The sequence below is a fragment of the Camelus dromedarius genome, chromosome 15 (genome assembly GCF_036321535.1).
Source record: "Camelus dromedarius isolate mCamDro1 chromosome 15, mCamDro1.pat, whole genome shotgun sequence".
Lineage (NCBI taxonomy): Eukaryota > Metazoa > Chordata > Mammalia > Artiodactyla > Camelidae > Camelus > Camelus dromedarius.
Window position 1 is genome coordinate 35,046,796 of NC_087450.1, and position 288,358 is coordinate 35,335,153.

A 288,358-nucleotide genomic window follows, 5' to 3' on the forward strand; every position below is an offset into this window, starting at 1 on the left:
TATTATATAATTTCTCATATATTCTTCTGAAGATAATAAACTTATAAGGGAATAAGAATGACTCAACAAAGTCTGTCAAAATTAGTTGACTCTGACTGACACAAAAGCACCAAAATTGAATGTATATTAAAATACACATATACATATATATGTACATATACACATATATAGACATATATAAGTATATAAATTACATACACGCTAATATTTACTAACACATACTCACATGATTTACTTTCTAAACACATTGTACACACAGTGGATTCCACTGGTTCCCCATAGACTTCAATTATCTGAAGCTCTTGCAATCATTTTGAGAATTCTCCCTGCATGAAACTAACTACAAACCCTTATATCAAAGGTTCATGACTTCTGAAATCACCCAGAGTAAAATCCACAATGTCAGATCTAGAAGAGGTAAATCAACATGTCAAAATTAACTCTTCATGGAAAACATGAGAGGCATCAAGGCTATTGGTTCTCATCATAAGTACTAACTGTAAAGCATACCACAACGAGAGTTTAAAAATTCAAATACAGCTTCCAATTTGGAGCCTCTCCAAACAAGACTTTGACATCACATTTTTGACTGCTGCAAAATAACCAGATAGATGGAGAGAAGAGCCCTGCCTATTATAAAATGGGTACTTTTTAGCATTGGCATTCTTAGATTGAAGTAATTTATGTCCTAACTGCACAGGATTTCAGCAAGTCAAAATATGTGCATCCCTGGAATTCAAGTCAACAGAAACAAAAGTAGCAGACATGGAAGAGGGTACAGAGAAGTAGAGTTAGCAAAGGTCAACATGCAGCCCAAGTAAATGATTGGGAGGGACTGTCGAGTGTTCTGGAGAATGCAAGGTGAAAGATGAGACTGGAAGGGATCTGTGAAAGATAATTGATACTGCCTACCTGTGCTAAGGCACCATGGGATGCACAAACATGTAAGACACAGGTCTACCTCCAATGGAAGCCTAGATCCCAAGAAAATAATAAAGTTTTAGGATAAAAATTAATTCTTACAGTTAAGTTGGAGAATACTTTCATAAATGTTTTATTTAGCTCTTGAGTTAAGTCTTAAAACTCTAAATCTATATTAGAATAGATAGTGGAACAAAGAGGGAGAAGATGGTTTTATGCGTTTGTGATCTGTGATAAGGTCCTAACTGCTATTTTTTTTTAACCCACATTCTATTTCCTGTTTTAACCATCCACTGACTACCTAAGTTGTTACCTACAGAATTCTCCATGCTCCTTTAACCTCAGTATACATCTTCTTATTTTGTCACTGTCTTCAAAATTTAAACTCTTTTTAGGGCAGAGTAACTGTCTTTCTCACAGTTATAGCCCCAGTTTATTATAACCATGATACAATATAAGCAGTCTACAAAACTTGGTTGAAATAGTGAAACCGAAATCCCAGAGCAGCTCTGCCCAAGGCTGAAGACTTCCTTTAACCCTCAGAGGGAGACTGTATGCAGAAACATGCTGAGACCTTATGCAGAAACATCCTGAGACTGGGCACAGACATAGGCACTGAAGCAGTGAGTCACTTTCAGGAAAACACTTCTGTCTTTTTAAGAGCATCTGAACATATCAGCCCCTTTTGCTCACTAAAAATGCCACATATTCTCAGAAATAATGTACATACATTGAGAGACTGGGAAACAGGAGTGATAATGCCTCTATCTTTAGCAAATTTCTCTTTAACAGCACCTTACTTATCACTTGCTCAGAGTAAGTGTACAGATTTGAGAACTATTCATAGGCAAACGTTCAGTAAATGATTTCCTCTTTACGTAGAACCACGCTATGAAAATCCTTTCCCCCCTCATTTTGCCTCTGTGAAACATCACCTAGGCAGGTGGCTTCTGTAACTTTAGGGGTAGAGTCACCTATCCTGGATGAAACTTTATAGGTAATTAGGGAGCTGGGCTTATGGACTTGCCATCTGTCTCACATCGGGTTAGCTAGGGTTTGGGGGCATTTCTCTGTCCTTGAGACACACTTTAGAGCTATGCAATTCAACATGTATTTAAATAACATTACAATGACATACTTAAGACTTGGAGAAATCATCGGCAACTCGAGTTCTAGCGACTCTTCAAGGGCTAGTGGAGTAGAGGCGAAGCAGTTAGGAGAAACCTCGGTTAGGGTTAGGGCTAGGGTTAGGGTTGGGGTTGGGGTTAGGGTTAGGGCTAGGGTTAGGGCTAGGGTTGGGGTTAGGGTTAGGGTTTAGGGTTAGGGTTAAGTCTAGGGTTAGGTTAGGGATGTCTATAATTGTTTTCACATGGCTCTAGGGTCTGTAAGTCCAAACTAATTCACCTTCAAGCTAGTCTTTAACTAATGGTAATGCTACTACAATAATTAAATGTTTAAATCAATTGAATGAACCCGGTGAGATTTCCACGTATAATCTCCCTCTGAGGAGTAAAGGAAGTCTTCAGCCTTGTGCAGATCTGCTCTGGGATTCCGTTTTCACTATTTCAACCAAATTTTGTAGACTGCCTACATTGTATCATGATTCTAATAAACTGGGAATATAAAAACTGAAAATGACAGCTGTTCTGCCCTAAAAAGAGTTTAAGTTTTCAAGACAGTGACAAAATAAGAAGATGTATGTTGAGGGTAAAGGAGTATTGAGAGGTCTGTAGGTGGCAACTAGGTAGTTAGGTCGTCAGTGGATACGGAAAACAGGAAATGGAGTTGGGTTAAAAAAAAAATAACGATTAGGACCTTATCACAGATGGCAAACACATAAAGCCATTTTCTCCCTCTTTATTCAGGCGAGTTGATAAGATGAACAAAAAGTCTGCTTCTATTTAGTATCTATGAACAAAGAAAGCTGCACATGATGAAGCACAGTATCTGGCCCTTCACAGGGTTTCTAACAGACTCTGTTTGTTGCCTCCCAGTATGTGTTCACCCTTTCTTCCTTGTTAACACAACCTTGATTGTATCCAGAGAAGCAATGTTCCTGGATAGGCAGTCACTCTCCCAGCCTCCCTTGCTGGCGGGAGTGGCCATGAAGCACAGTCTGACCAATGAGACGTGTAAGTTTACAGCATTTTATTCCAAATGATTTTGTTTTCTTGAAAAAAGGGGACATCTACAGCTGGTATGTAGCTTTCTATCTCCTGTTTTCAAACAAGCCCTTCTTTTCCCTCCTGATAATACACAATCTATCCAGATCCCTTTCCAGAAAATTTTCTCAAATGGTTAATTTATATTTTCTTTTTTCCAATTTCTCTACTCTCACTCTATTTTAAACACATGCTAATCACATTTTCACCCACCACTTACCGAAACCCTCCCCACAGTCGCTAAAGCCTTCCAGCTGTCAATACAATGGTTATTTCTTAACTTTTCTGTTAGCTCATCTGACAGCAGAATTTGAAACTCTTGATCAGTTCATCCTTTTTAAAAAACACTTTCTTCATTTTCTTCCTTGGGACACCACTCTCTTTGAATAATCCAGCCTCTCATTTTTGTTCTCTGTACTAGACCTTCTCGTATTCCTGAATTCAATGTGTTGGCTGCAAGCTTGACCCTGGGAACGCCTCTCTCTCTCTTCATACAGCTTTTTGAATCATCTCTAATGCCAAGTCTTGAAAACACCATCAATTCAATGCAAACTCCCACAGTTCTATCTCTGGCCCACATTACTTCACTGAGATCCAATCTCAAATTCTCAACTTTGCCATTTGAATCTCAAGCACTCACATAAAATTTAACAAGTTCCAAATTTGCCGAGTTCCCTTAAACCTGCTTTCTCCATCTCAGGCAACTCCCTAGTTTCATTTGCTCATGCCAAAATCTCCATCACGCTTTATAGCTCTCTTTTATTCCTACCCTACAATGCCCAGTCACCAAAGCCTGTCAGGTCTGTAAAGCAGATTATTCACAGAAAGTGACTGTTTCCCATTACCCCATCACACTGGTTCGAGTCACCTTCATTGCTCACCAGATTATTGCATGATCCTTACACATTCTCCTGTTTTCACTTTGCCTCCCTATGGTCTTCCCTTCATGGAAAAGCCACATGGTGATCATTCCACAATGTAAGTCACGTCAAATCATTTCTGTGGTCAAAACCCTCCAAATGACTATCCTTGGAGAAAGAGAAAAGTCAAAATCTTGATGTGGCCTCTGCAGCCCTGCATAACCTGTCACTCTCTCGTTCTGACTTTTTATTCACCATCTACTGGCTCTCCTCATCCCACAAATGCTTCAGGCCTGGTCCTGCCTCTGCATTTGCAATAATTCTATCTACAGGCATTTCCTTCAGATAATGATGAGTGGCTCCTTCACTTATTCAGTTCCCTACTCAAATGTTACCCCATCAGAAAATCCTTCCCTGACCACCCTCTATAAGACAGCCTTCACTCCAGTTACCTCCTCCTCCTTTTGTTCTACATACCCTGCTCCACTGCACTGCCACCTAACGCACAGTTATTTGCATATATGTTTATTTTCTGTGGATTTTCAGTAAAATATAAAACCTAAGAAAGCAGGAGGTTTGTTTTGCTTATCTAAAATTGTGCTTGGGTCTTGATGACCCAAAACCTTGTAGAGTCTCGATGAATATTTGTTTAATGAACAAACAGAGGAATCAATGAATAAATGAGCAGTTATGGTGAGCTTTTTTGCATCATTAAAATTATGTGCACCTCGACATGTGCACCCTGACACTTTAAGTAGTATGAGAAAATACTTCACATACAGTAAGTTGCCAAAGCAAGCAAAACAATGCTTTGGAAAAACAAGCCTAATTCTTTGTATTTTTATTAGAAAGCCTAATTTCTTTAATATTTGACATAGACATATACATATGTCAATTATTAAAAGAACTACATCAAAATATTGACAGTGATTTTAGTTCAGTTTGGGACTGAAATATCTTCTTAATATTTGACTTTTATATTCTCAAGTTTTTATTAATCTGCATGCATTATTTTAGGGGCACAAAAGATTTATTTTTAAAAATAAATAAAATCAATAACGATTACTTACATACTGTCTTATCTTTTCCACTTATATTCTTGACCGTGCCCAACATAACGCCATGCATATAGCAAGTGTGTTATAAATATGTGGAAAATAGATGACTAAAATGCTACTTTAACGTGAAAATTTTCAAAATCAGTTTAACTTTCTGGCAACAGTATTTCATGAACACTTTTATATATTCAGGCAGACAGTCATTCTGCAATTATTTTTTAAGCAGGATTTCTGACAGGCAAGATTCTAAGAACATAAAGGTGATTATGACAGCTAAAGTTTCTACCTTATGGAACTTACTTTCTACTACAATTGGGACGTGGTAAGCTCTATAAATTTGTAAAATGTAAATAATAGTCACCTACAAATAAACTTCTCTCTCTGTATCTTAACAATAAAATGGGTTTTTGTTGGCATCTTATCCTTTCTTTCTGTTTGTTGGGTATTGTAGTTAAATATTAAGACAAATTAAGGATATTTTATTTGATTAGAAACAATATGAAATTCTTTTTGGAGACACGTTTTGAGGGCCTAGTTGAGTTTATTTTATTGACCTTTGATTTCCCCTTATACACAGTGTGATAAACTATAATTATTACTGCTGTTTGTACCTTATTATCATCATCATCAATATGTGCATAACAGCTCAGACATGAATCATACTAAGAATATTAAAGCTATGATGTACATACAATGCACAGTTTGTAGCACAAACAATTTGTATATTTTAGCTCTTAACTATTACAGATACCAAATGTTTATAAGCTTAACTGATTCAGTTTGGGTGATTATAAAGTGAAATCATGTGAATTCATTAGGTTATCAGATTCCAAAGCCATTTGATTATCTGCTTAATTCTTCTTTCTCTAAGTTCATGCTTACCAAGTGTCATTCTGATTATAAGTTGCTTTTTGATGTAACTTTTCATCAGAGATAAAAGATAGGTGTTGGTGAAGTTCCAATGAGGACAGACTTGACAGTAATATTTCTTGACTAATATAATTAAATTGCCATGATGTAACATATGTTTATGTAAAACTAACGTATAAATAAAAGTTTTCCAGATTGGTTACAACTATATCATATCTAATATGAGGAGAAATACCAGTAACACTTTACCAATTACACAAGTAATTAAATATTGATAAGCAATGTCATATTTCCTTAGATTATCAGAATGCCTTTTCCAAAACAAGATTTTACATAAATATGTGCATGACTGAACTAAGCTGAACAGCTCAGTCTAAAGTGTAACACTTGCACTTGCAAAATGATGCAAACACTGTAGTGTATCCTAATTATACCCTCCAAATATTAGTTACCCATTTTCACCTACAACTTACGTATATTTCTACAGAGTAACATCTTGCTATCCAATACCAAAGAATAAATTAAATATAAGATGCTTAAACAACTACTGAGAAAATTACAAAATATTACTTAGAGAAACTGTGAAAGACCTAAGTAACTGAAACATTACATCTCATTAATGAATTGGAAAACTAAATATTGCAAAGATGTCAGGTCTACCCAAATTCTTCTCTAGTTCAGTTTAATCCAATCCCAGTACTATTTTGGTAGAATTGAACTTACATACGAAAACAGGAAGGTTCAAAACTAGTCAACATAATGTTGAAGAATAGTAACAATTTGAAGGAATTTTACTAAAATATATAAAGATATTAGAAACACCACAGTAATTAATAACCACATGCGTCTAGTTTAGCAAAGATGCAAATAAGCCAAAAGAACTGGACAGGAAGCCCAGAAATACGTGATCATTTGATTTATGACAATGACATCACTGTGATGGAGAGGAGAAAGGTTTCTTTTGGTGATTTTTATAATGATGTGGGTCAATTGTATATTCACAGGTAAAAAATAAATAATTTTATTCCTTGCCTCCTATGATAAAAACGTACTACAGGTAGAATGTAGAACTAAATGTAAAAAAAGTAAAATAAAATGTCCAACTAAAACTACGAAGATAATTAAAAGGTGAGCAATACCATATTTGCGATAAATTTGTGATATAGGACATGAAATTAAGAATATTAAAAACTCCTACAAAACAATTTTTATAAAGCCAACCCAACTTAAACAGTGCGTGAACGGTCTGAACAGAAATGTGCCCCTCTGTTTATGCACAAAAACACAGTACAGAATGGAGGAAGCTCAGCTGTTACCTAACTCGGCCCCCTCCCTTGTGTTGGATGGCCTTAGCACTATGTTAATAAGCATAATGGAATGAAGACCAGAAAGACCTGAACTGTCCTAAAGTAAGTCAATAAGAAATAAAATTATGACTTATGTATGCCTATATTCTTACTTGTTACCCAAAATATTTGATTAACCCATATAGCTTCTATTCAGTTATGCCAGAAAGTAGAAAATTTAGTGAATTTGAACTGCTGGAAACCGAAACAGCCTTGTTAGAGAATAAATCATTTACATATATTTGCATATTTTATTTTGATACTTATATAATTTTGTTGCAGAAAAATAGCAGGATATTTAAATTTAAATATAAGAGAAAAGTGAATGATGTAATACACAAACAAAAGATGGAAAGCTGGAAAACAAAACAAAAACAACCTGAGTTTAGGTAAGAGGTATCTCTGACACCACAGGGGCAGTGAGAATTATTCTCATGAAATGGCTAACTAAATGTACAAAAATATCAGTATGCAGATGAAGAAACATAGTTCTGCACCTATTTAGGTTTTCATCTCTGAGCTTGGTTTGCCTGTTATTTGCTTTCAGGACAGGTATTAAAAGGACAGATAAGGGAGTGGAAAAAAAACAATTTTTAGCATAATGAACAAGATAATTTTAAATTTTAAAACTGACCTTGAATATGCTTGAGTCAGCAAAGGTTTGAAAAAATAAGCAATGGGATATACATTGATTTAAAAAATCATGAGAGTACGTTGTATCCTTGACATTTTATTTTATTGAAACTAGCATGTCATAGCACATTTTTGCAAGTAATTTATACATTGTATAGCTCAATAATTCATTATTTTCTGAGAGCTAACTCCTAGTATACTATAGTAACCATCATTTCTGAAGCCTAGAAAAAGAGTAGAGCTGACCATGTTTCGAATGCTTCCCATTTGAGTTTGATATTCCCAAAAGACTAGTCTATGTCATTAATTCTCCCCTACTCAATAATGCATGTTTCTTCATTCCTCTTTACCCCCATCAGCAAGTATTCTGCATTTATGACTCATGTCTTAATAACATAGGATCTTTAAGTGACACAGTTTTCTGCAGTAGACTGAGTCCTTACCAGGAAACAGCTTTAGGAGTGAGGAAAGAAATATCATATTTTGAGGACATTGAAGAAAGATTTCCAGTCTTTGAAATCTTTCTGTTAAAGCTAACACGTTTTAACATACATAAATGTTTGAGCCTCAGGTTTCTTCAGGTCTTACCAAAATTCATCTGAGAGTTTTTTATACTCTCTTAAGATTTACATTAGCATCCTTATGACCACTATTTTATAAAAGGCAATTCTTGGTAAAATAATTTTTATAAATGATTAACTGTGTCATTGGGAAAGTTTTATTTAAAATAAAATAACAGCTTTCCAAACCAACAGATAAAATTTTCTTTATAATCCATAGAGGCCATATATTCCTCTCTTGAGGCAGAGACTTATCATGGAGGTGATATGGAATCTTGAACCAAAAAAAGTGACAAGCAGGAAGGTCCTAGTAACAACTTCTGTTTGATTTAGAGAGCCATTCTTCTTTACATTACTTTATTATTTGAGGTAACTTTCATTTACAGAACATCTGGGCTCACCACATTCATTTAAGTAAACAAAAACCCAATTTTGATTGTTGACCCTAACACCCTTATCTGCAGAATTTCTGCTGTAAAATCCATTTTTGAGTGAGTCAAGTATTAGCTTTTCTAGTCAAAAGGCACTGTGAACAATTTTGTCAGTTTTCAACCAAGGGAGTGAAGAGATAAGCTATGACAAAAGTTATAGACATAATAGCAGAAGTCTTGTGTTCACAATGTCTTTGCTAGTTTCTAGTTGGAAAGTCTAATTTTAAGGTCTTAATCTCAATGTTCTAGTAATTCAGGGCATAGTACTACGATCTCATAAGATTGAGAAAATTAAATAAATTTATATATATAAAGTAGTCAACACAGTGTCTGGAACTTTGTAGATGCTTTATAAATATTATCATTCTTCCTTCCAACAAAGATGAAAGTTATCATGTTTATTCTAATGTTATTGCTTTTTCATGAGCAAATAGGGTACAAATTAATTTGTACCATATATAGGCTGCTTGCAAGACTTATACAAATATTCAGGTCAATTTAATAATTTAAATGAGATTATATATGGATTCATCTTATGTCAGATGTAATTTACATTAACTTTCATACTAAAAACTGGGAATTATATTCATTATCTTGTAGTAACCTATAATGAAAAAGAATATGAAAACGAATATATGTATGTATATGTATGAGTGAAACATGCTGTGCACTAGAAATTGACACATTGTAACTGACTGTACTTCAATAAAAAATAAAATGAAATAAAAACATTCATACTAAAACCCTTCACATTAAGTTTTTCACTTAAAGATTTTCAATTTGTTTGATGTCCTGTATTTATTCTCTTTAAGAGGTTTAGAAACAAAAACAATGTATCTACTTCTCTGAGATTACTTATAATAAGAAATAAATTCAAGTATATAATCCAAGGCTAAAACCTACTTAGATTTATGTAAGGTAAGAAGTAATTTTGGTAAGGTGATGAAGACATGTATTTTCCTCTGAAATATGGCTTTTTAAGAAAGTACCTTTAGTTCTCAACTTCAAATGTACTAGGGCGAATAAAAGGAACTTTAAGAAAGTGTCATTTGCCTTATGGTTGCACATGGCTCTACCTGGAAATAGCGTATTTCAAAGTCTGACTGCATTCTGGGCTTTTTGTTTTTAATATTAGATCATCATCAGAGTTTTATGACATAAAACAAATCTAGATTTATGCAAGGAGACTATTCAAAAAGATTATTGCAAGAGACAGAGAGGGACAACTGTGACAGGGAGAATGTTCTGGCCACAGGAACTGCATGCATCTCAAAGGTCAGGTACATTTCCTTCTGTAGGAAGGAGTAAACAAGGCTAGAAAAAGCAGGAATCAGGAAATTGAGATCAGGGAATGTCTTTCTTTTTGATCAGTGATTTTTTTAGGAAGGGTTGTTGAGGAAGGACTATTTCTCATTCTAATGCTGCCTAAGTTGTGTGGGTCTCCAAGTTCAGGGTCCTGTGTACAGAAGAAAAGCTTAATAGAGTTGGATAAGTCAAGCTCACAACTATTTTGTTCAGATTAATCAGTGAAGACAAGTATTTCAGCTAATCCTTTACAAGGCAAAAAATGAAATTTGGAGGGTTTATACCTGGCCTTATCATTGGTAAATAAAGGGGCATCCTGAGGCTTACACAAGCCTTGTGGAGAAGGTGGTCATCTATAGTAAGCTATTCTATGGAACACAAAGAGTAGGGGGATTTTTTAGAACATCTCAGTTTTTCAGGATCCCAGGTTAAAGTTCATCATTGTCAGACTCCAGCCAAATGTCTGAATTCTAGTTAACTCAACCTTTGGTAGGCAAATAATAATAGGGAGGTATGGTTTTCTGACACATTTTTGTATTGGAATTCAGCCCATCTCATGTGGAAAGCTAATATGCAATATTTAAGGCTGTATCATTGCTTCCAGATTCAAACAATAAGCCCTTAGATAAATTAGTGATAGTGGCCTCCTGCAGTTTCTAAAAGAAGTATCTTAGTCACTCCCTTAATCACAGTGTCCTGTAATTACTGAACCTGTCTGACACAAGCAGGCATTACATTCTGTGGTGACTGAATTGCAATAATTTCCATTTAATTAATACTTATTTAAAAAAATTATACCACTTACCAAATTATTGTGCTTGATAGAACTAATACACTGATATGTTGGAAATATTACCTACAATGTCCTTTTTAAATTTAAGAAAAGGCCTTGATGTCTAAAGAGAATACATCCTCATTCAAAATGGGAGCAGTATGGTGTGATGCAAAGAACAAGACTTTAACTCAAACAGATTTGGGTTCAAATTCTGACTCTTCCAGAGAACATGAGCAGAGGACATAATTTCATTTTGCCTTAATTTTTGTTTTGTTTGTTTTTTTCAGTTCAATGCTACTGAATCAGAGGATTAGAAATAATTTAGACAGTCAATCCTCCTTATACGTAGATTCTCTATTTGTAAATCTGCCTAGTCACTAAAATTTGTTTGTAACCCCCAAATCAATGACTGTGGCTTCTTTGTGGCCATGCATGGGTGGGCACAAAGCAGCAAAAAGTCTGAATCCTCCAATGTGCACCTTCCCAGCTGAGTTCAAGAAGGCTGTGCCCTGCCCTCTTGTCTCAGCTCTCATCATGTGACAACTGTGGTCTGTACAGTTTTATATTTTTGTCATTTTTATGCTTTTTCATGGTGATTTTGCAGTTTAAAATGGCCCTTGAATGATAGGTGTGCTAATATTTCTAAATGCAAGAAGTCTATGATGTGTCTTGTAGGCAAAAAAAAAAAAAAAACAAAAAAAACCACGTTGAGACCAACTGTGTTCAGGCTTGAGTTACAGTGCTGTGAGTTCAATATTAGTGAGTCAACAATATGTATTAAATAAGGTGTCTCTGAACAGAAATACACATGGAACAAAACTATATTATCGATTAGTTGACAAAAATGATATTAGTGGCTCACGGGACCCTCACCCTGTATTTCCCATAGGAGATAAGCTTCAATATGCATTAATTCAGTGTTGCCGGTGACTTTGTGACTATCCACAAACAATGAAAATTGACTGCATTCATACACAAGTTGAGTGCTTGATACATTATAGTGAGAAAAATAAAAGCAACCTTTGACATCTAGGAGCTGGCCTGGCACCCCCAGCTAGGTATTGGTATTGGAGCATAGATGATTTCACAGAATGTCCACATCAGACCAGGGGACTCTGTGACCTTGATGGCTCTCATCCCTCACGATGAATACAAACGATGGCTGCTTCTTTACCTTTTGCCTATTACCCCTCATAGTTGCCCCTCTCTACGGATAAGATCTGTTGAGATAACTATGTTTAGAATTGCCCTCATTCTCAGACAACACCCAATCTGGACCAACTTCCATTGTTTTGGACTCTCCCCAAAATCACCACCAACCCACCTCCAAATCCTTTATGACACCCTCCTGCCCTACAGTTGCCCATGCCGCACATTCTACCTGCAGTGAGAAGCCAGCCCATCCTGATCAACTATGCATGTGTTCCTGATGGTCTTTGGCTGGAGGACTTTGACAATAGACATCCCATAACTAGAAGGTAGAAGTAGTTTGGTTGATTTTATAGATACATTTGTAAGGTTAACCCTTGCTAACTATCCTAGATAGACTATATACATGTATGTATACATATATTTATAGATATATAGATAGACTAAATATATATATATGCAGTGTAATTCCCTCATAGATAGTGAATTTTGCTGTTGCCAGTGTGTTTCAGTTTATTTATTGTTTTGTATAGTCCCATGAACTGTTAAAATGTAGAAACTTTAATGTATTACATATGGCTCGTATTTTCTGATGCTTTGACATCTTAGGGCCTTGCTGACTCTAGAGAGACTGCTTCTTCCAGGGCTAGCTAATTCTAGCAAACTGCTCACCCACACATTTTATACAGAAACCAACCAGACCAAAGTCCATATCTCTAACCACCTCCTTTACACGCTTACACCTGGGTCACTATTGCCCTTCCCTAATCACCTCAGGGCCAAGTACCAGACAGCTAGAGATAGCTGGTATGCCCCTAAATCGGCTGAAACTAGTCAAACTCGTCCATAGTTGCTTACTTACTACTTACAGCCTATTTCCCCTAGCTTGCCCACTCTTTCCCATAGAAACCACAGCAAAGGTTCCTGCTCCCTCTGCCTCCTGACTGATCCCGGTGCTTCCCTGTGTGGCCCTCCATGGTGTGCCATGCCTTCTTCTCCTGGGATCCACGAGTATAAACAAATCTCCTGATCTGTTGGCCTTGCTCTACCTAAACAAAAATAAAAGCTATATTTTAAAGCACTTAGCCTTTGTCATAATGGAATTTAGAGTGTAACACTGGAGACTGGATAACTCACACAAGAAAACAAAAAGAAAACGACCAAATGTAATATGTAACTAAAGCAAATCTATGCAAAGCCGAGTGCTAAGGCATTGTTGGCAGCAACCATGAAAGGGCTCTATGAGAGATTAAGGACAGCAGTGCTTGGAGGAATGCAGTTTATTTGTTGAATGAGGGAAAGTTGAGGGTCTTTGCAGAGAGGGTGATGAATAAAGCAGTGAATTTGGAAGTAGGTGATTCCCCTGCAAAATTACTTGATTGAAGTGTAACATTATAGTTTTCACATTTTAAATTTATTTTTACATGGAGTTGATTGAGAATGGATTAAAATGTCTAAATGATACTAACCCTCAAAAGCAAGTATCTTTCTGACATTTTTTTCAGTGGCAGAATGGAATCCAGCCGTTTGTTTCATTTTTAAAGGGGCTATCCTAAAGCACGTTTGATGTTTATGACATACACTTCTGTATCCAGGCAACATGACTTTGAAGAAGAGGTCTGATTATTGATATTTTATAGCTGGAGTTCCAAGAACACCAAAAGAAATAGCCGTTGTGGAAGCAAAAATAGCCCACAGACCAGGGCTCCTAGAAAATTGGGATAATTACTGAAATCAATTCTGGCTTACAAAGAATATAGAAGCTGAACACATGCTGTTAAATTGCACTTAGCTCACCTGTGGTTTACCGTACTCTTTTTCTTTTTTATAATGCCCAGATTTTGTAAAGGCCACATAGAATTTCTAACAGATCATTAATGAAAACCACTTATGGCAGTGATGGGAACACCAACCTATCACAGCTCTCAAAAATCTACACTTTATGTAACTTGGAAATTCATAGAATGGAATGAAAATTACTAAATCGATTACAACAAATGATATTTATAAATAACATGTCTATGGAAGTACTTTTTAAAGCTTTTAACACTTAAATGATTCAATTTATTTATGGTGTGTTTAATACAACTTGGATTTGAGAAGTCATATGTGTATGAATAATCCCATGAATCTTTGGTAATTATTCACTCATTGCTACACCCCCACTTGATCCATACATGATTCATGAATCCCGTAGCTGACTTTTCAGAATAAAACATAATTGTGGTCATCAGTTCTATAGTGTAAATGATTGCCTTAGATTGGGGAAGGAGTGATCTGGCTTCATGCCCAATGAACAGGAGACCACGTTCATATGACACCACTGCCTGGGAGAGGGAACAAATGCCCAAACCAAAGGAATGGTACTAATATGACTTCAAGTCTGTTTAGACCATAGGAAATCCAGATAGACAAGGTCAACACAACTCTGCTAAAGCCTCATAAATCTATTCCATAGTGTGCTCTTTAAGCTTATTGCCCGAATTTATCAGAAGTGATAGTGAAATTCATCTTTTGTTCCTCAGTTGATATAATTCATATTTATGCCATCTGTTTGAGGAATTACAGGTAGCATCAAAGAGTAAAGTTTTTGGAGAGGTGAACAAATCTTGTTTTGATTCTTATAACTGTCTAAAATAATAACTGAAAATAAATTATTAAACCTTTTGGAGCTTTCATTTTGCTCATTTGTATACCTCCTATATCTTAAAGACTTACAGAAATAAAATCAAAACATATAAAACAACAAGGCCAGCACATAGCAGGTACTCAAAATGTGGATTAGTCTTCAAAAACTAATTCCAAAATAAATAGGGATGTTTAGAAGAAATAGCCTGAAGGCACCCTTGATCTTAATCAAAACTGAGACGTGAGGGTCTTATCTTTGTCACCATTCAATCAATTTCCCTTTCTAACCATTTTATTTTTGTATGGTGGCTTAGTGCTTGTCAGCATTCTTGATCAATGCCTCTTCTCAGGAGAAAAATCTGTAATATATTCACACTGTGCTGTTATTAATGGATTATCTATTCCAAGTATTTACAGACTTTAAAAGACTATAGAATTGGGGATTTCAGTTAGTGGGTTCATATGTTTTATAACCAGTACATACGTGTGGGGATGGGTGGGGCTGGAGGAGAAGGAGGGAGTTCAGAGGTTGAGAGCACCACGAGGGCAGCTAGAATGTTGATTTGCTAAATTTACACATCATGGATTATAATCAGGAAAACTACTTTCTGAAGAAAAGGTTGGTGTTCTCTTTTAAGGTACATCACATGAGTACTTATATTCAGAATATTTTCTAAGGACAGATTTCAATGCAATATGTTTTTAAGTAGGTTCTTCTTTACAGAACTTTTAAATGGTTTTCTGTCTAAAAGTGAACCCACAAACAAAAATTAGTAAGAAGGTCCTATATATTAAACTCTATAAAACTCATGATCTTATAAGACTTTAAGAAAATTTTTCTTCGTAGTGTCCTAGACATTTAATTTTATTCACTTGCTTTTACCATTTCGGGAATAAATGTACTTTCTTGCTTTTCACTCACTGCTGATCATATGTATTAGAAAACACAACTAAAAGTTTGGAGGCTTAGTATTCAAAGTCTAAATTACCAACAATTTGATATTGAAACATGAATACCTTTTTTTCTTAACCTTTTCAGGTTTAAAAATATGTTATCTGTAAAATTAAAGGAGTTTTTTTCCCTCCGCTTGGAACACTTGCATAAGCATACCTGGAGGTCTTCAGGTATCACAAAGTAAAGAGCAGGGATTGGACAATTGATTAGGGGTGATACATGAGTATACTAATGATGTTGAAGAGTAGCAGAATATATCACCTCAAAATACGACCGTAGGAGTTCAGGACATGCTGCCTCCAAGTGCCACTTTGGTATATTTATTGATTTGAGCTGTAGACACTTGAAAACCAGCAGACGCTAGAGAACAGGAATGAGCTTTTCTCTAAACTCCCTTCATCTGCCTGAAGGTAGACCCTCCAATGGAACTCAGCTGTCACACATCTTCTCCGAGAGTTTCATCAACCAGCAAAAGATGGACTCTTTTCACAACGGAGGAGACTAGGCGTTAACGCCACACTCAGACAAACTTATCACAAATTGCTGAAGGGGAGAATTTGTCACTCCTAAACATGCCTCTTTGGCATAAGGAGTATTTTAGGCTATTTGTTGAAACAGCAGATACAGGAGAAGTTCTGAAAACTAGAACTTGGAAGTCAGAAGGAAAATAGAAGTTACTTTTGGAAGAGACATTTATAAAGGAAATCTTCATTCATGAGGGTGTCTCATTCCTTGTAGGAGGAAGAGGAGGACAACCAAACCTCTAGAAGCTATCAGTGGAGAATGAGTGCTGACAAATCTGCATAACAACCATGTCGTTGTTTACTGTGCTTTTCTGGTAACCTCCCAGAACTGGCTCCCCAGCCTCCAATATCTTTATTTTGTATTTGGCTAAAGATGGTATTTAAGGTAATGGCCTGGTCCATTTTGAAGAGTTATTCAGTTTTCCTGGTTATCTCCCATGTACATAGGAGGTATACATGTTATTAGCTTTGGTTTGTTTTTCTCCCGTGTGTGTGTGTGTGTGTGTGTGTGTGTGTGTGTGTGTTTATGTAATTACAAGAGTGTCTCAGCCAAGAACCTAGGAGCATAGAAGGAAAATTATTTTTCCTTTCCCACACTATCATACCTCCCATATATTCTTCTAAGGAGCTGTTCATCTTCCCTAAAAATAAATTATTATCTTCAGAGATCTACATTCTCTCACTCTTTCCCCTATTATCATAGTATTAAAACTTGAATTCCAAGCCATCTCAGGGAGTGACCCATTTTTCCTTGGGTTTCTTCTATGTATACATGAGTTACACATGTTAATAAACTTCAGCTTGTTTTTTTCTTCTTGATGTATCTTTTATTACAGGGGTCTCAGATAAGAACTCAGAAGTTATAATACAGTAATAACTGCATCTATTTTTATACTCGGTGAACTCTCTAGCATCCATAAAAGAGTTTCATATGCTTATGTGATTAGAATATGGCTTATACTCCATGTAGTCTGAAGATTTCTTCCTTAGAAAAAGTCATATGTCATTGATTCAAATAATTTCAGGTGGAAAAAGTTATATTTGCAAGAATGTTAAATTGGGTAGGTGCACCTGGAGGCTTAAAAGAAGCATATTAGAAATTAAAAAAGTAATCTTACTTGAAACTGTAATGTGGGGAATATATACTGCTGATTATTTTATATAATTATTGGTGTTATTCTGAAATGATTACTCTTCAGAGTCTTAATTCCTACCCTTCTCTGATGGCATGCTGGAATTGATTACACAAATATAAAATTTAACCTTCTAACTCATATGTTTTACAAGTGCAGTTTAACTTTGGGCAATTACATTTAAAATTAAAGGATTTCAACTGAAGGGAAATAGATTCAGAGAATGTATGAATTAAAAAAAACTTTCATTTTGTTAAGCAATATTTAATCAAATGGATGTATAAAACCTAAAACTCTGCATTTTTCTACCATTTCTCTTCTCTCTTCCACTTAAACAAGGCCCCTACATAATGATGATCTTTGGAGCTGTTCCCTACGTGCTACTATTAACAATGCCTCCCCTTTCTTTTGCTGAGTTGGTTTGACCTTTAAAATAGATGGTTTGAAATCAGTGCAGATCTTTGGCATACCTTTTCCTTAAGAAGAAAATGTGTATGGGAGAAAATATTTACAAAAGACACCTGTAATAAAGACACCTGTTATCTAAAATACACAAAGAACTCCTAAAACTTACCAATAAGAATACACACAACCTGATTAAAAAAGAGCCAAAAATCTTAGCAAACACCCCACCTAAGAGGATATACAGATGGGAAATAAGTACATGAAAAGATGCTCAACATCATATGTCATCAAGGAAATGGAAATTAAAATAATAATGAGACACCACTATGAACTGATTAGAATGGACAAAATCTAAAACACTGGCAACATCAAATGTGAATGTGGAGCAACAAGAACTCTCATTCATTGCTGGTGGGAATGCAAAATGATACAACCACATTGAAAGACAGTTTGGTGGCTTTTTACAAAACTAAATATACTCTTACTATGCCATCAGAAATGTCAATCCTTGGTATTTACCCAAAGGAGCAAATTAGTTTAAAGCTTATGTCTACACAAACACTTGCACACAGATGTTTATAGCAGCCTTCCTCATGACTGTCAAAACTTGGAAGCAACCAAGATATCCTTCAGTATGTGAATGGATAAACTGTAGTATATCCAGATAAAGGAACAGTAAGCACTAAAAAGAAATAAGCTATCAAGATATGTAAAAACATGGAAGAAACTTAAATGCATATTACTAAGTGAAAAAAGTCAGTTTGAAAGGCTACATACTGTTTAATTCCAATTATATGACATTCTGGAAAAGGCAAATCTATGGACACAGTAAAAAGATAAATGGTTGCCAGGAGTTGAGGAGAAGAGAGAAATGATTAGGTGGAGCACAGAGGATACTTCAGATGGTGAAACTATTCTGTAGGGTACTCTAACAGGGGATATGTGTTTTTATACGACTGTCCACACCCATAGAATGTACTATACCAAGAATGAACCCTAATGTGAAGTACGGATTTTGTGTGATAACGATGTGTTGATTTAGGTTTATGAATTGTAACAAATAAACCACTGTGGTCAGGATGTTGATAATGGAGGAGGCTATGCGTGTGGGATGGGGATACGGAGTGTGTGGAAAAATCTCTGCACTTTCCTCTCAATTTTTCTGTGAATCTAAAACTGCCCTACAAAAAAAGTCTATTTTAAATTATTTATATATATATGTTTATATAGGCATATATATTGGCCTTAAAGACTTCTGGCTGTGATGTGCTGGTCAATGTTTAACAAGCAGAAAACCAAACAAACAGAAAAGGCAGTGATGTATATACCATTTGTTGCTGTGGGAGAGGAAGATATTTTCCTCTACCCTTCTAGTTTCTTCTGGGTAGTCTAAGAATTAAATTGACATAAAACAAATTAACAGGAGAAAAATCACACAAATATTTAATAACATGAGAGAAATCCATACCAGCTAAATAACATGCCAAAATGACCAAACTCTCAACTTAAATAACATTTTCAGCTAAAGACAAAAGAAGGTGTTGAAGTTAGTGGTTTGGGACTTCAAGGGGAGGAAGCAGTTGACACAGAGACGGAAAAGCAAATGTTTGGTAAATGAATGCTTTCTGGGCCATGCAAAGACAGGGGGACACAGTGTGAGCTCTGACTTCTTGGCCCTGCCTAGTTTTCCCCACCAAATATCTCTCATCTTCTTTGCAGATATCTCTGGTGATAGCTCTCTTACAGGCACAGGTCCTCTGTCTAAATTATTTAGGCAATTAAGGGGGAGGTAAAAAGACTTCCTGAGTCTTCTGTTTCTTAAAAATAGTCAGTCTAAATTAATCTTTATGCCAAAAACACACATTTTGGGGTGGCAAATTTTGCTCCCTATGCTGATTTCCATGGTCCAAATACTTTTGGCCAATTTCTAGATATCAATATGACATCATTGAATGGGAAGAGATACACAGTAGCACACAATTTGATGGTACAGTTAACCCTTGAACAGCATGGAGGTTAGGGGTGCCAACCCTCTACATCATACAAAACCTACATAGAACTTTACAGTCAGCCCTTTGTATCCTTGGTTCTACATGCAACAATTCAAGCAACTAGACTGTGTACCACCACAGTATGTATTTATTGAAAAATACCCACATATAAGTGGATCCCCTCAGTTCAAATCCAAGTTGTTCAAGTATCAATTGTATTTTCACCTACCTTTTATATGATACAACAACGCAAATAATTTCGAGAGCATAGAAAATGGTAAAAATGTAGCAAAACAATTAGAAAGTGATATGTTTTGAGTATTTATTATTTCTACTTTTAATATAATTGACTTAATTTTACATTTATATGATTTAATTTTAAATAATGTCTATGTTAAACAATTTGCTCACAAAATTACTGAAAATTCAATGATTCTTCTGGGCCAGTACATCTGGTTCTAGCACACCACTGGAAAAATCTAAATAATAATATTATTGTTAATTAATTTAATTACTAATATTAATTATTAATTAATTTAATAGAGGAAAGTACAAACAACTGCACTGCTGGGTGTAAAAAAAGAATGTTGCCTGTCATTCCAGTTATACAAATTGCAACCCACTGTCATTTCTCACTGACAGTGCATCCTGAGGGGGACTCAGAATATAAAGAAATAGGATGAGGCATTCTGTGCTTTTGAATATATAGGCCCCTAGATAGTTAAGATGCACACCTAGGGGAGAATTTCAATGACCCCACATTCTTGCATCTTCTCATAGATAGAAATGCACTAAAATTATTAATTTGAGATAGCTATTCTTTAAAATTAGCAGTAATCTTTCAATGTTTCACTACATGTATTTCCCAGCCAAAAAATTCATATATATATACATATATACACACACACACACACACACACACACACACACACACACACACACACATACATATATATACACACTGACTCCCCTACTTCTATCTCTTTGGAGTAGTTCCTCAGAACTATATGAGAGACTGTCTTCTGGGATATAGTCTTTAGTAAGGTCTCTGAATAAAACTGAAACTCACTGCTCTTACATTGTGCCTTTTTTTTTCTTTTCTTTCAATCAACAGTTTTGATGACCATGAAGGGACCCAGAGCTGACCTCTCTCTCATCTGAACTCTGTGAGGCTCTGGAGCCTTGGTACCAGCAAGGGCCCCTCGTACATGTCCACCTCCTCAGCAAGTCCAGACAAATTTGGATGAGTCTCTCTTGGTCTCAGATCTCCCGTCTTGGTTAATAATCCTGAGTTTTATTCAGTGGTGGATAAAAAATGTGCCCAACTACTTAGTTGAGAGATACTGAGAAAGTGCCTTGCTGAGAGATGCTTTCAGGGAGTACCTGGTTGAGAGATACTGGGAAGATTTTGCTCAGTTGAAAGATACTGAGGAAGTTTGAACTGGGTGGTTAGGTAAGGGGTACCAGATAACATCTAACTAATACCCCAGAGGGTAGTTTATGTACATACAGAACTTACACTTGCAAGTACTTACTTAATTAGGAACTAAGGAAATCTCACCCTAAAAGTGGCCAAGATGGGCTCTCTTTGATATTCCAAAACTGGTTTTTGCATATACAGTTAGAGGAATCTGGCTTGATAAACAACTCTTCAAAATTCTGACTCTAAGAGAATAAAGTCCTTCTAGGAGGGGCTTGCATTTCTCTGCCTGTGCCTTTGTGATATAAATGTTCTACCAAGGCTCTCAGGAACTCTTTATCTTTCTCTTATATAGACCACCTCCAATTCCTGAGACTAAAAAAAAAAAAAAAAAAAAAAAAAAAAATGGAAAGAAGCCTTTTTTAAACTCAAGAAAGTAAACTTAACTTATTCCAACAGATATTTATAAACTAGTGAGTTTTACATTATAATACTGATTTATGACTAAGTTTTAAAATGAAGCTATGAGATCTCTAGTTGTATCTGTCTATATGTCTGTGTGTACATTATAGATATGGTATGTCTCTACCTCCAGATGGCACTCCAAAAATCAGTTTGTAAATGAGCATTGGATTATACTGAATTCCTAAAAATCTGGTATGTCCTGGTATAGTGTTACCAGCCATAATTATAGTTATTATCTTAAAATATTATATATGTCACAGAAATAACCAAGTATTTTTGACGGTTGTATTGTAATCAGATCATTAATCATGGCATTTTAAGGTTTTTGTCATTTATAGACAGTTATTATTTTATGTGATGCTTTTGCAAAATACTTCATCTTCAAGAAGAGCCATAGAAAAGACTTTTTGACAAACACAGCTTTTTGATAATTTTCATATATTACCACTGAATTGAGTAAGAAATCAAATGGTTCTAGTGGAAAAGCATGGCTTCATAAAACTGTTAACAGAAGATCAAGATCAACAAGAATTAGTTACATAGGGCTGAAAGATAATTTTCATGACTTTTTGTCTAAAATATTACTGGCTTTTCATCTTTGTTTTCCAGATACAAAGAAACTTTCCTTCTTAAGCTATTTATGACATGGCAATTTGGCAAAGTGTTTGGCAAAGTCTTTTTAAACAGAATTGAAACATTTATCTTTTCTCTCTATCTCACCTTAAACCAATGCTCTAACAGAAAAGAAAGAACACTCATGCCAGGAGGAGAAGATTATGTCAGAAGTAGACAGCTATCCCAAGAAGCCAGACCTGACTCATATTATTTATCATGTTTTCTTGATTTCTTGGACTTTTGCAAGTGAATCAAAAATTTTTTTTCTATCACGAACATAATCCTTTGAAAATTTCAGAAATCAACCCAATTGTTGGGTTTGTGGTCAATTACCTACATCCACTACTTCTGGTTTACCTTGGAGAATTTACCTTCTCTGAGAGTCTGATTGGATAGCCCTTAGAAAATTTATTTTAGAAAAAAGAAGTTATAGTTCTGTTTCGGCCACTATTGATATTACTAGATGAAATCCTCTCACTTGGCCAGTCAATCATACTTGCTCTGACCATGGCCATGAATATCAATTTTTTTAAGGTCACTCAAGCTCAATCAAAGCAGTGAGCTAAATTTCAGTTAAAGAATATAACTTCCCAATTATTAGAATGGGCCCTCCCTCAGATATGGGATGGATCTTATGGTTAACACCAGGTCATGGTCATCTAAGTTTAAAGGTCCTTCTGTTGACAACAGTTAAATCATACTAAAGGCAATCAGCTTAATTAACACTAGGAAATTGGGTTCGGTGCCTTATCAACCACGCCACCAAATAATTCTCTTTAAAGATAGTGATTGGTATGAAACAGACTGGGTCAGATCATCGAGGATATGCTGGGCCATACCTAATGGCAGTTCTTAGTTTAAATTATTACATATGACCTTGTTAATGCTACCAGCTGTATTATTTATATTCTGCCAGTTTTATAAGATTTTTGTTTCTTTGTGTGACCTAGCCTCTGATAAAAATGATGACTATGTGACTTGAAGCAATTGACCAAATAAATAGTTCTATACAAGATCAAATGACTACAAAAGTGTAAGTCTAGATATGAGGAGAAGCAGCAGGAGGGAATGATTTCCTGGACCATAACAGACTAGTACCACAGGTGGTCTAGAGGCTTTGATTGCTACCGCTTACAGGGTAACAGCACAGTAATAACACACTGAGCGACCTGTCAAGGAAATCCTCACTTTACCTAGGAATGAGACTCCCAAACGCCCTGGGGTAAACTGGTCATGAAAGGCTTCCCAAACCTCACTCACATTTATGACCAACAAGGAGCACTTTAAACAAAGAACATTATCCACTATTCCAGTTCTACAAGGATTAAGTTGCAGCCCACTACAGCTGGCCACTGACAGTGCACTACGAGGGGAATTCAGGCTAGCAAAAAACAGGATGAAGCATTCTGTGCTCTTGGATATACAGACTCTAGATTGTTAAAATGCTTACCCAGGGACGCATTTCAATGATCCCAGGTTCTTGCATGTCCCCATACAAAGAAAAGCATTAAAATCATTAACTTGAGATGTCTGTTTTGTGATTAGCAATAATCTTTGTATGCTTGACAACATGTATTATTCCAGACAAAATTTCATAGGTATTCTGGCTCCTCCCCTACCTCTTTAGAGGAGGTCCTCAGAGCTATCAGAGAGGCTGTCTCTTGGTCTATAGCCCTCAGTAAGAACCCTGAGTAAAACTGAAATTCACCATTCCTAACATTGTATATTTTTTTTTCAGACAATAGGATTTTAATAAGCAAGACATTGTTAGGATTCTAAACTGTTAATACTTCTTAAATACCAAATGAAATAATTTTCTTTATCCTTAGTATGTTTATACATCACTTTAGCATTAATAAATTCATGTTTTTGCATATGCATGAGGGCCGCTATGAAATTTCTGGACTTTGAGGACCCTGAGACATTCATATTAGAAAGAAGTTCGGTTTTTAACACCTCTCTAGTCTCTGCCAAATCACCTAAGTTATTTTTTAAATATTCATAGCAGCCTTTATTTCAATAACTGAACTTAAACTAACTAAAAGGAAAGAAGTTTATCAATGCAGAATAAATTTTAAATCTTAGGTTCTAGTGTTCATTTCTTGAATGCAATATTTTTATGGTCATTGAGAGGATATTTTCATTAAAATTAAATTTTCAAACATAAATGTCTAGGAAGCTCTCCTTCCCATTTATCAAATATCCACATCCTGCCTTTGCACCTGAACAGAGTCTCCCAGTAATGGTACTGTCAATCCTTTAGCTTTATGATACTAAAAACACATAGCCAGTTCCTTTATTGTTTCCTTTGTTTTTTTTTTTTTTTTTTTTTTTGCTTTTGAATCAGGTTGTGTTGGAGGTCATCTCAGCTATCAATCTCATCTACCCTCAGCATGAGCCTCTGTTTGTGTGTGTGTGTGTAAAAATTAAAGTGCATGTGTCTAATAGTAATTTCAGCTACATTTTTTGGAGCTAGATGAGTTATTAAATCACTGGGCTTGACTAAAAATTATTTTACAAGAAGATGCAGTACACCCAACTGGATTTCAGCTACAAAAAGAAGAAAATGCACAACAGTTTCATTCCCTTCAAGATAACAGGTAAATAATAAAACAAAACAATAGAGGGGATTAAGATAAAAGAAATCAGAAAAATATATTTTCTCTCTAAAAATGCTGGATTGGCACCAGATTTTGAGAAAGTCAATTTAGTAATTTTTTTTAATTCTCAATTTTATTCTAATTGACTCATCTTATCAATCAATAGCTGACAATATTTTTTTTTCTATAATCCATGCATTAGATTTTTCTTTCTTGGATAATGGGAAGGAAATAAAGATACTACTATTGAAGTACTCATATCACCTAATACAATCAAGAATGTTTACAGCAACTTTAAATTTGGGATAATTAAGGCTTTGTAACTTATTTGCTGTTCAACATTCACCTTTGTTTTCATTTAGACAGTGTGGTAGACAGCTCCAAGGTGGTCTCCAGTGATTTCTGCCTCTTGGTATTGATGCTGTCTGTTGAGTGTGCGCTTTACCTAATGACTGGCTTCTAATAAACAATGGACAACAATAATGGGATGTCACTCTTGTAATTAGATTACAAAAATACTGTTGGTTTTTTTTCCCCCTTGGACTTCCATCTCTCACTCTTTGGCTCACTTGCTCTGTGAGAAGCCAGCTGGCATGTTGTGAGCTACCCTATGGAAAGACCTACATGGCAACAAACTATTTGTAGCCAACTGTCAGTGAGGACCTGGGGCCTGCCAACAGACATGTAAGTGAGGTTCAGGGCAGATTTAGTAAGGGCTCACAGCTAAACCTTGGGATGACTGCAGCCCTGGCCAACACCTTGAACACAGCATTATTAAGACTCTCTGAGCCAGAAGCACCCAGATAAATACTTCAATTCATGATCCACAGAGCTGCCAAGTTTACCATATCTGTTATTCAGCAATAGATTATAATACTATCAGATTTCTGCTTTTCTAATAAAAATCCTGTCAATTTGTAATTTTTGTTCAAATTCTATTCTGTTCTGCCAATTAATATATATGTATATATAAACCACAAGTCTAGGGAAAATATCTGCTGTCATACTTTTTTGGTACTCTTTTATCTCCCATTTATGTTATAAACAGTATATTCTTTAAATATAAAGGAGATTGGGGGTTTCAGGCTAGCATTTTTTACTTCACCAAGAAACATCAGGTTCTCTCAAAGAATAACAATCTGGTGACAAAATATATTTCTTTTACATAGACTAGCACAGACATCTGCATAAACCATTGCTTTTATTAGTTACAGAAAAGAATCAGTAATAAAGTCAATTACTTTAAATCATATCGGCATCCCTTTGCCAAAAAAAGATTATTTAATTAAAATTTTCATCCAATAAGAAACAAGACCCTTAATATAGAAAGGAAAATTGAACTATGTTAAAAAGAATACTGGATAAGTTCTGAGTCAAGCTGTGAAATCCTTTCCATAAGACAAAAACTCTTGAGAAGACATGAGTGGATTTTTATTAGGATACACAGTTTCTGGAAGGTTTTAGAAAGTTGAAGACATGCATTTTCATTTTCTTCTCCAATCCTGCCCCAGTAAAGTGCAGTGGAAACTATGCACAGCAGTGGTTTTAAATATCAGTTTGAAGCATGTATGAAATTATCTAGCCACATTTGAATATTTTGTGGGAAAAATGTGAGAAAAAATTTATCTATTTATACACCATTTCTAGAGAATTTGGTTCTAAATTTAAAACTGTAGCATATAGATCTTTTAGCTACTTTGAATTGCTCTTAAAATGAAGCTCCCTGGCAAATGAAAGGTCATATGAAATAGAATTACAGGGTAAAAAGTCCCTTTAAGCACCTTGGGACACAGTCTTAATTTAGAAGTTCTTTCTATAGGTACATTCTTAGATGGAAGTCAGGAAAAGTATTTTGCTAAATGTTTCCTAGTAATAAAGAAATGAGTAGTAGAGAGAAGCCCAGAGGCAGAACCTTTAGAAGGAAATACACTTTCCTTAGTTTTGTCCTCCAAAAGAGACCTTTTCAACATCTTTCAAGAAGGATAACATTATGTTTTTGAATGAGATTTAATGAAAGCTGAATATAATTTTTAAGCATGTTCCTACCACAAAATATTTATTGTTTGAGGGAAGTATTTATATACTTAATATTAACAAGTCTTTTTATGACCAAACTGATTTGGTCAAATCAAACTGATTCACAATTTCCAGTCTTATTAAATTTGATTTTTTAATGCTGCTCTTTAGTGTAAAGATATTTATTATGGGATATCTGGAATCATTACAAAAGATAGATGATAGTATGAAATAAAATTTATATTTTATGGCAAGACAAGAAAAATTTAAACATAAAAAATTATTCCTGTCCTTTGGCTTCCTCTCTCCCCACATTGTTCATTGGGTATCTGCATTATGCACTGACCAAACCTCCCCAACTGGCAAGAATACCTGCTCAACCATCAAGAGCAACATCAACAAGAGAACTTCTTAAAAGATAACATTTGCTTTTGATCTTGTAAGGGGTCACATGACCCACCAAGATAATGCTTAGATCTGGATTATGTAAACTGTCAATAATACATCATTTGATATATAGCCTTCTGTCTCAAAAAACTTATAAACCTATGCATTGATTTCTAACTGGCAAAAACAGTTATCAGGGCTTTCTGAGATCCTCTTCCTGGGTTATAATCTTCAAATTTGGCTCAAACAAAATTTTTCATTTCTTTCTTAGATCAACTGATTAATCTTTCATCAACAATAGTTAAATAAATAAATAACAGACAGATGGGTGACAGATATATCTCTATCTGTATCTTTATCTCTTTCTACCTATCATATAAAAGGTATTTTAACCTTACAAATATACTTATAGACCTAGGACTAATGCTGATGACATAAATTTTATTAAACATTTTAGCATTTTTTCTAAGATTTGTCAAGGGTTTTTTTATTATAAAAATAGATTTGATGATATTTTCAAATATATGTAAAGTTCTCAAGAAAACTTAAATACATGGAAAAGAATTCTGGCAGAACAAGAGTTAAGAAAAATACAATGATTAATAAACTCTTCAGAATATTCAATGTATTCAAAATAATATGTCTTTTAAACTTGAAACACAGGTTTAGTTTGTCTTGAAACATTCAGATAAGTTGCAAGAATATACATTTAAATGTAACATTCAGTTACATTTCAACATAAGTTGCAATAATATATATTTTATATAATGTTGTAGCAAGTAAGGATAAAACGGGAAAAACATAAATTTTATCAGATTTACAATCACTGTCGTCTACCGACATTATTTTTTTTCCAAAAAAATTCTTTCTTATTCAATACTAATGGCAAAACTTATTTTTCACTTGAGGATTAAATGTCAAAATAAACTTTCCTTTAAATTGGTCTGACTTTCTCTGAAGGCTTTTTCACTCCAGAACGAATGGCTGTGACTGCAAATTCAATTGATTTTTTAAAAAATCTAGTACTTAGAAAAAAAGAAATAAGAAAGCACCAGGACATTTGACAACAAATTATTTGCTATATAGTGCTTAAAAGGAATGACTACTCAGTACCTTGAAGGAAAGTACTTAATGGACAAAGTGACCCAACAGGAACTGAAAACACAATCTACAAAGCCAGAAAAAAATCTGCTGTTTTGGATAATGTGACAGAAATAGCATTACTTGGAAGAAATTATTTTTACCTAATCCAAGTTAACCTCTGAATATTTCATTTTTCCTTCTTCAGAGAAAATACTCTAATTTCAACATAGAGCTCTCACTTTATCTTGACTTATAAATTATTTATCTAGTTCAACTAATGAAAATGTTTAAGCATCTTTGATTTAAAGAAAACATACAGTAATTTTGAAGTAAGATTATGTTACTTTAAAACAGACTGTTTAAGAAAATAATCTTTCTGCAAGCTAATGTTTCTGTGCATAAGATCAGAAACTAATTGCTTTAAAGTTATTTTCATTCCATCATGGCACCTCAAATCATTTTTAGTAATGTTAATCAAAAAATTAAATAGTGATTGTTGGGCATATCTGTAAGGGAGCAAAATTTGCCACCCCCAAATGCATCTCTTTGGCATGAGAGTTAATTTAGGCTAATTATTTTTTAGAAACAGAAGATTTAGGAAGACTTTTTACCTCCCCTTTAGCTTCCTAAAAAATTTAGATAAAGGGTCTGTTCCTGTAATAGAGCTACAATCAGAAATATCTACAAAGCAGATGGGCTAGGTGTAGTGGGGGAAATTTGGCAGACCAGAGTCCACTCCATGTCCCATTGTCTCTGTATAGCCCAGCAAACATTTTTTTGTTGTTGTTATTTTTTACTAAATATTTGCTTTTCCATATCCATGTCAATTGCCTTCTTGCCCTTTGAGGTCCCAAACCACTGCCCACAACAATCTCTTATCTTTAGCTGAAGATGGTATTTAAGGTGTGAGCTTTGGCCATTTTGTCAATGTTGGGGCTCAAGGTAAGCCACCCCAAAATATGCCTCAATGGCATATTAAGTATTCTGAATTAAAGTTACTCAAGAAAGGGCCAATACAAGAGGGCTCAGACCCTCCTTTCTGTCTCCCTGAAAGCAGGAAACAGATCTCTCATGTGAAAGGTGTCCTCCATGCATCAGAAGGTGGAGGGACACTCATCAACAGAGATAGGAAATTTAGACCAAGAAGCCTGTATAAACAAAATTGTTACTTCTTCAATTTACTACCTGAGGCCCAAATTCTGTTTATATTTTTCACTAGTTGAGCACCCAAAACCTGCTTCTTTGTCCCATCAACTCCTCACAACTTGATTGTTTGTTTAAAAAGTATACAAACTTACTATTTTGGCCACTTCTTTCGTCCCATTTCTTTGAGACGTTCATGCACATAAATTAAATTCTGTTTCTTTTTCTCTTGTTAATCTGTCTGGTATGACTGTTATTATTAGTGAAGACACAAGTCAAGAGGGATAGGGGTATTTCCTCCTCCCTGAGAGTTATTCAGTTTTCCTAGGTTTATTCCATGTATACATGTCATTAAACTTCTGTTTTGACTTTCTCCTGGTCATCTGTCATGTTAATTTAAATTTTAGACCAGCCATAAGAACTTAGAAGTATAAAGGAAAACTTTTCCTCCCTGACACACAAACTCATATATTTATAAATTTTCATCTAAATGCATCTTTTGATAGACCAGGCTCATAGGGAGCTATCTTACCCTTTAAAATTCCTTTTGCTATAAAATCTTTAAAGCTTTGAATCGCATGTTGAGAACTTAAAAATGGTAGTAGATTGGTGCCCAGGGAGAGTATATATCTTGGTTATAGCTATAATAACATAGTAAATAGTGTATAAGAAAAAAAAAAACACTTCAAGAACAAGAATTAAACTAATCAAGACAAATAACTTAAAAGTTGTATGACAAAGAGAACTCTGTGGCATACACAGGTAATGGGGTTAAGTGATACTGGATAGGAGTAAGAAAAAGAATAAGCATCCATCTCTTCATATCTACTTGTTTTAAGTACTTCATTAGGCACCTTCTTTTTTTTATAGTAATAATAGAGACAGTAGATTATTATATTTATTTTACAGCTGAGCAAACTGGGTAAGTGATATTGCTTAACTATGATCACACAGCTTGTAAGCTTTAGATACAAATACATGCAGTATTTTGGGTAAAATACTCATATGAAGTTTAGTTGGGAAACTCAGAGAAACTTGTCACTATACAAACCCACATGTGTGACTCCAGAACTTGCTATACCTGATAGTATCCTATGAGCATATCAACCATGAGACGTGAAGCAGTATAATGTGTGTGGCTGATGACGGTGTGGTTGGGGGCTTGGGCTATGGAGGTAGTAATAGAGTTGAACTAAAAGTCAGGCTGTAATTTAACTTTCCAGATTAAAGAAAATCTTAAATACCACTGTCAGGGATTCAGACTTTATATTGCACTCAATGGGGAACCAACAAAGTTTTGACTAGATGGTAACTAAATCAAAACTATGGTCTAGATTTGTGTATTTCCTCATCTTGTTCTAGAAACACATTATCTAACATAGCATCCTTTCCAAAAACTGTTCAGCTGAAATGCAATATACTGCAGTTATCTTAATTTAGAAGTAAGTTTAACTTAATTTACAATTAAAATATTATTTAATTTAGAATTGAAGTATAAGATAGCTTCATAGCAATTGTAGTATTTCCATCAAATTTCTGCTCCCTTATTTTCTTTTAAAAATAAGCTCTAAAATCTCTTTTTAATGATAAAATATGAAATAAACAGTTAAAGTATAAAATAAAACAATAAAACAGTTATTAGTCTCAAAGGGAGCTATTAGGAGAATGTAGGTGGACAGTATTTATAGAAACGTCAATGTTTATGGTAAAATGTATTAGGGAACATATCGTGGTATAGCAGGTGAAAAGGAAACATGGAGGTTCTTTTCCCCAGCCTTTCAAAAGATTTATGAAATACCTTCTACAGTCCAGAAACTCTTACTGGTTCTGGGGTTACATACAGCAGTGAAGGAAGTCCTGGTGCTCAGTGACGTTTTATTTCAGGAAGAGGGAGACACTCAATAAGCAAGTAAATAATGGAATAATAAAACTCTGACAAATACAATAAAGTGGGTCAAGGGAATAGGAAGTTCAGGATAGTGGTGGTGGTGGTGGAGTATACTGCAAATAGAACATTTGAGTCTGAGACCTGAAAAGTGTGAGGAAGTGAGCTACAAGCTTATACAAAAGCCAGCGTTTCAGGCCAATGGAAGAGCTAGTGCACCAGATTTAGCAAAAAAAAATGTGCTCAGAGGGTTTTAGGCCTTCAAGTGCACATGGCAGTGATAGCAGATGAGAATCAGGGAGGTAACTTGGGGAGGCCATAACAGGTAGGGCCCTGGAAGATATTATTTGAATTTTCCTATTTACTGTGAAAAAGAAATTCATTAAAGGATTCTTTATATGCATGACATGTTTTTTCTCACATTCTGAAAGGATCATTAAGGGGGCAGAGTAGGAGCAAGGACAAAAAACAGGGATTCCAGTTATAAACTATTGCAATAATCCAGATAAGAGACAATGATGGCTTGGAATTTGATTGCAGCAGTAGAAATTCTGAGAGTGGTAAAATTCCGGTTCTATTTCAAAGCTTAAGCCAAAAGAATTTACTGATAGATTGGGTGTGGTGTATGAAAGAAATAAAGGAAACATAAAACACTCCAAATGAGATAGGGTAGATGTGGAGGAGAGAATTTGGGAGCACAGAGGAATCAGGTTTAAGTTTAAGATGATTATTAGATATACAACTGTAAATGCTGATGAATTAGTTGTATGTGAAAGTCTAGAATTCAGAGGAACAGTCAGATACAGCGATACAAAATGGGGAATCCTAAATAACACTTAATACTGTAAGATTGAATGGAGTCTCCTACAGAGTAAATATAGGTGAAGAAGGGAAGTCTGAGGCTTTAGTCCTGGGGATCTCCAACAGGTTAGTGGAAAAAGAAAAGCCAACAAAAAAGGTAGCAGCAATGGAGGTAGGAGGAGATGGAAGAGAAACCGATGTCTTGACAGCAAAGTGGAAAAAGAGTTTATGGTGGAATAAGTGACCAACTGTCTTGAGAACTAAAACCACTGGATGTAGCAATGTACTGGTTATTGCTGATTTGAACAACAGCTGCTGGAGTGGTACAGAAGAAGGTCTAGTTATACTGGCTTAAAGAGTAAATGAAGGATGATAAGTGGAGGCAATATTTTCAAGAAGTTTTATTGTATAAAGATGCAAAGAAATGGGGCATTAACTGGAGCAGAATGTGTGCACAAATGCATATTTTAATACGGCATATAATATATCAGGTTTTTATCTTAATTGAAATAATCCAGCAAAGATGAAAAATTGATAATATAATGGAGTAAGGAGAAACTGAGTAGACAAGAGAGGACTAAACGTAGTATAGAGAGAGACAAGTATTTCGACCATAATAACAAAGTTATAGGTAGGTTGGTAGATGTGACCTTAAGAGTGTGTGTGGATGTTCTCTTTAAATGCTTCTGTTGGGGTTTATTCTGTATCCTTATTACCCTTAAAAAGATATTGAAATCCATAGATTTAATTTTTATGAAAAGCATTTTGGTTTTTAGAATAATGAAGAACTTTCAGGTCTTGTTATTCTCAAGCCAGTGCTTTTTAAAATAAAAAATAATTTAAATAATTAATATACATAGCTTAATAAAAAGGTTGATAAATAAAAACATTATTTTAATGAGTCCCTCTTTTCTGATTTGTTTTCAATTTTTGTGAATGATATCATTAATTTTCTCATGTTCCTGAAGCATGCTAACTTCTCAATAACTATAGCTATTATTAGGAAAATAAAATGGGAAATGTAATTTCTTGGTTGACATCACTTTATGACACTTGAGGCTTTGGACAGCCTTTGTTTTTATACAAATTAACTCTTCAAAGTTTTGTTCAACTGTGGGAAAAGCATTTATTTTGCTGCACATAAAAAATGAGAAGAGCCACCTTCATTCTTGAATAGTAGTTATCCTAAAAACATGTTCTCAGGAAGACATTCACGGACATATGTCAGTTACTAAAGGGCTCTATTTTAATTTTCAGGTAAGTTCACCTAAATGAACCAGAAGGATCTCCAAAGCCTTGGCTTACTTGTTTGTAAAATTGAGCAATCTCAAATCATGACACAGTTCACTGTTATGGTCATGGTTATTGTCAACTCTAAATCTACAGATCACTGGAGGGAAATAATCAACAAAACAGTTGACATTTGCATTACAGTGGGAAAACTGAGAGCACAAAAGAATATCAACATTTGCTTTATGCTTTCCTGTTTATGTTTCCTATTTATGGAGAATGGGAAATAGAGAGGTTTTCATTTCTCTTCTAATACCCGTGTGAAAAGAGGAAAGTGAATCAAAGTCTAATTTCTTTTTATTAAATAGATAAATTCAAATAAATACAAAGTTTAAGAATGATCTATTTTGTAACTATATGCACTTAAATAGATGAATATTGAAAATTATGAGAAAGAAAAATACAAAAGGCCAGAAACAGTGTATAATTATACAAATTAATTTTCATCATTTTCCACTGAAATAGCACTTAGCTTAAGCTTTTGACCCTATTTACCACAGACTAGTTCCTTAGTAAACTAATAAAGATTTTTAGATGTCAAATTGTCTTTCTGATTCTCCTTCATTTCCATAGAAATGAATTTTTTTATTTAAAAAAATCTGAACAAAATCTGTTGTGACTATGAATTAAGAGATACAAATTTCTAGTTGCAAAATCTATCATAAATATAAATGTATAGTGTGGGGAATATAGTCAATAATTATGCGGTATCTTTGTGTGGTGACAACTGGTAACTAGATGCAGCCTGGTGATCATTTTGAAATGTATAGAAATATCAAAACATGTACACCAGGAACTAACATAGTGTTGTAGGTCAACTAAACTTCAAAAACAAACAAACAAGCAAATCCACAGAAAAAGAGATCAGATTTGTGGTTACCAGAGGAGGAGAGGGTGGGTAAGGGAAACTGAACGAAGGCAGCCAAGAGGTACAAACTTTCAGTAGAAGATAAATAAGTAGTAGGGCTGTAATGTACCACATGACTAATATAGTTAACACTGCTACGTGTTATATACGAAAGCTGTTAAGAGAGTAAATCCTTAGAGTTCTCATCACAAGGAAACAAATGTTTCTATTTCTGTAAATTTGTACCTATAAATAAAATGACAGATATTCACTAAACTTATTGTGGTCATCATTCCATGATGTGTGTAAATCAAAGCATTATGCTGTACACCTTCAACCTAGTGCTGCATGTCAATCATATCTCAACAAACCTGGAAGAGAAATACATCTGAAAAAAGCTGTTGTGAGTTGGAATAACCTATGATTCTACAAAAAAGCAAAAATTGCCCCTGAGAATGTTCAGACTATGTTACTTACAGAACATAAACAGTAATATAAGAATATTCAAATGACAATTCAAAAAACTTCTTGTCTGATCTTTCCACAAGCTCTGTCACTAGTCCAATCATTAGCATTACCTTGGTTGCTGGGTTTATGATTTTATCACAAACCAAGACATTTTTAACATGTCATATTTTTATAATACGCATCTTACTTATTAATTTCTTTATATAAAGGATTGCTGGAAAATAAAGAGACGTAGATGTAAAAATACTGATGTCATCAAGAGGAATATAAAATGCTGCACTGATCAATTTTTGAGTGTGTCCAGACAGACCAAAGAGAAGAATAGTTTACTCCCAAACTGATCACACAATGATGCTTCTGCCAGAAGTCAGAGAGGTGGAACCAATTACAGGAGGTGAGATAATTAGGAAAGATTACAACTTTGAAATTAACCTCAATAGCACAGTTTTAAAAATTCCTTGTTTGTAATAATACCTCACACGCTAAAGACTGAGTTCTCTGAGAGGGAGTCACATATTTCACTCAGTTTTCAAATTTCTTAAAGACTAATAAATTATTTAGCACCTGTCAGAGGCTCACTAAATATTTATAATGTAATAGATTGATATTTTATCAGAGACCACATGACTCCATTATTTTACATACCAACAGGAACACCAACCAAATTGACATTAAATATTCAGCTGAAAGTTACATCTGAAATATTGTTTTGGAAAATGACAAATATATGCACAGTGACTAATTCTCATTATTCTGTACTAACTGCCCTCTCTTTAAATATCAAATCTTGGATGATTTCAATTCTTAATTCGTATGAAAAATAGAAGTCCAGACAAAATAACATTGTCTCTTCCTTTTAAATGCTCTGTTTTAAGATTTTGACATGCATTCTCTTTCTATCAATATGAATTTGAAAAAAAGGCAGTTTTTATATGTTCAACATAATGGAGTGGAAAACTACAATATAGGACTTCATGACCATAGTTTATGGAAAGAAAAGAACAATTGTTACTTGTGTTTGTGTCTTTCTCTTCTGATTTTTTTTAGGGGGGTAAACAATGCAATACATTATCTTCATTATCTTTTAGAGTCCTACTTGAGAGTACCTCTTTCGACATAAGAATCATTGGGTGAAATGGCAAACTTGATTTTTCGATGAAAAAAAATGTTGCAATCAGTGCACAATCCGTTTTTAGAAAAAGTGTTCCTTTTATGCTCTTACAGGGAATTTAGAATGACCAACATGAAGTGATTATTTGAAATGAGAGGGTTCCTTCCTCAGACTTCATTTCACAGAAAATAAGATACTTTTAATGTAACTCCTACTATTTTTAACATAATTAACACATACAAGTCACAAAAACAATTATAGTATATGGTGCCTTATAGAAAGCTAGTCTCTTCTTCAGCTATTGGAGGAGGCTTTCTAACACTTCTTCAATTGTTTCCAACCAGATTCATTTTCATAGAAAAGGTCTAGAACTCTGGGGATAGCCACACATTTGTTATCAAGTGTATGTTTTATAAGTAATCAGTCAAGGATGATGAAACCTAAAATCATGGATTCTCAGAAAAAAGATTTAAAATAAAGCAGAGACGTAGAAATATTTCGCCACTACCACCATCATCATCACCACTAGAATGTACTGAGCATAATATGTGAGGAACAGTTTCACATCACCTCTTTTAAACTCCATGTGCTAGATAATTCTATCCATGTGCTAGATAATTCGATCACCTGCATTTAACAGATTAAAGGATCAAGACATTGAGAAGGTAAATAACTGTCCACGGTTTTACAGATAGTAAACGGTGGAGTTGAAATTTATATCCATGTACTTTAGTTGCAGAGTTCACATGCTTAATGATTACACTCTGTTGCCTCATCCAACTCAATGCTTGAAACACAAAAAGGTTTAGATATTTTAGAATCCCCCTACCCTCACCCAAGAGAGAAAGTTTTATTACTCTGGGAATACAGACAACTCCTTGAGAGCAAGAAAAAGAAACCTGGATTTATAGTGAAGACTTTAAACATTACAAATGCCAGCCTGGAGTCAAGGCACCACTTTAAAGGTTAAAAGTAGCTAAAGGTTAAAAAAATGTCTGCAGCATTGGAAAATAGAACATAAGGCAAAGATGTTTCAAGAACTGAGACTTTGCTAATTAAGGACACATATTTATGTAGCACCTTAAATCAAGAATTGCTATGATTAAAAAAATTAACTGTTCACTTTCTACTGTGATTTCCTGTGAAGCAGAGTGCGTTTATTAAAATTAGAAATGGTTGGAATCTGGTTTTAAATACAGTTAAATGAAAGGATTATATCTCAATAGTACTGACAGTTTGTACCTTCTGTCTTCATTATAGTTTCCATTTTAAGCAGAATTAAGAGGGGAAGGGGCTCTCATAGTTAGAAATTGGCATATACATTCTATTATTTTTAAAAAGAATCCTATATTCTAAAGACGAGGATTTGAATACCAGGAGCTGAACTATGTGTAGAGAATTAAACTCAGCTTCATAAAGAATTTTGCTCCCTAATATGCAGTGAAGTTAGAAGTGATTCTGATTTTAAAAGGTAGAGCTTAACATTTGTTGCCTTTTAATTACAGAAGTAGAAATTTTTATTCAGAACCTTTCATTGTGGATCATTACTGACTCTCAGAGAATCAGAGGCTGAGAGAACACATAACTCCTAAACTTCAGAATGAGAGAACTGACATGGTTTTTGGCAAACTTCTCCATTTCCCTGCTGTTGAGTACCATCAAGTATAAACTCTCATAATAAAATGGTATAAACTTGCCATGAAGACAAGTCTCCCAGACAGACTCAGACATTGAATTAAAAGTACAAAGTTTCATATGAACACTCAGCCAGAAATGTGCTTTCTTGTTTTGCCCTAGGGTTTTCTGCTTTATCCATTCAACACCCTCAAGTTTTGTAGAGTTCTGTGTTACACAAACAAAGAAAAGAAAATCCATGCTACTTTCATACTGTCCACCAAAAAAAAAAAAAAAAAAAAGAAAGAAAGAAAGAAAGAAAGAAAGAAAGAAATCTTTATTTGTGGTGAATTTATAGATTACTGCCACTCAAGATGAAGGTTTTCGGTATTTATTAACTTGTTGGCTATTCTTAACCAAATTAAGAATTTGCCATTTCCCATCTGATATAATAAGAAAGAAAAGGAGGGAATATTTTGGAATGTTATTTTTACCTAGAAAAAGATTTTAAATTCTGAATTAGTAGAAATTGATTTTTAGATTATTTCACTGTATAGTTCCATACCTGATAAATAACATAAAATATATAGTTTATACTTTTTGCAAAACTAAGGAGAGAAAAAAGATTTATGCTGAGTTGAAAATTAGGACTCAACAAGTATTTGTTAAAGCAAATGTAGTCATTTGTTGACCATTCTCTGCATACCAGCACTCACTTATTCACTGACTTCATGAAAACTAGGAATCATGATTTTTCGGTGACTACTTCCAGGTAGAGTAAAACTAAACTGGGCTGCAAAACCACTGCTGTGAGCCTGGCTGTGAACTGAACTAATTGCAAAGTAAGTACTTTGTTCTGTGTTTTAATATCTTGTTTATTTTATTAAACTTGAGTTCAGGAGCTTTTACTTAAATCTATGTAAGTATACCTGTTGTCAAAAGAAATAAAAGCAAAGATAAACAAACAGGACCTAATTAAACCTAAAAGGTTTTTGCACAGTAAAGGAAACCACAGACAAAATAAAAAGACAAACTACATAATGGGAGAAAGTATTTGCAAATGATATGACCTATGACCAACAAAGGGTTAACATCCAAAATACATACATAACTCATATAAACTCAATATTTAAAAAAAAATTAAAAAGGGCAGAAAACCTGAGAAAACATTTTTCAGAAGAGAACATGCAGATGACCAAAAGCTACATGAAATGATGCTTAACATTGTTTATCAGAGAAATGCAAATCAAAACAATGAGATCACCTCACACCCATCAGAATGGCTATCATCAAAACACCTACAAATAACAAAGAATGTGGAGAAAAGGGAATCCTTTTACACTGTTGGTAAGAATGTAAATTGTACAGTCACTATGGAAAACAGTATGGAGGTTTCTCAAAAACCTAAAAATAGAACTACCATATGACCCAGCAATTACATTTTTGGTTACATAGCCAGAAAAAAACAAAAACACTAATTCAAAAAGATACACGCATGTCAATGTTTATAGCATCACTATTTATAATAGTGATACGGAAGCAACCTAAATGTCCACTGACAGATGAATAAAGAACTGCGATACACACACACACACCAAACTATTACTCAGCATTAAAAAGGACAAAATTCTGCTATTTGTATCAATGAATCAACATAGGTGGATCTAGAGAATATCACACTTAATGAAATAAGTCATACAAAGACAAAATTGTATGATATCACTTACATGTGGAAACTAAAGAAATAAAACGAATGTATACAACAAAACAGAAACACATTCACAGATACAGAAAAAAAAAAGAAACTAGTGGTTAGTGGAGAGAGGGAAGCAGCGAAGGGTACAATGGACGTATGGGATTAAGTCCTACAAATGACTATGTATAAAATAGTTTAAGTAACAAGGATATATTGTATAGCACAGGAAATTACAGCCATTATCTTGTAATAACTTTTAATGGAGTATAAACTGTAAAAATATCGAATCGCTATGCTGTACGCCTGGAACTAATATAATACTGTAAATGAACTATCCTTCAATAATAAAAAATAAAAATAAAAAATGGTAAATAGCTCAAAGCATTTTGTCTAGATCAGGAATAGAACAAAAATGTCCACTAGCTCCACTTTTATTCAAGACTGTATTGTAAGTTTGAGTCACAGCAATCACAAGAAAAGGAGATAAAAGGCATTCACAAAAAAGTCCTGAATGGCCAAAATGATCTTTACAAGAAAAAAGAAACAAAGCAGGAGGTATTACATTCTCTGATTTCAAACCACACTACAAAGCCACAGTATAATATGGTACTAGAAAAATAATTGACACATAGATCAGTGAAACAGAATAAAGGATCTGAAATAAACCATTGCTTATTTAGTCAATTTGTGATAAAGTAGTCAAGAAAATACAATTGGAAGAGACAGTCTCTTCCATAGATCATTTTAAAAAACTGTACAGCTACAAGAAAAGGACTGAAATGTAGAAACTCTTCCTTACCATATACAAAAATAAATCAAAATGGATTAAAGATTTAAATGTTAAGACCTAAAACCATAAAATTTCTAATGAAGAATACACAGACATTACAGTCTTTTGACATTTGTCTTAGCAATATATTTTTAGATCTGTCTTCAGCAAGGGAAACAAAGGTAAAAATAAACTAATAGGATGATATCAAACTAAAAGGCTTTGTACAGCTAATAAAACCATCAACAAAGTGAAAAGGCAACTTACTGAGTGGGAGAAGATACTTGTAAATGATATGTCTGATGAGGGGTTAGTATCCAAAATATATAAAGAAATCATACAACTCAATATCAAAAAACAAACAATATGATTAATAAATTAGCAGAGGACCTGAATAGATGTTTTTCCAAAGAAGACGTACCGATGGCTTACAGACACATGAGAAGATGCACAACAATCCTAAACATCAGGAAGACGCAAATCAAAACCACAATGGGATACCATCCCACGCCTGTCAGAAGAGCTGTTGTCAAAATTACAACAAATAACAACTATTGGCAAAGAGGTAAAGAATTGTGCACTGTTGCTGGGATTGTAAACTGGTGCAGTCACTGTGGAAAACAATATGGAGTTTCCTCAAAAAGTTAAACATGGAACTAACATAGGCTCCAGCAATTTCATTTTTGGGCATTTACTTGAAGAAAACAAAAACACTAATTTGAAAAGATGTATGCACCCTATGTTTATTGTAGCATTATTTACAATAGCCCAGATATGGAAATAATCTAAGTATATATCAATAAATGAATGGACAAAGAAAATGTGGTACATATAATCAATGGAATATTACTCAGCTGTAAAAATAATGAAATCTTGCCATTTGTGACAACACAGATGGGTCTCGAGGGGATTATGCTAAGTGAAATAAGTCATACAGAAAAAGAGGAATAACACATAATGTTACTTATATGTGGAATCTGAAAAATAAAACATACATACAAAACAAACATAAAAACCCAGAATCATAGAGAACAGAGGGTGGAGAGGGGAGTAGAGGGAGAAATAAGTGAATGGAATTTAGAGGCACAAACTTCCTGTTATAAAATTAGTAAGTCACAGGGATGTAATAGCATAAGGAGTAGATCAAATAACACTGTAATAACATTATATCGAGACATATGGCTACCAGACTTATCATGGTGAACACTGTATAATGTATGTAAATGTTGAATCATTGTATTATATATCTGAAATCAATGTGATTTTGTCAACTATATTTCAATTAAAAACTTTCTGATGACATAAAATTAAAAACAAGGAACAAGGCAAACACTGTTAAAGCTACCCTTGGTAAGTTTTTTTTAACCCAGAAATAAAATACTGGTATACCTCAGAGATTGCAGGTTTGGTTTCAAACCACTGCAATAAAGGGAGTATCTCAATAACATGAGTCACAGGAATTTTTTTTGGTTTCCCCATGCATACAAAAGTTATGTTTACACGATACAGCTGTCTATTAAGTGTGCAATAGCATTATGTCTAAAAAAAAAACCAATGTTCATGCCTTAAATAAAAAATATTGCTAAAAAACATTAACCTTCATTTGAGCCTTCAGTGAGGTGCAATCCTTTTACTGGGGGAGGGTTTTGCCTCGCTGTTGATGACTGCTGACTGAATAGGGTGGTGGTTGCTGAAGGCTGGGGTGGCTGTGACAATTCCTCAAAATAAGACAAAAAGTTTGCCAAGTGGATTGACTCTTCCTTTTGCAAATGATTTCTTTGAAGCATTTAATGCTGTTTGATAGTTATTTACCCACAGTAAAATTTTTTTCAAAATTGGAGTCAATTTCGTCAAATTCTGCTGCTGCCTGATCAACTAAGTTTTTGTAATATTCTAAATCCTTGCTGTCATTTCAACAGTCTTTATAGCATCGTCACCAGGAGTAGATGCCACCTCAAGAAACCACTGTCTTTACTCATCCATAAAAAGCAACTCCTCATCCCTTACGGTTTTATCATGAGATTGCAGCAATTCAGTGACATCTTCAGACACCACTTATAATTCTGATTCTCTTGCTGTTTCTACCATGTTTGCAGTTAACTTCCTCTACTGGAGTCCTGAATGCCTCAAAGTCACCCATGATGGTTAGAATCCACTTCTTCCAAACTCCTGCTAATGACCTCTTCCCATGAATCACAGGTGTTCTTAATGCCATCTAGAATGGTGAATTCTTTCCAGAAGGTTTTCAATTTACTCTTTCCAGATCCATCAGTGGAATCATTATCTGCAGCAGCTATAACCTTACTCAATGTCTTCTTAAATAATAAAAGACTTGAAAGCTGAAATTACTCCTTGATCCATGGGCTGCAGAAGGGATGTTGTGTTAGCAGGGATGAGGACAACAGAGAACTCATTGTACACAGTCATAAGAGCTTTTTGATAATCAGGTGCATTGCCATTGAGCAAGGATATTTTGAAAGGAATCTATTTTTTTCTGAGTGGTATGTTTCAACAGTGGGCTGTAAGCAGATGTGCTGTCATCCAGGCTTTTTTGGTCCATTGATAGAGCACAGGCAGAGTAAATTTAGCATAGTTCTTAAGGGCCCTAGGGTTTTCAGAAGGGTAAATGAGCATTGGCTCCAACTTAAAGTCACCACTTTAATTAGCCTTTAACAAGAGAGTCAACCTGTCCCTTGAAGCTTTGAAGCCAGGCATTGGCTTCTCTCAAGCTATGAAAGCCCCCAATGGCATCTCCTTCCAGTGTAAGGTTGTTTCATCTGCACTGAAATCTGTAATTTAGAGTAGCCACGTTCATTAATTACGTTAGCTGGATTTTCTGGATAACTTGCTGCAGTCCCTACATCAGCTCTTGCTGCTTCACCTTGCACTTTTATGTTATGGAGACTAATGGAAAAATACCAATTTAAACATTTTTCTCAGATGACAACTTTCTTACTTTGTACTGACAGGTGCTGTTCAAACGTGTTCTTCTGTGTGTATAATCCTCTGTATATAGTATGTAGTATTTTGATCATTGTGCTATGATCAGAAAGGAGCAGTGCAGATTTTGTATATGAATTATGCACTCCCAGTAAGTGAGTATTAATTTATGTCAACTAACCAAAATTTTGCAGAAGCTCAGTACAGGAAGAGTAAATCATTAGATCTCCACAAAACAGTTACGCTGTTAACATTTCCACTAAAAAATGCTTGCTATATTCATTTACTAGGAGACAAAAAAGTAGTGTTAAAACTTTACTTTTTTTTCACTTTGTAGTTTTTCTTATAGATGTATATGAGCTGCAATGTCATAGACACATAGCTTATATGTGTACAGGTTAAATATTATTATAATGAGAATAGCTAAAAGTCATTTTTCCTTAAAAGGCATCTTTTTATTACCCAAGTTTGAGAAATGTCTAACAAGATCTTTGAAAATGCTGTTATAATTGTGTTACAACTCTGTAACTGGTAACGATATTTCTGTCAAAAATAGTATTTCATTTAAATTCAATTTAGAAGTGTTATTTGCTTGAAGTCATAATAGTCCCTCTGGTTGTTTATTATAAATATTCAATATTTTGGTGTTATAAACTAAGCAAGGCTTATTGGATTGGCTTGCCTTGATAAATAACTGTAACTTCAGACACTGAGAAAACTCATTTCTGCTTTATAACTCACAACTTATCAAACGTATTAGAACAAAAGCAATCCACAAATGGGAATTACTGATATGTATGACATGAGTTTTGAAAAGCTGGCAGCAACAGTATGCATTTCTTAAAAAAAACTGGGTATTTAAAATATATTTCTGGTAATTTCCCTGTTGGTTGAGTTCAACACAAGGTTTTGTTAGCAATCGGGGTACTTAATGAGAAAAGTGTGAAGTATGAGAAAATTCCGTTAGTCTATTTGTTATGGCTAATGCTAAACCAGTATAAAGGCATTTCCCGATGATTTCTTTATGCCTCTCCATTTCAATAAACCTGAAAGATATAGCTCATGCCTCCAAGGGAAGACGACAAGCTGTCTGGGAAACTGTTCAACCTTGGAAAACAGGAAAAACAACAAAACAAGAATGTCTATTGAAGAAAGATAATTTTTTTTTAAATTGAAGAATTATTGATGTATAATACTGCATTAATTTCAGGTATATTATGTAATGATTTGATCTTTGTATACATTATGAATGATTACCATGTTAAAACTAGTAACCATCTATTCCCATATAGTTATTACAATATTATTGACCATATTCCTTATGCTGTATATTACATCCCCAAGACTTATTTACTATGTAACTGGAGGTTTGTACTTCTTAATCATTTCATTGATTTTGCCTACAATTTCCTGCTCTGTTCCCCTCTGGTAACCACCTGTTTGGTCTGTTGTCTGTATCTATGAGTGGTGGGAAAGTCAGTGACAATAGCTTTTGTCCACTAGCCCTACCTCTGTTCAAAGATGCTGATGACTCAGAGTTAACTCTGTGAAGACTGGTGGGATCTTACATGTTTAATAAATCTTCCCAGGGTAAAAAGCTTCCTTAAAAGATCAGTAAATGGAGATGTAGAAAAATAAAATTTAAGAGAATCTAAAATATATAATACTTTTTCAGTTTAGATACAAATATCTAGTTATTTTAATGCATATTAATTCTACTTAACTAAAAATATTGTATTTGGAAATGTTTCAAATACTCTGTAGAAAAGTCTATTTCACTTATGCTGTAGTGTTTTCAGACAAAATAGTCTAATGGAAGAAGATGGTCCAGAATCCATGGCTCATTAATACATTGTTCAACATTCTGAATAAATAGGACAAACTTCAAAAGTAAGCATAAATATTTCAACAAAATTCTATGTTTACCAACCTCAGTTCTTGGATGTTTATGTATTTTGGAAGCATCGGTGTCCTTCTTGACCCTCTGACAGTAGAATAATTGTGCATCCCACAAAGATTTTAGTTTCCATAAGCCTGATTGTAGCAAGTGGAAACTGCGTATCATTATATTCTGAGATTATACTTAGCAGGAAGAGAGTTACATGATCATTCTGACCTAAAGGTTAATACACATTGGATCCTTTGCATATATTCTTCAACCTTGCATTATGAAGGAAAATTTTAGTAGTTAATCCTTAATCTGTGCTAAATTTCATTATTAAAATAAGAATTCTTCCATAGTTTCAAATTTTTATCACTAATACAGGACCTGTTTCTTTAATTAATCACAAATACACAAAATTCCTTTCTCCACTTTTATGCTAGAAATGCATTTGTGTGTTCTCACACAAAACAAAACAAAACAAAATCATCTCTCCAATTCTCCAATTCCCCTATGAGAGCATAAATTCAGCTGAACAAGAAACTTGAAGGTTGATAATATTCCCATGAGATCTTTAACATTAGAAGGAATGTGCTTCTTAGGAAATTACTTTTAGGAAGATAGGATGCACTTTTTCAGGCAGAGATTTCCTTTGGATGTGAGCACAATTCATCATCACATATAGTAATTCTACATCATTTGGGGAAGACCGGCATCACCAAACATACATACACATGTGGTCTATGAAAATTATGGCTTGATTAGATTTTTGATTACTTTCAGGAAATTCTATAGCTTCTTGGAATCATAAGTTTCAGAAGAAAAAAGAATGATTCCTATTTTCTGGGAAAGCAAAGCAAAGGGACTTCTCTTTACAAAATGTCGACATGATCTTCCAATAATGTCCATATACTATTGGATGTTGGGTCTTCCTTCTGTATTTTCTTCCTCCCTCTGTGAAGGCTAAAAGTGACAGAATGGGAGAGAGAGAGAGAGGTATACTACAGAGTACAGGATTCTTCATCATCAATTTTAATCTCCTTGCTGTCTTGGCTTATTATCTGATGCATGGCACAGGTATGAGATACCTAACCAAAAGATGTATTTACTAGAAATAAAATTTAAAATATGGTATTCTAAAACCTATATTTATTTAACAAGTATATTTCCATTAATTTCTTGCCAACTGTTATTATAGAAGATATACTATACAATGTTTCTCAATTCTTAGTCATGATTTTCCCAATCCTGAAAAAAGACAATGGTGTCTAGATATTCAAAGGCCAGGTAACAGTCTCATGTAGTCTATCAAGATTGATCAAGTTTGTTAAAAAAGGGCTTATAAGATTCTATTTCTTAACCCTGTTTCTGAAGCCTTAACCCAGAATCTTCACAAAATGTATTATAAATGCACTAATGTAGAATTTTAGTTAAATGCCGATTAAGACATGTCTGTCTAAAAATGTCTGTTTCAGAAAAGACATTTAAAGTGCGTTACAAAATATCGAGGTGGCTTAAGTCAAAAGTAGAAGGATAAATAAGATAACAGAGTTGGACTATAAGAGAAGAACAAGAAATAAGACTTAAAATGTCTTAAGTAGAAGTCTACGTAACTAGAGTAGCTAAAGAACAAAACAAAACAAAACAACTTAACATTGTGTATCAGTGTGCAGTGTATGCAGAAATTATATCTAATTGCCCACATTTAAATATTACTTCTTAAAAGTGTTTTATTAAAGTATAATATAGGAAAGTGCAGCTCGAGGAACTTCTACATGTATATGTGCACTCAGGTAATCAAACAGATTAAGATACAGAACATTTGAAAAAGCTCCCCCATGCCCCATCTCAGTGTATATACTGCACACCCAGTGGTAACCACCATTCTTTCTAATCAACCGCAAGAGGTTAGTTTTTGCTAGCTCTTAGACTTCATATAAAAAAATCATACAGTTTGTATTTTATGAGACCATCTTTTCCTCAATCTTGTATCTGTGATATTTATTTATACTGTTGAGTATAACAATCATTCATTCTTTATTTCTAAGTAGCATGCCACTAACTAGGTATACGACAAATCATTTCTATAAACATGTTACTGGTGGTGGGCAGTCCAAGGCTCCTGTTTCTCACTACCCAGGTTATTCAAGCACGCCCACACAGACTCTATTGATAAGTCTCACTTCTACAGGAGAACAAACAGTGGTGAAACCAAAAGTGGAAGATCCTCATCTTTTATCCATTAGGATGATATGTTATGTTTTTGTTCTCTACACTTCAGTTATCCTAAGGAAGTAAACCACTGAGCTCACAATTCAAAAGCCACAGTGAGCCACTCCCTTAGTAGAATGGCAGGATTCAATAACTGATGAACATGCATCAACTCTGTGGCCCAAAGAGAAAGAACAGGAAGGGGATGCGGTGTTAACAGAGGTATTTCAGCCATTCTTCAGGTGGAAGGACACAAGAAACACGCAAGCAGGGGGGCACATATTGATGGATGTGATTTGAGAAGGATGTTACTAAGAGTGTTACTTCAACTGGTGCATGTTAGAACTCATAACAAATTCAGGTTCAAAAGTTCCTTTGGCTCTATAGGTATTTATACATCATTTGATCTAAGAACATGTTCCTAGCTTTTGCAAAGAGTTCAAGTAATTTTCCAAACTGTATATACGTAAAGCATATTTTATGTAATTAATTTATCATGGTTTATTTCCTGTTATCCTATACCTCCAGATTTTCCCTTGACTAGGCACCTGGATGACAGCCTTTTCACTCTGAGGTATGGTTTGCATTTCAGCAAATAAAATGGTATGTTTTACAAGATCAAGCTCATTCTTGTGATAGTCATATTTTCCTTCCTGTAGCAATTAAGTGTGCTTTGATTATAAAAATGTTTCACAAACCTTAAAAGCCTTGATAGAAAACATATTCAAAAATAACTTTATTGCATTCCCTAAAGTTTTGTTTTTGTGTGCTTTTGTATTCCTAAAATGGTGAGAAATTTTCTCACTGCAAGATACTGACTTTTAAAGAAAGAATAGGCATTTTCCAATTATGTGTTCCATTTTGCTTCCAATTTTCTCTTATTTAGTGAATTATTTATTCACTCTTGTTTCACTCCACCACACTCCAAAAGTAAAACTATACTTTCTTGACTTACTTTTAGTACTAGAAAAGCATTGACATTTATAGATAACTCAGTTGTTCACACAGTAAATCAATACATCATAAATTATATATTAAAACTAATAAGGCATCTATAATTTATAGGTATGATTATTGACGTTTTATAAATATTATTTTTACCATCTGTAATGTTAACATAAATTAACAAATTAAAATATTTGATTTGGTCAATAATCCATTAGTGCTTCTACCCTTTACAACTTTTTTATTTTAGTTGCACACCATTCAAATAAGGAAAAAAATTCACTTTTTGAGAAAATATTATAAAAGCATGATGCTCAATTTTGTATAAATAATTCAATAGCCTTATATTTATATATGGATTATAAGTTGCTGTGGGTTTTTTTAATAAAGAATCTTTACTCTGCCACTGAAAGAATGACAATAAGCTCTTATTGCACTGAAATGGGTCAATTTTTCTCATTCTTTTAAAATGCTTGTTTCTAAAACTTATGATTACCAAAGGGGAAAAGGGGGGAAGGGGTAAGTTAGGAGTTTGGGATTAATATATATATAATAGATAATTAAAAAGGGCCTACCTATAGCACAAGGAACTGTATTCAATATCTTATAATGACCTATAATGGAAAATGCCTGAAAAAGTATATATATATACACTTCGCTGTACACCTAAAACGTAAATCAACTATGCTTCAATTAAAAAATGAAACAAAATGCTTGTTTCTATATCATAGAGCAAATTTGTTGCTTTAAAAACAAATTTTAAAAGACAATCCATTTAAAAAAATAAAAATTCCTAAACTTACATTATTCTAAAATGCTCACTTTTCATCGTGCATTTTTTATGGATTAATATATTGTGATGCATTGATAATCTCCTTTCAATAATTATTTCAAATTCTTGCTGTTTTAGATTTGCCAACTAAAATTTAGAAAAGGACTAGTCGTTAACAGTACCAACTGACTATGCTGTGTTAAGCATAGTTTTGTCCCAACTAACCACATTTTCTTTGGTGACAAGATTAGCAAACTGGACGATGTTGACAGAGTAAATCTTAATTTAATTTAGACATTCTCAAAGTCACGGTATCTTGTCTAAAATACTGGGGAGCTATGTATGTATTGTATGACGAGGCAGTACATCTGAATAGAAAACCTTCGAAGAGCACGGATTAAGGGATTCATAGGCAATGTGTAGGGCGGTCTTTCATGGACTGATACAGAGCTGTCGATGGCTTTATCAACAACGTGGAAGATAACAGAGAAGGCATGGTTACCAAATTTATGAATGACTCCAAACCAGAAAGGTTAATCAATACATGAAATAAGATGCAAGACCATGTCTATGACTATGACGAGGCATGGCAAACTGATAAAGCTTGAAGGTACGAATGTGGAGTATGAATTCTACACTAAAGGATATATAAAAGTAGTAGTGGAAATCAGCTTAATAATGAGTATGTGTGGTTGTTTGTGTGTGTGTGTGTGTATGTTCCCCTGTGCATTATGGTAGTAGACTTAGCAGTTTTACTCACAGACAAATGTAGTGTTAACTAAGAATGTCAGAGGACAGGTAGAGGCACATGGAAGCTTCAGTTGCATTCATTAAAACGTTATGTTTTGAGGAAGAGAAAGACGGACTTCTCTATGCTCTCTCTGGTTGCCCCACAACATTATGTACAAGTTTGGGAACCACATTTTAAGACCAACAACAAAAACCTGGATAACTTTTCCATCAGTGGTGCTTAATCTTGTCATAGATACTCTCTCACTGGGAATCTACAAGGAGCTATATGGATATCTCCCCCAGAAAGGTGTGCTTAATATCTATACACAACATTTTATTTACAGTTTCGGAAGGTTGGCAGCAGAGATTAAAAATCTCTGATCTAAGGCCAAGTGGTGAGGTGGTGAGCGTTGTTTATTTTCTAACACATGAAAACAGTTAAAAGAACTGGAGATGTTTGGTCTACAGTAAAGAACACCAAAAAGGTAAGGATGAAATAGCTGCCATCAAAACATTGAAAGAATTTCATGTTCAGAACTTTTTATATTTATTTTTTGTATCTCCAGTGAGGAGAACAGAAACACTAGAGAGACATATTTTGTGTAAGTAGAAAGAGGATAAGTGATAGGAATTTAATTCAGTTTCACGTTCAATCAGTGCTTTCCACATGGTATGCTAGACTGGGAGGGGAAATGTAAATATCAAATGAATAAAACATAGTCTCTTTCCTTAGTCTGTTCAGAGAAGAAAGTTTCAGCCGAAAAAGCAAATCTCCTTTAAGGAGGAATTGAGAAAAATGTATGTTAGCTCTTTTATGAGTATATGGTATAGATATAAACCTAGAATAGATTTCCATCACAAGGAAAATAATGATTTGAATGGTCTCGATTAGTAACGTAAATAGATAGTATATTAGTAGGATTCACTGTCGTATGAAAAAGATGTGACAGTAACTCTTATTCCAAAATTTTCCATAACTCTTATTCTGAAACTTCCTAGGTCTGCAGAGGTGATAGCTGGAGCATGGAGGAAAAGGTATGCCTACTGGCCAAGAAGCATCTTGATAAAAAGGAATCCAGATTTCTTTCTCTTTGAGAATCCACTTTATTAGAATCTCTGTCATAGATTGAAATGTTCTGGATGGACATTTGTTTGCAGGAAAAGGACCTCCACCTAAATTCATCCTAAAATGTGATAGCAGACCCTGTCCTTAGGTGAGAGCTGCTTCTAGCCGAGCATGCTGGTGAGGCTGAAAACCCCGCCCGACCCAGCCATGTTGACAGAGCAGTTCTATTTTAAGTACAATGTTTGAGCGTGCTGCTATAATCCAGAAGAACTGTGATCTTGGGAGTACAGAGTGCTGGGAGATATTTCTGTAGTCTCTTTAGGTACTTGGGACTGGAAACACTGTCTGTGAGCCACTGAATGCCATCTCCAACAGTGACAGTCTTTGGGTTGCAACAGAAACATTAACATCTGGAAAGCGGTCACGATGGGCTGTGCAGCCCTGCCTCTCCTGGCGAGCACATGAAGGATTACCCTTTGAAGTTAATAAACTCTGAGGAGTTTTGAGAACTTTGGGCTGAGGGGTATAGAAAAGAGGGAGGTGCTGGTCTTCTTGTGTGTTGGAATTAGTTAACAAAAAAAGAAATAAAATTTTCTCAAAATGTCACTGAATCCCAAAGGGAGTATATACCTAAATTTGTAGGTTTGCATTTTTGTCTGGACTTGTCTATTATAAATTAAAGTAGTGGTGGAAACTGAAAAGAAGACAATAATGCTCTGGTTTATTTCTACACATTAAAATCTAAAAACGATGCTAGAAGGAAATGAGATCAATTGAGATAATGTACTGCTCCCTGCAAAGGGCCTGATCATCTTGAATAGTATCTTGAGTCTCTGTTCAGTTGACTTACTATGAAAACTCTAACTCTGAATAATAACAGAACAGTCATTCTTCAGTGGATGGACATGATTATCAAATTGACTATACCCCACCCCACACTAATTAAATATAAATCCATTCATTTGGTGCCTAATCACCAATACACATTTTTTAATTAATACAAATTCAGGTAATTTCAATGTGCAGCCAGGGTTAACAACCATTATTACAGAGCAATGATTCTAAAAGTGTGGTGCAGTAACATCTAGTATCACGTGGGAACTTGCTGGAAATGCAAATTCTCTGGTCTAATCCTGACGCCACTTAATCAGAAGCTCTTCAGGGAGAGGGTGGTTGTAGATCTCACAATCAATATTTTAACATGCCCTCCAGGTGTTTCTAATGCCATAAAGTCATATAAACAGTTGCAATTTTTCTACTAATTAATATGAATAAGATTTGCTCATTAACCAATTAAAACCAAGAGGTGATCTCAGAGTAAAGAAACATACTTTCTTTTGTATCCACCCCAAATTTAGATAAATATGTAGAAACATACTTTGTTTCTTTTGTATCCACCCCAAATTTAGATAAATATGTAAAACATACATCAAGTTCTTAATAAATATGTGCTCATTAACTTGCCCCTGTGCATTTGAAGGTTATATTTATGCCTAAAATGATAAAATACTGATCATCTTCAAAGTCACTTGCTTCTTACATGTTTTTTCTTCTGTAGCAGAGGTGAGTAAGGATAGATAAATTCCTGCCATCCACTTATTCAACATCTATCCACTGACTGTGTACTATGTGCCAAGTACTATTCTAGGTCATGAGGATACCCAATGGGCAAAATAGACAAATATCCCTGCCTTAGAAGAGATAACATTCTGGTGGGGGAATCAGAAAATAAGCCATAAACATAAAATTATGAATTATATAGTTCAGATTGACAAGTACTATAAAAACTAAAGAGCAGATAGGTTAAAGAGAGTCAGAATTGTGAGGATGAGGGAGGTGGGGGAGGCCATGGGCAACGCTAAATAGAGAGGATAGTGTAACCTGTTGAGAGAAAGTGAGATTTGAGCAATGACTGGAAGGAGGTGAAGGAGGTGAAGGAGTGAGCCAAGCAGGTAGCTGTGTGATGAGCTGTCTGGGGAAAGAGAACAAAGAGAATAAAGCCTCTAAAGCAGGAGCACGTCCGGAAGGTCTGAAGACCATCATGGTGGCCAGCATGGCTGGAATCCGTGTGAGCGAAGGCCAGCAGTGTGAGCAGAGAGGAGGTGAGAGAAATAGCAGAGGGCCAGAGCAGGGAGGGCCTTGCAAGCCATGTGGAAGGACTTTGACTTTTACTCCAAGTCATATGGGAAGCCATTGGCGTGGCATGACCTGACTTAATTTTTAAATGAATCACTCTAGCTGCTGAGTGAGAACAGACAAGGGTGTAGCAAGGGGATTAACAGGGGAGTGAGTCAGAAGGCTCTGGCAATCATCTAGGACAGAAGGGATGATTGCTCAGATTAGGGTGCCAGCAGAATATCTGGTGCTAAAGATTCTAGATATCTTTTCAAACTGGAGCCAACAGAATTTGTCTATGAAACAGGTGTAGGTGGGCTGAGAAAGAGGAATCACAGATCATTCTAAGGTTTTTGCCTTGGGCAACTGGAAGGATGTCAGACAGAAACAAACTACTGAAAATACTATATATATATATTAGTATATATATAATAATATATTTTTTATAATACTCAGACTAAACACCATCACATATTCTCTCTCCTTTTAAGCTTAAACGTATCCATTTCTCATGACAAAAGAAGGAACACTAGGATTTTACCCACCTCGTGCTTTCTTAATGCCAAATGATGGATGAGTTTAGGAATCATGGTATCTATGTCCTTTAAACTGCTCACAGTACTTTCTCTGAAGGACACCTAATAAATTTTAATTCAAGTATTTATATATTTAGCCAACATTGATCCAGCCCTAGGCAATGAGAAGTCAATGGTGGTAAATTACCAACAAGACAGATTGGGTGCTGCTAATGTGTACTCACAATAAACAAGATAACCTGATCATACACGATCTTCAACTTTGACTTGACAACTCATTTCATTCCCCTTCCTCTCCTGTACTGCTTGAGTGATACCCTAAAAAAGACAATGTTCCTAATTTGACTGCCAGATTATGATTGATTTGGGAAACGAATACCTATAAAATGAACATAAGTGTTGGTAATGCTGTAATTCTCAACATGAGGCATCAGAGAGATAGGTAATCAACATTCCGTGAAACCATAAGGACAATGGGTAACATCCAGAAACGGCACAGGCAAATTACTTCATTCTCTCTGTGCATGTGAGGAACATGACTATGTCGTACATGGTTTTGGTAATATACAGAGTTTACAAACAGCTTTGACCTACAAAAGCTTAAAAAAACAAACATTTATTAATCCTCAAAAGAAAGAGCAGAGCTAAATTTAGGAAACTAATAATCTTTAGACACTAGTTTATTAAAAAGACCATTTGTGCCTCCAGATCAGTACTTTGTGGGTCTATAGATATTAGTAAAATAACTTCTGTGAAAAGTCAAGGACTTTACTAGCATTTAAATTTCCTAGATAACTTAAACTGTTATATGCTTTAAAAGACAAACACAAAAAAAGCCATTGTTAAGAACTATTATTTTCTACAGCTACAAATCCATTTTTTTCCCAGGACTCAAGCCTTTAATTGTGATTTTCCCACCCTAAAGTGGGTCATGAAATAATTTGATGAATTAGATGCAATTTATGCATCATATGATGAAATTTTTATGTTTGTCAGCTCAGAGGAACTTTCTGATGCAGAAAGATAAAATAAAAATTTTACATTTTGAACTGTCCTTTGGGGAAAAATGATATGCCTAAGGGCTGTACCCACAGAGAAATTATGAATTCCCAGAATATAGTTACAAGACACATGCCTCCATCTTCATTCCTTTTCCACCCCCAGCAATAACAAAAACAAAAGAACAATGAAAATATTGCAGAAAACCACTTTCAGAGGCATGATTTAGCCAGTCCAAGTGCAAGAAGTATCATCCTATGGCACTGTGGTCATCCTTAGAAAAATGATTTTATAATATCAATTTCATAGCCATGCATCCACTCTGTATAGCACTGCCTGGGACACATAGCTAGCTCTCAGTGCCAGCCTGTCAGTTAAAAACCTTGATATTGTGCCAAATATGTGCAGAGCACCATGGTTTTCACAGTGGGAACTCTAGAAAATTTTTGTATTTGTGTGAATGTCTTTCTATAGAATACAGAAATTTCTGGAAATGCTAATGGATAGGACAGAAAAGATATGTGGAAGAAGAGAAAGATTTTCTAGGAGAACATGGGTGATCTAGGATAATTTTTAAAATAGAAGAATACAAAATTGGTCCTAACTATCCTAGGAGATGTCTATTTGATCCATGAGAATAATTTGTACATTATCAGCAATGCATATAGGTTTCAAGTGGTTTTTGGAAAGAATCCAAAATATGTATATGTACATATGTATGCACACAGCCCATACAAATCAGTGCAGAAATGCAGAGGTCAACTGAAATGGCAACCTGGAAGTTTCTCAGATGGACAAATAAAACTGGATCTATTCTGAAAAGGAAAGCACAAGTCTATTTTGCATGGTTTATGTCCTTGTAAAGCTAAAAATCCTCTCTGGTTCCCTAAACTCAATTTCAAAGGACTGTCTCTGCTTTGTTCTGGCACATTACGCTTATCACAGAATTATGTTTTCTTCAAAGTTATTACTTGAGAGAAGAACAGCTGCCAAATATATAAAAAAATTAACTTCCGAATACCTCATTTTTCTTCACAGATCAAGTAAACTTTAAAAAAAAAAAATTTGAATTGAAGTTTTGGACGGCATTCAATGTTCTCTTCAAATTTTAAGAGTCCTGGATATCTTGCCAAGCATACAAATCAACTTGTATTGGAACTGTAACACTTTAATAAGAAATCTCAGAGATCACCTCCCCCATCCCCACGGGGCAGGACTCTCCTTTATTGGAGCCATCTTTTACCAAGCTGCCAACTTCTTCTTTTGCTAAATGCTCATAAAGCTCTGTCTTCTCATTGACTCTCTTCTTGAGACAACTTTTCATTCCTCAAGGGTCAATTCTCTGAATCAGGTAATTTTTTTTTTTCTTTTTGCCACCTATGCATCCTAAACCCTCTACCTAATGTCACTTGAGAATCATCTTTACCTCTTGGTGACATTGCCATTTCCATCACTAGGACAAGGACTCTAGATGTGAAGGTCCTTTCCTTAGTTCAATTAGCAAAGCAATGTTATTAAACTGGAGTTACAGCTAACCACAGAGAACTTCGCTTCAGTTCAAACACCTTTTTTTTTTTTAATTTTGTCTGCCCTTCCTCTCTGAGAAGACTGTTAGTGTCTGTAAGTAGTGATGACAGGTCTGGAGAAGATGAATTTCATAATATTGTGGAAAAGAACAATAATGAAAGGAACATTTCCATCCAAATTTTTACTGACTTCCAGAGAATACATGAAATTAAATGAGTTATTTAAATAAAGCACACTAGGTCTATGGTTCCAGCTCATTAGTTCAAAAAAAAAAAAAAACACCTTTATAAAGTATATAAAGTAATATTTTTCCTATTTAAGACAGGAGTACTGTTTCTTCAAAAGAAATATTAAGTAGAAAATCAATGTAAAGTGTCTTAACATTTCTAGTCAAAAAATACACAGAGGAAAGTGGGGGCCACCCCTTCCACTCAAAAGTCCTTTATTCTTCCTCAAAGGCAGCCATAAAGGAATATATTAAAATCAGTTGGGGACTTTCAGAGCACAACTTAAAAGCAATAGTACCAAGAGATACCCAACTCTGAAAGGCAATGTTTATGATTTGGGAAAATGTCCTCATGGTATATTCTTATCTGGTAATTTATTAAAATTACCAGTTAAATATCTATAGTTCAAAAGAAGAAATACTTGAATGAAAAAAAATGGAAATATATTCAGGTTTGCCTATCAGAATATATGTTAATATTTTAAAGACAGGGTGCAAAACTAAAGTAGCTCATTCCCACAATGAACTATATTTTGTTTACATAGCATGGTAAAATGTACTTAGATTCCAAGAACTATCACTTCAACCATGGTTCTCAAAGGACAAATGTATAAGGACACCAAATACCAAGCAACAGAGTCTCCTTCAGAAAGAAGTTTTGCACCTGGTTTCATTTTGGCACAAACAGCAGTTAAGGTCATCACTCTTACTAATTAATGTCTTCCCTGGAAATCACTGGGGGCATAAAAGATAGTACTATTTCTGTAATTCAAATAGCATTACTTAGTTTTTTTCCCCTTTCTTTAGAAAAGATTTGATTTTAAGTAAAAATTTCATTCATTTAAGGTAGCTTCTTTTTCTCTGATAGGAAAATGTTATATCTTTACTAGGGTTCTTTAGAAAATTAACAGATTTCTTTTCTGCCATTTGCTTTTGTGTGTTTGTTCTTTCCTAAAGATCTATTTTACCGCATGAGACTTTCAATGGATCCATGTTGATTTTTGAATAAAACCAAGAAAGTCCAACTTTATTTCATGCAATTTATAAACAAAAATACCTTTGATATAGTCAGATTCTCCATCATTTTTGTTGTAGGGGATACATCTCCCTCCACAGTTTCATGGGTACACACATGGGCCCACTGTAACATTTTATTTGCAGCTCCTTATGGGGTTACTAACTCAAATGTCTGCCCACATTTTAGAAGCCATTTCAAAATCATGTCCTTATTAAACTTTCTCAGTCCATAGTTACTCACCCTGTTTTGAACCTGTGTAGTATTTATTTGCTAGCTCTCCTATGATGCACGTTATATGGGGAAAGAGATTCATGTCCTTCCTTAAACATGTTAAAAGATGCTGTTGATCAAGAAGATTTAATAAAACAAATTTTCTATTTCTGCAAAATCAATCCAATGTCTGAGCAGTAAATCCTGGCTAAGAGCATCCATGGAAATGATAAAGAAAGATGACTTCATTTTAGTTTTAAGTAAGATTCAATTAACTATCAGTTTATTAATTTTTGGAAAGGGAAGAAGAAATTCCAAAGAATATAGTCCACCCTTTGAGATAACATTAAAATAGCTGTGAAAATGGAGTAACTAGGCAATGCGCATTTCTCATCATTTTAAATGAGAATTTTGTTTACTTAGTGTTAATTTTAATGGTTGGTAGTTACGAATTACAGGCAAAGGTATCTTATATGCTAGAGAGGTTTTGGATTAACCATCACTTGCCTTTCTTTGGTCTCCACGGACAACACATTAAGGAAATGAAAATCAAATGGACAGGAAATTTTAGCACAACTTCAATATAACTTCAATATACAATAAAATGTAAATTCAACAGGGCCTTAAACACAAAACAAGATGATACAATACAATTATAAGGTAAATATTATAAAAATTGAAATAGTTACCTAAATATCATTCAAAGCATATAGCAGGAAAAAATGAAAGAGAATAGAAAAGCAATATAAAAGATCTATGAAGCCAAGAGTTTTTTTTAAATGATACAGAAAATTGACAAGCTAAATTATAAAAAAGAGAGAAAACTCAAATAAAATTAGAAATGAGAGAGAAGATGTTGCAGTTGATACCACAGATATACCAAGGATCATAAAAGACCACCATGAACAATTACAGGCATACCGTGTTTTATCGTGCTTTGCTTTCTTGTACTTCACAGATATTGTGCTTTTTGCAGATTGAAGCTCTGTGGCAACCCCATGGCAAGCAAATCTATCAGCACCATTTTTTCCAACAGCATTTGCTCATTTCATGTCTCTTTGTCACATTTTGGTAATTCTCATAGTATTTTTTTTTATTATTTTTATATTTGCTATGGTGATCTGTGATCAGTAATCTTTGATGTTAACTATTGCAAAGAGATTATAACTCATTGAAGGCTCAGATGATGGTTGGCATTTTTTAGAAGTAAACTATTTTTAATTAAGGTATATACAGTGCTTTTTTTAGAAATGATGCCATTGCTCACAACAGACTACAGAAGAGTGTAAACATAACTTGTAAATGCACTAGGAAACACAAAAATTCATGTGCCTTGCTTTATTGTGATATTTGGTTTACTGCAGAGGTATGGAACTGAACCCATAACACCTCCATTGTATGCCTGTACATGAAAGCAAATTGGATAACCCAGAAAAATAGACAAATTCCTAGAAACATACAATCTGTCAAGACTGAATCATGATGAAATATAAATTCTGAAAAGATCAGTAATGGGTACAGAGACAGAATCAGCAACCCCCTCAAAGGAAAACCTGAAGACCAACCAGATGGTTTCACTGCTAAATTCTTTCTATCAAACATTTAAAGAAGAATTAATACCAATCCTCTCAAGCGCTACCAAAAAACTGAAAACTTCCAAACTCAAGCATTACCCTGATACCGAAACCAGACAAGGACACTGCAAGAAAAGAAAATTACAGGCCAATATACCTAATGAATGTAGATGCAAAAATCCTCAACAAAATACTAGCAAGCAGGATTCAACAGCACATTAGAAGGATCAAACACCAAAAACAAGTGGGATTTACCCCTGATATGAGCACAAATTATCTTAACAGAATGAAGGACAAAAATCATATGACCAACTCAATAGATGACCAAAAAAAAACCCCAACTTTTGACAAAATTCAACACCCTTTCATGATTTAAAAAAAAAACAAAACTGTCAACTTATTAGGCATAAAGGGTAATAAAAGTCCACATATGATAAACCTATTGCTAACATTATGGTCAATGGTGAAAAGCCAAAAAGCTTTTCCTCTAAGATTAGGAAAAAGACAAAGATTCCCACTCCCACTACTTCTGTTCAATATAGTACTGGGTTTTCTAGCCAGAGCAATTAGGCAAGAGAAAGAAATAAAAGGCATCCAAATCAGAGAGGAAGAATTTAAACTGTCTCTGTTTGCAGATGACATGATCTTATATATAGAAACCCTAAGTACACCACAAAAAAAAAAAAAAGAAAGAAAACACCAAAACTGTTAGACCTAATAAACAAATTAGAGTTTCAAGATACATCAGCATACCAAAGAACCATCCAAAAACGAAATTAAGAAAACAATCCCATTTACAGTAGCATCAAAAAGGATAAATTCTTAGGAATAATTTTAGCTAATATTGCTAGTGAAAGATCTGCACACTGAAGACTATAAAATACTGATGAAAGGAAAATGAAGAAAAGACAAATAAATAGAGACCCTGTGTTCAAAGACTGGAAGAATGAATATTGTTCAGATGTCCATACTATCCAAAGAAATCTGCAGATTCAATGTGATCCCTAATAAAATTACAACGGCATTTTCACCGAAATATAAAAAAGAATCCTAAAATTCATGTGGAATCACAAAAGTCTCCAAATTGTTGAAGTAATCTTGGAAAAGAAGAACAAACCTGGAGGCATCACTTTCTGATTTCAAATCATATGACAAAGCAAGAGTACTCAAATGAGTATGGTACTGGCATAAAAATAGACACACAGACCAATGGAGCAGAATAGATAGCCCAGAAATAAACCCACACATGTATGACCAGTAATATTCAGCAAAATTGCCAAGACTGCACAATGGGGAAAGAACAGTCTCTTCAATAAATGATGTTCAGAAAACTGGATACTCACATGCAAAAGAATTGAGATTGGACTTATATCTCATACCATACACAAAAATGGTAATTTATCCAATTACTAAATGAATCTACAGAGCATATGGTTTTTAATATTATAAATACTAACCAGTGGGAAAATAGAATGAATTAATTGCTCTCTCTTACAATTGTAACATAAAAAACAGAAATACCTAGGTCTTCCCAAGAAATGAATAGCACTTATAAAAACTCTATAAAAACTTTACAGGGGGTCATTTAAACTAATTTAAGGAAGGCAACAACTGTAAACATATTATCCATAAGATCTATAAATGTGATGACATCTCAATTAAATATTATTCTGGGAAATGCTATTTATTTATTTTGTCTATTTGCAAAATACTTTTAAAATGTATATGGAAATATGTTACAATAGCCAGGAAATTCTGGAAAGAGGAATAGTGAGGGAGAAACAGCCTTGTCAATTTAAATACAGTATAAATTCCCATAATTAAAACAACAGAGTATTGAAGAAGGAATATACCATATGATAACTGGAAGAATTTAGACCTAAATATAGACAATCATTTAATGCTTAAAAATTGGCTTTTTAACTCACTCGGGAAACTGGTTTATTTTCTAACAGTTAATGAAAAAAAATGGCTTGCTTTTTTGGGAGATGAGAGGAGGAAATAAAGCAGTAGACTCATAATTCACTAACTTTTCTGAAAAATAATCCAGATAGATCAGATATATAAATATAATGGAAGAATGTGTGTTCAGAGTGATTGATTGACTTCTACCTACGTTGTGTAGATTTGCAGGAACTCTGGAAAGGTATCAGTAGCATGAAGACAATGAGATATGGGGCCTGCAAATGCTGCCCATAAACTATCCTGCAAATTAGGAAGTTCCACGAGCATATCTGCACAATTTAAATTGTACTCCAAGAGTTGGGGGAATTTGTTGATCGACACTGGAGGAAGAACCTGGTCAGCTATTGCTGGAAAGGTACCAGCATGAAAAAGTGTTGCTAAAGCCTACAGAAAGTCTCAGATACTGGGGGAAGAGTTGGTAGGAGGAAGTGATAGCAGAAGCATAGGACTTAAGATTCAAACTAAAAACGTCAACTCTCACATGACCTAATTTACACTTTAGGACTATAGGACACAGTTTTCTTTTTTTAATTCATTGAGATTTCCTGGGTCAAATTCAATTTTTTGTCACGGTGTTTTTATATACTTAATTAAGGCAAAAGATTGCATTTCCATTTTGGAAAAAAAAAAACCAACTCATTCTTCTTACTCCCACAATCATTTTTAATTCATCTCTCAGTCTCAAAAGTTGGATTTACCTCCTTCTTTTATGCTATTGCAGTAAAAATATTTCCCATTGTCTCTGTCCCCTACTTGAACACATTTCTCTCTGTTTTTTGCCTTTAATCCTTTCTTTTAGTCCTAGAAGATGGGTTCACCCTTAAGTGACCTCTGTCAGCTGTTGCCGTTATCTCTCCACTGGCTTTGTCCTTAAGTCACTACAATCTGGCTTCCCTCCCCAGCAGTTTTCTATTCAAAAGACCTAATTATTAAAGCCAAAAATATCTTGAAAAACAATGCCTCAACCTTTCTACTATGCCTTATGGTCACATTCTTCACAGCTACTTACAGTACATGAATCATCTGTTTTTACCCAACCTAACTTCCTCTACAACTCCCCCGTCAGTGACAGCAACCCCCAACCAATTTAAACAAGTCTCTAAATTGTCAGTACTCATGTCTAAAATATTCTTCCAAATTTCATATTTAAAAGAGGGAACTAACCTTTTATGAAAAATAGGGCCAAGATAAAACTAAATGTGGGCAGGAAAAAGGCAAATAAGGAAAACTTGCTAGTTGAATTCTGACCCACTGCATAAGCTTCTATTGCCCTGCATGGGCACATTAATTTTGCCAGTGTCTTTAAACCGAGTCTACCAGTCAAGATGATTTTTGTAGAGCTTTGCAGTCTTGTAGCCTGCAATAAGAGAACAATTTTTAAAATTTTCAAAATATCAAAAGTTGTAATAAATATTGACGAAAATTTTCAAAGTGCACATGTCCTGCACCACAAACTTCTGGAGATTTTAGTAATTCCCCATCCTCATGGCAAAGTGAGTATGTCAGTCCCCAAAAAGGGAAAGGCCAATTTACAAGTGACACACCAAAGCTGAAATCTATACATTCTCTACAAATGTGGACTGGGCCAAGGAGGACCTGAGACGCAAAGCTCAACACTGACAGTTTGCAAATCGCATTATTAATGAGCTCTCCCAGTAAATTTCAGAAAACCTACTAAACTCTTATTAATATGTGTACAATTGGGAGAATTATTCTGAAAAATCCAAAGCATATGCTCAGCATATGCATAGACCTCATGGGCGTCCAAAAAGGGTATCACCAACCTATAGGACTTGAATCAATTAGAATCAGCATAGGAATGTAAAAGGTGGTTTAGAGACTACTATAGGAGGCAACATTTGTGAGGTGCTTAGCATAGTGCCTTTATAGAAAATAAAAACAGAGCCACCTCCTTTGATGTGCACAACTCTTATGTCATTTAATTCCCTACATAATTATGTAAGGTTGTCTCTTTTGTCTGCAATGATAAGCAAGTAAGTAGAATGAGAACGATGGAAAGAAAGCAAAAGCTATGCAGCAGTGAGTCATAATTTGGGAGAAAGATGAGATCAAATGGCCCAGAAGGACAGGTAGCTCTAAGGGACAGGCGGGATGTGGGACAGAGCCCTCCTCGGGTTCTTCCCACACGCTATGTTTTGATTCACTTACAAATTCATTGTAAGAGGCAAGTAAGAAAATATTCCCTTGTGGGAAAAAGTTTAAATGGAAACAGTTTGACAGACATGAAATAAAACCCCCGAAGAAAATTATTTGGATAACTGGGGACTAAGATCTTCTAGAACTATGTTCTTATATATTTTCCACCTCCATAATCCCATACTTAAAGAATCCTATTAGTCACTATGCCCATACTTTGAAAAATGTCATACTGTGTGGGAAGTGTTAGTTCCTTCTAATGAAATACTCTCTTTGCTTGAGTGGTCATTAACAGAAAGAGGCACACTACTTACTGATTTTTATTTGCATAGTAATTGAGAAGGAGGAAATTCAACTTTTTCAGTTTTTTTTTAATGAGGAGTGCGCTTCTTAGTAGTTTAACAGTGAAACTGATGGTTATTCTGTAGTAATGAAATAGGATATAGTCTTTTCTTTTTTTCGAGTTATACCTTGATGGCTATTTATTCAGGGAAGCAAGTAACTTCTCACATTTTCATCCCAAAAGCACTTTAAAAACTGAGACATCCTGGGAGTTAACTCAGTCGCCTTGTTCTTTCTATCCTATATTCCTCTATCAAATTGCCCTTGCTTTTATTACTGCAGTAGGGGGAGCATAACAGTGCAAGGTGACATCAGTAATGTCACTGGCTGGTCATCCAGACAATTCTTTGTGGCAACACCTTGGTGATACATCAATGCTGCAGCTAGCCTTCTGTTTCATGGGCTTGAAGCATTTCTCAGTATCCCTAAGATAATTAAAGTCAGGGAGATAGACTTACATTAACCAAAATCTCAAGAGAACAAAATGTACATGTACTGATTTCCATTAAAAAACATAATCATCAAGCAGAATGGAATGTTCAAATTAGCCTTATCTTTTTATTCACTCTCAGATGGCTGCATCTGAAATAACCACAAAATTGTTTTTAATTAAAGTAGGGCGATGGACTGAGATATTTTCAATGGATTTTGACATAAGGCTTTAATAGCATCCATCTGGACAGTGAGTATGAACACTCAGCAGACCATAAGCTGATGACCATTGTCCAGAGGACCCCACTGTTAAACAATAAGGAATAAAGTGTCAGCTTCTCCTTCTGACTCCAACATTTCTATATTTCTAATCAACCATCTACCTTAGGTAAATATCTTTTTCCTTTTAATGCATTAATAACATCATCTTAGTTTACACTTAAACATGCTTAATGCAGTCATTTGGATAGAGACTACACCCTCATCTTTTGATTAGGCCCACCTATTTCCATGAAAAAATAACTCAGGTGGGTGTTTTTCCATATGGCTGATTTCATCCATTTACATATTGATTTTCTTCAATCTGTTCTCAAAAGTTTAACAAACTTCTAAGTTCTGACGAAAATTTCTGCCCTTCTATTACTCTTTAGAATGTGATAGAAAAGTCAGTCCTTTTCTCTATACCTCTCTTGTAGTGCATACTACCTTATAGTAATTTTAAATTAAGTTTATATATTCCATATTTTAAATATATCAGTATATAATCTTTAACATGACTCAAAATATTTAAAAATATGAAAGCAGAAAGAGAAATAGCTCCTGCTTAACTTTGTCCTCTACTTTTCCTTTTTTTCACAACTTCCATTCTACAAACACTAGTTAATCTCTCCTATATCCTTCCATAGCTGATAGACAGAGCTACACAAATGTTAATATATATTTGCTCAGTTTTCCTTATTATACAAATTTTAGATTATTGTATACACTGCTCTGTACATTCTTTAAAATTTGAAAACACAGTTTGGAAAATTTTCCAAATTGGTGCATAGAGAACTAGTCATTATTTTTTTAAGCCTCGTAGTATTCCACTGTAATAATGTAGCATAATTTGTTCAACCAGTTCTCTATTAATATTTTTTCTACTATTTACTTTAACGTGACAATGAATATTCTGAACATGTGTCATTTCATCCTCGTGCAAATACTAATGGACTTGCTACACCAAAGAACATATACAGTGTATTTTAGCAAATATTGCCAAATTCTTTTCATAAGGTTTGTACCATTTTACACTCCCACCAGTGATTTATGAAAGTACTTTATGCTTTGCCAGAGTGTTATCGACTTCTAATTTTTGCCAATTTGTTACATAAAAATGGCATCTCATTGGAACTTTAATTACTCTTCTCTGTAAGATTGAGAATAGAATTAAATTTATTCACTGAATAAATATTTATTGAATCCCTACTATGTGTCAGCCTTATTCTAGGTGATGGGAACATAAAAGTGAACTGAACAGAAAAAAATACATGTACAATAAATTACATAGTATATTACATGTAATATAAATTAAATGTAATTATATAGTATAGCATTAGATGGTGATAATTGTTATGAAGAAATAAAAAAGGAATAAGGTGAAGCAAGAATGAGAGTCAACATAAGCTTTATTGACTGAGTTACATTGGGGCAAAAACTTGATGATGAGGGAGCAGCCAAAGCAGGTATCTGGGGGAAGTGAGTTCCAGGCAGAGGGAACAGCCAGTGCAAAATCTCAAGATGGGAGAATATCTGGCATTATGGGGGAATAACAAGTTCAGTATGACTGAAGAACAGAAGAAGGGAGAGTGTAGAAGTGGTTAGAGAGATAATGAGAAGCCAAAATGAACAGGGCTTTATAGACAATGTGAAAGACTTTAACTTTCATTCTGGATGAAATGAAAAGCCACTGAGGAAGTCGAGTAAAAGAACACAAGGAACATTTTAAACGGATCACTGCAGCTGTTAATAAGATTAAACCACACAGAGCATGGATGGATCCAGGAGGACCAGGTAGAAAGCAAATGCAGCAATCCTATCAAGAGATGATGGCAGCTTGGTCCAGGGTGGTAATGATAGAACCGGGTTGTCAGATCCTGGATATATTTTTGAGATACAGCAAACAAGACTTCCTGAAAAACTGGATACATATTGTAAAGAAAATAAAGAAGGGAATGATTTCTCCAAGTTTTCTGGCTTGAGCAACTGGAAGGATGAAATTGCTTTTACCTGGATTATTTTTAAGATCTAATTGTATTTCTTTTTTTAACTGAACTCTATTCTTTGTTTATTTTTCTATTGTGATTCTGCTCTTAATATTTTTCTAGATCATCTACCAGCCTATCTGTCTGGAAAATTATCCCTCCATAGGTACTGGATTCAAACTGTATTATGCCAATGTATAGTTTTCTTTGATCATGTTATTTTTGAGGTGTTTTGGTTTTCTTCTGTTTGTTCATTTTAAGGCATACAGATTTTTTTAAATTACTTGAATGCATCCATTTTAATGTCTCCTGAATTTTCAGTCAAAATTAAATGTATTATTCTTGCCCCAAGGTTAGGAATATATTATCTTATGGTCTCATTTTATGGTTTTATTTTTTACACTTGCATCTTTAATCCACTGGAAATCCATCTGGTAAAGGATGGAAAGTATAAATCTGACTATGTCTAGATGACCATCCAGTTGTCTACGACCATTTATTAAATTATCTTTTCTTCATTGATTACATACACTGCCTCTCATAACTTAGATTCCTAAACACACTTGAGTCTAATTCTGGCATTTCTACTCTATTCCTTCACTCTTCATGTCTGTTCATGAGACATGACCATATGTTCTTAATTTATCTAGAATTAGTAATTATTTTAATACATAGTAGGACTAAGCTCATTTCTCTGATCCTCACTTTCACAATTTCCTGGCTATATATGTTATCTTCCCATTTGATCTTTAGAAGCACCTTGATTACTTGTTAGAACTCTTAATTAGCTCAGAGAATATTAGCATCTTTATTTTTTAAGACTTCCTATCAGAACATAATTTATATTTGCATTTGTTTCAGCTTCCCTTTTTTGTTTTTGGGGGGTATATTAAAAATTTACCCATATGGGTCTTGTGCTTTTCTTGTTCTGTTGTTACAGTAAATGGGAATTTTGTTCTCTTACCGTACATCATCTGAGTGGTTTTGTTTTATATATACAGATGGGGTTGATGTCTGTATATTGATTTTATACTCTATTACTTACTGAATTTTCACATTGTTTGTATGGTTTTTCAATAGGTTCTATGGTGATTTTCAGTTTTATAATAATTTCAAGTGCCAAGTGATAGTTTCAGCTCCTCCTATCCTAATTTATGTCAATTAATCAGCTAATAAAAAACACAATAGTTATCAGAGTGAGCAGCCCCTGTCGCCTCCTGATTCCATGTTATAGAAAGATGGGGCATTATGCAGCTGTATAGCATTGAGGAATATTCTGTCCAAAAATTCTTCACAATAATTACTCTTTGTTCACTGCTTTCCTTCTAGACTTTAAGTTTCTCAAAAGCTGTATTCTGTTCACATTTTAATATTATATCTCCAGACACACAGGATATGTTGATCAACAATAAATATACATTAAATGAATGATTAGACAAAGATTATACGTCTCTGCTTAAAGAACAGTAACAGGTAAACATCTTTTTGTCTCTACATGTAATTGCTTCTTAGTTTGAGACAGTGCTGTCATAGGCATTGCAAAGGGTTCAGGGTTCAACAAGTCTCTCCCCTTCACCCTCTGGTGATGTGATTTGGGGGATACGTCTTAATCTGTCTAACACTCAATTTGTGAAATGCAAATACTGTATCATCAAGAGATCCTCTGAAGAACAAACAAGATACTGCAAACAGAACGATGATTACCAATCGAGGATTTTTCCCCCTTTCTCTTTAAACACACGCTCTTCAGGGGAATACTGATAGCATGCGATAGCACTCTGTTCCATTTCCCTGCAGGCATTAATTGCTGGACTTTTGTCAGCATTGAAGTAAACTCAACCCCCGTCTCTCATCCTTTCTTGTGGGAATAGATTTTCCGTCCTCCTCTTCTAAGTATGCAGTGGAGAGCTCTCCTCTAATGCATCACTTCGTACACATTGAACTCAAATGTCTATATGCTCTCCACGCTTTTCATTTGAGGACACTATTAATAATAAATCTCGCCTTACAAATAACTATTTCACTGTGATTCATTTAGCCTGAACACTGCCCTTTGGGGTCTAAAGAGGAATCTCATGACAAAGAAGCCCCTTTTGTACTCATTTGTTGAGGAAAAGATGGGTGATTAATATGGAAAAAAAAGAAAGAGTATCTTGACTTGGAGGCAGTGCTGTCAGTGACAGATATTTCAATTTCCTAAGGCATTTCTTTTTCATTTCAATAAAGACTAAAACAGAACTAAGGAAAACCCATGCTCATGAAACCATATTTCAACAGGCTGACCTTGGGGAGATGACATCTCATCCTGCAGGGCCCTTTCTCACCCAGCTTCGCATTCAGTTCTGATTCACAGGTTAACAGACATGATAATTAATTCTTCATAGGAGGCATTCCAACCTATTGCTAACAATTACTCTCTGAGAATTGGAAATAGCAGCCCCACTAACATCTTTCAGAGACTGAACATAAAGCTGAATTGATTTAAAAGAAGCCTGACTACATGAAAGTCTAAGAAATATAACATGGTCATCATTCCTCTCTGCAAATTGCTGATCGTTCAGTGAAACTTGCCGGGGGTGGGAGGTGACGTTTCCAGGCTGCAGTAATTAGCGTAGAATGCTTCGGAGAAACTACTGGAAAGCTATGATGAAAGGCCAGGAGCATTGTGGCTTTATTAGGAAAATGCCAAACAGTGCTAACAGTGTCTGGAAAATAAGATTACAGCTTTTATTCTGGGCTCCAGAGGGAGAAAATGGCCAATTAAAACCGTCAGTACTAGGAGTACCATGCTGGGCATTCAGTTAAAAAATATACCCACAGATTATGTTATCATTCAGCACATGGCCCCTCAACCAGCATGGTGTCCTAATAACCACAGTGGTGCAGGGAGGAGGGGGCACAATTTTTTTCTTTTTGAAAAGTGATCCATCTATAGTGTGAGTCAGAGTCCAGAATTTTTATTTTAATACTTTTATGTTTTTTATATTAAGTATATTTTATATGAAAGCAAAACAGCCAGGAGGAAATTGTGAAAATAAATAAAAGAGGGTGTATAGGATGGCAAACGGGAAAGGAGGCAGCGATGGAGGGAGGGAGGGAAAGAGACAGGAAGGAATATTTCAAGTAGGAAATGCCTGTGCTGATGTTTCATCACCTTTCATTTTAAGCAAGGCTAAGTGGCTTTTTCTTTGAGTGTCTCCCATATAATCATTTGCAAAAATGTCAAAACTCTCCCTACCATTATTTGACCTTTAGGGAAGCTTAATGAAGAACTTAACACAGTTTTCTTTCTGCATATTTCTTTCTGTTTTTCTGTGCCTTACATGAGGAAGGCTGGTTACACGAGAAAAGATAGTAAAGGAGTTTAATGTAAGAGAGTGGTCTCTGTCCCAGGCAAATGAATGAGCTCTCTTTTTTTTCTGTTGCTTCATAAGAAAATTTCATTGTAGGAAGACCCAGAGCTCACCTCCTTTCATGAGCACACCAACATTACAACAACTATTTACAAAGCAACTCTCAGTGAAACAGACTGGAAGCTACCAGAAAAGATCTTCTACAACTAGGGATATAAAAAAGGAACCATAACGAGAGGGGCAGTGGGAACGAAGTTGCAGTATAGCCAAGATCCACTCTCCCAGGTTGGTGACCCATAGACAGGACAATAGTCACAACTGCAGAGCCTCTCCCAGGAGGTGAGCGGTCTGAGCCCCATGTCGAGCTCCCCAGCCCAGGAACCCAGCCCTGGGAAAACAGGCCCCCAGAATATTTGGCTTTGAAGCTCAGTGGGGCTGACCTCAGGGAGACCATGTGGGTCTCCACCATCCGCAGGACAACCACAGCCCCTCAGCCTGCCATGGCAGGACCCGGCCCACCCACCAGCAAGTCAATGCCAACTCTGAGACACCTTGGGCCCCTTAGCCTCCCCAGATCCAGCCCCGTTCACCAGCAGGCTGGCCTAAGCTTCAAGACACCTTGGACCCTGTGGCCAGCTGTGTCAGGAACTAGCCCCATTCATCAGAAATCTAACACCTGCTCAGGGACCTCTGGGCCCTTAAGCCACATCCCAGCAGCCAGTTTCATCTGCCAATGGGCCAGAACCAGCCCCAGGACCTCCTCCACCCACCAGTGGGTGGGTACCAGGTGTGTAAACAGGACAGTTACAGGAAAAAGAATGAAACTAGAACATTTTCTCATAACATATACAAAAATAAATTCAAAATGGATTAAAAACCTAAATGTAAGACTGGGAATCATAAAACACCTAGAAGAATACATAGGCACAACATTCTTTGACATAAAGTTCTAGCAATATTTTTTTTTTAGATCTTTCTCTAAGGCAAAGGAAACAAAAGAAAAAATAAACAAATGGTATCTAAAAAACTTAAGGTTTCCTCTGCATAGCAAAGGAAACCATCAGTGAAAAAAAAAGACAACCTACTGAATGGGAGAAAATATGTGCAAATGATATGAACTATAAAGTAGTAATACCCAAAATTTATAAACAGCTTATTTAATGCAATATCAAAAAAAAACCCAACTAAATTAAAAAAGGACAGAAGATCTGAATAGACATTTTTCCAAGGAAGACATACAGATGGTCAACAGGCACATGAAAAAATGTTCAACACTGCTGATCATCAGGGAAATGCAAATCAAAACCACAATGAGATATCACCTCACAGTTGTCAGAATGGCTATGATCAAAAAGAACACAAATAACAAATGTTGGCAAGGATGTGAAGAAAAGGGAACCTCACACCTTGTTGGTGGTAATGCAAATTGGTGCAGCCACTGTAGAAAACACTATGGTAGTTTCTCAAAAAATTAAAAATAGAACTACCATATGACCCAGCAATTCTACTCTTGGGTATACATCCAAAAGACAAAAACAAAAATACTAACTCAAAAAGATACATGTACCCCAATGTTCACAGGAGCATTTACAATTGCCAAAGTAAGGAAGCATCCTAAGTATCCATCAATAGATAAAGAAGATGTGGTACATACGTACAATGGAATATTACCCAGCCATAAAAAGAATAAAATTTTGCCATTTGTAACAACTTGGATAGATCTGGAGAATATTATGGTAAAAGAAGTCAGGCAGAGATGGACAAATATTGTATCATACCACTTATATGTGGGATCTAAAAATTACAACAAACTAGTGAATATAACAAAAAAAGAAGCAGACTCACAGGTATAGAGTACAAACTAGTGGTTACCAGGGGGAAGAGGAAAAAGGGGAGGGGCAATGAATAGGAAGGGGATAAAGAGGGACAAACTGTTACATATAAAATAAGCTATAAGGATATATTATACAAAACAGGGAATATAGCCATTATTTTATAACTATAAATGGAGTAAAATCTTTCAACATTTTGAACCACCATATTGTGCACTCGTAACATATACAATATTGTACATCAACTGTAACAAAAAAACCAAATAATCCCTCCTGAAGTACATCTGTAAAACACCCATTTTCAAAATATGCATTGGTAATAAATTCTCTTAGATTTTGTGTTTTTGAAAATTTATTTGGTTTGCCTTCAGTCTTAAGTTACTTTCTCTGGGTATTTGATCTTCAGTTAACTGTTGTCTTCTTTCATTACTTTAAAGACATCATGCTAAAGTTTGCTAATTATGGTAATTGTCTTTGAGAATTCACCTGTTAGTTTAATTATCATTTTTAGTTGCTTTTAAATACTTTCTTTTTATCTTTGCCTATCTGCCATTTCAATTTTTTTTGAATATCTTAAAAAAAAAAAAAAGAACCTGTCTTGGGGTTTTAGGGGCTTCCAGAGAGTGAGAGTAAGTTTCTAACAGCTATTCTGGATACTTCTCAATATTGTATTTCTGAGTATTTAAGCTTCATCTTTTCAAATTCTGATTAAGTAGTGTGTAACTTTTATTTTATCTTCATGGTTTTAATCTTTCTTTGATACCTTTCCTCTTTTTTTTTTTATTCTGTGCTGTATTTTGTTAATTTATGTACCTCTACCTTCCAAATCACCAATTCTCTCTTTAGCTTAGTGTATTCTGCCATTTATCTCATCCATTGAGCTTATAATTCACATGATTATGTTTGATTTCCAGGCATTCTGACATTTTCTTTTTTAATTTTCCTTGTTTAAAACTATTTTCTACTTGCTTAATCAAAATTTTAATACATTTCGGATTAAAGCTATTAAGCATGTTATTTTTCTATCAGCATCTGAAAACTCAGTGTCTACAGGCTCTGTCAGTATGACTGGCTGTTTTTCTGCTCAGTGTTACTCAGGATGATTTGTTTGCTCAGAAGTTTTGTGTTTTTCAAATTGAAATCATGTCTTCTGAAACTTTTATCCTGGGAACACTTGAGGTCTGGATTGAAGTCTAGATGTGTTTTTCCAGAGAGCATATGCCTTTTGCTTCTCCCAGGCGTATTCTAGACCATTATAAACTGAAAAGTTTGCTAAAGGTTTAAGGCTAACAAGCTAGTAGAATTCAGGCTTTAACCCTTCATGTGAGTAGGCTACATAGATGCTGGGATATATTCTTTATTTTATTCCTCCCAGATCCAAGGTTGAGAATGAAATATATTCTCAGTGTATCTGAGATCCAGTTCCACTAATTAACTCACTGGAGTTGTTATTTACATGGAAGCTCTTCCTCTTACCCTAGTTTTATATTGGGTTTTCTTATCTAAGCTCCCAACCTTCTCAGGCTGCCTTCATGAGTTTAGAAAGCTGAAACCAGATTAACTTTCCCCTTCATGAGCTTAGAAATTTAAAACAAAATTCAGCGGAGATTGGGAGGTGCCTCCAGGGCACACTTCAAACTAAAATTCTTATTTTCCTGTCCGGATTTGAGTCTTCTTTTTATGTACAGTCTGTGGTGATTCCTTTCTATTTCTTCTGACTCAGCTATAGATTAAAATATAAACACAAATCAGAAATACAGGGAGAATTTTCCAGACACGTAGTCTCCATGTAAATGGAAACATAAGAATACTTGAACTTTATTAAGCAGCTATATTCTGCAATCATCTTTACACCTAGAAATTTAGGAAATGAATCAGAAATCTGCAAGCATTATGATTTTTTTTCACTTCTGACATAAAATTTAATATTATGGTAATAATGATCTTAGTTTGAGCAATGTTTTTTCAGTTACGGTGATTAATTTTATCTATCTTCGTTCATCTAGTAACCTTTGTTAACAATAGCACGGTTTAAAAAAATTGTTGAGTTGTAATTTACAAACAAGCGCATATTCAGATGTATTTAGATAAGCACACACCTATATAAGCATTATCACAACAACAATTAAGAACATTTCCATCATCACAGCAAGATACCAGGATGCTTGTTAAATCTGAATTTCAAAAAATTAGTGTCTCCCATGCAATATTTGAGACAAAGTCAAAAAATCCATTTTTAATCTGAAATTCAGATTTAACTGGGTATCCTGAAGTTTTCTTTTTTTTCTTCCTTCCTTCCTTTCTTTTTTTTTCCCCCTAAATCTTGCAACCCTACTTGTGTCCTTCCTAATCAATCTCTTTCCCCATGTCACAAACCCAGGTTAACTTTAATCTGCTTTCTGTCAATATATATTAGAATTGTCTCTTTTAGAGAGTCATATTCATGGAATCTCATGGCATGTTGTCTTTTGTGTTTGGATTCTTTCACTCAGCACAATGTTTTGGCAATTCATCCATGTTTTGTGTGTATTAGTAGTTTCCATCTATTTATGACTGAATTGTATTTCATTGTATGAATATACCATAATTGAGCTATTCAGCTGTTGATGAATATTTGGATTGTCTCCAGGTTTTAGCTATAATGAATAGAGCTGCAATGAATATTCATGCACCAGTTCATCAAATGGATACATAATTTCATTTTTCTTGGGAGTTTTATGGTAAGGTTATATTTAATTTATTTTAACTTCAAAACTATTTTCCAAAGTGGGTATCTTATTTTACATTACAACCAATAGTGTATGAGAGTCCCAGTTGATCCACGTCACTGACAACAATTGATATTACCTCCAGTAAAATCCTTCTAACCAAGTATGGTGTAGAGAAAGACATACAAAGGAAGATAAAGAAAAGTAAAGAAGGCTAGATGGCTTTTCACAGAAAATAAATGCAGATCCTGGAGCAGATGTATTATCCACTGATACCGAACCCAGTTTTCTTGGTTTATCGGTAAAGATTTCTTAATTCCAAGACTCTTAAGATACAGGATTAACATTTTTTCTCCCTCTTTAGGGCCTGAACTGGTCCACAGAAATATGTCTCCAGTCAATATCTGACTTGTTATGTGGATTACATTTGATTTGGCATCCTGGACATCTCTGTTTTCCCAATTAGATCATCTCTCTTATTTTGGGCTGCTTAAAAGGTTAAAAATCAAATTAAAATTTGTTTAATTAATTTAGGTTAGTTCTAGTAGTCATGTATATATTAAAGTGAGCCAGGGCAATCATATTAGTACTATTTATAATTCCAGGCCATTGCATGACAGAATGAAGACAAGATATAATTTAATCTATCTCAGTTTGAGAAAACCAAGCTCCAGTCTTGGCTTTTGTTCAAATAAAAAATTGAAGCAAAAAATTTGTCATTTAAAAGTGAAGTTCTGTCTGCACAAATATTGAAGATTTTGAATTAACTGTGACGTGTAGCTGGGTGTTTACTTGTATACTTCTAATCCTCAGACTAAAATGACATTCTAGACATAATAACCCAGAACACAATAGGATTAGCAGGTCGTCTCTGATGATAACTGTCACAGATGTTTAAGACTAATGGTTAAGGACATGAATCCTCCTTGCAGAATAATAAGTGAGTCTGGGTGGACGGCGGAGAACACTACACTGAGATTAAAAACCTGAATCTAAATAATCTGTGATGCTTCAAGCAAGTATTTTACCTCTCCACGTTTTAGTTTCCCTTTTGAGTAATAGGACTAAATCGGGACTGTTTGTTCGGACTAAATTAGGTAAACTGTGAAAGTAGCTAGCGCAGCACCTGGTAAATAGTATTAATTCAGCTACTATTAATATCAATTAAATGTGAATCTGAAGCTTCCACTGGCATTATCATGCTGCCTGAAAGACCCCATTATAAGTTTTTAAAGTGTGTCCTTAAGAATGAGTGTAAAGTAAGCAACAAAGCACTGAAGTCTTAAAATAGGGAAAGATAAAAATGCCTTGATCTCCTGTTTTTAATATAATCTTAGGCCTCCATTAAATATGTGTAGGTAGTATCTAGCCGTTCTTCAAGCACATCACAACAGTGCTGGTTTTGTTAAAAGAATAAATATCAAGAATGCTTTGGCCGTTGAAGCAAGATTTATAATGCAGGCACATTTCAAAAGAAGATGATGCCTATCATTGAAAAACGTTTTATGAAGTCCTACACCATTCCAAGAACTGCCTCCAATACCCCTTAGATATTATTTACAAATTCAGGTGAAAACTGTCCCTTGAGACTTAATGATTAACTAATAGGCACTCTAACAAAATTGCTGGTAGTACATCATGGACAATGGAGATAAATCGTAGTACTAGACGTCATAACAGTATCCGAAAGGAGCATATGACAGGATTACTCGTAGGCGAAGGATGACTGGAGATGCTGGGGAACAATCTTCAGTGACTAAATAGAATCTTTTCTTACACAGGGGTTAGGGTAGAAATAGATAAAGAACAGACTCGAGGACAGAGGAGGATCAGTAGTCCTGGCCCATACTTAGAAAAAGTGGGGCTTCTCCATAACTGGGACCCGTCCTATGCCACTTTTACCCTAGGATAAAACTGAAAGCATTTCTTTTGGACATTCTATACAAAAATGATAAAAGACATAGAATCAGTATTACTATCTACTTCAATTTTGTCTTTAAAATACTATTTCCAAACCATCAGCTTTCCTGGCCAGAATACTTCACTTTCCCCAAATTCTTTGCCCTTATACATTTTAAGGTAGCTATTCCTACATAGACTTTTAAGTCATAGTTAATGGTAAATTAATCTGTGCATTAACAACTATTTGAAGGTTGACTACAGATGAACAATTTCAGTTATTAGTTATTCCTTATCTGGTACAGACACCAGGCACTTGTTTTTTACTATTCCATTCATTATGAGGTATCATTTGCCCTCTTAGTCTCTCAGACTTCCCTATATATGACAAATTAGTTATTTTTAATCACTATTTATGATAAATTAGAATTAGTTCATTTGTACAAATTAGAGGGAAGGAAGGTTTAATGGAATTTTCAATTTCCAAAACTGATTTTGAAGCTGAATTATCTTAAAATGCACAGGTAGTTTATATTGACTTATATTTAACTTCAAAGTTCAGATATAAAACAGAATGGCCCAATAACCTATTTAACAGGATTACAATCTGATATTCTACAAATGCAATTTTTGGCTTTACAATCAAATGCTAAAGACCTCAAGTCTTGAGAGTTATAAAATTATGATTTGTCATCAACTCCCCAGGAGTATGTAATACAAGATCTACAAGTAGAGAAGCTTCAAGATATTCTTTTAGAAACATTCTAAATTCAGCAATTTCTCACTAAGTCCCCTGTTATGAGCCATGCTTAGTGCATGATCATCTTGTGCTGGACTACAATGTTTCCTAACTGGCCCACCTTTACACCACCACCAACACACACAGACACACACACACACACTCACCCCGCCCCCCACATAGTTATACTCCATCTAGCAGCCAAGGCGATTCTTTTATAATTGAAGCCAGATTGAATTTCCTCCATTACCTTCCCACCTCAATCAGTAAGAAATCAAAGTCTTTTCAGCAGCCTGTAAGCCTCTAACTGATCTTATTTCTTGCTATAACTCTCTCCTCCTGCTCATACTACTTTCTCCTTCATTCATTTTTCTGCAGCCACGCTGGCCTTTGTGCAGTTTCTTGACCAGGTTGAGCACCTCTACTTCAGTGCGTCTGTGCTTTCTGCTTCCTCTAATTGGAACGTTCCTCCCCCAGATAGCTGCATAGTTCTCTCCCTTACTTCCTTTAGATCACTACTCAAGTGTTACCCTTGAAGAATCTGTTAACTGAAGCCTTAAAGACGTCTGGTCTTTAATAAGGCTCCCAGGAAGGGCTTGTAGAAAAACGTAAGTAAAATGTTACTGGGACTTGAGGAAAGGGGATCCTTGCTCTGTGATGGCAGCCATTTTTATCAGCAGCGTTGCCTACAGTGACTGGGTGATCTAGCTGAGATTTCCAAGCCAAGTGTTGAGCGTGTTGCCTGATTTCTCTTGCTGCTTATAGTAAAATGCAAGAGAGAGAGAAACCGAAGCCTCCTGCCAACAACCACAAGAACGAGTGTCAAAGGGCAATCTCCAAACCCATTCGAGACTTCAGAGGCAGTTTGATGGCAACCTCATGGGAAACCCCGACCTAGACTCACACAACTAAGCCACTCTCAGATTCCTGATCTTCACAGCCTCTGCAAGATAATAAATCTTTGTTGTTTTAAGATGCTAAATTTTGAGTCAATTTACTCATTACAAAGCAATGGATAACTAATACAATTATCTTGTTCCCCAAAATCTTACTTGCTTCCGAATTCTTCAACATTTGACCCGTTTCCCTATAGAGTTAGCTCCTTAAGCAGCTTGATGACAGGCAAGTGAGAGGAGGGACTGTAGAGCGGGATCAGGTACACTTTCGAGGTGTCGGAAAAGAAGTCCCTTCTCTCATTTTCTGAGATTACAGAAACGAGTTATACCCTTCTTGTTTTTTGAGTTATTGAGGATTTTTCTTCTTTTGAATACAACACTGAGGATGCTTATCAGTTTTTTAAATTAGAGAAGCCTGCAATCAGATCCACAGCAACTGAGTTTAAAAGCAGGCAGTATCCTCTATCTTTCTTGCTGAATGTTTTTTGTGTATTTTCCTCATATCCCTTTTGACATTTATTAGCATTTACTTTCAAGCACCATGCAAATAGGGGTTTTGCTGGTCTGGGTAGCATGGACAGAGGGGTTGTTTGACATTTGGGGGATATGATGTGGGAACATCAGGACTAGTTCAAGTGCCAGGGTATTCATATGTCTTTCTCAGCCTCATCAGAAATGCTGACTCCACTGCATTCATCAAAATTTGTTCTCTGCTGATTACTTGTTGATGAATTCAGTGTTATGTTTGACATTCAACAGTGGATTAGATCAATATTGTTAAACATAAGGATGGCACAACAAAATAATGTTCTAATATTGAAAACATTGTGAAGCATTAATTTTTATTCAAAATGTGTCTTAATATTTCCCTTATGTCTTTCTCATTGTTTCTCCATATTTTACTTAATTGTCAACAAAACCTTTATAACCTGCTTCACATTGATTCTTCACTGATACCAGGGCATTTTTATTATAGAAATTAGGTTTCTTTTCAAAGTGTGATTCCTTTCCAGCCCTCTGCCATTTTGTGTAGTTTGTCTCATTTTTATCTCAAGATAGCTGCTTCTAAACTGCTGCAAACACTGAAAATTAGGGCATGTATTTTTTTTCTTTGTAGAAGATATTAAATTAATGTCTTCAGATGTATACTTAATAGAAGATATATTCATATGGCTAAAGGTTTCACTATTTCTTGGGACTATTACTAAGTACTCTCAACTCCTAAAGTTGCCTAATTATGACCACTGTCAAGTTCATTTGCAGAGTTTTTTTTATCTTTATTCTATAATGCAGGAAATACACAGATCTAGTTAAAAGTAGCTTAGTTATATGTTTAGATAAATCTTTGATTGCAGAAAAGATAGATTTTAGAGGAATAAATACGGTGGGAGACCAGTTAAGAGACTATTTAAAGAATCTTGGCAAGAGATGATGAAAGCCTTAAGCAGTATTGTGGGTAACAAAAGAGAGGGACACATTACAGGGAAGTTCACAGGTAAAACTGGCAAGGTTTGTTGCATACTCCATTAATGATGAAAAGAATGAATGGGTACTTGGGCAGGGTTACCCCAGTCACCTCAATATTTTGCATCTGTTAGGTGAGAAAAACATCAGATTGAAGACTGGCACTTTGAAGACAGGTAGCTTGAGAAGCTTTCGTAGATAGGACACTCACAGCAGATGATGTCAAGAGTGGCAGCACTGAGGCCCCTAAAACACACTCTCTGGGAATTAGGGAGACAAGCCTGGGAAGAACAGAACAGAAACTGGACTTGCCTGCACTTGGTGAACTGGCCTGTAAGCTCCGTCCCCTTTTTTGGAGAAATCAGGAGTAACAGGGGCTACTTCCAGGAGTGCTGCCTTTCTGTTTGGATAGATCGTTGAAGCAGGTTCAGAGCCATTGTGATTTGAAATGAAATGAATGAAATGCAGAGCAGCTCCTATCAGGTACATCTGGGTTGCGTGTAGACTGTGATCATTGTCCACAGGCACAAGAAGCACTGAATTGCCCTTTTTGATATCCCATCTCCGAATCAAATGAGGCATCATCGCTAGTTGAACAACACAGCTGCTGTATTGTATGGGAACATGCAAAGAAAGAAGATTATACCTGAAGTGAAAGCTTTCTTTAAAATTTGTCAACAAAATATCCTAAAAAATTGCTAGTGGTGTCATATTTGAGTGATATTCAATATGTAGTTCTAAACCGATAGCAGCGTTCCTGGGACATTGCTAGAAATGAAATTCTCAAACCTCATCCCAGACCTGCAGAATCAGATCATCTGGGGTACAGCCTAGGTGTTGATTTAATCCTGCTCTCCAGACCATGTTTGTGCAGGTTGAAGGCTGAGAATTTCCCTAAAAAATGCATGTGCTCTTTCACACGGTGTGACTTCTTCAGCATCTTCTACAGTTACTGCTCTCTAAGTTCTACCACAGTAGGGAGACAGGGCATGTGTAAGATGAGCGGGTTTATCAGAAAATACTGAGACAAAGAGCTCTGGACAGACAAATTAATGAATATAAAACCAATGGGAAGACATCCGATTTATGCTAAAATTGAAGCTTCTAATAAAGATATCTATGTAATGTTTGCATAAATGTAAAATAATGGGGGGAGTGGCAGCTGAAGGACTGAAATAACAACATGCAGTATGACCTAGGATACACCAAACAGCTGGGTATCCTCAGCACTGGATATATGTATGTATGTATGTATGTATGTATGTATGTATTATGTAGATATACATATATGTGTGTATAGCTAACATCTCAATTTAGAACTTAGTCATTTTACCTGCCGTTATATCCATACCACACCACACTAATTACAACTTTATAGTATATCAGAGTATCAGGTAGAAGAAGCTTACATTTTGCTCATTTTCAAGCATGACCTAATCAGACCTAGTCATCTGATCTTCCTTATAAATTTTGGAATCTTATTACCAAGTTTTAGAAATAATACTATTGGGATTTTGATTGGAAATCATCTAATCTATGGATTATTTGGGAAATAGTCAATAAATATTAGCCAGTAAAATTAGTATCTACTATCAAGAAGAGTGTTACTGATGATTAAGATAACTAAAACTTTTTGAACTCTGACTATATGACTGGTTTCCTCTTTTCTCTCTCTTTATACTTGCAATAATCTTTGAGATGAGTATTTTTCCCTCTTATAAAGATGAGAACATCAATTTACACAAAAATGTTAGCTATGGACTCAAGTTCACACTCCTATTGCAGCGTTGTGCTTTCAAATTCAGAGCTGAGAGACTCCAAACTGCCCTCGTGGAGGAGGCTAATCAGATGACCAGCATATTATTAGAACAAATGAAACATTCCTCCACGTACTGACCACACAGTGTAAGTCGCATTATGACAGTATTACACCACGTGAACTGGAGTATCCGTGAGACTTATTTATGACTATATGGAGATATGCTGATATACACAATAAATTCAGAGAACTAGAGAGAATTTTGATTGCCATTTAAAAAAGAACATTGATTCACCCAGTAGGAGCACTCACTAAGAAGACGGCCAAAGGTGACAGAAATGTCCTGCTGTGATTTTATATAGTGCATTTAGCAATACAAAGCACTAGGAAAAATTAGGGAACAGTATTACATAACCTGTCAAAGGTCAGTCAAGGAGCAATAAACTAATACATATTTCTGATCTGCAGCTGTGTAACATTAACTTGTTTAATTTCTATTTTTATCTGGGTATGATTTTGCAAATAGAAAGGGATGTACAGTCTTGGTGGCATTTGTATCTGATACGCACTTTTGGAGGCTTCCTTCTCCAGCAGTCTCAGAGAGGCCGTGTCCCTTATCACCTACGAAGCCTACAGCACACTCAGTGATGTGCAAAGTAAAGGACCAAAACTCTGAACTATGATGCAGTATTCTAGGCACAGTGAGGGAAAGTGGCAAGAAAGGGTATGTTTTTCCTCAGACCTACTGATAAAATGGAATAAGAATGTAGAACAGAAAGTTTCTTTCCATTCTTTTTTTTTTTAACTGGATTATTTGACTGAAACATGTTCATTTAATGATCATATCTTATTCATTTTAGGGGAGTTGATAGCAATATCAGAATCACAAATTTAGTTCTTGAGGGTGGAAAAATCTAGTAGAATTGGATACTATCTTTAGGGGAAAAGCCATGAGAACAATTCAAGTGTAAAATTTCGATAACATAGATTATTTGCACTTAATAACTTGGATGCAAAGATAAAATTCTCTACTTGCAAGATGAAGAGAGTAGAATGAATAAATCTTGACTTCATCACAAAAGCAAATACTTAAGTGATTCCTGTCTTCCATAGGATTTTCCACATTTGATAACTGGTATCGTTTCTACTCCTCCATTTTAATAATTTTTAAAAAAAATTGGATAAAGGATTTCTATTGCAAATCTTACTACATATCTTCAAATCCCTCTGTCCATCACACAAAACTCATTGCTTTACTGACTTTCTTGCATGAGTTCCATTACCAGTTCATATTCTGACTCTAAAAAAATCCCCCCTCAAGGAATGTCTGCTATAAATTTTAAAATTTCCTGTCAGTGTGCATTTTCCAAAAATGATAATGGCATTTCAGTGTAGCATTTTCCTAATAAAAGCACTTGCTCCATTTTCACTTATCTTCAGATACCATTTAACTTGGTTGAAACTCCTGGGATTTATTTTGCTATACATTGTGTGTTATTTACCTACTAGAGAGTGTTGATTAGGCAATATAGAATGATGACACTAATTCAATTCAGAAAAGAAACAGTAAAGAAGGAAGGCTCTCTGCAGGGGAAAAAATCACCTAAGTTAAAAAGCACATGATTTAAAAAAAAAACACACACAGATATAAATCTTTGCTCCACAACGTATGTGTGACACTGAGTAAAGTGCCAAACCTCCCCAAATCCAAAAGAGCTTATATATTATAGCACATTACTCTGTTGCCCTAGACCTGGTTTGGTATTGTGTTAAGAGATGTATGAAATTTGCAGCATAGTTTCTAGATGAGAGAACACAGACATTATTATCATGAATATTGGTTTCTTCATGCTAGAAACAGTTGGAAATACATATTTAATTGAAAAATATTTGAAATTTTCTTTCCCAGAAAAACTTGCATCCTAAAATTGCTTTCATGTGTTAAAAATTAGCTTCAATATGTTATGAAAATTAAAAATAATACTAGTTTGAAGGCTAGCTTTTGAAGCTAGATGCAGCTCCAGAAAAGGCTAGTTTTTTGCAAGATTTGTAATTTTAGTGAGAACCATTGCCTCTCTTTTCAATTTTATTGAGAAAAAAAATAATTGTAATCTGATTTTTCAATCCACCCAAGGCAATTTGAAGATTTAAACCTCTATGGGCAGCTCTTGTCAAGAGAGCATTAGTCTTTACATTAAAGTGGTATTTATTCTCCTATACCTTTCATCCTTTGCTTTTCCTTCTTTCTGCTGGTTCTCTTAATTCAATCACTCATTCATTCACATAACAATTCATTCCTCTCATATCTATTAGGCATCTAATATGTACTCACCATTAGTTAAGAGCACAATTCCCTCTCTTTTTCTCAGGACAATTCTTCAAATACTTTAAAGAGAGATATGAAATTCTTTATATCCCTCTTAAGCTTCACCATTCCATTAACTGTTTACCATTCCATAAAGATGTCTGTGTCTTCACCATTCCAATCTCTCTCTCTTGAACATTTTTACATTTCTTATAAGGCATGATTACAATTGGGTGAAAATTCTCCCTTTGTGTTATACAGATTCTGTTTTGTTATATACAACATTATCTTAAAACACATTTGATAATTCCACATTTACAAACGTGCTTACTGGGAGGAGAATCAAGATGGCAGAGTAGGAGGACATGGAGCTCATCTCCCCCCAGAAAACATTTCAAAAATACCTCTACATGTGTAACAATTCTCACAGAAAACTGGTAGAAGATCTCTTGTACAACCAAAGCTTCAAGAAAGGTCTCCACAAAACTGGGAAGGACAGGAAAACAAAGGCACCAGCATGGGACCAGCACCCTCGGGAGGGAATCTGTGAAGGAGGCAAGGTCCACAGAAGCAAACTCTCCCCCTGGGGAGCCTCCTTGCCTGTTGTGAGGACCACTGGGACCGACAGAAGGGCTGGAGGAACCTGGACTCTGCTCTGGAGGAGTGCACACGTGCTGGCTCACTAGCAACCTGGGCAGAGACAGGCTGTGCTGATGGCTGCCACCTCCCTGCACCTCCCAGCCGGAATGGTGCACCAGGTGGGGCCACAAGTATGGGCAGCAGCTAGGTGCTGAATCGTGGGCAGGTGGGTCCTGGGAGAGAACTTGATCTAACTGAGTAGAGACAGCCTGGGATGTGGTCCTGGCCAAACCTCGAGACCATATCAGCACACATAGCAGGGGGCAAGTCCAGCTGCGGTGGGCTTTGTGGGCACTCACATGGCAGGGACAAGGCTGGCTTCTGAACTCATCATCAGAGGTACACTACAAGGGCAGGTCCAGAAGTGGAGGACTTTCTTGGTGGGCACACAAGGTGGCAAGAGAAACACATGTTATCTAGTGAATGTTCCCTGGGGAAGAGTCCGCAGAGGTTCCTTTCCAGAGGGGAGGGCACTTGGGTTCCACTCACCCTATACCACAGCTTGCAACCAGACCTGGGGCAGACAAGCCCTGGGAGAGACTTGCCACAGAGGCAGTCCGGGTCCCAGGCAGCTGCACAAACACCTCAATTCCTGCAGCCACAGCACCCTAGCCCCCAGCAGCAGCCAAGCACTAGGTGTGAAAGGAAGACAGTGGAGGAAGGGGTGCTACTTTGGGCTGCTTCTAGGCAGAGCCATGGATGCCTGTATGAGTGGTGGATAGGTTTTCTGTGATCACATGGGCCTCAACTGTTTCAAAACTCAATTCCCTGGGGACAGAGCAGAACTTCAAGGGCAATAGGGCTCTATCAAATCCAACCCTCAGGAATTCTACTCCAGCAACTGGAGAGAAGACCCCGCCCCCAATAGGGCTGTGAAAACCACAGAGCAAAGAGGAGGCCCCTCTCAACATCCAGTGCTGGCTTTGGACACCCTAACACCAATCACACCCTCTTATCAAAGGGTTAACAGCCAGCACAATCTGAGGGAAGATGTGGCTGGCATCCATACCAAAATCAGCCCTCACACCAAAAATACTGGACCAACACAGTCTGCACAGGGATGTTCCCTCATGAAATAACCCCTTCAAGATCATAGTAGATACTTTTTCTCCTAAATTTATAGAGACAGAAAAGTTAATTAAAATGAAAAAGCAAAGGAACTACTCTCAGTTTAAAGAACAGAGAAATCCTCTGAAAGAACAAATAATGAAACAGACCTCACCAGTCTACTAGACCCCAAGTTCAAAAAGGAGGTAATAAAAATGCTAAAGAATTTAGAAAGATTATTGATAGAAATGTAGATAACTGTAACAAGGAACTAGAAACTATAAAAAGGAACCAATCAAAATTAGACAACACAATTACTGAAATAAAAACCAATCTAGAAATAATGAATAACAGCCTAAATAATGCAAAAGGGTAAAGTATATGCAAGATAGACTAATAGAAATCACCCAAACAGAATAGACAGAAAGACAAATTTTTAAAAATGAAAGCAACCTACACAATCTACAGGATATTATAAAGTGTGACAACCTACACATAGTGGGGTTTCCAGCAGAAGAGAGAGAGAAGGGGATCAAAAAGGTACTTGAAGAAATTATGGCTGAAAAATATCCAAACCTAAGGAAGGAAACAGATATCCAGGTATAGGAAGCACAGAAGGTCCCAAACAAGATGAAGCCAGACAGACCCACATCAAGACGTAACATAATTAAAATGGCAAAAGTTAACGATAAGTAGAAGATTCTACAGACAGCAAGAAAAAGAGTCAATTACAATGGAACCCCCAGAAGGCCATCAGCTGATTTCTCTACAGAAAATTTGCACGTTAGAAGGGAGTAACATGATGTATTCAAAGTCCTGAAGGGGAAAACCTGCAACCTAAGATATTCTACCCAGCAAGATTATCATTAAGAATAGAAGGAGAGATAAATAATTTCTCAGACAAGGAAAAGCTGAAAGAATACAGCAATATCAAACCTACCCTAGAAAGAAATACTGAAAGGTCTTCTCTAAATAGAAGAGAAGCAAGAATATATAGGAAATGGAAAAATCACAATAAAAAAGGCAAATACATAAAAGGATTGAAGATCACTTAAATAAACCAGTACATAGATTTAAAAACAAAACAAAAAAAATGTAATTATAACTCAATTAACAGCAAAAGGATAAGCATGAAGACGTAAAATAAGACATCAAAATTACAGAATGTAAAGGAAAGGAGTAAAAAATGCAGATCTTTTAGAATGTATCTGAATATATATGACTATCATTTTAAAGTAAGTAGATATAGTTTATGCGTCAATATACTTGAAAACCAGGGTAACCACAAGTCAGAAACATGCATAAAGAAAGGAACTGAAACATAATACAAAGAAAACCATAAAACCATAAAAGGAAAAAGAAAAAGAAGAAGAAAGAATAAAGAAGAACCACAAAATAAATGTCCTAAATGTCCATCAACAGATGACTAGATAAAGAAGCTGTGGTATATTTATACAATAGAATACAACTCAGCCATAAAAAAGAATAAAGTAATGCCATTTGCAGCAACATGGATGTACCATCATTCTAAGTGAAGTAAGTCAAAAAGACAAAGGAAAATAACATATGATATCACTTATATGTGGAATCTTAAAAAAAGACAAAAACGGACTTAGTCACAAAATACACACTGAAGACAAACTTGTGGTTACCAGTGGGGAATGGGGGTGGAAAGGGATAAATTGGGAGTTTGAGATTTGCAGATACTAACTACTCTATATTAAATAAACAAGTTTGTACTATATAGCACAGGGAACTATAGTCAATTATTTTGTAGTAACCTATAATCAAAAGGAGTATATGTATGTATATATATGTAAATTGGTGCAGCCACTAGGGAAAATAGTATGGAGTTTCCTTAAAAAAACTAAAGATAGAGATAAGATAACATACGATCCAGCAGTCCCACTCTTGGGGAAATATCTGGAAAAGATGAAAACTCTAATTTGAAAAGGTACATGTACCCCAATGTTCATAGCAGCACTATTTACAATAGATGTGGAAACAACCCAAGTGCCCATCAACAGACAATTAGTTTAAGAAGATGTGATATATACAACGAAATATCACTCAGCCATATAAAAGATTAAAATATTGCCATTTGCAGCAACAAGGCTGTACATGGAGAATATCATACCAAGTAAAGTCAGACAGAGAAAAACAAATGATATACCACTTATATGTGGAATCTAAAATAATACTAATGAATCTATATACCAAAAAGAAACAGACTCACAGACATAGAAAACAAAATTATGCTTACCAATGGTAAAAGGAAGCGGAGAGGGATAAATTCGGTTTATGTGATTAACAGGTACAAACTACTATACATAAAATAGATAAGTAACAAGGACTTACTGTATAGCACAGGGAACTATACTCAATATCTTGTAATAACTTATAATGGAAAATAATCTGAAAAAGTATATATGTATTAAAAAAACATAAATACACTTACTGGATCTACTATGTTATTTTGCGATTGATTTCCAGTTTCCCTGGAGCTAAATACCCCTGTGGAAGTTATTCATATATAGATCACTAAACCTCAACATTGGATATTTTCTTTCAGTGAGTCTGAGAATTGCAATTTTTTTGTCATCTTGAAATAAGCACACAGGTGATTCTTGCCTCCAAAAAAGTTTGAAGAACATCGGTATAGTGTACTGTAAATACAATTATATTGATTATAATCAGTAGTGATAAATACAAAAAATTAAAACCATTCACTGGTTGTGTATACAAAAAAATGGAACTAAATTAATGTTGTACTGAATATTTCAGAGTGGTCGCATCTAACTCAGTGGGCTGTAAAGGCAAGGCCTTAGGAGAAACAAAAGCCCTAATCTGACTCTGTCACTGACTGACTGTGTAACCTTTGACGAACCACTGATTTTCTCTTAGACTTATTTCCTCAATCCATTAAAAAAACAGACAGTAATACTGTTATACATATTTTGCTGAATCTTTGGACGATAAAATAAAATAATATGGTTATAAATGTATAACTGGATAGAGCTTTATATAAATTCAAGGTTGTTATTATGTTCTTTCAATAACCTTTCTAGAGATAGATAAAGCATAGTGATTCAACAAAATTAAAGTTTTCTAATTGCTTTTTGGTGAATAATAATATTTGACATTGTAATCTTATACACATCCTTCTCTTAAGAAAGATTACAGACCAACTGGTACCAACAAGGCTGGTTTTATTAAACACATTTCATTTAGCTTTGGAACAGGTTGAAATACATACAACTACTTATTTGTAAAGTATCTGTCAGTCAAATTGAGTCCTCAGGGAGGATGTGAAGTATAACTAAACTTGAGGCTTTTGTGTTGATGAAGCCAGTCTAAGGATTAAGTGCACTTGACATTAATGACCATGCCATGGCTGGTCATTACCTATGCTGAGCAAGTAAACTGGTTAAGGTCTCCTTCGTGCATTAATACATAATCAACTCTGCAATTTTAATTTTATTTTAATTCTTGGTGAGGAAAAACCACCACCACCCCAATTGTTTTCTATGACTTATTTGTTTTACCGTTCGGTGTTTTTCTTTGTGTGTGTCCCCTTTCCTTCTTTAAGTTTTATAGAATAAAATGTACTTTTTAGTTAATCGTTTTTTTCTTTTCTGAAATTTTCAACGAAGAGTAGTCTTTCGTATTTCTACACTATGTCGAGGATGTCTTGCCTCACCCAGGCTTTTAAGTAGTGATTCATGACAATAATCAATGGTATAATATTAATTAGATGTTTCTAATTCATTCTAAAGTAAGAATGAATGGAATATGTATATAGACAATCAGCCTATAACCTCACAATCACTGAAGTCTCTTATGCACTTTAGATACACAGTTTTTGGCAGTTGGTTGCAAATGGTAATACTCCATCTTGATTCCAATTGTATTAAAATGCTAGGGTGGTAATTACATCAGAAAGACAAGGCATGGACTGTGAATTGTTCTACGATCTTATAAAGCAAGAAGATGATTCCTGTGTTTGCTAACTTTTAAATCTGAAAATTAAACAAAACAAAACAAAAACTGTTTCTTTTAGCATCCATTAAGCTATAATGAGCATTTTATTTTGAATCCTCCTTCAAATAGTGGCTACAAAGAAATAAGAGCTACCCATATATGAGAGACAAAAAGGAGTGGTGTGATTGGGAGGAAACCAAATGGTCTGAAACATCAGAGCAAGATGGATTCCCACCATGAATCTGGCACCTACCAGCCCTAGCTTTCGATTGAGTCATTTATTTCCTGAGCCTCAGTTTCTTCATCCATGGCCACATCCTAAAATGTTACATAAGAGAAACAAAAATTCACAAATACTCTTAAATATAAGATGATATAATCCTAGAAGGAAATCTGTGTACACTTTGAATTCTTGGAGCAGCAATAGGAAAAAGAAAAGGAACTGTCTGTCATCCATTTATGGTAGACGGGCAAGAGATGAAGAGTAGCTATTTAGCAGAGAGCTATTTCAGTAAACCAGAGCTTGGGTAGTTGCCAAATACCATCATAAGTTTAAGAGGATTCAAAGGCTTTCTTCCTGTCAGCAAGTCCTGGCAAATTGTCTGTAGAATTTAAAGAGTTGTACCACCATCGATCTCAAGCATCTCTCAAGAATTCAAGCGATTTTTTTCCCATTGTTTGTCTATGTTTGACTCACATTTCAAACAGAAGCAAAACATTCTTTTGTAAGTTATAAATTAGAAGTTTACAATATAAACACTGGTGGAGGTGATTTTGTGCAAACAAATGAAGATCACCTAAATGAGGACAAGCAGAGGCTATTTATTTAGAGCTTGCTACACCAAGAGAGTCAGACATGAGCGCTTGCATTGGGCAGAGAGAGGCTCAAAGGTAGGTACGGTAGTAGGAAAGCTTTATAGTGGAAAAAAGCCTTTTTAAAGTATGGTCTAAGTGCAGGTTGCTGGCAGGAGGAAACTGGAGTCAGGCTAAGAAAAAAGAGCTATCCTCCATGATCAGTCTGGGAAGATACCTGGCTTTCTCTGGTTGACCCTAAGCTGGATGAAGGGGATGAGGGCAAAATTAGGGAAGCTGGGGTCCCGGTCATTCTGGGCTGATTGCTGCAGGGACTGTGGTTTGACTTCCCAGGCTGGTTGCTGCAGAGGTTGTGGGTCAGAGTTCTATTTTCAAGTATAGCCCGGTCATTGTCCATTTGCATATTCAGTCTCTCAGTACAGAGGGACTCACTCATTGCCAAAGTAAAATCTGTCAGTTATTCAGCTAGTATAAATTCCTGATAGCAAATTCTGGGTCAGGTTGATTAACTGAAATATCAAAAGTGAAAAGGAGGAAAGGGAAAACAAGCAATGAAAGGAAGAGGAGATGCCAGCCAAAGCAGTAAAGAAAAATGGTAAACCAATGATAGCAAACACGAATGAACTGTGCATAACTCGAGCCTAGTGATCACAGTTAGCACTAGCACATACATTTCATCAGCACATATTTATTGATTTCTTACAAACAAAATTCTGCTAGATGCAGTGGAGAAATTAAAATAAAATTACATTACCATTGTTCTCAGTTATTTCCAAGATATGGAGTTCCTTCTTCTTTGAATTAGCCAGAATCCACTGCCCTCAGTTTCCTTCAGTGGGACATGCTAAGGATCCCAAGTGTTCTCAGCTCTCAGAACAGACATTTCTCCTCCTAATGTGCCTCTCCTTGCCTAGTGATGAGAAAGCCACACTCAAACCTGCTGTCTACTCTCAAGGGGGCTCTGCACCTGTCCTCTGATGCTTGAAACTGTGTCATTATTTTGTCTTCAATTATTAAGTCATGGGGAGTCAGACCATGGTCCAGGCTTCAGGCTCCATCCATATCTATTTCTTCGAAGCTATATTAATGGCAATATTACTGTTTTAGTTACTTAAACCTTCAAGGGCTATGGCCTTTCTTTTCATAAATACTGACCATTTTAGTTTCGCACTGATTTTAAATCAAGTTAGTACAAAAAACCCAGCTCATCTAGTTTTGAGTTCCATGATGCCTTGTTAATAATTATATTGTGAAGAGGATTTTTAAAAAACTCTGTCCTTGGATGAAAACATGTTTTTATGGGAAGGTTAATTGTATTAGGACAACCATGGGGAGAGAAATGCAAAGTTGGCTTATCCAACTGATCAGATTGAATGGAACATAGGGTGCACAGGAACAATAATCATGAAATGTAGGTTGGGATCAAAATATAAGAGGTTTTGAATGTCAAACTAAGCAGTTTGAATATAATCTAGCAAGTAATTGAGAAATATTAAAGGTTTGCATAAAGATGCATGGCTCTTCTAGTACAAATGTGCTTTGTACATTGGAGGCAATTAAAATGAATGTCTATTTAATATCATCTATAGATATAATCATAGATAGATATCTGAAGGTGAACATGAATACAATTAAATTACTCAAGCTTTTGCAGATTTAGCAATGTTACAATAGCTTCTGACTTTCGTTTCCAGGCCATAAAACCACACTAAACCACTAAGGCAGTTTCGGTTTTCTGTGGAATATGATGGATGTTCCTGGTCTCAGCCATCCTTGAAAGAGACTAAGCCAAAGAAAGACAATGGGAACCCTGGAAACAGAAAAGTACATATATTGCAAAGAAATAGCCTCTCTTTGTGGGCAGGGGCTGTGGAGGGTCACAGTCTGAGTTGTGGACAGGTGGTAAGTGGTTCTCTGCTAGGGGACAGAGGGATCCTAGGAAGGACACAGCTGAGGACCCATGCAAGGAACCAGTTTAGCAGGGGGGAGCAGAATAGCTCTGTTATCACCTGAGTTACATTCCCCTTCCATTATTCCCTCAACTTTAGTGAAGCCCCTTTAAATATACATGGTTTGTTCTCAGTTGTTTCTGTCCACGCTTTGGAAATGGAGAAAGGGGAAAGGGTCGGCAGGAACTTCCCAGGAGAGAACAGTGCTCCCTCACATAGGGCCAAGGTCATGAGTCCCACTGGAAAGGAATGAAAGACTGCCTACAGAGAGGCAGTCTCATGAAGAAACGGTTGGTGACACTAGGATGAAAATTAACACAAAAAGTGGGGCAATGGAGCATGAGCCATCAATCGTCTACTTCAATGACTACTAGAAAATGCGCCCCTGGGCAGAGCCTTTGATGATGGTATGTCGGGTTACAGTGTGGGCAAGTGATTCAATGCTCTTAAATGCAGTCAGGCACTTTAAATTCAGAGAATATTTACAGAAAGACATGAAAAAGTGAGTAGAGAAAAAATAGCAGCTCTGGGCTGCAAAACTGTGTGTAATTAAATAAGACTTATTTTGGTTGTAACGATGTGAAGAGTGAATATATGTTTGGAAATATGATCTAGTTTCCTTGTTTTCTTGTTGAAATCGCCAGAGGACAATGTTGAGCTGCAAAAACATAACGATTTCTAAAATGACTAGTTATCTATTCGTTTAAGTTCCAACATTTAAACCATATTTTATTTATATTTCTATAATAATTATCAATTGTAAATAAGTCGTGCATGTGTTTATGTCTAAGTATTAGGGAATCAATTGAAAAAATGAGATATACCTGTGAATGAAAAATACTGCAAACTATATCAGTAAACAAAGAATGCTGAAACCATCAAGTCATCAGCGGCTGCAGCCACCCTCCAGTGAAGTCAAGCCTGCAGCCCCGCCTCTGCAGCCATTCACAGTGGTACACCCTGAGGGGACTCAGAATAAGAAAGGACAGGATACTGGCCCTAGATAGCTAGGTGCTTGTCAAAGGAATAAATTCAATGAGCCCAAATGTTTGCTTCCTCCCATGCATAGGAAAAGCGCTAAATTCTTTAACTTGAGATGCCTGGTTTTCTTTAAATAACAAGTAATCTTTTATTGTTCCAACTACCTGGTCTTTGTTGTAAAGCTCCTATGTATCCTAGCTCCTCCCCTACCTCTTCGGAGCAGTCCCTCAGAGCCATCTGAGAGGCTGTCATCCCGGCTCCAGTCCTCTTGTCAAATAAAACATAACTCTCAACTTTTAGGCTGTGCATTTGTTTCAGTTGACATATACCAGTACTCCTTTTTTCTTTATTTTACTTCATCCAAAAAAAAAAAGTTTTTTTTTTTAATGGTTGCAAATCCTCCTTTCCCGCAAGTCTTTTAAAATTTTGCAAAAGGACTGGGGAATACTTATTGCATACCATATATCTCAATATCTGAGATATGGTATACTTTTTAAAAAGTAAATGCTTGTGAGATCCCATTCAATTTGAAAAAAATAAATTATGCTATTATTATATTTAAGAAAATAAAATTAATTTTAATCTGAAGACTTCTAAAAAAGGAATAAATGATCCATGTTCCTTTAAGTGGACTCACTAAGCTGTTCATTCATAACTCCCTCTTTACAAATGGAATGAGCATAACACATGAGGTTAAAAACAAACAAACTAGCCATAATGGGTCAACCATTTACAACTGTGGGATCTCCAGGTCCTTCGCTGGAATCAGTAATGAATATCTACCTTGGCAGCATCAAATTTAAGTTCATGTATAAGAAAATTCTTCAGAAACTGTGATGCCCTATGGAAATAATAGTCCTCATTGTAATAAATCAGCATAATCATTAATGCTCAGTCTACTAATCAACATGCTAATTCCCACTAAATGCTGTTTATTTCAGTTAATAGATTACAAAGAAAACTGCATTGGAAAAATATGAGTCTTTAAGAACATAAAGCAAAGGGGAAGATTATTCTCTTCTAGGCATTTGCTCTGTCAGGTATTCTAGATTCTGGAGAAATAAAGGAGAATCAGATGAAGTATCTACCTCAAGCAATTCAGAATAAAGCAAGAAATTATGAAGACAAACAAGCAACCAAAATGTAGAGTGGGCAAATGCAGGGACTGAGAGAGTTAAGTACAAAGTTCAGAGATAAGGCAGAGAAGGAAGTAATTAATCCTGCTTGGAGGTTAAGACTGAGTTAGAATATACTGCAGAAAAGTTAACATGTAAGTTGAATCTTGGAATTCTTCAGGGAGGGAAGTAAACAAGAGTTTTAGGCAGATAAAAAATCTGTACACGTGTATGGGTAAATGAGACTGTGTTACATGCTGCGAACATTTCAAGCATTGTTGCAGTAGAAGTTGAGGAACAGAGAAAGTGGTAAGACATGCAGTTGAAAAAGTAGGCCAGGACCAGAGCATGAAGGTTTAGCCATACTAAAATACTTGGCCTTTTTCATGAAAGGGATGGGAAGCTAAGGCAGAACTACTTACTCCCCCTGTCCAAACACCGTCACAAAACCATATAAAAGAGGATGCAGTTTTTTGATCTTACAAATTTATGGAAACTTTAATAAACGACAAGGCTTGTAGGAAATAGAAACTATAAGGATGCTTGACAAATGACTGGATGAAACATATGCACACAGCCCACATGCAAAACAGATCCCTCAAGATAATGAGCAAGAAAATTGCTGGGTCCAGAATCCTACACAGCACAGAATGTACAATTAAATTACTGCTTAAAGATCACAATGTATAATTCTTCATTACACAATTAAGAATAAATCATTGAGAAGGGAACTAACTCCAGTATTCTGGGCGCTCTTCACGTAAGTCTTTACATTTGGATCTTTTCTTAGTCATCTTATTTTAACACAATATACCTCATGCTTGGACTTTTAATAAGGTCAAAGTGTGACATTTTAGGTAATTCTATTTCTTCCTTAGGGAAAGTGAAAAAGTAAGTAGGTGGCAAACATTTTGTGAAAGTGTGACTTGTGAATATAAGTACCTGAAACTCATTCCAAGGGGCACGTATACTTGGTTGGTACCCACCTTTCTTCCAGGAAGAAGATAAGTAGCTATGAGGTAAAATAAGAATGTGGCTCCGAGTCAAATTTAGAGTATGACCCCATCTTTGCCGATAACATACTTGATAATGTGAAATCTTCTTCAACTCTCCGAGCAGCAAAGATTAAATCAAATATTCCCTGTATGGTGCTTAGCACAATGCCGAGCATACAGTAAGCGCTCACTAGGTAACACCTGCTGCTATCAGTTTCCTCAGTCATATGTTGTGAGGTTTGGACTCCAAGGTCCCCTTTGGTTCTACTGTATGATTTTTAATACTGAAAGTGAAATATTTACTGATTTTAGGTCATTTCTTCCTGTTCAGTCTTTGATGGTTATTCTTATCCTTCAGGTATTAGTTGCAGGACATTGATGATGTTGTGTCATCATTGTTATTGTCCTGAAACACAGTCTTTTTCTTATCCAAGGATAAGGATCATCTAACTAGTAGCGTAAGAGTTACTTTGGGAGGATGTAAAATGTGTAAGCGAAGTCATAAGCCTCACCCACAGAAATTCTGGTTCAGTAGATTTGAGGTTGGGTCCAATGATTCTGACCACCTGTTCTGAAGATCACAGTTGAAGAAACATTCTACTAAGGAACTAAGACTGATAGCATGACACTGTATTCAAGAGTAACAATTTTGAAGCTGTTATAAAGATGAAATGTTGTCATCATTGTTGTTTTTAAGAAATAATCCATATAAATTTTTTTCTAACAGAATAAGCACAAAATCAAAATTCAATCCTAATTCTTACATGAAATAAGATAATGGCCTTGCAAATGCTTGTACTGTTAGTGATCCCAGTATAGCCAGACTTGCTGGAGGCACTACAGAACCTAGTACAAGACTGCAGATACCTGCAATTACAGTGCTTTCCACCAAGCAACTATTGTTATCCTCCGCTGCATTATTTACAGAGGCAGGGAAGTGTAGCCAGAGAAGCACACAGATTGTGTATGTGTTTACAGATGGAAAACTGCTAAAACAAACAAGCAAAAATCCAAAGAAACAAACAAAAACCCTCTTTAAATATCATTTCAGTGCTCTGGTCATGCTAATCCTAATGATGTCCATCAATCTAATTAAGTGGTGGGAATCTGCAGTGAACTGAATTTGTTCCCAATTCTTTATTTCCTCCCTTCATTGTTATGGTTCACTTTGAACAGAGGATATTTTTCTGCCTCTCAGATATTAGGGTTGGCTCTTCGTCTTTTTTGAACAAAAGAATATGGGATGAAGTGACAGTGAGCTACTTCTGAGATAAAACACTGTGTGTTTTCAGTAGGCTCTCTTGCGCTTCTGCCATGTGGAATAGAGAAGCACAGTTTGGGACGCAGAGAAATGTGGAGCCCTGAACCCAAACCTCAGCCTGAGCCAAGCCCGTCAGTCCCAGTCATGCTTACCAGAGTCATAGCCTTTAGCAAACTGGTGACTGAGAAATGACCCTTTGTTGTAAAAATCACTGAATTTTGAGGTGGTTCTATTACACAGCACTATGGTAACATTAGCTGAAGAATGCAGCATCAGGAAGCCCTGGTCAAATGGAATGAATCTGTGGCAGGTTCACTCACTAGAAAGTCACAATAGAACAGGCTATATGTAGCGATCCAGACAGGATGCAGATGGTTGGCATGACAGAATTCTAGTAAGAAGAAGCAGGGTGCCATCTTTGGCACCAGAGCTCAGAATTTAAATCTTTTGGAAATTGAGAATGTTCATGGAAGGGTCTGGATCTTGGAGGAGATAAATAGATTTCCCAGGAACAGACTGAGATACAAGTCATTTAAACGGGTCCCCACTGGTAGAAATGAAACATTATGTTAAGCCTAAATGTCAAAATAAAGCAAAGGCACAACTGACTTAATATAGCTATCCAGGGGAAAAGGACGCTTTAGTGTTAACCTGCTTGCCATTCAGGGAGGGTTCTCAAATTCTCTTCAACAAAAGATAAAGCTGACCCCAGTGTTTGCAGTAAAGATACAGTGAGGATGAGCCTGGAAGTTAGCTCCAGATAAGGGGAAAGAACTAGTATATGCAGGGATCTGGGAAGCAGGAAAGTCAGTACAAAACTGATGAAGAAGAATGCCTTAGAAAACCAGTATCCAAAGAAGAGCTTCTCATGCATCTGAACTCACACAAGTTTATGATGCTACACATTCTCTTTAGTAATGATTCAAATTTTATGTTCAGTTGTATTTTAAAAGAGTACAAGTAAAATCATGATAACAACAAAACAAAACAAAACAAAACCTTCTTGGACAACGAGCCTTGAAAAGGAGCAGGAGGTTTTCCTTGATAATGCTAGAAGTTACCAGGAAATTGAGTAGTTTGCTATTTTACTCGGCATGGAAGCCCTGCCTAGAGTAAACAGAAGAGCAGGAAGAGAGACATGCAATCACTAAGGGGGCAGGCTTTTCCTGAATCATTAACAAATCAAGAGGGAAACAGAAAATTCAGAAGATTGAGCAATGATGGGAGAAGTAAATGCCGGAACTGAACATTGTGCTTGCTCAGCAAAGTAAGGAAAACTCACCAGATGCAGTGCTGTTCTGTCCACCTCACTCTGAAGACCCCTCTTCTAATTGTAGACCCACATTTTACTGATCCTTTACTCCCCACCAGATTACAATGTATTACTGTTACCCATTCCTAACCTCCAGCTGTACAAAACTTCTTGTTTTACCTCTGTCTTCAAACCTACATTGTTTGTTTTCTTTTTTTTTTTTTTTAAATTTAAGCTCTACCTATGGGTCTTTTCTATGTGTTTTCAGCTTATAACACTGTTACTTCTTCTGCTTCCTGATGCATAGTTAACTTAGCTCATATTTAATTCTCACAAATGTTGAAAGCAGTAGCTTTAAGTAGAGGGAAGGGAGAAGGATATACTGGAATATATTAAAAGAATTTTTCAAGATATACCAGCAGGCCTAGGAGTGGACCTCTCCTGACACTGCCATTTAAGAACAAGTCTAGAAGTGGTGCTAATGAAGTAAGATTTATGGAAATCTCAAGGTATTCAGGAATGGAAAGGGAAGAGAATCTAAGTCAATTTCTTTAGTTAAAATATGAGAAAACAAAAGCCCAGACAGGCAATGACTTCCCAAAGTCGTAGCACCTTTTGTTGACTTTTGGTCTCATTCATCTCAATTTGTATGTTTGTATTTTAACAAGGGACTTTGCTCAACTGAAAGAATATGGGATCTTCTAGAACAGTGTCAGAAGAATGAGGACTATAGGTGCTTGGTCGCAATGCTTGTAACATTTGTTGAGATGTTTTACAAGAAACTGTGTCCAGTTCTCCATATAGTCAACAAATTTTACACCCTAGGGATTCCTAAGAATGCCTCCAAAGAACATAAGACAAACATTTAAAGCAATTATAAACAACAGTAACAATAATACACACACACACACACACACACACACACAGCCAGCAGAATGTAGACCAAAAGGGAGGCTTATGGTTCTATTTTGAGCTTGACCACTTACTAGTTGAATATAAATAATTTTGAGTGTTAGTGTCTCATATGTGAAATAGGCATAATAATGTAATCTATGACCATCATTTTGAGACATTTATTCACCCATTCAACCACTATTTACCAAGCACCTATTTGGTTGGAAGGTTTTCTAGGTGCTAGAATTATAGCAGTCAAGAAGAAAGAAATTCTCCCTGCTCTGGCTGAACATATAATCATGTATGCGTGTGTGTGTATGTGTCTGGGTGTGTGTGGGGGGGGTGTGGTTACTAGGGAGAGAGTTACAAAGTAAAAGAAGAAAACGAAGATAAATAAGAAAGATCATTTCAAACAGAGGTAAGTGCCATGAAGAGCATAAAACAGGAGGCTATACAACAGAAAAGGAAGTACAGCAATTTAGATTGAGTAGTCAAGGAGAAGGTCACACTTGAACTGATACCTGAATGACAAGAAGGAGCTAGACAAGCAAAGATACAGGAGAAAATAATCTAGATCCCAAGTTAGACATTAATATGGCAGAAATACGAAATCCAGAATTGCCAGAGCCCATTGAAAAGGCAGGAGATACGTTTGTAAAAGTTGACAGAGCCATTCATTGTCTTTTAGACCAAGGTTAGACGTTGAATTTATATTTTACATGTGATGAAAAGCTATTACAAGGAGTTAGAAGAAAGAAGAAGTCTTCTCTCCATGTTTAAAATACCATTCTGACTGTTACATGTAGAAGAGATTGCAGCAGAATAAGAGTCAAAAGAAGACTTAGTAAGCTACTGCAGCAATCCAGGCAAGAGATTTTGTCAAATGTTGGCAGTGTGATAACTACCTCACAGAAATGGGCTGGTGCACTAAAACAGGCGCATTCAGGATGTATTCTGGACTTAACTGGTGGGTTGAGGACGAGTGAAATTATAAGGGGAATCAAAGATGATTCTTATTTCTGGATAGCATCTGAACAGTGGTACCTTTTACTGAAACTGGAGAGCTTGGTGGAAGAACAGATTCTTATGCACACATAAAGTTTTGCTTTGACTTTCGTTAAGTTTACAATATCCATTAACACTCTAAAAGCACATAGTAAGTAGGTAATTGGGTATAGGAGTCTAGATGTTAGTGGAAGAGTCAGGACTAACAGATATACCGAAGTGAGTCAACATGTGGGTGGCATTAAGACCTGTGAGGCTGAATTAAGTAGCATAGTGAGAGAATGTAGACTCATTAGTAAGACATGGGATTGCATTTGTAAAATACTTATCCCAGTGGCCAGAAATGCATATTTATTTCCCATCTTTCCTTCTCTTCAAATTCTTTCATCTCATGGATATAACAACCAATAGGATTGATCACATCTACCATCTCTTTATAGCTGTTGAAATGGATCACTCTTCTATGATTCCTATCTTATAAAAAAGAAAAAAAAAAGCGCAACCAATGTTAAAGGGATAGGCAAGACAACAGGATTAAAATTTTGGTAAGCATTTAACATATAGACCCACTTAATATTTTTAAAAACTCTATATATGTGATAGTAACTTTCCACATTTTGTATTTCATCTCTTCAAGATAGGAACTGAAAACCTCCTCCTATTTCCAGATTTGCTTCTGCTAAGCTGCTAGCATCCGATGATAACTGGGTTTGCCAATAAGCTGCTAGTCAGATCTGATTTAATAAGATGCACTTTCATGAAACTTGAACTTATAAAGTTAGAAGTTATTTCATTAGCACCCTTTCAAAATGTTTTCTCAGTGAACAGTGTCCAGAATGACTCCCAACCTAGGCCAAGTGGAATATTTTGAAAAATTATTTTGTACACTGTTTCCCTCTTTTTCTTCCTATTTAAAAAAGAAAAAACCTGTTTTTAGCATTAGCAAGAAATTAAATGTCAGCTGAGCTAAACATGTGTCAGGAAGCAGGATGCTAAGGATATGATCCATAGGAGCGGAAACATTTTCAGGTTATATGTGACCTATGTAGGGTGGTGGTCACATTGGGAAATTATCTGGCAAGTACAATCCCAAAGGTATTTGGTAGGGCAAGGAGGCAGAGGTGAAATTCCTGGTATCCAATCCTTCTTGAGTGCCATCAAATCCAAATGGAAGTGGCAGGAGAATTTTCACTAGAGTATTTTACTGTCCCCATGGATGGTTGAGCACTTCTGGCTATGAAATTTTATAGCTTGGTTCTCTGGCCTTCCCAAATGTTAAGTGAGCTAATTATTATTGTTTATTAAATTTATTATCAACTTTAGCTAGGAAAATAGGTTTGGTATTTGCAATTAAGACCAAATCAATGCAGAGAGAAGTCACAAAGTAGTCCAGTGTCTTCTTATAACATTGGTTCTCAAGATCTACATCATTTTTAAGCTTTCACATGGGTTTTGAATACTAGATTAGTTATACATAAATTCATAGCTGAACATGTGCATTTAATACCTGCTTCTATATAACTTTCCATTAAAAGGTAAGCTGATGAACAAAAATGTCATAAAACTGAAAATAAAAAGGAAGGAGGATTGGATGTCAATGAACGGACTGTAAAAGTTTATATGGAGAAGCAAAAGTTCCAGAATAGCCAACACAATATTGAAGGAGAACAAAATTGGAGGATTGATACTACTTGATTTTGAGACAATATACAGCTACAATAATCAAGGCAGTGTGGTATTGGCAAAAGAATTGACAAATAGGTCGATGCAATAAAATACAGAGTTCAGAAATAGACCCATACAAATATAGTTGACTGATCTTTGACAAAGATTCAAAGGCAAAACTACAGAAAAGATAGTTTTTTCAAACATCTTTGTGCAAAAAGTATGTGTAGACCCGGACCTTACATCCTTACAAAAACTAACTCAAAATGAATCATAAGAGCTTAATGTACAATGCAAAACTATAAAACTACTACAAGAAAATTTAAGAGTATCTAGATAACCTTGAATTTGGCAATACTTTTTAGATACAACACCAAAGTCATGATCTATGAAAGAAGTAATTGATAAGTTGGACTTTATTAAAATTTGAAGCTTCTACTCTGCAAAAGACACTATCACAATTATAAGACAAGCCCCAAACTGGAAAAAGATAATTTCAAAAGATGTATCTGGTAAAGGACTGTTATCCAAAATAAACAAACAACACTTAAAATTATACAATAAGAAAACAAACAATTCAATTTTAAAATGGACAAAAGTTCTGAACAGATGCCTCACCAAAGAAGATAAACAGATGACAAATAAGCATGTGAAAAGATGCTCAACGTCGTATGTCAACAGAGAACTGCAAATGAAAACAACGAGGTGCCACCATATGCCTATTGGAATGGCTAAAATCCAAAACACTGACAACACCAAATGCTGGCAAAGTTGTGGAGCAACAGGAACTCGCACTTATTGCTGGTGGGGATGCAAAATGGTGCAGCCACTTTGGAAGACAGTTCAGCAGTTTCTTGAAAAACTAAACATATTCTTACCATACGTTCCAGCAATTGTACTCCGTGGTGTTTACCCAAATGAACTGAAAACTTATATCCTCACAAAAACCTGCACATAGATGTCTATAGCAGGTTTATTCAGAATTGCTAAAATTTGAAAGCAACTAAGAGTTCCTTCTCTACATGAATAGATCAATAAACTGTGGTATAGCCAGATAGTAAAGTTTTATTCAGTGTTAAAAACAAATGAGTTATCAAAACATGAAAAAACATGGAAGAAATTTAAATGCATATTCCTAAGTAAAAGCCAATGTGAAAAGCTACATACTATAAGATCCCAGCTCTATGACATTCTGGAAAAGCAAAACAGTGGAAAGAATAAAAATATCAATTGTTGCCAAGGATTCAGGGGAAAGAGAATAAATAGGCAGAGTACAGAGGATTTTTAGGGCAATAGAAACTTTCTAGGGCATACCATTCTGTATGATACTGTGATGGCAGATATATGTCACTTTATGTTTGTTGAAATCCATAGAATGTACACCATCAAGCCTGACCCCTAATGTAAACTATGAACTATGTGTGACGATGATGTAGCAATATAGGGCATTGATAGTCAAAAAAAATGGAAGATTTGTTGATAATGGGGGAAGTTATGCATGTGTGGAAACTCTATACTTTGTACTCAATTTTGTTGTGAACGTGAAATCTCTCTAAAAATACTAATTTTTTAAAAGGTAGAAAAATACAAGAAAGAGGAAGGGATAGTAGCAGACATACAAGACACTTAGAAGATACTGCAATGTAAATAAAACAAAAGCCTGAGTAATTTAATTGTATTCATGTTCACCGTCTGTTTCCTTTTCCTGCTTTACTACACTTCAAGCAGTATTTGAGTAAGAGTGGCAAGAGTAGGCATAGTTGCTTGTTTCTGATCGTAGGGAAAAAAGCATTCAGTCTTTCATTCTCCCTGTCTAACCGTGAACCCGCGCATAGGCAGCCAATTTGATCACTCTCTTGCCACTGATTTTTACTCGCTTCCCAATTAGTATTTCTCATTGAACTGTCAACCAAAACTCCAACTTTTGGGTTAATTAAATGTTTTGAACTTCTCCACTCCTCCATTCAGACTTCTATACATAACTCTAGAACATTATATAATTGCAAAAACTAGAATTATTCTGAATTTACTGTTTTCAGCAATTATTTCATTTATTAGAAATCTTGTCTCTTCCTCAAGCAAATTCTCTTAGAATTCAGGGGCTAAGACTTCGATGGGAAAATGTTCCATTTTCATTGTCAATAACTTTTAACCAGTATTTAATGTTTCCTTTAATTAAGAACAGAGGCAATATACAAATGGTAGTACTGAGTTCTGTGTGCTGAGTTTCACTATGGCCTTTAGAATAAAAGTCATAGCTGACTGCTCAAGGCTCTCAGTGATAGGGCTACTGCCAACCTATTTAGCTTTATTTTCACCCACTTCCCCACATGAACTCCTTGGTCCCGTCACAGAAAGTACTCTGGACCCATAAACTGATGTTAACAGCACCACGTTTCTCCTTATTCTGCTCTCTTTGGGCCGGCTGTTCCTCACTTTCTTCCATCTAACCATTATTGAACAATTCAGTTCTGCAATAACTACTGTTCACCAGAACCTAAGTTTCATGGAGGCAAAGATCATACATTGTTCAACTCTGTCTCAGCCAGCACCCAGAAGAATGTCTGGTATTAGCAGCTCCACAGAAACGTCTGTAAAATGCCTAAATGAAGGAAATGGCTTGAAGGAACTACTGTTGCTCACTTTCAGCCTGCTTACACTCACCACAATCTCTGATGATAAACTCAGAATTCAGGATGAGACTGGGCAGTAGAAACCCATTACTTCAACTAATACTGATGGGCATCTGAATACAGCACACATCCTGATACTCAGAGCAAACTGTGTGTAGAAAGTAGGTTTGAATCATTTTGTTTATTAGCCACCTAATTTCTGGAATTCAGATGCATTGGGGCATCAGTTATATTTTGAAAATCATAAAAAGGCATTTTTAACTTGTGGTGGTACTTGTCATTGAGACTTAAACACCACAGATGCAGTGAACAGCCTATGGAAAGCATCTCTTCTTACAGTGTACAGATGTGCAACGAGCCTGCTCTTCTGTTCTGGTACCCTTTTCCAAGATGCAATTGACTATGAAGAATTAATAATGAAACAATCCAATAGCACGGATAAAAAGGAATCTTATTTGACATTTATGACATCAAGAAATATATTAACAAGTGAGTCCAGCTTACTACACATTATACAATTGAAAAGAAATGACTTACAATGTAAGTGCTGTTTATAAGCTCTCTCTGACTCCAGAGGCAGTGAGCTCTGGCTAACGAGGTTAAAACCCACAGACAGTGCAAACCACAGAATGTACAGATACTACTCAGGGATACTTGGTAACCAAGCACTATTCTGCTTGATGACTCAAGGATATGAATGTCTGTCCTGGAAAGTTCACATCCAGAGAGAGCTTGTCAGGCTTGGCAGCAGCTGAGGGACTAGGGTCAAGGTGGTTCTTCCTGCAGATGATGCTGACCGTGGATGGGGCGGGAGGTGGTTTTAGCGACCAGACATCATTTCAGTAAGTATAAGCTGCCTTCAAAGACTTGGACAGAATCATGAAGAAAACATCAGTATTCAGCAACACTACAACGAAGGATAATTACAGATGCAGGAAGAGAAGTCTGAGGACAGGATCCACTTTAATAGGAGCTAGAATCTGAGGGCTATAGCAGAATAGCAAGGACAGAGCAAGCTTGGTCACATGACCACACACAATGTCTTTCAAAGGGATGGGGGGATCTCCATTTACCCACACGCATGTACCATTCAGCATACCCCTCCCTAATGTCTCAAGTGGTATGTCTTCTGACTGAAAGGGATTCTTTGGTGAAGGAAGTCTACCACTTATAAAAGGGACGGACAGAGGCTACCATTATTATAGCACTGAGACGACCACTTTAAAAAGAGTTTGCATTGGACAAGGGATTATTCAGTGATGAGAGAATACTGGTTAAGAGCATGATCTTTGGGATTAGCCAAGCTTGGGTTCAAATAATGGGCATGTCAACTGAGCTATGTGACATGAAAAAGTTTATTTAAGTCTCCCACCCGTCAGCTTCCTTTGTTGTGAACCTGCCATAATACCAACCACTTCACAGTATTGTCAAGAAGCTTCTGTGATGTACTATGTATTTAGCACTGAACACAGCACTCCACCTACAGGCCAAACCACCATACTACAAATCATCTCTTGGCAACTCCATTCTGTCAACAGCTGATTTGATTAAACTTGGACCACTGACTTAAGGGAAACCAGTCCATAGGGTAGAATAAAACATTTTTTCTCCTCCAATAACTTGATCAAAGAGACATCAGCATGGTTGTCAGTCTGTGCAGAGGGGTACAATTGAAATCCTGTGAGTGTAATGCAACAGCAAGTGTAATGGAATGGCCATGCCAACCCTGTGAAAGCAGAGAAAAAAGTCTAGAGATGTAAAGTGGGGAGATGAACACAGCAAAAGTATAAAGAGAAGTGGAGGTGAGAGAGACGCTGTAATACCTAAGGTACTGAGAAATTACCCATTTTCTCCCTTTCTAGTTCCAGCCCTGTATAAAAGTTGGCTATATCATAATTCTTGCCCTGGGATGACTGTATTAGTTTCTGTTTGTGAATGTGAGCCATGTGAACTGTAGCCTCTAATGTGAGATCAATTTGATATTGAAATCTTATGTATCACTTTTCAGAGAGGGAAGCAAAATAGTGATCCCTTTTGACTTGAATTAGTTTAGATGGGTCTCTCTTCCTTGCCACCTAAATTCCTTAATTAAAAGAGAAATAAAGACCAGAGATGTAAGGGGACCTTTATGCAGTATCAGAACTGGTCAATGCCAAAGGTGGGCATTCCCTGACTCCTTGTGCAGTGAGTCAGAAACTTCCCTGACTCTTGGTACAGTGTCCTTTGTAACCCATCACCTTGTTTCCTTGCCTTTTAAAGTCCACTATTCACTGAGTACCTTCTAAGTATCTCTTTCCTTACATTATCTCCTGATGCTCCAACAGCAATTTTAGATTAACTGATATCTCAACTTTAGAACTGAGTTAACAGTTTCAGAGAACTTAAGAGGCTCAAGTCACAAAATACGAACCCTGGTCTGTCTGCCTTGAAGGGCTCTTTACCCTCATGCTTCCATTTCTTTTAGCCACCTTGTCAGATGGGATGAAGACAATAGTAAGAGACAGTCCTCCTTCATTGCTGGATCTCTGCTAAAGACTTGGGAGAAAGAAAAGTCTCTGTATATTTTTGTCATTTTTTTGCTTTCTCAGTCCTGACAGCCTGTTGTTACCTGAAACAATGCAACAAAATACCTCTAAAGAGAACATGCATTCACTAGATTGTTAATTATTGATTCCAACATTTAAATAACATGTTGTAACAGTTTGTCATCCAGAAGGAACTCATCTCAGTCCAGTCTGGCAGCAAGACTTGTGTGAAAGTTTCATGTCTCGATCATTTTTGTTGCCAACATTTTCAGGGGCTACACAAATTGGAAAATCCTCATCAGCATATAACAGCAAAAGATACATTACTTCATCATATGCTCAAAGTGCTGCTGCCCTGTGGTTAAACAGAGTCAGAAGTATGAATTCCTTAGACAGTGCCATAAAGCAGCAAGGGTTCCATCAATCTCTAATTGGTTATTAGAGACAGGATTCACTCCAGAAGAGAAAAATGGGGCTAGAAACTCACAGTGTGTGGCTTTCAAGAAAATCAGACCACGAATACCTACTTTTAGGGGAAAACACAATGCCCTGTTATTTTTTCTGATGTTACAATATAATTTGTTAAAGTTTGCACCTGATGCTGCAGCTTGGTCCAGAATGGAGGTTAAATTGTACTCCATTGGAGAGAGATGATCAAAGACATAAACGTCCAGCTATAAGATAAATAATTGCTAGGGATGCAATATACAATATGATGACTGTAGCTAACACTGTTGTATGATATACAGGAAAGCTATAATGAGGGTAAATCCTAAGGGTTCTCATTCATTACAAGGAGAATTTTTTTTTTCCATTTTTTGTTTCTTTTCTTTTTATTGTATCTATATGTGAAGATGGATGTTACCTGAACCTATGGCGATAATCATTTTACAATCAAACCATCATCCTGCATGTCTTAAACGTATACAGCAATGTATGTCAATTATTTCTCAATAAAACTGGAAAAAAATTTCAGGTACTCTACAGTGCTAAAATCTTCCATGTGACTTACTCTTTGTGGGGAGAGTATTGGAATTACACAGTAGCATCCTAATCTCTTCCTGCCCTCCCGTCTTTACTCCATATGCTGGGCTCAAGTAGGAGCAAATCGAATCATTCAGAGGACCTTTGTGTTCTCTGAGAAGCTGTCACAGAAAGAGGCTCACGGAAGGCTAAATCTTGGCCTGAAGGATCTGGTATGTGTGTCAACGATGACAAAATTAACACAATGATTTCTGAATCTCAAATTCTCCTTGGGCTATTTGGAGTTCCTACATTAGTTGAATTTTATTTTTTTCTTAACCATGAGGTGTATAAGATTTGAATCTTTTGCTTCTTTATACAGAACATGAGTGAAATCAGTGAGGAAAGAAGTAAGGGAAGGTTTGTTGGTTTAATAGACTGTCAACCAGGCAGGTGAGCTATTATCAGATGCTAATCACACAGGGAGGGCTTCATCCTCTGTCTAAGCAGCATAAAAGGTAGGGTTCAGCCATGGGCATTTCTAGAATTCTTTGTTGAGATTCAATAACTCTGTGACATGAACTTGCTGGTCACATTAGAAATTATACAGGAACTGAATTTACCTCTGAGGTTAGGTTCATCACATATTTTAATTTTAGCTGCTGAGAATATTCTCAATGAGAAAAAGCCTCTATTAAAATTCAGACTTAATTCTTGCCACAAGTCAGAGGCAAAACAGTACCATGTCTTTCATTTAAAGATCACTGTAATCCCTGGAAAAAGTGAAACATAGGTTACGGCTCGAATTCTCAAATTTACAACATCCACAGACCAGTTAAATTTCTTTCAGAATAGCCACAGACCATTGACTTTAGCTAATATTTTTTAAATTTCTGAAAATAATGTTTTTTCACATTAAATAAAAGGATTAAATTATTATAGTTTCACCAAGGAATCTATACCTCGTTTTTTAATAGATACTTTGAGATATAGTTCAGGTTCCAGTAAATTTTCCTTCTTACAGTTCACTTCCACTAAATTATAATGTCCCAACTAACAATTATGGTCATAATCAAGAAAAAAATCAAAGAAAAATTGTAAGTATATTTCCAAAAATTGAAAGACGTATATCTTTATACAGTAGGGACCAAGTAAAGGCCAGAACAATCAGGATGTTGAATCACAAAACATACACACACAGCAACATCATAATAGTTTTCAATACTAGGAATAAAGAGAAGATTCTTAATGCTTCTAGAGAAGAAGAAAAGTCTCCTACAAAGAATTAACAGCCAGCTGGAATTTTCGGCTGTATCACTGAAAACTGAAATACAGTAAAGCAAAATGTTATTCAAAATTTTGAATAAAAATGGCACCAAACCTAGACTATTGTTCATAGCCCAAATGTCCATTAAGTATCAGGATATAATGAATACTGTAAGAGATATACAAGTTGTTTTTTTTTAATGTGTCTGCCATGAACCCATTCCTAGCCACCTACCAGAGGTTATGCTCCAGCAAAACTATGGAGGAAATGGCAAAAGAGTACCAAGAAATAGGGGATCCTGTAGAAAAGAGAAAAGGGAATTCCCAGAGACATAGTAAAGAGACGTTCCAGAATGACAGCTCAGAGGTGGGGCTAGAGAGCTTCCATGTGACAGGAAAACAGGTCTTCAGAAATTGTGTTTCTGATGTTTTTTTTAATGACTAATTTATTGATATAGAACTTATATACCATAAAATCCACCCATTCACATCATTAAATATTAAATTAACTTTTTAAAATGTATTCATAGATTTGTGCAACCATCACCAGAATCAATTTTAGAACATTTTTGTCTTCCCAAAAAGAAACTCTTAAAGCCATCATCCCTCAACTCCCACACCCGTCCTAACCCCCAGCAGCTAAAATCTATTTACTGTCTCCGTAGATTTGCTTATTCTGAATATTTTAGACAAAGTAAATCATATGACATGTGACCTTTTGTGATTTGCTTCTTTCACTCAGCATATTTTTAAGGTTCATCCATGCTATAGCATGAGTCAGAATTTCACTCCTTTTTATGGCTGAATGAGATCCCAGTGTATGGATATACCACATTTGGTTTATCCATTTATCAGTTAATGGACATTAGGATTGTTGCCACATTTTGGCTATTATTAATGCTGCTACAAATATTTCTATACAAAATTTTCTGTACATATCTTTTCATTTCTGTTGAATATATATATACCTAGGAGTCAAACTACTGGGTCAAATGGTAAATCTATGATTACTTTTTTGGGAACTGTAAGTCTATTCTCCAATATAATTATACTACTTTACATTCCTACTAGTAGTAAATGAGGTTTCCAGTTTTTCCACATCCTCACCAACATTTGTTATCATCTGTCGTTTTATGATAGCCATCTTAGAAGAGTTTAAGGAGTATGTTAGTGTGCTTCAAGTTTGCATTTCTCTGATGGACCTGGAGATCATTATTCCAAGTGAAGTAAGCCAGAAAGAGAAAGAAGAATACTATATGGTATCATTTATATGTGGAATCTTAAAAAAAATAAAATAAAAGACAAAGAAACTATTTACAAAACAGAAACAAACTCACAGACATAGAAAACAAGCTTATGGTTACCAGAGGGCAAGGGGGTGGGAAGGGCTAAGTTGTGAGTTAGTTCTGTATACTAACTACTGTATGTAAAATAGATAAACAACAAGTTCATACTGTATAGCACAGGGAGCTATATTCAATATCATGTAGTAACTTATTGTGAAAAAGAATATGAAAATGAATATATGTATATTCCAATATGACTGACGCATTGTGCTGTACACCAGAAATTGTAACATTGTAAACTGATTATACTTCAATAAAAATATTTTAAAAATTTGCATTTCTCTGAAAACTAATGCTGTTGCACATCTTTTTATGTATTTGTTGCCAATTAATGTATGTACCTCCTCTTGAGAATAGTCTATTCATATCCTTTGCACATTAAAAAATATTATTTGTCTTTTTATTATTGAGTTATAAGATTTCTCTCCAGAAACAAATCTCTTAGTAGATATGTGATTTGCAAATATTTTCTCTCATTTCTTGGGTTGATTTTTCCCTTTCTTGACAGTGCCCTTTGAAGTACAAAACTTTTTAATTTTGAGTTCCAATTTATTTATTTATCTTTTGTCACTTATACTTTTGGTGTCATATCTAAGGAACCATCGACACATTCAAGGTCATGATGTTTTATTGCTCTTTTGTTCTAAAAGCTTTACAGTTTTATCTCTTACATTTAATTTTACATCCAGTTTCAGTCATTTTTGCATATTGTGCTCTTATGCTTTTTAATATATCAAAGCACATTTGGAGCAAAGAATTTGGGGATTAATTATTGATAACTGCATAGGAAAGGAAGATAGACAAAAAGAAGGACGTTATTAACCAGAATAGAAAAATAAATTTTTTAAGAGTTGCACAAAGAGGAGTTTAGTAAATCTTAGTTGTAAAAACTAGTTTTAATAATACAAATACTGAATATTTATTTAAACAAAAAGAGTAAAATAACAACATTAGTGGGTATAGGAAGGGGAAAAGGGCATTTATATGATAGCTAAATTGTCATATTCTGTTTAGGAAGTCAATTAAAAACACCTACAATGGAAAAATCAAGAAAAAGTATTATAAGTATGTTATTTAGAAAATGAAAACTAATTTTGTAAACTTAAAGAGTTAAAAGTTATTGCCTCTTTGGGATATAAATATTGACCATGGAGGGGTAGGGGCAAAAGATTTGCATTTTGCACCATAAATTCTATTGTTTGATTTTTAACGTGTATTGTTGAATTTAACACAATTTTTATTGACTAAAACACGAACTTAATGCAATAGTTTGAGTATTAATCCTAAATATTTCCCATGGGAGAGAAAAACCTCAGTGTCCGTGTAAAGGCTTGCCTGAAAGTATCTCATAACATTCTGACTAAGAGATCTGTATTTGTTTATATGAAACATGCACCCAGATATAATAGAGCTATTATTAAGAGAAGACAGCATTCAGTAATGCATTTCATGTACAATGAAAGTTGGATGTCACAACATTGTAATTTGAGAAGTAATGTCAAATTATTTCCCAGTTCTTCCTTTGTTTGCCATTTGGCTTTACAAACTATTTCCACTCTGTCACTACATTTGGATGTGGGTTTTTTTGTTTGTTTTTAATTTTTAAAAGTACATTTATTGTGCATATTTAGACTTTATATATATTTTTATTGAAGTATAGTCAGTTCACTACACTGTGTCAATTTCTGGTGTACAGCATAACGCTTCAGTCATACATGAAAATATATATATTAACTTCCATATTCTTTTTCACCATAAGTTACTACAAAACATTGAACATAGTTCCCTGTGCTTTATGGTATGAACTTACTGTTTACCTATTTTATATATATTAGTTAGTATCTGCAAATCTCAAGCTCCCAATTTATCCCTTCCCACTCCCTTTCTTCGCTGGTAACCACAGGTTTGTTTTCTATGTCTGTGAGTCTATTTCTGTTTTGTAAATAAGTTCATTTGTCTTTTTTTTTTTTTTTTTTTTTTTGAAGATTCCACATATAAGTGATCTCATACGGTATTTTTCTTTCTCTTTCTGGCTTACTTCACTTAGAAAGACAGTTTTTAAATGTGTCCTGAATATGTTGTTGATTTCTTTCTCTAATGAATGAAGACAAAGACCAAATATTAAAAAGTACTCAAGTTCATTGATTATGCTATTTTTGCCAGTATTTCATCTTAAGAAGTCATAATGTCCTATTCTCAACATTTAAAACCTTGGTATGTCAAACCTGAAGTGATAAGCTTGAGCCTTTCAAAACAGATTGCTAAGATATGTCCTTTGAGCACTTAGAAGTGATTTTTACTGGCAGTGTCAGGGTTACATAGATAGATTTTAGTGCTATCATCATTTCCAAAAGTAAGGTAAATAAGCCTTGTTCCCTTCAGTAGCCAGCACAGAAATGTTCTTATGTTCTATATTAGTATCCTATTGCTCTTGCAACAAATTAGCACAAATTTTGTGACAATGCATATTGATTACCTTACAGTTCTGGAGGTCAGAAGTTTGAAAAGAGTCTTACAGAGTGAATATCAAGGTGTCTTCAGGGACACATTCTTCTTGGAGGCTCTAGAGAAAAATTCATTTCTGGCCTTTTTAAGCTTCAAGAAGCCACCTGCATCCCTTGGTTCATGGCCCCTTCCAGCAATGGGGTCACTCTGACCTATGCTCTCATTACCACTTCTTCTCTGACTTTCACCCCTCCTCCCTCCCTCCTGTGAGAACACTTGTGATTACTTTGGACCCACTGGGGTCCTCTCTCGACCTCAAACTCATTAACTCAATCACCTCTGCAAAATCCCCTTTGCCATGTAAGGAAACATACTCAAAGTTTCAAGGATTAGGATACGGATGTCTTGGGGACCAAACATTCATTCTATATTTCTTTGCCGAGAACATAGAATGTATATTTACACGGTGTCTCAACTTTGATCATGCTTGCTATTTCCACTGTTTCCTTTAATCATTGACAACAAACCATTCTCTTGAATAAAGCAGTGTATAAGTTAGCATAGAAAGTGTCACATCTTTTAATTGTGTATAATCTTCTTTCCTTGCTGTGCATAAGGATAACAATCCACAAGTGAAGCTCCCAACCCAAATTTTCCAGGTTCATTAACGAAGTAATATTCTTAGGTAGAATGAATTTTTCTCTAATAGGAAAAAAAGTGTCATTGAGTGCTTTTATTCATATATGTACCACGCATACATTATGAATTGATACAGAATTTGTGTATCAGTGGTTTTATATAGAAATGAAACAAATTATCTGCTGGTATATAAAACTTGCTCTTTCATACAGCATGCCATTGCCATTGATCAAAAAAAAAAAGTAATCTGATAAAGAAATCATTTGATCCTCCTTTTCCACTAAGCAATTATCTATCACTGTGTGCGTCTAACTCCTAAGCTTCTTAACCGTAGTATAGCTCCTTTCCACCCCTGAGCAAATGCAAATTTGAACTCTCTCTGTGGTTTTAGTCTCCTCTTATCTTTGCCTTGGGTAATTAAAGTTTATCAAGTGTGTGCTGGAAAGCATTATTTTGTGCTTTTAAAATAAAATTTTAATTGATTTGAATGGAGATCACCATGTCTTGTTCAAATATGACATCAACACATCATTAGTTTTATGTCATCTTTGACAATGTTTCATAGGAGCACCTTCATTTGGGACCAAGTCTGAATGTAAAGTCAGTCCAAAACAGCACAGCCTCCACTTTTAATCAGTAACTTCCCATTTACCTTTGTATTTTTCTGCTTTTTATCCCAAATCATCACAGCATCAGATTTGCTTGTTTTCCCAATACAGATATAAATTTTGTATTTGTACTAATGTTTCTGTTTACTCTTTACATATATATATATCATTTCAAGGTGATATTCTAAATCCCAATTATCGTTATTTTTATATATCAAAGAACCACTCTTATTTCTCCAATTTTGTGATTGAGGAATATTACCAAATACAGAAATAACAAGGAAAAAAGTAAACTGAACATATCTATATAAAAACATAGAAATAAAATGAAAATATGTGCAGCAAGATACTGTCCATTCCAAGAATTAAATGTTAACCAGAGGATGAATTAGCCAATGAAGCTCCAGAAATAGATGGACAAGTTTAAGAATGTCAAAAGTAATTAAGACTCTTTAAAAGATACTATGATTTTACATTTCAAATATGAAAAAAATGTACATAAAAATAATTCTGTGAAGCTGCACTTCCCAAACATCATAGTCCAAAATCCCCTTCGAGAATGGCTGGTTGATTATGGAATTCCTCTAACAACATTCTCAATTTAAATTTTTCATAATAAATACAGTGGCCTATGAAATCCTACAAAACTTCAATATCTCCCAGTCTGAACCCCCTCACGCACTCCCCTTGATGATGGCAAGTCTCAGTGGTCAACACTTTAATCCCAAACTTTAAAGATATCTCTGTAGACACTTGCTAAAAATAGATGTGTATCAGTCAAAAATTCTTTATTTGAGGACTATCTTAAAAATTCAGTTGGCTCCCATAAGCTATTTGCTATTGGCTTCCAACTGAGGATTAGAATATATGGCATTCTCCAAAATAGATGCACACTTTATTAAATCAGAACGTAGTCAGAATTATATATGCTTCCATTGGGCTCTGCCACAGAAGAAACCAATGTACTAACATCTGAGTTAGGTAAAATCACATAAACTAAGATGGAGGAGGCAAACACACTTCATTCTTGCCCCTGAGGTTCTTGATTCAGTTACAACTTTATGAGGCAGTTAGCTCTCCATCACAATGACTCATCAAGTACTCCAGCATCTGAGGTTAGAAAGTGCATCCAGTGTCAGAAAAGCATTTCTTTACATTTGCCAGCTTCCCAACTGAGATTTTTAACATTCAAGGAACCCCTTCCCACTAAAAGCTCTTTTGTGATTTCACCTTGCCTCTGGTTTTTTTGTTTGATGCACATTCTCTCCAAGAAATGCTTTAAAAATCTTTTTTTTGGTGTCTTGGGGACCCTCTCTCAACATAAAGTGGTTTTTAGAAGAGCTTTTGTGGCCTGTGGCAAGGTGGCCACAGCTGCACAGCGTTCCAGCCACAAGTTCGCTGCAGACTGGCTGTGATATACCAGCCCTCGCCCATGGGCAGTATTAAGTCATGCATTATTCAAAAGAAATGTACACATTTAGAGTGCTAAACTCATATTAAGTCTCACTATTTTTAGAATTATCAGGTTGGGAATAGCTAGGATATTTCAAAACTAAATGATCTTAAAAATAGAGCTAAAATGGTTATGCAAAGATTAGCACTTGCTTTCCAAATATATATATTTTAAAAAATGAAACTCAGTAGTTTTCAGGAGTGATTTATATAAGTCACTTTATATAGAGAGAGAGAGAAAGAGAGAGAGGGAGGGGGAGAGACAGAGTGAGAGAACTTTAAGACAAAGAGCAAGATAAAGACTATATGATTCTGTGGAGAATTCTGCCTTTGACATGCTAGGTTCTGAGGAATAATGTAAAATTCTTGAAAATGAATGGCTGGGAGTCCAATCACATCTAATGCTTCTAAATGGCAAAATCCAAGACACTTGATTTTTCCTTAGATAGATGACTGAGGAGGTTCAAGAAAGTATGTAAGACTTGTGGGCTTGGAATTGGACTTCTGCCAACCAGTGGTTGATCCCAGATGACACTGTGACAGTACCTCTAAGGCTAAATTTGTGGCTGAATCTTATTTATTAAACTTGAAAAAAACTTTTTATTTTGAAATAGGTATAGATTCACAGGAAGTTACAGAGAGAGTACAGTTAGGTCTCATGCCTCCTCCTCCAATTGTTGTATCTTAGTTTATTATAATACAATAGTAAAATCAGAAATTTGACATTGGGTTGATTTGTGTATTTCCAAATGATACAGAAGTTTCCAAAATTTCTGACTGATCCAGAATTCTGGGTTGGTGGATTTCTTTTCCCCCAGCAGAAAAACACTGCACCACTTTCTTTTGGTCTCTACAGTTCCTTCTTAGAAATTGGCTGTTACTCCAATTGCTTTTCCTCTCCAGGAATGAGTCATTTCTCTCTAGCTTTTTTCAAAATTTTCTTTGCATTTAGTTTTCTGAAGTTTGACTACGATATGTCTTAGTGTGGATATCTTTGAGTTTATGTTGTTTGGAGTTTACTCAGCTTTGTTAATATGTAAGGTTAGGGTTTTTTTTGTTTGTTTGTTTTTTGTTTTTTTTGCCCTAGTTAAGAAATTTTCAGCCATTATTTCTTCCAATGCTTTGTGAGTCCCATCCTTTTATCCTCTTCTAGGATTCTGCTGACTCAAAAGCAGTATTTTTGCTATAGCCCTACATGTTCTTATTTAATTTTTTCAATCTCTATCACTCTGTTGTTCATATCAGGTGATTTCTGTTGTTTTATCTTTAAGTTCATTGACTCTTCTGTGTTTTCCATTCTGCTGTTGAGTGCACCCACTGAATTTTTAATTCTGTTCTTGTATTTTTTTATTGCTAAATTTGCCATTCTTTATAACTTCTCTTTCTTTTCTGAGGCTATTTCTTTGTTGAGGTTAATTTTTTGGACTTCCTAAAGACAATTTTTAGAACAGTTTTAGGCTCACAAAAATTGACAGGAAGGTACAGAGATTTCCCTTATAACCTTTGCCACCCTGTACACATAACCTCCCCAATTATCAACATCACTCATCAGAATGATACATTTCCAAGGACAAACCTACATTGACAAGTCATATTCACCCAGAGTTCACAGTGTACCTTAGGGTTCACTCTTGGTCTTGTACATTCTGTGAGTTTTGACAAAGCTATAATGACATGTATCCATCATTATTGTATCATGAGGACTGTTTTCACTGCTCTAAAAATCCTCTGTGCTCTGCCTATTCATCTCTCCTCCCCTCCCAACCTCTGGCAACCACTGATCTTTTTATTGTCTTCATAGTTTTGCCTTTTCCAAAATGTCATAGAGTTGAAATCATAGATATAGTCCTTTCAGATTGGCTCTTTCACTTAATAATATGCACTTAAGCTTCCACCATGACTATTCGTGGCTTGATAGCTCAATTATTTCTGAATAATATTACACTGTCTGGATGCGCTGCAGTTGATTTCCTCATTCACCTACTGAAGGGTAAATCTTGGTTGCTTCCCAAGTTTTGACAATTATTAACATTTGTGTACAGGTTTTTAGTATGAATATAAATAATTTCTTTGGGAAAATACCAAGAAACACAATTGATAGATTGTACAGTAAGAATATGTTTAGTTTTGTAAGAAACCACTAACAAGTCTTTCAAAGTGACTGAACCACTTTGCATTCCCACCAGCAGTGAATGAGAGTTCCCATGTTCCACTTTCTCACCAGCTTTTGGTGGTGTCAGTGTTCCGGATTTTGCCATTTAGTGTATGTGTAATTGCATATCTTCTTGTTTTAATTTGCATTTCTGTGATGACATACAATGCGAAACATATTTACATAAGCTTATTTGACACTTGTATATCTTCATTCATGAAGTATCTGTTACAGTCTTTGACCCATTTTTTAATTGGGTTGTTTGTTTTCCTATTGTTGAGTTTTAAGAGTTCTTTGTGTATTTTGGATAACAGTTCTTTATTAGGTATGTCTTTTGCAAATATTTTTCTCCCAGTTTGTGGCTTGCCTTGTAATTGTAATGTAATTCTCTTAACATTATCTTTTACAGAGCAGACTTTTAAATTTTAATAAAGTCCAGCTTATTAATTCTTCCTTTCATGGAGTATGTCTTTAGTGTTGCATCCAAGTAATGTAGATTAAGCATTCATGATAAAGACAACCATCACAAATCTGCGTATGTTTAGATATTCAATATATGTCAAAAATGTCCAAACTATGTTTTACAGGTGTTCAGTAAAGAACCAGCCTTTCAGTAGTACTTCAACATCATAGCAACTTAATGATTCCTCAGTCCCCAGTGCAGCATGTGCTAAGGGACAACAAGTAGATAAATGTCAACATCCCTTAAAAGTAGCAATATAAGTTTAAAACAGAGATCAATGGATGGGAGAGGGAGGAAACTAAGACACTGGGGTGGGCGGTAGGGAGGAGTAAAAGAAGCTCAATAGGAAAGTGCCACACAAGTCTGTGAAGAGTTCTTATGAGAAAGAGGGCAGCTTTTCCAGGCAACATTCAATCCAAGGAGACATTCTCTTTCCCCCGGAGCTAGAGCTGGCTATGAAACCTCTCCCACTACAGCAAGGTAGTTATGCAGTGGTGGCATCAGATGTACTTGCGGACTATATTACCAGCATATATTATCACTGGAAAAGTCAGTGTGCCTTGATCCCCATACCAAGTGTCATTTGATAATTCAGTAGAGAAATGGATAAACACCAGAGCAATAGAAACATAGCAGGTGTGTATTTTTTAAGACTATATTTTAAACAACTGAATATTCTCTGTAATTAGTGATCAAAACCCATTCAAGAAAATGCCTAGACAAATGTCAAATAATATAATGGAAACACACACACCAAAAAAAACAAAAACAAAACAAAACAAAACAAAAAACCGAAAACCAGCAACAGAGATGCTAGGCAGGAAGAAAACAGACACCACCCTCTGCCTTCCTAAGTTTTTACAGCTGAGCTTTGGAGACCACACCCCATTTATTCATCCCCTCTCCTGGCTCTTACTGACTGAAAACAGGTCTGTTAAAATTTGAGAGTTCTCCAAAACAGTCAGAGATACACTGACAAGATAGAAAGGTGTATCCAACAATTTGAAATGTGTTTTCATTGCCAGTCTACATAAGTGTTGTGCACCATGAATTAATACCTTTTCATTATTTAACTATTTGTAAAGAGTAAAATTATATTATGTCCATGTGTTCATTAGGAAAATTATTCAATGTAAATGTTTAGAAAGTGGTCTTATTAACCTGCCCAGTGTGCAGAGGTGGAAAGCCCAAATGCTCACTGCCCTTCGTATCTAGTCATGCATCAGGATTCCGAGAGGATTACTGCTCACATTTCAATGCAGAGTCCCTGTCCCCTGTTCCATACAGCCCTATGGATATCAGAACTTCCTATTTTACTAGTAACTTGGAGTAGGGGGTGGCCATGGAAGTGGAGTGAGTTCCTCTATGGGTGAGTGAAATGAAAATCTGTTTTCTTCCATAGCAAAGATAAGGTGGGGGAAATAACTTGACGCCTCTAATATTTACCAAAAACCTTAAGAAAAGTAATTATATATATAATTATATGTGTGTGTGTGTGTGTATATATATATAGTTATGTATGTATACACACACACACACACATATATACACAATTGGTAAATGTGACAACTTTGTGAGGAGAGTGCTTATCTCAGTATTGGACCCATGAAGGTTCTTAATAAAATGTTCTTCCTCCCACATGGGTATTATGGGTTTACAAGTACAGTTTCTTTGTACATTCAGCACATACTCATTACTGTTTTGTTTAATGAACTCTATAAAAGCCAAAATGTGGGGTTTGTTCTTTTCAAATAAAAGCAGTTGTCTCTATGAACTCCCAAGTTGTATTATATTAGTACACTGGGCTCCCTGAATGAGGCAGCCTGACTCAGCAGAGTAAATACTTGTTAACCTACTGGGTTGGAACTAGTAATAATCAACTTTCTAAAAAAGGTGTCCAGGTAGAGTGCATCACTTACCTAGAGTATCCTCAGGGATCATCCTGGCCTCAAGTATCTGTCACTTTCATGGGACTAAAATTAGTAAGTTCTAACAGTGTAACTATACTGGGAATAGGGTAAATTGGTGGCAAACAGCCCTCAATGTTTATTCAGAGGTAGGATAGACAGACAAATGGAAAGTCATCCAGATGTGCAGAGGTAGAAATTGGTATTTTCTCATTTCAAATCAAAGGCAAAATTTAAGTTAAAAGAAGCAACTATATATTCTGGCCTATTCAATTGTCCCTCAAAATGAGATAACCCATGATGATTCTGTGAACTATCTTGTTTGCGTGCCACATGATTTTATGATTCTATCAGCGATAAGACATTTATGGAACAGCCTACCAATGAGCTTCCTAATGACTGAGAATAATAGACACAAAAACTCCTCTCACTGATTCGATTTATGGAGCATGTAAGGAGACAAGAGGCAAGCTCATTTCAACCTAGAAGACATTTTTCTTAGAAATCTCTTAGTTTTTAAATTTTCTTTCTTTCCTTATGTCATTCATAGACTAGAATCCTGATGGTTAGGAAGCACAGGTTTATCTTTTGAATGCCTCTGATTTTTAGGTTATCAGGGAAATGTTGGCAGTTGAATGTTGTATAAATTGTTGGCATCTTTATATAACTTTGTTCCCATGGTCTAAGGGTGTGGATACATTTATAATTTACAACAAGCAGAAATATTAGCCAAACAATCATTTCAAGGAAATATAATGGAGGCCAATTCACCTTCCAAAGACCATTACCAGCCCTAGAGAGTGGGGATGAGGCCCCCCAGATTACTGAAAGAGGCAATGGAGAGTGATATAGAGCCGGGTGTGTAACCACTTCCCAAAAGGCAAAATAGCTGCTGGTGACTGACTAAGAGAAAACCCTGCTGGTTGTAAGTGACTTGTATACGGAAAAAATACAAAATAATGCAGTCGGCACCTTATTGACTCGTAAGCAGGAACCTCTTTTTAAGCCATGTCATAATACAGCTTTTAAAGTTGTGTGCAGTCAATGCTGTAACCACAACAAAGCGAGTCAGTTTTAGTGGATGTAGGCATTACTTAAAAAAGAAAGTGGGTAAACTGGCAACATCAATTCCATATAATCCACTGGCAGAGTGAGTGTAAACTGTAGCGTCTATTTCTGAGAAGGGCTGACATTAAGATAGAGTGACAACACGAACCTGGCTTAGAAGAGATTTTCCAGAACCAAAGTGCAGAAATGCTATGTCATTCTATGAGGTCATAGATGGGAGAAGAAAGCCAAGTAGAATATGTAGTATTGTGTATTTTTTCTACAGATGTTGTTATGTTATTTCTATATCCATTATGCCTTATACTCTTTCCTCCATTCTCCACTCAAAATCGAGCTTAATCTTATGTGTAGTTTGTCATTTACAATGATGCAGTAAGAACACTGGCTGGGGATCTCAGCTCCCAACCTGTCACTGACTTGCTTCTGACCTTGACACGTTTACAGATACCTCAACTTCAATTTCTTTATTTGTGAAAATAAAAAAAAAAAAAACTAGGAGTTAAATAATCAGTTACTCTCAATTTTAATCATTATGAGACTAGAGAAGTTACAGGACCCCATCTGACATCTCTCTTTCTAATCAGAGATGACTTCGAGTTTTATAAAGACAGGAAAGCATTGCCCACTTTTCTAGTTTATCTCCCTTCTTTAATCTAGTTCTGCAATTAGATTCTATAAATCAGCACTCCCGGGGGAGAAAGTGACTACAGCCCACGTCCTTAAATACTTTTCATAGGAGTTACATGCCACATGAATTCAAGGAAAATGCAGGTTTCCTTCCATGCAACTGAGATTGGAATTATAAGTAAAGTGATTTTTTTTAAGTGAAGGGATTTTAAGGCAGTGAGGCTGAGCCACTCACTGGCTTTATATTCTGTTGTTTGGTATAGCTATCCTTACATTGAAGATAAATAATGTTAAACCTTCAATGTCTGTTCTCTCACTTTTTCACGTACATCCCTGTCTACCTGCTTCTACTCCTAAGAGCTCCTTTACCCTTCCTAGTCTTTAGCTTCTTGAATTTTCTTGATCTTTTAGGACTCACATCAAGCACCAAATCATCTTTAAATCTCCCACATGATTTTGGCCGGTACTTGTTCTCCACCTGTCGAACAACTCTGAACCCTTACGTCTGTACCATTCTATTGACTTACATACCCCGGGGTCTCTGACTGTTTACAGCTAGGCAAAATTATCTTCCAAAATATATATGGATTCCTTCACAGCAGAGAATGTATGTTAGCATTTTATTTATCCATTTGTCTATTTTCATAGTACTTAACACAGAAATGGGGATATAGCATTCAAATACGTAGTTATATCTTTAGAACTAGAATTGATGTAATACACTTATATACCCCAATATATGCATGTGTACTTATATATTATAGACCTGTATACCAGACTAATATTTTGCATGCATTATAAAACATGCAAAAATTTGAAATCATATTAATGATGTTCAGTATAAATGGAAATTCTAATATTTTATTTCCAAACACTAATAGATCACCTCTAGCGCTGACTTCAGAGATCACTGATTTACAACAGGTCTTTTCAAAATAGGCTCTTAGGAGCTTAGAGGTTTGTACAGAGATGCCTTAAAGACTGTTTCAGGGGTAAAAATAGGAAACTGCAATGAGAGCTCTGATGTTTTCCACTGGCTTACCCACCCATACTCTTTTGTTTCAAGCAGATAAATTAATTATTTACATTTTTGCATACCAGGGATTTATAAAATATTGTTTTTGAACAAAGAGTTTTACTATAAATCATGTGTTTTAAAAATCATAATATGAGTAAATGAGTAAATTTAATTGTAAAATGTATAAACACAGACAATGAATAATTTATCAAGGCCATGCCAATTAAAGGATAATAACAAATGCTTGGTTGTTTGCAATAAAGCCCATCACATTTCATTTATTTCAGAAATATTTTCTAAGACCTATTATGTATCAGCACAGAGACCCCCCTAATCTGTGGTGGTTTTTGTTTTTTTTTTTTTTACTGTTTCATTCCTTCTCTAGACATAAGGAATATAGTAAAGGCTACGAAATTGTGACTAGGAAATTAAAGTTTCAGAGTGGGTTAGTGTAGGAAAATAACAAAAACAAATCAGTTCAGAAAATGATTTCCTAAACAAAATGTGCAACCTGGAAGTAGAAAAAAATGGACAAATCTGAATGTATAAGAATTTAAAACTTCAGCACCAAAAACACCATAAGCAAAGTCAAAAGACAGGCAACAAGCTGGGAAAATTTTGCAACATAAATAGTGAACAAAGGACTTCATAACATACAAAGATCTCTGATAAATCAGTACAAATATGACAACTGGTCAACAAAGAAATAAAGGTATGAAAATGCATTTCATAGAAAAATAATACAATTAGTCCATGAATATATGGAAATAATAAAATGCAATTTAAAATAGAAAAGATACCATTGTTCATTCAAATACATAGAAACCAAAATGCTGATTATATTTACAAATTCAAAAAACATACGGGAACATTAGCATATTCCTACACTAATGTTAGAAGTATAATTTGATAGAGTTTTAAGGAAACAATTTGGAAGTGTCAATCAGAAATTAAAATATGCATATCCTTTCACCCCAAGAATTCTACTTCGAGCAATGTACACTGCAGAAAACTACACATTTGCACACAGCACTCTTTATCAGTGGAAGAAATGGGGAAATGTGTCTATAGAGAGAAATATGCATTAATTTTATGGATTGATATAACAATAAAAGAATAACATTTCTCTATGTTTCAGGAAATGTAAAAAATAATTAGCCAGTGAGAAAAGGAAAGCACATGATCTATGTGGTAGGATCTCATTTGTGTACTCCTCCACACTGAAACAACAAGAATATAGTGTTTACTTTTGTAAATACGAGTGTGTTTGTGTGTGCACATACACCAAAATTTAACAATAGTGACCAATGGAGATAAAAGGGAAATGATTTATAGCAAAGAGAAACTCTTGCTTTTCACTCCATTTTTTTCTTTATGTTTGAATTGTTACAAAAAGCTGCTTTTTTGTAATTTACACATCTAATACACACAGACTGAAATATACACATACACACTCATACTCTCTTCTCTTTCTGTTGCACACATACACATACACCCATGGACACACAAAAACATAACCTTAGACCCAAAGATTGAGTGTAAGGATGATGACATGACTGGTTTGGAATTAAAAAATCAAGACTTAACTAACAATAGTCATAGTTGCGGTAGTGGAGAAAAAGGTCTTTGAAACTTTCCCTTCCTTGACAAAATCTTCCTTGTCCCACCAATTCTTCACAGCATACCAACCACATAAATGAGTGGGAAAGAGAGGCAAGAAATGAAATGAAATAATAGGTACTTATTAGGCATCAAGCAATATGCCTAACATTTTACCTATATAATCTCATTTAATTCTCATTTCATTATAGTGGGGTAAGTTCTACTATTTTCCTTTAGAGATGAGGTATCTGAGACTCAACGAGACTAAGTAACTTGCTCAATGTTACTAGCCAGAAAATCCCAAAGCTAGAATTTTAAGTGAGTCTTAACCCCAAACTGGCCTTATTAGTCAAGGTCTCAACGGGAATAACACACCTGAGTGGCATACTTTGAAGAAGAGTTTAGTAAAGGGCCTATTTATTAAAACTTGGGCATGATGTAGGGAAGCCACAAATGATAGTGTCTTGTCCAGGACTGGTAACCTCCACAACTGAATGGACTGAGGGTCGGACTGGTTATGGGAATCTGGAAGGCGGTCTTTTTGGAGAAGCCATCTATGGGACCTGTGACCTTCCCTTTAAGATATTGCCTCTCTCAGGGAGTCCTCATCACCGAGAGTAATATAATGTCAATGTGTTAAAGAGATTCTTCTTATAATTAAGCCTGACTTGCCAGGGGCTTATTTTAGCACATCTCAGTGAAGGAGGAATTAAAGGCCTCAAGTCACCGATCCAGGTTCTGTTGCTAATTTAAAGCTATCACTCTGTGAAGATTTCATTCCCTTACACAAGGTACTGCAATCTTCATTTAAAGCCATTCCTTTTATGAATCTCCATAGTGATATCGTGAATGCGTCGGTATGACCTGGTCTCAAGAGCCTCCAGGGACTGGATAAGCCAAGAAATTTGTTCTGCCTCTTTCTTGTTTCTATTTCCTGATTGGGAACAGTTAACTGCTCATTAGGATCTCTTCAGGAGGGGAAGCTCAGAAGAAAGATAATTAGAAGCTCCCCACTGACTTGACCTCTTATGAGCAAATACATAGGAACTTAAGAAAGGGACCTAAAATGGTATAAAAATAAAAGTATTTTAAAATCACAATGACATCACATAAACAAAAGATAAATTGAGTACTGGGATACACAGAGGTGATTTGTGAGGGAAAGAATCCTAGACCAGCAGACAGACTTTATGAGACAAGACAATGCTTTATTTAATGAGAGATTATGTGTTTGAAGTGAGGGTGATTTATACTAAAAACCTGTGTATAACAGGAAAATGAAGTGAATGAATTTGAGTTTCTACTTTATGTAAATAAGAAAAAAGAGAAAAGCACAAAAGGCTAAAGTTTGTGAAAAATATAAGACAAAGAAGACTTTAAAATGGGAAGCATTAAATCACTAGAGATTAGGAAAAGAAATATCTCATTAGTGCCCAATTCAAGGAATTCAAAAAGGGATCATAACAATATATGGAAAAGACAATGACATTTCTAAAGATGAGAGCTATCTAAACACAGGTGAGCTAACAAAAACTGTTAAGAAAATGTTCTCTGCTTTGAATACTAAAACTATATCTGAATCAGTAAAACTTGCAAAATGATTTTCAACCATATATATATAAAAAAGAAGAATATCTGACCACAGTATTGAATACTCCCCACTTTCCATTTTTCACAGTAAATATACTTGCAATCAAGTATGTTATGTATGTGCTGAAAATTGTCCTGCAGACTCGGTACACTCTGCGTGAGTGGCAAAGAAAGCCATCCTACCTTTGTGGAAGGAGTAGGCAGACACTTAACATGAGTCTGGTCATCAGAATTTCTTTTATTGCCAACAGATAAAAGGTAGCAAGTGCAATACCGTGGTGACCATAGTGTCTCCATGGCATCACCATCCACAAAGGCAGATAGTAAAGCATTATGCTTACAAATCAGAACAGACTCTCCCACTTATTGACTATGTGATGCAAGCAAGTTACTTAAATGCTTTCATTCTAGTTTCTGCATGTATAAAAATTGGAATAAGAACACATCCCAGGGCTGTTGAATACGGCTACACAGGCTATGCGTTGCACAAAACCAAAGGATGCCACCACGCAGCCCCGGCACTCATTATGCTAGGCATTGCTCTGGGTATTTTATATATTAACTCACTCACAACCCTCCTAGCAGCCTAGGAAGTAAGGATTAGTATTAACTCCAGTTCACAGATGAGGAAACTGAGGTACAGAGAGATTAATGTTTAATAACTTCTTAGATTTGAAGAATCATCAATCAATAACAGAAGACAGTTTGCCCAATTTATTGTAAATAACCTTCAAAAACAGAAGAAAATGCAAAATAAAATTATCCTAATAGTATAGATGCTACTCAAATCAGAAGTGCTCCATCTGTTGATGTGGCATTATTCTAATTAACTGTTTTCATGCTGGAGAAGCTCTATTAACTAACTTCCATCTTTCTCTTTTAGTGGATAAACTACTTCATCTGTAGTATTCATAATACACCATACCCCTTGTAGCTGGCAAGCTAAGGACACCCTACTCCGCCATTCCCATCAGTTTAGCTGAATGCTAATAGTCAGCTGAATTTATTCTTAAACCTATATATTCCATTTTACTTGGTCCTTTACTTGCATCATTCAATTAAGCATCATACAAACCAATACAAATGTGAGTATGAGAAAAAAAATGGAATTGTCGTCCCCATTTCAACAAGTTATATGCTTTGCTATCACTTGTGTGGTTAATTTTATGTATCAACTTGACCAGGCTAAGGAATGTCTAGGTAGCTGGTAAAACATTATTTCTGGATGCATCTACGAAAGTGTCTCCAGAAAAGTCTAACATTTGAACTGGCAGACTGAATAAAGTAGATGGCCCTCCCCAGTGTGGCTGGTCGTCATCCAATCCCCTGAGGACCTGAACAGAACAAAAAGGCAGAGGCAGGGTGGATCTGCTTTCATTGCTTGAGATGGGATATCCGTCCTCTCCTTCCCTCAGACATCAGTGCTCCTGGTTCTCTGGCCTTTGGACTGAGACTGAATTATAATAACAGTTTTCCTAGCTCTCCAGCTTGCAGACAGCAGATCATGAGACTTCTCAGCTGCCATAATCATGTGATCGGTTTCTGTAAAAATTTATATATATATACACACATATATATATGAATTATGTATATCTATGTCTATATCTCTAGCCTATATATAAGTCTATACCTATATCCTATCCTGGTTCTTTCTCTGGAGAACCCTGACTAATACAACACTTGAAAAATTAAGTTGATTTTTAAAAATGATATTGTTTTTGGTCTGAATGAACCAATATAAAAGTCTGGGGAAGGACTCAATTGGTATATCTATACTCCAAGAAAAAGAAAATTAGTATATATTTAAATGTTCTATGTGTAAGCATAATGTGTAAGTGTTAATCATTTTATAAGTTGTCCCTAATTGACTCGTTTAATTGACAAAAAAAAAAAAACACATCCAAATTTAATAAAAGAATGTAGGATTTTTCTGTATATACTTGATTATCATGACCTGCCAACCTGAAGTTTATCCTAAAGTAGTGACCCTGAGGTTGGTTTTCAAAACTTTCAATGCAGAATTCATGCATCCAATGTCCAAATGATTAGTGCGTTTCAAAGAAGACTTTTATAGAAGCTATAAATCTATCTACCTTTCTATCTTCAGGGATATAGCCATTACTAAGAAAAGTTTTGTGATGAATCTTTGAGATTTACTTTGTGAATCACTTTGAAAGACAGACAAAAATATCTGATTATGTTATGAATATTCTACATTTTGTATCTTAAAGATAGGTACAAGCCTAGAAACTCCTCCTCCCCAGATTTTCCAAATCTGAATACAGGTAATTAGAGCTGTTTACAAAAAACCAGACCACCAAGTCTGCTGGTGTTAAGTGATGTGCTTCCATAGGCTTTGGAGGAAATTCCAGAAGGAATTCATTGATTAAGATCACGTTTGCAAAGGAACTTGTGTTTTCCTTGTGTAAAACCTGTCAAGGTAAATATTTCATAAGGGCAGCATTTACTAGCTGTATTTGCTTAAAATAAAATCATATTCTCTTACATCACTTCTTATTAAGGAATTTTTTTTTATCATTGTTAAATGAACTCAAACTATCTTCTGTTTTCAGACATATACGTATTTCAAACGAATGGTGATCTTTTCCATTAAAGATGGCTTCAGTTTGTGGGGGGAGCACATTAACTCTTAACTATAGCCAGCGTGGTCCTAATCATATTTTGGGCTTCTGCTGATACGTATAGAAAGAATTATTATGTCTCCTCAGCCTAGTTAATTCCACTTACAATTAATATATCAGTTTCAGGTCATAATGCTGTCTCTGACTATTCTGCCACATGGTTTCCATACTGACCACATGGACATCGCGTGTTCTTAACCATCTAGTACTTATTTCACTCTTTCAATAAAATGAGCCAAATATGTTACTAAATATGATGAACATTTTCATCTTTGGAAGTATTGTTATATTAATAAATTAAACAGAAGAACTTTCTTAGACTCCATAGCTTTCTCTTTTTGTTTGTTTCAGGAAAATATTGCCACAAGATCTGTAGTGTGTACCCAAATCTAGCCTATTATGAAAATAACCCGGTGATTAAGGATTGGTCTTGGCTATAAGCAACAAAACCCAATTATGATAAACACAAACATTACGTATTGGAAGACTATCAAGTAGCTCATGAAACTTGCGTGCAGCTTGGAGAATCAGGATGAGGAGTTAAAAGGCAAGCTATGGCATGGGGTACGTGCTTGAGGCCAGCATATCTGGTTACAATTCTACCTCTGACTTTCACTACCACCCCTGAAATTTGAATTCCATTGCTGTCGCTGGACTTGAAATGCCACCAGCAATGCAGTGAGTAACTTTTGCATTCTCCCTGAATGCTTGCATCACTATTCCAGTTTCACTTGCTTCACCCTTCTAGTTCCAGGCAGAGATTTGATTAGCAACACCTAGGTAATTTATCTGTTGTCAGTTATGTGGGAGAGGAATGAACTGGGAATATGCAACTCCCTTGTATCTTGCATCCCACCAGAATTAATCCAATGGGAGATTCCTCCCAAATAAAGAGATTTCTATACTTAAAATAGTGAAAAATATTCACTGCCCAGACCTCATTTCTTGGAGATTTTGGCACAGTAGGTCTAGGATGAAGACTTACCAGCGTACCATAGAAACTATGAAATTAAATAGCCCTGGGTTCAAATCTGTCTTTTACAATTTGTATGCTGTTGAGTAAATAATATAATCTTCTCTGTATCACAATTCTCTGTGGGAATAAGTCTGTTACGAGTCTTGAGCATTCCTACATGTTCTTCTGAATGTGCCAGACTGCAAGAAGTGACCGTTCCTGACACTGAGCAGTTTCTCTAGATGGGAATTAAGCAGCCTCAGGTGACCACAGCGTAACTATGGTGCAAGTGTTTGTTCTCCACAGAAGAGGGACTGCCTTGTGTTCTGGTAGTGAAAGTATAGCCAAGCTCTTCGTCCTGTGCCAGCTTGTTGAAAGGTCTAAGATTTGTTGAGTTAAAAAAAAAAAAAGATGGTTTAAGAGATTATCACCATGGGAATTATGACCTTGCTGCAGGCTCAAGAAGTAATCCAGAAACTAGTTTTGACTCTGAGAATAGAGGAACGATCTGAAAAAACTGAAATTAACAAAATTGTCTGTTTCTCTCATTATTAAGAAATGCCCTTGCATGAAGTTATGCAAGGGGAAAGGAGAGAGTAATGAAAAAAAAAAGGAGGAGTAAGATGAGAAGGCTGTATAAAAAAAGGAAGGAGAAAGAGGGAAAGGAAGAAAAGAGGAGCTTATTTCCATCATATGTAATTTTATTTAAGCTCCTTAAAATAATGATTACACCAGTGTGTAGAGTATGTGAAAGAATTCATGCAGTAATCAATTTATATATTAATTGATGAATCACAGGGTGAGTAAACCTAGAAATAAGATCGTATGTTATTAATAAATAACTATCTTTATTTCAGGAACAGTACCCTGAGGTAGTTATTGAGAGATCGCTACTACTGGGTGATTGTAAGGAATAGGGCTTTCTAAACAGATTGAAGAAGAAGAAAAAAATTAGAAAATCAGTTCAGTGTTAGGGGAAACTTTGACTGAGTTAAAGATAATACCCACACCCCCAGCAAATTTAGATACCAAGGAAAACTTCTGCTTTCTTTGGGAATAAACTCTGGAGATACTCATAAATTCAGAAATTCTAATGAGCCTATGAGTAGGTGAAGATAAATTCTCAATTAAAGGCTATGCCAATTTAACAAGAAGAGATTAGCAAGTATTGTTTGATAAGGTTCTTGATCAAACCCATCAGAGACAAATCTTCAAGGTCTTAACAGAGAAAGATTACAATTATCAGTTTATGCATTGAATATCTGGCAGTAGAATACTGAGGATTTCCCATACAGACCTTTCCTAAAGATCAGCTTCTGAAGGAATAGTTCATTGTACGTTATCTAATTAATCTGCACCATGCCCTGGGAAGTTAAATTTAGGTAAGATTCTCATTCTAGAGTGAGAAATTGAATTACAAAAAGTAATTAATAGCCTTATGTCATGGATTAGAGCTCAAAGTAAACACAAATTTTCCCAGTACCTCCTGTGAGCTGGCCTCAATCAAAGCAAGAGAAGCCATTGCCTATTCCTGAGATCTAAGGGGCACTGGGAAAGCCCTCAAATGTTTCCCTTCAAAAATGTCAAAAATATCTGTAATGCTTTTTTTTGGATTAACAAGATTTCTGATGACTAAATGAACTTAATGTAAATATCCCTGAGAAGATTAATGCAGTACTATATTAAGGTTTATTAGTTACAGCAGATAGATTTCCTTTTAAGTACTTATAAGGTCAAGGCACTGAAGAAACTGGGTTAAGAACTTCTACTTTGACATATTAGGGAGGCAAGTTGTTAGAAGTTGCACAATGAAACATTGGGATGCCATAAGGCCCTTGTCATATTAAGGAATCAGTAAAAAATAAAAAAAAAAGAGGTGGAAATGGCATAGTTAAGTTAAAAAATATAATGGTTGAAAAAGTTGTACCTACTGCTAACATTTTCCAAGACCAATCCCTAATGGATACGTAAGTCTTCAGTGGATAATACAATGTGTGGCTCTTTCTAGACTGTTTGTACCTTCCCCACTGCTCATTATTATGGTTTAAATGTGTCTTCCACACTGGACTGTAACTTCTTTGAAGTAAAAAACTGCTCAACCATTTAACAAATTTATTAAGATCCCACAACTTTTTAGCTATTCTGATAAAATCATGAAAACTTCAAGGCCCTTGTCCTTAAGACTCATAAGGACTAGAGAGGAGTTCTCTGTCATTTATCCTTGTATTTCCTGCACCTAGCAGAGTGATAGAAGCTCTTAAATCTAATTCTTTTGTTAAAAGGTATCACCTGTTTCATTTTCTTCAGAAGAGGATAATACTTGTCCCATTACAGAGTAATACAATTAATTTGAAGAAATGTTCAGAGATTATACCAAGAATTACTTCAGTAAGTATCCAAAAAACTACTGGACAAGACTGAACACATCTAGTTATGTGGAAAGTAAATTTGTCGATGCAGGCTGTATCCACAGAGCCTAGAAAGAATCCATCACACCGTAGTATCAATAAGACTTCGTCACTGAAATATAGAAGATGATGGTAACTTTCAAATTTCACTTCCCTTCTCTATCTTCATATTCCAGTTGATTTGAAGCATTAGGAAGCTCAATTAGAATTACTGAGATTCTGGGTAAGTCTTAGATAAACCCATAAAAGTTGAGCGTTATCTCTGAAAAGTACTATGGTAAAATGTGTTTAGCCTGCACTGCCAATGTGGTAGCCACTAGCCATATGTAGCTATTTATATTTAGATTTAAATTAATACAAATTGAATACTATTTAAAATTTCAGTTCCTCAAAAAAAAAAAAAATCAGTTTCTCAGTAACACTAGCCATGTTTCAAAGGTTTATTAGATAGAGGCCGCCATATTGGATAGCACAGATACAGAACGTTTCCACCACAATAAGAAGTTCAACTACATGGTTGGTCTAGTTGTCATAGGGCTGCACCTTGAGGTGAGAAAACAAATTAGATTCCTGGTTTTGGTGTAAGTTATGCATTTGGGTTATACCTAAATTTGCTTACTACAAAAATGGAATGCAAAAATTTAGTTCTTTGGGAAATAAACAGTATAACTACTCTGAACTGAAATCTTTAATTGGCAGAAAGCATTATGTCAATTTAGCTAGTTTAATCTAACATTACTAAAAATAGTGATGTAAATTTATGGTACTATGAAAAGCTCTGCTGGAGGGAATCTAGAAAAATTCAAGAAGCCAATCCAACCACAGGAAATACCTGTGGCTCACCCCTCTCCTAGTCATTTCTTAAGAATAAAATTGCATTTAATATAACATATAATCTAAGCTCAGCTCACTATAGGCATCATTGTTTTACAGTTGTTTAGAGTAATTTACATGTATTTATCTCTATTTCATGCTATCCATTTCTGAATAATTGTTATCTTTAATGGTTTAACAGGGGTCATATAAGCAAAAATATTCTGCAAGCTAGAGGAACATCCTTTATTGCACCTCTCAATCATTTGTTTTTCTTACTTGAAATATGAAAAGTCCTATACTTCCCTACATAGTCCATTTCATTGTTGAGCATCGTAACTTTTATTTTTCTGTAATCCTAAAGTAAAAAATAATAGCACACCTCTTTATCTAAAATCTATAATCCTCTACAAGAAAAGGTCATCTAGTCTTTAATTCAACGTTTCCAGCAACTTTTTTTAATCGAAGTATAGTCAATTACAATGCTGTGTTAATTTCTGGTATAGAGCAGAGTGATTCACTTATACTTACAGTGATGTTTTTGAAATCACCCATGTTCATTCACAATTTATGCCACTGATGATTTTCTTACACTTTATTGGAACACTAATTCAACCTATTCATTCTTCAAACGTCTATGGATACACAGGGAAAGTCTTAGCCCTCTCCCACGTGACAGCACCTCGATTACTTTAAGATAACTCTCATGCTCCAGTGTCCTCCAAGGTTTCTATCTTCCCAAGCCTAAATATCATCAGTTTCCTCAATCACTCCCTCCTAAGTCTTCCCGCTGTCTGAGAAGTCTTCTGTCAATAGAATTTATGGATCATTTTCTTCACACGTGATGAGTCGCCAAAAGATTAAGTGCCAACCCTGAGTTACTCACTACCCTAGACTTTATGTGGCTGTAGGAAGCAAAATCAACAACTTCAATCTCTTTTCCTGCCAACCAAGAATATATCAGGCAAGCTCTTGGTCAGGTAATTGGGGAGCCTCTATTTCTGTCTATAGACGTTAGGAGTTTTAATATTGCTAAATGTTATAGTTACTTTGAAGAAGTCCACTTATGAATGAGGTACTGAATAAAGTAACAGTAAGATGAAGGAAAAATGCATTTAGATGTACTTATGACCTTGGGTGTTGTCATAAGAAAAGGGAAAAAGGCAAAGGCTTAGAAAGCAGTATGTAAAGAAACGCACACGTGCACACCCTCACAGACGCACACACTCGCACACACTCTGCCAGCTGGAGTATATCACACAGGAGCAAGAGACATAACCATCGAGGGAAAGACTGGTAAATTGAAAGTCGTAAGATAAATAACATCTTCACAAGAAGAGATTTCATAAAGAAATATAAAGGATAGGCTACAATTTTGATAAAATTATTTTTAATACATGCAAACTATGAAAGAATAGCAGACAGCAAACACAAATAACATATAAATCAAGTAAAAATAATTTAAAAGAGCCAGTATGAAAAACAAGCAAAGGTTCTGAATTCATAAGGAAGAAATTCAAATGGCCAAGGACAGATGCTCAATTTCACTAGTAAAAAAGCACCATAAAATGTAATTAATTAAAATTACACCCATAAGTTTTGCAACAAACATGTTAATATATGTGAGTAAACAGTAACTCATTTCTTTCTGGTATGAGTCTAAATTGGTCTACCAACTTTGAGAGCAATTTTACAATAGCACATAAATTGAATTTCTTGACTAAGTGAAATATTATAAATAATCTACACATGCACTGAGAACGAAACAGAATGCATATTGTGGTTGTAATCACACACTTGAGTATACTACATCACTTAAAAATAGATGGACTAAATCTACTTGTGTTAATGTCATGAAATCTCAAAAATAATATGAACCAAAGGTATCTATTTAAATCTTAAAACTTAACGTGCAACTTTTTGGCAAAATTGGTAAATCACTGAAGGAAAGATATATACCAAAATAGGAATGAGGGATTATTTTAGGAAAGAAACAAGTGACTACTGTTAGGAGAGCTATTCAAAGAGTACTTCACGTGTATCTGAAATTTTTTATGTCTTTTAAAATATGTCTACATAAATAACATAATTTAAAATGTTAAAAATTATTTAAGCTGGGTGATGATTTCTGTAAAAGGTTTATTTAAAACTTGTATATGTCATCAATAAATTATTCTCGTATTTTCCATAGTTTTTGATTTTTTATAACATAAAATAAAACAAAATAATAAATAAGTTTATTAATTATACCTCTAAGGTCAGGAATTATATTGTGAAGATAAAGAAGAGCTTTGCTTACTTAATATAGTTTAATATTATTATTAAAATTTCTGCTGTGAGAAAGTTTTCATACATTTACTTTCAAACATATACTTTCATAAGTAAATTAAAATAAATTACATAAATATAAAATAAAATCATACATATGCATATGATATATGTGTATGTCTGAAGCCTACACTCTCTCACAGGACCCGGATGGCCATGAATAAACTTACGCAGAAAATGTTAAGAAATGACTTTCTGATCATCATACTTAGATGGCATTTTTAAAAAATCCACATGCCCTTCTCCACAATTCCTATCATGCCACTTTTAAATTGTGAGTCATACCTAAAAATTGCATTCCAAGTTGAGTCTAGGCAGCCTAAATTAAAACTAAGTCTAGTACTTTTTCTGTGTCTAATGTGTACTTCATGAACATAGCCCTAAGGTTATGTTAACTTTTATTGTAACTTCAGCCTATGGTTGTCCATATTGTGCTTATACTCAATGAAATGACTTGGTCAGTTCTCATACATGATATTTGTAAGCTATGGACAAAGTCTCTGTTCCAGTCTGTAGATTCATCACCACCTTCATATTCACCAAGTCCTCATATCACATGATGTGCAGACCCTTGTCATACACATCACTGTCTCTTGGTCTCCACAAATGAAGCAGATATCTGCTATGTCATTCCACTGATCCATCCCATTCTGGGGAAGATGAAGGGAAGGAGCAATGTGACCTAAGTTAAGGGAGACCAATGTATTCAGAGGGGAGCATAAAACATGAGACATTTCGTTGTTCTTTCCTGGTAATTCTGGGAGACTGGGAAACAGGTTCTCTCCCTCTGTCCCCCTCTCCCTCTCTCCCTCTCTCTCCTCCTACTCTATCTTCCTCCTCTCTCCCTCTCTGTCTCTGTTTCACAATGTGGGGTACACATATGAGTGTTAAGTCTGGACCGGCAGCCATGTTGTTATCATGAGGAAAATGCAGAGAGGAGAGCCTAGAATTAGACTGTCAACCAAAAAGAGAGATCAGAACTATGATCAAATGATTACCTAGAAACTTGAGTTTTTAAAGTAATGAAAAAAACTAATTCCTGTCATTATGTTAAAGAGTGGAGATGAATCTTCTTTTAATTATAAATGAAAATGTCTTAGCTGATAACAGAATTTGATTCAAGAAAGAGGAGTGCTAACATGTAACAGGTCCAAAATGTGAAATGGGTTGCAATTAGGAGGAAACAGTAAAGTGAGCATACTGGGTTAACAAACTGACAAGTTCTACTATTAAGTTAATTCTTTTTTTCTGAAACAGTATGCTATAATTCCTGGATTAGCAGAGCACATGCTACAAGGCTTCAGCATTAAGATATTTGCCAGGAAATTTTCTACATGCTAGATTGTGTTGGCTACTCAGTCTTCCTGAGTGCTGCTGGAATGGAGGCCTGCACTGAAGCTGACCATTCAGAGATCAGAGAGAGAAGAAAAACCTGCTTTTCTGGAAGAAGACTCTTCTGAATATAATCTGTAATCCAAGTAGACTGAGAATGAGAATCTGATCATTTACACATATTCAGGGTTTGAAAAGCCCACTCTCTATCCTAGCAGCCTAGTAGCAGCAGAGACGAGGAAGAAGCAGACATGGCAGAAACATGATTGAGGCCCAGGAATGGCAAGGCCAGTGCCTCAGCACCTTTGTCAAGATTACTCTACATTAAGAAGTGTCATGACCTCTCATTAAGGAGATGTCACTGGGTTCAACCTAGAGCAAAGTGTAGCTTATTCTTACCTCACCACCCACCCTCCATTTTTACATCATCCAACATGGCGGACATCAAAGGGACCCTAGACTAGGCAGTGCAACTACACCAAGACTGACCAGCAGCAAAGAAAAATCCTGAAGCAGTGTCTTAGGCTCAAAGACTGTGATAAGACAATGGCTCTGACTTTTGATGCAATATATGGAAGCAAACAGACCAGAGACCCACATGTTTTTAAAGGAACTGTCTATTCAAAGAGGCCCCAGTTGATTTATCCCCATTGTTACTATTCAAATCAGAGGGTTACCTTGGTGTCTTAATGTACCATAACAGGAAATGTGCTACAAAAACAGCCAACATCCAGGATTTCACCTGAGTTTCTGATTAATCAAGTCCCTCTTCTCCATTTCAGTTAAAAGATACATTTGTCCAAGTCATTCTGAATCTTTATTCTATGACAGATTTTAAACCTTCCCTTCCTGTTACACTTTCCCCATGAATTTGTTTCTGAAAATTCGGTCTATTTCCATTACATGATGACTTTACATGGTAACTGTGAAGTGGCAATGGATCAGCAGCTCACATAACTCAAGCCAGGCTGACCTTTGGTTCAGTGATATGTTTTGGGAAACAGAGTTTGAAGGATAGTGCATATTAAGCTCAAAGCAACAAAAGGGAGGGCAAGTCATTCACAAGATTATTAGATTAAAGATATGGATTATAACATAATAGCATTCATTGTAATGTTTATGGGAGAGAGCTTCACATTTGTTCACAGATGTTTAGGGTGGGCAGTTCTGGGGAGTCCAGGATAAAATTGATATCTATGCTCTGATTCACATGTTTTTGTCTCTATAAATCACATCTTCTGAATCCTTCATCTCTGAGGGCTCATAGTTTGTGAGAATTCATACAGATGAAACATTTTGTAAGTATTAAATACTACATATAAGTCTATAATTTAGCAAGCAAAAAGAGAACTCAAATCCTTTGAAAAAAATTTTAGTGACCTTATAGAGTATAACCACGAATTAAAAAAAAAACAGGCTTCATTAAGGAATTTAGGAATGAAAACTTGGCTCTAGAGAATCCTCCAGTAAGTTTATAACAGTAAAGTGACACTATCCAATTAAAGTCATACATATCCTTTGAATAAAAACTGGCGACTATCAGTGAAAAATAATGTTTTTAATTGTAGCACCTTGCAACAAAGCAGTACCTTGAATAAGTCATTTAGGAGCAACGCAAAATCATAACAGACTCATTAGCTGCAATAAAAGAAATTATTCTGATTTCTCTTTATCCTCAAGTGAAACAATTAAAAAACCCTTATTTCTTCTTATTATTAAAATTTACTTGAGAGATAGAGTGATACAGGAAAACATTTGCTTTTTAAGAGGCGTTGTAGTAATGTCTTTTGCCTAATTTTCTAAGCAGCTCCACTGGAATGAGCCACAATTCAGCCACTGGCCTTCTTACTCCAAGGTGAGCATTCTTTCCTGCAGACTGTGATGATGGATTATAGCACACGACACACACACACACACACACACACACACACACATGCTGACATGAGGGAGACACGTGATGACATGGTAAATGAGAGGAAACAAACATCCGTGTTTGAAGGGCTAGCTTATGGAGAATCTGTGCATGGTCCTCTGTTTCTCTTCTGACCCTGGGTTTTATACTTTTATTACTAAAGAGGAAAGAGACTCTGTTGGATTGTGAGGAACAGAGAGCCCAGCTCTACTGGAGATATCAAACTTCTGACTAGCAAAGGGATCTCAAAGCTGTTGGCTGGTGCAAGTCATGTTTGTACGACTAAGTCTTCTTGTTAAATGACATGAGGTGCCAGGCCAAGGGCAACTACTTGTCATTTAAGTAAATGGAGAATTTACTTAATTTTCTGGGTGAACCTTCCGGGTTTATGAATTCAGGGTATCTGCAACAGATAAGCCTTTGGAATGTACTAGGTTGTTGACTTCTCAGAAAACATTTCATACTTTTTAGCATTATTTTTCCAAATTTTCTGGCAAACTCCACTTAGAAAATTCAGAATGTTGAAAATAAGAAATCATCTGCACTTCATAGAAAGGAAATCAGAGCCCCTGGGCGTGTATATTTTGATGGTTAATTTTATGTGTCAATTTCAATGGGCTGTGAGCTATGCAGATATTTGGTCAAATATTGTCCTGGATGTTCCTGTGGGAGCAATTTTGGATGAGACGAACATTTACATCAATAGACTGAGTAAAGCAGAGTCCCTCCATAATGTGGGTGGGCCTCATCCAATCAACTGAAGACCTGAATAGAACCAAGATGTTAATCCCACCACCCGCAAGTAAGAGAACTCTTTCTGCCTGCCAGCCTTCAAACCGTAACAAAGTTCTTCCTGCCTTCAGGCTCAAGCTGAAATACCAGTTCTTCCTAGGTCTCCAGCCTGCTGGCCTCTGAACTGAAACTATACTATCAGCTCTCCTGGGTCTCCAGATTGCCTGCTCACCCTGTGGGCACTGGGATTTGCCAAACTCCATCAACTGTGTGAGCCAGTTCCTTATACATTCTACTGGTTCTGTTTCCTTAGAAAACTCTGATTACTACATATATTTGTACATGGTGAGAATTGTATACATACTTTTAACTGTAATGTTTATTCACATATATAATATGTGTTTATTAATTAATGATAGGAAAACAGGGGAAATAATTCTGCATATTTATATGTCTGTGCCCGCACTGAACGGCCTCTATTCTGCTAATCTAGAAATAGATACAAAATTATTAAACCCTCCATTATACCAGACTAGTAGCTGACCATCCTTAGAAAGATTTTTACCCAAGTGAGGGTTTGATTTTCAGATTTCTGCCCCAACCTTCACTTATCACTCAGGAAATAGTTTATGGACTCCATCACTTTTAGCTTTTCAAACACTCCTTAGAGTACTCCCTATGGAATCACTGCAAATGACAATCAACTTAGGGGAAAAAAAGTGGATTTTCAATTATTTTCTGTTTATATTTTGCTTTTGTTTTGTTTGTTTCTGTGCATATTTAGAAAATGAAAGTACAGACTGTGAGGAGAACCAGTTTGAAAAGGCTTTTCAGCCTAATACAATTGGCTTTACGTAAATTGAGGGAAAAGAGGGGTTGGGAAAGAATTTATTGCTGATGTCTGAGAAACTACAAGCCTGAACAAGACAGAACTTGCCTATGGGCGAGGCAACATTTCAATACAATTGCTGTAACAGAATCTATTTTGTATGCCACGCCAGCATGACCTCCTACAACCTGTATGGATTTGATGGGCCACCAGCTCTGGTGAGCCAATTTATTCATGGTTCACGAACTGCTGATTCAGACCCTAGGTTTAGAAATGATTTAGTGTCAAATTTCTATTTTAACATTAATTGTAAAATCTAATCACTGCCATCCTTATTTGATAGTTTATGAGTGAATTCAAAAGTCTAAAACAACTTATTCTAAATGACTGAAGAGTTGAATACTAATTTGATCAATTTCCTGGAAAAAAAATGTTTAAAAAATAAGAAATGTAATATTCCCCAAGTCAGTAATCTTGTTGAAAGATAGACACAAATAACTTCTTCGACAATGAATCATAAAAAAGGTATCCATTGGTGTTCTAAGGATTTAAAAACTCTTCCAAAAAATGTAAATAAATAATTGACTCATATTTTTATGTTCTTCAAATATAAAGCTTTTCCACGCATGGTGTAAATGGGGAAAAGTGTTTCCATATTAACAGAAAGAAAAACAACCTATTACAAAATCACCAAGATGGATTGCTTACAGTTTGGAATAGAATCAAGTATTGCACACTTTCCTGCCCTCAAAGAGCTTACATTTGGAAAAATCAAAGACTCACATGTGTGCAGGAACATACAAACACACACACACACACTTTACTGCTCTGTTAACCAATATCCCTCACAGATTTTATAATGATGACAGATAACACATGTGCCAGAGCTCAGAGACATGCTGGAGTAAAATCCTCATTCTACCAGTTGCTAAATGGCAAGGTCCTTATTATTCTTATCTGTTTCCTCACCTGCAGAATGGGTTTCCTCATCTGTAATGAGATTATGTGATTCATAGGGTTTTTGTGACGACTGAACAACATAATAATTTTAAGTGTTTATCCCAATGTCTGGAACATAGTAAACACTCAAAATATTAACTATGAATAATGCTGTAACTATGCTCTGATAGTAGTAAATTCAGTATTTTATGGAATCAAAATTCTTCCAAAACGTTTTCTAAGGAACTAGAGGATAGATAGGTGAATAGATAGATACGGAGATAAACATGCAGACATATACAGCCTACAGTTCTCAATGTATGGTCCAGGGATCCCTAGAGGCCTCCTAGAACCTCCCATGGAGCTCAAGAGGTCAAAACTGTATTTCTATCGGAATATCAAGACATTATTTCCTTCCTTCATTCTCATTCCCTCACATATGCAGAGTAAAGTTTTTGAGACCAGAAGGCAGAGCAGATCTGAGAATCCAGCTGCCTTCCATCAAGCAAGACATTAAAGAGATTTGCAGAGTGCAAAAACAATGCCACTCTTCTCACTAGATCAAATTTTGTGAAAAGTAAATTATTTGTATAAAAGAGGTTATTAATGTAAATATGCAATGGCTCCTCTATTGCTATCTTAAATTATTTAATAAATAAATATATTAAATATGGCTCAATTTTAATCTCTGATAGTTATGAATAGATATAATCCACATAAACAAAATATCTTTGGTATCTTCCACATAAAGGAGTCTTGAAACTAAAAAGATTGGGAGCTGCTGCTTCATAGATTGCTTTATAATCTTAATCATCTATCAAGAATATTTATCCATGTCATGTCACTATATCCACATCTATAATTCCATTTCTTTTCGCCTGGATAATATCCCAAATAATATCCCAAATATCTTTGTTTAAAAGTACAAATTTATTTAATCCAACTGAGAGGGGCTGAGTTTTTAGAGAGAAGATGACCACAGATTAGAGCATGTTTTCTTTGGGAAGAGATGAGAGCTTGTTTAAGCCAGAAGGATAATTTTTTTTCAGTGGAGGCTCTCCACTGTTGAGTGTGTTCAGCTTGTTTTGTTTTGTTTGGGATTTTATCACTATGTCTATTCCCTGAACAAATTTGATAGCCATGAAATCTCACAAGGAAAATGGAAGGTCAGTCATTAATTAGACATTTTCTTATCAGCTCTAACAGAACTCATATAATAATAGCTATGGGGAAAGAAACCAATGGAAAATACCAAACATAGTTACCCCTAAGTCCATGAACAACTAATCACTTAATCAGTAATAAGAACTACCTTGTGTTTCACTAAGCTGATAAGATAAATGTAAACCAAGTGAATCCAAATTACAGTTTCATTACGAGCATTGCTCACTGATGTTGAATTTAACCTTGAAATCTCTAAGTCTTTGCCGTTCCATATGCTTTTGCACTCGAGGGAACAACAGGTAGTAAGTAAGTCTCAGTGTGTTATTCAGGTTTGGCAGAGGTTCACTCATGCTCAGAGCATCAGGGTCTCAATGTCAGTGACCCACACAATACAAACTCAGTACAATGGATAAAAAGCATCTCCATGTAAATAATTTAAGCTTTAACTTGACTTTATTTTAAAGGGAATACCTTCATTTTGTTTGTATTAGTTTGCTATTGCTGGTCTAGCAAATTATCACAAACACAGTGGTTTAAGACAATGCAGTTATTCTCTTAATCTAGAGCTCAGGATTCTAAAATCTAGGAGTTAGAATGGCTGCCTTCCTTCTGGAGGCTTCAAAGGACAATCCTTGGCTTTTTTAGTTTCTGGAGGGCACCAATCTTACTTGGCTAGCGGTCCCCTTCCTTTATCATCAAAGCACAGCACTCCAACCTCTGGTTTCATGGTCATCTCCTTTTTCTAATTTTGACCCTCTTGTCTACCTCTTATAAGATCCGTGGTTTCATTAGGAGCCCTTGAATAATCTAGGATAATTTCCCTATTTGAAGATTCTTAGTGTCCCTTTTACTATGGAAGGTAACGTATTCACTGATGCTGAGGATTAGCATGTGGATATCTTTTCTTGAGAGAAGTGTTATTTTATTTACCATAATGACTATGCTTAACAGGTAATTTTTATGAAAAAAAAATTATTGGTACTGATATTTAGATGTCCTAATGCCTATTAAAAGCATCTACTATGAAATTTATTACATAGATTCCCAAAGTATCTATGAATCAGAAAAATTTAACATATTAACCTCATTACTACAAAATGTGCTAGTAAATCAGGAGTATCAGTTGATTTGCCAGAATAGAATTAAATTATCTATGATAAATCTTGGTTTTGAATTTCATTTGCCTATTTTGTGGACATTTTCATTGATTCTTCAGATATGTATTGAGAATCAGTTACCATCACCATGTTATAAAGAATGGTATCTGCTAATCCCGGTGTCCTAGTTCGTCCCTCCCCCAGCCTTTCTCCTTTGGTAACCGTAAGTTTGTTTTCTGTGAGTCTCTTTCTGTTTTGCAGATAAGTTCATGTGCATCAGTTTTTAGATTCCACATGTAAGTGATATCATATGGTATTTGTCTTTCTCTGTCTGACTTACTTCACTAAGTATGATAATAAACTAACACAATCATAAATCAAGTAAACTTCAGTTTAAAAAGAATGGTACAACACATACTCTTTTCAGCAAAGAAAGGTATCATATCTGGGGTGAGGGAGTTAACTATGTTTGGATACACATAAAGAAATACCATCATAAGTCATAATACAACAAGACAGTAAAAGGAAGTATCTCAGTGAGGACTGAGCAGTACAAATAGTGCAAAAAGGAAGTTCAGAGAAAGAGAAATCTGTGGCTGAGATGTGTTTGTGAAGGCTCTGTGGCAACAGGTAGGGTCCTGGTGATACCTGAGCTTGGAAGGAAAAGGGAGGTCTGTTGGGTCTGGGAGCTGGAGGAAGACATCTCAGGTGCAGATAATCACAGGGAGGGACAGGGGATGTTTGTGGGACAGTAGACCATTTTTGACTGAATTGGATGTTTCAAAAGAATATTGAAAAATAAAGTTAAAGCTACAAATTTTGACTAGACTGGATAATGTTTTGAATGAAAGACAGGTTTTGAATATTAGCTAAAGATCAGCAATAAAGATGAAAAAGACATAAGGCAGTAGAGAGAGTGGTGAACTCGACATTAGACCCTCTGCGTTTCTCTAGCTGGGTGAGTGCCACCCTGACCTCTGTCTTTCAGAGTCTCAGTATTTCGAGTAAAAACATTAAAAAACAACCACCACCAAACAAGACCTGCTAATGCTATTTTCATGTTGCTTTGAGGCTTATCTGAGATCATACAGGCTGAGATGTTCTACACTTGTATAGCAGCAGAAAATGAAAGGTCTTATTAAAGTATCAAGTAGAAGATTGATGCCCGGACATAAGGAAATGCTTCATGTGCTCCCATAACTGTTGAAACAGATGCATATTAAGTTAGAACAATTATCTTCTAGCCCTAAAGATGATGTGAGCCAGGTCATACAAAGAGACAGGAACAGGAAGAGAGAGCGATCATTCATTTCTTTTTCTCCTTATAGTGCTGTGAAGCAGTAAAGAATTTTATCCCAAAGTTTAAGAAAAGAGACAAACCAAAAACTGGATAAAGTTATGTTTTAAAGAACCAGACCTCTACAGTGAGTTCTCACAATTTGATTCAGGACTCCTGAATTTGGTATCCTCGTTCAAATAGTTTTAACATCAAATGTATATGATTTTAATGTCCTCAGTTTTGAATTTTCTATCCTCCATTAGAATGGATAATAAAGAACGGACCCTAAGATACACAGGTATCAACTGATACATTTTACATTCCACCAGCTTCAAGAGGTAACACTTAAAGTTCTTGCCTACCAGAAAAAAAATTTAAATTTATAGCACTGTTCTTGTGGGAACTCTTGAGTGGAAAAGTTCCTTCATTAAGAAAAGGAATGTGATCAGCACATTGGAATGTAAATTTCTTAGGCACAAGGGTTTCCTTACAGTATTTTAATAGACCTTGACTTCATGGTTGCCTTAATTTAAGAATTTATCAGGCATCAACAATAGTTCCAGGCATTTCCAATAAGCCTATAAACAGATAGGAAAATATTAACAAGGTACAAGAGATTGCGTTTAGTTTAGATTTTTGAAACGACCTAAAATGTAACAGTAATAAACTAGGCATGATTTAAATTTCTGGTAGTAAAAAGCACCTTTGAGATTGTTCTGTAGTTTTATTTCTACCCCCATCCCCAGCACACAGTCAATCTTGGCCACCACTGGAACCACACACATACACCATAGCCCACAGTGGGGAGAGAATTATTTCCTCCTGGGACATTGGGAAATATTGTCTGGTCCACAGCATTTCCCACTTTAAGTTATTTATCTGCTTGTTTGTTCTGTGTAATAATGAAGTAAATACTTCCCAAGGTTGCTTCCAAAGGGATCTGTAGTGTAGATCTGTCTCCCAGTCCTTTATCTACTTCTCTTTTGTTGTTGATGGGCCAGGAGACATTGACCATTACTGGATGCATCAGACATTTGAAAGTAATCTGAAAACTACCTAATTACCATTGTATTGTTCCTGTTGGTAATAGCCTAGTCTGGCAATGCTTTTTATCCATTTTCCCCACACACATGTACACAAGAGAAAAAGAGAGGGAGCAAAAGGGGTGGGGGGCGGGGAGAGAATGCAAACAAAGCTCCTCCCCCCTTAGTTACTTTTTTAAAAATTGTGTTGTTTATATTCGATTTGAAAATCCAGGAAGCAGAGGGTTCAAAACCTGTGCCTGTCACTTCATCCAAAAATGAAGGTACAGAAGTTATGAGAAACTGTCAAGATAGTTAAAACAATGAATACAAGATAGCACTTGAAGTAAACAGTGCTATATATTAAATGCATTGTTATGATTAGTTATTACTACTAAAATGTAAAATTGCTTTGCAAATCTTCATTTCAAGCCAACTTGATGTAACAGGTTATCCACTGCACGTTCTATAAAGCGTAATAGCATAAAGAGGTTTACCTAGCAGGATCCATTCACTAACCCTTGAGAGCTCTTCCCCAAAGGGCAGGCAGAACAGGTGGGAACCAGGACAAGAACTTATCTTGAGGAATTCTTACATGTAATTTAGCAAGATAGGAAATCTGTATCCATTCCTCTCCAAGACTCTCTATCCCAGTAAGTGACCCAAAGGGCTGTCCTTATGCCCTACCCTCTATTCCTCACAAATACTAAGACCTCAAGTGGGATTTATATTGTTAAGTTGGACCACACTTTCACTGTGAAATGACTTCTTGGTAATTATGACTACCAGTTATTGAGCATCATATATGTTCCATGCTCATCTATAAATCCTTTTCTTTTATCCTGGGACATCCTCTATTCCTCAGCCCCTCCTTTTTCCAGTTAACATCTACACAGTCATTTGTTAACTTATTTATTCATTCTTTTCCCTTTGACATTCGAAAACTCATTTTTTGAGCATGGAGAGGCAAACTGAAATGCCTGCTGGCTTGGGTCGCAGCCTGAATTCCCCTCGTTCAGGGCAGACTTTTGAACCCTCAGTCTATGCAGGGCCCTGTGATAAAAGATTTCATGGATTCCTGCATCATATCAGGAAACAGAAACAACATTTATAAGCTGTCCAAGGGCTACCAAACTAGTACAATAAAGAGAACCTGATTTCAGTGCAGGCTTGTGTGACTCCAAGCCCTAGGTTTCTTTTTCATGTTTTTGTTTTACCTGGGACCTGGTCATATGGGAATGGATTTTTTGCACCAGAGCTGGTAATTTCAAATAATAATAAAATAAATGACTACTTGCCTTACATACAATTTGTAAAAGTTAGATTCATGCAAGAAGTAGGATTACGTTATTTTAATACATTCAAGGTTTCTCTAACAAGACATGTACAAATTCTATTTAAACCATGGTGTCAGCTATTCTGTTTTTTTTTTTTATTTGCTTGTATCATATTCTCCTGAGCTTTTATATTCAGTACTTAGTGGTAACTTATGATTGGGTTTAATAGATAAGGTTAGCATTCTCATTAGCTTTTTGAACTTTAGACTTAAGTTTTGTATTTTTCAAAAAGTCAATCAATGAAACGTTTTTTTAACTTATCCACCTAAACCAAAGCAATCTAAAGGTCAGAGGACAGTAATCACATGAGGACAGAAGTCTGAAGGAAAGTGATAACACTAATTAAATTTTATCATGTGCTTACTGTAGGCAAGACTGTCTCACTCAACCCTAACAAACCTTTCAGGAAGTCGGTATTGCTTTTTTTTTTTGCATATTACACATAGGGAAAATAAAAAAGAAGCTTGGAGAGACTCAGTGACTTACTCAGGATAAAAAAAAAACTATTAAATAGAAGACTTGTCTGACATCAGAGTCCTAACTTTTAATAATACCTGGTATTGGCTCTTGTCAGATCTCTATCAGCATGAAATGTCAAGTAGATTCATCTTAAAAGTCACCAGAATTTTCGGTTACTTCATTATAGGCTCTATCTTCTTATTAACTAAACGTAGTGGCCTATCTGTCCTCAAATCTTAGAGTAAAATTATTCACTCAAGGAATAATTAGAGGTGAGACATATTAGAATCTCCGCCTTCTCCCTAACACACAAAGCCTGTCCTGTTTGAAATGGACAGGTAGGAAATATCCTTTGTGAGTATCATTTGGTTCAGTAGAGGTTTGGTAACCTCCACATTGATGTCCATCATTCACTGAAAAAGTCCTTCCCTCTCCTCTCTACTTGGTGGAGAAGATGAGGGGAAGAAAAGAAAAGCAGAAAGAGAAGAACAAACAGGCACATTCTGGAGATTGTAGTTATCATATGGTCCCCAGTCAAAAGCTATATGTAAAAGACTGCCTGAGCTCCCCTCCCTGTCATCCATATGACATTATTTTCCAGGTGCTTTGGTTGTAGGATGTATCGGCTCACTGCATACATCTGATTCATGATTCAGAACTAGCTGATGAATCAAGAAAATATTCTTTTGTCTGAAATTTCTGTGGCTGCTCAAAAATTCTCTTGGGAAATGCATGACTTTTGTCCATCTTTCATGGTAATGAATTTAGTGATGTGCCATGTAGTAAAAAGAGGAAGAAAAAAGAGGGGAGAAACGGTTTGGTGTCTGGAGACCAAGCCCATCAGACTCACAGTAAGAGGAAAAAAATCACAGTTAGCTTTGCTTTGTTTGTTTTAAGACTGTGGCTTTGAAAATAGTGGCATTTTGCTGTCACCCTGGGATAATTTCTTTGGGAAAAAAAGTCTCTGCTAGTGAACAGTTCTCAAGGTGACCTGGTAGGTTTAGAATTTAAACAAGAAATGCCAACAGCAGAAATGAGTGCTGAAGAAAACCATGTTAATGCTTTCTGAGAAGGGAGCACAGGGATTTAACAATAAATACAGTTGGAGCTTTTGATGTTTGGCATAATTTCCTCGAAGAAATTATGGTCAATTACAGTTCAGACTCGAGCACTGGTCTATGGTACGTAGGTAGATTTTCAATTCTCAAATCAACCTTAACAGCCAAGTCAAATGGATTCTTCCAATTCTGCGGCTGAGAGGTGTCAGGACTTGTTAAATTTTCTGGAAGAGGTGAGGGGATTTTGCATTTTGGCATGTGTGTTGTGGGAGGGTTAGAAATATTCAAAATAACCTATTGTTGAAACCAAAACAGCAGAAAACCAGTCTGTGAAAATTTTGTGTTAAGCTGCTCATGACACGAGATTCCCAAGTGACCTAGTTGGGTTGTAACCACAGCAACCTTGTAAGTTAGGAGCTGTTTTCATTCCCATTTTACAAATGAGAAAACTGGGGCTGAAAAAGGAGGGTCTTTTTTTTTTTCCCTTAAATGTTCAGGAATTGAATCTACATTGTTTGACCCCAGATCCTGAGTTTTTACCATGATGAGGCATTGCCCAGGCACATCTCTGGGTTCTAAATGTTTTCAATATTTTCATACTCGATTATACTTGGAAAATTCTGGATTAAGCAAAATGAAAAGGGTTTTCTTTATTGCCAGACTTCTGTGTTGTGAATTTCCAAGAGCAGGGTCTATTTTGTAGCATTTCCCGCATTGGTATAAGGAGGAAAATCTTAATTTGTTATACATCTTTAGGGACAAAAGGTCTTCAGAATCAATCTGGAAAATGACTTAAGTGATAGCTAAGAGTTACTATTACTTGCATTGTCTTAAACCAAATGCATGATAAAAGGAAAATTTCAGCTGCCAGAGAAGGCTGGTAAGGAGAATAGATATTTGTTGAGTTCTGAGCCTCACTATTTAAATTTACTGGGTGAATTTATGAAGTGGCTTAGTGAGTGATGAACAGCACTGACTTGCAGCCAGACTGCCCATGTTCAGCACCAGCTCTGCCATTTACCAGCTGTGTGATCTCAGATGAATGACTAAACTTCTCTGGAATCTAGTTCCTCATCTGTCAAATGAAGAAAAATAATAGTTTTTGCCTTCTAGGACTGTTATGAGGATTATATGAGTGAATATTCCTAAAGTATTTAAACACTTTCTGATTCCTAGTAATCTCCATGTAGGAATTTATGATATAAACTCCATAAATGTGGCCTTATTGAACTGTTATGGGTTTAGACCAAGAAAAAAAAAAAGTTAATCCAGAGGGAGCTTTATTTAAATAAACTATAATACTGTGGAAAATACCAATTGGATGTCCAAAGGCTTGATAACTTATAACTTCTCTGAAACTTTTCATAAATCTCTGGATTTACATGATTCCAAAACATAGACTTGAAAGGCAGAAAGGCCTGATCCTGAAAACTGTCTCAAAGCTCGAGAAAAGTTACTTAAATTACCCTGAGTTATGGTTTTTCCTCCTGTTCATTAGAGGAAATTATTCTTACCTGGTATTTAACCATGCTTTTACTGTATTTCATATAATGTATGTAATGCTTGGCCCATAGTAGGCATTTGATAAACTGAAAATACTCTTTTTTATTCCTTTATTATTGCTAACTAGATGATGTTATTGCCTTTTAAGTATTATGGCAATTCACTGGCCTCTTATAATACTGATGACTTAGTAGTACATAATTTTCTCCCCTAAGAAACTATGTGAACAACAATGTAATTGTCAGTAAATTTATACTCTAAAAATTGTCTGAAATGAGATACCAATTCTAGACAAGATTTTTTTTAAGTGTTCATTTTACTGTTTCTATATAACTTGACTTTCTTGCCAGCTGTTATCTAAAGGAAAATAACACTTCCACATCATTTTTGATGTTTATTTTCTCTTTTAGTTAAAGCCTGGGTAGTTTTTATCTGCTAACAACTGGTGAAGCTTTTAGCTGATTTATTGATATTTTAAAATAGCTGAACTTAATCAATTACTTGAACGTTAGAGCTGTTTAAATGAAGAAGATGCTAATTTAGGATGCCTTTGCCCTCTCTCTAGTTCCTTCTTCATTCAAATTAAATTTTTACTCTTTCATAAGAAGATTGCATACTCTTAGCTCAGTTCAAATCCCATTACTGTATTTTGCTCAGTATGGAAAGCTTTGTATGTGATGAAGTCCTTTGCACCCCAATGCTTTCTCCCATATGTGCACTGATCGCTCTCAACACTAGAGTTTGGGGTTCAGAGTAAGTCTGATGTATCCCTGATTGCTAGGTGGCATGGTATATGCAAAAGGAAATTGGTCCACCAGTCAGAAGGAAGACCCAGTTCTGTTTTTGCCTGGTCACTGTTTGTCTCTAGATTGTGTGATTCTTCCTCTGTGAGGGAGGAGGCTGGGCTAAGCCCCTGCAGCATCTCCTGCAGTCTTTGTAACCCTTGCTTTAATTTCACTAACAAAACCCTTCTCTTTCTTTGAAAGCTGTCCCATTTTTAAGCAAATGTTATGAAAATCTTTATTTTATTCATTTGGCTTAAAGACATTGTAATTTACGTAGCTAATCCCAAACACAAAGATGTGGGGAATTCTTTTAGATAGTGACACAACATAAGAATTTACTGGGGACATCAATCAGTTGATCTAATATGCATTCTAAGAGACTCCAAAATAAAAGCAAATATGCAAACTCAGGTGACTTATAAGCAGCCAACATATTAAGCAACAAACCAGTCAGATGACATTTGGAATATATGCCCTGTTTTTAACAACATGTCTTTTCCCTGAAAGTTAATAAAGAGTTAAGTCAATTCCTCCAAAGTAGTTAAATTTGACATAATACCAAAGACACACTACTGCATTCTGGGTAGACTTAAAATTATATCCTAAATTCCTTCACAGTTTATTAAGTTTCTAAAATCAATCTTATAACTACTAATTAATAATTTTGTTTTGACAACTCTATATATCAGCTTCATGGTTTAAAATTCTAAACCAGAGAAGATTTCTTAGGTGACACATACTTTAGTCACTAGTTAATGACTTGAATGATCCCTGATGATGCCAAGACAATGAATTCCATAATATTAATTTCAGTTTCCATCCACTGCCTCGCTCCAACCACTCACTCACAAGAGGCTGAATTTTTAGTTGGTCATGAGAGAAATGGATACAGGAATAAAGACAAATTCAAGCAAACATATTATCTAGGAAAAAAAATCTCCATACACATTAGGCTCCAAGCTCCTGGTATAAAATGACAATTAAAGTTAGAGATGATTTGTTCTAAGTTCTATTATTTAAGTTAATATTTTTTGTTCAATCTAAATACACACATATTTGAATAGTCCATATAGATTGAGTGAAATAGATATCAACATATATAACTTTGATATACATATATATATATAATTATGGACACACTATTTCTTTGTTGCTATCAATATATAATTCATACTGCTGATGCGTATTTATCGGCCAAGTGTATGACGGATAAGTACTCACTGAACAATGATGTTTGTTCCCGACAATAAGTGGGTAACCAGATCTCACACATGGGGCATTAAAGTTCTGTGGTGCCAGCATTTTCGTTATCACATGGCATCCTCCCATGGAAATGCCCAGTTTTCTTTTTTTGTTTGTTTTTGTTTTTGCCCACTAATTTTTTAATTTTAATTGAGTTATAGTCAGTTTACAATGTTGTGTCAATTTCCAGTGTACACAACAGTTTTTGAGTCATACGTGAATATACATATATTCATTTTCGTATTATTTTTCATCATGAGCTACGACAAGATTTTGAATATATTTCCCTGTGCTATACAGTATAAACTCGTTTATCTATTCTATCACTTATTTTTAATTCTAGACATTTACTAAGAAGTTTTCAAACTGCGCACCATGGAAACTTAGTGTCCCAGTAAGGTATTAGTCCTAATTGTTAAACAATAATGCTTACAGCCCACCATCCCCATGGTTTTTTTTTTTTTTAATCTTAATTTTGTTTGCTTCTACCAAGGAGTAAGTTGTATCCTTCTCACTTCCCTGTCTTCTCATTTCCGTGTTCTCAATCACTGGTTAATATCCCCGAGGGAATCCTGATTTTACTGTTGTCCTATATCTGGAACAGTCACAGTCAAACATCTTTAGTGATTCATGTCCTTTCACACACACGTGCGCACACATTTAAGAGTCTTCATTCTCTCCTAGAATGTTGCCAATTAGCATTCTCTCTCTCTTTTTTTTTTCTGGACATTTGCTGTAAGTCACAGGGACCTGCACCACAAGCAGCTAAAGACAGATAATAGTATCAGCAAAACCAATGAAGTGCAATTATTAGTAAGACCAAAAAGATGGGGAAGAAAGAAGTGTTTATGAAAAAAAAAAGCACAATTATAACGTTGGTTGACTAAAGCCTTTCAGCCCCCCAATTGATTCTGAAATGAAAACTGCCTTAATTTTTTTCTCTGCTAGAATCTACTGTACAGCAATGTTTGTGTAGTGCTCTCATTTATGTTAACTCTTAAATATACAGTGAGAGGTTTAAGGATTAAAAGAGAGCTTAGCTGCCTCTCCATTTTTTATTTAATTGCAATATCACTTAATTTTACAGTATCTAAACTGCACTGAATTATGGCAATAACAAGCCTCCAACTTTTCTATTCAGTCTGCTTTAAAGAAAGTTCAGTTCTTACTGGACTCCATCTTTGCCTTATTATACCTACATGTGATGTGTGGGGTTTGTTACAATTAACTCTAGTTTGGAAATGTTAAGCTATGTACTTGAAATAATGGAGAAATAAAATGAAAGGTGTCATATACCCTTGAATGTAGAAATAAGGGCAAATCCTGCACTGACAGATATTCCTAACACTTGGGAACGCATATTGCAAGTTTTTAGAAATATCTCACTGAAACAAAACAAATTGTTTTGTAAACTTATCAGGAGCATTGAAAATTCAAGGGTGACTTTTGCCTTAATAACTTTTATAATTCAAGAACTAGAGGAAGTAGGTATAAATCATGCAAGATGAACAACACATAATCCTGTTCCCGTTTCTTCCACAGGCCAGCAAATCAAAAGAATATCCTGCTACAGAACATTAATTTATATAATTGTATGAGTTAGTATGTGAAATTTACAAGGACATTCATAGCATTTAGTCACAGTTCCTTTGGAAATTCAGCCACAATCTGAGTTTCTTCCATATCCTTCTTGTCTTCCACTGCCAATTTATGTTTTATAAAAGTCTTATTACTTTAAAAGCTGTTTTAGTTTACATTCTAAAATACAATCAAGCATGTGGGTTAGAACAGAGAAACGCCTTAATGGGGAACAGAAGTGAGAAAAACAGAACTGACATTTTGAATCTTATGGTTTGAGCTCAGCCAACTTAGTAACAACAACAACAACAACAAAAATCCTAATCCAAAAATGGGCACAAGACCTAAAAAAGCAACTTTTCAATTAAGACATACAAATGGCCAATAGGCACATGAAAAATGCTTGATACCACTAACTATCAGAGAAATGCAAATCAAAACTACAATGCGGTAATCCCCCTCACACCAGTCAGAATGGCCATCATTAAAAAGTCCACAAACAATAAATGCTGGAAAGGGTGTGGAGAAAAGGGAACCTTCCTACACTGTTGGTGGGACTATAGTTTGGTGCAACCATTATGGAAAACAGTTATGGAGATTCCTCAAAAAACTAAAAATAGACTTACCATATGATCCAGAAATGCTACTCCTGAGCATATATCCAAAGGGAATTCTAATTCCAAAAGATACATGGACCCCAGTGTTCATAGCAGCACTATTTACAGCAGCCAAGACATGGAAGCAACCTAAATGTCCTTTGACAGAGGACTGGATAAAGAAGTTGTGGTATATTTATACAATGGAATACTACTCAGCCATAAAAAATAATAAAATAATGCTATTTGCAGCAACATTGATGGGCCTGGAGATTGTCATTCTAAGTGAAGTAAGCCAGAAAGAGAAAGAAAAATACCATATGATATCACTTATGGGTGGAATCTAAAAAATAAAGATACAGATGAACTTATTTACAGAACAGAAACAGACTCACAGACATAGAAAACAAACTTATGGTTACCAGGGGGGGAAAGGGGTGGGAAGGGATGGATAAATTGGGAGTTTGGGGTTTACAGACACTAACTACTATATATAAAATAGATGAAACTGCAAGATCCTACTGTATAGCACAGGGAACTATATTCAATATATTGTAGTAACCTATAATGAAAAAGAATATATGTTTGCATATGTATGACTAAAATATTATGCTGTACACCAGAAATTGACACAACATTGTAAACTGACTATACGTCAATAAAGAGCAAATAAGTCTTATTGTTGGAAAACTGAATGACAAAGAATATAAAATTTCTCAAGAAAGGTGTAGAATTAAACATGTTTGCTAAATAGGTTTGTACATGTGATGACTAAATGAATAACTGATATTTAAAAAAGTTATTTGGTTGATTCTTTCACATTGTGGAATAAATGGCTTGTTGTTCCTCCCCTCTCCTTTTAAAATAGATGATCCCTTGCTTGATTCCACTAGCTTACAGTAATGTTGAGGTAGAAGCTTACATTTTAATGATGGGATGCACTGGCAAAAGTAATTGACAGTTATTATTTATATATGAAATCTTTGTTCATGAGCATCTGTTTCCTTGACACACTGACTTAAAGAAAAATATTTTGCTCCCCAGATTGTTTTCACAAAGGAACACCTTCCCATCACCTGTGGCTTAAGTTTTTATTTTCCTGCCAACGTTTGCATATTGAGACTCCTCTGATACAATAGCTCACATGTCAGGACTAAGACTGTTTCTGACTTCAGCACCTATTCCCAGTAGCAGGTTTCCCTCACCATTCAACAAACTCAACCACGCAGATCATGCATCTTTTCATCAATCTGAAAAAAAACAACGCCGCCCTGAAGTACAGTTAATAAAGACACCTAAAATTGGTATTTCCTTACAGGGTGCTAAAGGATTTCCTCAGTATCTTTGCCACTTATTCCATGTGACATAGATTTAGAATTTGCTCCCTGTGATGACTGGTTCTTATGTTTCAAAACCAGTTTTCCTCATTGTAGTTTGCTGTTGTCCACACACACAGTTTCTTTACTCACATTTGAAATACTGCTTAAAACTCCTATTGATTTTGCAAATTATTTTTTGAGGTTATTTCTACCAGTATTTCCAACCACTATGTTAAATTTTCACAGAAGGAATTTGCAGCTGTGAGCAGTTAAGTGGTTTCCCAGAACATCTCGGTAAATCAGAAACCTAACACACAACACTACTTCCTAATGTGGCTCCCTGGAGCTATATTTCCCCAGAAAGGAGATCTGTGGGACCATTTGAGGCACACTGAAAGAAAATGGAGATTGAATTTTAGCCAGAAATTAGCTTGTTCCTGGGGACATCAAGTTTTGTATAGTCCTTACTGATAATTTATGACAGTCCCCACACCATGATTTAATTTTCCCACTTCAGGTCACATGGCCTGGATACTGAACAAAAGTGATGTCCTTCAATCCTCAAGCAATGTGTTAAGCCTAGACCTCCATACATATACGTATATACAAATGCATATATATATGCTCACACGCTCACACACGTGTATATATATATACACACACACACATATATGTATATCTCCCATTTTGTAGCAGACTTTTAATGTAGGTAGGTTAATGTATGTTACTGATAAGATTTTATGTGTCATTTATCTGAATTATAATAATGAGTAATATTTTATTGACATTTAATTATACCCCCCTAGAGTCCATCCTATAAATAGTGCATAGTTGATGGAACAGATTGAGTTTGAATTCTCATTCTGACATTTACTAGCTGAATAACAGGGTTAAGAATTTAAATTACTACTTCAACATGGAGAGAGATTATCCCTGCTTCACTTCTAAAACTCACTGGAAATAGGAGTAAATGAAATTTTAGATATTCCAGTAATGGTATTTCACTCTTTCACTTTTAAGTTTCTTTTGGTTCAAACAATTCCTAGTCTGTAAATTGTAGACAGTTTAAAATTCCAAGTTCTTAATAGATGTTAATCACCTCCTTCTTCCTTCTTGAGACAGCATCTTGGAACAGCAGAAGGCTTAGGTCCCCGTGGCATAGGGCTCCCCGTGAGACTGGGGCTGGTGTTTCCTGCTGGTCTTTGGGCTGCTCCGCACTGGCTCTGTGGAGGCTGGTACCCCTGAGATGGGGTCAGTCTGTTCGTATCCATAAGTGTCCTGTCGGCGTACATTAATGAGTTCTGCCCTCCCCTGCTGCTGACTCATTCCCACTGATGCCTGAGGAACTCTGTATCTTCCTGAACCATGACTGCTGACACCCAGTTCAGTCCCCAAAGTAGTTCTGTTCAGTAGCCCTGAATGCCCAAGGTATTTTGCCCCCACTGTAGTAACCAGACATACAGCTCGTTTTTTGCATTCTCTCCTAGAGAATATAGGACTTTCTGGGTCCCTGCATAGACACCTGGCTGCAAAAGTCAGCATAGAGATGCCAGCCCAGGCTCATCTATCTCCTGTAGGCTCCTTCACCACCATTTCCATATTGGCACAGGACATGCGGAAGGATAACCTCTTCCCACGGGGGCAAACAGTGGACAAAGCTAAAATATCTTTACTTCCAGATTTTTTTTCAACCTATTTAGTAAGTTTTTTTACACTACGAATATGTATTCCAGACATAGAGTCTGTCTCTCTGATTCTCTGCATCTTATCATATGCCTTTATGGGTAGAAAGGTCAAGCTTCACATTTCCTATTGCTGTTCAATGTAATATTGACATACAGGTAATATCATACATATCATATGTTATATTATTATTTATTTTATTATACATTATATATACATAAATATATATATGCATATGTATGTGTATATATATATTTGACTCTTGAAGAACACAGGAGTTAGAGGTCCCTGCACAATTTAAAACCTATATATAACTTTACAGTAGATTCTCTGTATCTAAGTTTTCACATCCCTGAATTCAACCAACAGAGGTTTGTATTGTACTGTAGTAATATTTTTGAAAAAAAAAATCCCCATATGAGTGGACCTGCACAGCTCACAAGCTCAACCCCATATTGTTCAAAGATCAACTGTATATAATGTAATATGTTAATATTAATTAATCAATATTATATAAATATAATAGTCTTACGATAACTGAGTGATGGAGGAGTGATACTATTGTCTCCATTTTTTAAATTTAGAAACGAAACTTCAGAATCTAACATACTTCCTTATAAGGCATTTATGTGAGTTGAAATAAAGGGGTTGGGGTTTTAATTTTTTCATGACACATAGCTTAAAATTGTATCACTCTTAATTGAGACCAGATCTTATAACAAGTAAGAGTTTTATAAGTATAGCAGTTCAGAGGATTTTTGAGATGGTTTCGCTCAGTCCCATATACGTAACAGTTCCATGAGCTTTCCTTCCTACCCACACCATCCTGAAACTTCAAGTTTAGTACCCTCTCCTACTTTGAACAAGGACTATAAATGTGCTAAGCCATTGAAAAGAGACTTTGCTCACAGGCATATTTTGGATTAGACTGATTAAAATCTGGAAACACAGAGAGATGCATATCTGTTGAAAGACCAAAGGGGTAATAGATGGCTGTTGCTTGTAGGCAGCTTGCCTTGAATGGCAATGAAAGGAATATTAATGGGGTTCCAAGCTCACAGTGATCTGGATCTGGTCTTCCCATGAAAGGTCACATCAGTTCTTACTACTTACTTCAGCCAACACTAATCCAGTCTGTGGGGACAGAACGTTTTAGATCTTCATCTAGATTACTTTCTTATTTATATCACTCCAGGAAGGGGGGCACAGCATATAGCCACCAGAGGACAGCAGAGAGCCAGGAGCAGTTGCGCAGGTGGCTTCACGCAATGACACATTTGGAGCAGAAACTGATGCAGAAGAATCTGTGGCCAGTTACCTTATCCCAGCCAGGATCCCACTTAATGAGAGAAAAGAAAAATATTTAAGTGCTATCCACAAAAGAGGTTTAGGATGCAGTCCTCAGGTGTATTGTGATACTGGCATAGAGTCTGAGAAACCACACAGGATGAGAAAAATGGAAATGATAATTGCTTGGGAATCAGACAAATGTTGATCTACTTAGCAAGCATTTCTGAACACCTACAATACACCATGTACTCGGCTAGACTTTGTAAATGGAAAGATAAAAGGAAGCCCAAGAAAGGAAACTGGCATAATAAGAACATTCAAGGCAAATCCTTATGAATGTAAAGACATGATCTACATATAATTTTAAACCTAACTTGGAAAGGGTAGAATTTTAGAACTTTTGGAAAAGTATTACTCAAAATGATAACATTTAACAAAAATTAAGAAGGATCATGAGAAATAATGAGAACTAAGTGTAAATGAGTAAAGTATAATGGAACATAAACAAAGGGAAAGTTATTAAGAAGCATACCTGAATTTATATTAGAAAATGCATCGAAAACATAGGAGGAAGAGTAAGGACAGTAAAACAAACACAGAAGAAACTTCTGTGTTTACCTGCAACATTACTGGTAACCTTCCAGAAAAACAAATCAGTAAATTGGAGAGGCAAAACAAGGGTATTTCTCTTTTTAAATTGAAAGTAAAAGGAAAGGAAAGGAAAATGACAGGTGAAGACTGCTCTTTCACAAGTTTGAAAATTAAAAGGAAGGAGAGACATAAGATTGTAGAGGGGGTAACATTTTCAGAAGGGAAAGAGAAAATTTATGAAACTTGGATCCAGTCATTGGTAAGATATGTGTTAAAAGCTTTAAAAAATTCAACTTGAATTTATTTTAGAAAAAAAAATGCCAAAACCAAGCAGAAACACAAACAAAGCTCTTTGTGTTTCAAGTGTGGGGAAGGAAAAATTATTCTCCCTCTTCCCTTCTTGGTTCTTGGCTGAGATCTCCCTGTAATAAAAGACTGATTAACAGGAAAAAAACAGAAGTTTCATAACATGTATATCTCCTATGTATATGAGAGATACTCAAGAAAACTGAGTAATTCCCCAAGATGGTCCAAGTCACCATCTTAAATATCATCTCAAGCTAAAAACAAAAGATGTTGGAGGTTGAAGGAGCCAGTTTGGGAAAGCTACTAGGAAAAGCATAGTTTGTTTGGTAAGATTGTTATGCAGATTTATGTCATTGCCTTCTTCATTGATAAGAGTTTCTAGAGATTTAAGTCATACTTCTTTCCCCTGTATGGAGAGGAAAACACTCTTACAAAAGTAGACTGTCCTTATAAATGTAAATGTCTCTTGCAAAAGGGTAACTTCTATTCAGCTTTCAAAGCTTTTCCCAGGTCTGCTATTTCTTAAAAATAAAAATCAACCTAAATCTTAAAAACTTCAGTCTAAAATAATCTTTATGCCAAAAAAGGTATATTTGGGGGTATCAGATTCTGCTCCCCTTTAGGGAGAAGAATAACATACATAACACATTGTGCTTAAATTATTCTCATAGAATCATATTATAATGAAGACCTCATAGTAGTTTCAATATTTAACTGGACAGAATCCAGAATGGCCTATGTTATACAGAGTTCCAGGTTGTTTTAGTTTATGGTCATGACAAAAGTTTTATATAATAATTATGTTTGGTGAGTTGGATGTAGCCCAAGTAAAAAAATGTGTTCAGAGTGCATTGGGTTCATTTCATTAGGCTGCTAGAAGATCCTATAATGATGATATATTGCATTTATATAAGGTGTTTTTGTCACAGAGTTCTAAGCCCTATATCTTTCTTTGAAAATTTTGCCTACTTATTAACTCCTGCAATACCCTTGAGGAGGGAAGTTGGTAGATATTATTTATTTTCTTTTTTCTGGCAAAGGTACAAAGAGGCGATGTAATGTGTTTATAGAAACACAGCAGGACAGGACCTGATTAGCTTAACCTGTGTTTATGAGATGTAATTCATCAGTGTGCCTAGTGTCTAAAAGAAGCATGGTAACCTCAGCTGGAAGAAACTACCTTCTCTATTGACTGTGTGGCAAGCTATGGAAAAAAAGAGATTACATACTCACAGCATCTAAAGGATAAGTCCACATCATAGGAAACACCTTTATGAGATCAATGCTGACCAAATAAGGAGTGAAAAACTGGAGTGTTTAGGCAAGCACCATCATGCACCAATTTCCATGCATATCTTTGCAAGATGTTGTAAATAGACATAATAAAAGCCTAAGGAAAACTCTGAACAAAGAACTGGCATAAAAAGAAATATTTGAGACAAATTCTCATGGATGTAAAGATATGGCTACAAATAATTTTAGTCCTAATTTGGACTGGGTAGAATGTTGGGCCTCCTAACATTCTAATTGGCGTTATGCCCGCTGATGGATGGGGCTAGGTCCAGGTGTTTCATAAGCTAGAGAGAAAATTCCAAAATGGCACTTGCCAGCACAGTGTCCATGTGGCAGAAGGAGCTCCCCTAAATGGCTGCTGCCAGTGTCTGTGTCTCCAAGGTGAATTCTCATGCTCCTGCCTTTCCTGGAGGCTCTCCAAGTGGGTCTGACCAGGCTCTTTTTTTTTTTTTTTCACTTTATCATTATCATTAATCAATTTTAAAGGTTATTTCCATCTACAGTTACTACAAAATATTGGCTATATTCCCCATGTTGTACAAAACATTCTTGAGCCTGTCTTACACACAAAAGTTAGTACTTCCCCCTCTCCCACCCCTTTATTGCCCCTTCCCTCTCCCCACTGGTAACCTCTAGTTCATTCTCTATATCTGTGAGTCTGCTTCTTTTATATTATATTCTCTAGTTGTATTTTTTCAATTGCACATTTAAGAAATATATAGTACTTGTCTTTCTCTGACTTATTTCACTCAGCATAATGCCCTCCAAGTCCATCCATGTTGCTGCAAATGGAAAAATTTCATTCTTTTTTATGACTGAGTAGAATTCCATTGTATATGTATACCACCTCTTCTTTATCCATTTATCTGTTGGACACAGGTTATTTCCATATCTTGGCAGTTGTAAATAATGCTGTTATGAACATTAGGGTACATGTATCTTTTCAAGTCACTGTTTTTGTTTTTTTCAGATATATACCTAGGAGTAGAATTGCTGGGTCACATGGTGGTTCTATTTTTAGTTTTTTGAGAACCTTCATGTTGTTTTCCACAGTGGGTGCACAAATTACATTCCCACCAATGGTATATGAGGGTTCCCTTTTCTCCACATCCTCACCAGCATTTGTTATTTGTGTTCTTGATGATAGCCATTCTGACAGATGTGAGGTGATATTTCATTGTGGTTTTAATTTGCATTTCCTTGATGATAAGTGATGTTGAGCATCTTTTCATGTGCCTGTTGGCCATCTGCATTATCCTCTTTGGAAAAACATCTGCAGTGGGTCTTGGACTGTGTGAGATTTTTTGTGTGCCCTTTAACAGAGGCATCTCTATTTCTACAGCCTTCTGGATATTCTGAAAGCAAACCCTGTTAGTCTTCAAAGCCAAACAGTCTGAGGTTCTTCCCAGTGCAGGATCCCTGGGCAGAGGAGCCCAGTGTGGGACTTGGATGTTCTTGCTCCTTGAGGAGAACCTGTGCAATTGTGATTACCCTCCTGTTTGTGGGTCCCCCACCTGGGGCATGGGTCTTGATTACAATGCATCTCTGCCCCTCCCATCCAACTTGTTATGGTTCTTTCCCCATATCTTTAGTTATAGAAGCTCTTTTCTAGGAGTCTTCAGTCATTTTTATCTACAGTTGCTCTGTAACTAGGTGTGATTTTGGTGTGCCCATGGGAGGAAGTGCACTCAGGGTCTTCCTACTTCATCATCTTCCCTGTAATAATTCATTAACTTTTCTATTAAAATCAGCTTTCCATATTTTGACCATTTTGTAATTATTATTCTAGATAAATCTACACATGTCTATTATCATAACAGGGGCAATGATTTAAGAATAGTAACCATAATTTAAAACAAAAAAAAGCAAAGTTTGTGAAATAAAAGAGAGTTTAAAAAAATCAAACTGAGATATCCAAAAAAGAAATAAAGCTATTCTATATTAGAGGATTATTTTTTATTACTAACATCCTAGTATTACCCCAAACATGGGATAAAACAAATAATCATCTTTGTGTGTTTCAGTAAATACCTAGCAGTGGAATGCTAGATGATGTAGCAAATTTCATGTTGATGTTTTCATGTTTACAATAAATTGCTAAACTCTTTTCTCAAATAGATCTATAATCTTACATTTCTACCTATTTCTTCTACATTTCTTCTATTCTGGGAAGTATGAGATTTCAAGCCACTCTAATTCTTTACTTGATAATGTCAGATTTATTTTTAATTTTAGACATTTTAATAAGATTATAGTGGTATCTTATTTGGATTTTAATTTGTATTTTCCTAATAACTCATGCTATCGAGCCTCTTTTCATAAGTTGATTTAATATCCATACTTCTTTCTTGGTGAACTAGCTCTTCAAATCTATTCCCCATTTTTTAATCAAGTCATTAATCTCAGTACTGAATGGTGTTTTTTTTCATTAAAAATCTTAATCTGATATGTGGTTTTGTAAACATTTTTTCCTGGTCTTTGGCTTGTCTTTTCATTTTATTAGCAGTATTTTTTATGGAGGAACTTTTTAAAATTCTGAGTAAGTCCGATTTATCAAGAGTTTTGTTGTTTGTCCTTTTTACATCATATCAATTTCCAATTTTTTATTGCTAGCATATAGAAATAAAAGTGATGTTCGTATATTGGTCTTATACCATGTGACATTGCTAAACACGCTTATTACTTCCAACAGCTTTTCTGTAGATTTTGAGTTTGTTTTTTTTTTAATGGTCAGGAATTTTGTGAATAAAGAAAGTTTTGTTTGACCTCTATTTCTTTTCTTGCCATTTTATTCTGTGTAGGACTTCCAGTACATTATGAAATGTAAGTGGTAAGAATGAACGTTCTTGCCCTGCTCACAGGCTTAGGCAGGGAGACTTCAGATGTCAATACTAAATATGAGATCATTTTTGTAGGTGCATTTTATCACTTTGTAGAAGTATCTTTCTATTCCTCAATTGTTGAGAGTTTATATCAGATTTTTGTGTGCCCTTTAACAGAGGCATCTCTATTTCTACAGCCTTCTGGATATTCTGAAAGCAAACCCTGTTAGTCTTCAAAGCCAAACAGTCTGAGGTTCTTCCCAGTGCAGGATCCCTGGGCAGAGGGATTCAAGGCCATTGAATTTTGCTAGATTCTTTCTATGAATGTCTTGAGAAAATCATGTGAGCTTTCTCATCTCTTGACATGATGAATTACACTGATTGATTCTGAATGCCAAACCGTACTTGCTTTCTTGGGATAAAGTCCTCTTGCTCATAATACATTTTACTTTTTATGTATTGCTGAATTCCTTTTGTAAATATTTTGCTAGATACCTGCATCTATACTCATGGGTGATGCTGGTCTGGAATTTTCTTAATGTCTTTTTCTGACTTTGCTATCAGAGTAATGCTAGCCTCCTGAAATGAGTTTGAAAGTATTCCCTACTCTTGTATTTTATGGAAGAGTTTTGATAGAATTTCAATAATTCCTTCCTTAAATGTTTGGGAAAATTCATCTGTTGAGATCATTGGGGCCTAATTTTTTTTTGTGGAGAGGTTTTATCTAGGAATTCAATGTCTTTAGTAAATAGAACTATTCAGGATATGCATGTGTTTATGTAAGTATATATGTATGTTTTTATTGAATGAGTTTTAGTAGTTTGTATCTTGCCTTCAATTTGTCAATTTTCTTCTGACACTGACAATTCCTAATGTAAGTAATTTGTACCTTTTCTGTCTGCATTTTCTTGGTGAATTTAGCAAGGAATTCATTAATTATACAAAAAAAAACCTATTTTATTAACTTTTTTTCCCTTTTCTGTCATTAATTCCTACACTTGACTTATTTCATATTTTCTTTGTCTTTATTTTCTTTTACTTTACTAGTGTTCTAACTTGAATTTTTTGTCATTGATTTAAAACTTTTATTCTTTTATAAGTATTTAATAGTGTTACAGACTGAACTGTGTCCCTTAAAATCTATGTATTGAAGTACTAATCTCAGAATTGACTGTATTTGGAATTAGAGCCCTTCAAGAGTTAATTAAATTAAAATGAATCAATTAAGGTGAGCTCTAACCCAATCTGACTGGGTAGGTCCACCACAATGATACGGAATAAGAGTAGATATCTTTGCTTCCTTTCTTAAAAGGAATGCTTTCAGTCTTTCATCATTAAGTATTTTGTTAGCTGTATGGTTTTTATAGATACCATTTATCAGATTAAGGATGTACCTTTCTACACAACATTGTAAAATGACTATAACTCAATAAAACAATGTTTATTATATATATATATATATAAATTTTTAAAAAATTAAAATTAAAAAAAGTATTTACCTTTCTATTCCTACTTTCCTGAAACACGCTGAATTTTGTCAATTTCTTTTCTTCTTGAATCTGCTGATTATGTTGTTCAATTTGCTGAATCAACTTTACATTCCTGGGATATACCCCATTTGGTGTTGTATATATAACTTGAAGGATTTGGGCATTTATGATTTTGAATATTATTGATCTATAGGGGGTTTTGTAATATTTACTCTGATTTCACTATCTTTACTCCTTAAAATTTGTTGAGATGTGTTACTGCTCTTCTATATTCCAGAAGAGATAGTGAAAAATTGGTATTATTTTTTTCCTTAAATGTTTGGTAGAATTTCCCAGAGAAGCCCCATGGATCTGTAGTTTACCTGTTAAAAAGATTTAAACTATGATAGAAATAAACTATTCATATTGTCTTGTTTCTTCTTGAGTGAGCTTTTGGAAGTTGGTGTCTTTCAAAGAGTGTGATCATTTTACCAAAGTTGTCAAATCTATGGGAAGAGTTATTTGTAGTATTTCCTCATTTTAGTGTAATGTCTCCAAGGCTATAGTTTTGTCACTTCGTTCATTCCTCATGTTTGTAATCCGCATCTTTCCTACTTTTTTTCATATTCAATAGGCTAGAAGTTCATTAATTCTATTATTTTTTTCAAGGAATCAACTTTTAATTTTATTATTTTTGTCTACTTCTTTTCTGTTTTCAACTTTAGTAATTTTGATTTTTAATTTTACTTCTTTTCTTCCACTTGCATTCAGTGTGAACTCCCCTTTTGTCTGCTGTTTCCAAGTATTCCATACTCTGATAATAGTCCACAGTCAACCTTTAAGAATTCGTTTTAAAATCTGTATCTGAGTTTTTCTTACCCATTTATATGGTGCCTAGTGCCTTTCCCTCCTGTGCTCTGTAACATCTGAGTGACTGCCTGTGTCCCATCTCCTCAAAGATGCCTGTCTCCCCTTACACTGTATCCTACTTGGTGGTTTCCATGCAACTTCAGTCATCTGATGGATTCAAGAAAGTTATGATTTGGTAGTTTCTTTTTTTTTTTTAATTGCTATTATGAGAATGATGCTTATTTCAGCTTTCTATGTTAGTCAGAAGCACAATCCCACCTGCCCGCTTATTGTTACAATTTGCCTAATATATTATTATACATTTTTTGTCATATTTCCTTGTTTTCCCTTAAGTGTATCTCTTATAGAGAGTATAAATTAGATTTTGTTTTTTGTTTATTTATAGCCTATACTTTCTAATCATGGAACATAATCACTATGTTTTTCCTGCTTCATTACAATGTTATTGTCCAGAATAATTTATTTCCATTTGAAAAAAAAATATTTCTCCCTTTTTGGATATATTAACAGTTTCAAAATTGCATTTTTAAAATTTTTATAGCAATCAACTTAAAACATTTTAACTACATCATTTAAATCTTATTTTTAATTAAAAGTTTAAGCTAATATAAAAGATGAAGCTTTAGGTCTTTCAGAAATTCCTCAAAAATTTTTGTAACCTGGTGTTTTGTTAATTTATTCAGTTAAATAAATATGCAATTATCATATCTTGTATTTATTGATTTGAGTTTTTGAATTTGACAACAGAATCTACTGTAGCTATTTTAACCACAATGGGATATATTTTAGGTGTTTTAACCAGAACAAAGATTTAGTTAGAGAAAAGCAGAAACTGACTCTGGAACACGCTTCCAGAAATAGTATCACAGAATTGAGCTGCCAGTGAAGCTGCTGCATCTCCATGATCAGATAGCTGTGGAGCCTACTGCTGGGTACAGAATCCTATCACCTCAGGTTAGTTTTAACAGCAAAATTGAAGCCTCATTTCTTGCTCTGTCCCTGTGTAATGCAGTCCTGAACTAGCTAACTTACTAACTTCTTGTGGAAATGAATTGACCGGCAAATCCAAATCATGACCAGAATCCTGGTTTCAAGGAATCTAGGAAATTTAGTTTTTACTTTTATTTTTCTAGCTTTTGCTAACAGTGAAAGTTTGCTAAAAGACAACTGGAAAAAGTAGTGAGCAAACCAGTCTCATGGATCTATATCCAAAAAAAAAAAAAAAAAAAAAAAGATTAAGCAATTTACCTTCTTAGTAACAAAACCAAAATTGTAGCAGAGTAAAACAGCATAAATGACTTAAATGATGTCACTTTCTAGCCTCTCTTGATGGTAGGCATGGCCAGTTGTCTGAGTTCTAGCCAATGGAATGTATGAGAAAATGTTATACATACTTTCAGGATGACTGGTTGAAAGGAATGCACTCTACAGAAGGGCCCCTTCATCTTTGTCTGTGTTTCCTCCCTGCATTGGTCCACAACGCAGATGGACGCCTGAGGCTCCTGTGGCCATGAGGTGGTGTTGCACATACTGTGGCTAACATCAGGAAGAACCGATTGTGATCTTCACTGAAACCATGAAGTCTTCACGCCAGGCCCTTGACTTCTTACTTTTGGACTTCTTTATTTTAAAGAGAAATTGTTTCATCTTGCTTCAGCCACTTTTATTTGGGGACCCTCACTAATATGAGTTCGTATTCTCTCCTTAGTAGTATGGCCCTTTTGATACAATTTTTCAAAACATTTTTGATAAGACAAAAATACGTGTAAATGTTTCGCTGTTTTCACCACTCGTAAGTTAGGGAGCAACAGTGGGACTCAGAGTGAATTGTTTCCACTTCCTGAAAAGTCTATTTTTCATAGGAGGCAGATATCTTCTTTAATTTTTAGAATCTATACTTAGTAGAATCCCTTCTATTTCTGACAAGTTTCCAGTGCTAATGTAAAAATTTCCCTTTAAAAAAAGTTGAGTATTTCGTTGAACTTTTAGTAGATTTGCTACCTTACCCTGAATTCCCCAATGTGTTCACATATATATTCATATGTGAAATACATATACTTATCATATATATACTTATAATGTTTTTAATTTCACATTCATTGAGCATCCATTATATTCTAAGTATAGCAAATTCAAATATAAATGTCTTTAAAGATCAAAAAAGGTTTTATTTGACTCAGCGTGGCTAAAATGCAGGGTGAAGAGAAGAGCTTGAGAATATAATGATGGGGAAACTTAAGCTACAACAAACAAATACAAATTGGACTTACTGGGATTTAATTCTAGAAGGATGACTACACTTTCAACGAGAAATGAAAATAACAGAGATCGTTCTCTTTAAATGCAGAGCAATGAGAAAATCCTGTCCATAAAACCAAGTTTTTGTTCTGATTCTTCTGAGTTTTCCCTCTGAGTCAGATAAGCCAAAACAAATTAAACAGTGGCGTGGAAGCAATTCAAATAAATTAAAACTTATAATTTTCAATTGGTTGGCTTCATTGTAATTGTTGTTACTTTATTTTCAACGTCAATTGGCAGTGAATTTTCATTCATACCATGAACAGTATTAGTTCTTAATATGTGTGGACTATAATACAAAACACAAAAAATGTCTGACTTTAATTCCACTGCTGATTAGCCTCCAGGAATATTATAACACATTGTGTTCTGTTACATCTTTATATATTGATACATTCTGAAGGAAAAAGCATTTCTTTTCTTTAACTGTGTATTTTATTCTGCTTTTAAGCAGAAGCATGTTCTCTTATATACGCCTACATTGATCCATCACATAATGGAAAGATACAAAATTTGGAATCAAAATGCAAGTGAGAATTTCTGCTCTACTACTAATTATGTGACCTAAGAAGATTAATTGAACCCCTCTCTCTTAGCCTATTTTTCCTCTGTAAATGAACTACCTGTAAATGGGAATAACAGAACCTACCCTGCCTTACTCTCCTAGTTATTGTGTGGATAAAGCTTGGAGCTGTACATAAGCTTTTTACAATCAATCAGATGCTTGATTTCTAGCTCTACTGCTAAAGCCCCCTGTGACTTTAATACACCACTTTCCTGACCTCTTCCTCAGTTTGCTCATCTGTAAATGGGGGGGGGGGGGGGGGCTGAACCAGGTATATCTTATCTGCTTCAGTCCTTTTTGTTACTTTGATTTAAAGTCATTCAAACTTACAGAAACGTTGCAAAATAATTTTAAAAACACACAAAACCTCCCATAAACCCTTTACCCAGATTTGTAGCATTTTTTCACAGTTGTTTTATCATTTTCCTTTGCATATGAATATATATATGATTTACATAAACATAATACAGAGATATAATTATTTTATGCACCATTTGAGAAATGTTACATACATGATTTTCATTTACCCATTTCTAATTCACTGTATATTTTCTAAGGCATAAAGTTTATTCTAGTTTCCCTAAAACCCTTGGATTTTTAATATTACTTTAAATGTAGATAATACATATGAACTTGTATTGTGAAATGTAAAGCACTACTATAATTGTAAATTGTTTTTCTTAAGAACCTAGTCCCAAAGTATTTTATTTAAAAAACTGTATTTCAAAGGAAAGCAAGGAACTTTATTTTCATTAATTTGGAAACATCGTACCTAGGAATATTCCTAGATAAAAATCTAATGAGTTCCAATTCTTATTTTTACAAGTGATAGAACTAGATGTACAGTCTTCCAGGGTCTAAAGAGAAAATAATTTAGACCACTGAATAGGGAACATATTTCACGCATCAAATCAAGTCAGTGAGACTTCAGTTGATCAAATAAAATAGCACATTAATCACACTGTATAAATGATCTATTAAAATAAAAGATAATCAGCCCTGAGGATGCATTGCTGATTTTTTTATGTTCTAAAGGCCTCACTTTTTATGCATATTGTTTGTCACCTTAATATATTTAATGTGCAAGATATAGTTAATAAAGCATCCTTTTAAACAGAATATTGCCAATAACAAAGCATAATCATTACTGGATAAGTCTTCAAATAATATAAAGAATTAGCTAATGAAGAGAGAGGTCTGTTCATGCTACTATTTCCCACCCACCAATGAGAAAACAGAGCCTGATTTGGGATAAAGGGATGATGTTTGCTTGACCTGAAGTCAGGTTTAAGGCAGCCAGGGATTAAACAATGGCTCTGGTGAGTAAAGAGTTTCTCTTGAATTTTTAAAGAACAATTTTCAAAGAACAATCTAACAAATTCATTTGAACTGGAACAATAACTGAATTAGCTCTTGGGAGAGAGCTACTCCTACAGAGAAAGAAAATGCTCGCACTACCTCTTCACTGCCCCCAGGATGCCAGATTTCACTGTTGACTATTGTTTCCTTTTCAGTTGCCATAGTGAATGACAGCATGCATTGTTAAGGTTTCATAAAGAAAGGTTCCTTTCTTTTTAAAACCAACCTTGATTTCCAAAGAACAATGCTATCCACACAATTTAGTATTTTGATCGCTTTCAAGTATTTTGATCATTATGATTTCCTGAAGCATGCATGAAAAGTTCTTTTACTAAAGATTTTTTTTAACCTCTCTGGATAATTTAGTATTTTTTTCTTTAAAAATACATTGCAGAAATTTTATTCCAAACTATACAATGACACTAGTGCTTGTCCATTCTCAAGGCCCATCCTAAATATAGTAATAATAATAATGTTGATAATAATAATAATAATAAACTATAAATATGATTAGAAATTCTGCAAATGCTAATGTGAATGAAAAATACTGCCTGCCGTATCAGTTAACACAGGATGCTGTAGTCATCAAGTCATCGGCCGCTACTAACACCCCAAAAGGGAGCAGAGGGAACTCAGGATGCAGACAAGCAGGCAGCCTGCCTCTGCAGACACCCCTAACAGTGCAGAGGGACCTCTGGGTGTGAAGGAACAGGATACCAGCCCTAGGGAGCAGCTAGGTGCATATCAAAGGGATGACTTCAGTGAGCCCAGACCTTCGCACCTTCCCATATAAAGGAAAGTGCTGAATTTCTTAACTTAGTTATCTGGTTTTCCTTAATTAATATTAGTCTTTTGATGTTCTGACAACATGGTCTTTGCTGCAAAAACTCATATATCCTGGCTTCTACCTTGCCACTTTGGAGCAGTCCCTCAGAGTGACCTGAGAGGCTGTCATCCCAGCCTCTGCCAAATAAAATGTCTGCCAAATAAAATGTAACTCTCCACTTTTAAGTTGCATATTTTATTTCAGCTGACACTAGTTTAATGCATCCTAATAACCTGCGGAAGGTATAACTTTGTTTTATAGATATTCTTTAGAATCTTTAATTATGTGATAGAATTCTAGTTTTTCTTTTGATCAGATCCCTTCTCTGTTATCGTCTATAACAAAAAGATACCAACAGAGATTTTTGTATTAGATAATATGTGGACAATGGCACAGACTTCCAGGTTACTCCCTTTTCCCATAGAACTAGAACTCCTGATTCTAATATAGGTAACTGGTCACCCTGAATAAAGGCTAAACTTCTAAGGCCACTGCCAAAGACTGTGGTTGTGTAACAAATCTCTGACATAAAAGGCGAGAGAGAACAATATAAGCAATTCTGAGGGATGCATCCGTGAAAGAAAAGGTGTGTCCTTTCCCCTCTCTATCCCCAGTCTGCTCTGGGGCTCCAATATATTAACTGAAGGACAATTTGGGACTTGAAACCAAGGGCCTTAATGTAAAAAATTATAGAACAGAAAGCTTAAAACAGCCCAAGTCCTAAATAAGTATAAAATCCTAAGCTGTCTCCATCTGGACTTCGCTTATCTCCCAGGTGAAAAAGAAATAAATTTGAGTGTGGCTTAACCAATTTTATTTTTATTTTGAAAATGTTTTGAGATAATTATAGATTTACATGCCTTTGTCTAAGTTAATAAAGAGAAATCTCATAAACCTTTCAGCCATTTTCCTTTCAATGGTGACATAACCATAATCAGGAAATTGCAACTTTATTATGGGCTCTGTTAAAACCTTATTTTATGATTTAATATGTATTTGGAATGTACAATATTTGAGTCTCTGCTACAAATGTAAGCCTATCATACATCCTGTTATACTTCATGCTACAAATTACTTAGAAATAAATACTGAAATAAATAATTTTAAGTCCTTTAAAATCCATAATTGCTCTTGCATAAAATTAAAGAATGATCAGAGATTAAAAACAAAGAGTGATTACAATATGAGAGTATTAAATTCTCAAGAAAGGGTGAGCTAAAACAAAACTAATTAATGCTAGAGGTGAGGGGAGGGTAATAGCTCAGTTGTAGAGCCCATGCTTAGCATGCACAGGGTCCTGGATTCAATCCTCAGTACCTCCATTTTAAATTAATTTATTAATTTAAAGAAAAGACATAATTAATGTTGAAGAGATGGCCAGGACAGGAAGAAATATTCTCAGGGAATTCACTATCAACTGCCCTACCTACCCACAATCTGAGGGTCACATTTTTACCATCTGGATCCATTAGAAGCCTCCAAAGTATAAAAAGTTAACATGAAAAACATATGAAAAAGTGTCCCAGGCTAGTGACACTCCTCAGTCTTCTGGAATCATTTATGTACAGCCTTTTAAAAGGGACATGTCCTATGCCCAGTCTGCATAAAACTCTTATCACACAAGAGTTCCACAGTCTAAATATACTAAGTGCATGAGAAACTCATCAACCCTGAGGGGGAGCAGACAGAGACAAGAAAAGCCAGATTTTGTTCTGTCTCATATAAGAGCTCTTATCACTAGGCTAAGAGACCACTCAGATAATCCAGGATGATCTCAGCTCCATATCCCTAATTTAATTACATCTGTAAAGACCATTTTTCGGAATAAGGTAACATTGGCAGGTTCTAGGGATTAAAATATATATTCTTGAGGGTCCACCATTCAACTACTATACTCTCTAAAGAATTTCAGATAACAGAACGAGCAGAGAGCTATTACACGTTTATTTTAAGTAACTGCATTATTAAAAGAAGCAGTAGCATGATGCTATGGAAGAAATACCTGCCAGCTTCACAAAAGACCAAAACAGAACTCCAAATTGTAAATAATATAGTCATTGAGATAAACCAGTGGGTGAATTACCAGGTTTAATACTGCTGAGATTACTGCTTATCTGGATTACACAGATGAGAAAATGATACCAGATAGTATAGAAGTAAGGTTAAAGGTATATTATAAGGTTTTATATGTGTGTATACATTTGTATGCACATATATATGTAAATATACATCTATAATAGACATCCAGCCAGAGATACCAGAGTGACTAGGCAAGAGAAAATATAACGAGAATTTTTAAGAATTGCTGAAGTACATAAATTCTTATATTCAGAAATCATGAGTCTTAAAAAGAGAAGACAAAAATTAATGCACACCTAGAAATGACACAGAAGAGTTACAGCACGACAAATAAGAGAAGACATTAAATGCAAACTACAGGCCAATTTTTAAAAAATCTATTGAGGAAAACACTAAGTTGAAAATAGACTTCTCAACAGAAACAACAGAAAATAAAATAGAATAACACTATGCATACTGAAGATAGGCTTTAAAAATATTGAATACTTATTTATTTTTATGTATTTTAATTTATTATTTATTATTATTATTAATTATATTAATTATTTTCAACATTTATTCTTAAATTCCTTCCTTTATTAGAACTCAAAGTATAAGATTTCTTAGACTCTCTCGCTGGGTTACGGATGTGTTTTAGTGCTCACACAAGTCAGATGATACACATACGGGTCTCTTATTTCTAACCTCATTAAGTGGAGTCAAAGGTGGTGGAATGAGAGACACTCTTTCCTCGGTCTAGCAGCACAGCTTGAACCAGCAGTTCAAGGAGTGGTTTTCTGATTCTTGCATGAAGTTAAGGTATTATGATCCCAAAACCAAAAGTCAGGATGGCAATTTCAGAATCCAGTAAAGGCAAAATACACACAAACACACACACACACACAATATTTCTCATGTCATATCTCCTTTGTGGGTTGGCCATAGTCTGTTCTATGTTGTCTTCATTCTAGAACCCAAGCTGGAACATGAGGAACTTTCTGGAAATTGTTGCTTTTGTGGCAGGGGAAGACATATGGTAGCAGATCACGTAATGGCTCTGGAAACTTCTCAGAAATTATGAAAACTTCTCGGAAGTTTGCATACACCAATTCTACTCACCTTCCATCTGCCACATTAAGCCTTATGGCCAAGCCTGAAGTCAATCAGACGAGGATGTGCTAATTTGCTAGAGGGGGAGAACACCAGACATATTTTAAACCAAAATACAATCTACTATTATCTTGAACTTATTTTGGCATGTAAATTTTCTTTTCCTTGGTTTGACATTATAATTGGCCTTTGTGGTGTGCAGGGATCTGATACTAAATATAATTCTGAAGGAAATTAAATAGTAGTGGTAGAGTAAGAAGATAATTGCTATTCCCTTCCAAGGTGACTTGTGAGGTCATGTCAGCTCTCCAATAAAGCAAGCTCCCACTCAAGAGATGAGGGAAATGGTTCTGCTTGTCTAGGAGGCTCTTTGGAGTTTGGGCATTTAGAATAACTGCACCTATAAAATCATTCAAACACCAAATTCTATTTTGACGGGGCATCTTTTTTTCACAATCAACTTTCATGTAAGGGATCTAGGGAGTCTGTAGATTTAGTCTATTTTGCAATACAGCTTCTCACAGGATCAGATTTTGTTTGATCATTATCTATTTTAGCCCTTCAGCTAATTCAGGAAAGAAATTAATTTAGAGGGATCAAAGACACTTCCTGTTTCTCTGATTGCAACTTGAGCCTAGAATTTAAAGCCCTGATTCTATTATTTTTATTTTTATGTTATTCAGCAGGGTTAGAAACAGCCTGCCTCACAGTATTCTAATTTGGTGTGGCTGTTACAGTGTACTATGGAGGCTATCACTTAATCTGACATAGCTGTACATTCATAGGTGAAACTTCAGTAATGCTTTCCACACTGGGCACCAACCTATAAATATGGCATTCTGCAGTAGAAAAAGAGATGATTTCTACTTTTAAACCAACCATGTCAGAGAACCAATCAGTTTCCCATCCTTAAGAGTTTATTTCCTGCAACTACTTTTGGTGCCAAATACTTCATTGATAAAGACTTGGTTTCAGATAAGAAACTTTCTAGCAATATTAAGCAAAGAATATTTGCTATAAGGGAATGAGTATTTATAAAATGATTGCAAGGCCTTAGAAGAGCAAGTTCCCAGCTAGGCCTTCAAAATGACTCCTATAATACCAAGCACTTCAGAAACAGATCACCAAGGGAAAATTTGTCTTTGCTGGAATCTGGAAATTGCCATTCCTTCTTTTGATTCCGGCATCACGGTATCTCAGCTGCATTCAAGAACCAGGAAACTACAACTGGAACTGTGGGTCTGAGCCATGATGCACAATAGAGTACAGTAATTTAAACACATTAACCAAAAATAGAGAAGAGCATGCTTCCACTTAAATGGTTTCTCTATGCACAAAGACTCTGAACTTCAGGGTTAAAAACTTCTAAAATACTTATCATTTTAAGTTGTAAGGATTACACTCATTATTTGTTCACTTTTACTATATTTGAAAATCCTAATCAATTCACAGAGGAAGATAATGTCTGTGTATTTCCAGTGATTTCATGTAGTACCTAAAATGTAGAATAACATCTTACAATAAAATTATCTCCTAATAACTTAGATTTTAAAAACTAAATATACACTTTATACAGGAAACAAGTCAAATAGAGGTGGTGATATGGGATTCTTGAAATACACAGAATCAGATTTTAAACTTTTAGAATCATGCTCACCTGTATGCTACTGAACATAAACTCAGAAAACAGATAAGCTTTGTACGTTCTACTTTTGAATGTTTTATTGTGTCCTTCAAGAGTATATACAACTATTTCAGAGAGATGTAGGAATGAATTGCTGGAAAACGTAGACTGAATTATAAGTAGTCCCCTAGAGTTGCCCCTGTTTTGCCCTTTTTTCCTTTTGATCTTTAACAACTCATTTCTTGTTGAAAATAGCTTTTTCTGAATAAGCTTTTCTAAGTATTTCGAAAAATGTATCTCACAACTCTGACTCCCTAATGCCACATCTCTAAGCTTTGGCCTTGACCTGTTCATTTTCCTGGATATAACAACATAATCCTTATGATCAGGACTAGCGCTGTGGAGAATAGCATGACTGAGACACTGGAAGGGCCTCCCATCTCCACATCTATCCCCAAGCTTGAAGTTCAGCATGCAATTTCATTTAGTCATTGCTCTTTCTCTCCAGTTTACCTCTTTAAATGTGAATTGTTTTAGAAAAAGATAATGAGTACCAAACACTCTGGTATAAGTAAGTTTACTGGTCATTTTCTTTAGGTGACAAGAAATAGAAAACTTTTTAGTACCAAAACAAATGTAAAGAGGAGACAAGAATTTCTAAAGTAGATGCCAGGGCATCAAAGAAAATTGCTTTATTGCTTAAAGCCAGATGGTTTGATTACTATTTTTGAGCTGGAATACACTGCTCACAAGTATTTCACTTCTGTTCAAAACTACCCTCTGATGACTCTTAGTGATGAGAGTACATTTTACTGTTTTCTTACCAATGTTCTCTTTCAGTGCAGTATTGCTAATAATATTCAGTGGCCAAACATTAGAAGACACCCTTATAATAAACTGGCATCTGCTCATGGATGACAGAAACAAGCATTCGACACTGCAAAATGTGTAAGCATGAGTATCGACACTGCTGCGGTGTTACAAGAGTATTAATGTTAGGTGCTCTGCGTCTGTGCGAGACAGCCGGGCAGTGAGTGCTACTCAGGGCCAATGCTTCTCTCTTGAAAATCTCCAGATGTAACAGGAGTAGAATTTCCAAAGTAAGATGGTAAAAACAGACATATTACCATACCTTTCTTTTGAAATTTGCTCAAAAGCTCCAAAGTGAACAAAAACCAGAAACACAGTACAAACTCTTCCTAATTTTTTTTAAAATCAGAAACACAATATGACCTCTATCTAAATTGTTTTTTAGAAAGAGAGCTCTATTTATTATAACCAAAATAAATAAAGATAGAATAGGGGTGGGATAAAGGTAGATGATTTATCAGAGAAAAGAGGTTCAAACTTAAGGATAATGAGTAATGGTTAGGGAAAGATATCTTCAAGAAGCAAATGTATTGAGATCAGTTTTATAGACATTCAAAAGACCAAAGAATTCAAGTAACTAGTTAACATAAAAGTGAGAAGTTGGGGGCCTGTAAGTAGGGATTTTTTTCAAGCGAGGTGAGATCGCAAGATCCTAGACTCACCCATCTTTTCTTACTGACTTGAAAAACAGAAGTTTATCCTCTGTAGCTGTGTTCTTAAACAGAATTGCAATTATGTCACCTTCAAGTCAAAACTCTCCAATCATTTCCCTTCATATTTCTTCTGTTCTACCTTTTCATCTGAAAAATATAACCTTATAATGGCGCCCTTTATTTCAGGACTTTGAGATGTTTAATTTTAAGTAGCAGTCATAAAACTTGAAAATTTGAAATAAAAATTTTTTTTGTTCTGAATGGAAGTATAGCAGAATGCTAACAAGCATTTAGAAAAATATCAAATAAAGATTTTTTTTAGATAATTATTACTAAAGCAGTAAACTGATACAAAGGCAGATACTGCTAATTGCTCACCTAATATCAATTCTGTACTTCTCATTACTAATAGAACCTGATTTTATCTAGTGCAACAAAATAACTGAATAAAATATTACACATCTCAGTCTTCTTTGCATCCAGTGAAATATAGCAGAAGTCATCAGACAGGATATACAGGAAATTTTTTAAAGACAGACATTTTCCCCTTTAGTTTTCCTGGCTTCCTCATTCTCCTCCCTGGAATACAGATGTATTGTCTGGAATTACAATAGTCCTCCTGTAGCACAGGGCAACCCCAAAGATGGAAAAGTGCTAGGAACAATGGAAGAGAAAGATAAAAAGACACAGGATTTCCTCATGTCAGTGAAGCAGCCATACCAGCCCTGTGAAGACACATCACTATCTTCACAGCTTCTCTGAGACAAAATGAATCTCCCATTCTTTTAAAGCCTCTTTAATTTGGGTTTTGCATTATATGCTCCTAAAGTCAATCCCAACCACAGAGGCCTACAGTGATTTCATTTGGCCCATAGTGAGACTATTCTTCAAGAGACTGGTCAATTGAATCAAAAACAAAAGTTAAGTCTTTAAAATAATATAAATTCAGAATTTACCATGGAGACTTCAATGAGAAACATTTTTCAGCTAGTTAATTTTTTTTGGATAAGCTTCTTCTCTCTGTTTGTATTACAATTATGTTTCTCCTCTGTATCATCCAACAGAATGCCTTTTGTTTATTTCTTGGGAAGCAGATAGAAAATTTGAGTGCTTGCTTTGACTATTGGATTTTCCAGCATTATGAGCCTTAAGCTTTGATCAAAATTTTTGTTAGCATTGTATGTCTCGGACTGCTATGCAGTGGTGAACAGTGGACCATTATAGTGCTCATTATGTTCACAGTCAATAAAAATACACTTGTGTGTGTGTTGGTTGGCAGTGCCTGCATTTGTGTGTTTAAAGATTAGGGAAGAGGAGAGACTATAGCTTTTCTTATTAGTTAAGGCAGTTTCAAGGTTTTCATTTTCAAGACTTATTGAGGCCTGGGATATGTGAAATATATATATATATACTGCCCTGGCTTCCAGTAACTTCAGAGATTTTATCAATCTTGTACCACGTGGAGATCCACAATATAGTCCCTCAGAAACTTAACAAAGGTATACATTTTTAACATAGATTTACACAGTTCAGAGGAATTTTATTTTCATTCTGTATATAGCCGTATCTAGCCCATTACTGTTCCAGAAACCAACATAGTATGAAATGGAGGAACAGAAGATGAGGTGTGGTCGGAGGAGCCTTACAAAGAGAAGCTATTTGCTACTAGAAATAGACTAGTCATAGGGTATATCTCTGATCATCTCTTTATGATCCTTTGTCAACTTTTATATTTCAAAACCAACCATCAACACCCAGGGATCTGGACTTGACTGAACTTCTTGCTATTTGGGTTCCTTTGCCATGTCTGCAAGAATAACAAGATCATTTACTTCCTACACATCTATCATATTAAAGGAGACAGGGATTGAGCATGATGGTCAGCAGGTACCCATGCTAAAGAAAGAGGGGAATCCAGGATCACTTTCTTCTGGAAAACAGAATATTCTCTCAATGTGGTAGATGCCTGTCTACCATTTTTACTGAAATTCTCTTTTCCCAAGATGAAATAAGAGAGGAAAAGAGAGCAGTCTACTATATCTTTAAATACAAGTTATCTCAAGCCATTTTTATTTCTAGTATGCCTTAGCTCCACTTTGGCAGTGTTATTCCCTGTTGGAGAATGGGAAGGGGGAATCAGCTCATCACTAAGCATCTATTCCCTGGACTTGCAAAGGCAAGGGAGGCTTGTGTGAACAGCAGTACAATAGCACGGTGATTCCCAAGGGTACAGCTGTGCCAGATGTCCCTAGGGAAGAATCACACTTAGAGGATGCTGATGGGGTATTCAGGACAGTGGAGGCTGAGCAGAAGGTAAGACTCCTCAATACATGTTGGGCCAATCTGTCACGTTATAATAGCTTAATTTTGGCTTTATCATATATATATATGATATATATATATATATATATAATCACAGTTAATTATCAAGTAATTTTATGTATTAGTTCAAATATAAACACCCTGCAAAGAATGTCTTGGCTCAGTGGTTCCTTGGCTATCCACAACCAGTAAGCAGCCTACTCTGTCTTTTCCCTACAGGACAATTAAACTGCTCAAAGCACACAGAGTGAGAAAGATGGTTAGTTGGCGAATCATAATTCCTACCTTGGGTTGCCACATTAAGCAAACAAAATGCAGGAATTCAAGTTAAATTTGAATTTTAGATAAACAACAAATAATCGTTTTTAGTGTAAGTATTCCCCATGCAATATTTGAGACATACTAAAAAAGTGTCTGTTGTCTATCTGAAATTCTGACACTGGTAAGCATCCTGTATTTTATCTGACAAGCCTTCCACTATCTCATAGGAGTATGTTTAAAATGTTCTTCTATATGTTGGCCAAGGAGCTTCTCTTAGTCACCTCAGTATGGCCGTATCCCTTGTTTCATCTGACACAGTTGAAATTGTTATGTTTAAACAGCATGATACAAAATAAAATATGAAGTCTAACTGCCACTCCATCTAATTTACATGATTTCTCCTTCTCGCCAGCTATCTGTATTAAGTCCTTAGCACAACAGCTCATGGAATCTGATTCATGCAGGAGTGATTCTTTGCATCTTATCACAGGAAGATACTCCTTTGCTTTGGAGATGGACTTCCAACCCACCAGAGATTATGTGCTAAAACTGTACATACAGTTAGTCCTCTAACTAAAAGCATGCCATGAGGTTATTCCATCATTTCTCCTACACGTGGGACTGGATGAAGACCAAATTCAACAGTCCTAACCTACTAGCACAACAAACACTTTGTGTTATACTGTCAGCTCCCGCATTAGTTAGAAATGAAAATATTAACATTTTTCATTCACTCATAACACAGTGGTTAAGATTATGGACACTATAGTCAGGTAGCCTGTTTTCATTTTTATTTTTTATACCACCTTCCTATGACACAATCTTCATATTCCACTATATCATAAAACTTCAAATCTTAAGTCTTTAAAGAATATAGAAAACAATAAAACAATATTACTTAACATTCCAGTATCCACATCACAAATTACTCAGGTAAATAAATCCTAGCTAACCACTTTAAATTCTTAGACTGTCATATTTAAAATTGGAACAAATGTTTTAAAATGTGTTCTCTGTTTCTTTGACTTCTAAAATGAGACACACAGAATATGTCATTCTTTCTTTGAAAATCTGGAACATTACTGGGATGCCAATTATACTCCTATGAATAAAAGAAGTAAGAATCTAGAGAAACTTTGTCCAATAGAAACATTCTGTATCTGTGCTGTCCAAAACGTTAGACACAAGCCCCACGTGGCTTTTGAGCACTTGAAATGTGACTAGTGCAACTGAAGTACTAAAATTTACATTTAATTTTAATTAATTTAAATTTAAATATGTGCATATTGAGATTTAAATTTAAATATGCTGCACACATCTTTTGTTACACTTGAGCCATCATTTTCTCTCTCTGCCTAGGATGGAGAAGTATGAAACTCAATAAAAATGTACAATAAATCAGCAAGTTCTAACAAAAAACAAGAGAAAATAATACATTAATAGAATTTCTTTTAGACAAACAATTTTTTCAATATAGTATCCCTCAGCCAACGTTTTTACACCTGTTTTAGCTCTGCAGAAAAATGCCATGGACTACCTACCAATGATAGAAACAAAAATCTATTGATTCTCCACAGTTTTGAGAAATCTAAATGGGGTATATCATAGAAAAATGTGAAGGTAAAAAAATGCTTGATTGAGCAATAATCTTATTCAGAATTTGAAAGTAAGTTAGCCACCATGGGCTAGGGGAGCGACCTAAAATTTAAGGAAGACATCAAGTGGTGAGATGGTGTTCAGTGCACTGTCAAGAACTGCTACTCAACACGAAGCTTATAACCTCTGTCTGTTCTGTGTCTCTACTGCTCATGGTACCCTGAAAAGGCAATTTTGTCTGTTCTCTCTAAGGAATTGCTAAGGAAACCCAAAAACCTGTGGCCCTAACAGTATGCTTTCAGCCTTGTTTTAGTAAGAGCTTACACTAAAAATGAATTCATAATAAAAAAGAGATGAGGGGAGAACATTTCCTCTAAAAATTTTATACCCAAATTTGCCTTTACCTGAAGAATTATACAAAATACAGAGGAGTTCCACTGCTGTTGATTTTTGCTCAACAAAATTCTGAAAGTTAATATTTTTCATTTGTTTGGCCTAGAAAGTTATAAAAACAGCAGAGCTTTCTACTAACAAAGTAGTTTTTGACTTGTTTAGTGTGTTATAGCCACCCCCAGGAAAGCTTGACAGACATCCCCAGGCCTACTTACAAGGTATAGGGTGGGAGCTAACATGTCTTTTAACAAATGATGTAGATGGTCTGCAGACCATCCTTTCAAAACATGACCTCCAGTTGGCCATTACTGGTTTCATTCAAAGAGGCAGGCAGTAAATTCTTCTGGAATCATCATGCTAAGAACTCTTTTAGAAAAATGCACAAGATTTTTTTTACAGTAAAACCTCAACCTCCTATGTACAGGTCTTTTTACACCTAGACACTGTGATTAGCCAAAGGGTTCCATTTCCATCAGCAGTACTATGAGATACAAAAATGTGTAAAAGGGAGAAACCTGCAATCTGTTAAGTACCTCTTAGGGCAAAGTATTAAGTGGACCTGAATTCAAGCTAATTTCAAAGGGGAACCTAATTCCATACCTATGTTTGTGTGTGTGCCTGTAACAGTGTGTTGAGAAATCAGTTTCACATGATGCAATCATAAAAACAAATGAATAGTTGTCTCCTACTGTTCCTTTACTTAACATGAGTAACGGGCAAGGAATGGTAAATGCAGGTTATTCTCAGCCCTGGCACTCTCATGATATTTCTTGGCTACTCACAGGTAATAAGAAATTCTATACTCAATTAGAATTACTAAACACAATCTAAATTCAATAAATATAATATCCAGTGCCAGAATACTCAAAAATGTGAATTTATTGAGTTCAATTTTTTTTCCTTTCTGTAGCTGGGGGTCTGCTGTGTGTTGGCTGCTTGCAGTGAAAGAAGGAAATGTGGTACTTTCTCACTCTTCTCCCAAATTCTGCTTCTCCCATCCTCCTGAAGCTAACTAACAAGAAGTTCTATTCAGTTAGAATGGAAGAAAGAGAAAAAGGAGAGGCCAATAATGATAATAATAATATTAAGAAGACCAAGATCATATGTGACTGGTGCAATTATAAGGCGGTCTTAAATGTCCGGGGATGGGCAGATTCTTCAAGCACATGCTTCCTTTCATAGGCACTTTTGTTAGCTCTTTGGAAACTCCCCTGCTGGCTCCTCTAACTGCACCTCCATCGATAGGGTGAGCAACTTCAGGTTTTCCAATGTCCAGACCAAACTCGTTCTCTCTTTGTGTAGCCCTTCATTCTCCTAGATAGTTGCTTGGGCAAGAGTTCAGATGCTACCAGATCCACCTTGTTATCATAAGTCTACCCCTGGATTTCACGCAGGTTTGACCCAGAGGGGCAGAGGGGAGGGAGTAGGTATTTCTAAGACACAAACTCTCTGGGCTACTGACACAAGCTGTTTTAGATAATATTTAACTTAGTATCTGATGGCCTGTGTATCTCTTCATCTTGGTAAAAATTTCAAAATTTATCATTTTGTTTTATAAACACCACATTATTTACAGACAAAAATTGTAAGGAAAAATAAGTACTTTTGTATATGAATCATTTTCTTCCCTAGGCAAGTATTAATTGTACTCAATATGACAATTCTGCAACAAAAAATGGAGCAAAAATAGTCTTTACTAGAAATGGGGCTGGAACAACTGGACAACCACGTGCAAAACAAAAAAAATGAATGTAGCCACTGATCTTACATCCTGAATTCTTTACACTCCAAGATCACTTTGCACTCTGGAAGGTATCAGCCTTCCTCACCTCCTTCAGTACAATTAACCCCAAATGGATAATAGATCTAAATGTAAAATGCAAAATTATAATACTCCTAGAAGATAGCACAGAAACCCTAGATGACTTTGGGTATAGAGATGACTTTTTAGATCCAACACCAAAAGCAAGATCCATAAAAAAAATTAAAAATTATTGATAAGGGAGACTTCCTTAAAATTAAAAACTTCTCTGCAAAAGACAATGTTAAGAGAATGACAGGACAACCCACTGACTTGGATAAAATCTTTGCGAAAAGCACATCTGATAAAGGTATGTTACCCAAAATAGACAAAGAATTCTTAAAAGTCAACCACAAGAAATCAAACACCATTGAATAATGGGCCAAAGACCTTAACAGACATTTCACCAAAGAAGGTATACATATGACAAAAGCAAAAACAAGAAACATATGAAAAGATACTTAATATCATATGTTATAACAGGGAAATGCAAATTAAAAGAACAATGAGATATCACTACATGCCAAATAGAATGACCAAAATCCAGCACATTAACAACAAATGCTGGTGAGGATGTGAAGCAACAAGAAGTCTCATTCATTGCTGGTGGAAATGCAAGATTGTATAGCCACCTTGGAAGACAGTTTGGAAATTTCTTACAAAACTAAGCATACTCTTATCAACTAGCAACCATGCTCCTTGGAGCTAAAGCTTATGTCTACACAAACTACATAGATTTGTAGCAGCCTTATTCATAACTGTCAACACCTAGAAGCAACCAAGATGTTCTTCAGTAGGTGAAAAGACGGATAATCTGTGGTACAACCAGACAGTGAAATATTTAGTGATAAGACAGAAATAAGCCATCAAACCATGAAAAGATATTCAGAAGCCTTAAATGCATATTACTAAGTGAGAAAAGACCATCTGAGAAGGCTACTCACTGTATGAGTCCAACGGTATGACATTCTGGAAAAAGGAAAACTATACCAATAGTAAAAAAAAAAAAAAGTCAATGACTACAAGGGTTTAGAAGTGAGGGGTGAGGGATGGATGAATGGGTGGAGCACAAAGGATTTTTAGGGCAGTGAAAGTACTCTGTATGAGACTATAATGGTGTAAACATGTCATTGTACATTTGTCCAAAGATTTCTGCCCTTCACTCTAGAGTTTGGTAGTTTGAAAGAGAAGACTATTTAATACGTTATTATTTTACAAACATTGACTTGGAGAACCAGAAACAGAATAGCTAACTCTCAGTTCAGCTGGAAACTAGTGCTGAGAAATTGTGAAAATGACTACTTCTCAGTTTTCTTACCTGTGGCCTCAAGGACGTCTAATACTCCTTTGAACTCAGAAATTCATAGAAGATAAAACTGTTTCACATCTACTGACGTGTGAAAAGATAAAACTGTTTCACGTCTATTGACGTGTGAAAAGATAAAACTGTTTCACATCTATTGACGTGTGAAAAGTGGAGACAGGTTTGTGCTTCTCTTAGGTACTGGTTAGTACAGTTCCGCTTTCTCGAGCGTATGATTTTCTGTGTATGCTATTTCCTCCTGTCATCATCGTTCTCCTAAGGGAACAGTTTGTACTTGGATTACTGACAGCACAGGCCTTCCATAGGAGAGTACAAGTTGCCTGAGAAGAAGACGAACTCCGTTGTTTGTTTTTGAATTATTAACAGCCACGATTTATGCAGACTAGAATAACAATTGCTATGCAGGAAAAAAAGAAATACTGGTGGCCAAAAGGACATTTAGAATGAGTGGTAGGTTTTACACTACTGCTCTGGGGATACTTTCCTCATTGGAAAGTGTTAAAACAATCCATCAGAGGCCAAGTACTATTGCTCACAGTCCACTTCTACGTGCGTGAATGTATATTGATTCAATCAAAGGCGCCCTTGTGTGTAGGTGTGTTGGTATGTGTGTCTGTGTGCACTTCTTTATAAAATTTTAAAAAGTGGTATGATTTTTAGAAATGACATTGGCAACAGCACTGTACATCCTCAAATTAAAAGGGATGTAGTAAACTTTCAGCTATAAAATAAACAGGTCATGGAGGTGTAATGTACAGCATGGGGAACAGAGTCAATAATATGGTCATTACTTTGTATGGTGTCACATGGTGGCTAGACTTATCGTGGTGACCAATTTGTTATGTATATAAATGTTGAATCACTATGCTGCACATCTGAAATGTCAACTAGACTTGAATTTTAAAAAGGGATAGAGTAAATTTGATCTGTTTTTCATTACTGCCAGATATAAACTTCCTACAGTTATAACAACTAAGCAATCTGATAAATAAAAATATTTTATAAGGGCAACTTCTCTTCAGGATGATTCTTAATGTATAATCTATCAAATCCATATTCCAAATGAACTAAAGAAATTAGAGAATAATTTAAAAATAGGGCATCTAAATCAAAGTAATACAGTGATTGAATTTTTTTTTTATTCAATGAAAATATAGCTTATGGCAATCCTTGCCAGAAATGCCGTACCTGAACTGAATTTCAAAGGTAAACAATAAGCAAACTGAACTCACAACTTCAGGTATGAGATACTGAGTTTTACTGTTTGTTTCCTGGTGGCACTTCCCTTTGACTCTCATTAGCCTTTATCCTGGCCAATGCCCACGACTCCAGAAAGCAGGGGAGTGCAAACTAGCTTGGGAGTAGAGCGGGAGCAGCCACCTGGGAACTTTCCACTGTCCTCAGGCTCCAACCTTATGTATTTTTCCTGTATCTCTCCTTTCATCCAAAACTACTTTGGAGGGATAGCATAACAGGGTCTAGAAGGGCTTTGAGGCTTGTAGGGATGTGACACAATAAAGAAGGGTCCTACAACATCTTTATTCCCATAAGCCAATTCCAAAGCAAGGGTCATGGTCAACTAGGAATTTCCTTGACAAGCACCATGAGAGGATCATACATGGTCCTTTGAATAAGTCCTTCTTTAAGGTTTTCAAGGAAGAACCAAATGGGATGCAGTTGAGAGGACTTTCCTCTTTATTCCTTCCATGATAATCTGCTGAATAATGATGTTCTTCAAGTAGCAGACAGGGAGAGGCCAACATTTATTTCCAAATTACTCTGTTCCAGGCTACAGTTTTCTGTGGGTTACCTAAAGCAATCTTCACAACAAGCATATGAGATGGTTACTATGATTAGCTCCATGGTACAGATAAAGAAAGCGTGGCCCACAGAGAATAACCGACCTATGGAAATGCACACCACCTGTAAGCAGCAGGGTGAGCTGGTATGCACAGCAGCTTGGCTCCGGTCGCTCTGCTGCATGGTTAAGTCTATGGAAGTCTCAAAGCAACTTCTAAGGCCAGTGAAGCTAATGGCTGAGGCCCAGGAAGAAAGGAGTTTGAGTCAGAAACAAAAGTGGCAGAAGTAAGTATCTGCCTTGAGGACCTCACTAGAAAGCATACTTTGTTCACTGATCATTTACAGATAGTAAACAACACTGTCCACCTTGGAAAGACACTCAGCAGCGGTGAGCTCCACAAAATCTCCTAGGTCGCCAGGTTAAGAGCAATGTCCCCCCCGCACTCCATGGTCACGGCTGAGTGGGCCACAGCGGTCTCTACCCCGTTATCTCCCACACCTCCGTTCAACTTGACTTTCATACTCAGCTCAGGGACTTTCTGAAAGCTAAGGACTGGAAGGCTGAAGCACAGCTCTCCTTATCAACCTCAATGACAGAAATTAAATGAGCGCCAACTGAGTGGAAGATTTCAGTCCCAGCTCCTAGTAATACTAAGGTATTTTTATATTTTAGGATTCAGTACCTCCCTACAGGAGAAAGTCATGAGTCACCATCTGCCTCCAAGCTACTCTACTCTAATAGGGTTACCATTTGTATCTCCAGCCTGGAAGTCTCTCCTAAAACTCAGACTTTGTAACCAAATGATTCCTTGATGTTTCCACCTAAGTGTTAATAACATCTCAAACTTAACATATCCAAAACTAAACCCCTAGTTTTCCCCTTCAAATGTACTTCTTTATCTCAGCAAATGACAAGGCTTCCCTTCCAATTTCTCAGACCAAAAACCTGTATTCATCCTTAGCTCACCACTATTTTTCAAAACCTTGTCCAATTTCATCATGAATTCCTGTCAGCTCTTCTTAAAATACATCTAAATTCCATCTACCTCTTACCACTCCCCCCACTCCTCGCTATCATCCTCTTCAAGGCACCATCGTTTCCTGCCTGGATAATCACAGTAGCCCCCTAAGTAAGCTCTGGCTTCTGCCATTCTCCCTGCCCCATATTCCACTATGTACATGGAAGTACAAAAAAATCCTATGAAAATAAACTTAGGTGATGTCTTTCTTCTGCTCAAAACGCTCACATGATTCCAAGTTGTACTTGGAGCAAAAGCCAGTGTTTTCTCAATGGTTGGCAGGCCCTAAACAATCTAGCCCCTTCCACTGTTTCCTCAATGGCCACATCTCCTTCTGCTTTCCCCTTGGATCACTCTCTTTCAAACACTGCAGCCTCCCTGAGTTCCTCATGCCAACCAAATGTGCTCCCATTTCAGGGCACTTGTCTAATATGACCACTTTACCTGGAATCCTCTTCACATAGCAACTGCATGGGTTACTTCATCTTCTGCAGGTCTTTGTTCAAACATCAGCCTTTTGTGAGTTCTTCCCTGGGCACTCTATCCAAAATAATACCCTCACTGACTTTTTCCCCTTCCTTATTTTTCTTATGAATGTTTTCTTGTCTTAGCTTTTAACATCATCTAGCATGCTATGTCCATTACTTGTTTATCTTGTTATTTCTCTACCCAAACTAGAATACAAGCTCTATAATGAGAAGGATTTTTTTTTCATTTTATTTCCAAGTGTGATCCCAGCTCCTAAAAAAGTGCCTGACATAAAAGACACTCAGTAAATTTTAGTTGGGTAACAAGAACAAAGTATACAACGTGCTTTTATTTCTGTTTAAATAACACAATTTGAGCCTTATTTTTTTATTTAAATTCTAAAATACTATATATTATATACTACATTCCAAAGCAGAATCTTTCTTCCTCCATATTAAGGGTATAAAAAAGTTAGAAGTCTAAGAATTAACAAAGAATTTCTGGACAGAGAGAGCTGGTGTGCTGTGAGTCCCATTGCAAATGGAAAAAGGGAAGGATGTCTACTCCACTTCAAGACCAGGGGAAAAGGATTCTGCAGGGCACTAGGAGAGTTTGAGTGACACATGCAGTGGTCTAATTTATGCCTTGGAAGCTTAAAGGTTAAGAGGTTGTCTGAGGTATATTTCCATCTCAGAGGGAGATACCAGTTTGGCACCTGCAGTCCTGATGAAAGAGAACTGAAGATGAGTATTCTAGAGGTAGATCATAAAAGAGAAATCCAGCTGGAAACCCCTGAAAGGAATTTTGCTCAAGAGGGTCAACTGAGACCCAACACAGAGATGGGTGCTTGGACATGCACCACCAAGCAGCGAATCAGTGGGCGCTTATCATCTGCATCACGGGAATCGCAGGGGAGGGATGTCAGGCAACAGAGAACTCCTCTAAGAACATCCAAAAGTGTTGCACAAGATTGTCTCAGTTTGAAATATTTTCAAAGCTCAGAGGCATTACAATCATTCACAATAATACGAGCCAAGTAAGAACTCATCCTGCCCATTTTCTTCTCTTCTCTTCTCTCACTTTTTGACCCTAGAAGGGCCAGAAACCCCTATGGGGAAGAAGCTAGAAGATTCAAATCACAAGGTGGGGAAAGAGAGAATCTACCACTGCATTCCACTCCCACTGGTGACAGAATCAGGTTGGGATGTACATGAAGCTGGAACCAAGAAGGTTAAAATTTTATTATAATATTAATGGGCATGTTAATTATATAAACTGCTTTTAAATTATAAAAATAATGCAAAAACCATGGGACTTTACTAAATTCTATCTGGAGGGTGAGACAGGAGAAACATTAACCCTAGAGAATAAACTTGAAGCAAGAATGAGAACTGAAAATTAGGTTGCTTAGAATTCTATCCCATGAAACATGTTTACTCAATGTTATTGTTACATATTCAGTGAAAACCAAAAGACTATGTCCTTATTCAGTATAATCATTTCTGTATAAAATACTGGTATTTTTGGCATATGAAACATCACCCAATAAAAATCTTACCTTCCTATTATAATTTGCTCAACTTTTATGCACAAGAAAGTTGTTGCTCCTACCTGACTCCTTGACAAAGGAAGAAAAATACTCACCCTAATATATTTCTCCAATAAAAGAAAAAGGCAATTGTGCTCAATACGTAGGCAGGTTATGACAACTATTAACTGACCTTGGTGAATAGAAAAAATTAACCTACCTGTTCAGATCAGTCTATAGAAATGCCACTGAGCTCAATAGAACAGAGGCTTTCAATACTGCAGGATAAATTATGACTTGCCAACAAAGCAGCTAAAATTGCTAATGTAATCCTAAGTATAGTCTTCAGATTAAGGAAACTAGAGCTATGATTTATTCTGCATTGTTCAGATCACTTAAAGAATACTAAGTTTCATTTTCATGTTGTATTATTATTAAGAAAGGGCCAACCTAAAGTACATATAGAAAAAGTAATCCAAGAATCTATATACTTTAACAAACAGTAAAGAATAGAAGACAAAGCAGAACATGGAATCTGTCCTAATTTTAAAATGCAGTCATGTAGAACAAAAATAAGGAATATTACAAAAAAAGAAAATTCAAACCATCAATAAACATAGAAAAATAGGCTCAACTTTGATAATCACCAGAGACATGAAAATCATAATCAAACTCATCATATTGGGCAAAAATTTTAAATCTGATAGTACAAGTTTTGGGAGGACATGGAGCAAAGTGAAATTTTGTGCACTGTTGATTGGAGGACAGATTGGAATAATTACTTTAGAGAAAATTTTTTAGTTTCTAGTAAAATTCTAGTAAAAAAAAGATGCATGTATTCTGTAATGGAAAAATTTCACCTTTGGACATATAGTCTATGGAAACAAATACACTCACATATTCAGGACACACATTATCATGACTTTCACTGGATGTAGGAAAAATGCCAAATAAATTGTGGTGTATTTATACAAAAGCATACTCTAAACCACCAAATGTGAACAAATACAACTCAAGTCTTAACAATTGTAAAGTTAAGTACAAAAAGCAAGACACAAAATAATACAAATAGTATTATTTCATTTAAATAAAGTTCAAGGTAGACAAAACGTGAACATACAATTTTTTTACACTAAATATCCATCAACAGGTGAATGGACAAAGAAACACACACACATACAAAGGAATACTAATCAGCTATAAAACAGAATAAAGTTTTGCATTTTCAACAACATGGATGGACCTGGAGGGGATTATGCTTTATGCTCCGTGAAATAAGTCAGAGAAAGACAAATAATCTATGTTATCACTTGTATGTGGAAACTAAAAATATAACAAATGAATGTATATTAAAAAACACAGAAACCAACTCACAGATACTGAGAAGAAACTAGTGTTTACCAGTGAGGATAAGAAGGAAGGGGAGGTGAGATTGGGGTATGAAATTAAGAGACACAAACTACTATGTATAAATTAAATAATCAACAAGGATATTTTATACAGCACAGGGAAATATAGCCATTATTTAGTAATAACTTTAAATGCAGTATAATCTATAAAAATATTGAATCACTGTGTTGTACACCTGAAACTAACATAGTATTGTAAATATACTATACCTCCATTTAAATTAATAAATCAAATGACTGAATATAACAGAAACAGAAACAGACTCACAGTCATAGGGAACAAACTAGTGATTACCAGCAGGGAGAAGGAAGGAGCAAGGGACAAAAATAGGGGCAGGGAATTAAGAGGCATAAATTACTATGTATAAAATAAATAAGCTACAAGGATATATTGTACACCACAAGGAATATAGCCAATATTTTATGATAGTATAAATGGAGTGTACCGTATAAAATTTTTGATTCATGATGTTATACACATGAAACTAATATAATATGGTAAATCAACTATACCTCAATTAAACAAAAAAGAAAGAAACTTCATACATACACATCCAGGATAGTAACCACCTCTACAGAAGAGGGATGGAGTGTTACTGGAAGGAACACATACATGTCTTCTGGGTACTGACAGAATTTAATTTCTTGACCTGTGTGGTGGTTGTGTGTATGCTCACTTTAGAAACATTAAATGCTCTTTCGTATGAGTGTTATAATAGGGACCATGTAGACAAGGCAGTGGTCATTTCAGATCCTAAAATGTGACAAAAGCATAGTTGTCCTATATCATTTAAGGACTAGAAGTTAGATACAAAATTACAAGGTGACAGTGATACAAATTCCATGGCAATGAAAGTACTTTCCAATACTTTGAGCTATTCATACAGAAAAATGACCTAAAATTTTTGATCTTTCTGTCACATGAGAATTCAAGCAGGTTCCAGATGATCATTATTCAGGAGAAGCAGAGGAAGAACGTGTCAACTGAGGAGAGATTTGACTTTCGTAAATTCTAATTTTGACATTCTATAATCTTGTAATTCAAGGTTTCTTTTATAACTATCCTGGCTGACCTGATAAAACTCATCCTGAACATTCTCCAGTCTGTTCCATGAACACAGAACATTAACTGGGGACATGATATACCTTGTTCAGGATTTGAAACCCTGATTTGGGGGAGGGGAGGAATTAAATCCAATGAGTGTTGCCATCTAGTGGGTGCCCTTTCAACCTAAAAAATAGAAGATAGAATTTGAACCAATCCTGTACAAGAAGCCCAGTTGCACAAATATGGGGGAAAGGGCCACTGCACACCTCTCCTCTCTGAAATGAAATACTTCCAGCATAAAAAGTGGCTTTAAAAACATACAATTTTCTTTTTACTTAACCAAATGACTTTTAAATGTAAAACCAAAGAAACTTTCTTGTCATTTATACTTCCTAAAAGTACATGAAGCTATCCTGAAATAGAAATTGATTCCTGTACTAAGCAAACTGAAGTAGATGAGCTAAATGGAAAAAAATGAGAAGGGAAATGAATTATCAGACATTGAACGGCATATGACAACACCATGCCAACAAGTACAATTTAATAAAGATAAATTCTGCTTGAGATGCTTTGTCTACTCAGGCAACATTAAATACTGGCTGAAATGGTTTTTGTTTTCTCTGCTTAGTTTCAAGAAAGAGAGTGTGGAATAAGTATTTGAATTTTCTCTGGCTGTTTTGCCATATGTGGTATGTCTAGGATGCAATAATAATTTTCTTTGAATAAATTTGTTCCCACACGTAAAATGATAAAAAAGCTAGCATACCTTTGTCATTAGGGAGTGTAGTAAGAAAAATGGATGCACAGGCTGAGAAACCGCAAGATGTGAGTAGAACACCTTTTGAGCCTCTGTATCTCTGGCAAGAGAGAAGAGGGGACTTCCGAGTTCTGCCATTTCCTGACAAGATGTTTCCTTTCCCACAGCACTCACAGCCTTGCATCCGTTCTTTCACCTGAGACCATCAGGACTAACCTCAAGTAATCGTTCATTCTCAGGAATCTATTCATTTTTCTCTAAGCAAATTGGAGAGAATATCCACTATGTCCAATTATGGCAATTCCTACTTCCCTTCCCTTGACATAGCACTTATCATATATGACATATTGTATTTTAACTTGTTCACTTGACCATTTTAATTCTATACCCCATACCCCAGAATGTAAGCTCCATGCAGGGATGAATATTTGTCTGTTCCATTACTGGTGGTACTCAAGACCCAGGACAGTGCCTGGCATACATGGGATTCCCATTAAATGCTATGAAATGCATGGTTGCATGGGTAGATAAATAAATGCAAAGGAAAAAGAAATGAAAGTTTTTTGTTTCTGTAGATATGACCTTAAGTTTTTAGTTACTGGAATTGTTCTGTAAACTAGATATATTCCACTTTTTGATTTGATTCCCTAAATTTCATTGAGATTATATAAGCATATAATCAATAGTGTTAAGGGAATGCTGTATCTTTTAAAGTGTACCATAACTATGAGAAATACTAAAATAAATTACATAGGATAGAGACTTATTTTAGTCAGTCAGCAACCCTTCTGGCAACTGGAGACAATGGAATCACTTTTGAGTTACTGTCTTGTTATAATTACAACTTTATCCACTTACTTCCTTTTTGGTATTCGGCCTACAATTAGGAGTAACCATTCACCAAGTGAATGGTAGTTAACACCCTGTCGATGAGTGACTACATTTCTACCAGATACGTGTTAAAAGTTTTAGAGATCAGAACCATTAGCACATTTATCAATTATATCATCCTTTAAATATGCTTTCTTTCAAGTTCTAAATAGAGCAAAACTTAAACAGCTCTATAAATAAAACATGACACACATAAAAGGTAAGAAACAAAACAGGAAGGCGCACCTGTGTTTTTATGAAATATTAATTATTATAAATTATAAGACATGACAGGTGAAAAAATTTCCATCTATCAATCAGAAATGTGGAAGGCATTAAAATGGATACAAGCCAAAGCAAATGCATTCCAAAGAGAAAAAAAAGTTGATTATTTCAGAATAATTTTTAAATGTACCTCAGGAACTTTCTATAAAAGAGAGGAAAATTTAAAGAAAAAAACTAGAAAATACAACCGTTCTAATTAACGCTAAACTCTTTAATTATCAATTACTCCCTGGAAACTTTCTGAACTTTGGTTCTTATAAGGATACTCTAGGTCACCTTTAACACTTTCAGATGTATAGCCTAACTGGCAAACTGAAGTGGTGGGACTTCTCTTACCCTTTAATGCATGTCCACCAACCAGCCCATCTTCCTAAAATTCATTCCACAATCTTTTCCATTTCAGAAAATGGTAACTCCATTCTTCCAGAAACCAGTGGAATAGAACATGAGCTAAGAAGACATTACTGACTACTCCCTTACATGATTCTAATTCATCATCAAACCATAAATGTTCTATCTTCAAAATATATCTGTACCATCTGTCTCTTTTCTAAAGCACCATGCTGTCTCTCCTGGATTACCACTGTAGTGTCCTGAGCAAACACCTTGCTTCCCCCATTGCCTTCCTAAAATTCATTCTCAAAACAGCAGCTAGAGTCATCTTTCCAAGCATGTGTCTGATCATGTTACTCTTTTGTTTAATACACTACAATGATCTTTTTTTTCCATCTCAGTAAGCTATTGCCATAATTAGTAGTTCTTACTAGATTTTGCCGTTTCTCCAAACTTACCTCTATGAGTCTCCTCACTATACCCAACTCGTTCTATTTCAATCATACTTACTTGTCTTCAAAAAGTTCATACTTAACTCATGCATACTTTCACTTTCTATTTAGTCAGCCTGGAAATGCCTTCCCACATATAGTTGCATTGCTGGTTTTGTCATTTTCTTAAGGTCTCTATTCAACATCATGTTATCAAGGAAACTTTATTTCTTCCCCCACTTCCTACCATAGCAGACATGCCCTATTCATACAAGTGTATACTATTTTTGCCCACTGTACCTATCACTATTTGATAGTTTGTATGTTTATTTGTTTAGTCATTTGCTTATCTCTCACCAACTGAAATATAAATAAGCTCCACAAAGGTAAGGAATCTGTGTGTTTTAATCGTTAGTGTATTTATAGCTCTGAGTATAGAACCTGGCACATGATCTGAAGACACACTATCCTGTGTGACTCAGAAAGGACCACGAGGAGCTACATCTGGAAGTCTCCTGGGGTGCTGGTGCTTGTCGATGCTTCCTTTTTCCCATTCAGTCATAGCTTTTACTTTTATTAAACCCTCAGCTGAGTAAGCCCTGAAGAGGCTTGTACTTTCAATTATCTAAATCTGTGTAATTCATGCAAAATATCATCCAAGTGAAAAACAAGCTCTAGGAGAAAAAAGTATAATGCATAAACCCAATAAAAGGTTAATATTCAGAATATATAAATCAGTAAGAAAAAAGCAGAGACAAATAAAACATGGGTAAAGGACTTGAACAGAAATTTCACATGGCTGATTTCACAATGACTAATAAAGTTATCAAAAAGGGATCAAATTCATTAGACATTAGGGGAAATTCAAAGTAAAATCAACATGCAATACTAGTTCCTATCCATCAAAATTGCTTACGTGAAAATTTTAGATAGGACCAAATGGAGATCAAGGAAGTGGAGCAACCAAGGGCTCATATGAATTGCTGGTAAGAATAACACTGATACAATCACTTTGAAAAACTGGCTGTCAATAGATATGAAAGTTCAACCTATTCATGCCCTATGATCTAGTCATTTCATTTCTACTCGTATGTCCAATGGAATTGTGTACATAGTTCATGAAAATTATAAAAGAGATGTTCCTAAAAGCACTATTCATAATAGTTCAAACTGCAAACATCCCATATGTCCTTTGACAGTAAAGTGGGTAAATAAAGTTTTGTACATTCATATAATGGAAGACTGTATGCCAATGATAAGAAATTAAATCACATGCAACAGCATGGATTAAATCTGCCACATATATTATTGAGCAAAAAAGTCAGACACAAAAGAGTACATTCTATGATTTCAGTTAGAAAAATTGAAAAAAGAAGACGAACTAATTTATGCTGTTAGAAGTGGGGGTAAAGGGAGCATTAGATGGACTTCTGGTGAGCTGGTATTGTTTTATTGGTTGATATGAGTACTGGTTATGTGGGCATTATAATGTACACAATTCATCCAGTTGTGTCCTTAGGATTTATGCAAGTCTTTATGCCTGTATTTCAATAAAAATTTAAGAATTTCATCATGAGTATTTTCCAATATAATCCAATAAGCTTTGAAAAGTTGATGTTTGTTTTCATAGTAGTACATGGTATTAGTGGACAAAAATATATTTAATTAATAACTAAATGCTGGACACTAAGGTTCTCAAATTTGTTATTGTGATAAATGCAGTATATTCCTGTACTTACTGAAGTGTAAATCTCTCTGGTTATTTTCTTCTCATAAAATCCTAGGATCAGATCTATTTAAAATTTAAGAACTGTTTTTCAGAAATTGTTGGTACAGTACTTCATATTTAGTGTAAGGTAACAAATTGTCCTCTAGAGAGTTGATGCTGCTGAAGATTAATCTACCTCTGGGTTATCTTCTGTAAAATAATATAAAACCAAAGGAGTTGGGATAAATATGGAGCTGCCTCATGCTGTTCTCAAGGAGCCCTGAAAGATATTTACTTGTTTTAGAGTATATTGCCTTTGGCGTGAGATTTTTCCATCAAGGGTTTATTCAAGGCAACGGTCCATGAAAATTTCCACATTATAATCTTCTCAGCAATCTTTTATGAACAGTATTACAATAGGTTTCCATTCAAGGCAAGGGAAAATGCCTACTTTGTCCAAGCCCCAATCATTTTTTATATCTTGTTTTTCTTTCCTTCACCCCCTCTCCATGCAGCACTGATTTTCCTGTTCCTCTTCCCTGTCATACTCATTCTCATTTCCATCATTTTATTAGTTTTGTTCCCTGAATCTAGATTTTCCATTTTCTACCAAACCATACCTCACCCACTCTTTGAAGCCTAATTCAAGGTCTGTCACCTTCACCAACTTTATTCTAATTCTTGCCAAATGTAAGCCTTTTTTTGCTGAATATCCAGCAAAATACTTCAGCCTAAACTGCTGATGTGTCATTTTGGAAATGATGACTTACTAGGGACCATTTTAAATTTCTTCCACTCAAATCACATATTGTACCTAGGTTTTATCTTCTTTGCTAGAATGAGGGTGCTTTTGTAGGCACAGCTGTCTTGTTTACCCCTATATTCCAAACCCCCAGCAAGAGTATGGAACTCACAGGTGCTAAGTAACTATTTTTGAATTAATTAATTAATTACTGAAGATTTACCATGTCACACCAGCTACTCACACTGGGGGTTACTTTACAGTAAAATAACAGAAAGAAACATTTTAACGTGGGTGAAAATTAAGTGTGATTATAAGATTCTGTGTGGGTTATACATAATGGACACTACTCTGCACAGTAGTGTCTGTACTGTAACTACTCTTAAGTTTGAACTATCCAATATGGCAGCCATTAGCCACAGGTGGCCATCAATCACTTGAAATGTGGATAATGTGGATTAAGATGTGTGGTAAAGTAAAATACATATTCACTTTTGAAGACTAAGGCCAAAAAAAAAAAAAAAAGAATGTAAAGTATCTTACTAATTTTTAAATGATTACATATTTAAATGAGATCTTGGCCATATTGTGATAAACAAAATCTATTATTAGAATGAGTTTTGCCTGTTCTTTAGGTGTTTCTGCCTTTCCAACTTGTCTCCTAGAAAATGTAAAATTAAACCTGTGATTCATATTACATTTCTATTGAGCAGCATGTCCCTAAGTCTTTTTAGGATATAATCTACTATTAAAATATAGAGAGATGTCAGAAAATGCCTTAGTAGTTTTGTTCCTATCCTTAAGCAGCAATTGGAAGAACCCAGATAGAACAGTAAGGATTGCTAAGCCCATCATCACGAGCTTAAGATGTGAAAATGTTCATGATGTTCATGGAGACTTGGGCATCAAAGTTCTGAAGACATTCTGTATATTTGTTTGTTCTTCCTGAAATATTTGCAATATATAAATCCGTATTATTTTGCCTCTTCTAAAAGTATCTGATGGTTCTACAAAAGATATTGTGGCAGAGATCTACTTCTCTAACTCAAATCAACAAGATCTTTTTAATCTTTATCAAGAATAAAAACTGGAAATTTTTTTCCAATGAAAACTGAAAAAAACTTTCAGATTAGTTTTTGTCTTTCTTTTAAAGTACATCAAACTACTTTTGTGAACCCCATTAATTTCTTACACAAATATTTTTTATTCTATTGGATTATGAGGATTAGTGCCATGATTTGAATTTTCTTTTTTTAATCCTACTAGCATTCTTCATACTTCAGTTTGCTAAGCATATATTTTTAGAAAGGTTTTTATAATAGGCAACAGAAAGATGTGTTTGTGTGTGTGTGCGTATGTGTGAGTGTGAAGAGCCCTCATTCTTAGATATACACATATTGTATATGTTTCCTATCATCTCTAATTGTCCCTTTCAGTGGTAATTCACAAAGTTTAGGTTATCACTCTTACTTCTCTAAGTTCACTGATGTCTTTTAAATTGCAGTTTCAAAATACTTCACTCAACGACTTGGGGTATTTATCACAATTAAGCACTGATTTCTTGAAATTCTCTCCTCTCTCAATTTCCATATTTTCTGCCTTGCTCATCATTTCTTCCTGATCCTCTTTATGAAATCTAATAGTTACCTATATATTGACAGTTTTCAAGTCCATGTCTTTGGGCATCTTTGTCTCCTGAGATGCAGACTGATGGGTACGGCTGACTGCTGAGGTGATGCTGATCCTCATTCAGAAAGGAATGTGCCAAGTCTGAACTCATCTTTTTGCTGATAATACTTTTCCATCCAATTACTTAAATCAAATGCCCACAAGCAATAGTATATTCCATCCTCTTCCTTACTTATATTAACTCTGCTCCTAAGTCCTGTCACCTGTCAGTTCCAGCTCTTAAATATTTTAAATGCCTATTTTCTACTTTCTATTCATTTTTACTGCTGCCCTAGTAAAGGCTTCATTATCTCCCTCTTCTAGTGCCATCCTAACATATATTCTGTATTTTCCTAGGGTTAGTTGTTAACAATATGAAAATCCATTCATGTTTCCCCCACATTTAAATTTCTTTAATTCTCTGCCATCATCTGGAGAAGTATTTTTTGAAGTAGCACAGATTATCACCCTCCTCAGAATCACTGGATTAGAAATACAGGAGATAGATTGGGGATATTCAATTTTATAAATTCTCCATGTAGTAACATAACACATGATACAGTTTGAAAAAAAAAAGCAACCAATTCACTTGCAAGGCATATATTGCTGCTTCATTGTCTGATTGAAGTCCATTTTTTTCCTGATCTCATTCATTTTTTGTTCTAACACTACTGAACTGCATTTGTAACTCTCCAAAGGTAACATTTCCTCCCACAAATTTATTCCTTTGCACAAACTGATCCTTCAGCTTGAAATTCATATCCATGTTTATTTCCCAGCAGCTTTTATTCAACTTTTAAGTCCAGTGCTTTGGCATTGGGGAGTTATCTGGAATCTCTCTGGCCTCAATATCTAGCAAGTATCAAGCATTTAGCACAGAGTCCAGGACAAAAGCTGCCCAAATCCACCACCCCTAGACCCCCACGTCACTCCTGAGTTACTTCCTCACTTTCTTATTTATGTTAATTTTAGGTGTCCTTTCCTCCTTCCCAAGGGTTAGCTCAATGAGTACAAAGATTTTGTTCTCAGTTATATTCCTTTCACCTGGAATGGCAAATGACATAAAAATTTGCTGCATGCTTCAATTAATAATTTAATGTTAGAAGTGAATAGATAATAAATCTCCAAATTCCATGCTGTATGTGGAAACAAGATTCTGGAGAGAGAACATTGGTGTTCTGGGGAACTGTGTGCTAGGCCTAGGTTTTTTATTAATCAACTGTGTGACCAAATCTCTTAATGCCTCTAATGCTTGGGTTTCTAAATAGGAGAACAAGAGGTTTTGGAACACTGGAGAGGCTCTCAATCCTGGCTGGACCTTATAACGATGTGAGGAGTTAAAGTTTACTAACTAAATCCGGGTGTGAGGCCCCAGCATCAGCACGTCAGATGGCCTCCTACGTGCTTCAGTGAGGAGGTAGGGTAAGCACCCCCGCAGCAGAGGGGGGGTATTAGATGCCCTCAGTGTTCTCATTCCGTTGTTTGTAACTTTCTGAGTACTCGTGTGCAGAGAATGACATTTATTAAGCTTTTTAAGCATACATGGAACAGCTAAGTGGTTTTCACATGACATTACTGTTTCCAGTTAAAAAAAAAAAAGTCTTTCTGCTTTAACCTGAAGTCTCACTGGAAACATCTAAAACTGGCAAAATGTCACAGCATTCACTATGAAGAAGCAAAACAAAAACATTGAGGTGAACAAATGCATTTTGTTTTGTTTTCTCCAAACACACATTCCCCCACCTTTTGTTCTGAGAACAGCGTGTTCCTGGACACCTTTCAGAATCTCTGTCCTTCTGCCTTTCGGTAGGCCAATGGCATTCACTGACATGGCATTTAGAAGGCATCCAGAGGGAAAGAGACAAACTGGCCCTGACTCATTCCAAAACCAAGAGAGCTGGTCGGTATTTATCTCTAACCTTGGTTCTGTACCTGCAGAATAAGCCTGTGAGCTGAAGCAGGAAAGGAAAAGGAGAGGCAGAACAAAGGGTAAAGCTAAGCCCACGCCAGCATTGAGACACTCCATCAGAGGGATGGCTGAGGGAAGAGGCTGAGCCATCCTGAGAATGTAGAGAGCAGTCAACAAAAACAAAGGAGGCACTATGTGTAAGTTCTGTGAAGGTAGATTCTGAGTCTGGTTTATGTCTGAGGCTAACTCAGTGCCTAAAACAGTATCTTTTCTTTTCCAGTTTTACTGACAAATAATTGACAGAGCTCACTGCATAAGTGTGATTTACACCATGATCTACATAATACTGTGAAATGATCACCAAAATAGGGTAAGTTAACATCCATCATCTCATATGGATACAAGATACATCTCTTCTCATGATGAGAACTCTTAGGATCTACTCTCTCAACTTTCCAGTGTATCACACAGCAGTGTTAACCATGGTCATGTGTTGAACATAACATCCCTAGTACTTATTGACCCTATAACTGGAAATGTACGACTTTTGACCATGTTTCTCAAATCCCCTCCTCCTACTCCCTGGTCTAGTGACCGTAAATATAATCTCTTTCTTCTATGAATTTGGCGATTTTGTTTGTTTGTTTAGATTCCACGTATAAGTGAGATCATGCAGTATTTGTCTCTATCTGCCTGACTTATTTCATTCAGCATAATGCCCTCAAGGTCCATCCATATTGTCACCAGTGGAATGATTCCATTCTTTTTTACGGCTGAACCACATCACATTTTCTTTATTCATTTATCCATTGATGGACACTTAGGTTGTTTCCCTGCCTTGGCTATTGTAAACAATGCTGCTGTGAACATGAGGGTGCAGATGTCTTTCAGAGTTAGTGTTTCAGTTTCCTTTGTATATGTCCCCAGAGTGGAACTGCTGGATCATATGCTAATTCTATTTTAAATTGTTTGCAGAACCCCCATACTGTTTTCCATACTGGCTGTACCAATTTACACTCCCACCAACAGTGTACAAGGGTTCCCTCTTCTCCACATCCACATCAGCATTTGTTATCTCTCATCTTTTTGATGATGGCCATTCTAACAAACATGAGTTGATACGTCATTGCGGTTTTATTTTACACTTCCCTAATGATGAAATGATGTGGAGCATCTTTTCATGTGCTAGTAGTGCCTAATACAGCATCTTAATTCTAGCTAAGCATGTCATAAAATTTACTGATAAAAGAAAGATTAAGATAAATATCATGTATTCAAAGTGCATGTTGTTCCCTGACAAGAAGAAAAATACTGACACTTGAAAGAGTATAAGCAGTTCCAGAAACTTATGTTTCATATAGAGTAAACCGTTGATGCAGAACATGCATACGTAAACACACAGCTGCAATAGTAACTTCAGTCAATACTTGTTATGCCTCAACTTATGTCCAGGGTGTTTTACATACAGTATCATTTTCAAATGTGACATTCACCTCACATGATAGGTACTGTTCTATTGTAAAGAAGGAAAACTAAGGTACAGAGAAGCTGTCTCTGGTTACAGGCCAAGATAGGGCTTGAAATTGTCTTGTTTCCAAACCCTTGCTCTTTCCATCCTGCTACGTTTGCTTGGATAGATGTAAAATTTGAATGGTTAAGATTACTGGAGTGTTGTAAAAAAAAAAAAAAAAAAGTCCTAAATTCCTAAGGCCTAACTTTGCAGTCTCTAAGGTGAGAATAAAAGATATAAAACAGGCAGAGTTTCCAGTCCTCTAAAATGTTTCATTGTCAATATTTTAACTCCGCTATATTTTGAAAGAACATAATTATCACTACAGTTATTATTATGAATACGGGCATCCTATTTTGTAGTCAGTATGTTATCAAAAATTATATCCTTTTTTGCATCTTATCTGTTCAATTCTATGATGTGCAGACTTCAAAATCTTTTCATTTGCTATCTAAAAATACATCAAATAAAAAATAGGAACGATTAAAGAGATGTGGTTTTCAAAACCTTTTCTCGAATCCAGCTCTTTGATAAAAATAAGTGAGTTTTGGATTTTAAACATTTAAGGCAGGTAATCTGAGTATGAAAAAAAATGATCCTTGTCTTAACTTGACAGCTCTTGTGGCATTTTAATATCCTTTGGCTGTCTGGAAGAGCTAGCCTTTTACTCGTGTTAATACAAGGGCACTCGAAGGTTGACTGGCACCCTAAGATTGGAATTTGATTTTGATACAGTTAAGTTTATCTATGCCAATTGTCTTTTTCTGCTGATCCAGTTGCTCAAGTCAAAGAAGTATTTTCCTATAAAGACAAAATAAGAATGGCAGAGCAGAAAACAGTTTTGCAAGTTTTAAAAATATTAGGTTAACCAAGAAGTTGAAATGCTTGAAAATTGAGTGATGGTACTGTATAAGCAAACTACAAAACCTCTATGCGACTCACTTGATTGTTTCTCAATTTTTTTCAACAACCTGAAGGATCGCTTGATTTTTAGAATTTGTAGTGGCAGTTCTGAGACAGTGTGCAAATTCACTGAAGCACATTGCCTGACTTCAGGTTATTTCTGGAGAAACCATAGAAGATAAAGAGGCATAGACTATATATATATATTCATCAGCAGGGGGCTTTTCAAATAAGTTTTGATGCTTATATGTTTAAATATTAATTTATTGGCTTAACAGCTACAAAATGAAAAAGACTAATAAATGCAATCTAAACAGAAGAAAATGAGGCCTGCATCTGATAAATGCGTGCCCTTGAGAGCTTCACTAGGAGGCGAAGAGCAACTCCAGGGCTTGTGAACTCACAGGCCGTGGAGGCCGGCACCTGTACTCTCTCCGCCAAGACCCGTCAGCGCCGATAGGCAACTGCCACCACTGTGAGTTACAGACTCTATAAATGGTGTCCTGTCAAACAGACACATCAAAATCTATATCCATCAATTTCAGGAAACTATCTTTAATGTGGTTAAACAGGTAATGGTTTCTCTAGGGTCAAGAAAAAGGTAAGGTCAAAATATATGTACTCCAGTGGAACAAAGTGTTTTATTTCTTTCCCCTGGGAATGCTAATATTGGGCCCACTGGGTAAGCACATACATTTCTGAGTATTTTTCATATTATCCATTAAATATGTTTCAATGCCTCAAAAGTGAACAATCTGTGCTATTAGTTTCATGCACGCTTCAGCTGTTCTAAGAAAATCATTTCTCTTTCAATAGGCTTTATCTTCTTCCAAATCAAATATTCTAAGTAAGTTTTTATAGTTAAGTTAGACAACAGCAAATCCAGAACCATTTCTTCCAATTCAATCTTACCATAAAGAAGCTTAATGAAATTCATTACGTTCTTCAAAAATATGTTTTTTTTTCTGTTTCATGCATTTTCACTTCTGAAGTATAGAAACTGGCAACAACTTCCTTCCTTGGTTGTATTAATAACCACAAGTTAATCTTTAATTCAAGACTCAGATAACTGAACAATCAACCAAAAAATAAGAGCTATCAATCAACAATTTTTAAAAATTGAGTTCATTGTGTGTTAGTCAAACAGGAATTTGAATAATAGTATTCAATGAACTAGTAGGAAAACTGTAAACATTCTCATGACAAGTTCTCTGTGCAGATAGGAAACCAGCTGATCTTCATTTTCACCAAGAGTCATTCTGTCACACTTCATATGTAGATAAGTGAATTCAGGCTAGCCTAGCCTGTGTTTGCTGGCCCCATGACATATATTTTTTTCATTATCTTTCCCAGATGAATTTCTAAGGAGAACTGTTCTCCCAGTTTACCAGGCAAAACAAGACTATTCTACATATTGAACATATGTCAAGCAGTGACTGGCAAGTCTTTAGGACCAGCAAGAATTATAGTCTAAAGTTTAATTGTGGTAGATTGTCTGCACAGAGGGCTATGACCATTCCTCCTCCTGCATACACTCCTTTGGCAAGGTGACATCCAGCTCTTCCTATCAAAAGATGGAGATTATTTTTCTAAAACCTGAATTGGACTGGCCTTGTGGCTTGTTTGGGCTGCAAGGATATGACAGACGGAGCAGTGGGTCATCTTTGAACCTGTGCTTCAAGAGGCTTTCATGCTTCCCCTCTCCCTGCTGAAGGGCCATGTGAATGGGCCAAGGCTCTCCTACCAGACTATGTGATACATACACAGCTATTCCCATGGCCCCAGGTGACATCCAGCCAACCTCCAAACGCAGAGCCACTCGGCAGTCTTGCCAAGTGCATGGGGAGCACCTGGGACCAGAATTGCTCAACGGAGCCCCGTCTAAACTATCAACCACTGAGTTATGAGCTAAATAAACATTCATTGTTTTAAACCACTGAGTTGTTGGGATGGCTTGTTATGCAGAGACAGACAATTGATAGCCTACTTGTGTATGAGTCCTGTTGCTCTGAAGAATTTTGGGTATTTACCTTTTTTCTAACACCTAAGCATAGTGTACAATCCAGAGTAGGTGCCTGATAATGAATTATTTAATTTTTGAAATGTTTCTATAACAATAAGTAGTTGTCTTTTGGTAATTTGGTAACATCCAAATAATCCCCACAAATAATCTCCAATCCACTTTGTTAAACAATTTGAACATTTAACAGATATACTGAATATATACAGAAAGTTGAATCACAAGGTGGATGGATTTTTTTTCATAAGACACTTGATCTTGGTTTAAACACACATACTCTAAGGCCTATAAACATGGCAAGGGTTGATCATAGCAGAGAAGTCAGATTCAATAGTTTCTTCACATTTGGGGAATAAATTTTGATAATGGTCCTACCACAGCTTACATTTCTGGATAAGAGTTCACCAAACATTTCTACATTTGCCAATTGATAGACAGCCTTTTCCCTCAAAAAGCATGGCCCTTGGACCACAAGGATCTGTATCATTGGAGAGCTTGCTAGAAATACAAAATACCAGCTTTGCCCCCTCACCCCCACTCCTACTAAGTCAAATTCTGCATTTTCATAAGACCCTCGAGTCATTTGCCAATCTGTCAGCCAGTAGTAACCTGGAGTGCAACTTTTTCAGCCCAGAGAGTGATTAGTGGCACTTCTAGGAAAGGAATGAAAAACTGAACTCATTTAAAGTTGTTAAGGCATTTGGATACAAATATAAAAAGATAGTCACAAACACAAGTGGCTTAAGAGACAATTTTTTTCAATCCTGTTCAAATCAGCATTACTGAGCTTCACACAGCTACTCATGGAGCACAGAAGTTCGAAATTTTACAATCAACAGGGGAATAGACAAGAAAAGGAGTTAGAAGGGCAATAAAGCCTCGAGGGTATTAACTGATTCTTGTCCATGAGATGAGACTGGCTAGAGAATGAATGAATTAGCAGAGGTGAGGGAGAGGACTTTGGAGGAAACCTGTGGTCTCCAGTCCCTTTCTATTCCCTGGTGGAAATGCCTGTAAGACACAGAGACAGACACTATGAACCACTGTGACCATGTGATCAACCAGGTTGTGCCTCATGGTCTGATAATCAGAATGGACCCAGTGGATCCTTGCACTTTCCATATTCATAAAACCATACAGTTAAAAGGACCTAAAATGTCATTTTTCTGAACTTATGTTTCAATGAAAGTATTCTTTCTGAACAAGACTCTCACACCTGATAGCACATCTACCTGAAAAACAAACAAACAAAAAAGGGCTAAGAAATCTCCCTTATTCTCTTCTAGGTTGAAAATGATCAGTCCTTCCAATCTTCTCAGCAAATGGCTTTTTGATCCTTTTTCAGACCCAATTGCCTTCCCTTAGGAAGCACTCCTTTTGTATTCTCAGTTTTAATTACTTCAATTTGTTTTTGCCAGGTTGTGCCAAGAATGGGACGAAATGCTCTGCACAAAGGGTAGAGTTTATTTTTTACCAAAGCAGCAGAGTCTAGGATTGGATTGGAAAATAAAAGGAAGTTTGTCTTATGTGAACTCTCTGATCACATGGACTCAACAGGCTTTTCTCTTCTAAGGAATGAAGGAAGTCCCAGTAATTCTGAATAAAGTTATTTGATTTTTTTTCTCTAGTTGTAATGCACTACTTACAGGAAGCTAGAGAGGCCTCCACCATCATATTAATAAATGAACATAAGAATCACTTCTAAAAAAGTATCCTAAGAAATTATCCAAATGTGGAGTTCATAGGCATATGTTTATTTTGGTTTAGGTTTTATATGGTATTTTTAAATTGGAAGCAATTTAATATCTTAACAATATTGACAGTGAAATAAATCATAGTACAACTTTTTATTAAGCATTACAAATTTTATATTAAACATTAGAGAAAACTTGCTTATAATACGATGGACAATAAAAATAATTGCAAAATATTATGCTTGCCATGATTGTTATATAGAGCTTTCATAGGCATGTGAAGACAAAACTTCACAAACTCTCAATTTGTGAAATTTAATAAATCAAAAAGCCAAGAGCCTAGTGTTAAACAGCCATGTAGTACATCTGAAACTAACATATTTTATGTCAAATCTATTTCAAAAATTAATTAATTAATTAAAGGAGAATTGGATTTTTTTTTAAAAAGCCACAAGCCTGACAAAGGCATCTCAAAATTGCCTAATTTTAGAGTTTTCATAGTGAAATAAATTTTCAGCAGACTTAGGGCAACCAACATGGAACACAGTATAGGAACTTCTCACTTCAAAATAAAACTTACAATAGAGTTGCATTTATTATATTGCTTTTAATTTTCTGTGCTTTTCTATAACCTTATTAAAACTTATAATTTAAAGATGGATATAGGCAACTGTTTATGGCATAAACAGATAAAATGAAAATCTTCTATCAAACTGGAAGAAGCATATTAATATTGATTTTTAAGTGCAGAGTGAAATTGGTAAAGAGAGTCCCCAGGGGTCAAAATCAAAGAGGAAACTGAAAGGCAGAAAAATAGCTGAAGTGGATGCCTCAACTGTCTTGAGGATGTTTATTACAGAGGAGTGACCAAGAGGATTGAGTTTTAATAATTACACAAGGAGAAAAGATGAGGCTTTGTGTCATCCAGAGGCAAGGAGTGGTAACTTCTTTAGGAAGCCTGGACATTCAAAGGCTGTGACCTAAATAAAAGTGTGGACAAGAGAAACCATTCACATTCATGGGGTGATAATAAGGCAATTAATCTGTTCCTGGTTGGACTCCAGGTGAGAAAAAAATAATTTCCTGGACAGTTCATAGTTTTACATCAGCATTCACATTGGATTGAAGCTGTGATTTCCTAGTTTAGTAACAGAATATCTGGGAGAGAAAAAATGTCCTGATTTTTAGCATCGACTAATTTCTGTGGTGTTAAATAATCCCACTCTTGCTGATCTCAAGCTACCAATGCGATGTCATGAACATGGAGCTGGGGAGAGGTGTACACAATCGGTTCTCACAAACCGACATGGGCTGGCTCCAACCAGCACAGCCTTTGTCTAAAGAATGAACTTATTTAGAGCACTCCTTCACTTCATACACAAAAATAAACTCAAAATAGCTTAAAGAATTAAATATAAGACAAGATGCGATAAATCTCCTAGAAGAAAACACTGGCAAAAACATTCTCTGACATAAATCTTAGCAATATTCTCCTGGGGCAGTCTACCCAAGCAATAGAAATAAGAGCAAAAATAAATAAATAGGACTTAATTAAACCTATAAGCTTTTGCACAGCAAAAAAATAATAATAATAAATTAAGCAAAACAACCAACTACAGAATGGGAGAAGAAAATATTTGCAAATGATACGACTGACAAAGGCTTAATTTCCAGAATATATAAACAGCTCATACAACTTAATAACAACAACAAAAAAACCTAATCCAAAAAAGAGCAGACGACTAAACAAGCAATTCTCCAATGGAGACATACAAATGGCCAATAAGCACATGAAAAAATGCTCAATATCACTAATTATCAGAGAACTGTGAGTCAAAACTACAATGAGGTATCACCTCACACCACTCAGAATGGCCATCATTCAAAAGTCCATGAATAATAAATGCTGGAGACGGTGTGGAGAAGAGAGAACCCTCTTACACCAGTGGTGGGGATGTAGTTTGGTGTTTTCATCTTGCTTCTTAGAGTTCTAGTTTATTACTTTCTGCTTATATGCTAATATTCTTATTAATTCCTTTCTTGGACTTGCTTTGCAATTAAAATATTAGTCTTTTAAAAAACTTTTTCTTGTGATGGCAACTTAACTCACTAAATTTATTTTATTCCCAGTATGCACTTTTAAAGCTATCTATTTCTCTTTATTATCACTTTTATTCATTCCTACAAGTTTGCATGTTTGCAGAGACAATAATATCAATGATTACATTGTTTTATAAAGTTAATATATGCTTGAGTCAGACAGGAACAGCATGGGAAAAGAGTATTACAGACATGAGATCTCACACAGGAAGATCAGAACACAAAAGTTCAATAAAACGTCAGCATGCAAATTGCAGTAACACTCTAAAAAACAGGATGTAAATAAGTTGTGTCCATGCCAGAAAATCAAGTGTGACTCAACATACATAAATGTTTATGTCACTTCCCACTGTAATAGAGTCGAGGAGAAAATCATATGATTAGCTCACAGTGCTGATAAAATTCAACATACAATGACAAAATTGGATAAAATTCCACACATATTTTAAATTTAGAAATAACCCAGAACTATGAGTAGAAGTTAACTTTCTTAGCAAGGTTATCTTTAAAACCTACAACAGATATCACCCTTAATAGTATAATATTAGAAGCATCCCCTTTAAATCAAAGAATTGAAAAAGGATGCCACCTATCTCACAGTGAAAAAGCACTGTTAAAAAAAAAGTAAATAAATAAAAGTTATAAAGACTGGACAGAAAGAGGAAAAGCTTAAATTTTTTATGAATTAGTGGTTGTCTAAGGGGAAAAATAAGTTTGAAAAATTAATGAATTGAAATAAAATAGCACTATTTAAAATATGCATAGCTATGCTAGGCTTTATTCTAATTACTTTACATCTTTTAATTTGTTTGACCCTAAGGACATTTAATGAAATTTTATAATGTGATAAAGATGAAAAGCTAATATGTGGAGAAGCCTAGATAGGAACCCAGGAAGTCAGATTCTAAAATCCATGTTCTTGTCTTACGCTACACTGCTCTTTTCATTGTATAAAGATTATTATATTAGTATAAATAATCAAAGATTTCAACCAGACTTCTGGAAATGGGTATGTGTTACCTGAAATGCATCTTACAATATGAATCAATCACAGGCAATTAAAAACAAGTCTAACAAGATAAGTGCATGACCATTACAAGGTATATCATAGAACTTCATTGAATATAAATAAATGGAGAGACTCACCATGGTCACTGATGAAAAGACTCAAAAGTGCAAAAAAAAACATTAATTTGGCAATCTTGGTAGAAACTCCATAGTGCATGAATTAAAACCTGACGATGAAAAGACAAGCCTCATAGAAGGATGTATGAAATGAGCAGGCTTTGTGACTATGCACTTTGCAGAAGTGACAATATGTGAATTTTGAAGACAGACCAGAGAATTGCTCTGACACACACCTTGCTTACTGAAGTCCTATCTCTTAGAGCCACTAGCTGTCACGTAAGCCATCTGACCACCCTTGGGCACCATGCTATAGGGAAGTCAAACCAGCCCACATGAAGTAACCATATGCATAAGCCCTGAGAAAACATGACAAACACTTGCTCTGCTAACCCCACAATTGTTCCATGACCCTTCTCTTGTAGTCTGTCTGACTGCAACTGCAGAAGAGTTTGAGCTAGAACTGCCCGTCAAAGTCTTCCCCAGACTCCTGACCCACAGAAAACGTGAGAGATGATCAAATGATTGCTGTTGTTTTTAAGCCACTAGGTATTGGGGTGATTTATCATGGGGCAATAGTAACTGATCAAGGTGTAGAGTCTATGAAAGATAATATACATTGTTAGTATTAACTGAAATACCCAAAACTAAAACAACCTAAAAATCTATCCACAGGGGAATGACTTAGAACACCTTCTAGAGCATCTATACAATAAAATAATAGGCATCAGTGGAAGAGAATAAAGTAGATTTACCTATGTAATCATGACATGGTTTCCAATAGGTACATGGAAAAGACCAAGTGGAAAAAACATGTCCCATAATATGTGTTCCTGTTTGTGTGAAGAAGTGTATGTGTCTCCACGCATAGCAACCTATTTGAAGGTAAACACAGGAAATGGTTATCACTCAGGCAAGGAGTGAGACTGAAGATGATGGGAAATCAATACTGAATTTAATGATATCATCAAATGAGGAGTGCCTAAACCACGGCCCACTGGCCAAATCCACTCTCCCACCTGTTTTTGTCGGTGGAGTTTTATCAGATCACAGCCATGTCCACCTGTATAGGTATTCTCTGTGGCTTCTTCTACACTAACACTGCAGAGCTGAGCAGCTGCAACAGACAGCTGGTAATATTTACTACCTAGCCCCTTACAGAAAAAAATTTTTTACTAACTACTAAGTCAAAATCATTCTCCTTCGTTTAAATTTCTGACAGTAAATGTACATTTATAGGTTACTTTTTCATTGAGATACAGGTGATAGACAATATTAGATAATGCAGATGAATTCTGAAAAATCAATGATTATTCCTAGACATGCAGAAGACTAGAATATGGGACATATTTGTACAAAAACATATTGTTTCTGTACTTGAAATTCATGTTTTCATTTGGTGCCAGAGATAGAATCCAAATAACACGAAGTCCCTGCTTTCAAGAAACCTGACAGATTTCTAAAGCACACAGTCAATTAAATTTAGTCAAACTTGGCTATTACTAGCTGCTGCTAAGGGAATTTAGAATACAGACTTTTAATAAATATTCTAATATGTAGCTATAATTTAACTCAGTTAATGCATGAACACTTTCTGTGCATCTGAGTTCGGACACCACAATGCTATGGCTTTTTCCTACTCCAACTTGTAAAAATTATAATAGTACATATCAGAACACTTTCAGGACACACAGTTCTTGAAATCTAGTTCCCTTTATTCTTAAGTCTATGTGTTTGTTAACTTTTCAACTCCCATGTCTCACTTCTGTGTTATTTATTACTGCCTGACATGATACACTTTAACATAAATCAACCTTTCAGACTGAAGGTTTCTCATTCTTTAAACTTAAAACAGCATCCAAAATTTACCAATCGTATACACGAACTATTTAAATTAAATATGCTATTGCATAATACTTAAAACTACCACTGAAATACAACAATTATATATTTGAACGTTTCTCCATGCTCGGAAATCCTACACGGTATTTTTCCTCTTCCTCTGCCTTTCTCCGGCTTCACTAACCACCCTTGACCTCCCTGACCTATCACCTTGGAAGGAAGCATAGGAACTCAAGGCAATCAGGAGAACTACTCAAGTTTAACTTGACTGAAAATAGCCTTCTTGAACTGCAAAGTGCTGTTTGACGAGACTAACTCACTTCCAGGTCAGGAATTATAGATCATGAAGACCAAAATGACAGCCTAAGTATCATCAAGGCCAAAGAAAATGAAATTAAAACTATAGGATCACTGTATTCCCTGGATGTAGAATAAAACCTGAACCATGAACCAAAAACAAAAAAATAAAAAAACCTTAAATAATAAAGTGAGGAACCCTCCAAAATGGCAATATTCAACATCAGTTTTGTCAATGTGATTAATCTGAACAACAGAGCTAGACTAAAAATAAAATCTCAAGTGTTAGATGATCCCAGAATGCCAGTCTGGTCTTGCAAAGATCTGACACACATGGCGATAGCTCTCTCCCAGCCACATGTGGGAAGCCAGGTGTTCCAAAATCCCTTCTCAGATGAACACGTCGAGGAACGCATACTGCATGCATTTTCTGTGGGCATTTCTTTGTCTGTTATAATTCTTTGGGAACCAGATCAGCACTGAATACCTTTTTTATTTGAAGCTTTCCATGTGCTAAGGCTGATGGTCTCTTTTTTCAGCCATGTTTTCAGAGGCAGCAGGGTTGTTTCTACTCTCCTTAAGCTTCTAGTTCTAGTTTGTATTGAAGGTAAAACATTAACACTTGTCTCCTCTTTTCCTTATTTCCCTCTCCCTCTCCTCTTACCTTTTTGCAAATAAGCACTTAGGTTTATTCTCTCTTCTCATTTACACACAGGCAAGTACACACACACACACGTAAATCCATCATACTTGTCGAAGCTCCCACTTTGACTTGCTGCTTGCAAACTTTATAAGGCATCCTCTGGCCAGAGATTCACCCCCGGTGAACAGAGATGTCTATTTCACAGCTACCTTTTGACCACAAAACAGAAGCCTCTGTAGAAGACAACACTTAAAGGCCACATGGTGGAATTGTGTTCCCCTATATCTCTCAAGGGACAGTGTAACAAAATTTTTAAGTTAACAAAATCTGATCTGTCAAATATCAGCTTGCTAGAATTATCCTAGCTATAATCAATCATCTGTGCAGAATCACCTCCAAATCTCATTAAATCAAATGATAACAAAGTGTCCTCTGTCTTGGTCCTGGTATGTATCAAAATTCAACTTTATTTTACTAAAATTAAGGAAATAATATATCCGATATATGTGATATATCACTATATATCTATATATGTGATATAGCAATCTATCAGAAAATAATATGCCTGCTATCTCCCTTAGAAACGCCAGCATTTGTGTTGCACAACACACTCTGCAGGAGAATAAAGGGGTTTTGTAATTCATCTCTCTAACTCTGGGAGGGCCCGGCTAGCAACAGAATGTGGTATTGTTGCCAAGATGACACCGGTGTCTTCCTAGGGCGAGGCCACAATCAAGAAAACACTCAAATGCTCCTTTCAGCCACCAAGGAAGAAGCCAACAGAAAACTTCCTTTGGGGATGTGCTCCAGGAGACGAGCTTCTGACCACCCCGTCCACTGCAGCCAGTATTGAAAGTGCTCTTGAATAAATTATTTCCATCTCATCCTGAGACTCCTTTTTTCACTTCCTTTGTTTGTCCTCTATTCCACCTTGACCTACACCTTTAGGCTGCCTCGCTTGCTCTTATGCTGCCTTTAACGGACTATTTGAGAGTTTCATATGAATATTGGAAAAAAGAAAGGCTGAACCTTAAACTCTCATTCTTCTATCCAGTCGTATCTTAAAACTCACCTTAAAATGGATAAAACACAACACGACAGATTAAAAATCTCCTTTGGGGAGAACATATAAATATGACTATTTAGGGAAGGAATGTCCCTACTCATTCAATCAATGTGGTAAAAAAAATATACATTTTGCTTTCTGATTTTGTTTTAGTGTAATACTAACAAGTTTTTATGAATAAATTTGAGTTAACAGTCATTTATGGGATCTCTCTAGTTCTAGCTATGGTCATTATGGAAATACTTTGCAGTAGCGAATTGGGACTGATTAAAAGATTTTATGTCAGTATTTTCATGTGGAAGGGGTGTGTGACTTAAAAATACAGAGGCTTAGCAAATTTTTGTTTAACATAGCTTGTCTTCTAAGCAATAAAGATTTTGTAGATAGAGTGGTCCAAGTTGTTGTTGTAGAAAGACCCTGAGATCACCTTGCCCCCTGGACGCACCGAATCTACACCTGCATATAGATTCGTCCTGAAGAAGACCTGAGGGCTTATTGAACAGCTACTGATAGAAGAACCACAGGGAAACAGGTAGGAAAGACGGTAAAACAGTATCCACAGTATCCTTGATTCAGCAACCCACAGGGTGGATGCTGAGAGGTAGAGCACAGACTCACCCACTGTCAGCTGCCGGAGGCTGGAGAGGGATCCGAGGAGGTGAGCCGCCCCAACTGGAAGAAGGCGTGAGGAGCTGACATAATGCTCGAAGAGCCGACATGGAGCAAAACAGCACTTTACTGCAGTACAAACGGGCCGCGCAGGCGGAGGCGGCGCAGGCGGCGGGCGCACTGGTGTACGCACTTATCCTTTTATGACGCTGTTGGCGCATGCGTGGTGTTCATAATGCCGACTCACGCTACTAGCGCATGCGTACATTTACCTCTTAACAGGTGCAAGCTATTGTAAACTGGCCTGGGCCCCACTGCCTACTCTCTTAAGCCTGTGGACACCCACCCCCAAATACAGCAAACAAACGAACAAACAAAAACAGTGATTTAAAGGACATTTACACTACACTGGAAGGAAATTCATTTACTAACCTTAGAACTTGTGCAAACCACCAGCGACGTGCTGGAACCTCTCCGGGTTGATAGCAAGAGCAAGCGGCATTGTTGGAGTCTCCCAAGGACTCACCATGCTTGGGCCTGCCCCGCCTCCTGCCTCCCCACCAAAGCGGCTTCAGGTGCAGCGCTCCCCCGAGACTGCTCCTGGCTCTCGCAACCTCCAGCTCCAGCGAGCCCGCCAAAGCCCCCGGGTGCAAGCTATTTTCACAAGGCCACTCCTTCAAGACCAAGAGAAGTAGCAGTTTTACCTGATTACTAGAAACCAAAACTGAAAGTTAAACAAAAAGAAGACAGAGAAGTAGGTTCCAAATGAAAGAACAAAATAAAAGCCAGGGGAAAAAAAAAAAACCCTAATGAAACATAGATAAGTACTTTATTTAAAAGAAAGTTCAAAGAGTTGGTCGTTAAGGTTTATCACTGAACTCTGAGAAAGAATAGAGGAACTTGGTGAGGACTTTGACAAAGGCTTAGGAAATACAAGGAAAACCCCCTTAGAGTCTAGTAGTACAATAACAAATAAAATAACACACTAGGGAATCAACAGAAGATTGATGATAACAGAAGAATAGATTAAAAAAAAATTGGAAGATACAATAGTGGAAATAATCCAATCAGAACAGCAAAAGAAGAAAGAATTGTTTTTAAATGAGGAGACTTTCTGGGATCTCAAGAAACACCAAGCATAATAGTATTCTCAACACAGGGGGCCCAGGAGCAGAGAGACAGAAAGGGACAGAAAGCTGATTAGAAGAAATAATGTCTGAAAACTTCCCTCACCTGGAGAAGGACACATTCAGGCACAGGAAGCACAGAGAGTCTCAAACAAGGGAGCCTCAGCAAGACACATTATAATCAAAACGGGCAAAAGTTAAAGACAAAGAGAATCTTAAAGGCAGCAAGAATAAAACAACTATTCACATACAAAGGAAATCCCATAAGACTATCATTAGATTTTTTAGCAGAAATTTTACAGGCCAGAAGGGAGTGGCAGGATGTATTTAAAGTGCTGAAATGGGAAACAAAATCTTACAACCTGGAATACTCTGTCTGGCAAGGTTATTATTCAGAATTGATGGAGAAAGTTTCCCAGATAAGCAAAAGCTAAAGGAGTTCACCACCATTACATCAGCCATAAAAGAAATGTTAAAGGGTTTTCTTTAAGCGGAAGAGAAGAGGCCATAATTAAAAATAAGAAAATATTAGTGTCTGACTTACTCCACTTAGCATAATACCCTGCAGGTCCATCCAAGCTGCTGCAAATGGCAAGCTTTCATTCTTTTTTATGGTTGAGTACCATTCCATTACAGTACACATACCATGTTTTCTTTATTCATTCACCTATTGATGGGCACTTAGGTTGCCTCCATATCCTGGCTATTGTAAATAGTGCTGCAATTAACATAAGCATATGTATGGGTTCTCAATTTAGTGTTTTCAGTTTCCGTGGACAAATACCCAGAATTGGACCTGCTGGATCACATGGTAGTTTTATTTTTAGTTTTGGGAGGGGAACTCCATACTGTTTTCCATAGTGGCTGCACCATTTACATTCCCACCAACAGTTACAAGGGTTCTCAGACAGATAAAGAAAAATACCATATGATTTAATTTATATGTGGAATCTAAAAAAACAAAACAACCAGCAACAAAAAACAAAAACAGAATCAAAGATACAGAGAACAAACTGGTGGTTGCCAGAAAGGAGGAGGGTGGGGGAACAGACAAAACAGGTGCAGGGGACTGAGGTGCAGACTTCCAGCTATAAAATGAACAAGTCATGAGGATGTAATGTACACATAGAGACTATAGTCAATAATATTGTAACAATTTTATATGGTGACATTTCATAACTGGACTTGTGATCATTTCATAATGTATAAAATATCAAATCACTATGTTGTACCCCTGAAACTATATGGTATTGTATGTTAATTATAATGATAAAAATAAAATTTTAAAAAGATGTTACAGATCTTCAATAAGTCTGGTTTACTCCACAGTGAACTATTTATAAAAATAAAAATAATAATACTAATTTTTTTCTTTGAGCTTGTTCTAAGGTCAAAATATATACATTCTACATACAGTAAGAAAATACTGACATGGCATAAGCTGTGTTTATTCATTTCTAAAATGTTCTCACAAATAACTGAATTTCTTTACCAATATACTTCCGCTAAATTGAAAGCAGAGGACTCAGAGTAACCTTTGTCTTTAATCACATATTTCCCCTACCAGCCTGCTTAGATCTGCCATGTTTCTCTTACTGAAGTATATCAAGAAAACTCTCTATTTTAGTTTTTAAACTGTCTTCAGTATTTAAAGAAATGGAGGAGGAAATTACTTGATAGACCACAAACTTTTTTCACACAGGAAAGAGTGTACACATTTAATGCAAAGTCAAGTAAAACATGACAAACTCACCAAAGCAAGCATATATTACACTCAAAAACAAGCTCCTGTCATAACTGTCATACGTCAATCATTTAATAACGATTCATCAAGTTTAAAATGCTCACGTTTTCCTATGTAAAAGTCTTCCAGAATAACTTCACCCTATAATCCTATAATTGTTAATACTTAAGATAATAGGTAATTATCTGATACAACCATAAATCAACACCTTTTATTTTACTTCTAAATCAGATACATTTTAATTTTAATCACTTCAATGAATATCTTCTTTTCAGATGACCTTACTTTTTTAAATACCATTTACTTAAAATAAATGGTTATCAGTAAAAAAAACTCAAAAACATGATTTTTGACTCACACCTAAAGAAAAGATGAGGTAGCTGACTACAGTATTTTTAAGAATCAATCTTACAAATTCACAAATTAGCTTTCTTAATAAAGTGTAATTTTCTTCTCTTTGGATCGTCTTCACTTGTGAAAAAGTTTTCCAAAAGGAAGAATGATAAAGTCTTTATGAAACTTTAATCTAATTTCAAAGAGTCAACAATTTGAACAGGGCCAGTAACTCAATGGAAAGGAAACAAGGTTGACATCAAGACTTCTTTTTTTGGTGAGACATTGCTGCACAAACACTCAAGAAATTCCTGGGCTCAAACAACATACCAAATGGGACCAAAATAAAAGTGTTCTCCTTGGCATTCCTCAACTTTTAAAATGGATTAAATACCATCTAAAAGTGGTGATTTCATTGCCACATAGAACAAGAGGCAGATGGCATCAGCAAACGCTGAATGGCAAGAGACAGCAAGGCTGAGATTTCCAAGATGTTGATGCAAGAAGACAAAGTAAAACCGGAAGCTCATAATGGAAACAATGTCGGAGGAGGTCCATCCATCCCAAGGGTTGTGAGATGGGTCTCACATCATGTTTCTTGGAGGACAGTTGTGGCCATGGTGCAGCAAACCACTTTTTTCTTTATAAAGGCAAGTTCTCTGAGTGACTCACAACAATGTGATTTTAAAGGTGACAGGAAGAGACCTCTGTCCTCCAAAATTCCTCAACCTCGTATTTAGACGTGGAATAGGTTTTAGATTTCACCCCGTATTTTATTATCATCTTTAAAAGTATGAAAAAAAAAAAACTACAGCACTTTAAATTTGGCCAAGCAGCCATTATCTCACTCATTTTTATTTTGCGTATCATTTTACTAGTTATACATATTTACCCCAATGTAATGTAACTATAAGCACGTGTATTTATTCACCAATGTTTCTTTTGTGGCTAGATGTTCCATGTAGAAAATTAAAATTATGAGTAAAGCAGACACAAATCTTGCTCCCAAAGAGGTTATGATCTAGTGAAGAATATAGATATTAAGGAAATGATAGCACATTTTATTAGTTGCTATTGTTAGTTAATGCATCATTATCTCCACCTGGATGACTAATGGGCATCTCAGCTTTTTCATGTCCAAAAGAGTTTTGTTTCTCCCTAAACCTACCTTCCTCAGTCTTTCCTATTTCAGAAAGTAACACCATCACCCACACAGTTCCTACAGCCAAAAATATAGTAGTCCACATTGATCTCTCTCTATTTTTATTTTCATTTATATAGTCAGTCACTCATGTATTCAACAAATATTTATTAAACATCAACTATGCCAAGTATCATTTTAGATTATTAGGCTATATCAGTGAAAAAAATCCTCCTCTCAAGGAGCTTACAGTCTACTAGAAGAAGACTGACAATAAACAATCTACATAGTATACAGTAACTTGGAATTTTTTAAGTGCAATGAAAATTAAAATAAAGAGGCTCAAGTTGGGGACTAGGTGGGGAAAGAATATCTATATATCTTATCAAAATATTTTTCACCAGTAAATAACTATCATTTAAAAAATCACTAATATAGGTAGCATTTCCTTCTGTTAAATATCTGTGAGCTTTTACAGTACACAGCTGTCCATTTTTCTCTTTCTATTGAGATATAACTGACTTACAACGTTTGGTAAGTTTAAGAGGTACAGCATATTAAGCTGATACATTTATATTGCAGTATGATTGCCATTGTAGCATTAGCTACCATCTCTGTCACGTCACATGATTATCTTTCCTTGGGAAAAATTAAGATTTATTCTCTTAGCAAGTTTATTATTTACAGTACAATGTTGTTGTCTATAATCAGCGTACTGTCCTTACATCTACGAGTCACAAGCACATACCCCTAGACAACATCTCTCCTAATCCTGCACCCTGCAGCCCCTGGTAATCAGCATTCCCCTCTCTGGTTGTTGGTTTTTGTTTGTTTGTTTTCAGTTCTTTTTAGATTCCACATATGAGATATCACACAGTATTTGTCTTTCTCTGTCTGACTTCTCTCACTTAGGATAATGTCTTCAGGGTCCATCCATGTTGCTGCAAATGGTAAGAACTTCCTTTCCCCTCATGTCTGAATGGTATTCAATGCCACAGCTTTATCGACTCATTCGTTCACAGACACAGGCTGTTTCTGTATCTTTACTATTGTGAAAAATGGTGCAATAAACATGAGAATGCCTATATCTCTTCAATAACTTGTTTTTGTTTCTCTTGAATATATACCCAGAAGTGGGATTCCTGGACTGTATGGTCCTTCTATTTTTAATTTTTTGAGGAATCTCTATACTGTCCTTTGTAGTGATTAAACCAACGTACAATCCTACAAACAGTGTATGGAGGTTCCCTTTTCTCTACATCCTTGCCAAGACTTGTTGTCTCTTATCTTCTTGGTAATAACCATTCTTACAGGTGTGAGGTGATATCTCATTGTGGTTTTGATTCACATTTCCCTGACAATTAATGATGTTGAGAATTTTTCTCATGTAACTGCAGGCCACGTGGATTCTTCTCTGAAAATTTTCTATTTAGTTCTTCTCCCTATTTTTTAATCAGATTTTGCGGTGGTGGCAGTTGTTACTGATTATATGACTCCTTTATAAATTTTGGATCTCAACCCCTTATTTGATACATGGTTTGCAAATATTTTCTCCCATTCCATAGGCTGCCTTTTTATTTTGTTGATTTGTTAGTCTCTGTTATTCCCTCAAACCTTATACAATTTATTAGCAAGTCCTGTGAACTCTACCTCAAAAATACATTTTAAGTCAGTTCACGTTTTCTCACTATGCTCCCAAGCCACTGTCGTTTGGGATTGGGCTCCTGTAATTGTTTCTGAACTGATCTGCCTGCTTCACTCTTTTTCATATAATCCATTCTCCACACAGCAGTCAAAATGATACATTAAAATTTAGAGTATATGATGATATTAAATAGTTTTTGACAACTTAATATATAAGAATAATGTGGCAGGTATTTTACTTGCTCTCTTTTTTTTTTTTCCCTCAAAACAACACTATCATTAGGTCTCATTTTAATGTTATGTATGTGAAAACTGAACTATGTAAAGGTCAAATAATTCCAAATTGAACTATCAGGGTTTCAAGCCAAGAGCTTAACTCTATGGCTCATACATTTCTTTAATCCTATTTAATTTTTAAATTTTTAAAATTTAATCAGTTTACAGTGTGTCAATTTCTGGTGTGCAGTATAATGCTTCTGTCATACATACATATACATATATTCATTTTCATATTCTTTTTCATTATAGATTACTGTAAGATATTGAATATATTTCCCTGTGCTATACAGAAGACATTTATTTATTTTATATATACTAGTTAATAACTGCAAATCTTGAGCTCCCAATTTATCCCTTTCTACGCCTTTCCCCCAGGTAACCATAAGTTTGTTTACTATGTCTGTGAGCCTGTTTCTGTTTTGTAGATAAGTTTATTGGTGTCTTCTTTCCTTTTTTAGATTCCAGATATGAGAAATATCATACGGTATTTTTCTTTCTCTTTCACTTCACTTAGAATAACAAATATCTAGGTCCATCCATGTTGCTGCAAATGGCATTATTTTATTATTTTTTATGGCTGAGTAGTATTTCATTTATTCATATATATTGTATAAATATACCACAACTTCCTTATCCAATCATCTGTTGATGGACATTTAGGTTGTTTCCATGTCTTGGCTATGAATATTTATTGTTCCACTTGTAAAAACTTTATACACATACACACTTAAGATGTTAAATAGGTTTACTTGATTCTGACTACCTCCCTTTACCTCCCTAAACTGATTTTACCTTAAGTTCTCCAAAAATGAGTGATTTCTGGAGAAATCCCACTTTTACTTTAGGGGTTTCTCCAGAAATAGATCCAGTAATCCCAATAGTTGGTTGGAATACCTTTAAACCTATTGAGTCTAATTCTAGAAGAGTGAAATCAAACAAACTGCAGCCTGGAGCAAATGGACTGCAAACCATAGAGCTCTCCATGGTCCTGCCCATGGAGGACCTGCCCATATCTCAGGCATCCACTTATCTCAGACAATGAAAATTTACATTTGTCTGAATGCATGAAGATGTACTGAATCCTACTGCTCTGATTTAACAGTCACAACTACCCCACCCAATGGCTTTGAATTCATTCATCTGGTTCATAAGGTCTCTTCAGTAATCTCATCAGTTTACTTCTTAATTTTATGTAATCCACTGTATGAATAATTTGTGAAAGATTACTAAAACTGTTGAGAGAACAATTATAAATAAGACTAGATATCTATTCTGATTAAGTTTTCACTATAGTATATGTAGTAAGATATCTATTCAGGTAATCGCATTTTACTGAAGATGATACTAAATAAAAAATGTAATAGAGCAATATGCAAAATACATAGAGGCAAAAACACCTATAAATTCCTGGAAGAATAACATAAGAGGGTGAAAATGGTGGAAATATGTGTACTGAGGTACAGAGAATTACTATTCAACATTGACAGCTTTGTATGTTTATATTTTTAGTATCTTTAACATTTTCTGATAAAATTTTTAAGAAACAAAAACCATACAAATATGTGAAATCTGCATTAGATCCCATATGGAGAAGGGCTAAGAGAATTTTGATAACATATAGAGTAGGCACTTCATTTTTCTATGTGATCATATCAATATTGTTTACTAATATTCCAAAAACCTGAATTCCAGATCTTATTCAATCACTTTCTGCCTGCATGACTCTCTTGATCATAGTTTTCTTATCTTCATATTGAGAACTAGATGATCTATTAGTTGCATTTTGGTTTAGATGATTTAAAATGTGATCTATAAATACTTATCTTAATATTGCTAATTACACAATCTGTTATTTGACAGATTATCAAAGACAGATGGAGTTCTTAAAGCTCTAAGATATTTCAAAATTTAATTTCTAAAACAGACAACAAAAGAATGTAATAAAATGTTTAAATAATATAATGTAGGAAATTCACAAGAAATTTTACATGCAACACAAAAAAAGTTAGAAAATATGTCTAATGATTAGTGATGTTGAGCATATTTTAATGTGCCTGTTGGTCATCTGTATTTCTTTTTTGGAAAAAATATCTATTCAGGTTTTCTGATCATTTTTCAATCAAATTGTTTGCTTTTTTCATATTAAGCTGTTTATATATTTTGGGTATTAACCCTCATCGGTGATGTCATTTCCAAATATTTTCTCCCATTCAGTAGGTTGTCTTTTCATTTTGTGGATGATTTCCTTTGCTATGCAAAAGCTTTCAGATTATTTAGGTCCTATTTATTATTATTTTTGTTTCTTTTGTTTTAGGAGACAGATCTAAAAATAAATATATTGCTACAATGTATGTGATTTATGCCAGAGTGTTCTGCCTATGTTCTCTGCTAGGAGTTTTATGGTTTCATGTCTTATATTTAGGTCTTTAATCCATTTTGAGTTTATTTTTATATAGTAAGAAGAAATGTTCTAATTCATTTTTTACATGTAACTATCCAGTCTTCCCAGCACTACTTATTGAAGAAACTTTTTTCCATTGTATATTCTTGCATCTTTTGTCTTAGATTAATTGACCATAAGTGCTTGGGCTTATTTCTAGACTTTCTATTCTGTTCCATTAATCTATCATGTCATTTTGATTACTGTAGCTCCGTAGTATAGTCTGAAGTTAAGGAACATGATCTCTCCAGCTTTGTTCCTTTTTCTCAAGATTGCTTCAGCAATTCAGGGTCCTTTGTGGTTCCATATAAATTTTAATATTGTTTAGTTCTGTGAAAAATATCATGAGTATTTTGATAAGAGATTTCATTAAATCTGGAGATTACTTTGGGTAGTATGGGCATTTTAACAATATTAATTCTTCTAATCAATGAACATGGGATATCTTTCCATTTCTTTGTATCATATTCAGTTTCCTTTATCAATTTTTGACAGTTTTCAAAGTACAGTTATTTCATCTCCTTGGTTAAGTTTATTCCTAGGCATTTTATTCTTTTTGATATGATTTTAAATAAGATTTTTTTTTGGCTTTCTCTAAGACTTCACTATTAGTTTATAGAAAAGCAGCAGATTTTTGAATATTAATCTTTTATCTTGCAATTTTACTGAATTCATTTATTAGTTATAATAGTTTTTGGTAAAGACTTTAGGGTTTTCTATGTATAGTATCGTGTCATCCGAAAAATAGTGACAGTACCACAATGACAAAACCACAATGGGATACCACCTCCCACCTGTCAGAATGGCTATCATCAAAAAGGCCATAAATAACAAATGTTGGAAAGGATTTGGAGAAAAGGAACTCCCTGTATACTGGTAGTGGGAATGTAAATTGGTTCAGTCACTATGGAAAACAGTACAAAGTTTCCTTAAAAAATTAAAAATAGAGCTACCATATGATCCAGCAATCCCACTCTGAGCATACATCCTAAAAAACAAACAAACAAAAAATCCCACTAATCTGAAAAGATATATGCACTCCAGTGTTCATAGCAGCATTATTTACAATAGCCAAGATGTAGAAATAACTTAAATGTTCATTAACACATGAATGGATAAAGAAGATGTGAGATAGATATACATGCATGTACACACACAGACACACAGACACACACAGACACACACAGACACACACACACACACACACACACACACACACACACACACACACACTGGAATATTACTCAGTGATAAAAAAAAGAAAGAAAGTCTACCATTTACAACAATGTGACTGGAGCTAGAGGGTATTATGCTTAGTGAAAATGTCAGACAGAGAAAGGCAAATACCCTGTTATCACTTACATATGTGGAATCTAAAATATAAAACAAAGAATGTAACAAAACAAAAACAGATTCACAGATACAGAGAACAAACTAGTGGTTACCAGTGGAGAGGGAAGGCGGAGGGCAAGATAGGGATAGGAATTTAAGAAATACAGACTACTATGTATAAAATAAATAATCAATAAGAATATATTGTACAACAGGGAACATGGCCCTTATTTTCTAATAACTTTAAAAAAGGAGTATAATCTATAAATTATATTGAATCACTATATTGTACACCCAAAACTACTATAATATTGTAAATCAACTACACATCAATAAAAAAGCTTAGAAAATAATAAGTAATTGGTGATTTAGTGATCAGAAATTTGATTAAAATTGTAATTTTCTAATTCTATTCAATCTAGTTTATTTATTACATATTTAATTTTTTAAATATTAAAGCATATCATCCTGCTGATAATAAATATATCCATCACTCCTCTGATTTTTTTTAAATTGTAATTAAAAGAGTGCAGCAGTCAACATTGTCTCCACAGTGGAGTCTTTCAATGTTTTGCCCACAATCTGCCAGTCCTTTTGAAGTTAACTGGTGTACTAAGTTTGCTTGGGTTGCCATAACAAAATACCACAGACTGGGTGGCTTTAGCAACAAGAATTCATTTCTCACAGTTCTAGAGGCTAGAAGTCCAAGACCGAGGTGTCAGCAAATTTGGTCTCCCCTGAGGCCTCTCTCCTCCGCTTGCTCAGGACTGCCTTCCCCTGCGTCTTTGCATGGTCTTCCCCCGTGTGTGCATCTCTGGTCTCTCTCTGTGTCCAAAGTTCCTCTTATAAGGCCACCAGCCCAAAGGCCTCATTCAGACTTGATTTTAAAGGCCTTATCTCCAAATACTGTCACATTCTGAGGTACTGGGGTTTAGACTTTCAATATATGAATTCGGGGCAGTGGAGACTTGATTCAGCCCTTAATAAGTGGAGAAGAAAGCAGGGGGTCCCAGCGTTCAGTTGGTTCCCCGGTTTTCAGAACGCGTCTCCACTCTCAGCTCTGTGTGCTGTTTCCAGGAGCAGATGTTCTCTTCACATTTTACAGAAGCTGAATCTTCAGTTTTTCGCTGGTGAGGCTTCCCTCCTCAGTATGGAAAAGGATCTGAATATTTCTTCTTAATTCAATCTTTAGCCATTTTTTGATCAATCCTCCTCTTTTTAGTCCCAGTTTTATTGCCACTTCCAATGTTACAAGTGCTGTCAACTTTCCTGTGATGGGGTTGTTATCTCGTATTTAATTGGTTGCTCCTTAGCTTTTTCCCCTGCTGGCTTAGAGATCAGGTTTCTTAAGCCTGTTGAGTCAAGACTTTTTGGTTACCTATTTTTTAGCTTGTGAAATTATGTGACTCTTATATCCTCTCTCATTCTGTGTTTTGCTCATTTTGCAAAAATCCTTCCCCTGTCTGACATTTGAGTGGGGTTTCTAGAAGGAATAAATGTTTGTGTTCAAACTATCATCTTAAGTCTGAAGTTGTATTATAAAATGTGTAAGCGAGAATATTCTACTAAAAATAAATATTATCCATAAATTCAGATTTATGATACATATATGTTTGCAATATTATAGTTGCATTTGCTGTTCAATGTACATTGTAAAGTTTGCCTCATAACTAAGTCCAATTAGCTCTTCTACTCTTCACTGTAGTGCTTGCTTCATTTCTGAATTTGTTAAAAGTCAGTCCTAACTGGGGAAGTTAGAAGGAGGGCATGCACTCACCTATCAAGGAATTAGTTACTCTCTAATATAACTTCACCTAATTTCATTTCATATCTTTCCCTTTTAATATTATTAATAAATAAAGGCACTACTAGGGAAAAATGTTTTAAGAAACAAGATTAAATTGAAAAATTTCTGTCTCAAACAGTATTCAATGTTTATGGAGAGTATTAATGAATGGGATAAAAACCTTTTAGACCTTTTAAGTATGTCTTTGTGATATCAAAATTATTTTCCCGGTTGGAAGAGTCTAAATTTAAAAAAAGAAATGAGTAGTTATCTGAAGGAGCAGTCGGTATACATTGTCCACAGTTACACTGCGTCATCTACTCGGTCCAATCTGGACTGCAGAAATAAGATTTGGTGATCTAATTGTATGTATGCCTTGGATTTCTCCTAAAGTGTTTCCTGTGATTATTTTCATAGATAAATATTTGAGGTGATTGCAGCCCATAAATAACATACATCATAAGAATACATATTTAAGCCCACAAACTGCATGGACTGTGCCATTGATTTTCAGGACGTGGCTTAGCTAAAAGCTGTCCTCTATACAAGACGCATAATTCAATTTTGAAACTTTGCATGCTTTACCTGAAAACCACCAACTGCAAAAGCATAAGAATCATGTGTCCCAATAGAATAAATCAAACTCTCAGCGCTGCTATGGCAACTTAATTCTAAAAAGAAGATTCTTGAATAAAAAAATTAAGATTATTTTAATTATTATTAAATAATTACATAATATAATGTATGATAATATATAAATTATAATAAAATTAAAATAGATACATTTGGTCCATATATTTTGTATATATATGTGTATACACAGAGAGAGAGACAGAGGGACAAAGACAGAGAGGAGGAGAGGAAAAGAGAAACAGAATAAAGATATTAGTGAAAAGCCTTTTTGCTGTGCATCAGGAAGCCAGGAAAAGGTGAGTGGGGGAGTGGATAAGGAAGACGAGGTAATAGCAGTGCTCTCTTAAGTTACTGGCAAAGTAAGTATTTTGGAAAAGCCGTTCTGTGAAAACTGTGCCTGGAAACATGCTGTTATTAACGACACAGAGGTATTAATGGGATGAAACCCAAGAAATTATTGTGATCTTGTTTGGAAAATCACATTGAATACCGTGTACTGTTTTTAAGAGGAAACCAATCATGTTTTTTATAAACTCTGAAAATGTATTTTGTCAGTCCCAATTAAAGAATTGTGACATGAAGCTCCAGTTTTTAAAAAAATAAGCTACTTATATTTTCTAATAGCATAATCAGGATAAGAGAATTTTGATACCTCTGCTGTTTCTTTTCTTTTTTCTTTTTTTTGCCAAAAATACGGCTCCAGGATTTTTAAATAAGAATTTCCACATGGAGATGAGAGTGTTTATAACATATTGGAACAATTCTGTTCACTTTCCTTTTCCCATCCAGATTGATTCAAGGAAATGGGTATTAGAATGAAAAATCATACTCACATTTAGATGATTATTTATTGAACATCAGGCAAGGTCTGTCTAAGGACAAGGACAACTTTGGCTCTGGCAGTGACTTCTGAATAGCATCCTGAAAAATGTTCAGAAATAAATACACGTTGTGTTTTAAAATTCCCCAGGATGGCTCAGTACAACATATGTTATACAGTTATATATTTTCACACCAACATTCCTGCAGTTATATGAACCACAGAACATTGTGGGGGTAGAGAAACTTGGCATGTGGTGAGACTGACATTTCTACCAAAAGAGTAACTTTCTGTGCAAGACATTTAAATTTCCATAAAATCAAGCCCTTTGATGAGCTCATCAAAACCCTCTCTAGTTCCGAAATGACATATCTTAGTTACTTTTATGTAGCTAAACAGATAGTATTTATATTTTGATATAAACAAATCGTATTAAAGACAGTATTATAATTTGAAAATTAGGTAACAACCATGAGCTATTTGTGAGTGGGCAAATTTTCCAATTTTATTTATTCTGCAAATTCCCCAAGGCTTTGCCTCCAAGCTCGGAACAAAGAAAAGCATCAGGAAGTGGCCCATCTTGTCATGATTTCTTTTCCAAACCACCCATTGAGAGTACCTCCCCATTAAAGACCTATACACATGCTAAACTTAAAAAAGAAGTCAATCATCTTACACTCATTATCTGTTAGCCACCAGTCTCCACTGAATGCATTCATGCCTTGCTGCGTATTGGGAAAATCTGGAAAATGAGCCACTGAACTGATATTCCCATCTTCGACAGTCTTGAATTCTACATGGTCAAGGTGGGCAAATGGGAGAGTAAAGGAACACTTCAGTAGGAGAAAATAAGCAGATTTAGTTGAGTTTCAAAGCAGTATAGTATTATTAATGACTACCAGAGGATGGGTATCAAAAAAATTATATGACTCTATTTTCAAAGATTGTATTTGACTATTAAAGAAAAATCCAGAGGTCATGTTTACACCTGCATTAATGGTACCTCTTGCGATTCTTATGAAAATTTTTAAGACTGATTTCTTTTTTACTTTAATTTTATCAGTCTCTCATGCTTAAAAAGTGGTTAATATGGTATAGAATATTAGAGAATTCAGAAATTCAACTGAATTTAAAAATCTGAGTTCTTTTTAAATACAGAGCCTAAAGGGCATAGTTTGTGTATCTGAAGCCATTAAACGGGCAATGGTGAATAATTATACCCAGGAATAAAGAAGTTACATGGGGGAGGGGAAAACAGGCTGAAAAACTATTAAAAAAAATTCTTATAAGTTGCAAAATTACTACAAATTTTTTAAAGGTTTTTTTTTTTTTTTAATGTTTTTGTTCATGAGGAGGAAGTTTCCATGCCTCCTGCTTCCGTGGGCTGCCGATGCTACAGCGGTAAAGAATGGTGGTCCTCAGAAGCTACAACTCCGCATTCTTTTCATTATGCTCCCTGCCGGCCTGGGTCAAGTAGCTGGGCCCACCCAGGCCCAGGAAGACTGTGAGTGGGAAGTGCTTTGAGTTCTTTAGAGAGATATGTTTTACAAATACTATTATTATTAAAGCTATTATTAAAGCTGAGGCCCTGTTTTAGCTGATGCCTTTCTGGACGCAGTGGGTGGGCAGCAACCCAATTCACCGCCCTACCAGAGGCGCTGAGCATCCTCTTTACTTTGCTCCCAGCGCAGCATCTAGGCTCTATTGTTTCCAATTCCGTGTCTTTCTCGAGGACCTCACCCTCCCTGCTTCTCACAGAAGGTCAATCCCCAGAGAGGGAGACAATAAGGCAGGAAATCTCCCAAGAACAATTCAAAGTAGCAATTTTAGTAAAAATAGCTGGATTTAGCCCACGATAAGACGGTATTTACAGAATTTGCCTGGCGCACACATTCATTACAGTATGTCTCCCACTCACACTGCAGGAGCCCCAGGGTGTCACCTGACAAGGAGTTTAAATTTTCCTCAGGCATTCTTACAGTTCCTCCAGCTGCTTCTTAACCACCTGCCCGGGGCTATGAGATGAGCACTTATCAATTGTATCCCATTTAACTCATTCACACACAATTTGGCCCGTGCGCAACTTCTCCATAGCCAAGGAAGCCCATTTTAGAGAAATGTTTTTGAATACTTTTCTTTCTCTCTCTTAAAGGAAGTGTTTGAAATTACACTTATGATGTCCAAAATCAAATGTCCTCCCACACACTTTTCAATTGTAGCTTGTATCTTGGAAGGCTCAGAATCATAATGCAAGAATACATAGGTATTAGAAAACAAAATACGCCGGGAAGGATTGGTTCCCACAAGAAACTGAAATGAGAAACTCCCAACGAAAGAGTCAAGATTGATGTTGAACTCTGACATGTTTAGCACACTGCAGTTTCTAAATTTCAGACACTTCGAGATCATTATTTCAAACAGCACCCTGAAATACATGAAATTAGTCTCCTTTTCATGTATGTTAAGCAACATGGTACAAAATAGTTCTTCAAGTAGCATTTTCATAATGAACTCAGGGGTTCAGAGGAGGATTTTTAGAGGTATTCTTCCCCAGCCCTTTTGGCTCAGAGATGGAGGAACTCATGGCCAGAAAGGTGAAGTCCCCTCCAAATGTCACATTGTTTATGACAGAGTGAGGACCAAGATCAGGGTTTTCTAAGTCACTAAGTTTTCTGTTCACTACTCCTGCTGTTACATTCTATTAGTTTTATCACTTTTGAGAACCAAGAGAAAAATTCCTAAACAAAAATTCAAAATTTAATGTTAAATTAAAACAAGCAATTTTATTGGTTGCTTTAAAATTTGAGAATTCTGTAGTTCCCCTTTTGTTTTAGATTCATATATTTTTGTGACAAAACATAAAATGATTGGACTAACTTCAAAAGTACATGAAAATACAAAAAAATAAACACAGGAAAATATATATAAATAAAAATCACCTTCCAGAGAGAACAGTTACTATTTTGATGTAGTTCTTTCCAACTTTTTTCTCTCACTCTTCCATCATAAGTATGTGTGAATATATTTATACATGTATACATGTGTAGACACGTAAATAACATTGAGTTGATAGTAGAAAATAATACATAACAGCACCTAAAAAGAAATGTATTTGTATTTACAAAGAAGCCCCAAAACTCCAAACTCATGTTTACATTGTGTTTTGACTATTGTGAATATTTCAACCTGAAAAAGCCTTTGAATCAGGCTTGAACCCAAGACAGAGTGATTTTTCTTCTCTTGTTAGGAGATATAAATGGCTATAATGGGGCTCTTGTGGCCAATGGGGTGATGGAACAGACATCTTGTATTATAAAATAAATTTTAAAAGAATTGGCCATGGCATCTGGAGAAATAGCTAGATGAATGCACTGATGAACCAGAGAAAAAGAGAAGCTTTATGAAGTTTTGAAACAGATTTAAGTTCTGATTATGCAAACTGAAGAAAATGGGCTCATATTGTCAACAAAAATGTCACTGCATCTATAATAGGCCAAGCATGGTGTTAGGTGCTGGGACAAAAAGGTTCATGAAACATGATTCAAGTCCTCAAATACTTCATATTCTAATAGGATGCACCAGTATGTACACCAGTGACTACTATAAAGTCCTCCAATCTGATAACAATATTGTGGATTTGTGCAAAGTGGGGTAGAATGACAGGGGGATGATCAATCAAAAATTGACCCATGCTTGGAAAAAATGTAGAAGACTCCTCAGAAGGAATAGTTAAAAATTACCATCCCAAGATAGATAATAGCTTATGTGCTGTAGAAATAACAGAAAATCTATGCGTTACTTAGTGAACAAAATTTTATGGAATGCATACCACATTTCAGGCACTATTCCAGACATTAATCACAGAGCTGTGAACCAGACAATCAAAGCCTTTACCTCCTGAAGTGAAAAAGAAAATCTTGAGACTGAGTTTCATGGTAAATTGTGAGCCTAGAAATATATGATAACTTTGGGAGTGAGTCATCAGCACGCAGGTTTTTATTGAAAACCAGCAGCACCAAGTAAGATCATCGAGGAAGCAAGGGAAAGCAAACAGGAAAATGAGAAAATGTGAGCCTTGGGGCTCCATGTCATGTAAAGTCTAGGGGGAAAAAAGTAGAAGTGCTAAAAAGAGACTGACAAGAAATGGCCAGTGAGTTAGTTCAGAAAATGTCCAGGAAAACCATGACAGGGAGGAATCCCAAAAGATTAGTGAAGAAGATATTTTAAAGAAGGGCTGATCAACTGAGTCAAATATAAATATATCAAGCGAGATAAGGACTCAATTTACTGTTGGATATAGCAGCAATGGTGCTCTGAGGCCACTGGTGATCTGAATATTTATTTGAGTGGATTGTGTATATATTTTAATTAAAATTGCCTTCCAGAGGGATCTTAATCTATTAAGGCAGAAACTGTACAACAACAAATGAGGTTGAAATTTGGGGTAAAATGAGAACTGGGTGTTTCATGTTGGATTAGACAAAATGGCCATCATTGAAAACATGGCCAAGAGGGTTTTCAGTGGTGTGTTGTGGAAGAAAGCTTGATTAGAAAGAATGTGAGGAAAGGCATTAAAGATAACAAAGAATATAAAACATAATTTTATGGAATTTTTCCATAAAGGAAAGCAGAATACAAAGAATTAAAAGAGACATGATACAGGGCCCCCAGTTTTCTTTGCTTCAGTCACTGCTTCTGTTCCCTTTATTCCTTTTCCCTTTTTTTTTTTTTTTTTTTTTTTTTTTTGCTAAATCTCCCACCCTTGAACTTTGTCTACCCAACAAACCACAAGGCTTACCAAACAGTTCTTGATAAAACTGTTCTGACAGTTACTGGGATGTCTGTGTGCCAATAATACCAAGTAGAAGGAATGGAAAACTGGAACAATCTTCAACCGACCCAACAGCAAGTTTCACAAGAATTAGAGGCAAAAACTGCCATGTGAGTGAAACCACCAGTCTCCCTTTCTGCTCCTCCCCCAATAAAATCCAGCTTTGACTCAGCAAACTACTTGGTCTTCAGGTGGTCCTTGATATGCATCAGGTGAATAAAGTCTTTAACCTCTCTACTTGAGTTACCTAAACTATTTTTTCCCCTTGGTTAGAGAAATGAGACAATAACTGAAGAGAGATTTGCCCTCCAGAGAGACCTATAAAGATGAAAGACGTTCTTATTTGATTCCAATGAAAACAGTTCTATAAAGAGGGAAAGATTCATGACGCATATGTAAAGGGAGTGGATAGTTGCAGGAAAAATATTTCTGTATACAAAAGGAGATGAGATTCAATAAAAAGGTGAAAAGTAGAAAGGAGCTCAGAGAGCGTACCGTTTACCAGAGGACAGTAGAGCAGATCTGCCAGTGCAGATGGTAAGAGGATTTGGTAGTAGAAAGATAAAAATAATTTTCTGATGTCTTCTATTTGTTCAATGAAATAAGAGAAGTCATTATATAAGAATGAAGAAAGAGGAGGGGAGTGTTGGCATTTTAAGAAAAGATGAAAGGGCAAGAAATGGTATATTCTGTATTATTAATATCTAATTTATCAGATTATGATCCTGGAGTCTGGGCTTGTAAATTTCTGGGAAATGTGATAGGCTTGAAAGGCAGAGCTAGGAGATCATTTGAGAGGATGTGCTGGGGAAACATTTTAGATTCAGAGAGCAAATGGCATAAAAAGGTGTTTAAATGTTATTTTCTAATCAATGAAGACACATGATTTTTAAGCAAGTGAGGACAAGAGAGGTTCTGTTATAAATGTGCTGCTTGCTTTATGATAACTATGGATGAGAATTTGTTCTTGAAACACGTTTATTCAATTTTCTCTGTAAACTATTCATGACTATCACTGTATCGGTAAGAAAGAAATACTTCATATAAATATATACCTATAGCAAATGTTTTGAATCTGGGTCCATAATAATTTATAAGCCAAATAAACTTCTTTTGATTTATTATTTGTTTATTATTTTTTCATATATTCCCTTGAATCTCATTTGAAAATATGAATATTTGGAGACAAATTAAGTCCTGTATTTAGAATGAAGTGTATTTTGAAACATCGTTTCTTTCTGATTCCAAAAATAATACATGGTAATTGTTGATAATTGGGGAAGTTAAAAATTTACATTGAAGAAAATAAAAATTAACTATAATCCTAATTGACAGTTACAGTCATTTTAATAAATATAACATTTCATTATATACATTTATCATCATTTACTTAATTGGTTTTCTAGGTTATTTACAGATGCAAATTGTATTTGTAAAGGTATTTGCTAATGAAAATTGGAGGAGTGGGAGAAGGGACTGTATAATAGCAATCCAAGAGCAGATATTTTGGGAAACTATAGCAAATTAGACAAATAACCGGGTATACAATTATGACACCAGCATCCAAAGATTTAAAGGATTTTAGTATGGTCTAGAATGCAGCTGGTCTGTCTTCCCCCACCCAAGTCTCCTGCATGACCTGGACTCCAATCAGGAATAAGCCTTGATTCTTTCTGGATCATAGCAAAACACGTATTGTATTACTTTGGGAAACCTCAGATCAAATAAAACCAGGTCAGGTTAACCATATGGCAGTGTTTTTTAAGTTTGCTTCAAGTCCTTTTATCAATGCAAACTTATTATTGCTGCAGGGCAAGGTTTTCTGAGTCAGAAAAGGTGCACAAACTAGGCCAAGGTTTTGATATTGTGAAGAGTTTTTAAAATTAAAGCATTACATACGAAATAGAGCAGAAGTGCTTTAAAAAGATAACATCTGAAACTACCTTCTCTCTTCAAAAAGTATTTACTGAATCCACAGAATTTGAAATTAAAAAAAAATAGATGTAGGGAAAAACAGATTCCCATCAAAATCATTTACCCTCAAGGTAAACATATCCATATTTAAATCTTAAGACCCAAGAAACCTAAAAAGTTTCCTGTATTTTTTGGCACTTATGGTGAAATCTGATAATATAATGAGGCAATTTATTTTGTTTGTGGGTTTTTTTTTCATCCATCACTTGTCAAAATCACAGAGTCATGAAGTACAGAGATAGTAAGATAAACATTTTCCTGAAAAAAAAAAAAACTGAGTTCAGGAGAGAATCATCTCAGAACAAAAAATACTTCAAGTTCATTGTACTTGTTTCAATATCGCCTCACTGAGGAGATAAGAAGCCAAGAATGAAGAAAGTAGCCAATTATAGAAAATTTGTGAAAAGAAATGTTTCCTTTCTTTTCCAGATAACATCCTCCTAGTGACAAATGCTGGGCTCGTGCTTTGGGTCTCATCGCAGGGATGGCCTAATTAGAATGAAGTAGATCTGGTGAAGACTGTTAAACACAGTGATCAGTCAGCCACAGAAGGATACAGTTACTTGTCAAAAGACGTGGGAATGTACAAAAATCAAGCTGGAGGGACAGTTTTGATTTTAGTGAGCTCTGAAAAAATGTTGGAATTTTGAACTCCGTTTTAGCAGGAAACCAGCAGAGTGATTTTCAGGACCGGTCACAGGCAACAGTGCAAGATTTTATCCTTTAAACACACCAAAGAGATGCGCTCACTGTACAGTTTTGAAGGGGTTCATATGATGTGTAGGGGCTTCTACAAGCAAGAGAGACAGTTGGAGAAATAAGCTTTAGATGGAGATTAAATCTTTATAAAATTTAAGAAGTAAAGATTTTATTGAGCTTATTATCATGTGTGGAATCTAAAACACAAAACAAATAAGCAAAAAATTAATATCCAGGCAGTCCAGCTGGAGGGTCCAGAGTTTTAAACAGTTCACTCCACTCTTCTCACAGAAAAAAATGAGTGATGGAGTTGTGATTTAAGTCCAATTTTTCCAGCAAAGTTTTAGTCCCCTCCCCATCTCGGGTGCTGGTAATCTTTCTGACTTGTAGTAGAGAAGTCATATAATTCATATAATTAAGTTAAAAGGAAGATAGAGGTACCTAAGATATAAAGGAGTCAGGGAAAGCTAAGAGTTTTGCCTGGGATTAAAGAACTGGTCATTAGAAAGAAAGAGAGAAAGAAAGGAAGAGAGAGGATAAAAGAAAAAAAAATAAGCATTTGATTTATTTTCTTGACATCAACCTCATCACCAATAAATTGCATTAAATTTCACCAAGAAGTCTGCTTAAACATCAAAGTAATATGATGGATGATAGAACACTGTACAAATGAGCTCTATTATTTGATATGAACTTTGTTCTTCTATAGTCTTTTAACTTAATTCTTTAATTTGAGGAATGCCTTCACACTTAGAATAAATGAGGATATGCTAGGAGTTTACCATTCAATGCTATGATCTTTCTGAGAAATATAATAGTTTCACTCAAGAATTCTGATGGACATTAAAAGTGAACATCAGTCCCCAAAGAGATAAAGATAAATCATCCAGTTTTATCAAGGAAGGGACGTTGATCAAAGAGTAACAAGACAGAATTTTAAAATCAGTGGAATAATACATAATCATGCAGAAAATAAACTCTTTTCTCTAATACCATGTGGCTTAAATTTTAGTCACAGGGCACTAAGATGAAAACCCCCCATGATAAATGCTCATTTTGCTTAATGTTACATTAACTTGTCTTCCCCCACTGGTCTATGCAGTTTTCAAGGACAGCAAGCATATTCTATTTGCCTGTAAGCACTTTTAGTTAAAAGAGAAGCACATTAGGAGAAATAAATCAGATCTTAGTAGAGAAAACTATTCCTATGTCTATATCCATCAGAGGTAACCGTAGAAGAGATGCAAGCAGGATGCTAGAAATGTCACTATACATTTGTTCTGGAAATGTGAAGACACTCAGTAAATGTAATTAGATGAGGCTACAGTCTATGTCAAAGCTTGACTGTTATCCAAAGACAAAAAAATAGTGAAACTTCATGTAGTTGATCATTCTTCTGCTTCTAAAATGCCTAAAAGTACTAGAAATAACATAAATAAAAACAAATATGAAAATAACTTAATGGGCTTTCATTTCATCATGACGCCTCACTAAGAGAATTACAGAAACATGCCCTCTGCCCTTTAGAAGGTTAACATTGCTGGTGAATAACAACTTACAGGCGAAAAATTAAAAGTCTGACACGGGGTAACACACACACACTGCACATTCCATTCAGCTTTGTATCCAAACAAATCTGAATCAACTGACCTTTGTCCTCATGACTTTTTAATCTAAAAGGAAAGTAAAACACGACACTTTTCAGTTATACTACATTCATGAATTCCTGATAACATACCTACCATGTCATCTCCTGGGTGCCATGAGGGAGTGTTGAATAAATGAAGATGCTAATACATTATTTTTTGCTGATTCCTCAATGGCTTCTGCTCGATTTTGATCCAGGTGCAGCCACACTGAAGTTTCCTCTCAGTGGACCCCGGCTTAGGAAAGAGTGCCTTGATTTTAAAAGGTTTTGAAAAAGACTTTTAAAGGATAACAGGAAGTAATGTGTGAAATGACACATTACTTTGGATATAAGGACCTACTTTTTATGAGGCCTGCTGTATGTAATTTAGACTGCACTGCATAGAGGAGGCAAAACTTAATGACTTTTAAGGTTCTCAGCTTCAATCATTAATGGTTCTAAGACAGAAATCTTTCAGAGAAGTTTGCCAATTTCTCTTATTTTTTGATACCAACCAAAATTACTTTGCAAAATGTCTTTGTTCCAAACAAATTGTTCTTCGTATGTCTAAACTTCCTTCCCAAGTACCATTCTGTCAACACAGTCTGTCTTTGTGAATTGTTACTGCAGGTTGGCATTGAGATAGTACAGGACATGTTGGGGAGAAACCAGAGTGTCAGCATGCACTCCTATAAAATATTTCCTATAAGGCCTCACATAAACTGTAATATCCTATGACCCCAACAGTGTTCTAATCATGGGAAACAGAGATTAATAAATATTACACTGCTTTAAATGAGCCATGTTTCCACATCTATCTGAATGTGAATCAGATAGAATTAATTTTAAGGACTCAAAGATGCATGAAATAGCCTTTGTTTACACAGAGTGATTTCAAAAATGAGTTGACTACCAGAAACCTCACTTTTTCCCATATGCCTGTTTTATTTATTAGACATTTTATTTTTTTCCCTTTAAGAATAAATCCTCCAAACTTTTATAAGACAGTTTTTTGATATTAAATAAAAACATTTTCTCCTTGTTACTTCTTTCTTCCTTTCTCATATGTCTGTGATCTTTATACATTTGTACTCCTTATTTAAAATGTTCTGTACCAGAGGAAAGAGAAAGAAAGGTGTCAGGGATATGGTAAATTTGTGTTTCCTTTGCTTTATTTTACTTACAATTTCTTTCCTACTCAGAAACATTTTCATAGAGTATTATGTGTGTATCAATTTAAAAAAAACTATGGAAATAAATAGCACAGACATAAAGAATAAGGATGTGTGTATCATGTAGCATCCTAAATACCTATTTGAAAATGTGGAAGTCTTTGGAATATTTTCTTATTGAATAAAATTAACTGTACATATCTGTCACTAGAGATGTGCATTTTAAACTAAGAAGTTCTTCCTTGTTTGTAAAAGTAGAACATGCTGTACTTCATTGCAATTTTCTTTAAATATCCACAGTTGTTTTGTATATATTGTCAGAGTACAAGATTAATTATTTCCAAAAGGAATGAAGCTTATGGAAATGAACAAAATTAACTTAGCACTCCCTTTTATTCAACAGAGTTATGGAACAGGAAAAAAAAAAACAAGTGAGACAGATGGATGGGTAGGGCCAAAAAAGGGAGGAGAAAGCATGGGACCAGTTCCTAGTGAGCTACAAACCTGATGGAGGGTTGATAGAAATTGAGATTGGTGGGTCAGGCCAGGAGACAGATCTAAATGGGAGAGGAGTTCTTAACAGAATCAAGAAGGGGGTTGGAAGTTAGAAAAGAGTGAAATTAAATGTGATTTCCTAGAAAAGGGAACTGGTTCTTAAATCTGGTACAAGGCATCTTTTGGACATTAAAATATTTCTACAGGGACAGGTATGTACCTTCCACATTTCTCTGCAGACTGTTTTGAATGTGCCTTGAATTCACATCCCCTTGTTACAGAACAAACTGCCACAAACTCCATGGCTTAAAACAAAACCCATTTATTCACACACAATTCTGTAGGTTGGATTTCTGGATGGGCTCATCTGGGTTCCATGCCTAGAGTCACAAGGCTGAAATCAAAGTTTTGGCCTGACTGGGCTCTTATCTGGAAGCTCTAGGGGAGGTGTCCATTTCTAGGCTCATTCAGATTCTTGGAAAAATCCAGTTCCTGTGCCTGTAGATCCTGTGAAGTCCCTTTCTCCTAGCTGGGTGTCAGCTGGGGGCCTTTCTTGGCTCCTAGATACCACCTTCATTCCTTCTCAGTTGAACCCCACCATCTTCCAACCAGCAATGGCCCATCAAGTTCTTTTTATGACTTAAATCTCTGATTTCCTATTCTGCTGCTCACCGTTGAAAACTTTCTCTTTTTAAAGGGGCTCACTTTATTAAGCCTAGCCCACCCAAATAACCTCCCTACAATGAAGAAATTGGTCAACTGATTAGTAACCTTAAGTACATCTACAAAATCTCTTTTGCCATGAAGCATAGACAGTGATGGCCCATCATATCACACATGAGGGAATTATACAAGAGCTACTGATGTCTTTCTCAGGCATCTGATAACCATATTCCTTCTGGAATTTGGATGACTGGGTACTATCAAATATACTGAACACCACAAAAGCAGATTTCTTAAAAGTTCACTCAACACACTGATGATTTACATAACCAAGAAAAGCTAAATCATAAACTCTCCTTCTAAAATTTTTAAGAGTAAAATTACAGTGACTATGAACTACCAGTTAACAACAGAAAAAAATACATATATATCTCTATACTATAATATTTGAAAAATGGTTATCAGAGGAAAATAAGGACAGAAGATTCCAGAGTTTGCTACTCTTTCCCCATAACTCTTCTCAAAGAGAATGCATGATGGAGGTGAAGATAAGTGCACATGTATTTAGAAACCTTATGAACAATTCCCCAATTTGGAGACCAGCTAACTGGCAGGGTGTGTAGAAAGTTCAGAGAAAATATACAGATAACTACTATAGTGAGGAAGTAGTCTGACCAACTTAGCAACTTAGAAAATTGCCATGCCAATTGCCCAGAACTAATTATGCCCAGCAATTTAAAAAAAATCTAGCAAAAAGAAAGGGTGGGTGGAAGTGTCTGATAAATAAGATCACAGCCTCTGAAGATCTGTGAAGTGGGCAGAGAACTGTTAGCATGGCCAAGGGAAACCTTTCTCCACCCCAGAAGAACACTGTCATAGGCAAAATCCACGTTTGCCTGCCATTTCACTCACCTAACTGGAAAGAGCTGCTGGTGAGTGGCAGGTAGAGCAAGAACATTTACCATCTGAAGCCAATTATCTGTCTGGAGAAAGTTCTAAGAATTCCATGCTGAACTGGAAAGAACGAACAGGAAGTCTGTGGGGATACCCAGACAAACATAACAAATAGGTCTACTGGACACTAATGCAAGTATTTAAAAACAATTTCAGAAGGAAAAGCAAAGAACAAGTCCACCAACCACAACTGCCCAGAGCCCTAGCCAAAACATTCAATTCCTCTCTTCGTGCCCTGGGCAATGGAATCCTATGCAGACCACAAGTCTTCAAACTGAAGCTCTAGAAAAAAAATAAACAAACCGATGTCTAAAACAATGAGAAGGGAGCCAAGGAGAGTTCATTCTTTTAGAAAGTATTCAAAGGTCTTGGAGCAGTTTTCATATTAATCATCAGTACGATAAAGGAAATGATAGCACAAACATGCAAAATAAGGCATATTACAGGTTTACGGCTGAGCTAAACACAGTACAGCTGCCCTGCTCCCAACTCAGATCTGCAAATATACTCGGCAACCCCGCCTTCCGCTCCACAGCTGGTCATGGAATTCTGGGGCTTGAGCAAGTGCAGTCTTGAAACTATTGTCAGAGGCAAGGAACAGAGATCATTCTGCATACTTCCCTTGTATTATCAGTGAAGGATTTCTAACGAGTTCTTTATAACTTAATCTCATCTCCTTCTTAGCACATGTTTGCTTTCAAACTATGATGTCAATCTGTCAAATAAATAATTTTGCCTGAACTTTTAAGTCTGTAAACATTCATTCTAAAGCACGCACAAACTTAGATTAAAACCAGCAGAAGCAAGAGAGAGGGAGGTGAATGAGGCGAAAGAGAGAGAAAAAAGAGATGCAGTCTTTAAAAATAAGATTTTTAAGATTTATTTTAAAAACCTATATAGAATTGTATAACATATTTTTCTAAAGTGCATATGAAATATTTCCAATAGTTTATTCTATATCAGGCTTCAAAAAAAAATTCCATATTCATATAAGAGTATTTCTATAGTTACACTTGCTTTAAAGAAATTTCTTTTCCATTCTGATTTAATAGAAGAGAGATTAAAGTTCTCTTTCCATTTCTTGAGTATTTTCATGAGAATTTGTTTTATAAATGTTCTTTAAAACATTTATTTGGTTTTTAATGAAATTTTCTGTGTGAACTATTTTTATAATTCACAAATTTAAAAGTATATAAATAAAATAAAACAAACAAGATATGTCACAATTAGTCACTCTAGATTTAAAGTACATTTATGTAATAATCTCAAGAGGGAAAGATTTTTAAATTAGTCTCTTTCAGATGCCATAAGAGATAAGTGAAGGTGTGACATTCACCCAAAAGCCATCAAAGGTATGGTGCAAACACAAGAAAATGTGGAATAGGACCAATTAGCGATGCCTAAAAAGCCATTTAGAAATTGTGGATATATAATATAAAAATAGAAATAAAACACTTCTAAATTGAATAATAGACTGTGTCCAATTGAAGAGAGTTAGTAATTAGAAAGAAGTTTGAGGAAGTCACTTGGAACCTTGTACAGAAAGATAAAGAAATAAAAATTTGAAAGAGTATGTAAGAAACATGGAGAAGAATTGAGGCTACAAAATAATTCTAATATGAGGGCTTTTGAAAAGGAGAAAGATAGGCATATGTTGAAGGAATCTTTAAAGACAAAACAGAAAGAGTCTAAAGTTTAGTTAGGACTTTAGGAAATAGTCTTTAGATTTTAATAATGCACAACAATAATAAGCATGATAAATAAAAGTATATTTCACTAGACACTCGGTAATATATCTGCAGAAAATCAAGTATATGGAGAAGCGTTAAAATAGAGAAAAGACTGCAATTCACAGAATAATAAGAACAAACAGCCAATAAACTCACAGAGAAAAGCTAACTCAATGTCATTAGTAATTAGAAAGCACAAATTAAAGTTATACTTACCTTTTATATATATTTATTTTCTAACGTAGAAGTTAAATAATGTCAGATGTTGATAAGGATATGCAGAAAGAATCCTCTCACACACTGCTGGGACCAGTATACGTGATGAAGGCAAAGTTGGTGGACAATCTGGTATCTAAGGAAACAAAACAAAAAAAGTGCATGTATTATAATCCATCTGCAAGAATACCATTTCAATGTTATTTATATTAGTGAAAAAAAAGGAGCCCTATTAGCAACAATTTTTAACTAAAGTAGAATAAAATTAAACTCTATAATACTATTTGGTACTTAAAGAGAATAAGATCAATCTACGTGTTCTGACATAGAAACAACTGACAGATGTTTTTTCAATGGAAATATGTTTCCAAATACACATATGGAATAATACCACTTATTTTTTAAAAAGACAGGTAAGAAAGGATGTCAATCAAACAGTGCTTATCTTTTGAGAGAAGACCGAATTTGGTGCCTGTCCAAAGAGGAATTAAGATTTATCTGTAATATTTAAATACTTTTTATAATTATATAATTTAAATATTTTTCCCAAAAAGCAATAAATGCAACACTAAGGGTAATCAGGAACAGAGATGTTCCAGATGTTTATATAGAAGGGGAAAAAGCGAAGAACATCTGACAAGTATGGTTAACCTCCTCCCTAGTCATAAAGTATATCAAACTTTATGTGCATAGAGTTAAACCCATCATCATTCCACAATGCCTCGAGAAAGGTAAGACTTACAGAATATATTCCAGATCTTTCCATAATGTGTTTTTAAAGTGCTAATTGTTTGCAAGGATCATCATTACATAGGTTAATATTTCGCTTGTGATTTTTCCGGGTAATTCAGCACTTGCAAATTTATGTAAAGCCTTGCTTTGTGTTTAGCAAAAGCTAACTGTTCTCATCACTATTTGTAAGAAATATATACCTTGGGATTTGAGCATTTCTTTTTCAAGATTATGGTTTGGAACAAAGAATCTAAAGCCATTATAGAATGTTTGCCTTAAGAATCTTATAAATTGTAATCAGTGAATAAAGTTAGGAAGCTTCCTAAGGAGCAGACCCTCTCACAGAACATAGTTTAGAGCTCAGGTAGACTAGAAAAGTGATTTACCTTGGTTTTTACCTAAAAAGATGTTTGGCTACAAATCACCCAATTCACACAAGTTTTTAAAAAAAAAAGACAAATTAACATGATAACATGATATGTGACAATCTTATTTATTTCAGATCTTTAAAGAAGTTTCTGAGGGTTTCATTTGAATACTTTCAGGTTTTTTAGTGTTATTGACAAATTTTAATTTATGCCCTTAGAAATGACTAACTAAGCTTAGGGGGAAGCTAGAATCAAATAGATTATAAATGAGTTGAATTAATAATAATCTTAGCTTGAATCTTAAACCTGTGCAAGAAGACTCTAAATTTTGAATCTGAGCTGGTATCATTGAGATGCACTTCTTTAGCAAAGCGAAGGGCAGTGTAGGAAGCACGAATGAGTGAGAATAACACAGCATCATGCTACACCATACTTCTCCTTTGAAAAGCACTAGTTGCTTTCATGAAAATGATTTTTTTTTTTACTTAATGGTCTCTTCTGATCTAATTAAGGGTAGATGGTATTATACTCAGGCAGCAGAGGTGGACCATGAGATACACCAGGCCCTTGTGGTTTCTCCAGCTCAAAAGCAACAATGTCAATGTAATGCCCAGCGATGTCAATTAAAGGTGAAAAACTCAGGTGCTCTTTTGCAGCATTTTCTCTGGCATCTTTAACACTGAAAAAATAGTTCTGAAATTTCATTTTAGGTAAAGATTTGTTCTCAAGAAATAATGTGTTCATTGGGCTGTACACCAGAAATTGACACAACAGTGTAAATTGACTGTACTTCAATTTAAAAAAAGACAAAGGAGTACATGGAAACTTTTGCAGGTGACAAATCTCTCCATTGATCTTGACTGTTGTGATAGTTTCATGGGTGTGCATATGTCAAAACTTACCAAACTGTACCCTTTAATTATGTTTCATTTATTGCATGTCAATTATACTTTATTAAAACTCTTATTTAAAAAAAAAAGAATGTCTTCCTCTGAGCATATCTATGACATTTTTGTCTTATTAAAGTTAAATATTATTAATACATTATTTAAATGATGCAGGACAGTAACATACACAGCTTATTTCCTCTTTAGGATTATAGTACTGATATATTTGCAGTAGCTCTTCTCACTGTTTGTGAATCTATTTCTGTAGTGCATCCAAATGGACAGCAGGGATAGCTGATAGAAAACAGAGAAGAATGATAGTTACACACACACACAAACACACACACACACAAAGTACAATTTGGTTAAATGATTTCATAAATAACCCATGCCTAATTTAGTGATGACTACACAAAATATTTTTTAGAAATTTAGAAAACCCTAATGTCAAAGATTTTCTACTTATTTCAGGTAGTGGAGTTTTAGACATAAGTCATGTATAATACTGAGATTTCAGAGAGAGCCAACACAGTGACATAAAATAAAGTAAAAGTCATGATCTGAAATGAATCCAAAGTAGAGAAGAGTACCCTGTTCGTGGCTGTCTGATGCTTCATTTCCAGGTCCAAACATGTATTACAGGAAAATTGTGTTTCCAAGTTTAACTTATCTCTGTGACTTCTTACCTACCAAAAAAAATTACCAGAAATGATTCATAGCTAGATTGAATAAATGGATTCAAGACAAAAATATACCCATTTCCATGAAAGTGATAATGACAGATGATTCATTTTATTGCCAGTTCCTAGGGAATAATTGGCTTTGCTAACAAAAATGAAATACAGTAAATTCCTTGCTGCATAACCTAAAAGAGTATGTTGATCTTTTTCCTATGTGGGGATACAGTGCAAAGTATAACCAGGACACAGTTAACATGAGACATTAGCAGGTTTCCTGATACAAAAGCAGAAAATATATCAGTCAGCAGAAAAAAATGATTGTGATTTTTACCACTGTAGAGGAAAGAATACTGGATGTAATATGTAAAAACTAAAAAGTTGCCATCATTTGCATAGATCTGAATATTCTGATGACTCTGCAGTTTTTGTTTGCAAAAGAAATTGTTACAAATGATGCTAAAGGAAAATTAACATCTCAGGATTAACAAAGCTGTTTTGAATTACCTTAAACCATTTTCCTTCTAAGTTTTCTAGCTTCCAAGTTATTGGAAATTTTTTAAAAGAAAATTCAACACCTCACATAAGTATATTTTCTTATTTAAAAAAAAAGAGATTCTTTTGCAGGCTAGATAGTCTTCAAGCAAACACCAGTATTTTAAAATGTGTTCTCAGGAAACCTAAAAGCTTTATTTTTGGTGATAGAGTCAACATGCTGTCAGTTACCTCCTCCGAGATGCAATTACAGTAAGCACTAAATAATTTCGAGCTTCCGGCAAGAGGCTATATCCAAAAAGATTTCCACAGACCTATAAGCAACTTTACCTCTTCCAAAAGAACTAGCAGAACAAAACCTCACTTAAGCTATTTTCTGACTGTTAGATCATGATGGAAAAGTTTAGTTATCAGCTGGTTTTCATTATTGAACAGTACCTTCAAGAAGCAAAATATTAAGATTAGTTATTCCTTTAATAGACTGCCAAGAAATTCTTTGTCACCAATTTAAAATTTTCTGAGAAGTGAGAGAAAATTGAAAAGCCACCTGCAGTTTGTGGTAGCTTTTACCATAACTATCTTACTCTTACTATGTGAACTTAAATTGCACATCATCTACCTAACTCCCAGATGCTCAAAAAGTATGTGTGTATCCTCCAAAGATCTCAGAAAAGAAGGTAGGAGATGACTAATACTATTTCCACAGTACATTTGCGGAAACTAAAAAAAGGACGTAAAAATTGATTCATCAAATGTCTTAAAGATTTTTAGTGGTATAAGTGGTAATTCAACCATTGTTTTCTGTTAAATCTCCAAATGCAATTGTCATTGTCAAACTAGAAGTAAAAGTTTACTGGGGAGGAATTGCTTCAGTGAATGTAAGAAACACTGTAGTTTATGGCTATAGGTACTAAGAATTATTGCGGAGATCACTTTTCTGAGTCCAGACACATCAAATGATGCAGAAACAATAAGACTGCCTAAATATAAAAGTTTTAAAGATGGGCTTTATTATAACTGAATACAGTATTGCGTTGATTCATGCCACATAGAAGAAAACTTGAGGGTACGTGAATTGGATGCCCTGTGGCTCTGAATCTTGTTATTCTAACATTGTTCTATCTCTCAAGAGTGATTTTACTGTCCAAGTGAGTAAAAGTGTCTTTTCCCATAGCTTGCCTAGTCATTCTAAGCCCACTTCATTAACTCACTGCCCAGGAAAGTACCTTAACAACACTAAAAGTACAAACTGCTATTTAAGTTCAAGTTCTTGTATCTTTCCAACATAGAAAATATTTTACAGTGGGCATAATGGGAAACCAGAGAAAAGCTAGTATGTTTTATTCAATGTTAAATGATCCATCTAAGTATTTAGACAGGTATTTTTAATGGCTTTTTTTTTAAGGGGGGTTAATTAGGTTTATTTATTTATTAATTTATGTTAATGGAGATACTGGGAATTGAACCCAAGACCCCGTGCATGGTAAGCATGCACTCTACCACGAAGCTATACCATCCCTACCCCAGGCAGGCATGTTATATCAGCATATCATCTATTATATAATATAGCTCTTTTCACTAAACCCGATGTTTATATAAATTGAAAAACACTGTCCCACTGATGGATGTTACTGAAGAATATTTAACTTTAACTTCATTCATGTTTATTCTTTCACAGCTCTCCATGCTTTACCTTAAGAGATTAAATTGAGTAATTTAAAAATGTTTATATTGAGTCACTGCTATATGTCAGTCTCTGTTGGGATTCAGAGTTGATTCCTCTAAAAGCTGACCCACAAATAATGACCTTACTATAAGGTACTCATCCCTCAACAGTATAATTTGAAGCTGTTCTGCTTAAAATTATTAATGGACAATTACAAAAGTCCTTCAGTAATGAAAATAGCCATAGTATACTCAAATTTTGTGTACCTTTTTTGCTTTGTTATTTAGAAATTTTCATTCTGGGGTCCTTTTAAGTTAGAACATATTAATATAATCTAAAAGAACAGATAAGACTTTGTATATTTTTATATGTGGAATCTAAAAAAAATACAATTTAACTTACTGACAAAACAGAAACAGACTCAGAAACAGAAAACAAATTTATAGTATCAAAAGGGAAAGTGGGATGAGGGAAGGATAACTTAGGAGCTTGGGATTAGCAGATATTAATGACTATATATAAAATAGATAAACAGCAAGGTCCTACTGTATAGCACAAGGAACTATACTCAATATCTTATAATAGCCTATAATGAAAAGAATCTGAAAAATTATATGTATTATATATAATTAATATATATAAAATTATATATATTTATATTATATGTAATATATTTACATAATGTATTTATATATTTATACGATATTATATAAAAAATTAATATAATATATAACTAATATTAATCATATAATATATTAAATATATATTAATTACATATATATATAAGTGTATATACACACACACACACACACACCTGAATCACTTTGCTATACACTGGAAACTTAACACAACATTATAAATAATCAGTAATTCAAAAAAAAAGATAGGCAGTCATTCAACAGAAAAATGCCCTATAACTGTAATATCTACCCCCACTTTTATTGTTCTTTCTTTTTTTGGCATAAAAACTTTATTTTTCCTGTTTGGTACTCATATTTTCCTAACTCAAAATATCTCTATTATCTTGCTTTCATCATTCTATTTCTTAGAATTTAAGAATGTCTCTCTGCCTTTCCTAGATGACAATTCTAAAAAAATCCAAGCTCTTCTAAAGATTCTTTAGAGTTGTATCATCTGTAAATAGTGTCTTTTGGGAACCTCACTCCTTAACTATTGTCCAAACAATGGCCACCCACTGCAGCTCCACCTGGAATGTGCTATATTGGGAGTGGCCCCTTTGAGAAACAGATTTCAAAAACAGCCAAAGCATCTGCCTGTAAGACTTTGATTTACGGCTCTTATGGGAAACCATCGATGGTTTTTTCAGTACACCGTCTTAATGATATCGCACATATTTAATAATCACCCTTTATGTACCAGGAAATTTTCTAGGCATTCGTGTAGGACAGTGGAAAAAGGAGACAAGAATCCCTCGTTCATAGATTTTACATTCTAGTATATAATCTCTCTAAACAAACAGCATCTTGCTGAAACTCACTATCAACTATTCCAAAAGTAGACATCATGTAACTGAGAGGTCTAAGGGACATCTAACTGTGTATTGTCCCTGAGGCCTGTATTTTTTTTTCAAATAACCTCATACACCCCCTTTCACATGGAGTAACACACACTGTATTGATTTAAATTTATGTCTTTATTGTACAGAAAGATTTGAGAGTGACTGTTTTAAGCATTTTATCTGACAATTATTTACACCTATAGTTTTACCGAAGAGCCACAATGAAGTCACACATATGAGAAAAAATAAGGATATGAAATTAAACTGCTATAAAAACTATATCAGCCAACATTTACTGAGCCCTTACCATATACCTGGCATTTTCCTAACCCATTTACTTCTATTAATGTGTGAAATAAGTACTAAAGGAAAGCGTAACACAGAGGTTTAAATAACCTGCACGACAGTGATTAAGCAGTGGAAATGGGGCAGGGCGGGGGGCAGAGGGCCAACTGGCATAAGGGTCAGAATTTTTAACCACTATATTATGATGATTTCTTATATTTGTTTAAAAGTGTTCTAGGGTATGGCTTCAGATCAATTTAAATTAAGCAAAAAAAAATTCTTTTAATCACCGTTTATATCTAGTCTAATGTTAAAATAATTGATTAATAGAATTCCAGGGCTATTAAGAATAGATGAAGTTATGTAAAGATGTGAAAATAATACACATATATGCCACAAAACAATTCATTTGTTTGCTCTTTCATATATTGATTTGGATTTTTTTGTTTGTTTTGGGGTTTTTTGTTGATTTTGGGGTTTTTTTTTTGCCGATTTCTCTAAATATGCTGGTAAGCAGAGTGCTCCGTCAGTGTTTTACTTTGAGATAACATTCTTCCTTGAAAGAATTCACCTGGCTGCTACAACTTCATCCTTCTGTGCCTCAGTCTTCCTAACCTGGCCTCTTTCTCATTTGAAAAAAAAAAGTGTGTGTCCTCCTACAAATTAATTTTCTTTTCTTCATAAAAACAAGCCCCAGAACTTCCAAAGTGCACACTGGAAGCGAAATGCCACATGGAGAGGGAAAGCTACACTACAACAATTTCCTTCTGGAAAATCACCATCTCCTCGTGCATGCTCACTGACTCCTACTGGCTCTGCTCACAGACCTCCAATTCCTCTTCCTTATATCTAAGTATGTGAGTCTAAGTCTAGGGCGATAGATATATTCAAACTAGGATCTCTATTGGAGTAAAGTAGGTCATTCCAAGAATTTGCTCAAAGCTAAAGGACAGCCAAGGAAAAGACACAGCAGACGGTAGAATAAATCTAGAACTTCCATTTGCAGTAGGCATTTTGCTCATTTCCAATCTATTGTTTACCTTGTGGCTCCCTCCTTCTAAGTAGCTGTTTCTACTGGGCAGAGACTCCATTTAGCCTGGACCAGCTCAAGCCCCCAGCATCAAAGTAACGGGCCTCTACTCTTACAGTTCTCCACTGGTTTCCTTATATTCCTGGGGTAAATGACACCAAAATTGACCTCCATTTTTTGATGTCTTCAAACTTCTAGGGTCTTCATAGGACAGGTACTTCTTGGTGTAACATGGCAATACAAGATTTATATACTCAGAGTAACTGGAGGGGAGGGTCTGAGGGAGCTTGGAAGAGAATGTCTTTTCCTTACCTTTTCCTCTTAATTTTGCCTTTCTGGTCAGAAAGTTGCCTTTGGGAAAGATAAGCAAAAACAATCAATACTTTAAGCCTTTATTGGCGTCTGATGATATCATGGTCTGGACAAGTTAGAGCTTAAATGGGACACAGCAAACAACTATTTACGTCTATTTCATCCATGGCTGAAAAGAGAAGTCGTCAGCCAACTGTAAAAAGGGATAGATGAGACATAAAAAAGTATTAAGACAATAACGGAGGAAATCCCTTAGCCTGCACTGATCTGATAGTCCCACAGTACGAAACAGAAACTAGGAAGAGTCCACAAATGCTGAGCCTAAGAATGTAGTGAATACTACTAAATGCTTAATATAATTATAACTCCCTCTGCAGCTAACAACAATCTATTCTGTAGACCAAGAGAGAAAAGGAACAGCAGCCTACCAAGGACTCAGAAATTCTGGAAAGAAAAATGTGAACATTCTGACAAATCTAAGCACAAAACATCTCACATACAGAGCTTGAGGCAGTTACTGAAATGGAAACGCAGGGTTTGAAGACAAACTAAGACCAAACTTCCAATTGCTATTTAGATACAATTGTGAACATTGCCATCCATGGGAAGAACAAGCAGTATCTCCATTTTCACAAGCATCTGAAGGACTGCTGTACAACTCAGACAGCAGCAGCAAACTGGCTTCAGGGATATGATAAGAAACAATGGAGCTAAAGCAGCAGGGCTGAGGGACTCAGAACCAAGAAAGAGGGTAGATGGTATTCTTCACCAAGCCCTCAGGGCACGACCAATATCCCAGTCTAGTTCCTTCTTACTAACAATCTGTGAAAGTAACACTATGAAATGTGAATTGTGACTAGGAGCCTGGGAACTGTTGAAGACATTTAAAAAAAAAAAACAAGCGAACCAATTTGGGGGGAGAAAGAAAAGTGACTGTCATTACCGAGTCCAAACTCATTCTTCTCACTCCATGATGGGCCAATACATTGGGAGACAAGGTGTTGGGGCAAGAAATAACAACTTTATTCGGAAAGCCAGCAGGTCAAGTGATGGCAGACTAAGGTCCTGGAGAACCATCTTCCCAAAGTCAGAATTCAGGCACCCTTTATACTAAAAAGGGGAGGGGGTGTGGTTGGTTGTTGAAAACTTCTTGGTGTTGGAATCCTTTGTTCTTGCAGCTACCCATGTGCGTCAGGTCATGATGTCCCTGTAAACCTCCAACAAGACAAATGATATTTTCTATTCTGCAACTTTTTATCTCTATATGAATGGAAAAGTATTATACCCTTAAAGGTTAGAGTCTTGAGAGTGGTCTATCCTGTCTATTTCAGGCTATGGGCAACATTCTTTTACAAAAGGTGCAGAACCAGCATGACGAAGCACAGGAAACAGCACAGGTTTAGAGCTAAAGGAATAGATCTAATATGGAATCAGATTTGCTCTTTTCTGTTACAATGTAAGTTTAATCCTTGGGTGTAAAGATAGAACTAGGGTTTCAGTATAATTTTTTCTTCTTCAAATAATGCAGAAGAGGGAAGAGAGAGATCATCTTTCTGCATCAGTATTTAATAACTATAGCTATCCTCTGCTATGTAGTCCCTGGGTTCTAAATAGATTGTATGAGACAGGCAGGAAAATATACCTTTTTGCAGCTGTGTAGTTCCTCCCAATGCCCTGGCCCTACTTCTAAGTGGCCAACTGCCCCTTGAATCTTCAAACTTTCCAGTTCAGCGTGTTTTTTCTTATCTTTGTCCAAAATGCCTCATCTCAAACATGACCTCCCTTCTTTGTGACCTTCCTTAAGGCAATGATATAGCATCACTCTAATTCATTTGTGACTCCTAAAGAGGTCTAGTCACATATTACCCAACGTAGGCCTTCTTTCCCAATTTCTACCCAATGATTGAGGGTTAGGCCAGAATTTAGAATTACACACTATACCTTCACCAGATTATATGGATTTTATTTCTTCTCCTTAGTTTCAAAGAAAATGAAAATCTCAAAACTATGCTCCTTGAACAACAGGTAATTATTTAGTCTGAACTAATGGTTATCATTATATATTTCTAAATTATTTTCAAAACGTATTACTCAGACTTCATATTATAGGTGGACATGTAGTAGGTACGAAACTATAGGGGTGCCTTTAGAATTCTAATCTTCTCTGTCCCTGTGATGGAATTTATTAGATGGGTTCTGTGACTACAGAGCACATAAGGAATTTGCAAAAAGTTAGTATCTTTTTTGCACTTGAATCATTGCTCCACTTTTTAAAAGTTCTTGAAGGACACAGGGACAACGATAATATACTTAGACCTAATGTGGAGTGATACAGGAAGTCTCTGATAGTTTCATTTTTCAGTAGAAAGAGACCATCTCATTTCTATCACACAGTTCCTTCCCAAATGAATGTCTTCCACACTGCTGTATTGTGAAGCAATCTGTTCTAAACATTAAATATGTTAACTTGCCTTGGGAACAGTGGCCACCCGGATCCCAGACATTATGTGATTTCGTGTCACCTCTCCCTCACATGTTATAAGCCACAAGGTTGATGCTGCCTTTGTAACAATAACTTAAAGGGCACATATTTATAAGATCATGGAAATAATTGTGGTAGTGTGTTTAAAATTGGGTTTTGCCACACATTTATGTGTTCCTAATTAGCTTTGTTACTGAGTACCATATTTTTTGAAAGTGTTCAAACTTTTTATAAACACTCTATATATGATATATGTATATAAAGTAAAATATGTATGTGTATAATTTATCGACTTCTTATTTATGCCCAGCCTTGTTAAAGGCAATTTACATTCATTATCTCATTTTTATCCCCATTAAAACACTCTGAAAAAAAGAGGTTACTGAGGCACAGAAAAATTAAACAGCTTTCCCCAAATCATACAATTAGTGCAGAATTGTATATGAAATGAATTATATATGAAATGAATTATATATGAAAATGAAGTGAATTATACTATATTATGAAATGAATCAGCGAAGATGGGTGCCAGTTAGGGGGTGCTGCAGCAGAATTTCATCACCAAGCCTTACAACATCCTACTTGACATTTGACATTTGACAATAGTCCAGCATCTCACCCAGACAACATCCAGTACATGGAATTCAGAGACCTATGCTCTGAGGGGAGGTGGTATAGTAAACTACACCCCAAGCTTCAAACACCAGAAAAATCCCTCTCCCCACTATCAGCCCTTCCGTAAGCAAGAATCCAGCTTTCTAGTAGACAATTACAAAGAGCTTTGATATTTCAGTGGCTATGTATTTCCCACTGTGATCAGGAGACTAAAGCTGTATCAGATAGATTCCTCATAATACTTTCTCAGTATTTTATATTGACAGATCAAAATAAACTTCATTTAAATTAAAATAAACTAAACCATGGAAAGCCCAAACTAATTCATTCATCATGAGTAAGGGGTGCTATTCTAGATGTTTTCATAGTTATTTTAGTCTGTACATCATACGATTTTCCGGAGAAGAAATAGTACATGTTGCATTTGCATCCCCTGCCAGGAAAAGATTAGAGAAAGAACACACTGTATGATCTTCTGATTTTTATCACATCGATATAACCTACACCTCATCACATTACAAACTTGTTCAAGGTCTTTCAGAAACGATGATTTCAGTTTGAAGTCATTGAAGGGATCTTTCTAAACCTCTGGGATGTCCAGTCTGTTCTAGATGAGGATTTACTGGTCTGGATTCATCCATCTATTCATTCCATTATCATTCCATTTATTCAGCTGCTTAAGCAGTTACCTAAAGTTTCTACTATAAATTAGACTGCAACAAGAGTATTCAGAAAAAATATATATACATATTTCAGTATTTGTTATTTCAGCAAAGAAAATCCTTTAGCTAAATAGACCTGAAATCTAGTCATTATCCTCTGTACAGTAGGGCTTGATCTCTGTTACTGAGCAAAAGCGTTTATGTGTATATGTTCATGCAAAATAAATACCTTAAACAGATGAAGCTATTTTATTTCAACCAATGCAATGCCAGTGTCACTTAGTTATATTTGATATTTGCAAGTGTTCTGCTTTGTTCTAAAAATGGGAGAGGGGGATAGAACAGAAGGGAATCTTAAAGAGTAGGTTACAATAACATATCTCAAAGATTTTCAATCCAATAAAAAATAAGACAGAGAAAGACAAATGCTGCATGATATTATTTATATGTGAAATCAAAAATTTTTTTAAAATGCATATAACAAAACAGAAACAGACTCACAGATATAGAGAGCAAACCAGTGGTTACTAATAGGGAGAGGGAAGGGGAGATGGGAAAGATAGGTGAAGGGGATTAAGAGGCACAAACTACTATGTGTGAAATAAATAAGCTAAAGGATACATTGTACAGCACAGGAAATATAGCCAATATTTTATAATAACTATAAATAGAATATGACCTCTAAAAATTGTGAATCATTACATTGTACACCTAAAACTTATATTATAAATCAACTATGCCTCTCTCTCTCTCTATACACACACACACACACACACACACACACACACACACAAACACACACACACAAGCATAGTCTTACAGTATCACAGGAGGATGAAAAAATAAAGATTGCTTTCCAACCCATTTGACAGATACATAAACTGAGGCCAATTTTTTCAGAAAATTTCCCCTAGGTCATAGAGTGAAATTTTGGTAATCAGCATCTCTGTAAAGAGCACTCTCTGCTGTGAAGAAGACAGTAACAATCCTTACAAGACACTCTATTATTAAATACTCTCCTTTTTCATTCAAACTAGAAATGTAAGGATGCAAAGAAGGCAAGATTAGTATGGAGAAAGTGGACTTGGGCAAGTTCCTGAAGGGTGGGAGTAATCTGAATGGAGAGAGAAAAGGGCATCTCAAGTGCGCAGGGTCAACTGATCAAAGGTGGGTTGGGAAATCACTGATTCACTTTATCGGAGCAAGAATTTGTGCAAGAGAAGTAAGACTGAAGAGATGTTAGAAGTGCTTCTCAGTAAGACAAAGAATTCTGAAAGCCTAGTAATGCATCACAGACAATAATAAAAGAACACAGATTACTCATTTTTCCAGCAGGTTTAAACAGCAATCAGACGTGCTGTCCGATTTCACGGTTTTATAATTGACAACTAGTAGAGTCTTCCTCCTTTCAAGCACTCCACCCTATTTCTTCCTGGTTTTTTTTTTTTTCTTTCCTTCTTGGTGAATTGTTGTTTCTGAGGATAGCTCTGTTAATTAAAACTATGTAATTTCCATTTTCTAGAAAGAAAATCTAAGGTTTCAACCACTACCCTTCAGGGCAAAATTTTGAAACATTCCTTTTAATCACCAATCAATTGGAAATTAATTGAACAGCAAGTAAACCAGGAGAAAATCAGAAGGCTCAAAGTTTTGCTACATTAGACACTTTCATGACAGGAGCTAAACAGGGTGATTTTTCAAATAATTTTCTCTGGAGCTCCAGCACCGCAGGGGAGCTACTTCATACAGAGCAGCTACACTTTTATTTGTTTTATATTTGAAATACTAAATAAATGTTTATTTGGGAAAAAAATGGCTTCAGTGCCAGCCCGGTTTTATTCTGCCCCAAGTTCAACACTGCCTCTCATCTGGATTTTTTTTTAATGCATTAAATGATGGGCTCAGGTTTTCAATTATTTCAGCTAAGGAGAACACATTTAAGACCAGCTCACAGAACATGCTGGATTTCATCTATCTGAAATCTTTGTTAACAGATTGAAACAACAAACCTGAAAAGAAAAATGACATGTTAGAGTCATGCTGAAGACATGTAATGATTAAGAGACAAAAATAAGTTTACTTCTCAAAATTCTGGTAGAGCATAATTGCTACTTTTTTGTCATTGAAGTATTGTTGATTTATAATGTGATAATTTCTGGTATATAGCATAGTGATTCAGTTTATATATATATATATATATATTCCTTTTCATATTTTTTTATTATAGGCCATTACAAGGTATTGAATATAGTTTCCTGTGCTATACAGTAGGACCTTGCTGTTTATCTATTTCATATATAGTAGTTTGTATCTGCTAATCCCAAACTTCTAATTCATCTTTCCACTCCCCTCTTCCCCACTAGTCACCACAAGTTTGTTTACTATGTCTGTGAGTCTGTTTCTGTTTTATAAATAAGTTCATTTGTCTCATTTTTTTTAAGATTCCACATATAAGTAATATCATGTGGTGTTTTTCTTTCTCTTTCTGTCTTATTTCACTTAGTATGATAATCTCTAAGTCCATTCATGCTGCTGCAAATGCAAATAGCATTATTTAATTCTTTTTTTAATGGCTGAGTGTTATTTCACTGTATATATTATACTATAACTTCTTTATCCAGTTGTCTGTCAATAGACATTTAGGTGGTTTCTATGTCTTGGCTATTGTATATAGTGCTGCTGTGAACATTGGGGTGCATGTATCTATTCAAGTTAGAATTTCCTCCAGATATAAGCCCAGGAGTGGGATTGCTAGATTATATGGTAAATCTATTTTTAGTTTTTAAAGGAATCTCCATACTGTTTTCCATAATGGCTACATCAAACTATAGTCCCACCAACAGTGTAGGAGGGTTCTCTTTTCTCCACACCCTCTTCAGCATTTATTATTTGTGGACTTTTTAATGATGGCCATTTGAACTGGTATGAGGTGATACCTCGTTGAAATTTTGATATGTATTTCTCTAATAATTAGTGATATTGAACATTTTTTCATGTGCCTATTGGCCACTTGTATGTCTTCATTGGAGAAATGTTTGTTTAGGTCTTTTGCCCATTTTTTGATAAACATACATTTACCAAAACTGAATCAAGAAGAAATAGATAATGTGAACAGACTGATCACTAGAAGTGACAAAAGTCTAGTACCAGATGGCTTCACCAGGGAATTCTACCAAACATACAAAACAAAAAAACCAAAAAAAACTTACACCAATCCTTCTCAAACTTTTCCAAAAGATTGAAGAGGAGGGTGCTCATTCTATGAAGCCACCATCACCCTGGTGCCAAAACCAGACAAAGACACTGCCAAAAGAGAAAATTACAAACCAATATCTTTGATGAACATAGATACAAAAATTCTCAACAACTATTAGCTACTTTGGATATTAAATGTTATTATCTATGCATGTAAAATCTTAGCACAAATAATGAAAAAAATTAAAATGATGTATTAAGTTTCCAAAATAGTAGAGGGGAACATTTGAGTTAAATAAAAAGAAAAGCACAGTCAAGCAAAAAAATATACATATATAGGTGAGAAAAAAAGAAGTCAAATAGTAGAAAAATAAAAGGAAAAGATAAGAAGATAGCAAAAATCCAATATCATTATCCTAACAAATTAATGTAGCACAGTCTTCTGTGAAACCCAAAATTGTCAGAATGATTTTTTTCCTGAGATATATGAGGGTTATAAGAATCATATTAAAAATAATTTCAAAACTGTAAAGCTGCAAAATATTAAATTGCAATCATAAATTTTAAAATACAACAACATGGTTAGAGATTTTATCACACTTCTCTCAGTAATCATAGACAAAGCAAACAGAAAAACCAGGAAGAATATACAACATCTGAACTACACGGTTAGCAAATACAATCTGACAGACACATAAAATCTTGCAGCAAACAATTGGAAAATATTTTGTTTCAGGCATGCAGGCAAATGAATAAATATCGGTCACATTCTAGACATTAACACAAATCTCAACATTTTTCAAACCCCAGTAACCACATGAAACATGTTCCTAACAATGAAGTTGGGTTAGATAAAAATAAGGAAAATGTTTTTTTAAAAAAGAAACTATGCACTCAAAAATTTTTTTAGTTTAGCTGACAGACCAACTTTTATAAATAATCAATAAAATATTACTTCTCAAAACTTATGGTATGCATGTAGAGCTGTACAGTGAGGAAAACTTAAAGACTTCATACAACAGATTATATTAGAAAAGATTAAATGTTGAAAAATGAGCTAAGAATGTTAGACATGAAAAAGAGCATAACCACAGAAACAGCAGAGATTAAAAGAATGAAAATTGACAGTTTATAATCATATATTAATAGCAGGAGAAACACATGTTCCAAGAAAAATGTACAGTATAAAATAATGACAAAAAAAGAAAACGGAAGTCTTTAATAATACCGTAATAGTAATCAGTGTGTTTATAACACAGAGAACTTTCACATATGTTCTTTAGGAAACACCTCCCACCACTCCCCTGCAAAAATATGCATAGGCAGCATTGTTCATGGTCGTTAAAAATGGCAAACAACTCAAATGCCCATGAACAGAAGAATACATAGAAAAATGATGACATATTTATGCATAGAATATACATAATAGTAAAAGTGAATGAACTATGTCTCCCCTAGTCAACGTGGGTGAATCTAATAAATGAAAAGCTGAGCAAAACAGCAGCTCTTAGACTTTCCATGCTATATGGCTCTGTACCCATACCAAGTTTAAAAAGTGCCATGATACAAAAGCAAAATAAAACAAAAAAAAACACGTATTTTAGAATGTATACACATTTGGTAAAAATAAGAAAAACAAGGGGCTAACAACACAAAATCTGCTCTGAAGGAGAAGGAAGAAAGCAAATGGAACTGGGGAGAGAATCAGAGGGTTTACGTCTTAGTGGCAATGTTTTATTTCTTAAGTTGTGTGCATAGGTATATGGGTGTTTATGTTGGTACTACCATTTAAAATATGCATACATGTTATAAATATTTTCTGTGTATGATTTATTGCTTGTACCAACAAATTGAATTCCTCACAACTTCATAGAGAATTGATACATCTACTAAATTCTATCTCTTCATTAAATTCCTCTTCATTTTTAGCCTCCCAGTAGCCTCATCTTCTTAATAAAGGACTTTCTGAGTACAAATTCAGTTTCTCTCACCAGAAGACCACAGCCATCTCCACTACAATGCTCAAGCACTAAGCCGTCTCCATGTGCATGTATGTATCCTCACAGCGCTCTGTGTGCCACTCTACCTTGATGCTTACATCATAGAATTCCAAACATGGGTTCATGTACCTTTCTTTCCTATAACACAGCGACCTAATTTCCCACAAAAACTATGTCTAAATTCATTTTTGTAACCCTAGAAGCCCAAGATGATACCTGAAATATGGCCAATGCTCTGTAAACCTGTTACTTGTTGGATAGTTGGATGTATGGTAGAATGGGTGGGTGGATGGATGGATGGATGGATAAATAAAAGAAGTCATTAATGTTTTATACATTTTAGTGCATTTGGCTTAGATTTATTTTGGATAAGCATAATTTCTAGTAGTGTATCCATCTATCAGAGTACTTTCCACTTGATCAGATACTTATCATGCACTAGAGTAGAACATTCATATTTTCATTAGTGAAATTTATGAAATGATCTTCCATAGATGAATAAAAAGTATGTAATTACATAAAACTTTACAGTGAGTTTAAGTTTGAGGATTAACTTTTCACTGGGACTTTATTTAACATGGCTCAATTACTGCTTTAAGATAAGTCATGTATCTAAATTCAATGAAGGGAAGCACTATTTACAAATAAATATCTTTGAAAATTTTCCATTATAATTCATCTCATATATTTCAAAAGTGCCCCTTATCCTTCAATATTTAAAAATAATCCACCATGAACACTGATTAAGGAAATTAAAGAAGACTTAAAAAAATGTAAAGATATCCCATGCTCCTGGATTGGAAGAATCAATATTGTTAAAATGATGATACTGCTCAAGGAAATCTACAGATTTAATGCAATCCCTATCAAATTACCCAGGACATATTTCACAGAACTAGAAAAAATCATAATAAAATTTATATGGAACCATCAAAGACCTAGATTGCCAAATCATTACTGATGAAAAAGAAAGAGGCGGGAGGAATAACTCTCCCAGACTTCAGACAATACTACAGAGCTACAGTAATCAAGAAAGCATGGTATTGGTACAAAAACAGACATATGGACCAATGGAACAGAACAGAGAGCCCAGAAATAAACCCACAAACTTTTGGTCAACTTATCTTCAACAAAGGAGGCAAGAATATACAATGGAATAAAGACAGTCTCTTCAGCAAATGGTGTTGGGAAAACTGGACAGCAGCATGTAAAACAATGGAGCTGGAACACTCCCTTACAGCATACACAAAAATAAACTCAAAATGGATCAAAAAAAGACTTAAACATAAGACAAGATACAATAAACCTCCTAGAAGAAAATACAGGCAAAACATTATCTGACATAAATCTCAAAAATGTTCTCCTAGAACAGTCTACCCAAGCAATGGAAATAAAAGCAAGAATAAACAAATGGACCTAATGAAACTTACAAGCCTCTGCACAGCAAAGGAAACCATAAGTAAAATAAAAAGACAACCTACGGAATGGGAGAAAATTTTTGCAAATGAAACCGACAAAGGCTTGATCTCCAGAATATATAAGCAGCTCGTACGACTGAATAAGAAAAAAACAAACAACCCAATCCAAAAATGGGCAGAAGACCTAAACAAGCGATTCTCCAAGGAAGACATACAAATGATCAATAGGCACATGAAAAAATGCTCAATATCACTAATTATCAGAGAAACGCAAATCAGAACTACCATGAGGTATCACCTCACACCAGTCAGAACGGCCATCATTCAAAAGTCCACAAATGACAAATGCTGGAGATGCTGTAGAGAAAAGGGAACCCTCCTTCACTGCTAGTGGGAATGCAGTTTGGTACAACCACTGTGGAAAACAGTGTGGAGATTCCTCAAAAGACTAGGAATAGACTTACCATATGACCCAGGAATCCTGCTCCTGGGGCATATATCCAGAAGGAACCCTACTTCAAAATGACACCTGTACCCCAATGTTCATAGCAGCACTATTTACAATAGCCAAGACGTGGAAACAGCCTAAGAGTCCAATAACAGATGACTGGATAAAGAAGAGGTAGTATATTTATACAACGGAATACTATTCAGCCATAAAAACCGACAACATAACGCCATTTGCAGCAACATGGATGTTCCTGGAGAATGTCATTCTATGTAAAGTAAGCCAGGAAGAGAAAGAAAAATGCCATACGAGATCGCCCATATGCAGAATCTAAAAAAAAGAAACATATATACAAAACAGAAGCAGACTCATAGACATAGAATACAAACTTGTGGTTGCCAGGGGGACGGAGGGTGGGAAGGGACAGACTGGGATTTCAAACTGTAGAATAGATAAACAAGATTGTACTGTATAGCACAGGGAAATATATACAGGATCTTGTGGTGGCTCACAGCGAAAGAGAATGTGACAATGAATGTATATATGTTCATGTATAACTGAAAAGTTGTACTCTACACTGGAATTTGACACAACATTGTAAAATGATTATAGCTCAATAAAAAATGTTTAAAAAAATTATAATCCACCATGAAAATGTTGAGATTAATTCAGAAGTTACATTCTAAATAAGTAGAGACTATTTTGCCTATGTGGTACAAGTCTTTCCAATATTGTGCAACGTACTTCTTTATATATGAAAGCTCTGATGGCTATAAAAGGTGATTTGGCAACATCAAAACATAACTTAGCTATAGATAAGAATATAAAGTTAGAAAAGGGACTATAACCTAGATCACAATAGAAATAATGATGACAACCAGCAGGTAAAAACTCTAATATGTTTAGCTAAGCAAGGAGTTGTGTTCTTTATTTCCATTTTCTCATTGAAATCTCACAGTAATCATCAACCTCACATATAAGGAAACTGGGCTCAAAGTTTAACATCTCACAACAAGAAGAGAATTTTAAATCAAGGGCTAACTTCAGCCTTCTTCTTTGCCTAAATGTTCTTTTTGGTTTGTAATAATGTTTCTCTCTTCTTTGGAATTTCATAGTTTCAATTTTTTAAGATGTGATATTTTACTTAAAAATATATTGGAATTCAACTTTCTTTTAATTTTGTAAGTTATTATTTAGCAATATGATTACAGAACTGAAGGAAGCAATGGTGAGTAGCAAATCTGAGTTAAAATCATACCTTAATTTCATAACTGAACTCTTTCCTGGTTTTTGCATAATCTTGTTTTTCCTTCTGTGTCAGCCTTTGATCTAGGTTTCTGTACTTGGTAATCTGTTGACCAGGGAAAAGATGTAATTCTATAAACCATCCTAGGTTGGCCTAAAACAACCATGAGTTTGTTCTTAAGATCACTCAGGAAAATTCTCAAGCTTTACCAATGGCTCACATAGACCAGATGCTGATCACAGCATTTACACAGAGATGACCAAATGATATACTTATCATTCCTAAATATTCTGGTTGTCAGGATATGCACCTATAATTTGACTAATATGATTCCTGTCAGGGACATAATTATAACAGTATTTATGGTCAGTTCCTCATTCATTTGTTCAACAGAAATTTATTGATAGACTGCTATGTGTAAGACAAAATGAAAAGCCACTGGGCATGCAAGCAGTGAAAAAACCAGGTAAAGTGTCTACCCTTCTGTAGGTTACATTCTGGAACACTGCTGATGGTGAAGACACTGACAGTTAAGAACAAACTGTTTATTAAGCAATCACTAAGAGCCTGAACCACGGTAATGGTTTTGAATGCAGTAGTTTATGTTGAGCCTTAGAACTGCTCTGCTAAGCGTGTACAAACATCCCCATTTCACAGATAAGAAATGGAGATCCAGGTGGTTTTGTTGAACTACCCAGGATCACCGACTAGCAAGGAATGGAGCTGGAATTCAACACACATTTTATCCGCTTTCATACTCAACATTCACAACCACTGCTCTACTAAGCCTCCCCGTGTTAGTGCAACCTTTAAAAATAAGCAAAATTGTTTGTGTGAATGAGTGCTTTTAAAAAAAACAAAACAAAACAAAACCATATATTTGTATCTAATCTTTTCATAGAAAATCATAAAAGTAAACAAGATTCTCAGCAAATACGGGGATTGCTACAAAATCATTTACGGAGGTATTTTTTACCAAAAAATAAACAATTTCAGAAAGAAAACAACTAACCAAGAATTTTTAAGAGTATTGGAATTATTTTCCTTAAAAACAACTGATTTGATTTGATTTGATAAATTTTATCTTGAGCAACACTACAACTGGGGGATTTAGGTATCTATTACTAAAAGAGTATTTGCTGTAAGACTTTAATACAATTCTTTTTCAACAATCGAAGTATTTCTCTCCTCTTCCTCTCATTTTATTCAGTGTACTAAATTTTAGTACTTAAATGCCTGACCTCAGAGCAACATTTTTTCATATTTGGTACAGAGACTTGAATGTAAATGAAATAGGTAAATTCTGTTCTGAGACTTTAAGCTTTTCTTAGAAGCCTTAAAGAGGAATAAATTTGAAGACTTGTTTCCCTTTCCCTCACTGAGAATAGAATATGTGCATAAAATGAAGCTAATGAATTAATTTTTATAAAACCACAAGCCACTCTTTATTTAGTACTTAAATTAGGTCTTTTTTTTCCCCACTAGTATAGTCGATTTACAATGTTGTGTTAATTTCTGGTGTACAGCACAGTGATTCATTTATAAACATTTATATATATATATTCCTTTTCATATTCTTTTCCATTATAGGCCATATTTAGTATCTAGATTCATTTTATTAAGCATTCACTTTTTCCAGGCACTGTAGTCAAGAGAAGGGATATCAAGGTAAATAAAGCCACACACTCTGTCTCAATGAAGAAAAGCAATGCGCCAGTAAGCCAGTAATAAGTCAGAGTAGAATATACTAAGGACTGTCCACAGAGATCTGTAGTGGAAATCACATTGGCACGTGAGAACAAGACCACAGGACAAGCAGTCAAACGGGGGAGGCGGCCCAGAAGTTCTGTTTGCCTTGGACTTGAACTACAATTAGGGATGTGCTCATGTGCCCAAGAATAGAAAGGTGTTTAACACAGAAGGAAGAGCAAGGGTCCAGAGATGTTGGTGAATGAATGAACAAATCTAGGAGGCCGCTAGTCATTCCATGGCACCAGTGACCACAGGACAGGAGAAGGGAAGGGCACCAGATGCTGGGGTTAGAGGAGTCAGGTCACTTCACTTTCTAAGTTGTTTCAGGAGTAACCGCTAAAGTAAGAGAAACAAGACCCTGCTTGGTTGCTTGTACTTCAGAATATGGGGGGTGTGAGGGAAGGAGAAAGTGAAGGGAGAAAGGGAAAAAAGGAGTTTTTCTTTTGTTTTCTAAAAAATACTGTTTTGATATCAGATACAAGTGGGTCCATGGCATAGCTACAGCGCAGCGTTGAGGCTCTGCCCAATGCCTTTTCTTTCCAGAGTTTGGAGAATTTAATGCAGGACACGTAGTCTTGTTTGCTACCAGGTGTGTGTGTGTTGAGGGTGAGGAGGACTGGAAGTAGTATCTAGCGTTTGCGGCCATATTTGATTCAACTATTATCGCTCAGTGCCTAAAGAGACATGAATCAAGGTGTATTTGAATGCTTTGCCAGCCCTTGAAGGAGTTATTTATTTAAAAGTCTTTGGTCTATTCAGACATCAAGATCCCAGAGCTCAGGTGAAATTTCAGCCCCATTATCTGCAAACAGTCAGTACTTCTGAGTGTACTTAAAATCTCTGAAGAAGAGAAAATGTGCTACTCTACAAGCAGGAAGCACACCTCCTAGGTACAGATGCAGCTGAATTGTAAAAAGAAGGAATGGATTTCAGAAGGAGCTATTCAGTGATTGGATAGTACCTATGGCTCCTGTTGCTGGAAGAACTGTGTTGGTGAAGACCCTGAAAACTGGTTTATATATCACTGTGTGTATCACAACACAATGCTTTCATCTACCTTATTTTATTTAGTTCTCATAAGCATTCGCAGATGAGGGAAGAAGTTCAAAGAGGCTATTTTGCCTGAGGAAACAGCAACAAGAGGCAAAGTCAGGACTTAAAGATGTTGTGTTTTCAAGGTCAGGGCTCTTTTCATTACCTCTAAATCCCTTTCCAGATCACAGAAGAGATATTAAAGTTTTCACCTGCTAATATATAAGATACACGAAGAAAGTTCTGGGGGTTCCATGATGGCTGAGAGAGACTTTGGATGGGAGGGAACACTGAAAGAGAAGCTATGCAGATGCATTAGCTGGGGCCAATGGAGCTGACCCCACCAGTAGAGCACCTGGACTTGAGAGGACCTGAGGACAAATTACACAGAGAGCGTCTAGTAGCAAGGGTCATGGGACCCAGGGACAAAGGATGACAGCAAAAGATGTGGTCATGGTATTGAGGGATATTTAACATGAAACCTTGAGATAGTGAAATGAAGTTTTACTTAATGAAGAATGTCTTCCATGGGCTGATTTTCTTTGCATCAACACAGTTTCCATCTTCCATATTGTGAAGAAGGGGGTTACAAGTACAGAATTGGTACGGGCAGCCTGGACAATCCAATGGAACATTTGCCCATTGTCCTCCAGTGTCCACACAGGATTTATGCTAAGAGAACGTAGACACCTTTGCTAACTGAATGTTGTGACTCCATACCACCAAGGATTTCTGTCCTGAACCACATAAAAATGCAAAAGTATAAATGGCAGAATTCTTTGCTAGCTGAGACACCTCCCCTCTTTTATTTCTATCATATTAGGGTTAAGAATATGACATATCTTTCACTTAAATATTAAATTGAAATTTTCTTCATCTCACCGATTTTCTTACAAGACCATCTGTAATAACATTTTCTTTCATTTCTCCTTGACTGGGTTTACATCAAATCCTCAAGCAGTGAAGTAGTTTTCCTTGATAAGGGCTCTCAGATCCACACTTTGAAAGGCCTTAAGTAAATCTGTTTTCCTGAAAAAGTTCCCTAATGCTATTTGCCTTTCTTCTTCTGCATTTGGAAATCTCTAATTGGACAATTCAGTTGAGATTTTTGCTCAATTATTATACATATGTGTGAAATATACTAGTATCTGAATGCATGCCTACAGAGGTCTCTTTGCTGTTGCAATTTTATCAAAGTGTTTTCAGAATCCCTTTGCATAATGCAGAGTCTTCAGTGTACTTCTTATGGAGTAGACTGTTTCTTGTATTATAGTTTCCCAGTCTTTTGGGATCCCCTGTTATATTATTTCATGGTAATAAAATCCTAAATGTTATATTAGTTTATTGGGTGCTCAAAATTAAAAAAAAAAAAACTATGAGCTTGGATGGCAAAAGATACAGTATGAATACTGAGAAAAGAAGTGGAATTTGGTTGAATGCTCATTTTGTGCACACACTTCCACATCTTACACAGTTTAATTCACATCAATCTTGTTAGTTTTTAAAATTTTCACTTTACAGTGAGAATTTACAATGAGCTCAGAGAAGTGTTTTCCCAACCAACTTATAAATGTCAGGTAGAATTCAAACCTACATGTATCTAACCCCAAAATTCTTAATGTATCCCTCACACCATGCTGATTTATAGAACTTGGGTATAATCCCTGTTCCCCATGCATGACATGGCAATCTTTGTTTACTGTGGGTTTTTTTTCCCATGACATAATTTTTAAACCACTTTATTGAACTATGATTCACATGAAAAAAGCTATACATATACAGTGTACACAGTTTGATGAGTTTGGGGGTAACTGTACACCCATGAAACCATCTCTAGACATGGTGACCTTTGGATTGTGTTGCAGAGGTATGAAAAAGTAAAAAGGAGATTTGGAAGTATCAGAATAATCTTGTATTTCCCCTCAAGGGAAACTAGTTGGATAGCCACTCTGTTAGTACACTTAAGCAGTGTTAATTGGTACCCTGAATCGGTCAACAGATAATTTTTGCTTGATCAATAATTTTTGACACAATTTTGACAAGAGGAGCTAATGAGCATTTACTGAACACCTACCATAATTTTATTCATTCAACATATAACTAGGTACCTTCACAACTTTCTGTTATTCAGTCCTCAAATCACTCCATATGCAAGCAAACAATTTGGTAGATATATAGGTATTAGAGCCCACATTCTTCTCAATAACCATGTTATGTGAAAGCCTCCCAGTGATAGGTCTCCGTGAGTAAAAAGTTATTTGTATAATAATAAATTGAATAATAAAATCTAATATTTTATTTGTATTATATTTATAGTGCATAGAGCACAGTACCGAAGAATCAAATCTGAGCTCAATTTACTGCTCCATCACAAACTATCTGTGTAACTTCAGAATACTTAATTTATTTGAGTCTCAGTTTCTTCATCTCTATAATATTAACACTAATCCCTATTCCACAGGAGGCAGTGATTAAATAAAATAATGCATATAATGGTAGCACAGCTTCCATACAGGAAGAAGGAAGTGTGGATACTTATATAGGTAGGAGATCAGGAAACTGAAATCAGTTTCCTCTGCTCAGTAAGAACTAAGATCATTAGCGAAGAAGGAATACCTAGGTTACTGTGGAATTATTACACTGCTGGAGACCAGCAGAAGTCTGAAGAGCAAAATGAGGTTTTTCTCTCTTTCTTCCATGAAAATAACCAATATTAACCTAAGAAACAAAAATAGTTTTGAAAATCTCTTCTAAAAACAAAGCAGGGAACAGCTAAGACAAGAATATTATCTCCCAAAATTCATCCAAATCCAGGGAGGCCACCAAAAGTCTAAATTAGGTCTCCAGATCTTAAACAGCATGCTTTATTTTTCTGAAAATTATGGTATCTTGCGGGACCAGTGATACATCTCTTAGAACAATGAGGGCTGGGCGCGTGGGCTGCCACCAGGAAGAATTTGGGAATTTGGGTCTAGAACACAGAGAGCATCAGAGGAGACGCTGAGAAAGAAGTGATACCAAGAGTGCCCCACTTATGTCTCCAAACATGACTCCCAACATGAGAAACTGCTAATGAGGCAGAGCAGAAAGGGAAACAGAAATCACTTTGCATCCACTAGCAAAATGGGACTGAGTAGAACTAAACACTAAGTCACCCTGAGAAGTCCAGGTGAGATGTGCTAGAAACTTGCTGAACTGGCTCTACAGGACCTGCTCCCTCTGGAGGAATGACTCGAGAATGTGTTGCCTCCAGGACACAAGACACAGCATGTTTATTTGGCAAATGCTTTGAGAAAACACTCCCATTTAGAAGCTATTGACTGCCTCTGCCCAGTACAAAGAGCAGACCAGGAAATGACGGCCCCCATTCACACACACACACAATTCTTGAAAGATTCCAAAAGCACTATTTACAAAGTTGGTGGAAAGCAAACAGGAGGAAAGGAGCAGAGCAAACAAAAGGCAGCTGAGATGGTAGAGACCAGGAAAGAACTGAAGACAGCAATAACATCGTTACAGAAACAGACAGCAAACACCTTTTAGGTGTAACAAGACAGAGAAAAGGAAAGGACTTTAGTTATTACAATCAGCACTTCCAAGGAATTTGCTATAAAATAGAACCAAAAAATGGAGTAGCGGGTAGAGGTAAAGAGAAAGTAAACAAACAGATAATGCAGGAAATAGGAGAGAATCACAAAAGGACAAAAAGACCCCAAATGTGCTCTAATAGACTAGTCAAACAAGTTACGGCACACGATATAGTGGAACTCAGAACTTTTTCAACATCTAAAGTCCAATGAAATAAATAAGGTATAGAAGAGCATACTTCATAAACTCCCATTTGTGTAAAACTGGAGACCACATTGCTTCTTCTAAGAGGAAGCAAGTGTCCGGGGCGGGGGGTGGAGGAGAGGATAAGCACAGGGGCTATGTTTTACTCTATGTGCATTTGTACTCCTTAAAAAAAAAAAAAAAACCCTGTTTTACCATATACATGTCTTTTTTATGAATGAAAATAATTCAAAAATTTTTAAATGTTATGAATGAATTCTTGACTCAACGTTCCCAAAAACCAGCAAATAAAGAGGTGAAGAGGGAATAAACTAGGACAGACAGAACAAAAAATAAAAAGCAAACACTTCATTAAAATGAAAATCTGTATTAAGCTCCCTTAGCCACTCACTTGACTTTAAGCGGCATTGATGGTGCTGACTCTCCAAGTTACGCCTCTAACTCCTACTCTCTGAATTTCCCTGAATCCCAGTTTTTTTTTAATAGCCAACTACCCACTTGACATTTTCACATGCATTTCCAAGAGGCTGCTCCAATTTAACATGCCAAAATGTGCCCCTTTCCTAATCATTGTCATTCCAATAAAATGCATCACCATTTACTCATTTGCCCAAGCCAATATTCTAGGATTTATTGTTAAAATATTCTACTCACTCCCTCATCTCACCACACCCCCATGCTGACCCCTTCCCTAAAACATACACCGATTTTGTTCAGATCTATCTGGATAACTGCCACTCTGCTCCAGTTGCCCAACCTTCCCTTCTAACTGATGTCCCTATTTCCACCCTCACTCCTCTGTTATTCGTAGTCCAAGCCCCACCACCATCCTGCTATCACAATAAACTCCCTATTGACGTCTGCCTCCATCTACAGGCATATCTCATGTGCTTCAATTTATTGTACTTTGCAGAGATTATGTTTATTACAAATCAAAGGTTTGTGGCAACCCTGCACTGAGCAAGTCTATCAGCACCATTTCACCAACAGCATTTTCTTACTGCATATCTCTGTGTCACCATTTGGTAATTCTCGCAGTATTTCAAATTTTTTCATTATTATTGTATTTGTTATGCTCATCTGTCATCAGTGATCTTTGATGTTACTATTATAATTGTTTTGGGGTGCCATGAACTGCACTCAAATAAGAGAGTGAATTGATAAAGTTTGTGTGTGTTTTGACTCTTCCACTCTCTCTCTCCCTCTCCCTCTCCTTGGACCTCCCTATTCCCTGAGATACGTTATTGAAATCAGGCCAATTAACCATCCTACTATGGCCTCTAAGCATTCAAGTGAAAGGAAGAGTTGCATGTCTCTCACTTTGTATCAAAAGCTGGAAATGATTAAGTTTAGTGAGGAAGGCATGTTGAAAGATAAGACAGGCTGAAATCTAGGCCTTTTGCACCAGTTAGCGAAGTTGCAAATACAAAGGAAAAGTTCTTGAAGGAAATTAAATGAGCTAGCCCAGTGGAACACACAAATGATAAGAACAAGAAACAGCCGTATTGCTGATATGGTAGAGGTTTTAGTGGTCTGGACAGAAGGTCAGACCAGCCACAGCACTCCCTTAAACTAAAGCCTAATCCGGAGGAAGGCTCTAATGTTCTTCAGTTCCATAAGGGATGAGAGAGGTGGGGAAGCTGCAGAAGAAAAGTCTGAAGCTAGTGGAAGAAATTTCATGAAGTTTAAGGAAAGAAGCCACCTTCATAAAATCAAAGTGCAAGGTGAAGCAGCAAGTGCTGATGTAGAAGTTGCAGCTAGTTATTCAGAAGATCCAGCCAAGATAATTAGTGAAGGTGGCTACACTAAACAACAGACTTTCAACGCAGACAAAACAGCCTTGTATTGGAAAAAGATTCCACCTAGGACTTTCGCAGCTAAAGAGGAGAAGTCAATGCCTGGTGTCAAAACTTCAAAGGATGACTGACTCTCTTGTTAGCGGGTAATGCAGCTGGTGACTTGAAGTTGAATTCAATGTTAATTGACCGTTCTGAAACTCCTAGGGCCCTTAAGATTTATGCTAAATATACTCTGTCTGTGCTCTACAAATACTACAACAAAGTCTAGATGACAGGACTGTTTATAATATGGTTTACTAAATATTTCAAGCCCACGGTTGAGTCCTACTACTCAGAAAAAACATTCCTTTCAAAATATGACTGCTCATCGACAATAGACCTGGTCACCCAAGAGCTCTGATGGAGATGTTTGAGATTGATGTCATTTTCATGCCTGCTAATGCAACATCCATTCGGTAGCCCATGGACTAAGGAATAGTTTCAACTTTCTAGTCTTATCATTTAAGAAATACATTTCATAAGGCTATAGATAGGGATTCCTCTTATGGATCTGGGCAAAGCAAACTGAAATTCTTCTGTGAATGATTTGTCATTCTAGATGCTATTAAGAACATTTGTGATTCACGCAAAGAGGTCAAAATATCAACATTAGCAGGAGTTTGGAAGAAGTGAATTCCGACCTTCATGGATGACTTTAAAGCTCAAGACTTTAGTAGAGGAAAGTAACTGTAGATGTGATGGAAATAGTAAGAGAACTAGAATTAGAAGTTGAACCTGAAGATGTGACTGAATTACTGCAGTCTCAGGATAAAACTTTAATGAATGAGGAGTTGCTTATTTTGGATGAGCAAAGAAGGTGGTTTCTTGTGATGGAATCTACTTTTGTTGAAGATGCTATGAAGATGGTTGAGATGACAACAAAATATTTATAATATTACATAAATTTAGTCGATAAAGCAGTAGCAGGGTTGGAGAGGACTGATTCCAATTTTGTAAGAAGTTCTACTTTGGGCAAAACACTATCAAGCAGCATTGCATGCTACAGAGAACTTGTTTATGAAAGGAAGAGTCAATCAATGCAGCAAACTTTACTGCTGTCTTATTTTTAAAAATTACCACAGCCACCCCAAACTTCAGCAACCACCACCCTCATCAGTCAGCAGCTATTAACATCACGGGAAGACCTTCCACCAGCAAAAAGATTATGACTCACTGAAGGTTCATATGATGGTGACCATTTTTTTTTAGCAATAAAGTATTTTTAAATTTAATTAAAATATGTACTTTTTAAAGATACACTGCTGTTGCACACTTAATAGACTATAAGTATGGTGTAAACATAACTTTTATATGCACCAAGAAACCAAAAAAAAAAAAAATCATGTGATTCACTGTATTGTGACATTCACTTTACTACAGTGGTCTGAGACTGAACCCCCAATATCTCCAAGGTATGCCTGTCTAATCTCCCCTCCACACTGTGGCCAGAGTTATCATTTTAAAATAAAAATAAGATCATGTAATTTACTTCCTTAAAAACCCTCTAACAACTTCACATCACACTTAAAAATAAAATCCAGGCTCCCCATCATAACCTAGAAGACCCTTCAGATGCTGACTGCTTCTGTCACATTATTTCCCCCCTTTACATCATTTTTGTCCTTATTCTGATTCATCCACTTGGGGCTGTGGTTTTGTTCCTTGATGGTGCTAACCTTGTTTTTGTCTCAGCTCATTTACATGAGCTATTTCATTGTTCCGGAATACTCGGTCTCCATGCCATCCCACAAAGAGGCTTTCCCTGTCCGACAATCTAATGAAACACCACCTCATCGCATCACTGACCAGCTGCCCAGTTTTATTTTCTTCATTGGCTTTATATAACTATCTGTTATTTTCTTCTTTTGCTTTATTATTTATCTATCCCCAAGTACAAGAACAAACACTGCCTAGGAAGAGTAGACTCCTTTTTGTTGAATAAATAAATGAACTCCATGTGCATTTTCAAAATGATGTGTCTAAGAAGATCTTTTATAGACACACAAAAAATGGCTTAAAAGACAAACGAAAAGCTAAGGTTTGTGATTGGCCCTGAGAAATTGGATGGCAGCCTGGCAAAGAGGTAAACTTGCACTCTTTTATAATTCAAATGCTTTGGAACCAATTTAACTTCTGTAATGGATATTGCCTCATTTTTTTCTTATTTAAGAACCATATAAAGGTTTTATAGTTGGTAAGACCTGTTCTACAAAAAAAAAAACTCAGACAGATTACTGGGAAGGAGATACAAGAATTGAGACCCTTTTAGCTAAAAGTAGAAGGGAGAGTGTAATACAAATCTTTGTTAACAACCATACATTTATTCTCACCCCACTCATCTTCCCTTTAAGCTATAAGCTTTAGATAAATTTTAATTGCTCAACTAAATTCATTATCTCTTTAAAACCAGATGTATAAGATTCAAAACCAAGACACAGATTCTATTTTAATATCAGAATAGCTTGTTTAACAATATAACTTTACCTGAGTTACACTGAATGTTATTGATAACATTGGATAAGAGTATCTTTTAGGAGGTGATATTTTGAATTTTTCAACAGACAATGGAAGAGCCTCTGCTATTATAGCAGAAAACATGAGACTGTTACAAGAAGTGCCTTTATATGTTATTTGGGTAGTATCAGAAACTTCGTAAGAAATAATTACACTTTAATATGTATTACTGACAACCAATTCTCTGAAATATTGTGGCATATTACAATCCCAACCCAACTCCTCAGGAAAGATGGGAGAAATACTGCATATTGTTTTGCATGTAGTTATAAGGATTTAGATGCTTTCCACAATTGCTACATTTACTTTTATATTGACCAAAGTGGGCAACTTGCGATTTAGCAATAGAAAGCCTGAGGCCTTCTCAAAGAGGGAGTCTACAGCTTTTGGAATTATACTAATCAAAATAAAATATCTAAAAGGTCACCAAGGGAGGAGGGATGGGCTTTTCTCTATCTGACTACAAATGAAAAAACAGGGCTACTATTAACTCAAAATGTACTCTTGCAAGAATTTTAAAATGGCATTTCTTCCTTAATTTATTTTACTTCGACTGACCAGAAAAAAATACTGTAATAACAGACAAGTCCACAATATTTACAGTCAGAACAATGCCCCATTAATCAGTGTCCTTGTACAGTGCACAACCTGTACACACATACCCACTGTCTTTGTAATTTAGGAACCTTTGGCAGAAGCTACCAGGACACATTCCTGTTCCAAATGAGAAAGACATTTCTGACATAATTTTTAACAGTCAGAATGAACGTTTCAGGAAGTTCTAAGTCCCTCATCACTGGAGGAATGGAAGCTTCATCTTAAACGCATGTATTATGTGGAGGTTATAGATAAGATTTTACACGCCAGATAGTAGTAGGACTAGATAAACTTGAAGGTTTTCTTCTACTCTTAGAATTTAATACTCTATTTAAAAGAGACTTAGTCAAACTACATACAAAATATATCTGCTCTTCTATAAATAGGAAAGTGTTAGTCATAGCTTTAAGGGAGAAAATAAATCTAGTGCCATTTATTTTGTTAAATTCTTAAGAATTTAAATTTATTTTGTTAAAATAATTTTTTTCATTAAATTTTCATTTTTGTTAAACTTATTTTCATTTTTTGTTAAATTTGTTAACAAAATAAATTTAAATTCTTAAGAATCTTAAGAATGACCCCTTAAGGCCTTATATTTATAAGTTGCTTGTGTTACCCTTATGTACACAGTCCCATTGATTTCTGAAAACAGTGAGACAAGAAGGCCAAGTGTTAGGGAATTCCATCTTGAGACGAGAAAGCAGATGTTCAGAAATGTGATTTCCCATGAGTAAGTTTTCACAAGTGAAAGCTAAAGCAGTGACAGTCAAACTCAGATGGTTTATTTCCTGCCTTTTCTTGTTTTAAATCATTCCTCCAACTGAAAGTTTTAAATTTAATTCTGGCTTTCTAATCTGCCAAGCAAACATGGAAATATATTAAGCCATGGAATTCTTACTACCTGATAAAAGAGAAGTTTGACAGGGCATCAAATGAGATAAACACTTTTACTAGTACTATTTGTTAGCTATCTCTCTTTCCTAATAGATTGTAAAATTGATTAGGAGAAGAAACTTGCCTCTTTTGCCAGCTAATTTCTACCACTTAGGCTCGGAAATATTAGTTGTTTGAAGGAATAAATGGTTTAACCACAATTAATTATGTGGTTCTTTATGCAATAAACCTTAGGCAATATACAAGACAAAGAATTCAACAACAGTCTTATACATAAATCCACCTTAAATGTATAATCAGAAAAACATATGGGTTTATAAAATGCCACAAGTAGACAGCCTAGATGCTGAGGTTAAATTTGTGTAGACCAGATAATCAGGTGATGGACTGCATAATCCCCCTTTTAATACGCTGTCTGGACAGTGTACAAAAATGGATTTCTACATACTCTACATTAAATTTCAGCTCCAGATTCTTTGCCTTGGGAATGATCCCTTCTTTCCTGTACCTCATATTACTTTCCTGTTATTTTCCCTAACAGAATCAGAGAAGGGCTGTCAATCCTAATTGAATTCAAGAAAAAAAAATTTTTTTGATCAGTAAGAAGTATTAAATAATACACAGATGGGAAGAAAATGATATGCAAATAGTCCAAAAGGATAGGACATGATGGCCAAACTAGAGAATCAATATGCTACAACCAACCAAAAAATACATTGTCAATGGGACCTGGCATTGATGCCAAGGGAAATGAACAGAGGGTTTCGGTTGATTCTTCTTCATCTGGCATCAAATCTTCTTTCATTTGCTGCTTTGAGGAGAAACTCTTTCATTTTACTTCTTTTTTTCTTTTTCAAAAAATTTTTATCAAAATATAGTTGATTTACAATGTTAGTTTCAGGTGTACAACAAAGTGATTCAATTATACATATACATATTTTTTTTCTTTTCAGATTCTTTTCCATTTTGTGTTATTACAAGAAATTGAATATAGTTCCCTGCGTTATACAGTAGGTCCTTGTTGTGTATCTATTTTTATATATAGTAATGCGTATCTGTTAATCCCCAACCCTTAATTTATCCCTCCCCACTCTTTCCCCTTTGATAACCACAGTTTTTTCTATGTCCATGAATCTGTTTGGAGTTTGTAAATAGAATTTGCATCATTTTTTTTAGATTCTACATATAAGTGATGCCATATGATATTTGTCTTTCTGACTTACTTCACTCAATATGATAAACTCTAGGTCCATCCATGTTGCTACAAATAGCATCATTTCATTCTTTTTTATGGCTGAGTAATATTCCATCATATATATGTATGTGTGTGTGTGTGTGTGTATATATATATATATATCTATATATATATATATATCTCACAACTTTTTTATACACTCATCTGTTGACGGACATTTAGGTTGTTTCCATGTCTTGGCTATTGTAAATAGTGCTGCTATGAACTTTTTGAATTAGAGTTTTCTCTGATATATGCACACGAGTGGAATTGCTGGATCATATGGTAAGTCTATTTTTAGTGTTTTTAAGGAAGCTCCATACTGTTCTCCACAGTGGTTGCTCCAATTTACATTCCCACCAACAGCGCAGGAAAGTTCCTTTTTCTCCACACCCTCTCCAGCATTTATTATTTGAAGACTTTTTAAAGATGGCCATTCTGGCTGGTGAGGTGATCCCTCATTGTAGTTTTGATTTGCATTTCTCTAATAATTAGTGATACTGAGCATTTTTTTCATGTGCCTGTTGGCCATCTGGATGTCTTTGGAGAAATGTCTATTTAGATCTTCTGCCTATTTTTTGATTGAGTTGTTTGGTTTTTTGACATTAAGTGGTATGAGCTGTTTGTATATTTTGGAAATTAGTCCCTTGTCAGCTGTACCATTTGCAAATATTTCCCCCATTCTGTAGGTTGTCTTTTTGTTTTGTTGATGGTTTCCTTTGCTGTGCAAAAGCTTTTAAGTTTAATTAGGTCCCATTTGTTTATTTTTGCTTTAATTTCCATTACTCTAGGAGCTGGTTTGAAAAAATATTGAAATATTGCTGAAATTTATGTCAAATAGTGTTCTGCCTGTTTTCCTCTAGGAGTTTTATGGTATCCATTCACTACATGTTAAAGAATAAAATCAGATCATTTTCTAACACCATATAAAAAATTAACTCAAAATGGATTAAAGACCTATTTTTCTTATAAGACTAGATTCTTCTAGAGCAGTTTTGGATTCACAGCAAAACTGAGCGGAAAATATGTAGATTTCCCATAGACCACCTGTCCCTACACATGCATAGCCTACCCCATTATCAACATCTCCCTCCAAAGTGGCCATTTTCAATTGATTGACCTACACTGACACATTTGAATCACCCAGATGCCATAGTTTACATCATGGTTCACTCTTGGTGTTGTGTTGTACAGTCTACGGATTTGGCATAACAGATAATGACATATATTTGTCATTATGGTATCATACAGAGTATTTTCACTGTCCTCAAAATCCTCTGTGCTCCAACTATGTATCTTTTCCCCTTGTCCCTGGCAACCACTAATCTTTTAATGTCTTAATAGTTTTGCATTTTCCAGAATGTCATGTAATTGGAATCATATAGTATGTAGTTTCTTCAGATTGACTTCTTTCATTGAGTAATATAAATTTAAGTTTCCTTCATGTCTTTTCATGGCTTGACAGCTCCCTTCTTTTTAGTACTGAATAATATCCTACTATCTGGATGTACCACATTTTATCCATTCACACCCTGAAAGACATATTAGTTCTTTCCAAGTTTGGGGCAATTAATAATAAAGCTCTATAATCATTTTTGTGCAGGTTTTTGTGTGGACATAGTTTTTAACTCCTTTGGGTAAATACCAAGGGATGGGATTACTGGATCATATGGTAAGAATGTATTTATTTTTTTAAGAAACTACCAAACTGTTTTCCAAAGGGTTTGTACCATTTTACATTCTCACCAGCAATGAGTAGGAGTTCCTGATGCTCCACATCCTTGTCAGCATTTGGTGTTGTCAATATTCCAGATTTGGCCACTGTAGTAGGTATGCAGTGGTATTTCACTGTGGTTTTAATTTGCATTTCCCTTATGACATATGATGTGGAGCATCTTCTTATATGTTCATTTGCCATTTGTATATTTTGTTTGGTGAGTTATCTATTAAGGCCTTTGGCCCATTTTTAAATCAGGTTATTTATTTTCTGAATTTTGAGTTTTAAGAGTTCTTATAATTGAATAACAGTCCTATATCAGATTTCTTTTTATCATTTGTAAAGATTTCCTCCAGGACTGTGGCTTGCCTTCTAATTCTCTTGACATTGTCTTTCACAGAGCAGAAGTTTTATATTTTAATTAAGTCTAGTTTATCAACTATTTCTGTCATAAATCATGCCTTTGGTGTTTTACCTAAAAAGTCATCACCATACTCAAGGTCATTCAGGTTTTCTAATTTTTTTCAGGAAATATCTAGAAGGAGTTTCCCTATCTTAGAATTAAGGCGGTGACTTTGTTCTATTGGGAAAATTTATTAATGTTGAAATAAAATTCTTATATATCAGTATTGCCATTTTTCTTGATGGAAAAAAGCACTTGTTCTCGTTTAGAAAAGGTAGTAAGCTTTCTTTCCAGTTGCACTCACTCCTTTAAAATTTTATATTATCTCCCTTTCCGTCTGTATCTGTCTCTGTGATGTATATGTATTACTTACATTCCTTTTTCTAATTGAAGCCATTAAATAAAAAGGAGGCTGCTTTGAGAAGACAACTGACACTTAAAATGATAAAAATAAAACTAATATAAATTTTGCAAGGCAGTGAGAGAGGGAAGGCATGCCAAAAAGAGACAGAATATCAACTGTAATAACACGTTAAATTAAAAAAAAAAAAACCAGAAAGATGCTAGGCATACATTATTTGGAAACGGTTGGTGCCATCAGGAAACACACTGTTCATTATATTTGGGACACATAATCAATCGTGGATATTCTGACCAGAGTTTAACACAGATATATTGCATTCTCTGTTTCTGGTGTCACAAAACAGCAAGTTCAACTCACTGTGGCACGGAGGTGCTGGGAGGTTGGGGTGGTGCAGTGGCCAGATGATACAGAAATCATTTAAGGGAGAGGTCAATGGGTACTATAAGCAATAAAGTAATATTGCTAAAGCAGGTGGTATTAGGGGAATTTTGTAGAGAACAGTCAAGAAGGTAAAGACACAGATGAAGGACAGAGAAAGGTCAAAAAAATTCTACAGCTTGTGAGAGGAGAGTGGTTTGGTGGCTGTACCTGACACTCTCTGATGTAAATGAGAAGACCCTCCCTTCTCCCCTGTACCATGTCTTAGTCTCATCAGAGGGTTGCCATTCTGTCAGTAGAGACATGCTTTCTCTGCGTCCTTCTCAACCCATTTTTCCCTTCCCTTGACTTTGCATCATTACCTTCAATCTTCTTTAATACCAAAGACAATGACAGGATTTCTACTTGAATTTTTGGACATATATGTACCCAAGGTCATTAAGAATAAGACTATGGATCTCTGGAACTACCCCTGACAGACAACTGGTTAATTATTACTATTTATAGGATTATGTCGCTTAAAATGTGTTACTACAAGGCAATCAATGTTATAGGAAGAAAAATGGGAAGATGGAGGGGAGATTGTCGAGGGAGCTTAAAAACCCATAGGAGAATCGTAGCCTTTTTAAGAGTCACAGTAAACACTTCTGCAATGTTTACGACAGGTCAGCCATTGTCCCAAACTCTTTACACATATTAATTCATTCAGTTCTCACATAGCAGATACCATTATTCTGCCCATTTTACAAATGAAGAAAGTCTACAGTATTTTCTTGTTCTAGAGACCATGAGACTCAGAGGGTGAAAGGCCTTGCTTTTCAGGATAAAAGGAGCACACATTTCTTGCTAGAGCTCAAGGTAGAGTTTTGATGTCAGAGAAAAACTTTCAGTGGCAGAAATGAATGATTGAAAGTCAAAGTAAGTTCAATTTATTTCTTACATGTGCATTACCTAGTCATATTTATAAAAGCAACTTTAACTTAGTTTATATTTTTTTCTCATTTCGACATTTAATCTGAGAGCACTTCTATATCTAAAGGTTTCTATGTTAAAAATAATAATAATATACTTTTTGTCATTCCCCAGTATTTTCAGACTGAACTAGATTTTATTCAGTACGGGTCAAACGATAACTTTTCCTACCACTCGTGGGGACCCCATAACATAAGATAGTACTTTTTCTTTTTTGCAGGACATATATCTGATAGATTTATTCAGAATGTACTAAGTACCCAATAATAAAGGCAAATAACTATTTTTAAATGGACAAAAGATTCGAACAGACAGATACTTCACAAAAAAGATAACCCAATGTACAATGAGCACATAAACATATTCAATGTCATTACTCATTAGGAATATGCAAATTAAAACCACAATGAGATACTACTACACATATTTTAGAGCAGCTAAAATTAAGAGGACTGACAATATCAACTTTCGTTGCAAATGTGATGCAGGTGAAAGTCTCATATATTGCTCATGCAAATGCAAAAGAATATATTTGGAAAACTATTTGACAATTTCTTAGAAGTAAATATATACTTATAGTAAGATATATAAATGCCATTTTCTAGATATTCCCCCATGGAAAATAAAAATATATAGCCACGCAAACACTGGTTCTCAAATGCTTTGAGTCATATGGATTTAAAACATTCCTACTTTCCCATTTTACATGTTCATATTGAAGGTATGCATTTTTAGGAAATATTTTATTTAACACTTAGAAGGTGAGGGATGATGGAGGTATAATTAAATGCTGCTATCAGCAGAATAGAACATTGTCCCACAATAATGTTCAGCTCTCCTGCCGGAGCATAAAAGGAGGGGCAAAGCCGAAGCACTGATTTTCCAAGCAGGAGACATTTGTTCAGTGACAATGTCTTATTACAATTAATTTACTCCTAGTGTACAAATGACGAATGCAAGACTAATTGCAGCCCCTGCAGATTAGGAAACATTGTTTCCTGGTTCCTTTCTTCTAGACCAGTACAAATCGCAGTTGGCAGCTGCTTACTGCCGTGCTTAATACTTCCTTCTGTCTAAAGTTTATGTCTCTTATTGTTTTTCCTGTTATTTTTTAGCATTCATTTTTCTTACTCTCCTCCTCACACCCTTTCTTTCTCAGTTCCCTCTCTCCCCTTCAGCTCGTTAGGTTATTCATCTACTGATTTTTTATTTTATCTCAGATGAAGAAGCGATTTCCGAGCCCAACTGTACATCAGAATCAGTGGAATATTTTATTAAAAATAATTATTTCTGGGCCCTGCCCCAAGGGACTCTGACTTGAGAAGGCTTCACTGGGCCATGAAAATCAGCAGTTTTAAAGTCTGTATTTTTTTTAAAGGATTCCCAAATCATCATTATTTGCAGTCAGATTTCAAGACTCTTCATTGCTCTCCTTTAGATTACCCCAGTCAGCATTCTGTTGCTTTATTTCAAAGCAAGAGAACCTCTGGAAGATGAAATCAACACATCATCCTGTTGAGAACAAATGCTCCCACACAGAAGCCCGAATGTACCTGCTCTCTGAACCCCGCCAAGAGCATGTGAGCTCAGACACTGCTTCCACGTTGAATGTTTTTCAGATTCCTTACTGTTTTGATGAATTCAAGATTAATCAGGCAGTGGGCCTGCTGCCCAGAGAGGCTGTTTGGAAAACAGTAGACCAGGATGGCAGAACCTCCACTTCGAATCTGGTCGTCAGAAGTGAACACATTCAGAATGAGGAAGCAGCCAGCTCCTTTCTCTGAGATTCAGGCTTCTCAGTCTTAGCCTCATACCCAGTTAATACGCCTGGTGACCGACCCTCTCTCTCCTGTGCATTTTCCAAGTATGTGGCAGCCATCTGATAAGCACAGAAAGGCTGCATTTGCTAAATTTGGGCTGGTTCTTCAGTGAGTACATGAGAAACTTAAACCGAGAAAGAGCACACAGGCCCTGCAGACGGGGTATGGAACACCTGCAATCATGAATTATTGAATGACCGAGAGCATTGTGACCACGACAGCAACCCTCACAATGCCTTGGGAAAATTACATTGTTATGATTCATCACGAAAATATATTGTCGATGGGAAAATTTAAGGATCTTTTGGAAAGCATCTTAACAACACAGCTTTCAGTACAGTAAAAATAACATTCTTACATGGTTTTTTTCCTAGACAAAAGAAAATACAAATACATATTTCCACTACTCAAGTGTATCTATTTAAATTTTATAGGGACAATACAAGTTGGCGAGCACATTCTTAGGAGTCATGAGCCAAGTCAACTTTATTACTTCTACGTACTAATAGGATAGCAAATTACCTCATCTTTACTAGCTACCCATGATAATTATAACAAATACACATTGAGACCTCTAGTGTCTTGCCAGGTTCTGAATGTATATCTTTTTTGTTTCAAATAAAAAGAATTTTTGTTGTTTCATATTACAGAAGAATTACATGGTCATGTTCATTTAAAATACATAATATTAAAAGAAAGAAGTAAGGAAATAAGTCCATCAGAATTTCATCACCCAGGGATCTTCCACAGCCACATTTCAAAAAACACACTGCCACTGTGTTACAACTGCTTGTAAGTGGTTTTGTGGCAGGGTTATTGCTCTTCTGCCTTAAATAACCTATTAAATTTTTAAAAAGAATGATGATACAAAACTGACAAAATGATTAGATTTTCATTGCTGTATGTATCTTTCCAGACTTGTTTTTATGTACATGCATATACACGCGCACACACACACACACACCCCCACACAAAGGATCGAACCATCTCATAAACTTCTTTGTCATGTAACAATAATATGTGAAACAATGTGAAAATTTTGTCAGTGAATACTGACATGCATGGTCATTCATAATAAATACAGAGTTCTTCATGCGATTCCCCTACAATTTACTTAACATCTCTCCTATTGCTGAGCATGTAAAATGCTTCTAATTTGTTGCTATCAAAAATGCATCAATAAGTTATTATTATACATATACCTTTGCATACCTGTAAGCTTATTTCCTCAAGATAAATTTCTAAAAGGAAAATGGCTGGCCAAAATCTCCCTACAGACATTGTGCCTAAACTTCAAAAATGCTTTTGTACAGCAAAGGGAACCAAAAACAAAACAGAAAGACAACCTACAGACTGGGAAAAAATATTTGCAAATTATGTGACTGACAAGGGCTTAATTTCCAAAAATATAAGCAGCTTATACAACTCAATAACAACAACAACGACAAAAACCAACCCAATCAAAAAATGGGCAGAAGACCTAAATAGATATTTCTCCAAAGAAGATAGATGGATGACCAATAGGCATGTGAAAAGATGCCCAATATTGCTAATTATAAGAGAAATGCAAATCAAAACTATAATGAAGCATCATCTCACACCAGTCAGAATGGCCATAATTAAAAAGTGCACAAATGATAAATGCTGCAGAGGGTGTGGAGAAAAGGGAACCCTCCTACACTGTTGGTGGGAATGTAATTTGGGGAAGCCACTATGGAAAACAGTATGGAGATTCCTTTAAAACCTAAAAATAGACTTATCACATGATCCAGCAATCCTACTCTTGGGCATATATCTGGAGGAAACTCTAATTCAAAAAAATACATGAATACCAATGTTCGTAGCATCACTGTTTACAATAGCCAAGACATGGAAACAACCTAAATGTCCATTGACGGATGACTAGATAAAGAAGTTGTGATATTTATATATATATACACACACACACACACACACACACACACACACACACACACGATGGAATATTACTCAGCCATAAAAAAGAATGAAATAATGCCATTTACAGCAACATGGATGGACCTAGAGATTATTATACTAAGTGATGTATGTCAGACAAAGACAAATATCATATGATATAATTTATATGTGGGATTTTAAAAATGATGCAAATGAACTTACTTAAAAAACAGAAACAGACTCAAAGACATAGAAAACAAACTTGTGGTTACCAGTGAGGAAAAGGGAAGTGGAGAGATAAATTAGGAGTTTGGGATTAGCAGATATAAACTACTATATATAAAATAGATAAACAGCAAAGTTCTACTGTGGAGCACAGGGAACTACATTCAATATCTTGTAATAATCTATAATGAAAAAGAATATATATGTATATTTATAACTGAATCACTAGAAGCTAACACAACACTGTAAGTCAACTATACTTCAATTTAAAAAGGCACTGTTTAGCCCCATGTTACACAAACAAGAAGTGACGAGAATTAACCAGCTCAAGATCACACAGCTTTTACAAATCTAGATTCAAATAAGGATTCCTCAAGGTGACTGTTAACCTCTTCTAACAAGCACACAAAAAAATTATTAAACTCTTATTGACCCTCGATACGATCAAGAGGTTAATGCCCAGTCCTCCCACCCTTTGAGATAATTATTTCCAATAATGAATTCCAAGACATCCTGTCACATGTAGCAGTAAGCCTGGAGCCCTAACAACATTTCTGAGGCATATCAAGCACCCTATATTCTTCTGATTTCTCTTAATCCATGGTTGATCTCTGCAGAACTCTTGTTTCAACTTACAGTTGTTACTCTTTTTTTAGCTCCAGTTCTAACCAGGACCAGACCGTCACTCCCATTCCCCGAAGCCCCATCAATACCGGATTGCTGCACGTAACACAGTCCACAAAAGATAGGACATTAGCACAGGGGACAGACGGAACAGCTAGAAAAACAAATAATTTTAAGATTAAATATTATCCTGCTCTTAATTTAATGCTCCTATGCTCTTGTCACTTTTGGGGATTTCTTACTGTCCATCTTTCCTCATAAACTCCACCCAGACATGGCCAGCTTCTCCCTGGCAATTCTCTTCCCTGGCTGAGAATTTGAAATGCTGGAGAGGTTTTATAAAAATATTGTTGTCTGGACCCGACTCAGATCAAGTAAATTAGACTCTTTACAGAGTGAAACCAAGAAATGGGTGTTATTTTCAACATCCCACTTATTAATTCTAATGTGCAATTAGTTTGAAAATTACTGATTTAGATCCTTCATCCAATTTACTTCTTTACAATCCTGAGTCCTCCAATTCCTCAGCCTACTAGCCAAAACTTGCCAGCTATTATTTTTTGCTTTTGCAGAGTAAGGTGTTTCTTGTTTCTTTTTTTGTATCATTCTTCTTCTTTTTTTTTCATTCTCTGCACAATGCCTTACAGCATGACCTTTTCATACTCAAAAAAGCTGATTTCCTAAATAAAAGTGAAGTTCTCTCCCCAGGGAAAATCTGCCATTCTTTGAAGGCAACTGTGTGAAACATCAACCAGTCTCCAATTGTGGAGGGTTTTTTTTTTCTTTCCTTACTCATTTCTATAATAGTCTTCAATATATTTAGTAACAAGTCAGTATTTCTACCCTCAAGCAGATCCCACAATAGTTGTGGCATTGATGGTGATAAAAAAAAAAAAAGACCTAGTAAAGTTGAAAAAGCCCAAATAATCAGTCAGAGAATCTTTTACTAATGGCCATAGGGTTGTGGCCTCTGACTTAATCACAGGATTCAGGGGAAAATGGATGAAAACCAGGATGTGGTCATTGAGCCAAGGCATCTCTTTCATCATAGCATGCTTTATGCCCAGCAGCTAAACTTTAACTGCTAACTCCTCTGCATGTATTGCTGACAGATGCCCACTGTATATCCCCTAAAGATGCCATCCTTCTGTCAAGATCATTCATTTACCCCCCAAATTTTTTAAAATGTAAGGAACAATTTCCAATTAGGCCACTTTGAAATATATTAGAATTCACAGTTCACATGTTTCCTATTACAAACTATATATTCTTGGGGGTCAAGTGAGTGTCTTTGATCACTCTAAACTGAACTGATTTTACATTCAAGGACACTACCCTTGGAAATAAGTTTTATTAGGCACTTTTATAAAATCACAGACCTTTCATGGTGCAGTCATGTCCTGAACTCAGACATAAGCATCCATCCCTGACAGGCAAGTACAGTGGATTGTTCCCATTATGTTCATGGTGACATGAAAGGCCCAATGGAGAAAATGAGAGGCACTTCAAAACTAGCTTCTTTCAAGTAGAATAGATACCACTTGAAAAAAAATATATATATATATATATACTTGACTGAGTGGTCAAGGGCCTTAACCAGAATTTGCATCATTATCAAAATACTATGTGTTTAAGGACTGGTGTCTTTCAGAGCAAATTCCATGTATATTTTCATGGAAATACACACTGGCCACCCCCCTCTCTTTTTTCTTTCTCTTCCCTGTCTGCCTCCCCCACATCATAAAAGTACCCCCTTGAGAGTTTCTGAACTTTCTCTTAGAAAGTCACAGGGTCTAGAGACTTGAGCCAGCACGCTGAGTATCCACCAACCGTCACACCTGTCAATAGACGCTAATTCCCTCGGTGTCACTGACATAGAGTAAAGTGCCCTGTGGTCTGAGACCTCTAAGGCCATCTCCTTTTTTCCAGTCATTTCACATATTGTCTTCTGTTTATTTTGCACAAGTTCATTTCACCTCCCACGATCCCATTTCAGAAAAGACACTGCAGTTGTCTGTTGTGTTATAATTATTTGTGAAGGGTTCCATTACGGGATGCCTGTCCAGCTGCCTTAAATAACTTACTAAATTTTTTAAAAGAAGAAGGATGTAAAACTGACAGAAATAATCAGTGGAAAAGCTGAGTTCTGAGTAATGGAAAACATAAAGTACAAATTCATATCTAATATATCTGAACAAGAAGTTGTTCCTAATAAATCACTGATGGTTATGTGAGTTTATTAGATGCTTCTATTTTTATGTTCATACACAAATGGAATTTCAGCATCACACAATTTTTTAAAGATACCTCTCACAGATGAAGGAAGTATGATACGTATGTTGATATCTTGCTTTCAATTGATGAATACAAGCTTTATTTTTATTGCTTCTCCTTTATGTTCTAAGGTTTAATTATGTCTATGATATGAAGAAAGATATTTTTATGGGAAACCACATTTTTTTCTGAACCATTTTCTTTTCTTTATACTTTGAAAATGTGGTGTTCACATTTCAGAAAAAAAAAATGAAATGAAGAAATAATTAAATAGATAGTAAGGAGAGAATGTAAGAATAAGCTATTTACAACACAAATCATTCCAAGTACTCAGAAAATATATCTAAGCAACAGTTCTTATTATCTCTTTTTCTTTCTTAGGATTCCATCCCCAAAATGGTGATAGTGTTGAAGAGGATGCCTTCTCAGGTAAAGAAAAACTACTCGTATCAAAGGCATATTTGTAGGTCTATTTTTTTTAAGACTTTATTTTTTAGAACAGTTTAAAGTTCACAACAAAATTAAAGGACAGGTACCACATACCCCCTGACTGCACACACGCACAGCCTCCTGATGAGCAGCACCAATCACGGGAAGGCTGCATTGCTACCAAACATGAAGCCATACTGATGCATCGTAATCACCCAAAGTCCGTAGTTTATATTATGATTCACTCTTGGTGTTGTACATTCTATGGGTTTGTACAAATGTATAATGATATCTAGCCATCATTTGAATATTATACAAAGTATTTTCACTGCCCTTCTCTGGGCATCCCTACCCCCTATCCTCACCCCTGGCAACCAACAAATTAGTTTGTCTCCATAGCTTCACCTTTTCCAGAATGTCCTATAGTTGGTATCATACAGTATGTAGCCTTTCACTTAGTAATACGGTATTAAAATCCCTCCACATCTTCTCGTGGCTTGATAGTGCATTTCTTCTCAGCACTGAATAGCAGTCCATTATCTGAAGGTACTACAGTTAAAGTATCCATTCACCTACTGAAGGACTATTGGTTGATTTCAAGATTTAGTAATTATAAATAAAGCTGCTATAAACATCCATATGCATGTGTTTGTGTGGACACAAGTTTTTGCTTCCTTTAGGTAAATAACAAGGAATACCATTCTTAAATTTTATGGTAAGAGTACGCTTAATTTTGTGAGAAACCACCAAACTGTCTTCCAAAATGGCTGCACCATTTTGCATTCCCCCCAGCAATGAATGGGAGTTCCTGTTGCTTCCTTGCCAGTATTTGATGATGTTAGCATTCCAAATTTTGGCTATTTAATAGGCATATTTGCAGATTTCCTTTTTTAGAGACTTTCTCCTAACTATGCCCCCAATTAACTAATGGGTCTTTTTGTGAGTCAATGAAAGTAAAATTCTCAGACTCTAAGAGTAAGACATGAGTTCAAAAGATCTTTCAGTAAAATCCCTTTATTTCTACTCAGAATAAAATTAAATAATTATTAGAAACTACCCTTCCATGCTTCTCTGTCCTTTGTCCATAAGTTTCTTTTCTTCCTTAATTTCTCTCACTCTGTTCTTTTTAAATCCTTATAATCACATGAGCTAAACTGGAAGTCCTTTCTGTTTTTAGGGAGCACAAATAGAGGAGTGTCTACAATTAGGTCTATGAACAGAGCTGCAGTGATTCATTTTTGAGCTTTATCTTCATTTTTATTGTACAAGACAGCTTACAATGATGACATAGAATCATATCTTTTCTATTCTCATTTGGTCTAGTAATAGATATTATAGTGAAGAGATACAGTCAAAAGATTACCATGTACTTATTTTATTGCCTCATGATAAATCACATTACTCTTCTTGTGGAATTGAAATGCCCTATACCTTGCACCACACTCTCTTAGTGACAGTCTTATCAAGTCACTACGTTCCTCCATGAAGGAGGCATTATCTCGTGGCAGATTGCCTGGTATGCCACAGAGCTGCTGCTGCAGGATTGTCCAAGCATCTTCTAACCTTGGGCCTGCCCCTGCTAGAATTCCAGTCAAGTTCTAATGGCAGTGGGAAGAGAACAAAAGAAAATGGAAATGGGTGCCCTTCTTGGATAATGAAATGGATAAAGAGAGTGAGCAGACACTTGTACCAAATACCTTTAAAAGTATAATTTTACTTAAACAGGAAGATAGAGTAAACTCACCCTGAACAGTTAGGATATTTAAATGTAATTTTTATATATCTACAGAAAAAGACATTTTAAATAATCAGTGGTGATCATAATGTTTAAAATTCCTTCCAGGATAATTCAGATTAGTCCCAAACAATAAGACCACAGATGATTGAGACAGTTACGTTTTTCAATAACAAATTTTTATGTGAAAAGTAATTCAAATGAAATCATTTTCAGCATATTTATGACACAGGTTTTCTTCCTCCTCTACCTTCCCCCCTTCCTCTCTTTATCTCTTTCCTTTGCCACCACTCCTATGTGTGCTCTTCAAGGAAGCCTTCCTAAACCCCTTCAAGAGAACTGAACAGGCACACAAAAAGGAATACCACGTAGGGCCACCACAGCTCAGAGAAAGGCCACACCCACTGGGAAAGCTCACAACTCCGCCAAAGGAATACCCAGTGAAGGAGCCATTCCCAACAATCTCTTCCAGACACAAGTAACATTTATAGGTAAAACTGTATTTTTATAAAAACTGAAACTAGATTTTATCAGTTGTTGGAGGTTGTTATTTTTATTATTTTGGTAGCGGTATTAATTTTCCCTTCTCTTTTAAAAAGATACATGCACTCCAATGTTTATAGCAGCACTATTTACAATAGCCAAAACATGGAAACAATCTAAATGTCCATTGACAAATAACTGGATAAAGAAAATGTGGTATATATATATGAGTATTACTTGGTCATAAAAAAGAATAAAATAATGCCATTTACAGCAACATATATGAACCTGGAGATCGTCATACTAAGTGAAGAAAGCCAGAAAGAGAAAGAAAAATGCCATATGATATCACTCATATGTGGAATCTTAGAAAAAAAAGACACAAATGAACTTATTTACAAAATGGAAACAGACTCACAGACATAGAAAACAAACTCATGGTTACCAGGGGGAAAGCAGGTGGGAAGGGCTAAAATGGGAGTTGGAGATTTGCAGATATTAACTACTTCATATAAAATAGATAAAC